The sequence below is a fragment of the Callorhinchus milii genome, unplaced genomic scaffold (genome assembly GCF_018977255.1).
Source record: "Callorhinchus milii isolate IMCB2004 unplaced genomic scaffold, IMCB_Cmil_1.0 Scaffold11, whole genome shotgun sequence".
NCBI classification, from domain to species: domain Eukaryota; kingdom Metazoa; phylum Chordata; class Chondrichthyes; order Chimaeriformes; family Callorhinchidae; genus Callorhinchus; species Callorhinchus milii.
In genome coordinates this window covers 5141096-5404854 of record NW_024704752.1, presented here as the reverse complement: position 1 = coordinate 5404854, position 263759 = coordinate 5141096, and the positions used below count along the sequence as shown (strand labels likewise).

The following is a 263759-nucleotide window of genomic DNA, read 5'->3' as shown; positions in this document are numbered from 1 at the left end:
ACTCCAGCAGTTACCCAAATGCACATTCTGGGGTCCTCAATCCTTGGCTCTTGCCAACCTCTGCCAATTGCTTTTGGGATTAGGTAAACAGGTTGCGTCCTTCCAGGGAGAGGGTGCACATTCCATTCCAGAGACAGAGAAATGTCCATGTGTAGGTGGCATCCCGGTGAGACTTTGTTGGGTAGCTGGCTGGCCCCAAAAAAGTCAAGGTGGCTCATCTTTGTGCTGTAATGTTTGTGATTTCCTGTTTGCTGTGTTTCAGGTCTAATCAGTGGTGCAGAGTACAGCATTTCAAAATGTTGCTCTTTAAGCAACAATTTTTTCTTTGAAATAAAGGAGATCGTAGACCTGTCTGCTGTAAGTGACCAGAGAAGCTTTGATTGTCTGAAATTATGGTCCTGCTGGGAGACATGTAACCACAATCTGCACAGTGTACAGGACAAAGCTGGTATTAATTTCAGCACTGAATTCCACTCTACCTTTGGATTCACGTGCTCAGCATCCGACAGCAAGCCTGACACTGGGACCATTTATACTAGTCACTGGCCATCCCAGTGGCCACTGATCATAGGCAGCCATTTGCAGATGTGGTCACGTCCAGATTGATGAATATAATAATAAATAATAATCCTTGCATTTGTTATATCGTCTCAATACGTCTTTGAGACATCTCAAAGTGCTTTGCAGAATATACTGCAAAGTGTATTGACTGTGGAATTTGTGGGCGAAAAATAGCAGGCATTTGCACACAGCAATGTGTCCCACAAACAGTTGTGGATTGAATGACCAAATTTTTTATTGTTTTCTGGAGGGATTATTACTCCCAGAAAACGATCCTCCAATCAGCTAACAACCAGGTTATTACATATTACATACATATTACATACATAAAGAGGAGACATGTGGAGTGAGGAAATGTGCCTTAAGTTTCATTCCACCCAGCAATCAAACCCGGGTCCTCTCGCTTGTGAGGCGAGCGCGATAACCACTGAGCTATGGGACTCCATGAGATAGAATATAAACCGTAACATCATTCACTCAGCGTGATCCAACATATATGCTTTCTGTACATGCTATAGTGTGGCTTTATTGTCATATATGGTGCAGATGTCACATCAGCAGCTCGCACTCTAGTTAGTCCATTCTTGTTCCTGATTAGCTGGATGCACTTATGAGATATAACGGTGTCTTTCCCTTATGACACTGGGTGTGTAAGCAGGCACTCTCGTAGTTTGCCGTCCTTTGGACCAAAGCATTGATTCATAGATAAGGCAAGATAGCCAGAGACATCTGTGTGAATTGCGAACTGCCTATCTGTTCAGACGGACTTCAAAGATCCCGTGGCACCATTTGAAAGGAGAAGGGAGTTTCTTCCAGTCTCCTGGCCAACAATTCCTCAAATAAAATAGGTCATTCAGGTCATGGCTGCTGTGGGATACGGCTGTGTGCAAATTGGATGCCACGATTCACTGCACAAAATACACAGTCAATTCACTTTACAGTATGTCTGTGAAGCTGTGAAGCACTTTGAGATGTCATGATAAGGCATTATATCAAATGCAAGGAATTATTATCATTCTGTTGATATTGCAATTTAAATCACTGTGTAAAACCAATTTCTAAATGGTTTTCAGTGATGTTCAGCCAGACCAATAACATTGTTACGTTATATATTTTCCTTAATATATTTTAGCTTCCTAAAATAGCTATTTTTTGAAGGAGGTTGATGTTTTCTTCACCAGGTATTTTGTCAAGCCATGTCTGAAGTCTTATTAACAGTCCTAGTTGCCCCAATGACTATGTTTGCTTTACACTGTCACACACATCCACATACAGTTTGTAGATTCATATATTTCCTGATTTTCTCAAGTTTCTTATTTTTCACATTATTATATTAGTTTTCTGTCAGGCTGTTGCTGTTCTCTGTCGTGCCATGTGAAGTAATATCCTGTGTCCTTGGCTGTGGTATGATTTGAGTTTCAGTTTATTCTGTGTGTCGTTTTGTACATAGACATATCATACAGTATTAATAATAATCCATGTATTTGAAATAGTACCATATCACGTCTTCGAGACTTCTCAAAGTGTTTCATAGAAAATACTGTAAAGTGAATTGACTGTATATTTTGTGGACGAAACACAGCAGTCAATTGTGCACAGCAGTATCCCACAAACAGTCGTGGATTGAGGGACCAAGTTATTATTATTATTTTGGAGGGAGTATTACCCCCGGAAAAGCGATCCGCCAATCGACTAGCAACTGGGTTCCTACATACTGCTAGGTAAATAGAGGCGTGTGGAGTAAGGAAACTTGCCTAACGCTTCGCCCTGCCCGGGAATCAAACCCAGGTCCTCTCGCTTACAAAATTAGCATTTCAGTTGGTTGATGGATGTAAAACCTGACTGCAGTTAATCTGCATTGCTAAATAAACACAAGCGGTACATAAAATGTCCAAAAACAGTGTATGGGTATACATGTACAATCTTCTGTATCTATTACATAGAATTACATAGAATATACAGCTTATAGAAACAGGCCATTCAGCCCAACTCATCTATGCCAGAGTTTATGATCCACATGAGCGTCCTCCTGCCCTTCCTCAAATATGCTTATCAGCATAACTGTCTATTCCTTTCTCCTTCATGTAGCTATCTAGCTTCCCGTTAAATACATCTATTCTATTGATCTAGCCCCTATTTATCATCGAGTGGCCATTTCTATCTCTCAGTGGCCACACCTGTGATCACTTGTCAGTTGGTGCTGGACAGCACTTTTATAGATATACCAAGATGGCGAGAGGCATCTTGGTAGAATGTGAAGACTCCAACAGCTGCCATACTGACACGAGCATAAACCTGTCACCAAGCCAGGTGTCAGCCTACCACAGTCGCTAGAGCTCTCGCCTTGAGGTCAGAACGTTTTGCGCCCCCCCGTTGGGAGTTTGAGTTCACGGATTAAGCACTCTGGGATGCTGCCCTGCGTGAGGGTCGCTATATAAATGCAAGTTGTTGTTGTTGTTGTTAAGAGGACACTCCAGTGCAGTGCTGGGGGAGCAATGTCAGAGATGCCGTCCTTCAAATGAGATGTTTAACCGAGGTCCCGTCTGTCTGTTCAAGCGGACGTTAAAGATCCCATGGCATGGTTGGAAAGGAGAAGGGAGTTTCTATCTCCCAGTGTGCTGGCTGACAATCCCTCAAATAAAACTGGTCACTCACTTCATAGTTGTTTGTGAGACATTGCTGTGCACAAATTGGTCTCCAGGGTTTGCCTACAAAGTACACAGTCACTACTCCACATGACTTAGTTTGAAGCAATTTGAGATGAGCAACTGCAAGGAGTATTATATTGTATATTGTGTCAACTATCCTTTTTACCCCACATCCGTGCCATGACCCCCTCTGCCTTCCCCCCACCTCCGCAACATCGCCTGCCTCTGCCACTGTCTCACACCACAGGCTGCTGAAACCCGCATCCATCCAGGTTTGACTATGCAAAACCCCTGCTCGTTGACCTCCCCAACTCCTCCCTCCATAGGTTGCAGATCACCCAGAACTCTGCAGCCCGTGTCCCTCTCCCACACCAGGTTTCGTGACTCTATCACCCCCAAGCTCGCCCAATTCCACTGGCTTCCCATCACACAGAGGAAATATTCAAGATCCTGGTCCTCACCTTCAAATCTCTCCATGGCCTTGCTCCCCCCTACCTCTGCAACTTCCTAACCCCTTCTGACCTGCCTGCTCCTTCTGCTCAGCAGGCTCCGGCCTGCTTCACGTCCCCCGCCTCATTCTCCCTACTTTCAGCCACTCTTTTTTGGGGAGGGATTATTACCACTGGAAAGCAATCTGCTCAATCCACTAACAACTGATTAATAATTAACCACTAATTCAAGCACTCACCTTGAATGAGTGGACTTACCCAAAGGGATCCCATTTAAGCCTTAGCAAGCCAAAATGTGTTTAGCAAGAGGCCGATCAAGTTTTGTTGCAGACAGATTCCAGTCTGGGTGGTTCCTGAACATTTGAGAAGTGAATTGATCTATTTGGTACATGTTATTCCCTTTGGGAGTCACAGAGGATCTGAAAAGAATCTACCAGCCATGAGGGGAAGGTAGCTAAAATGATCATAATAATTGTTTAATTTGTGCCCAGAATAGTCCAACACCAAGTGGAATTAACACTACAGGAAAGGGAAATCAATTTATCCCTGTGATTAGCGACTTATTTTCTAATTGGGTAGAGGTTTTCTCAACGAAAGACAATGCTGTACAGAACCCTAGCAGAGTCTCAATGGACCAGGTATTCACCTGGTTGGTTATCCCCTTATCAATTGAATTGGACCAAGGGACACATTTCACTGGTTAGGTGATAAAATCTCACTCGCAGGATTTGGGGATCAAACTAAAATCCATATTCCCTCTCACCCCCAATAGTCTAGACAGATAGAACGAGCTAACAGAATCATGTTGAGGAAATTTAAATCACTAAACGGTGGTTAGCCCACTCACCTCGTAAGTGTGAGGACCTTAGGCAAGTTTCCTTACTCCACACACCTCTGTTTACCTAGCAATAAGTAGGAATCCGGTTGTTAGTCGATTGGCAGATGCTTTCCAGGAGTAATCCTGCAAAAAAAATGTGGTTACCCAATGCATGACTGTTTATGGGACACATTTTTTGGAGGGATTATTACCCCCAGAAAGTGATTCGCTAATCAACTAACAACTGGGTCGACTTACCTGCTCGGTAAACAGCGGTGTGTAGAATAAGGAAACTTGCCCAAGGTTTCACACCATCCGGGAATCGAACCTGGGTCCTCTCGCTTGTGAGAGGATTCGGGTTCAAGCACGCTAAACATTAAGCTACGGGATCCCAGTATATAAAGTATAAATTAATGGAAGTAAAAGGAAACCTGATGGATACTTTCAACCTTGCCCACTGAAGTAGTTCAAAGGGAATGAATAATTTTGTATGAATAATAATAATGTAAGGAAATGCTTACATTATTATTATTCATACAAAATTATACGCAGAACTCGGAGACTGACATTGGACCCATCATCTCTGTGCAAGCTGAGCGACCACTGTAGAGACGATGGTTCATTGGAGGGGGGTTTAAAGGGTTGTGACGTCTCCTCTTTCTGGTTTTGTGGTAAATAATACATGATATTTATGTATTCTTGTAAGAATTAACCTTGGTTATGAGCAATGTAAGGAGATGCTAATTCCTAACCAGCCTCACATGTGAATCCACTCAGGGTTTAACTGATTCAATCAGTTGGCCACATTAACTCCATACCCACGAAAGGATTTGTCCTTCAGGGAATATAATCAGAAACATAATATGCTTGGAGCGTGGCAGTTTATTGATAACTTTGCCATTGGATTAACGGTGTCAGTCACTGCATTTGATGATGAAAAAGATGCGTATAGTACAGGGATAATATGTAGCACAGTACACGTGAATTTTATGCAAATCTCTGATATCTCGCTGTGTGATTCTAAGGCAGGAGATTGCGTAAAATCCGACCTTCCTTGTTGGCTGAAGGAAGGTTACCAATATGTGTGCTCTTATGACGTCCTGTGTGACGTACCGCCCATGTGTGCACTGAAGAACCCAGTCCCTGTTCTGTCCAGGACTTCGGTTTAATGTCTCATCCAAAGCATGTCACCTCCGACAATACAGCAAATCCCCCAGTGCTGCATTGGAGTATCAACTTACAGTGTGTCAAGCCCCAGCATAAAAGCTTAAACCCACAACCTTCTGACTCAGAAGCGAGAGTACTACCACTGCGTCCGCTGACACTAGTCAAATTCGCTAGGAGTCTAGCGGGAGTATACACATGGGGGTGGGGGGGGGGGCTGTGGACATTTTTAGTAAACGTTCAGGCCCGGTCAGCAACATAAAGGTCACTTTGGTCCAGTCCCCTGAGTAATTGCTGAAAACAGCTTTGAGAACAGTCTGTTCTGTGCCTTTCCGACGCTGATCATAAATTATTAAACTGGGGTGGTCTCTGTGAGCTTGATTATGTGGTGTCCAGGCAGATAGAGTTTGTTACCAGCAGATGAAGGAAACTGAAGATTGTAGGAAGCTCTGAGAGACTTCAACAATGGCTTCAACAGTACAACTTATACAATGTGGAAGGCTTTACTAAATGCATTGCTAAACACCAAGTATTGCAACAATTTGAACTAGCGGCTTGCATCGGAATATGTCAAAGTCCGGCTTCGCCTCCTCCTCCACATCGTAAAAAACTTCACCCACTTATGGTATAATAATATGTATATTAAATAGGATTGAAAAAGTAAACCCATAAGTATATTAAATGATCCTAGCATTTGATATAGCGCTTTATTATGTCATTGAGAGGTCTCAAAGCTCTTACTGCAAAGTAAATTGACTGTATATTTTGTGGGTGAAATGCAGCAGCCAGTTGCACACAGCAATGTCTCACAAACAGCCATGGAGTGAATGAACAACTTTATATGGGGGATTGTTGGCCAGTACACTGGGAGAAACACACCCCCAGCACTGAATTGGAATCAAGATTAAACTATGTAAATTCAAGTCTGACTTGAGGCTTGAACCCCCGACCTTCTGAATGAGACACTGGGCTAGGCTGGCACACATATATTAGAATACATCAAGACAGCAGAACAAGAGGACACATGTTTAGAGGTGTAAAGGGGAATTTCAGGACAGACACCAAGAGGATTTTCTTTACCCAGGAAATAATAATGTATCCCAGAGAGTAATTAATGACTGGAAAGGGTTAATAGGAAAGGTGATTGAGGCCAGGACACTGGAACTCAGTTAAAAAGCAGCTTGAGGCTGTGATGGCAGGGTGAAGTTACCTTGGACTTTTGGTTACGTTTATTGTTGAGACAAGGGACATAGGTTGAAATTACCCTCTTATAATCTTTATATTTAATATAGCAACGTTCACATTGGGAGGGTGTTTCAAAGCGCTTCACAGGATATACCGTAAAGTGGAGTGACTATCTATATTGTAGGTGAAATGCAGCAGCTAGTTTATGCACACCAGTGTCCCACAAACAGCCACAAAGTGAATGACAATTTTCACCTGGGAGATTGTTGGCCAGGATGCCGGGAGTGAGAAACTGCCTTCTCTTTTTGAATCGTGCACTGGATGACAGATCGTAGCGTACTGGAACACATTTCCAATCAAGGTTTGAACACCTGCGGTGTCACCAAAACACAAACAGATGTTTCCGATCAAAGGAAGTGCCCTGCATTGGTGTTGAAATTCTGGCGTTTTCGGCAGAGTGATCGCAGGTCTATTTAAAGCCTCCTACACTCAGCGCTGTTCCCAAGAACACATCACATGCTCTCTTTAGTGTTGATGGAGCTTGGAACAAGGTTCAGTTTCATGTGGATTTTTTTTTGCTGTTATCTCAGAGGTCACTGCAAGGTCTCAGGCTGACAATAGCTGTGTTTACTTGGTGATATACTGGGATTCATTTTACAGAGTCATTCATAATTCAATAGCGTTCGCTCATGAGGCAGAGAAAAACAACTTGAACGTGGTCAGCCGGACATAAGGCTATTTTGCACATTACGTCTGATGAACTCAGCGACCTTCCTTTAACCCTTACACCGCCAGCATGTCAGGAGAAACTGTGCCTGTGGAGTCGGCAGGAGTGGGCAGGAGTGGGTTTGTCGCTCCTGCGCTCTCCTGCTCGTGTACCTGCTGAATCGCTCACCAGCCTCGCTGCAGTAACACAACCTCGCCCTCACACACAGACTTAGGGTAAATGTCTCAAAGCGTCTTTACAGAACAAATTGATTGCTTGACACATGGAGAGCAATGAGCATGGAATCAATTGGATAGATGAAATTAATCCGTGGCACAAAAGAAGGCTTTTGGCTCATCGTTTATGTGCTGCTCCCTCGAGAGCAATCGTTTCAGTCCAAATCTAGCCGCTCCCTCTGGCATAACAGGCACCTCCGCTCCCTCAAAACGCAAACTTGAACGTAGACTTGAGCACAGATTGCACAAATCCGGCCTCACAATCCACCACCAGCTGTGGCTCGAGCTTCTCCACACCTACCGCCTGTCCCTCTTGCAGGCCCCAACTGCTTTTTACTCCCAAACTATTCTGGAGGTCAAAAACAACCCAAAGGCACTGTTCTCCATCCTCCATCACCTCCTCCGCTCACTCTTCCAAACTGACTCCATCCTCACATCAAATGCCCAGTCTAGCCTGGGTTTGAAGTCACAAACTCACAACTTTCTGACTCAAAGGCCAGGGTGCTACCAGCTGTGTCAGGCTGACACCTCGACAGTCCCAGAAGGAGAGCTGAAGACTCGGCCTTGCTGGGACTGAGGGAGTGAAGAACAAGCAACAGATCTGAGTGAGAAGACGGAATGCACTGGATGGAGTGGACGGCGAGGGTTGGGAGGAGGGAAAGAGTGAGGGGATTCGAAGGTCGATATGAGAATCTTAACAAGTGTATCACACTGTGGTACTGGGATCAAGGAGACCCTGGGTAAATGTGGGTGTGTGCGGCGCATGGTGGGAGAGGGTACAGGGGAGCAGAGGTTTGAAATAAGCAAAAGCAATCAGCCCAATAAAGAGTTCAAGCTTTGCTGAATGACAATCCCTGCTTTTCATGGCCTCTTTTTGCTTTGAACAAAACAAGCCTAGCTCTGTGAACGGGTCTGTAGCGTTTTTACACAATAACAATCTGTTTCTAATACTCTGAGTTTGGCAAGGATGTGTAAATAAATAGAGGAGGCGAGGGAATGAGTGAAGGTCACATTAGCGCTTGAAACTCCAAGAGAGGACAATCATTTTAATGAGACAATATATAACACTGAAGATTATGTATTATGGCTCCTCCTTGTGGTGGAATGGTACGTAGAGGAACTGTTTTCTTTGTGTCAATAGTAATCCTTCATAATAATCCTTGCATTTGATATAGTACCTTATCACGTCTTCGAGATGTCTCAAAGCGCTTCAGAAAATACACTGTAAAGCGAATCGACTGTATATTTTGTGGGCGAAACATGGCAGCCAATTGCACACAGCAATGTCCCACAAACAACCCCACAATAATTTGAATTGAGTGGCCAAATTATTATTATATTTTAAAGGGACTATTACCCCCGGAAAAGCAATCCACCAATTTTATAGGCAATTGCAGCAGGCAAATCGCATACCATATAGCAATGTCCCACAAACAGTTAAAATGAATGATCAATTTTATTTGGGGGATTGTTGGCCAGGACACCGGGAGATTGTGAATATTGCCAGGGGATCTTTAATATTGATCTGAACAGGCAAATGGGACCTCGGTTTAACATTTCATCTGAAGGATGGCGCCTCCGACAATATAGAGCTCACCCAGCACTGGATTGGAACGTCAGCTTAGACTGTGATCTCAAAGGCCCTGATGTGGGGCTTGCACCGACTACCGACTAAGCTAAGACCTTAAAGGATGTTCAATTAAGCCCAGAAATGGACCATTCAGCCCTTTAAGCCTGCACCAATCTGTGGGACATTGCTGTGAGCAAATTAGCTGCTGTGGTTCACCTACAAAATAAATAATCCTTGCTTTATGTGTCAGCCTGGTGCAGTGGTAGCACTCTCACCTCTGAGTTAAAAGGCTGTGGGTTCAAGCCCCACATCAGGGCTTGGAATCTCATTGTCTAAGTTGACACTCCAATGTAGCGCTGGAGATGTGTGCATTGGTTTAATGTCTCGTCCTTTGGATGAGACCATTAAACCAAGGTTCCATCCCCTCATTCAGGTGGATGTTAAAGATCCCATGGCACTATTTGAAAAGGGAATGGATTTTCTCTCTCCCAGTGTCCTGGCCAGCAATCCCCCAAATAAAATTGGTAACTCATTTCATGCCTGTTTGTGGGACATTGTGGAGTCCTGTAGCTCAGTGGTTAGAGCACTCGCTTTGCAAGTGAGAGACCTGAGTTCAATTCCAGGCAGGGCGAAACCTTGGGCAAGTTTCCTTACTCCACACGCCTAATAATAATCCCGCCAAAACCAAAAACAATAATAAATTGGTCATTTTCAATCTACGACTGTTTGTGGGACATTGCTGTGCGCAATTGGCTGCCGCGTTCGCCCACAAATATACAGTCAATTCACTTTACAGTGTGTTCTGTGAAGCGCTTTGGGATGTCCTCCCGACATGAAAAGCGCTATATCAAATGCAAGGATTATTATTATTATTATTATTATTGTGTGCAAACTGGTTGGTGCATTTCACCCTCAAAACACACAGTAATTACATTTTACAGTATGTCCTGTAAAGAGCTTTGAGACATCTTAACAATGTTGTAAGGTGCTATATCAAATGCAAGGATTAATATTATTTTTTCAGTGCCTTGGGATATACTCATGAAAGGTGCTATATAGAAGCAATTTGTTGTTGTTGTGGTTGTTATAGTGTATCCTGTGAGACACTTTGAGATGTGAAAGGCACTGTATCAGATGTAAGGCGTTGAGTTTTTTTAAGTATTAGACTTTGCTGAGTTACTGCTCTCACAGAACCACACAGGGGCAGCATAGGACAAGCAGCTCAGGCTTATCCAGCTTGTTATTCAGCTGGTTACCAGGGAAGGAAGGCGGCTGTGAGAAATGGGTCAACAACAGACACATGCACAGCCAGCAAGAGGCAGGGAGAGAGGAAACCCAGGCACCTCTCCTGCACTGAACAATAATAATAATCCTTGCATTTATAAAGTGCCTTATCACATCTTCGAGATATCTCAAAGCGCTTCATAGACTTTACTGTAAAATAAATTGACTTTGTGGGCAAATGCTCAAGACAAATCTGCTAGGAAAATGAGTGACTCTGCACCTCGGGGCAGACAGAGCCAGCAGCCTGATGGCACAGTTGCAGAGGGGGGATTTGAGATGGACCTTGAAGGGAGGGGGAGACATGAAGGGACTGTGGGATGGAGTTCCAAAGGGTGGGGCAGAGAAGCTGAAGGCCTGACCTTCATGGTAGGGTGGGCCGGGCGGGGGTTATAGTGTTAGCAAGTCACAGAGGTAGGAAGGAGCAAGGCCGTGGAGGACTTTGAAGGCAAGGACGAAGAATTTGAACTTTATCCCTTGGGCGATGGGGAGCCAGTGGAGCCGGCCGAGGGTGGGGATGATAGGGTCACGGATTCTGGTGCAGGAGAAAACAACAATCTCCCAAATAAAATTCTCATTCACTTCATTGCTGTTTGTGGAACATTAGATGCTACAAAACACACAGTCACTACGCTTTACAATATATCCTGCGAAAGCGCTTTGAGATGTCAAAAGGAGCTACATAAAACACAAGGAAATTTTTACACATAGATACAGAACATGCATTTGGGAATGTGGTGCTAAAGGCCCCAAATTCCCACTAGTCACAGCCTGTCAGACCACTTTGTCTGAAGATAAAAGGTGCGGTAGTGGTGGAAATTTTAAAATTAGTTTTAATTTGCAAACTGTTTTCCTTTTCAAGACCTGCGAAGAAAAAGTTATGGCTGTGTTAAAGACCCTTCCACTAATCTGCATCATTTTAAATTTTAAGCCCAAAGGTGCTCCCAGCTGAGACTAGATGGAATTTCGGGCCCCATGTGAGATATGTTTCTATACATTTTGCCTGCAAGATATACGCAGTCACTGCAGGTCACAACAAACCCCGTGAAATGCTTTAAGATGTGTTCCTGACATGAAAGACGCTGTGCCACATGTATAGATTGTTATTATTGATCAGTGAAGTAAACATTATCCTCTGGAATATTAGGTAAAATTAGATACATGTAAATTAGATGTCATAAACATAATTTATTAATACATTAGATTTTTGGCATGGAAAATATATTTCCATGCTTTTTCAATAGAGAAGATTCTTAGTCTATCAAACAACATTTTTACCAGAGTGGCATGATTTAATATCCACCTTACTTATTATGTAATAATTTAATAATCCTTGTATTTTGATACAGCACTCTATCACATCATTGAAACATAATAACATAATAATAATCCTTGCATTTGATATAGCGCTTTTCACGTCGGGAGGACGTCCTAAAGCGCTTCACAGAACACACTGTAAAGTGAATTGACTGTATATTTGTGGGCGAACGAGGCAGCCAATTGCGCACAGCAATGTCCACAAACAGTCGTAGATTGAAAATGACCAATTTATTATTGTTTTTGGTTTTTGGAGGGATTATTATTAGGCTCTGTGTGGAGTAAGGAAACTTGCCCAAGGTTTCGCCCTCTGCCTGGAATTGAACTCAGGTCTCTCGCTTGCAAAGCGAATGCTTTAACCACTGAGCTACAGGACTCCACATCTCAAAGTGTTTCATAAGTGGAGTGACTGCGTATTTTGGAGCCTAATGCAGCACACAATCCACCTAGAGCAATATCCCATAAACAGCCAAGAATCAGCCCCAGGGAGTATAACAGTGTCCTGGGAGTATTATAAAGTCCGGGGAGAGTTACAGTCTCTGGAGAGAGTGCTGTTTTAGGTTTGTGGGATGTGTGTAAATTTGCGGCTGCATTCACCTACAAAATATGCAGACACTACACTTTACAGTGAATCCAGTGAAGAGCTCTGAGCGTCCTGACAGCGTGATATCAAATGAAAGAATTATTATTATTTATTATGTAATACAGAAACAGGCAGGGAGCATTTAGCCCACTGTACTGTTCCTCTCAAAGCCTGGGAAAGAGATGCAGAATAAATAGGTGAAGGAATAAGGGATTGATGGCTTTAAGAAAAACAGATCTTGGGTGAAGTAATTCCTTCCATATAATAGTCTTACATCTGCCAAGTTATGGAAAATACTCACTGAAAAATAGTGAAAACCCTGCAGAGTTGAGAGCAGAGCTTTTCTGATCACGATAAAATTTTGTTTGTGATTTTGCCTGGCAATCTGATTGGTATTGTGTGATACAGAGACACGGTGGTTTATTGCCAATAGCACAACCAGGTAATTATTTCAAAAACCTGGCAGAGTTTCAATCCAGATCACATGTTCCCATCGGAGTGAAGGCTAAAAATACTCTTTGCAAAATCTTAATCTGGGGAAAACTTATCTCCCAAGTGGAGACGTAACTGTCTGGTCTACTGAAATAAATCACACATTATTTTATTAATCAAATGGTTCCCATGTTGTTAAATTAGCCAGAAATATTACTCAATCGCAGTGCAATATCTCCATCTCGAGGGTGCTGTGAGCGGCCAAAAGTGAAAACGTAAAGTAAATTGCCAAAGGCTGAATGGAAGTTCTAATGGAAAAAGCAGCTCTGTTTAAAAGCATAACACGATCATTATAAAAAAGTATATTTCTTCAGCAACTCAACTTCCGTTGCGAATGGATCCAGGTCTCTGCGTGCGTGCGTGTGGCCAACATGTCTTGAAGTTAAGAAAACATTCTCTCTGGCATTACTTTTGTTCCCGCCGGAGCTGAAGTACTAGGAAATAACCTTCAAACTAAATACAGCATCACTCCAGCACAGCCCTAGGGGGGGGCACCCAATGTCAGGAGTACCGTCCTTCATGATGAAGCATTAAACCAAGGTCCCGTCTGTCTGTTCAGGTGGAACGTTAAAGATCTCATGGCACTATTGGAAAAGAGAACAGAGTTTTTCTCTCCCGGGATCCTGGCCAACAATCCTCCAAATAAAAATTGGTCACTCAGTCCATGGCTGTTTGTGAGACATTGTTATGCACAACTGGCTGCCAAGTTTCACCCACAAAATACATAATCAATCTATAGTACATCCCGTTAAGGGCTTTGAGACGTCTCAGTGACATGGTAAGGTGCTATATCAAATACAAGGAATATTATTATTATAATTATTATTATTATGTTATCACAATTGAAATCATTCTTTAGAGGTGGTTCCTAAATGGTTTTCAGTCGTGGTCAGCCAGACTAATAATACTGCCACGTTACATATGAATGAAAGTTACTTTTAACGACCATCTGAACAGGCAGATGAGACCTAGTTTTTTTTTAACGTCTCATTCAAAGTACCTCCAACAAAGCACACCTCTAGCGCTATTTTGGTCAGTTTGCCTTACACTAGGGTGGTCCAATATTTTGGCTGCCAAGGGCAAGATTCCCTATTTGAGAAAGTCCGCGGGCTGCATAAGCAATATTTTGTGTTTCCCTTCCAGATATTTACACAGCACTTTTTCCATAATAATAATAATCCTTGCATTTGATGTATGGTATAGCGCCTTATCACCATCTTCTAAACGTCTCAAAGCGCTTCATAGAAAATACTGTACAGTGAATTGACTGCATATTTGTGGCTGAAATGCGGCAGCCAATTGCACACAGCAGTGTCCCAGAAATATTCGTGGATTGAGTGAACGATTTTTAAAATTATTATTATTACTATTTTTATTATTAATGATAATATTATTCCAGGTTGAGACTCGGTGGTATTTGGTTGAGTTACGATTGCTTTAATGAAACTTTTTTATTTCCAAATAAATCTATTCAGTGATGAACAGGGCCTTTGTGATTCCATTAACCTATCCAAACTTCGGAATTCTTCCTGGAGGGCGGTGTGGGGCTATGAGAGAAGAGCTACAGTCCACTGAGTTCATGACAACCACAAAACCCAATGCTTTGTTCCACGGACAGTCTGCAACATTTGGACAGATGTTCATGCATTCTGCCCCCACTCTCCGAAACTCTATCCCCGAGTTCCACTGACTTGTTTCCTCCCCTCATTCAAATACTGTCTGAAAACTTACGTCTTTTATCACGCATTAGGTCATCGTTCCCTTCCCCACCACCCTCAACTCCCACCCCCAGCTCGGGTGCCTAGCCAGCATTGTGAAGCGTTTTTAGACGTCCTCCCAAAGTGAAAGGCGCTATGCAAATGTAAATGTAGAATGGCAATACACCAGTAATAATTCTTTCATCTGATCCAGCACCTATTACGCCAAAGCATTTCACAGGGAATTGCTGTAAAGTTTAGTGACTGCGAATTGTAGATAAAGCAACAGTCAGTTTGCACTCAGCGATCTCCTGCAAACTGCCTTGAAGGGAATGATAAATGTATCTGGAAGGATTGTTAGCCAAGACATGGGGAAAAACTCTTACCACTAATCCAATGAGATATACAACATCCGCCTGAACAGAACTCGGTTTAAAATCTCATAAGGAGCTCCCAAAAATTACTTGCTTCTATCTGTAGGTGTATGCTCACTCGAAGCCAAGAGATTGATTGATTTCTGGCTGGGAGCTGTGATTTGTTGTAGCCAATGCAATTTTCATAATAAAACAGCACGATTAAGTAATATTACAGGCACCGAGAAGAGATTCTGAAGGGATCCCGTGTTGCATTGACTTCAAAAGGCAGCGTCATCAGACCACTGCTGTCCACACTAATCAGAACAATCTGTGTTCAGGTTTCTTTGTTCTGACTGTCTCAGGCACACATTGGAGATTTCAGCTTGTCGGTCGATGTTATAGAATTCGCTAACTTCGGTCACAATGATCCTGGGAGGGTGTTGCATTGTCGGATGAGATAAACCAAGGTCCCGTCTGACTGTTCAGGTGGATGTTAAAGATCCGGCAGATCCTATTCAAAAAGAGAAGGGAGTTTATCCCAGTGTCCTGGCCAACAAACCTCCAAATAAAATTGGTTAATTTGTTTCATGACTATTTGTGGAACATTGGGCTGTGTTTGCCTAGAAACCACACAGTCACACCATTTTCAAATAAGTCCTGTGTAACATTTTGGAGAGTCCTCCCAACGCGAAAGGAGCTGTACCAAATGCAAAGATTATAATAATAATATAATAATCCTTGCATTTGATACAGTGCCTTATCACATCTTCGAGAGTCACAGAGCACTTCACAGTTTATAGTAATAATTCTTGCACAAAATACTGCAGATGCTGGAAATCTGAAACAAAAACAGAGTGAGCTGAGAAAACTCAGCAGGTCAGGCAGCATCTATGGAGAAAGGAAAGTGAGTCAACGTTTCGGATCCATCACCCTTCGTCAGAAGAACGAAGGTTCGTGAGCCCGTCAAGAATAATAATTCTTGCATTTGATGTAACACCTTGTCACATCATTGAGACGTCTCAAAGTGCTTCACAGTATATCCTGTAAAGTGAATTTACTATGTATTTTGTGGGTGAAATGCGGCAGCCAATTGCACACAGCAGTGTCCCACAAAAAGTTGTGGATTGAGTGACCAAATTACTATATTTAAAAAATGTTTTTGAAGGAATTATTACCCTCGGAAAAGCGATTCACCAATCGACTAACAACAGGTATTTACTACTAGGTAAATAGAGAGTGGAGTAAGGAAACTTGTAAAGAAACCTAAAGTAAGTGTATTTGTAGGTAGCATACTTGGAACTCTCAGTCTGCTTTGGATTCTCTTAGCCTGGTGATGTTTTTTTTGCATGTGTCAGATGCCCAGCTGACCAAAAACAAGGTCAGATCTACTACACTATAAGACCAAAACTTCCTCCATCAGCTGAAGACAAGGGCCTTGTGCAGGATGCTGGAGTCTGAGAGACTAGCAACAACTTGCATTTATATAGCGTCCTTGACGCGAAGTAGACCAGGGAGATGCGGACCAGCAAACCCATTCCACATCACTCAACTCTGATCAGTGGTTTTGCTTACAGATTAACCTGTCTGTCGTACATCTAGTTAAAGGAAGGCTGGATCGTGGTTTGCCTTGATCAAACTGGATGTGTGGGTCTGGTTGGTTTTATTGAGGAAACAGATCTCCAAACAAAGAGAACATGTCTGGTACCTTTAGATTTAATGATGCCCCTTGCAGTTCAAAGGCCCTGTTTTCACACCAGGAACAAATATTTTATACTGTCCTTCGGCAAAACAGATTTATTTTGAGACATTTTTACACCTTAATTATAATAGTCTCAAAACTGTTCTTATTAGCTAAATACAACACGCATGCCGTCTGTCTAGGTGTGTTCCTCATTTGTAACATACAAATCCCTCTGCACCTTAGAATCTGCCTATATCTCTGTCCTGCTCGTACCTTACTACTCTGCTCGCTCCCTTCTCTCAGTTAACACGGGACTGTTGCAACCCCCCCCAACACCTCCCTCCACTCCACCATTGAGAGCCGTACCCCAGACCTCTGGAACGCCCTACCTCAATCCCTCCATCTCGCTTCCTTTCTATCTATCTTTAAATCCCACCTGAAGACCTACCTCTTCGACTGTGTCTATGGTCACCCTCCACCTCCCCAAGTTGTTGCTGTTGCTAGTTTGCCTGAAGGATACAGAGACACTACAATTTATAGTGAATTTTATGAAATGTGAATTGATGGATATTGAAAGATAGAATAGGGAGGGGAATTATACCCTTCTGACATCTGACAAGCATGGGTTTGAGCCCTCACTAGGTAGATGGTAAGCGCTTTGGGACGTCCTCCCGACGTGAAAAGCGCTATATCAAATGCAAGGATTATTATTATTATTATTATGATAGGTATCATTAATTCCCAGCGAGTTTCCTGGTAGGCAACACAGCTAAGTATGAAATGTGCAAGAGAATTCCCACCCTGGCAGGTGGAATTCTTAATGCAGTGATGGAGCAGAGATGTGAGGGTGCAAACAGGTTGTTTATGAAAAGTGAGATTGCAGGGAGGGATGCTTTTACAGGGTCAACAGGATTTGGGGTTGATATCCAGAGCTCTGGATACAATAAGCAAATGGTAATGAATGTGTATCAAGACATTGGTTAAGCTGTAACTGGAATATTGTGGGGGTCTTTGAGGCCAATTATAGCCATGATATCAGAGTGAGGGGCTCACAAGGATAATCCCAGAGATGAAAGCATATAACTATGAGGAGAGGATAATGAGGTTACGACTCTTCCTGTTGAGAAGAGAAGGTTGAGGGGTAATAGGTGGTTAAGACAATGAAAGGGTTTGAGAAAATTAATCCTGACCATTGACATCTTTAATGTCCACCTCGAAAGTCTAGCCAGACGGGATCTCGATTGAACAACTCATTTGAAAGACGACACCACGGACAATGCATCACTCGTTGGAGTATCAGTTTAGACTCTAATTCCAAGTCCCGAAGTGGGGCTTGAACCCACCACCTTCCTACACAAAGGCAAGAGTATTACCAACTGAGCCTGGCTGACACAAGTAGGCTGTTAGAGTAGATTTAAGCTATATTTTGATGTGCTGAGTCAGGTTGAATACTGCTGTGTTTTGTGTCAGCCTAGACTATATGGGTTCCAAGTCCCAATTAAAAGCTAATACAGACTCTGCCTCAACCACATTTCCAGGTCAGACATTCCACATCCTGACAGCCCTCTGTGTAAACCATTCTAACCTCTCCCTTTGCTCTTTTAGTAATTACCTTAAATCTGTGCCCTCTCTCGTCACCGACTCACCAACCAGTGGAAATAATCTCTCCTTGTTTAAGCTATTAAAACCCCTCATAATTGTATAACCCTCCGTCAGGTCTCCTCTCAACCTTCTCTGTTCTGGGCAAACAGCCCCAGACTCACCCGTCTCTCCTGATGAATAAACACAGCTCCGATATCCTGTTTGCTTGGTGTGTGCTGAAGTATGATGAAGTATTCAAAGGGGTCAATGCCCCAATCTGCTGAGGTCAGAGGAACAGGAATGAATTCCTGAGCAGAACTGACTAACCATTCATCAGCCGGATTCCATTTCCTCTCAACAGCCTTAAGACCTGCAGTTGACGTGCATGAGCACTGAGATACTAGCCTATAAACCCCAGTAAGGCAAACCCTGTAAGTTTCAGCCGCCTAGACAAGACTTGCTCACATGCAAATCTCAGTTGATGGCTCTCACAGAGAAAAACTTTTTTTTTGGTCAGCCGTGTGTCTGACTCTGACACATGTGGAAACTCATCACTGTGCTTAAGGGTCTCGAAACCAGACTGAGAGTTACACATACGCAGGATGCCACTCACACATGGAAATCTCTCTCTGTATCTGGAATGGAATGTACACTCTCTCCCCCCACTTAGCTTACCTAATTCCAGAGAGTTTAACAATACAATATAAATAATTATAATAATGATCCTTGCAATTGATATACCGCCTTATCATGTCATTGAGATGTCTCAAACGCTTCACAGGATTTTCACCATGAAGTGTGGTGACTGTGTATTTGTAGGCGAAGACGGTGTATTTATATGTCTCACCTGGAGGACAGCACCTTAATCAAGATAGCGCTTACCCAGCACTGCACTGAATGTCAACCCCTAGACTGCGAGCACAAAGTCCTGATGTGGGGCTTGAACTCTTCTAAATCAGAAGCAAGAGTAAGCCAGATTGATGCCTATTACAGAACATGCTCTAACTCAATGTCAGCTGACACCGAAATATCTTAATTAGAGATAAAGGCCATTGGAAAAGCTTTGTTCCGGCTCTCAGTCCTGTAAGACACTGGGGGTCAGTGAGGAGTAATTAGTGCTGCCAAAAGAGCCTTTGCTGAGCTCAGCTCCTGTGTTGGTTGTGGGAAATCAAAGCTCAGAACTGTTAGAAAAACAGTGCAAACGCCAGGTCCCAAGGCAATGTACAGATGCCAGCCAGATCTGATGAGCCCTATTAGCTGGCTGGAGCTTGAATGCTCAGCAAGTTGCTGTAAACTTGCTATATGTCAGCACGGACAGGATGGAGATATGGTAACGGTCACCATCAGTTTTTTTTGGTCAGCCGGGTGTCTGACACATGCAGAAACCCATCACTGTGCTTAAGAGTATGCAAACCAAACTGAGAATTCCATGCATCCCACCTGCACATGGAACTTCCAGAGATAGATTGTTGGAATGGAATACGCACTCTCTCCCTGGAGGCACATCCTACTTACCTAATCCTGTGAAGTATAAGCCGCAAGTTTGCAAGGGCCAAGGCTTGGGGACCCCAGAGTGTGCATTGGGGTAACTGCTGGAGTTTAACCAGCTAAAACCGTATAGCTTGCGTACTGGTCACTGCAAGCAGAGGGGGGAAATAAGTCAAACACCTTCCTGAGTGGAAGAGAGAACAATTCAGTGGGGAACAATTATCGGAGGAGGGACAACTGATGGACTGAGATCATTACTTCAAACGTTTGTATTTTTGTGTCTGTTTGTCAACAGACCAGGATAACTAGAGAGATCGCATTCAACATTTCACAGCATTCATCAAGAAGTTTGGGAATGCTGGAAAATGTGAGATGAGATTCAGAGGAGCACACATTGGAAAAATAGAAGATTGGCAAGCTCCTCACTTTCTGACAGTAAGAGCACACTGTTTGCCAAGAAGAGTCAGACTGAAGCCATATGTTAATGGAAATCCTTCCGCGAAGGGTTGGCCAATTTGGTGAAGCTCCAAAGGTCTCACTCTCTGTCCATGATGAGTTTGAAATTAAATGGTGTTGACCTGGTTCAGTGGCAGCACTCTTGTCTCTCTGGCAGAAGGTTCTGGGTTCAAGCCCCACGTTGGGGCTTTAAACTCACAGTCTAGACTGACTCTATTTCCAGTGCAGTGCTGGAGGAGTGCTGCATTGTTAGAGATGCCATCATTCAGATGGGACTTCAAACAGAGATCCCATCTGTGCCCATTCAGTTGGACGTTAAAGATTCCACAGCACTATTGAGAAAGACAAGGGAGTTTCTCCTGGTGCTTTGGACATCAGATGAAACTGATCACTCACTCTATGGCTGTTTGTGGGACTTGGCTGTCGTGTTCACCTACAAAATACACACTATGGAGAAAGGTAATCATCCCAGACCCTGCTCTGTATAAGAGGCAGCATTAGTTTAATTCACGTGATGGCAGTAATTCTGTGGAGAGTTGGATCTGGATACAATAAATTAGCACCTCATCAATGGAACGACTTGCAATGGCTGGAAGGTCAGCCTCTACACCTCCACATCCACCTGAATTCACCAGCTGTGTCCCCTTCACATAAGGCCTCTGTTTACCTTGCAATAAGTAGGAACCCGGTTGTTAGTCGATCAGCGGATTGCTTTCTGGGGTAATAATCCCTTCAAAAGTATAATGAAATAATTTAGTCACTCAATCCACAGCTGTTTGTGGGACATTGCTGTGCAAAATTGGCTGCCACGCTTTGCCCAAAAAATATACAGTCACCCATTTTACAGTATATTCTGTGACGTGATTTGAAATATCTCAATGATGAGATGAGGCGCTATATCAAATGCAACGATTATTATTATGATTATTAATAAGGCACCTCCACACACTGGTGTTAAACTCTAATGGACAATCTGCTGCCTGGTCATTAAAGTGATTTATTGCCGCCTCCTTTCTGGCCAGAGTAGCTCGGCATCTGGAACCATTCCCCTATAATTTAAAAAATTGCAATTTATTTTGTGCCATTGATTCTGATCGCTCCTCACAGGCAAAATATTTTCCCTGGAATCTGTGTGTCTGGTTGTCCTGATGGTTCCCAGGACCCCAGGATGGAACCACCTGTAACTCATACACGCTGAGCAGTTTCTCAATCTATCTCTGTCTCCCCAGCACATCTCTCATTCTGTAATGTTCCCAAAGGAATCTGGGGGAAAAGAGAGCTCTGCAGCCAGTTTGCCTGTGATGTAAATCAGCCATTCCCCCTTTTGGCTAGAACTGAGTATGGACAATAATAATAATAATAACTGAGAGAATGTCCCTTCTCTTTTTGAATAGTGCCATTGGATGAGTAACCTGAACAGGCAGACGGGACCTCAGTTTCACATCTTATCCAAAGGCACCTCTAACAATATAATACTCCCCCAGCACTGCACTAGAATGTCAATGTGGGGGATTTGTTCCTGCACCTCTGCCACATCAACAATCACATTGCCTGCCTCCAACCTATAATCCAACCCTTTGTCACCTCCCGCTTTGATTTTTCCAATGCTTTCCGTTTCCGAATGCTTGCATTTCAGATTTTATTAATACGCGGTGTAAAAGTTCCTCTGATACAGCAAAAGCCAAAGTAAATCAAAGCAACGTGCACCAGACCCATAAAAGACAGCTTCCGAAACCCAGCCTTTGATTAACGCCAGGGAGACTTTGTTAACACGCTTTAATTGAGGCAGCATTTTGTTTCAATTACTCTCCTGTTTGGTAACCAGTCAGAACAAGAGCATTGAAAATATAAAATGACCAGATTATATTTCATTTCCAGGCGGGTTATTTTTATGGAAAGCTGATGAAAGTTGTTTTGCAGCCTCCGGGAAGGAGTAACTTATTTTGCTCCCAGTTTCTCATGAGGTCCTGTTATTCTCCATTTGAGGTCTTGAGTTTGGAAGTCAGTGTTCCTTTCATCGAGGTCAGAATGGAACACATTTTCCTCCTCATGTCCCGCCTTCAACACAACCACACTTTCCTCTAAGTTAAAATCAAGGCAACTGGGGGTGCGGAAATTCCACCTGGTTCCAAACTTACTCATTTTCCTAACACTCCAGAGTGCACAGAATTTGACAAATTCTTAAACAGAGCCTTAATTGTGAAGTTTTTTTTTAAGAACTACAAGGTGTCAGTCTGGCTCAGTAGTAGCGCTCTGGCCACTAAGTTAGAAGGTAGTGGGTTCAAGCTCCCACATCAGGGACTTTGAACTCACAGTCTTGACTGACGCTCGAGTGGGATTTGAACCCACAACCTCCTGATTCAGAGGCGAGAGTGCTACCAACTGAGCCAAGTATGACCTTCCCCTTAATATAGCAGCCTCTGGCCGCCACTCTTTACAGACTTCAGTCAAGTTCACAGCAGATGGTTGCCTATCTGTGGTCAGCGGTGAATGGGAATCCAACAACAATCTGACAATCAAGTGGGAAATTCCAGAGAGCGAGGCTCCACTGACTGAAACCATCAAGAATGTGCCCCATCAATGTGCCCAGTGTGTGAGAAACCAGCTCGACCCCCACTGAGACAGTCACTGAGACATTCACAAACCCTCACAGCATATTTTTTACACCCGTCAAACTGGCTGGGAATAGGTTTCCTGCAGTTAATATACATATATCTATTACACTTCCTATATTTATTTTTTGAGTTGAGCTGAAGTTTTTAGATAATTATAACTGTATTTTTTTGCTTTGTGTGATTTTATTGAATGAGTTGGATTTCAGTTACACACTCCCGCTTGTGGAACTCTTAGTTCTTTGCAATAGAATTGAGGTGTCGTTACAGGAAGGAGGTATTGGTTTTGGAGAACGTAACCAGGAATGGAGGTGGGGGAAGGAGGTGGTGGGAAGGGGAAAGTCTAGTGAGAGGCTGGTTAGGCTGGGAATATTTCTCGGGAGCTGAGGAGGTTGAGAAGGGATATCCCACACCAAGCTCCACACAACCATCACCCCATCTCTCGCCAGGCTCCACTAGCTTCCGGTTTCCCAACGGATCAACTTCAAAGTCCTCCCCCTCACCTATAATTCCGTTCAGACTCTAGCACTTCCTTTTTTCTAAGAACTTCTCCTCACTCCTCCGCTTCTCACCTGCACTCAATGAACTCAGGCATGCCCCGCCCTGTCCCAGCCACCATCGGTGGATGATCACTCCACCCCTAAGCTCTTTCCGTCTACCCCTCAGAATCTGTTTAAGTTCTGACTCAAAAGCTACTATAAAGCCTGCTGAGTTGTTAAGTGACAACTGCCAACTCACTCCAAATATTCCCCCTTCCCTCCCGCCCCTTCATTCAGTACCATATGACAATGTGGTTCACGATCACGAACTTTATCACACTCTTTCCTATCTCCCTCCTCTGTGTTTTGTGGATTTCTGGAGATGGGAGTGTGAGATGGACTGACACATTGGAGGGATAATGGTTGGACACCCATCATCATTATTATCATCAAACATTGAGGCTTACTGCTCCCCCTTTAAATGATTTTCACTGAGAGTCTCTAACTTCATTCCAGCAGAATGTGTCCCATTCCATCTAGTTTCAGCTTCACTGTCTAACACTGATAAATATTAATTCCATAAGGGAATCCCATGTTATGTGGAATGTTCCCCCCAGAGCTCTAATGAAAACCCATCTCACTGGAGACTCTGTGGAAGAGCTTGATCACTCCAGCTGGCTCACAGGGGTGTGAGCTCAGTATCTTCTCAGCCAAGGCCTTTCCCAGGGCTCCTATTCAATATCCATCTCTGCACCCCACAAACAAAGGGACAAGTTTTAAGTTTGCTTTCATTAAAGCCGCACAATCATCCTCAAAGTTATTTTTGGCAAACGTTCACGAGTTTGAGAGGACAGGCCACGCCAGGCTTGTTGCTCCCCTGTGGTAGGAAACATAGGAAATGCCTTGTAAAAGAGCTGACAGTCAGGATCTGAAGGACAGCATCTCCAGCAATGCAGCACATCCACAGCACGGCACTGGGGTGACAGCCCAGGACACTGAATGTCCCGACGAAGTGCTTGAACCCACAATCTTTTGACTCGGACGAGAGTGCTACCAACCTTTTGAACAGTATAAAACCATGTAAAATTGCAAATTCAATAATAATAATCCTTGGATTTGCAAAGAAATGCAAGGATTATTATTTTTATGTGACTCCTTAGCACATCGTTGAGACGTCTCAAAGCACTGCACAGAATATATTGTAAAGTGAATTGACTATATATTTTGTGGGCAAAACGTGGCAGCCAATTGCACAAGCAGTGTCTGACAAATAGTTATGGATTGAGTAACAAAATTTGACACGCGTGATCATTGTGATCAATCGGTGTCTGACACACATGGAAACCGAACACAGTGATCAGCCAGGTGCCTGACACGTGTGGAAACTCATCTCCGTGCTTAAGAGGATCCAAACCAGATGGAGAATTATGGAAATTCCCATGTTTTGTTTAAGCATTCAATAATATAGAGTGAGACTGAATTGTAGGAGAGGATGCTTTGTCCAATGTCTAATTAGGAATGAAACAATCTAGACCCTGGTGGAATTTCTCCCTGGTCGTGTCTTCACAAACCTAGGGCCAACTTCTCAGGAGGGAGCTGAAAGTTGGGCCGTGTGATGTTATAATTAGCAGCTGTGATAATCGTCACATCGCATGTCGTTCTCTGAGATATTAAACTAAGATCTGTCTGGTAAGGTGGAACTTAAAGATCCTGCAATGCCATTGGAAAATAGTTTGTTCACAAAACCTCCATGGTCACTCACTCTAAGGCTGTTTGCAGGACACTGCTGTCCATAAAATAGCTGCTGCATTCACCTACAGTCACTAAGCTTTACAGTATATCTTTTGAAGTGCTTTGAGATCTTGAAATGTGATGAGACGCTGTATCAAAATGAAGATTCTTATAACAAAAAGGCGAGTTAATTAAAGTGTGATCTAGTCTGTTTATCAAGCGTGCATTAACGTCAGATAGGCCTCTCACAGTGATGTACCCAGATTGGAAGTTATTCGCCCACTCACAATATGAAGCATGTGCTCTGTGTGTTTACATAGTTCCAGTTGCCTTCACCACAATTTACTGATGGTAATTGATGGCATTTCCTGTGTATGAGGTTCCACTCGGACTGGTCCTAACCCCCTGCAGATGTTCTATTTGCTTGAGACAATCGCCAGCTTCACTGTGATGTTATCTATCCTCAGTCACAGACTAAACAACCAGTGAAAGTCCCTCAATAATCTACTGCCACCGCCCAGGCTGCTTAACTGACAGGGTATCCTGTAAAGTGTAGTGACTGTAGTTGAACACGGCAGCCAATGTGTGCACTGTAATGTCCAGAAATGCCTCACTAATTGTCCACTGTGCTCTCTCAGCCTCACCATGTGACTCAGCCTCAGGTACCCTTTGTTCTCTTTGACTCTGCAACTACCTCTCCCCTGTTCGAGACGAAGACTTGGGAAGAGTAGGGGATCATGGCTTTTATACAGCACAGACTCATTCCCCTCTCCACCCCGGGTGCAACCAAACAACAACAACAACAACAACAACAACAACAACAGCAGCCCCCTTGGAGTGACCACTATAAGGCGCTATACTCTGGCTTCCTTGCGACCTACACATGAAATCCGCGATGGCTTTTCCCCAGCTCCGAGCCGGGAGTTATCAACTTGGACCTGACATGAAGACAACGCTGGGGCAGGATGGAGGAGCATGCATTTTGCTCACCTCAGGATTTCCAACATAGAATAATGGCACGATCAAACCCTTGTGAAACACCAGGAGCAATTACAAAACCCAACTGGGTGGCAGCACCTGGCACCAACTTCACTCACATCCAGGATTTACTGCAGTAACACTATGATTCACACAATGCTCATAGCATTAATTGTCTGTATAAAAGTCTGTATAAATTCACCAGTGGAAATTTCACCTGGGTCTAGATTTACTATATACACATATATCTATATATGAAAACATAGGAATTGGCATATAGCTTCAGGCATACTGTGTTGTACTCCCCAGGCAATCATTATCACCGCACTTAGCACGCCATTGTGCTCAATCCAGAGGTTTGTTGACAGTTGCCTGCTGGCTTGACTGCAACTGCTCTCATGTTCAGTGTAAGCCTATAAAACAGAGGAACATGTTAACGAATGAGTCAACAGGAAATAATTTTGCTATTTTCTTTCATTTCAATACAAAAACAAAGAGTTGGCGTCCTCATCTCTACTCCCACACAAACTAGCCAACGGACAGTGAGCTCTACATTGAAATTGCTTCAAAAAAGCTAGAATCTGCATTTATAGCTCATCATAGAAACACCAATCAGCAGGTTACGTATAACACAATCAGGATTTGCACAACCGTGGTATAACAGGGTCTAACTGTATTTTATTAATAAAAATAAACCTTGGTTTGACACACTATCTCTAACACCAAAATGTCTCAGGACTTCACTGTAATCACTGTAATTAAGTGGTGTGACTTTATATTTTAAGGTGTGCAGAAGCCAATTTGGATGCAGGAATGTTCCGTAAACAGCCTTGAAGTCAGTGACCAATTACAGTTGGGAGATTGTTGGCCAGGACATTGGGAATGAGAAATTCCCTTCTCTTTTCCGATAGAGCCACGGGATCTTTAACGACCACCTGAACAGATTAACGGGACCTCATTTTAACATTTCATCTCCAGTTCCCCTGCAGCTCAGGGGAACTATTGATTCCTTCCATAAAACCGAGAGTTTAATTTAATTAACCTTTCTTACAGCTGATTACATTTTCCCAACTGCACCAATAGAAGAGGAAATGCAGAGGAGAGCAGCGAAGCTGATCCCCAGTATGAGAGGAATGAGTTACGAGCAATGATTAGACAAGCTGGGGTACTTCAACCTTTATTAAACATTTCAGAGAGAACATTATAGATGTGTATAAGATTTTAAATGGGATTGAAAAGCTAAACTCAGAACAATATTTTAAGGTGATTCGAAACAGTAGAACATGAGGACACAGGTTTACGGTTGTAAAGGGTAATTTCAGGACAGATACCTGGAAGAATTTCTTTACTCAGAGTAAACAGGTTACCAGGAAGGGTGTCTGAGGCCAGAACGATAGGACAGTGTGGTATTGAGATTCAGATAAAAAATTTGCCAAAATCTAAATAAATAATAGTTCTTGCATTTGACAAAGTACCTTATCACTTCATCAAGACATCTCAAAGCATTTCACAGGATTTACTGTAAAGTGTAGTAACTGTGAATTTGTTGGTAAACACTGCAGCCAATTTTTACACAGCAATATCCCAAAACAAGACAGCGGGAGAAATTCCCTTCTCTTTCTGAATAGCGCCATGGGATCTTTAACGTTCAGCTGAACAAGTCCTCAGTTTAACTTCTCTGAAGGACAGTGGAACAAGGTCAAATGGCTGAATGGTCTATTTCTGTTCTTGCTTTCTTATGTTCCAAGGGGGTATTTAAGAAACAGCTTTACGCGGTGATGGAAAGACGGAAGGGCTTGTATTCTGGAAGGCTGCGATCAGAAAGACTGAAAGCTCTTCTTCATCCAAACCTCTAAGAACTCATCTGAAAATTAACAACCAAATGATTTTATTATAATTTGGATCATGCGGATGGGGGTGGTGGACAGAGCTCCTGGGAAAGGTCAGGCTCAGCTGTGAAAACTTTTACAGTCAGTGGACCTGCCGATACCCTTTGCCAAAGGCTCACAGAGGGACAGTGGGATCGGAGGGCAACCAGCCTCCATGGAACCACATCCCAGCAAGTGGCCAGACGAGGGACAGAGGGGAGGCCAGACCTGGGGCGGCGAGGCTTGTGCCAGTGGCGGGAGAATTAGACAAATAATTGGACACTAATATTATATGAATCAAAATAATTTATTTCATCTCCACGTGAGCAAAGGCTTTGGTTTATGATGTTTTAATGACTGTCTCTTTAGTGTCAGGTAAAGTCTGGTAAAACAGTGAAGAAGGAATACGCAGTTATATTGAAGCTGTTAATGAATGGGATCAGAAACATTTCAGCTCCCATAAGAGTTTATCAACTGTAAAGATCATCTCCCATTCAAATCAATCACTCAGACATTCCTTGACCGAGTCCTTGTGCGGATATAATTCAGACGGGATGTTAAACTGAGGCCTTATCTGCCCTCTGATTCTATGACATTCAGAAAGAGAAGGGAGTTTCTCTCTCCCGGTATCCCAATAATCTCACGAATAAACACTCGAGACACTACCCTATATAAGGGTAGCTGTGTAATTATAATAATAATCCTTGTGTTTGATATAGCACCTTATCATGTCTTCATGACGTCTCAAAGTGCTTCAGAGAATATACTGTCAAGCAAAACATCCACAATATAAATGCAAGTTGTTGTTGTAAATCTCTGTGATGTTGCAAAGTTAGATATTTTATCAATTGCTATTAGATATTATTATTAAGTTTTATCAACAAAGCATCGGTTAAAAACAGTACAAATTTCATCTTAATGTGTCTAAGTAACTTTTGTTTTAATTATATAACCCATTGTTCACTGCGAACTTCTAAAATATAGATCCTGGGAACTGGTTCAGTGTGTTTCTGGCATTGAGATGCCGTCAGTCAGCCGGGGGGGGGGGGGGGGGGGGGGGGGGGGGGGGCAACAATTTATAACTAGCAACTCGGAGTCACTGTCAGTGAATTATTGCAGTGTTCTTTAGCATGTTTGAATTAGCATAAAGAACATGTTAACATGGGACATTGTTGGGCGCAAATTAGTTACGATTGTGTGATTGCAAATACACAGTCACTACACTTTACGGTATCAATAGAGTAAGAATTATTATTAATATTATTATAAGCAAAGCTGTAAAATGTTATTCACCATCAAGTCTCAACACTATCGATAGAGGTTTGACCAGTCGCTGATTTATTTCATGTTATTCCAGGGAAGATTATATTACCACAAGATAACTCCGTTGACAAGTTGAGAGCAGTATTCCCTGACAGCATTGCTAGTTTTGAATCGTTGCTTCCTGGCTAGCTGACGGGATCCCAATCTCCGAAGGATTGGGAGTAAATCAAGAGTTTCCCATGAGTTAGCTTCTGGTTACTGTCAGGATCACACTGAACCGGATCTGGGACCTCAGCATCACATCATCACATGCTCTCTGTTCTCTTCCTCTGGGTTTTTTGGTCAGCCAGGTGTCTGACACATGCGGAAACTCATCGCCATGCATAAGAGTATCAAAACCAAAATGAGAATTCTGTACATCCCCCGTACACCTTGAAATTCCAGAGATAGATTGTTGGAATGAAATGCGCGCTCTCTCCCTGGAGGGACATATTCTGCTTACCTAATTCTGTAAAGTATTAGGCGTAGGTTGGCAAGAGCCAAGCCTTGGGGACCTCAGAGTGTGGGTTGGGTTACTGCTGAAGTCTAACCAGCTTAAACTGCATAGCTTGCCATTGAGAGCACTGTCTGGTCTGGCAAGCTTTCCCACTGCTTGCCCAGATAGGACCACCCTATCTATTAGGGCTTTGGCTTGCAGGGTTAACAGTAACTGAGTGGCAGGAAATCCTGGCACTCCGCTATTCTCTGTAGCATGCAATATTTCACACTCTCTATGGGGGGAGGGAGATAAAGATCCTCACACTCTGGGGATCATAGTGTTAGCGCTTGATGAATGTTATATTATAAAGCTGAGTAAACATCTCTCTTGAGTCCATCAGCCTCAATCAATCCTCCACAATCCTGTGCTCACTCTCATCTCTTTATTTCAGGGAAGATTTTAAGCTGTAGAGAGGTCCGTGCCTGGCAGCAATCAGTAATCATAATGTCAGAGAATGACCATCTGACTCAGTTTACCTGTGTGGGAATCCACACCGTGGATCTCAGCAATATTTCCCCAGCATGAAACGCCTCTCACTTCAAAGGAGTTCATCTTCACAAGTTGTTTCTGTTTCCAATATCTCAGATTAACAAGGAATGCAGCAGAGTGAGTGAGATAGATCTATCTGCACAGTCTTTCTGTACTGCCTTGGGTGCTCGCACTCCATATTAAGTGATGGGAAGAAGACCGACCATGAAGTTTGGTTCGTAAGCTTGAGTCCATTCAAGTCACACGTCGAAGTCTTTCAATTCACAGTGTAGGCTGATACTCCAGGGCAGTACTGGGAGAGGTATTGTATTGACAGGGGTGCCGTCCTTCAGATGAGATGTTAAACCAAGGTCCCATCAGTGCCTGATTCAGGTGGATGTTAAAGATCGCAGGGCACTATTCGAAAAGAGGAGGGAAGTTCTCTCTTCCAGTGTCCTGGCCAACAAATCCCCAGATAAAATTGATCAGTTACTCCATGGCGGTTTGTGGGACACTGTTGGTATGATAAGACCCTATATCAAATTCAAGAATTATTATCATTGTCATTAACAGATCACAATGTGTAACTATTATCTATTGTCAAATGGTTAATAACCCTGTAATATCTGACAAAGATTGCTAATGGAGCAGACAGACAAAGTCACACTCAACAACAACAACAAAATTACATTTGTATAGCGCCTTTCACTATTCCAGTTCTAGACTTTAAATAATAATAAATAATCCTTGCATTTCATATAGCTCCTTATCACGCCGCTGAGATGTCTCAAAGCACTTCACGGGATATACATAGAGTGAATTGACTTATATTTTGTGAATGAGACGTGGCAGCCAATTGCACATTCCACCAATCGTGGATTGAGTGACCAATTTATTATGTTTTAAATCCCTTTTCCCAGCCTTTTTCCTTTAATTCTGTCTTTATTTCCCATCCATTTGACTTTTAAATATCAACGTGATCCTATCTCTATGATCCTCTGGGATGTCTGTCCCACACTGTCACTAACTCCAGGCAGGAATTGTTTCCTGATCTCATTCCAGCTCTAATTGTAAGTCTACAGAACTGGATGTTACCCCAACGCGCACTTAGGGGATGGCAAGCCTTGGCTCTCTCCAACCTGCAGCTAATATTTCCTGGAATTCAGTCGTCAGAATGCGGTCCCCCCACCCCCAGGAAAGAGTCCACATTCCATTCCAAACACGGAATTTCCATGTGTTAGTGGTATGCATCAAGTCTGATTTGGAGACTTCTAAGCATAGTGATGGATTTTTGCACATGTGTCAGACACCTGGCTGACCAAAAAAAATCCCCTTTGCTCTTGGATCAGGCAAGTGTAACACTATTAGATGAGGAGTGATTACACACAGATGTAATTACTTATCCATGTAACGGTTACACATTTACAAAACAATGGATAAGCAGACATGTAATACGTTTGGCATGTGACCTCACATTAGAGACATGGTGAAAGTTGTAACAAATGCATTGGGACCTTGAGCTCATGACCCAGCCTGATAATGTTTCAGTGCAGTTCTGGGGAGCGTTGCATTATCAGAGATGCTGTACACCACCCAGCTCCACATCCTGGCCCCTCTTTTGAGGACATCATCAATCACTCCTTATCCACTGGCACTGTTCCCATCCCTCTAAAAACAGCTGTCATTAACCCAATCCTCAAAAACCTTCCCTGGACCTATCCCTACTATTGCCCCATCTCCAACCTCCCATTCCTCTCCAAGGCCCTGGAATGAGTCGTTTCTGTCCAAGCTTCACTCTTTCCTCTCCCACCATTCCTTCTCTGAACTCCTCCAATCAGGTTTCCGTGCTGCCCACAACACAGAAACAGTCCTGGTTAAAGTCACTAACAACATTCTGAACCTCTAGGACCAGGGATCTCTCTGCTTTCTTGTCCTCCCCAACCTCTCTGCTGCCTTCAACACTGTCAACCATGCCATCCTCCTACACTGCCTTTTCTCTCAGCTCAACCTTTGTGGACCTACCCTTGCCTGGTTCGAATCCTACCCTCTCCCACCTTCTCCACTTTGTCACCACTAACGACTTCTCCTCCAGCCCACGCACCATCACATATGGTATCCCTCAGGACTCTGTCCTTCGCCCTCTCCTTTTCAATATCTCTATGCTCCCCCTTGGTGACATCCTGGAGTCCTGTAGCTCAGTGGTTAGAGCACTCGCTTTGTAAGTGAGAGACCTGAGTTCAATTCCAGACAGAGGGCAAAACCTTGGGCAAGTTTCCTTATTCCACACGCCTAATAATAATCCCTCCAAAACCAAAAACAATAATAAATTAGTCATTTTCAATCTACGACTGTTTGTGGGACATTGCTGTGCGCAATTGGCTGCCACGTTCGCCCACAAATATACAGTCAATTCACCTTACAGTGTGTTCTGTGAAGCGCTTTGGGACGTCCTCCCGACGTGAAAAGTGCTATATCAAATGCAAGTATTATTATTATCATCCGCAGACATGGGGTCAACTTCCACACGTATGCAGACGATACCCACCTCTACCTATCTGCCTCCAAACTCGATTCCAGGTCCACTGCTGTCCTCACAGACTGCCTGTCAGACATCTAGTCCTGGATGAGAGCTAACTTCCTGCAGCTGAACGTCAACAAGACTGAGGCTCTCCTGCTTGGCTCCCATCAGCGCCTCCACACCTCAGGTACTGATAGCATCTCCCTCCATGGATGTTCCCTATATCTCACAGAGCCAATATAGAAACTCAGCATCCTGTTCGACCCTCAACTGTCCTTCATACTCTACATCCGTACCAACCCATCTTTCCCCACCTCCACAACATCGCCCAGCTCCATCGCAGGCTGCTGAGACCCTCACTAATAATTTCCAGGCTCGACTACACAAACTACCTGCTTGTCAGCCTCCCCACCTCATCCCTCCATAGGCTGCAAGATCATCCAAAACTCTGCCACATGTGTCCACTCCTGCACCAGCCTCTGCGACATTATCACCCCCATCCTAGCCCAACTCTACTGGCTTCCCATCACACAAAGGATACAGTTCAAGATCCTGGTCCTCACCGTCAAAGCCCTCCATGGCCTTGCTACCCCCTACCTCTGTGACCTCCTAACATCCTACCAACCTGCCACTCCCTCCCTCTCTCCCTGGTGTCCTGGCCAACAATCCTCCAAATAAAGTGGTCATTCACCTCACTTCCCTGCTCCTGAGACCTGCTTTGTGTGTAAATTACCTACTGTATTTGATTACAAACAATCACTACAGTTACATGTGTCAGACAAAAAAAAGTTTAAAAAGCAGTGATTCCTTGTGATACGCTTTTATCGTTCCAACCATCTAATCAAATGCAAAGATTATTGTTTACCACTTCTACATTTCCTGATTCAAAACTAAAACCTTCAAAAAATAGCCATCAAGTCTGTCTGACTCCAAGGCTGAATGGCTTTCAAATGGAGAGGAAACTAACTCTCCATTTATAGTAGCATTTGTTGACTCCTGTTCATAACTGACACTGTAAATGTTGCTTCTGTACTGGCTCTGGTCAAAGCCACCAACCATCAACCCAAGTCACATGAAATCAAACCAGGGAGACAATCAGGGGCAAGTCCATGTTAGCAAGTCAGCCTCACTCCACTACAGCCACCTTCACCACACCTGGCCTCCTCCCAATAACACCAACAACAGCAACTTGCATTTATAAAGTACTCTTCACGATGGTGGAGCAGAGGGGACGAGGGACATACAGGAGGCCGGAGCCAGACAAGCAGAGGATGCGGCTGGAGTAGGGAGCAAAACTCTGAAATCTGACACAATTTTGAAAATGAAATCCAGTGCTTGCACTTGCTGATGGGATCGCACCCTTTATTCATGACCTGAACTGCTTTTCCCTGCTTGCCTACTCTGACATAAATCTCAGTGTCATTGCTCAGAGGAACGTGTTAAATTTTAATTGGTATTTTCACTTCCTTTATTGCATCGTAATAATACCTAAATATTTGAAGGAGTATAATACTTGCAGTTGATGCAATGCATTATCACATAAATACCCCTTGAAGTGTAGTGACTGTATTTTTTGTGGACAAACGGGGCAGCAAATTAGCATAGAGCAATGTCATACAAACAGCTATGAAGTAAATGACCAAATCCATCTAGCGGACTGTTGGCCAGGATACCAGCAGAGAGAAATTCCCTTCTTTTGTCTAGTAGTGCCCAGCAGTCTGACATGGTTGAACTCCAGTGATAACCTTCTTTCTCCCCCCCACAATACACATACATACCATCTGGACCCAAAACTTTGGCTTTTGCCAAACCTATGGCTAAACTCTCTGAAAAGAAAGAGAGAAAGAAAGAGTGAGTGAGTGAGAGAGAAAAAGAGAGATAGAGAGAGAGAGAAAGCGCATGCATACGATATTGCAGACAAATGAAAGTTTCTGCACAAATGTGGAATTTTGAGCCATTTGATTTGAAGATTCTGAAGATTGGTGAAGAGTTTCCATGTGTGCCAGGCAACGAGTGGATCAAAACAAATTCAATTGGGGGCAAGTTTAATGGAAATAATCTTGGCATACTGAAGTACAAGAGAATACTGTCATTCAGACTCTTTGAATTGACAAATTGCCCATGACCACGTTGCACAAATAATTCAGCTCTTTTAGGGTTATCCTTCATTGATTTGATCTGCTATGATTTGTTATCATCTGGATGACTGATGGACTGATGGTGTATCTCACAAACACAGTGCAGGGACAGTAATCAAAGCCACACATCGCTCCTCAGGCACTGGATTGGATTCAAAGACGACAGAGATACAAGGGTCAGGACGACTCAAGAGCTTTCAAACACAATATGGTAGCTTGGTATGTGATTGTTGCTCAATGTGGGAACAATTCTTTGGGATTTGCAAAGAAAAACACAGAGCTAAGCAGCAATTCTGAATGCTTTTCACAGGATTATGGAACTGTAATTATTTTTGTTGTTGTTCTGAAGTGGAGTGCCTGTGTACATAGGCAAACAGCAACATCTCACAGCCAGATCAAACCCATCAGATACGCCATAACAGCAGAACAAGAGGTCACAGGTTTAGGAATGCAATGACAATCACAGGACAGAAACCAGGAAGTATTTCTTTACCCAGAAGGTAATTAAAAACTGTTTGTCAAGAAGGGTGGTTGAGGCCAGGACATTGTGACTCACTTAAAAAGCAGCTTGATACTGTGATGGGGAGATGGTAGAGTGGGGTGTTTGGGAACGATGAGATCCGGTGGGCTGAAGCGCCTTCTTCATCTGAACCTATCTTGTCAACATTGACTCTCCTGTGATTCAATTATTTTATTTTTCTCAGAAATGAAAGTTAAAACGTACAATAAAACTATTTTACATTTTTTTAAAAATCCCCATAAAGTATCTCATTATACACTTTGTTGAGCTGTGAGTTTAGACCCACTGGGTGGTGGGTTCAAAGCCTTGGTGAGGACTTGCAACTCACATTTTGAGCCGACGCTCCAGTACACTGCATTGTCAGAGGTGCCGTCCTTTGGATGAGACATTAAACCAAAGTCCCATTTGCTTGCTCAAATAGATGTTAAAGATTCCATGGCGTTGTTGGAAAAATGAAGGGAGTTTCTTCCAGTGTCCTGGTCAACAATCCCCAAATAAAATTGATCAAACAGGCAAACAGGATGCTGGGCTATATTGCTAAATAAGTTGAGTTTAGATCCCGAGACATCACACTCAGGCTGTACAGTGCTCTGGCCAGACCCACTGAGAGTGCTTTATCCAGTGCTGGTCAATGCGACATAAAGGAGTTGTCAAGGCACTAGTGGCCGGGCAGAAGATAGCATCAATGATGATTGCGCTCTGAGATGCTTCGTGGAGGGCGCTATATAACTGCAAGTTGTTGTTGTTAATCTGGGTGTTAGAGGAATGAGCTACGAGCATCAATTAGACAAGCTCGGACTCTGCACATAACATGAAGCATTCTGGAAAGATTGGCAACCCCACGGGGCTTCAACTGAAACAACTAAACAAAACATTTTGAGGTCTGATTTATGAGCTACAACAGCAGCCTGATGAGATCCAATCCACGCAGACTTCTGGAAAATCCGTTCTGCATGTCGGTACAACATAATCCCTGAAACCTTAGCTATAACGGATTCAAAACAACTTCAATTATTTCTGCGGCAATGAGCGGTTTTGGCAGAGGAACTAATGTTAAAATGCTGGCTCAGTTTGCAGGCCAGGTAAGGGGAGCCTCTGGTGGGAGGGAGGGATGGCTGAGTGAGGCTGAGCTGAAGCATCACCTCCCAGACCTGCTGGCTAGCCCAGGCCTGGCGAGGTTCTTTGCCACCAGGTGACAGGCCTTGAGTAGCTGGTGGATAATGGGTGCCCTGATGTCCAGGGACCTCATTGCCAGGCACTCACCAGCTCAACGCCACATTCGAGAAAACCCAAGGGACCCATATAGGAGCAAAGACAACCCAATAATAATAACAATAATATTCTTTTCATCGATATCACGTCGTTGAGACGTCTCAAAGCGTTTCATGGAATATACTGTAAAGTCGAGTGACAGTATATTTTTTGGGCGAACCGCGGTAGCCAATTACGCACAGCAATGTGTCGCAAACAGTCGTGGATTGAGTGACCAAATTTTTTTTGCAGCCATTATTACCCAAGGAAAGCGATCTGCCACCAACAACAACAACAAAATTATATTTATAGAGCGTCTTTCATGTCCTTTGGGAGGACATTCCAAAGCACTGAACAGTCAGGTGTCAGGGCCCGAGCAGGAGGGAGGGGTGGTGTAGGGATAAGGGAAAGCAGGGAGTTGGGAGGGCCACCCAAGGCACAATCGAAGAGAAGGGTCTTGAGACCGGCCTTGAAGGAGGCAAGGGAGGAAGCGAGGCGAAGGGACCATGGGATGGCGTTCCAGAGTGTGGGGGCAGAGAGGCTGAAAGCCCGGCCACTGATGGTAGGGCGGGTCGAGCGGGAGACTTGGAGCAGGCCTGAACGGAGGGAGCGGGCAGGTTGGTAGGGGTTCAGCAGGTCAGAGAGGTAGGAGGGGGCAAGGCCATGGATGGCCTTAAAAGTGAGGACGAGGATCTTGAACTCGACAACCGGGTTCCTATTTACTGCTAGTTAAACAGAGCCGTGTGAAGTAAGGAAACTTGACTAAGGTTTCGCCCCGCCCGGGAATCAAACCCGGGTGCTTTCACTTGCGAGACGAGTGTAATGTTCTGGGTTTTCCTTCTCAATCTCATTTGGAATTGTATGTAACGTTTGAGATATCTCTTTGCAAGGCTGAAGAACTCCTAGCTTGTCCAATCGTTCTTTGTCGCGCTGACACTGGGGCTCATCCTCTGCACTGCCACTAAAGCCAGGACAGCGGGGGCAACAAGAACTGTGCCCAGCACTCCAAATGAGTGATCTGTGAGTTTGAAATCTAGCGTGATTCATTCAGCCCAGAGAGCATCTGTCTACGAGCTGGAATTCTGTGATGCCTTAAAACAAGCTCACTCATTTTAATGTCCCTGATTTCAATGCTCAGCCCCCTCCCAAGATGTGCCAATCTGTGGCCCATGGCTTCTCTCCATCTGTGGTTGCTGTGTAAATAAATGTAAATCAATCAAAGATTTAAGGCAACTAGGACTCGAAACAGCTGGAAATCAATTCTTCTTCCCTTTGGAGTCATTTCACAAAGGCTTTGGGGACGGCGAAACACATTTCCACAAGCCTGAAAGAAAATATTCCTAACCAAACCACTTCCCAGGCCATACTAGATCCATTCCTCTCAACCAGAAACAGCTGCTTGCTTAGTCTCCAGTCTCTTGTTTGTCTTCAGATATGGAAAGAGTTCTGCATCATTGAATGAACCACACAGGGTGCATTGTCTACAATAACAATATATAATACTTGCATTTGATACTTGCATTTGATATAACACCTTATCACGTCATCGAGACATCTCAAAGAGATTCACAGGATATACTGCAAAGTGGACTGTGTATTTTGTGGGTGAAAAGCATGTGCTACAAAGAAGCCATGGAGTTAGTGACCAATTTTATTTGGGGGATTGTTGGCCAGGAAACCATGAGAAATTCCCTTGTGTCCATGAATAATAAAGCCATGGAACCTTGAACATCCACCTGAACAGTCAGACGAGACCTCAGTTTAACGTCTCATCCGAAGGACAGGCAATGTCATGGCAACGTCAGGCACAAGAAAGGGTTGAGGTCGGGTGTGTCTGTGTGTCAGACATTAAACAGGCAACAATTAGAGATCACAATTGACAAATAGTGTTCGGTATTGGGTTAACTTGCGAGAAAACAGTCTTGAAATTGTTTCAAAGAAGATTAGAAAGAAAGGACACTGTATGATAATAATTACAATGTGTAACAAGTCGATAATGATAATAATCCTTACATTTGATACAGCACCTTATCACATCATCAAGACGTATCAAAGTGCTTCACAGGCTTTACTGTAAAGCACAGTGATACAGTACAGACAGTCGCTGGGGTCAGGGAATCATCCCACTCAGCTCCTATTCACCCTAGAAGCCAAATCCCTAACGGGTAGTAATAATAATAATAATAATAATCCTTGCATTTGATAAAGCGCTTTTCACATCTTTTCGACATCTCAAAGTGCTTCACAGAATAGACTGTAAAGTGAATTGACCGTATATTTGTGGGTAGGGTAGTCCTAGCTGGACAAGCAGTGGTAAAGCTTGCCAGATAGTGATATCAAAGGCAAGCTATGCAGTACTAACTGGTTAGTCTCCACTAGAATCCCCAAGCCTTGTTCTTGCCAACCTGTGTGCCTAATACTTTCCAGAATTAGGTAAGCAGGTTGCTTCCCTCCAGGAGGAGAGTGCACTTCCATTCGAACAATCTATCTCTGGAGTAGGTGGGATGCATGGAATTCTCAGTAGACACCAGGCTGACCAAAAAAAAATTAGAAAGGTGTATGAAAGTACATTTTTCCCATTGTTTTGGTTAGCTGGGCGTCTCCCAACACTCCTTGTTGATACACTTCTTTTTGCACATTCAGCAACTTGAATCTGTTTTTGTTAAAACAATCAGAGAAATTGCATTTCTTTCAAAACAATTTATAAAATACCGCCATCTTCTGGAAACGATTAGAATTTCGTCACCCGTTACCTTTCTAACTGGATAGACAGGTTTCTCAGTTTAACATCTCACCCAAAGGACATCTAAAGAGAGGAGCGCTAGTGTGTCAGCCTAGAAAGTGAGTTCAGGACCTTCTGTGGGGTGTAAATACGTGACCTTGGGACCCAATAGAGAGAACAGTACTGGCTGAGCCAGACTGAGATCCGACAGTAGAAGCATTTGATGGTGCACCACCGGAAGCCATTCAGGCCATGAACTCCGCTGGGTACAGAACAGTCAGTGCTGTTGTGATGCCAATGTGACTTGAGCTATGAAAATCTGCTGTATCCTTGGTATCGCACAGAACATCTGTCACTTCCCCTGGTTTACACATGTTTACAGATGTGGTCAATGTTGGTCAAATACTAAAATCCTCATCCTCTTCAAATTATGAGTTTTACTGAACACAGGCTTCACCACAGGGGATAACACTTCCCGTGGACATCTCGTGATTGTAATAGATGTGATCCTGGAAGAAGCCTATGAGCAATTTCTTCTCCACCATCTCCAACAATTCTTGTGTTACTTTTCCAATCCTGGCAACTCCCTTGATGTTCTCCTTACACATTGTGAGGTTTGTCTATCATCAAATCATTCCACTGATGATATGAGAGGAGTCTTTATAGAATCAAAGAATCAGAGAATCTTACAGCACGGAAAGAGGCCATTCAGCCCATCGTGCCTGAGCCAGCTGTTTGAAAGAGCTATCCAATCAGACCCATTTCCTTGCTCTTACCCCATAGCCTTGCAATTATTTTCCTTTTTAAGTAGATATTGAATTCCCTTTCGAAAGTTATTATCAAATCTGCTTCCACCGCCCTTTCAGACAGTGCATTCCAGATTGTAACTCTCTGGGTAAAACACTTTACACTGGTGACCACAGAGCAAAGCCTCAGGATGTGTGCTGTTATTGGGATTATGTTGCTTGGACCTCAGGAACCCCTATTAACATACTATATTAAGTGGCTCCTTTCAGATATTTCTCCTTTTCAGATAATGTATCTAATACCCAATAAAAGCTAATACAAATTAATATACTGTTCCGGGTTGGACATTCCACATCCTAACAGCTCTCTGTGTAAACCATTCCAACCTCTTCCTTTTTCTTTTAATGGTTACTTTAAATGTGTGCCCTCTCTCATCGATTCACTGACCAGTGAAGATAATTTCTTCCTGTTTACATTATCAAAACCATTCATCATTAAACAACTAATGTCTTCTCTCAACCTTCTTTGTTCTGGAAAAATCAGCTCCAGTTTCTCCAGTCTCTCCTTGTAAGTAAAACCTTTCATCTTTGGCATCATCCCAGGGAATCTCCTTTGCATCCTCTCTTGGGCCTTGACGTCCTACCTACATTGAGCTGCCAAAATGCAATACTCCAATACTGCAGCTTATGGTGTCGAATATCTCATCATGTATGTCAGTCTGGCTCAGTGATAGCACTTTCTGAGTCCGAAAGTTGTGGGTTCAGGCCCCGCATCTGGACTTGGAATCACCTAGTCTAAGCTGACACTCCAATGCATTGCAGGGAGTAGCGCTGCAATTTAGGGGTGCTGCCTTTGGGATGAGATGTTAAACCGAGATCCCATCTGCCTGTTCAGGTGGATGTTAAAGATCCCGTGGCACTATTCGAAAAGAGAAGGGAGTCTCTCTCTCCTGATGTCCTGGCCAACAATCCCCCAAACAAAATTGGTCACTCACTTCAAGCTTGTTTGTGGAACATTGCTGTGTGCAAACTGGCTGCCGCGTTTCGTCTACAAAATACGCAATCACTCCACCTTATCCTGTGAAGTGCTTTGAAATGTCTTTGAGGCGCCATATCAAATGCAAAGACTATTACTATTATATAATAGCTTGTTCACAATGTAAAACTTGTTTGGCTGAATTCTGTTCCCACTTCCCACGGAACGTCTATCCTCCGCAGTATCAGAGGCTTGTGTCTGTGCTATCAATCCTCTGAGATTGATAGCCCACCATCCACATTGCCTCTAACATTGCATTAAGCCACTCAGGAGCAGAGCTGTTGTTGAGCAAATGTTCCTGTCAATCTGAGGCGTCCGCATGAAATACCAATGACCAGGCTTCACGCAGTGTTTTCCTTCCCGGGGGACTCTCTCCTAATTACTGTGGAAGAGATCCCACCCAGGTCTTCACGGACAGGATATTCTTGCCATTTCAATGCCCAGAATCTTTAATTCAATCTAAATTTGGAAAACAGTTTTCTCTTGTTTCCTCTAACGAGAGATGGTATTTCTCTATGATAATCTGCAACTCTTCCTAACGTGAAGAATGCTATATAAATATGAATTATGTTGTACTGTAACTGAAAGAGAGGTTACCTGTCACTTGCTCAACCATTCTGTTACGCTGTGGGAGTGTGAGTTGCGCTATGGAACATCAAGAACTTGGCTTGTCCTCTGATCTGGTGTCTTGCACATTGATCTGCCAGTGCAGGCTCCTGAGGTGTGAAACATGCTTACTCCTGAACAAAACCTGCAATGACTTGCATTTTATATTTATATCAGTACACCGAGAGACCCCTTATGTAGTGGCACTGACACAGAATAGCATCTTGGAGCACTGAAAACCTGGAATCCAACTTACAGTGCCTTTCTCATCGGGGGGAATCTCAAAGTTGCTGGTTGGGCATCCGAGCTGGGGGTGGGATCAGAGGTGGATGGGGAGGGGAAAGATGATCGAAAGTGGAAGACAAAGGTTTTCAGATGTGCCCTGAACAAGGTGAGGGAGGGAGGGAGGTGGAGGTACTCTGAGATGGAGTTCCAGAGAGCAGCGCAGAATAGCTGAAAGCCAGCCGCTGATGGTAGAATGGATATGAAGCAGGTTCTTCTATCTCTTTGACGGTACTTCTACAAATCACCCTCAAACTCCCTGCTCAGCGATTCCAATCGTATTCAACCAATGCCCATCGAAACACTGGTGTAGAGTCGGCTTTTGTAAGCTTCGCTCTTAGATTCCTTCAACATCCTGACCAGCTTCCGTCAGTTTTGTGTAAGCATCATCATTAAGGGAGTCTCTCCTGCTGTTTTGGCCAACAATTCCTCAGATAACATCAATCACTTCACGGCTGTTGGTGGGACATTGCTGTAAGCAAATTGGATGCTGCATTCACCACATGGTACACAGCAATTACACTTTACAGTAAAACCCTGTAGTAAAATCTCATTTTGAGATTTCTTGATTGCAGGATAAGGCACTGTATCTAAACACAAATATTATTATTATCTTCCGTATCCCATTCTATTCTGAAACTCTTTTCAGTATCATGCAGGGTTTATCAGGAAATGATTATTTATTTTCCTTCAAAAACATAAATTTGGGCCTGTCACATAAAAGATTGTTTTAAAATTATTTAAAAACTATTGCAGGACATCACTGGAGCGTGATGGAGATGTCAACATCATTCAGTTATTATCCCCATCATGTACATGCCCCATTGCGCCTTGTCAAGTCATTGAGATATCTCAAAGAGCTTCACAGGATACATTTGTATACACAGGATACAGTGTACAGGATACACTGTAAAGTGCAGTGACTGTGCATTTTGTAGGCAAACGCAGCAGCCAGTTTGCGCACAGCAGTGTCCTACAAATAATGTTCCTTAGCCACAGACCCATAAATCTGTCAAAGCAGGAGACACCGCTGCACCAATGAAGCCATCTTTCCTAATCCGAATCCCCCACTCTTTCCTCATATCCTCAAATCCTCTTTCTCCACATGTGTTGATCTGGAGAGTTCTGCTAATGTTAAGAGACCATAAGACCGAAGAAGGCTAGAGGAAGCTGGGGATTGAGTGTGAGGAAAAGGCTGACAGATGTAATCAACACACTTAGCATTTACAACAGCAAAGTCATACCACCAGTACATCACTACCTCTCAATTAAGAAATATTATACTGTCTGTCACTATGACTCAGTGAGAATGTTGTTTTTGAAAACAAAATCGGGGGTTGCCATTTTATTGTTGGTCTCTTTTACATTAAATATATGGGAACACTCCCCCCTTCAATCACACGCATTCATTGACACACACAAACATACATACATATTTGGACACACACGTATACAAACAGACACATAAACACGTATAGACACACAGATATACAGACACACACATCCATACTGACAAGCACACACACGCGCCCACATGCACATACACACACAAACACATATAGACACACAGATACACACAGACAGGCACACGTGTTTGTCCACATACACGCACATGCAAACACGCATGCAGACACACATGCGCACGGACATGCACACGTGCACACACGCATGCAGATGCACATGTAACTTTAGTGTAAAAGCTTGGCCAGGTTGTGGCATGAAACCTAATTAGCTGCCCTGGCCTCTCTTGTCTACACATTTAACACCAGACAGACTGCATGTGGTTCACATTTCTCAAAATGTATGTTGCCTGTAAACTTCAGTCCTGCCTCTTTGTGGGGTTCCCAATGATGTGCTCATTTCAAAGGATATTGGGGTCTTTGTGTAGAGTGCAGAGCTGTTGAGCATGTTTTCTACAGACGCACGCACACATACAGATATATAGACAGACATACCTACAGACCCAGCTGTCTGAGTTCAGAGCTACTAAAATTCATTATTACCTTCACTTTAAGGGATCAATTCCAGATGTGGTATTCGCTCCATGTGATGTTGCTCTCTGCAGTGATCCAGTATGAAGAAAAACAAGGTGTCTTGCTCACTTACACATTAAACTCCGAGGCTCAAGACTATATAATAGCACAGCCATTATCGTGGAGTCCTGTAGTTCAGTGGTTAGAGCTCTCACCTTGCAAATGAGAGACCTGGATTTGATTCCCAGCAGGGCGAAATGTTGGGCAAGTTTCCTCACTTTACATGCCTCTGTTTACCTAGCAGTAAGTAGGAACACAGTTGTTAGTCGAATGAGTAACGATTCCTTCCAAAAAAANTTGGTCACTTCAATCCACGATTGTTTGTGGGTCACTGATGTGATTGCCTGCCGCATTTCACCCATAAAATATACAGTCAATTCATTTTACAGTATATTCTGTGCAGCACTTTGAAACATTTCAAACACATGATAAGGTGCTATATCAAATGCAAGGATTATTATTAATATCATCATATTACTTTACAGTATATCCTGTGAAGCGCTTTGAGACATGTCGATGATGTGAAAGATGCCTCACCAAATCTAAGGATTATTATTATTATGTCTCTTTTATGTCAACAGAAATCTCCTGGTCACAATAATATTAATAATCCTTGCATGTGGTAGAGTGCCTTATCACATCAGAAGGACATCTCAAAGTGCTTCACAGGATTTACTGTGAAATGGGTGACTGCGTATTTGTAGGCAAACGCAGCAGTACAATTGTGCACAGCAATGTCCCACAAACAGCCATGGACTAATTTGGGGGGATTTCGCCCAGGAAACTCCTTTCTCTTTTCAAATTATGCCATCTTTAATGTCCACCCGAAGAGGCAGATGGGATCTTGGTTTAACGTCTCATCTGAAGGACGGTACCTCCAACAATGCGACACCCCCAACCCCCAGCACTGGAGTGTCAGCTTAGACTGTGTGATTCCAAATCCTGGTGTGGAGCTTGAGTGCTACCGACTGTGCCAAGCTGATACACGAAAGAACCGACCATGTTTGCGTTACGGCTGTGAGTGCATTAAAATCCCTTATTGTCAGTTTACATTCCATGTGCGCCCTGTACTTCCCTCTTCGGGAACAGAGAAAGGAAAGGCTTTGGCAAAGCACAGGGGAGGTCTGTGAAGGCTTTAAGCAAATAAACACGTGGAAGATATTTGCTGAGAAACCACGTCACAGATGGACAGAAAGCCAGCTAAAGGCAAACTCAGCACTCAGTGTTATTGTGTGCTGGCTTGGGGGAGCTGGTGGCTTCGGTGCAGAGAAGAGACAGGTTGTGTGAGGCTTGAGCAAGCACTTTGATGTGCTCAGTTGCTTTCTGCGAGGAAAATTATTAGTGGATCAAAATCCCACCCACAACAGCAGCGTCAAAATCCAATTGCTCCCAGCACCTCAGCCATTCACTGCTCACTGTCTCCCAGCCTCAGCCCCTGAAAGAGGAGCTCCCCTTTGGCCAGAGGTTGTGGGGAAGCATTGGCCACTGACCAACAGCCTGACCATTGACCAACAGCCTGACCATTGACCAACAGCCTGACCATGGACCAACAGCCTGACCATGGACCAACAGCCTGACCACTGACCAACAGCCTGACCATTGACCAACAGCCTGACCATTGACCAACAGCCTGACCATGGATCAACAGCCTGACCATTGACCAACAGCCTGACCACTGACCAGAGAGAGAGAGAGAGGAAGAGACAGTGAGAGCTTGAGCTGAGTTCCCACCTTCACATCTCTCACCTGCTTCATTCGGGGAACGCACCCAGAAGGACTTTGAAAGTTTTTAGGAATTATCTTACGCTCTCTGTCTCTCTCTCCAGTCTTTCACAGGGAGACTTTATAGACAAATCCTGAAGTTTGTTTCTCGCCTCTCTGTAAGTACAATGTCGCTGTGTGTGTGTGTGTGTCTGTCTGTGAGAGACCTGAAAGGGATTGATTGAAACTGGGCACTCCACCTTCCCTCTCCCTCTCTCTCCCTGTCTCTCTCTCTGTCTCTCTCTATCTCTCTCACTCTCTCTGTCTCTCTCTATCTCTCTCCCTCTCTCTCTCTGTCTCTCTCTATCCCTCTCCCTCTCTCTCTATCTTTCTCCCCCCCCTCTCTCTATCTTTCTCCCTCCCTCTCTCTATCTGTCTCTCTCCCTCTCTCTGTCTCTCTCCCTCCCTCTCTCTCTGTCTCTCTCCCTCTCTGTCTCTCTCCCTCTCTGTCTCTCTTCCCTCCTTCTCTCTCCCTCTCTCCCTCTCTCCCTCTCTCTCTGTCTCTCTCCCTCTCTCTCTGTCTCTCTCCCCCTCTCTCTGTCTCTCTCCCCCTCTCTCTATCTCTCCCCCTCTCTCTCTGTCTCTCTGGGTTATTCCTGGGGAGATAGCTCTGAACTTACACACACAGAGAGAGAGAGAGAGAGAGAAAGGAGAGGAGAGGAGAGAAGGAAAGATCGTTAAGCGGATTGAAGGCTGATTGATTGACAGTGAAGCGTTGCGTAAGTGTTTAAGCGCAGAAGAAGACCACAGTTTGTGTACAACAGCGTTGGTCCAGTGTGAAGTCCAGTATGTACCCAAACATAACGCTGTCCTGGCAATCAGTTGCACCTCAGTCGCTCATCCTTTTCTCTCTCTCTCTCTGTGAATAGATCCCAGGTTTCCAACCAAACATGTAATTGGCAAAAGCTGAGGTCTTCACCCGACTTTGCTCAGTGCTCAGTCCCAGTGGCAAAGCTTTCAGGGTGATTAGTGCAATTTGATATTCTGTGTTTCCTCCCCCCCCCCCACCCCCCCCTCTCTGGCTTGTTTAGGTGTCTCACTCTGTGTGTGCTCTGTGTGCCTGTCCCTAACCGTCCAACTCTCTCCTGATCCCAACCCCCAGCTCTGGTCCAAATCTCCGACTGTCCACCACCTTTGGACATCCTCCCCGCGTGAAAGGTGCTGGGCAAACGTAATTTGTTGTTGTTGCTTTCAATTTGCAGGGAGTTGAATGTCTTGGAGACATGGCACCCACTTGCGCTCAGTGATCAGAGTAGCTCCTGACAGAGGATGAGAGCGATGGGTGGCCGAGACATGCCTCAGGCGGGTGTGGGTTGGTGGCTGTGGCTGGCTGGTGCTGTCTTCTCTCTGTGTGTATCTCTCAGCACCGCCTGCCCCAAGCCATGTGCCTGCTATGTCCCCACTGAGGTTCACTGCACCTTCAGATCTCTCAACGCCATCCCTGCAAACATTGGATCTCAAGTGGAGCGCATCAACTTTGGGTCAGTCACGCCGTTTGCTTTGCTCTTCTGTCACGTTGCTTTCTTTTTCTTGGAAAGTGAGTTGGGAATCGTCCCACTCAGCTCCTGTTAAGCCCGCAAGCCAAAGCCCTAAACATCAGGGAGGTCCCAGCTGGTCAAGAAGTAGGAAGCTTCCCAGTCAGTGCTCTCAATGGACAAGTTACGTACTTTTAGTTGGTTATATTCCAGCAGTTACCTCAACACACACTCTGGGGTCCCCAAGCCTTGGCTCTCGCCAACCTGTGCTTAATACTCACCAGAGTTAGGTAAGAAGAGTATGTCTCTAGGGAAGAGAGTGGTTATTCCGTTCCAAACATGGACATTTCCACACAAATGTGGAATTCTCAATCTGGTATGGATACTCTTAAGCACAATGATGGGTTTTCACATGTGTCGGACTCCCGGCTGATCATGGGAATGGGTTTCTGCCAGAACCCGGCTGATCATGGTGATGGGTTTCCATGTGTGTCAGACACTTGGCTGATAATAATAATAATTCTTGCATTTGATACAGCGCCTTATCACATCTTCGAGACAGCTCAAAAGCGCTTCCCAGAATATACTGTAAAGTGACTGTATTTTTGTGGGCAAAATCAAGGCGTTATCATGGTGATGGGTTTCCTCATGGGTCAGACCATAACTGTTCTTTCCACCACCTGCCACTGATCTGTGCCATTGCCTTACAGCTACAATAACCTGGTGAAATTAACCCGCGACGATTTCACAGGGTTGAAGAGTCTTGAACTGCTGATGCTCCACAGCAATGGGATCCAGGAAATCCCAGGACAGGCATTCCGAGATCTGCAGTCTTTACAGGTTCGTCTGTCACAGACATAAACAGAAACTTTCAGCTTGAATTTTCACCCAGTCTTAGCTTGTCAACCTATTTTATTTCACGCAATATATCTTATACATTGAGAGAAAATGGTCTCTCGAGCTAAGACTAATAATACTAATCCTTTTATTTGATATAGCGCTTACTCACGTTGTTGAGACATCTCAAAGCACTTCACAGGATATACTGTAAAGTGAATTGATTGGGTATTTGTGAGCAAAATGTGGTACCAATTACAGCAGTGTCCTGCTAACAGTTGTGGATTTAGTGATCACATTTTTTTTGAGGGATTATTACCGCTCAGGGTATGTAAAGGTATAGCGCTAAACATCCTAAAAATATGTTTTAGTAATTGGCTAGGTGTCTGCCTGGCTCAGTTGCTAGCACTCTTGCCTCCTGGTCAGGTTGTGGGTTTAAGTCTTCAGTTTAACATCTCATCTGAAAAATGGCACCTCTGACAGAGTAGTTCGCTTTTCTAGCACGGCGCTGGAGTATCTGTTTAGATTGTGAGCTCAAAGCCCCAATGTGGGGCTTGAACCCACAAAGCTCTGACTCAGAGGTGAGAATAGCAGCCTATAGCCAACAATCTAGATGGGGGGAAATCACAGGGACTCTTTGTGAAATCTTTTAAATTTGGTTGTGAATTAATCTCAGGACAGTCACTGGTTTGTTCCGATTTTAACCAGGAGTTTGTCTGTTGCTATGAAAGGTCTTGAAGATGAGTTACAACAAAGTGAAAGCACTGAATCGAGACACTTTCCTTGGCTTGTACAAAATGGTGCGGCTACACATGGACCACAACAGAATCGAGTTTATTAATCCCGAGGCATTCTATGGGCTGACGGCATTGAGGCTGCTGCAGTTGGAGGGAAATCTTCTCCAACAGCTCCATCCTGACACATTCGTTACTTTCCGCCACAGTCAGATTTTCAAAATGTCATGGATAAAACACATTTACCTAGCGGACAATGCGCTCACATCCATCCCCAGCGAGCTGCTGTCCTACATCCCGGAACTGGAAAGTATTTACCTGCATGGGAACAAGTGGCAATGTGACTGTGAGCTGCGATGGTTAGCGGAACTTAACCAGCGTCGACCAGGTGAGTGTAGTGAATGGATCCGTACGTTGGCATGTTGGAAGCCACTGTGATAACAGCAAGTGTCGTAATGGAATTGCCACTGTGCTGGTAGGGGGATGGGGGGATGTGCAGGAGAAGACGGCATTGTGCTGGGGTTATTGGGGGAGGAGGGGAGGAATTATGCTGGGAGATGGTCCCATTGAGCCTATATATATATACACACAAAGATATACACAAAGGTATACTATGTATATATACTCCACTATATACGTCACCCCAAATAGACCCATATAGCAGCATGGGACATTTACCAAGTCACTGAAAGAGGGTCTATTATGGCAGTCACACTACATTGTCCATAACACATGCCCTCGTAACATGGAGAAAGAGAAACAGAAAGGTTTCAATACAGAAGGAGCCCATTGGGCCCACCGGGTCTGTGCCTCTGATCCCTGTTATTTTTTTAAACCATCCCCTTTCCCTTTTGACTCCCAATCTCCAGCTCGCCCCTTCTCTGATTGCTTTCGCTACTTGGTTGTTTATCCAGTTCATTTTTGAACTGGATCCAATCCCACTGTGGGAATTGTAGGAATGAAAGAATTCCAAACCCCGACAAGCTTCTTAGTGAAAAGATTTCTACGGACCACAAAGACTAGTGGGAATCTTGAACTCTCAATACCCCCGAAAGGCTGTGGATGCTGGATCAATTGAAATTTTCAAGACTAAGATGGATTGATTTTTGTTAGGTCAGGGTGTCAAGGGATGTGGGGTAAAGGCGGGTAAATGGAGTTGATGTATAGATCAGCCATGATCAAAAAAGGATGCTGGAGCAGGCTTCAGGTGCTGAATGGCCTTCTCCTATTCCTATGATCTCTCCCCTGAATCCCCTAACCTCTCCCTCAGAAGATTGGCACAAGAATGTGGGCCAAGACTTAGCAAACCAATATCATTGATTCTTGTAAAACCACAGAGGAAACTAACAAGACTGCATTGTGGGAATCTTTTCAGGAGTAATAAAGTGCAAGAGAGACCGTAGCTCTCCGGACAGTCAGATGTGCCCCGTGTGCGTCGCCCTGGAAACCTCAGGAGAAAAGGACCTCTTTGATGTGTCCCCGGCAGTCTTCTCCTGCAACCCCCCGAGGATCGTGTCTCCATTACTGCTCAGCAACAGCAGCCTGCTGGGAGAGGGCAACCAACCAGCCATCGATGCCAAGGATTTTGTTGCACCGCTTGGGCAGATGAGCCTAAACATGTCCGACCAAAGCGGGAATGGGGCAGAGATGGTTTGCAACGTGCAAAAGCCTAAGAGGACACCTGGGGTGGCTTTAGATCACAGAGAAGGCTTTGTGCTCCTCAACACCTCTTTGTCCATCTTCCTGGTGTGTAATGTGAATTACGAGCAGATTCAAAGGCTATGGGGGATCTTAGCTATGTACAGCGACTCACCTCTCAGGCTCGAGAGAGACGACCTGCTGACTACGACTCCGTATATGAGCTACCGCTACAGGCAAACCCGGGATGCAGATGTCTACATGTTCACTGGTATAGAGGTCCAGATCACTGCCGACCCTGCTTGGCTTCTGCAAGGTGAGGTCACCTTACAGTTAGACCGGACACAGACCACCCTGAATATCTTACACATCAGATACCTGACCCATGTCCAACTTGCTCTGAAAGACTTGGAGGCCAAACCCAGGAAAAACAACTGGGTGATGATAAAGAGAGGAAGCCACGCGAGACGGCAACGCTTTGTGATGGTAGGCGCGATGGTGGAGCTGGAATGCGAAGCGTTCGGCGACCCCAAACCTACCACTGAATGGATATTCCCGGAAGGTAGCAAAGTCCGAGCCCCATACAACAGCGAGGACGGGCGGATCACAATCAATTCAGCCGGTAAATTCACACTGAGGGTGGCTGATCGGTACGACACAGGGATGTACCACTGCCTGGCAACCAATTTCCAAGATTCCCAAGTGCTAAGCTTTCGGGTTACAGTCTTGGACCCTGCTGTCGAGGAAAGCGATGTCAATGGACCTACGATTTTCAAATCTCCTGGCGAGTCGTTGCATCTCCCATGTCAAGCGATTGGAATCCCGAAAGTGGCCATCAGTTGGATCCTGCCTGACCACAGAATATTGGACCATGCTGTGGCAAATAAGCAGGTGGATCCCAATGGGACCTTGGAGATACGAAGACTGAGAGCAAGAGATAGCGGTTTTTACAGGTGTCTGGCAGCCAATCCTTACGGGCTCGATCTTCTGGCGTTACAGGTAACTGTCACAGGTGTCGACATCTCTTCCCAGAAGGAAAGCGAGGAGAATAATGATGCCGCGGAGGAAAGCCGTGGCTCCGGGGAGAGCGAGCCCTACCCAGGGGAACCTGAAGATGTAATGAAGATAGAGGAGGGAAACAGGTTGTCTTCTGAAGATATCTTCTCTTCCAAGAGTCCCACCTTAGACCATGATCTTCACCAAACGACAGTCCAATCTGAGGACGAAGACCTGAGGAGCCCAGCGAGGAGGGGGGGCAATGGGGCCTGGAACAATCGGTGGTGGGCGAAGCGAAGGAGACTGAAACATCAAAGGAGAAAATTGGATCCTCAGCAATGGGCGGAGTATCTGGAGAAGATCAGAAACAAGTCTTTGGCTAAAACCCAAACAACTGAAATCCCAGCCAAACCTCAAACCATCGGTTCATCCACCGAGCTTTCTGTTGATGAGGATGGAGGATCGGGGAAGGGGCTCATGTTACCAGAGGAACAACTGATTGCCATAACAACCAAGCCTAAAAGCATTTTACCCACCCCACTCATGTCCGTCACACAACAATCCACAACAACCTTCCCCTCTCCTCGGACCGAGTTAACTCCTGTGGTCTCACCATCCATCGTGGTCACCGTAACGGAACAAGTCACCAAAGATGCATTGGCCTCAATGTCTCCAAAGGCAATTGACCCAACTTTTGAAGGGGAACTCGAAGAACACATGCCAGAATCTGCAATCACCACCCCGTTCAAACGGAAGTCGGCCGAGTCAAATCCGGAGATCCAGGTAACAGTTTCTGGGGACACCAAAGGCCTCTTCATTACGCCTACCGCAAATGGATTGAATGCCCAATCGTCAGAGGAGAGGATTTCTTCATTGGAACCTAGGACAGAGGCTTCTGGGCTTGCCCCAGTCTCTCAGAGCCTAAGAACCCAACACTTCCATACCCACATTATGACCATTACTACAACAAATGATGGCAATAAGATTTCGTTTGAAACAACCCAGAAAATAACCTCTCCTGGCTCATCCTCTGTATCAACCACCCTCACCCAACAGGTCCACATAACAAGAGATGCAACAACCAAAACCCCACTAATCATACGCTCACCGTTTGGTAGGAGAAGGAAGTTACCTCCCAGATTTCGTTACCGTAGGCCGGGATTGAGGAAACACAGATACAAGATTGTGAGACCTGGGATGAGGAGAAAGATTCCATTGCAGGAAGAAACCACAACAGCTGCGATGGTGCATTCGGAATCCTCTACAACACATCACGTCTCTCCTATCACTGAGACCTCATCAAGATCTCCTGCTCCACTGCCAGGCCCGGGGGAAGGGGAGCCAGACACTCACACCACAGAAACATACCATAAAGAGCTAGTAGAGGGAAGTGTCCATCAAACTGCGATCCGGTATCTGGCCCAGGCTAGGACTTCCCCTAAAACAGATCTGGTAAAAGCAAATATTCCAGAGGTAACACAAGTTGACTCACAAGCAGTTGCACATCTGGCTAGATCAGCAACCACAACACTGACTGCAACCAGTACAGTCACAACAGCGATCTCCACAACCACTACAATCCACACACCAGCCGAGGGACACTCCCAAGCTTCAGCCACCACCGCACTTCTCTCAACCTTAGCCACACCAACCATCAAGTCCTCCAAGATCATTCGTGGTAAAATCCCCTGGAATAGGCTGTTTGGGTTGAATGGCCAAAAGGAGCTGCTGAGGAGACTGCGGAAGCCAGACAGAGGCACTATTGTCCCTTTCAGGTCTCTGGGCAGACATGTCCCGAGACCAACTGATCACAGTCGGAAGACGTCAGCATTCGCAGAGTTGATGGAAACCAGTGGGTCTGGAATGAGGGTCGCCTCTGAGTCGATTCTCCACACCCCTCAAGTGAAACGGATCCTGAAGCCTTTCATTGTTACCCGGGGGTCGTTGCAGCCCACCACACGCCGCCCATTTGCAGCTGTGATCCCCGTTAACACTGGCGTATCGGCACGACCTCTGCCATCTACCCCTAGGACAATCCCTCGGGTATCTCCCAGGACCCGGAGGCCAAAGTTTCGCCGTCGGCGACCAGTTAAAACTACCACAATTGAAAGCCCCACGACCACCACATCCACAACTGCAACTCCCGTGGTGTTAGCGGTGACAGCGTCTGGCAGAGGCGGAGGACGTCTTACACGGGTCAGGGTTACAGCATTTCCATCCATCACTGTAGGCAGCCAAGTAGTAGCTCGTTCTGTTACAGTGAGAGACAGAAGCACCACTCTAGCCCATGGTAACAACGCACAATCATATGAACATCAGCTAATCTCGGCCATGGTCAGTGCCCACCCCTTCACGATAAACACCCACCACAATGTTACTGTACTGCCCACAAGTGGCCTTACCCTGAAGCCACACACTGACCTGATCATCAGAGTAAAAGCTCCAGTGGCTAAAGACGTAGCCAAATTTCCCACCACCACTATGGCTCCTGCTTACAAAACTTCTACCCAACAATCCATCTCACCAACCTCAGTGCCCCCCGTCACCAAAGCCTTGCCACCCGCTCCCAGATCAGCCACTGCACGGGCAGTTACCACAACTACACAGTTGGTGCCACTGAGCACCAGCCTTTCTACCTACATTAGGCTTCCTAACACCAGGAAAGCCCCGAAGCATGTTTCTATCAAAGCAAAAGCTCCAGCGACTAAAGACATAGCCAAATTTCCTACCAGCACCATGGCTCCTGCTTACACAGCTTCTACCCAACCATTTACCTCTTCTACAACCATACCTGCTCAATCACTGACAGACATCAAGACCAGAGTCTATGTCTACAGGATTGTCCCCAATCCTGCTGTCACCTTACAGAAGCCAATTGCAGCACCAACTATTGGATATCCAGCCTCCTCACTAACACCTTCCAACACAGATAAGAAATTTTGGCTTCTACCGTCCACCAAAGCCATCAAATGGGATGATACATTACAAACAAAGACTGTTACCCAATGGCCCAGCTCCACACAGGAGCCATCTAAAGTGACCAGTTTGGATCCTTTGCTGGACAGCGACTTGGACAACGCAATAGGGATTGGTGAGGGCAAAGTTACGGTATCCAGCGAATTAGCTGTGTCGTCATCCAACACCATAGATGGGGATCTCCTGGCTGGAAGCCAGAGCTCCAGGCCTCAGCTGGTGGGAGGCAACGCCGCAAGCTTCACGGTGCTTGCTGATTCGGATGCTTTCCTACCATGCGAAGCAACGGGCAACCCGACACCGATCATGAGTTGGACCAAAATCTCAACAGGTAGGTGGCCCAGAGTGATTGTTCACAGGTAAGAATTGTAATAATCCTTGCATTTGGTACTGCGCCTTTCATGTCGGGAGGACACGTCAACAACAACTTGCATTTATATAGCGCCCTCCACGTCGGGCAGAGTCTCAGAGTGCTAAAGCGCCCATCAGCGTGTTTCTGCAACCTCCTTCAATCCTATCAACCCGACCACTCACTTTGCTCAGCAGACACCAGCCTGCTTCATACCCCCCACCTCACCATTGGCAAGGTGGGCTGCTCTCCAGAACTCCATCACAGGGTTCCTCCGACTCGCTCGCTCACTTCCCTCCTTCAAGGCACATCTCAAAAGGTACCTCTTTGACAGTATACCTGGTTGTCTTTCCACCCCCCCACCCCAGCTTGAGTGCCTATCCAGCACTGTGAAATGCTTTGAGATGTTCTCCTACCATGACAGGCATTATATTAAATGTAAATTGTATTTCTTCACATGTTATCGTGTAATGTGAAGTGACTGTGTATTTTTGTAGGCGAACAATATAAGCTCCAATAGTGAAATAACTCAGGCAAATTATTCATTTCAAGCCTGTTTGTGGGATTCTGCTATGTGTACAGATCAGCCACTGCCTTTGACACTTGACAACAATGCCCTGTGAGAATCACTCTGAGACATTTTGATGTTACAGGCGTTGTATCAAATGCAAGGATTATTATTATAACCATAATAATCATTTTATTGCTAGTTATTTTAGTAAAAGCAAATAGTAATTTCTTCACTTTACAGTAAATCCTGTGCTTTGAGACGTCTTGACGCCGTGATGATGCACTGTGTCAAATGCAAGGATTATTATCCTTGTAACTATCACAAATTGTGAACAAATTGTGGGTCTCTAACATTTATTAGCCATTGTAAAGGTCAACTGTATACAAGTTACACGCCACTGGGTGGCATTTTGTAACAGCATTAATTCAATAAGCATTTATTGGTTTGTTGGCACAGGAGCAACAGTTACTGCAAGTGTCAAGCGTGGGAATAAGTTTGAAGTGTTTCCAAATGGCACGCTGTCTATACAGAGGATCTCGGTTCAGGACCGCGGACAGTACCTTTGTATCGCGGAGAATGAACATGGCTCAGCTCGGCTGCTGCTCACACTGTCTGTGGTGGCTTACGCTCCAAAGATCACAGAACCTCGGCTGAAGGACATCACCGTGCACGCCGGCTACCCGGTAGAGATGAGATGCAGGTCGGAGGGTCGACCGTCTCCCTCCATCTCCTGGCTCCTGTCTAACAGGACCCTGGTGAGGAGCAGGAGTCCGTTCAACGGGAGAGTCTTGGTGCAGGCGGATGGCACGCTGAGAATCAAAGCGGTGACGGTGTATGACAGGGGCAATTATAAATGTGTGGCCAGTAACCCAGCCGGGATGGATACCGTCATCGTCAGGATGAGAGTGGTTGCTTCACCTCCTGTAATTGTGGAAGAGAAACACGAAACCATCAGAGGGAAAGTGAGGCAGAATCTCCAGCTACCTTGCACCGCGGTTGGTACCCCGCAGCCAACTGTGACCTGGGTGCTCTTTGACGGGACTGAAATCTCACCCTTGCAGTTTCTTAACACCAAACTCTTCGTATTTACCAACGGCACCATTTACGTTAAATCCCTGGCTCTGGCAGACAGCGGCAATTACGAATGTATAGCGACGAGCTCCACGGGCACGGAGAGGCGGGTTGTCAGCTTGGTGGTGGAACAGACAGAGACCGTGCCCAAGATCGTGGCCTCGTCTCCCAGGAAATCCCAAGTCAAGTACGGAACTCAACTCCAGCTTGACTGCTCGGCTACGGGTGACCCTAAGCCCAGGATTATTTGGAGATTACCTTCCAAACTCATTGTGGATCAATGGCAACCGTAAGACAGTCACTTGACTCATCTCCTTTCTCAACTGATGTGCCTGCATGTGCCGTCGTTACCTTCCTCCTTCCTAAATGTTTCCCAATCTTTTCTGTTCTGCTTCCTCTCACCTCAAAGCACAGAATCATTCCTTTTATGCTCAGGTGATCACAGAGTTATCGAGTTACAGTGAACGTTACAGCACAGAAACAACAATAACTTTCATTTACACGCCCTTTGTGCAGGGTAGCATCTCGCAGTGCTTAAACAGGCCATTCCGCCCAACTTGTCCATGCCAGTGTTGAGACTCCACACGAGCCTCCACCCCTCCTATTTCCCTCTCTTCCCTGCTGCCTCATGTAATGCATCTTAAATATGTTGATTGTTTCTGATTCAACCATAGCTTCCTGCAGTGAGTTCCAAACTCTCAACGTGCTCTATATAAAGTTTCTCTTAAACGCTCGATTAGATCTGTTACCGGCTGTTTTATATTTATGTCCCTCATTGTGGACTCACTAACAAAGGGAAACAGCCTATTTATACCCACTTCATTGAATGAATTCCTAATCTTTAACCTCTCTATCAGGTCCCCTCTCATTTGTCTCAACCATAGAGTGAAAAGTTGTAACCGTCCAATCTTTCTTGATAGCTGTATCTACTGGTAAAATCCTTGCAAATTCATGCTGTACTCTATCCTATGCTACACTATCGATCCTATATTGTGGTGACCAGAACTGCAGCTCAGAAAAACAGAACTGAATAGCTGGGAAGCCATTCATAGAAAGACAATTAATCGGATTCAACCTCACACACTTAAGCTTCAATATTCGAGGAGAGAGAAATAGAACTTAGTGGTCATAGAACAGCACTAAATGTCAGCTGGTGAATTCTTTAGAGGAGAGGCAGGGAAATCTGAATTAAGAGTCCCAGATCCATAGTAGGTAGGAGCACAGTGCTTGGTTACTCTGGAAAAGATGCTTCATAATAATAATCTGTGCATTTGAGACATCTTTCATATCACAAGGACGTCTCAAAGCACTTCACAGGATATAGTGTAAAATGTCTGTGACTGTCTTGCAGGTTGGTAAAGAGAGATATAAACTGAAAATATTTTAAAGATTGCAGAGCACAAAGTATCCTTTTTAAGTCTCATGAACATTGGAATAACATCTTTACAAACTAATAATACCAGTGCACCATTTCCCCCAGACTTGCAGACCAGGTGCCTTACTTTTGGTTGTCAATGTGTGAATCATTGGTTTCCTCTCTTAGCCGGCTTTCCCTTCATACTCTTAAGCATGGTGATGGGCTTCCGCAAGTGTCAGACACCCGGCTGACAAAAAACAATTCACACTCAACCAACTCCGTTCAATCTCCGAACTCACTTCCTTGTGATTTTTTTTTGCAATAAATGTCACAAAGCTGCAGCATATAAAATAATAGGAGTTACAGAGAGTCATGGACAGTCACTGACATACATTGCAGCAGGAGCAAACCTTCCTGGGATCTGTCAGGATACTGGGATTGTAAAATGTAACACAGAACCGCGGTGCCCTAAGCAATTGGCTGATGCTGGTGACTTAACCGAGTCCCAGCAATGATCCATTAAACTGCATAATTCAGGAACTGGCTTGTTTTATACACAGCTGAAACCAAACGCAACCCACTGAATACTAATTATATGAAACGATCGGAAAGAATTTCCTTGTCACGAGTCATCCAAATTATCCTCATGCGAATAATTGGAATAATTCTCTTCCAGTTGGAACACAAGTGTTATTTTTGTAAAGGTTTTTTTAAGAAAGAATTTTTCACTCCTTCCCAACCCTTTTGATTTTTTCAAGGGCTTGTATTTTGCAGGGATTTTAATAATTCTTCCACCCCTGTTCAGTCTTCCCTCGAACACTTCTGTTTGTGTTGTGTCCTCCTGGCTATGTGTTACTCTGTATTTCCTTTTCAATCCCTTTACTTCTTGACTTTATGTCCCTCATGTTCCTTCTGTATATCCCGTCGTTTGTTCATTTTATGATGTATAACTCAGGTGTGTTCCCTTCTTCGCTAATGGTTCTTTTACTCACACAGGCTTGATGTCATTTTGTATCTGAATCACATACTGTCCCCCACTCTCACTTTACTCGCAGACCCGTCATAACATCTTCAGGTCTCCTGCTGATGTTCTTCCATTGAAATGTTGCCTGCTTCATTATTTTTGGCTGAAGCCATGTATATGTCATGTATAGTCTGCTAACACAATCTCCTTTGAGAATTGGCACTGGAGATCCCAGACCTTCTCTTACTAGGGTATTATCATACTAGCGTAGTGCTTAGCGCTCTCGGAAGCGACAGGACCCTGGTTCAATTCCCGGGCGGCGTGAAACCTTATGCAAATTTCTTTCTCTATATGCCTGTGTTTACCTTTGCAGTAAGTACCCAGGCAGACGTCATAGTTTCTTACGCAGTTCTCTATCTGCACAGATATTCCTGAAAGGAACAGCACAGGTCTAGCCCTTCCTTCGACCTGTTACATTCCCCAATGCCCTCCACTTCTCTTTTCAGTTGCTGCGGAATTATCACCTTGTTTCTCTTAAATTGGATATCCTCATGCAAGAGTATTTCCTCCTTAAAATGGCAGGATGGTCTTGTTTCTCTTGGCACTGCTCTTCCATCTGGCCGTCTCTCTCATGGTTCTTGAAAAATGCCTCAGGATCTCATTCCCTTCCCATATGTTTCTGAATCTTTCCCATCTTTCCTGCTCCATCTTTTGCATTCATTTTCCTACAGTCTCAGCTTCACTGTTTTTGGCACTCTCCTGACAGCATGCATTATCAGTTGTACTCCCTCTTTCAGCGTTATATGATATTCCTCTGATTTTTTGCCCGGAATTCGTAATAATAATAAGAATAATCCTTGTATGAGTCCTGTAACTCAGTGGTTAGAGCACTCGGCTTGAAAGTGAGACACCTGGGTTCAATTCCAGGCAGAGCAAAACCTTGGGCAAGTTTCCTTACTCCACATGCCTAATAATAATCCCTCCAAAAAAGAAAACCAATAATAAATTGGTCATTTCAATCCACGACTGTTTGTTGGACACTGCTGTGCGCAATTGGCTGCCAAGTTTCGCCCACAAATATACGGTCAATTCACTTTACAGTCTATTCTGTGAAACGCTTTGAGACGACGAGAAGATGTGAAACGCGCTAAACCAAATGCAAGGATTATTATTATTGTTGTATTTGATATAGCGCATTTAATATCACATCATTGAGATGTCTCAAAGTGCTTCACGGGATATATTGTAGTGGATTGACTGTGCATTTTGTGGCCGAAACACGACAGCCAATTGCGCACAACAGTGTCCGACAAACAGTCATGGAGTGAATGACCAATTTTTGGGGGAGGTGGGGAAAGTGTTCTGGAAAGTGTTCCCCTAATTGACCGGGCTTCTATTTACTGCTAGGTAAACAGAGGCGTGTGGAGTAAGGAAACATACCTAACGTTTCACCCTGCCCAGGAACATGTCCTCATAGTCTCCATATATTTTTTCATTAATATCATTTACTCTGCCTATTAGCCCCATTTTTTTCTTCAATCCCTTCAGTTGGACTAGCGTGCTGCTCTGCCTCTACCACATGGAATGTTGCTTTGGACTGGATCCCTTTGCTTTCCAGACTCTAATATGACTGACCACATTATATTTACTCTGTAACCATTTGCCACATAAGCATTTGCTCTGGATGCTTCCAGATAATTGGAACTCTCTTGGCTGCCTCAGAATTTGTAGCAACGAGCTCCCCCGTCATGCGTGGGCTAAACTCGTTTCAATTCTGTCCAGTTAAGCATACTTGGCTCTGGCACACCCCAGGCGAGCAGCAGCACTTTCTACTCTGGTCGGCAGTTTTCTCCCACTTTACCTTGGCTTTTAGTTTACTTCTGACACCATGCTATGTGACATCTTGCAATACTTTCCACTCCGGGTTTGAAAAGATTTCAACTTTATTCTCAATTCACAGCCTCCTTTCGCCCCTCCATCTCTGAGCTTTTTACCCTCCAGGATTCCTCGAGCATTTGGATCTTCTAGATCAGAGGTTCTCGACCTTTTTGGCCTCAGGACTCTTTGTAAACCTGTTGACACCCAGTAAATAGCTTTAGTGTGAAAATCATCTGGTTTACTAAATATTTCTCAGCCAAGGTGTACAATATACACATTAACAAATTAAGTACTAAATGTAGCAAATATTAAAATATAGGACTTTTGTATCTGTTGTATAAATCCTAAGTTCCACTTAATGAGAAAACTGAGTTTTCTTTTCTTTGATGAGTTATCAAAGTTTGGTGTAAAAGAATTCCCAGTATCACTGCTACTTGCAACAGGAGAATATCACAGTGAATTATATGGAGTCCTGTAACGTATTGGTTAGAGCACTTGCCTCACGAGCGAGAGGACCTGGATTTGATTCCCAGGCAGGGCAAAACGTTAGGCAAGTTTTCTTACTCCACATGCCTCTATTTACCTAGCAGTAAGTAAGATCCCGGTTGTTAGATCATTGGCGGATCCCTTTTCTGGGGGTAATAATCCCTTCAAAAAGGAAAATAAATTTTTAAAAATAATTTGGTCATTAAATTCACGACCGATTGTGGGGCCAGTGCTTTGGAATTGGCTGCTGCATTTGGCCCACAAAATATATAGTCAATTCACTTTACAGTATATTCTGTGAAGCGCTTCAAGATGTCTCAAAGATATGATAAGGGGCTAAATCAAATGCAAGAATTATTATTACACTACTGACCGAATCGTTTGTTCCCTTGTCAGAGCGGGAAAGCGTATCCATGTGCTAGCCAATGGCACCTTGGTGAACGAGGCGGTGACAGAGAGAGACGGCGGAGATTACCTGTGCGTGGCCAGGAACGAGCTGGGAGACGACCTGGTGCTGATGAAGGTGGCTGTGAGGATGAAAGCCGCTCAGATCGAGCGCAAACAGTCCATTCACAAGCAGGTATCGTACGGACAGGATCTGAGAGTGGACTGCAAGGCCTCGGGCTCGCCGGAGCCACAGATCTCCTGGGCTTTGCCAGACGGCACTATGGTCAACAGCGTTTTACAGGCGGACGATAGAGGCGGCAGGCGCCGGCGTTACATTGTGTTTGACAACGGGACCCTGTACTACAACAAGGTGGGGATGGCCGAAGAGGGAGACTACACGTGTTACGCACAGAACACCCTTGGGAAGGATGAAATGAAAGTCCGTGTGACTGTAGTAACGGAAGCGCCACATATAAAGAAACAGCAACAAACCTTTTTTAAGGTACCGAGTGGCGAGAGTGTGACGTTTGACTGCCCGGCTGTGGGAGAGCCAAAGCCAAGGATACTGTGGATGCTCCCGAGCAATGAATTCATCGCCTTCTCCAGCCTTCGCTTCCAAATGCATTCAAACGGATCCTTGTCCATCAAACAGGTCCGTCTCGCCGACAGCGGTGAGTTCACGTGCATCGCTCGCAATCCCGCTGGAGATGATACCATCACTTACCAGTTGGTGGTGGTCTCGGGACCACCATTAATCAATGGGTTGTACAGTAACAAAACCACCATCAGGGAGTCAGCTGTCAAGCACACGAGGAAACTGATCGATTGCGCAACCGAGGGGCTGCCCAAGCCACACATCATGTGGATTATGCCAGATAACATCTTCCTCAATGCCCCCTATTACGGCAGCAGGATTATCGTACACAGGAATGGCACACTGGAGATCCGACATGTCAGGGCGTCTGACCAAGCCAATTTCATCTGTGTCGCTCGCAATGATGCCGGAGAAACCATTCTGGTGGTGAACCTGGAGGTGACCGAGATGTTAAAGAGGCCCGTGTTCAAAAACCCCTTCAATGAGAAAATCATAGTCAAGAGCGGATCCACTGTGATCCTGAACTGCTCTGCCAGTGGAAACCCACCTCCACAAACCATCTGGGTGCTTCCCAACGGATCCCGATTCACCAACAGGCAGAAAGTGGCGCGTTACCAGGTTGGTGCGGACGGAACCTTTATCATCCACAACCCAACCATCGTCGATGCCGGGAAGTACCACTGTGCAGCCAAAAATAAAGTGGGCTACATAGAGAAACTGATTATCCTGCAGGTAGGTCAGAAGCCTTTCATATTGACTCGGCCATTGAGACTGACACGAAGCATCAGTGGTGAGAGCTTGTTTCTTCACTGCTCTGCCAATGGCATCCCCAAAGTAAGTATCACATGGACAGCACCCAATGGATACGTACTCAACAGGCCTCAGATCAATGGGAAGTACACCCTGTACGAAAACGGCACCTTGGTTGTCAGAGACACAAACGTGCAAGACAGAGGAAATTACGTTTGCAAAGCGCACAACACCGCTGGTCTCGCGTCCATCACCATTCCCGTCATCATTATAGCCTACCCTCCTCGTATCACCAACGGGCCGCCCACATCGGTCCGGGCCAAGGCAGGCTCCGCCGTTCAACTCAACTGCATGGCCATCGGCATTCCCAAGCCAGAGATTGTGTGGGAGCTACCCAATCACTCCGTGCTCTCAACTTACAGCAAGGGCTCCCCCACGGGCAGCGAGCTCCTCCACCCACAGGGGACACTGGTCATCCAAAAGCCATCTAGTCGGGACTCAGGCACATATAAATGCACAGCCAAAAATCGTCTGGGCAGCGATTCCAGAGTAAGCCACATTCAAGTTATCTGAAGCCGGGCTGCCCTTCCTTCATGGAATGCCTTTTTACATACATTTAAGAGCCTGACAGTATCTGAGGAAATATGGGCAGATTGTCAAGATTCTGGATCCAGTGTTTGGTACGGATTTCTGTTAACTTTGGGGAAATGAAATCGATGGACTGATTGATTTCAGCCAGCAGGATTGTGTTTAAAAAGATATCTAAACACTGCTTTGTAAACCGTGAGAGTGTGGGAAGACAGAAAACAAGGGAGCAATATTCTTTGTTTAGTAAGAACAACATCTGCCTTACTCAACAGAGATTCGGATCCGGGTCCAATCTTTTGGATTTAGTTCTTTTGAGTTTTTTGTCCAATTCTTTTTTCCTCTTTGTAACACAGAGGAGTCGGTGGGATCAGTGGGATTGATTTATACTCTGGAATATGCACATCTCATGCTGGATTCACTTCCTGTAGGAAAATATAAAAAGAATGCTCTTTTTTAATGTAATCCATGTGGTAAGTAACCAGATTGCTGGAATATACGAATCATAACCATTATCTTGAATATCACACATCATGGAAAAAAGCATCAGTCAGAATATTCATCTTATTTTCATAACCAGTTGTTTTTCTTGCATCGTTTAACCTTTTGATATTTCAAATCGATGTAAAAAATATTACCAAAAGTCAGATGTAATATAATTACTTGTGCAAAGGATAATAAAAGATCTTTTATATATAAAAACACACATATACTCCCATGTGTTAAAAAGTTTGCTGCTGGTGATGGTGGGAGTGACGGATGCAGTTATTGATGATCTTCTTTTGGGGAAAGAAGTGGACTATGGAAGTGGGTCTCCGTGGGGCTGAAGTGGCTCCAAGGTGACATGCCAGTCAATAGAAGATTGGAATGGAGTCCATCCTCTCTGGCAGTCTGGGCATTCTTGTTCCTGAGCCACACAAGTCCGCAGTAGTCCAAGATATAGACAAACAGGAGTAGGCCACTCATCCCCCAAGTCTGTTCCGCCATTCTATAAGATCATGACTAATCTGTACCTCAACTCCAATTAACCGCCCTTGCCCCATATCTCTTGATACCCTGACCTAACAAATATCTAACCACCTCGGTCTTGAAAATATGAATGGATCCAGTCAATTCACTTTGCAGCGCTTTGAGACGTCTCAAAGACATAATGAGGCACTATATCAAAGGCTAGGGTTATTAAACTTTAACAACTCCTAAACACACTCTCTGGGGTCCCCAAACCTTGGCTTTTGCCAACCTACCGGTAAAGTGGAAATTTCTCTGTGCCTGGAATGGAATACGCACTCTTTCCCTGAAGGGGCTCCCTCTGCTTTCTTAACTTTTACAACAACAAATTGTATTTGTATAATACTTTTCTTGCCAGGACATCCAGAGAGTATAAGGCACAGATTACTAAGAACCAATGCACAGGCCTCCAAAGTGTCGGTTGGAGAACTCTTGGGAGTTCAACCAGCTAAAAACGCATAACTTGCCATTGAGAACTTAGTCTGGCGAGCTTCCCACTGCTTAAGCAACTACCCATTACAGCTTTGGCTTGCCAGGTTAACAAGAGCTGAGTGGAAAGAGTCCTTGCCCTTCCAAATGGCCACACGAATGAGGCAATGAGAGCAACTGGCATCCAGCAAACTCTAACAGTGTGCAGTAATGCCAGGAATCAAAGAAACAAGCATTTACAGTGCAGGAGGAGGCCATTCATCCCATCAAACAAACAGTACATTCCCCATTGCCCTCTGTGTCTTATCCCCAAACCCCTTCAAGCCTGTCCTTTGTTTACTTGTCTACTTCTCTCCTGAAATCCGCAATGGACTCTGCCTCTGTCCGTGACTTTAGCGGCATTGGGCTGTGCAAGTAATACCCATGGTCGCATTCATTACCTCCCACTTTGTATCGCATGCACTGTGAGCCTCAGGTGTCATTGATCCTCACGTGCCTGTGAGCCTCAGAAAGCTTCTGTGTGACCTTCCTGTATCCACAGTAATTCCGTTTGCAGTCTTCCTTTTACTGCTACTCACTATTGTCTTGAAATTGTTGGAAGTATTCAATATTCAGCACTTTCTAATACCATGTGTTTTTTAAAGAAAGATCCTGGGACCTTTCTGTCCTGGGAATTTTTTGATGAACATGTAAATCTGAACTTGATTTATTGATAAATAAAGCTTATATTTACACGTACATCAAAACTTCCTGGGACAGAAAGAAAAGCACAACAAAAAAGAAACAATCATTGCAATACACACACGGTCATAATTCAAGGGTTAGATCCCCATTGGTGCTGGAGGAAGGAGGATGGAAGCTGGACGTTCACTGTAAACTGTCAGCATCTCAATGACAGTCCTTCAAGGACACATTCCCCGACCGAGAATTGAGGATAGGCCTGTCGTGTGGCCTGTTGCTCTCCACACATGACCCACGGAGCGGTTACCGTTTAGGTTGAGGTCCTATGCTCACTGTTACCTGTGTCTTGATCACCCGTCGTCTGGCATCACACCCAAGCTTTTTCACGACTCCGACATTCTGCCGGCTCGCGGTGGGAGCTTCGCAATCCTTGTTGAAGTAAGATAAAGTTACAACGAAAAGCAGAGGCATATTGACCATTTGATGGATTTGGCTTCAACAACAGCAACAAAATTACATTTGCATAGCGCCTTTCACGTCGGGAGGACTTCCCAATAACGATAAGAGACAACATTCAGCAGAATTCAGCCACTTGGAGTAACATCCTCCACCGAGGCAGGTACAAAAGGCTGTAATAGCAGAGTTACGGGTTTCTTTTGGCTTGTAATGTGTAATGTTAGGCGAACCAGCATCACCCATGAACTACTACGGACAAGCACTTTTTCAGACTTGAGTCAATAAACCCACTGTTTATTGGCTGTCAGAAACTACTCTGTTATTTAAAGCTCAGTCTCAGCTACGGTTAAGCTTCTTCCGTATGTAATAGCTCATGTGAATGTCTGGAGCCCACTTCACAGCCCATAAATCAGCTTGGTTCATTCGTTTGCACTCTTACCTCTGGCACAGAAAGTCGTGGATTCAAGCTTTACATTCATGGGCTTCGAGCTCAGTCTCGGGTGATGCTCCAGTGCAGTGCTGGGAGGGAGGGTAAGCGCTACATTATTGGGGGTGCCGTCCTTTGGATGATGGGATTGTGTTAAACCAAGTTTTATCAATCTCCCTGTTTACACAAAACATACACATCAACAGCAGTGATACCCAGCAGCGAGGGTGTTACCAACTGAGCCAAGCCAAACCCCAGATCAGAGAGGATTTACTGGCATTAAACACAAGACACAGAACCCCAACCAACATCCTGTAACACCGAATCGCCTCCCACCCACCCTCGAGCCAGGCAAACACCGACACATGGACAGTCTCAGCAATAGAAACACAGGTTTAATTTTTGGGGGAAAAAAGAACCGGAACAGCAGCACAAGGGAACCGCAGAGGGAGAGATGCCTGCAACCTCTCTTACAAGCCCCCACCCCTCTCTAAACCTTCATCAACCTGAGCCTCATGCTCCCTGACGCTGACAAACTCCCTTCTCTTTTCGAATAGTGCCCTCGGATCTTTAACGTCCACCTGAAAGGTCAGACGGGACCTCAATTTTAAATGTCTCATCCAAAAGATGGCACCTCCGACATACCCCCAGCACTGGAGTGTCAAGAGTAGACTATGTGATTCCAAGTACAAACGACACAGGCTGTAGACACAGGCTCCACTGCTCGAGCCTTCCTTCCCTGAGGCCCTCGAGCTCGCTACAGTATTAACCACACACAAGAAACCATTTGCTTGGATGTTGCTAATTATTGGTTTATTGTGTTTATTTTGTGTTGCAACCAGAATCTTTTCCTTTCACCGTACTTGTCGAATGTAACATATAAATACCGAACGTAACCACACACAACATTGCTGCTTCCAGGTGTTTTACCACAATAATAATAACAATACAGGGGAAAAATAGTTTTATATTTAACAAAGTATGCTTTTCTTTAAAAAGTGCTCATGTAAAATTACAAATTTAGGCAAAACGAACAGCTTTGCTTCATCCTTAAAGGCCATTAGAGCAAAACCACGGCGAGAGCAGATATCTGGAGCCTGAAATCTGCTTTTTATAATCAAATTCATTCGTATAAACCACAAATTTGGTCCAGTGCATTGTTACGGGAATTTTGACACAAATAAATAATTCCATTTATATCTACAACATTCTTTTCACTGTAGATAGGCTAAAAGCACCAGAACTTACTTTTAACAATAAACAGCAGCAAGATCCGGGCTGATCCAAACCCTTCTCATTGTAGAACTTCAATAAACATTTTAAATAAAATAATCTACTTTCACTTTACATTATTTATTCACATCAGCTACGTCACGGAGAGGAAGAAAAGAAAAGGGCATGTTTCGAAAATTTAAAAAATAAAATAAAATATTTTTTTATTTTTAAAAAAAAAGTAGGATGAAACAATGAAGGAAATTTACCCCCCTCCCACCCCTCTTTCCCCGGGTGCATTTTCAGCAAATGTCTGGTGCCTTGATCTTCATTGCTGTCCAGAGACTCTCTGGTGTGTGCTTCTCTCTATAAGGTTCAGTAATGGGGAGGGTGGCCACATGGGTTCGATGGCTGTTGTGGTTGGTTACCTGGACAGAAAACGAAGATTTCACACAATACAAATAATAATCCTTGCACTTGATACAGAGCCTTTCATGTCGGGAGGACATCTCAAAGCGTCTCGCTGGATTCCCTGCAAGGTGTAGTGACTGTGTATTTTGCAGGCAAACAGAAGAGAAAGGCAAATATAGTTTAGTCAGTTATAGTTCAGAGAAATTAACACAAGCTACATTTATTTGCTTGAAGGCAGAAAAATTGTGACTGGTGTTTCTATTTGGCAATAAAAGGGTGAAGGTATAGAATGGTTTTGGATGTGGAATGTTCTGGCCATGAAGGCTGTAGAGGTAGAATCAACTGGGATGTCTAAAAGGGAAATAGATGCCTGGCCCAGTCACCTCTGAGTCAGAAGGGTTCAAGCTCCACATCAGGACTTTGAACTCAGTCTAGGCTTGGCTCTCAGCAGTGCCTTCTCGCCTTGGGAGCTAACAGCACACGTGCACATTCTACCTCACGGAGCCAGTGTGGAATCTCAGTGACTTGTTCCAACTCTCAACTGTCCTTTAAAGTCCATGTCCATGCACCGACCCGCTCAGCTTTCCCCGCCTCCATAACAAGGCCCATCTCCCCTCAGCCTGCTGAGACTCTCATCCATGCTTTTATCACGTCCAACCAAGACTATGCCAGCTCCCTGAACTTCCCAACTCTTCCCTTCACAAGCTGCGCACATCCAGAACTCAGCAGCTCGTGCTCTCTCCCATATCAGGCTCCGCAAGCGTATCACCCCTATCCTCAACCAGCTTCACTGGCTTCCCACCCCAAGAGGATAGAATTCAAGATCCCGCCACGATCTTGCCCCACCTACCTCTGTGATCTTCTAAGACCCTGGCAACCCGCCTGCTCCCTCCACTCAGCAGGCATTGGCCTGCTTCACAACCCCCACCCTGCTACCATCAGCAGTCGGGCTTTCAGTCTTTCTGCCTTAATCTCTGGAACTCCATCTCTGAAATCCCTTTGCCTCGCCCTTCCCTTGTCTCCTTCAAGCTCTGTCTCAGGACCTTTATCTTTGACTGGGCCTTCAGGCATCTTCCCTCACCTCCACTCCCTTCCGAATCCAACCCCCAAGTCTTGGACTGGCCCTGGACTGACCAGCACCTTGAGATATTCTGCCCAACATGAAAGGCCATATAAATGCAATCTGTTGTTGTAGTGGTAGTTATTAGTCCCAATGGGGTGGGTCCAGATTCTGTGGATAGTGGGCTCTCCTGTGTTGCCTCACGTGAATTCCTTTGCTATCTGCCCACGATTATCAGGTGTCAGATATGGTCCGGTGCTTGTTACTTACTGGAGAGCTGTTTCTGCAGCTGTCTAACTAGAGCGGCCGTCTGTTGCTGTTGCTGTGTTTGTTGCATCCCCTGCCTCGAAAACTGGGGGAAGAGGACAGAGAGCACAGAATATTAATACCCAACTGTTTCCCGCAGCAATCCTTATTTTTTGTTCAGCTGGGTGTCTGACACATTTGGAAACCTATCACCATGTTTAAGAATATCAAAAGCAAGCTGAGATTTCCATGCATCCCACCTACGCATGGAAAGTCCAAAGATAAGATTGTTGGAATGGAATGCGCACTCTCTCCCTGGAGGGATGCATCCTGCTTACCTAATTCTAACCGCCTGCATTCTCCTGGCCTCCTCGATACGATACACCACCTGCTAATACATTCTAACCTCTTAGAAACAAAATGAAAGATTTCCGGTGTGAACCAACCCAAGAAATGACAGCTTTAGAAGCTGATCAATTCTATGAAGTGCCCTTGAGACATCTCGAAGATGTAATAAGGTGCTAATAAGGTGCAAGGGATTATTATTATCATTTATTCGAAACTCTCTGGCACTAGGTGAGCAGAGTGCGTCCCTCCCAGGATAAAATGCACACGTCATTCCAGACACAGGAAAACCCGACATGGGGAACTATCTTATTTTGATACTTTTAAGTCTGGTATTGGGTTTCTATATGTCTCAAGACACCCAGCTGGCAAAAAAAACTTCCTTCTTTGTCTGTACACAGAAATAGTCTGCGACACACTTGGCACAATCTCATTCGTCACAGCACCATAGTGACTACACTCACCATCCCCATAGTGACCACACTCACCATCTCCATATAGCCCACACTCACCAGCTCTGCTGCAAGGTATACATTTCAGTAAGGAGTAGTCAATATTGAGCTGTCTTACGTCCATACACAAGCCCTGATACAATAAATACAAAATTGCATTTGTATAGTGCCTTTCACATCAGGAGGATACTGATGACCTGTGACATGCCCACTGGGCAATTCACAACAATGATCTGTCCTCCAGCTAAAACCCAACATTTTCCATCTCTGTGTTTTGGACCACTGCTCAGGTATTTATCCAGTTCCCTCTTTGTATGATTGACCCAGCCTCAGTAGTTACCTATGGCAATGCATTCCCCATACCACCACCCCCAACAATCCTTCAAGTGGAGACATGCTTTAAGCTTTCTAACCTCTGTCCTGCAATTCTCAGTTTGGTTTGGATACTCTTAAGCATGGTGATAGGTTTCTGTACATGTCAAGACACCTGGTTGATCAAAAACAAGTGTGACCACACTCACCGTCCCAGGAACTGAGAATTCCTGATGCCTCTGCTAACAATGTCAAGGCCGTGTCCGAGAGCAGAACGGTCTTACCCGGCTCTCAAATCATCATCTACTTACTAGTGGCTGCTGGGACTGCACGGCCTGTATCCCCAATGCCTGCTGGCTCTGTTGCTGCTGTTGCTGTTGCTGCTGCTGTTGTTGTTGCTGCTGCTGCTGCTGCTGCTGCAACTGTGGTAGAAACAGGGACAGATTGAACAGTCAGAGAGATACAGATCAGACTTCAGGCACACAGGAAACATACAAAGCAACCCTGCAGGATGTCCACTCTCAGCATCAGTGCTGAGCAGATTATAATGGGGGGGGGGGGGGGGGGGAGACTTTGTTCTTGTCAAAAGTGACACACTAGGAGGATTAGGTGGGAAAGTCAAACAATAAAATAATAACAAAAGAGCAAATGAGTATATGCCCAGTTACAGGTACCTGCTTTGGGTGGATGTCTCAAAGCGCTTCACAGGATTTGCTGTAAAGTGTCGATACTGTTTATTTTGTAGGCTGATGTGCAGGCAATTTGCATACAGTAACGTCCCACAAACAGCCTTGACACACAACATTGACTAATTTTATCTGGGGGATTGCTGGCCAGGATACATCAAAAATTCTTTCTCATTTCATATAGTGACATGAGATCTTTAATGTCCACCTCAATAGGAGCTTTGGTCCAATGCCTCATCACATCACTCCTGTAACCTCTGCTACCCTAAAGGACAGCACCTTCAACAATGCAATGCTCCTCAAACACTACACTGGAGTGTAAGCCTACATTATATAAGTTCAAAGTCCTTACGTGGGGCTTGAACTCACAACCTTCTGACTCAGAGGTAAAAGTGCTTCCGACTGAGCCAGGCTGATACCTAACTTTTTACTATATCAATTTCCAATATGCAATAAGGAAGGAAGAAATGTACCTATTATTGGTTAGTGCTCATAATGGTACATCTCACCGAGGAAGAGATCTAGGAATGAGATCCATGGACAACACTGGTGATGCCATTTATATTGGACTGTTATTGCTCAGAGATAGGGGAGAGGGGTGGGTCAGGGAAGAATTTTATAACCGTTTGTCTGTTGTTATCCATCTCTCTACCTAACCGTGCAAAAGTCAGGTGCAGTCTGTCTACAAGACTGAGCTGGATACTGTTACAGCTTTTCATTCAGGTGAGTGAATGATTCCCTTTATCTGTCATGGGTCACAGCTTTCGGCACCCAATTTTAGGAAGGAAAATCTAGCCTTGGAGGGTGTCCAGTGACAGTTCACTGGACTAATACATAGGCTGAAGGGGGTTAGCTATGTTGAGAGGCTGAGCAAACTAGGGTCTAATTCCTTTAGGGCAGCAGAGGTTACAGGGTGAATGTGATTGAAGTGTTTATAAAAATGAGGAATTGACAGGGTAGACAGTGGATAACTCTTTCCTCAGGTAGGGGAACCATTGCAAGTGGCAGAGCCTTCAATTCAGATGCTAGACAGTTACAGCTGAGGTCAGGAAGCGTTTCCTCAGAGAGGTGTGAGGAACACTCCCACCCAAAAAACTGTAGAGATGCAATCGCAAAGAATTTGTTAAATATTTGGGTAGTTGAAAGGGTTTGGTGAAAGGCCAGAAAATTGGCATTAAAAGATCCGACAAGATCTAACAAATTGATGGAACAGGGGCTTGATGGGCTGAATGGCCTCTTCCTGTTCTGCTGTGATCCACACCTGGAATTTCCTAATTTCACAAACTGGATCCTAAAACAACTTGTACTCCCAGCAGAAAAGGATGTGGATCTGGTGCCATGGACCCAGTCCTGCCAATTCCCACCTGAAGGAGGCGCTGTTGCCGGAGCTGTTGCTGTCGTTGCCGCATCTGGTCTTGTGAGAGCTGGACCGAGCTAAGGTTTGGGTGAGGGCTCGAAATCATGTGATCAAGTCCTGTCCCCATCAAGGAGTTCTGCTGCAATGGTTGATGAGTAAGCCTAAGCCAACAAACAACAGATAGGGGGTTAACATAGGACACTGGGAATAGCTGGGAATACGCCAGGCATCACCTGGGATCGGGCTGACCATCGCCAAACTCCGGTACAGAGACTGTTAACAGAACAAACTGCCTATATTCTGCAGAAAACATAGGTCCGCAAGGCAGGGCTTGTTCCGTTCTGAAAGCACTGACCCAACAGTTTACAGACCCGTGAAATGAAGAAAAACCACAAAGAACTTGCATTTTTACAACATTTTAGCGCATCAAAACATCTCAACCCACTTCGCAGTAATCACTGTCACGTGCGAGTGACTATATTTATTGGCAACCGCGGCAAACAATTTGAGCGTTGGCAAAATCCCACAAGTAGCCATGAAGTGAATGACTGGATTTATCTAAGGAATTTTCATAATAATAATCTTTGCATTTGACACAGCGCCTTTTCATGTCTTCGAGTCGTCTCAAAGCGCTTCACAGAATATACTGGTAAGTGAATTGATTGTACATTTCGTGGGCGAAACACAGACAGGTTTATCATATTGCTGTATCCTATATATCCTTGCATCAGCACCTATAACGTTGAAACACTTCAAAGCACTTCTCAGGGAATTGCCATAAAATGTATTTGTATTTGTAGGCAAACGGCAATTTGCCCCAGCACAGCCCATAATTGATGGTGCGCGACCAGTTTTATTTGGGCGATTGTCGACTAGGACACTAGGATAGACTCCCTTCTCTTTCAAATAGTGTCATGGAATCTTTAACGTCCACATCAACAGACAGACGGGACCTCGGTTTAACATCTCATGTGAAAGAAGCCACCTCTGACAATATCCTAGACTCAAAATCCCCAGTTTGGAACCCACAACCTTCTGACCCAGAGGTGAGATTGCAATGCACCGAGCCAGGCTGACAGTGTTTGAACAGTCAGCATTATAGGGTCACATCTGCTTCCATTGAAATGTGCAGGTGTTAATTCAATCGAGACAGATTTGAATTGGCAGCAGATATAGAATACACAGCTGCAGCACTGGATTAGCGAGTGAAGGGTTGGCACAAGCACACAGAATGAAGGGTCGCTGCTCTGATTCCCGAACTATGGTGAGCTGTGTTGATTTCTGGTCGAGCTGTACTGCAGGGGGGGAGTGGGAGAGGGTTAAATTTGTGGTTAACATTGCTGGCCTGGGTTAGGAGAAAAAGTCAGCTTGGGCTCTCCCTCCTCATCAATGTTTATCTACTCTCTGGCTACCCTTTGTAGATTAATCCAAACAGAACAAATTGCTATCAACATCTCCATAATTGCAGCAGCCGACTACCAGCATGGTAGAAGGCGAACTAGGTGGATCTTGGTTCTTTTTCGTCATTTCTTTTAACCCCAGAAGAGGGGTAGCTGGTTCCTGACTACTTAATAATAATAAACCTTGTACTTGATATAGTGCCTGATCACATCATTCCTTCAAGCGCTTTACAGAATATACTGTAAAGTGAATTGACTGTATATTTTGTGGGCGAAATGCAGCAGCCAATTGCGCACAAGAGTGACCCACAAACAGTCGTGGATTATGTGACCAAATTATTATTTTTTAAAGGGATTATTACCCCTGGGAAAACAATCCGCTAATTGACCTACAATTTGGGTTCCTACTTCCTGCTACGTAAACAGAAGAGTGTGGATTTAGGAAACTTGCCTAAAGTTTCGCCCTGCCCAGGAATCAAGCCTGGGTCCTCTCGCTTGCGAGGTGAATGCTCTAACCAACAAGCTACAGGTTCCACTTACCGCTGAGTGCCCTGAATGGCGGGTGGATAGGCCGAAGCCTGCTGGTGAATATAGCCACTAGGTTGCTGCTGCATTTGCCTGATTCGGTCCATGAGTGCTAGGTTGGAGTGGGCGGCCTGGTACGGTCGGGCACTGTAGTTGGGGGACAGCATGCTATTCCCAGCTTGCTGCTGCAAAGGCATCTGAGTGCTGTACGCCGTGTATCCATGAGGCATGGCCTAGAATAAGGAGCGAGGGCACATCAGAGGGTCAGACACACAAAACAGCTCACTGGGTTAATAGGTGAAGATGGAGACACTTTTATTCCTCCTGATTAAAGTTTATCACCTGTAGACTTCCTAGGGCTCCCAGTGAAAGATAAAAGTGATCTTTAAAGTCAGTTTCCCTAAACTTCTCAATAGATTCCTTCAACACATCTATCACCTAACACCCCTGAATCGTGTGTCAGTCTGGCTTAATCGGTAGCACTCTTGCCTCTGAGCCAGAAGATTGTGGGTGTAAGTCCCACGTCGGGACCTTAAACCCACAGTCCAGGCTGACACTCCAGTACAGTGCTGGGAGCACTGTAGTGTTGGAGGTGCCATCCTTTGGATGAGATATTAAATCAAGGTCCCATCTGTGCCTGTTCAGTTTTTCCTGGTTTCGTGGCCAACAAATACATTGTCACTACATATTACTTTAAAATCCTGCGAAACATTTTGAGACATCTTAATGATGTAATAAGGCGCTGTATCAAATGGAAGAATTATTAATTTATTATATCCTTTCAATTTCCAGGAATTTGTACAGTTCCCCTAATATCATTCAATTCATGATAATAGTAATTAAAAATAATCTCAGCATTTGATACAGAGTCTATAATGTCAAAACATTATATGCCAACATTTATAACCTCCAAAATTGGCCATTCATTTCATGGCTGTATGCAAATTGGACGCTGTGTTCGTCAACAAACACATAGTTATTATACTTCAGAATAAAGGGTTCTGAGACGTCCTCTTAACATGAAAGCTGTATCAAATACAGTGCAACATAAGTCGTATTATTCGGGACCACATTTAACATGACTTACACGAAGTCCTAGTTGTAGGCAAACTTGTATAAGTCGCATAAAATCCGATTCAATCAATAATCTACACTGTGCATGTGTAATTGAGTGCAGAAGGTAAGTGCATATGCGGGGATGGGTCAAGGCTACATTTCCTGTGATTCACTGTGTTTTGACCTGTTGCCGAATGCAAGTGTTGGAATCACATTGAAATAAAATTCTGCGCATGCGGCAATGGGTCAAGAATATGTTTCCCCCGATTCAATACAGTGGCTCGTAAGTGCGCATATGTTGAACAGTCAGGATGTTATTTCTGGCGGTTCAAAGCACTTGTAGATTACTTCCAGTAAGTGTGGGAGGTTAGGGGGAATGGTGTTACGAGTGTAGGAGCAAACCTGTGCAAAGAAATCTAAGTGACTTTGATAGGAAACTGAATGAAACTCGGGTGCATGTGTGACTTAGGGGCGATTATATGGTTTAGATGGATGAGATTTAAACAAGTTTTATTGCACAAGGATTATTAATATTTATTATCACTTGAAAAGTCTCAAAGCATTTCACATATATTTGCAGTAAAATGAAGTGACTTTTTTTTGTTGGCAAACTGTCCCACAAGCAGCCATGAAGTTAGTGTCCAATTTTATCTAAGAGATTGTTGGCCAGGACACAGGTAGAAACTCCCTTCTCTTTTTCTGATAACATTGTGGGATTGACCTGTATAAGGTTGACCTGGACAGGCAGACAGGAACTTGGTTTAATTCCTCATCTGAGGTATAGTTGTGGTACAATGAAACCTAAATGAGCAAAGACACAAAATAACTTGCACCAGAGAGACAATAAGAAAAACAACACACCACACACCTGTGCCTGCTGCACACCAGGGTACTGCGGGATTTGGGCAGCTCGGACCGGCTGGCCATAAAGACTACTTTGGTCCACGGGTTGACTCTGAAAGATACCAAATATCAGCATTAAAAAGACCCTCACCATCAAGACCATCACCACTGAGACCTTCACTAAGTATGCCTCTCACTGTGCCAACCTCTCTGTCACCCACCAGCTCTAACAGCAAACAGCAAAGTGATTTGACCAACTGGGCTGCAGAGGGCACGAGCTGCTACTTTTGAAATCAAAACGCTCTTCAAATAATCAACTTGCATTAGAAGGAAACAGCGCTCTATCGCTCAGGCTCCAATCGGTGCCATGTGACCATACACATTCAGGCTTCATGTTCTTGCCCCTTCGCTCCATTATGGGTCAACTCCATTTCAACAGATGTGCAATTAACACTGATCTGGTGCCAACACTTGAGAGATTCTCCCCGAGCACTTGCCCTGGAGTGACTCACATGTGTGAATGGGACAACATAATTTGGGCTTGCACCCAAATCTCAGGGTATCAGATTAGGCCTGATAACAGAAATGTCTACCCAACCCAGCGAGTGGGAGGGTGGAGGGGATGAAGAATTGAAACGCTATGCACATACTGGCAGCGCCTCCTGTTTATACTCTCACTGATCAATGGGTTTCTGGTCATACTCCAGAACTAATCAGAGTTACGAACACAAACAAATGGTTGCTTCCTGCACTGAACCGTGGGGCACTCAGCCAGCCAGACCCAATGAGCAACAGAGCACTTTAAATTGGAAGCTCCTGGCAACGGGGGTGCAGAGGTGGGGGGCTATAATTAGAAACATCCGGAGTGAGAGAAAGCACGAGGCTAACACGTTCAGGGAACGAAAGGCAGATACACCATAGGTTTAGCATTCAATTGAGCTTTTCGTTTTTGCTTAAAGCACTGTCGGTCCACAATTCCATCTAGTCTCAGCCTGAGAGACCATTTGTCTCAAAGACGGTGCTCAACTGTACAGAATTCTCCAGTTTTCCTAAAAATAAACTGTCTTTGGTTTGATTCTCAGCTTGGTTCAGTCCCTGACCAAGACTGCTATTCCTGCCTCTGCCTCCCATCATTCACACCTCTGTCATCGCCCTACTTGACTGTTCTAACTCACTCATCGCCTGTTTCCCTGCCTTCATCAACAACAAACTCAAACTTCCTCACCAAATTCCTATCGCACCAGTCCTCGTCAGACTCCACTGTCTCCCTGCCTTCCAATGAATCAATTTCAAGGTTCTCACCCTCACCTGTAGTCCCTTCACACCCGACTACCCCCCCCCCCCCAGTGATCCTCTGCTACCTTACTCTTCTCTGGTCGCCAGTGCTTTCCCTTCAACGTTCAGTCATGTAGGGATACCACAATCCGAACTACATTCAGTCACTACATTCCCATCCTCTGGATCGTGCAATCTTTACCCTTTTTCCTTGCTCCCTCTCTATGAATCTTAAAATCGACCATGCCTATGGACACCTCCCCCTTTCCCTTGCTCGGGTGTCCTGTAAAGTGCTCCTACACTATCCAAATGCAAATTGTTATATAGGAAGGAGTGAGGGAGTAACTGAGATCACTTGCAGTCGAGCACATTAATTGTTACAAAAAGCTTTTATTAATCAGCTTGAAATTGGTCTCAAGGCTACAGATTCAGAGAAAGCATCCTGCGAATCTCATCAGAACATGCAAGCTACAAAATGCCTCAAACTATGCTTAATCCTGTTACGTCCAGGACTGTTATCTATTAGGAACTGAAATTTGCTGTGGCCTGGGCTCAGCAGGGTCGGTTATTGCAAGTATGCGTTAATAAAGCCGAGCAATTGCCCAGCAGGGGACAGAGGTGGTCACTGGATCGAATAACTCCTTTGGGCTCAGTTTCCGATTCATAATCCGATCCATTTGCCAGAAAACTGCCGCACATATAAAAATTCCCAGAATAATCTCACTATGATCATTTTCTGGCTGAACACCAACAATTATTGTTGGCTGGGAGTTTGCTCTCTCTAAATGTGTGCTAGCATCTTTATTCCTCCGTGAAATTGGGCTACTGTTAGACTGGGATTTACTGAAAGCAAATCACTCACCTGCAGCTCCACTAACCCTCAATCCCAGGAAAGGCTGTGCACACACACGCGGGCACTTTGTTTCTACAACTACTCACACACTCCTTACAGTCAAATGCAAGAAACAAAGAACAATTCTACACAGAAGGCTCAATGTTCCCATGCTGGCTGGTCTGTCAGTACAGCATCCAGGAGCAGTGTGAAGTTTCCTAGCTCAGAAACATTGAGTAAAGAAATTCTTTCCAACTTTTCCCCTAAAGTTTCCCTGAGGCTGTACCCTATTGTCAGCCATTTCCTGGCTAAAGGAAATAGCTTCTCTCGATATACCCTGCCGAACCCCTTCAATATCTTAAAATCCTCAATCATGTCCCCACTTAATCTCTTTTGATTCAGTAAAAAACTCCTCTATTTAATTCAGCCTCTCTTGGTGTGTATGTGAGCATATACTTATGAAGAATATGAGCAGCGAAGCTGAAGATTGGAATGAGGAATAAAGGCGAAGGTTGAAAAGACTGATATAAGGAATATAGGTGACGATTAAACACTCAACGCTCACATTTGTACTTTAAGAGTGATATTTTCATGCACCTTTTGATTTAAAATGAAATAAATTCAGAGCATTTAAATCCAGATATAAAAAGAAAGCAGGAAGGTGTCTGGAATGGGTTACCATTAAGCTGAAATTGTTAAAGCCGTCTTGGAGGGACACAGCAGTGTTACAGGATTCCTAGAGAGAGGACAAAGGACAAGAGAAACAACAGTGTGTGAATGGGAATTGGATGGCAGGAATAGTTTTACACGGAGTTGGTTAACAGCAAACAGCGTCTACGACAATCGGTGACACCGTAGCACTGAGCAGTGAAGCGCAGGCAGCGATGGGAGACACGGAGAACATTCGGTCAAAACTTCCGCTAAAATTACCTTTTGAAATCGGACGGTTGCATTGGTAATTTCTTCTAAAAAAAACATTGGGAGTTCCTCCCTATGCACCCCCCACCCAACACACACAAATGGTCAAGTGGATGAAGGCACTTGACCGCTGGCAATCTCCACCAGGCCAAAGAGACAACGAGGTCCCAGATTTGAGTCCCGCTGTGTTACTGATCCCAGTCAAGCAGCAGTTGGGGCTACAATTGGCCCCAGTGTCCCTGGATTATAGAGGCAACATTCCCTGCTCCTGATCTCTATCCAGGGTGCCCCCCCCCACCCCACCACCATCTGGTGGGTGGGAACTGAGGGCAGGATTGGGGGATCCCCTCTGATGCCCTACATAGTATAATCGTGATGGCCACTTTGGAGAGACACCGGAGCAGGTGACTGGCACCCTGAAACCGTACCCAGAGAAGTCAAACTCTTCCAGGTGAGAGATTAATAGTTCTAATTAAACTTAATTTTAATTAATTAAATTGATAAATTCGGTCTAATTTTATTGTTCTCCGATTTCCTCTCGTGCCAGGCAGGCGAGCAGAGACTGTGGAGCCGTTGTCCCAGATGAAGTCAAATGTGGACACAGCAATCAGACATTCTAGTCCGGAGATGCTGAGTCCAGATGTAACGTTCCCCTCCTTCATCAAGGCCATCCAACCTCAAGGCTCAAAATTGGGACCTTCCTTCAACTGAATGGCCTATTTATTCACTGCATCCTTGGGGAGCTGTTTGTATACCATTGGTGTCTCGTGTCGACATTTTTTAAAGATGAGACCAGACATTACAGATCCCCAAAGTTCCCCGACAATCAGTCACTATTTACTGTTCACGCACTCTTCAAAAACTTCAGTAATGAGAAAAACACAACACTCAAGAAGCAAGCTCACACTGCTGCTGATCCCATCTCTTAAACAGGCATGCCTGTCACGCCATCATAGGTCAGCCGATTAGACGGGATGTTTACTCAAAATGCCTGGACCTAATATGTAACACACACACAGGAACATCGCACTGGGCACAGGATCACAATGCAGGGAAAGGCTGATGCAAGGGACAGTGAACAAGACACACGCCCAGGAGATATCTCTCACATTCGGGCAGAGCTTTACACTGTCCAGCTTCTTAAGAGCCGGGATGTTTTTAAAAATGGTATTTTGAACCAAAGCTACAACAGGCCAAACAATTAAGCTGACGGTCAGGCGCAGACTGCTGAGAGAAAGCTGGCTAGATTCATGTTGTGAACTTCACGCTTGGGTACATATCATTCTTTCTGAAATACTTGCATTTGCCTTATCACTTAAATGTGTTTCATAGTGTTTTGTGCAATGAGTTACTCTGAAGCTTTGACTGTTAGTATGTCAGCAAGCACAGCAGATCTCCCCCACGCACACACATAAGCCTTCCTTTATGTATCCAGCACAGATAGACTAGGGGAATGGACAAGTTATTGGCTTTGTGTCAACTTAACGTAACAATTGTAAGATAGAAGCCACCTTTCTCATCTGCCACACTCATTCCAGTACTTAGTGAATAGTTCTTAGACCTTCAAATATTTATTGAACAGAATAATATCTCCATTTACTTTTATACTTTACTTGTTTATGTGCCAAAGAAAATACCAGAGATTTTAAGGCTGTCCAATAAACTATGGATGTGTAGTGTCATTCCTTGGATCACTAGAGTTCAATAAAACCTAGCTTCAGTTCAGGAAGGAAGTGGGTTATTCCATGCTATTCCCATCAAAGGAGCCCTGAGGTGAAGAGCTAAATACTCCAAAGGGATTTCTGTCTGTAAAACTTTTAAGATGCTGAATTGCAAACCGACTCTGACTTATTTATAAGAAAAGAAAAGAAGTTCCAATTCTGCTGCTACTGCCCAGGGAAATTAAAGATTATTATTGCCAAAAAGGCCCATTTCTGAACTGTTTTGCCATGGCCAAGCCATGACATGATCTGAATCGAACAGCCAATGAAGTCAAATCAGGTGTGTTGGAATTATTAAGAACTCATCAGTTTCATACAAGTAAAAGGCACAGCAGATTAATCCCATTCCCACCCACACACTCAGGGTCCAGAGTCAGGAAGCCTGGTATGGGACAGGACACGAGCTGCAGAGTTCCAAATGATCTGCAGCTTGTGGAGGGAAGCGTTGGGAAGACTGACAAGCAGGGAGTTGGCGTAGTCGAGCCTAGATGCGATAAATGCGTGGATGAGGCAGATACATTTCACAATAATTACCATGAGGTGCTTTGAGACATCTGACGTTATTATTATCTAGCATTTGGCTGCATGGGTAACTGGAGTACGGCAAGCAGAGTAGGAATAGAGAGAGAGTGTTCAATGGAAATAAGTTGCCGTGCGTACTCCTGGGACGGGTTAGAACATGCCAGAGTTACTCACGGTTTGGAAATAGTGTGAAGCAACAATACACAAGGCAAACGCAATCCTGGGTTATATTGCCAAATCAGTTCTCCAACTCTGCTCCAACTCCAGCTCTGCTCAGGCGATACTGAGTACAGACTGGCTATTGCAAGGTTAGGGTACTGTTCAAGCCTGAGAAGCATTTTGAGATGTTTCCATGCTGCAGGTGTTGTATCAAATGCAAGAATTATTCTAAGTAGTGGTTAAGCTACATCAACTGTGGACTGTAGAGGGAAGGGAAGACTGAGGAGGGGGAAAAGTACCAGGCCTGAGGGACGAACAAATCCGAGCTGGAGACGGTATGTAAACCAGACACACAGACATACATGAGACATGTGGAGCTAGAGAGGAATGAAAGGGGAGTTCTGGGGAGTCACAGTTACTAGCAGTGACTCTGAGAGAGGAGATTGAAACATTTGCCTTGTGGGTATTACATTTCAAGTCAAACATAAGCCCACCAACTCCCCCCGTTACCCCCATCCTCCGATACACTGCCACTGACCGCACAATGCGAGACCCCGTGCGCTGGCCTGCCGCGCGGGTGGTGGGGGGGTGAGGAGAGCATACACATACCTGCTGAAAGGGCCGGGCCTGAGCCTGCTGTCGCAGTATACGCTGCTGCTGCTGTTGCTGCAGGAGTTTCATCTGTAGGAACTGCTGTTGGGGGGAGATGCTGGGCATGGAGGGCGGCTGCATCATGGAGCCCGAGCGTCGCTGCAGCATGTTGGTCAGAGCCTGCTTGGTGTTGGTTGGTGTGAACTGGCCGGATGGATCCAGCCTGGGGCCACCTGCAAAATGGGGAGACACCAAACTGATAATTCCATGCATCCCAACTATACATGGAAATCCCAGAGATAGATTGTTGGAATGGAATGCACACTCTCTCCCTGGAGGGGCGCTTGCTGCTTACCTAATTCCGGCAAGCACTAGGCACAGGTTGAAGCTAAACCGTACAACCAACTAACCAACAACACGTGGCACCCGATCCCCTCCTTATTGCTTGGGTGGGCTTTCTCAGTAAGTCCCAGTTAGTGTTAGAGTGCAGGCAGCTTTGTGCTGTGAACCAAGGCACTGCTCCATAAACCCATTCCACTGGGCTTTAAACATTCCAGTCTGTTCCCAGTTTACCAAACATGTGTAACTGCCAGAACACAGAGACATCAGATATCTGTTGCGTTGCAATCCAAGTTAAGAGGACCACAAAGAGAATTAAAAGGGAGGTTCATAAAAATGGCTCTACACAGAGCGGTTTGAATGTGGAACTCTCTGCACACAAGCTGTAGCTAAATCTATAAGTAATGTTAACAGGGAATTAGATAGGTACTTGAAGACTCATAGAATTACCCAGCACAGAAGGCCATTCAGCCCATCATGTGTGTGCTGGCTCTTTGAAAAGAGGTATCCAAATCAATTCCATTCCCCTGCTCTCTCCCCAAACCCTGCAAACTTATAGAATCATAGTAGGGAAGGAGCAATGGGGTCTGGGTTAGCGAGCAGGAAAGTGAGATGCGATTAAGAGACTCATGTGGAGAAGGGCAGAGGTGATGGGCTGAATGGCCTGGTCAGTGCTTTAACATTCTATGATCCTGTTGCATTTTCTGTCCACTAGTAAATAACATTGAGGCAGGAGTAGGCACTGTCAGTCTAGTCACCATTTCAAATGACTAGAAATGCCTTCAACAGATCTCGTTGATCATCTAATAAACCCGAATCTTTTTAATTTCAAGGATTATGTCTAAATGTCACCTAAATGAGCCCCATGACAGGAAGTTTGAGCACACAGTCAAGACTGACAGTCCAGTGCAGTGCAGAGGGAATGCTGCATTGCCAGAGGCACTTTCCTTCGGATGAGACATTAAACCCAGGTTCTGCCTGGAAGAACAGACAGGAATTAAAGATCCTGTGATACAATTAGAAAAGAGAAAGGAATTTCTCCAGGTGGCCTGGCCAGTAATCTGCCAAACACCACAACCTCCTGACTCCAAGGCGCAAGAGCTAATAACTGAGCCAGGCTGACGCACACTGGTCTCATGGGCTGAGACGATGTGGGATTTCCAGCCTGAGTCTCTTTGTGTGAGTGCCGGGGAAAGGATAGAATGCACAAGGAATCTGGCTCCCAATCGTACACTCCCACCCCGGGGTAAGTCACCTGGTGGAAGTGGCTGGTTCTGAAAATAGAAACTAGACTGTTGAGGTTGTCCCATCAGGTTGTAGCCCCAGGAGGCTGAGGCCTGTGGATGGTGCATCAGCTGTGAAGACATGGGTGTGTAATTGGGAGGCACTCTGTAAGCACTGCTCTGCTGATAGTCCTGGGGAGGAAGGAGAAAGGAGACTGGAGTTAGAATCGTACCAGGGGGCACAGTAAAGAAAAGCACATCAGCATGCTGACTAGGACATTGAGGTGGCAGGGATATTGCCTGTGTTAACAGCTTAGTCACATAGAGACAGAGCAGGGCACAGGAACCCAGTCACATAGACAACACCGCACTCAGAAATCCAGTCATACAGAGATAGAATGGTCTTCTGGAAACTAGTTACATGGACAGAATAGGACACAGGAACCCAGTCACACAATTGGGAGGAGCTCATTGTGATGTCCGTACATCTATCCTAGGGGCTGATGACTTTGTCTTCCTTTTCCTGTTCTTGGTTTTCTTTTCCTCCTCCTGAGTGCTCTTGTTCTGGTCGGACACTTCTATCGGTTTCTTCTCTGAGTCCAGGGAGACAGGGGTGGGAGGCTCCTCCTCCTCCTCGGGGGGCAGAGGCAGAGGCTCCAGGTAGTAGCTCCTGGGCTTCGGCTTCGGGTGGGTGTGGTACAGCAGGAGGTGGTGCTGATCTTCATACTTAATGACCTTACGGTCCACGCGGACCGTACCAAACCAGGCCCAGGAGAGGGGGGCCGGGCTCTTGTGTCCCTCAAACAAATCCCAGGGGTTGACCTTCTGCTTGGTGGACACTTGGAGACCCTGTGGTGAGAGGAGGAGAAAGAATGTTTAAAGCGCCGATAAGATTAAAAATACGAAGGCACGGGATGAATGTTCGGATAAAGAAGATTCTTTGGTGTATTTCAGCTAATCCTTCCAGACTAAGCACTCCAACTGGAACTCCTTACCACCCTTACTTCTTTTCTGTTTTTTGGTCAGCCAAAACACACGTGGAAACCCAGCACAGTGCTTAAAATTCCCTGAATCAAACGATTGAACGTTCCACACATATATATTTCCCATTTGACTAAAATGGAGTCCACACTCCATTGTGTCTTGAACCTTGTGTCTGTGAATAGAGGGGCAAGGAGGTGGAGAGGGGTAGGGATGGGGTCGAGGAAACAGGTGTTGGGCTTCATTTTCAACATGGTAGAGGTGAGAGAAGAGGGGAAGACAGGGTCGAAGGTGTGGAAGGAGGGAATTGGAGGGGCAGAGGCAGCCGCGTGGATCCTCTCGATTTTGGACTCAAGGAAGTCCAGAATCTCCTTGCAGTGGAGTTGGAATTTTCAGGAACTGAGAAGAATCTCAGGTGCCAGTGGCTGGTCTGCCCTTCTGTGATAATTATAAATGATATTGTTAAATCTGCTGTTGTGAGCAAAATAAGTTGCTTGTTAGTCTGAAATTAAACGAGGAGCCGAAACCATGTGATGACCTTGAGGTCATACCAGATGACAGAAACAGGAATTTGTGATATAAAGAATAGAAAGCTTGTATTCAGCATTTTTGTACGATTTCTAAATAATGTAATGAATTGTATAATCGTGGACATATGGAAGTAAGTAAACAAGGCTATAAAAGTAAGCTATAATTTCGCCCACAAAATGTACAGTCAATTCACTTTACAGTATATTCTGTGAAGTGCTTTGAGACTTCTGGAAGACCTGATAAGGCACTATATCAAACGCACGTATGATTACTATTATTTATTATAAGCGAGGAAGAGGCAACTGGGAACCTACCATCTCACCTCGTCTGAAGAAGACGTCAATGAAAGAAAGAGACAGCTTGTATATTTTATAAGTAAAACTTGAGGAATTTAGTTAAAGGATGTTCATAACTAATATGCATGTTAGGGAGTAATAATAATAATAATCCTTGCATTTGATATAGCGCTTTTCACGTCTTCTAGACGTCCCAAAGCGCTTCACAGAATATACTGTAAAGTGAATTGACTGCATATTTGTGGGCGAACGCGGCAGCCAATTGTACACAGCAATGTCCCACAAACAGTCGTGGATTGAAAATGAACAATTTATTATTGTTTTATTTTGGAGGGATTATTATTAGGCGTATACATAGATATAGAGAAAGACATAGAGGTAGATAGAATGTTAGGAGATACTCAGAGAGTGAGAGAGAGAGAAAAAGAAAAATAGAGACAGAAAGATACTGGCAAGGAAGAGTAGTGAGAGAAAGAAGGGTGAAAGAAGAGTAAATAAAGAATTATAAAAAGGAAATTTACTGTCTCTGACTCCCTCTGTTCCAGGGTCTTATCAATCCTTTAAAGAAGTAACAAATTGATAGCTGGTTTAGTCATTTGAGTTTGATTATTCAGTAGTTAGTCTTTTACTAACACCATCCCAACCATTCCAAACATCTGTATCTTCACATAGGATGGTCATGGAAGCTAGACCTGTACATGAGTGAGAAGGAATAGAGGGAAAAATAATAATAATCCTTGCATTTGATATAGCGTCTTATCACATCTTCGAGATGTCTCAAAGCGCTTTACAGAATATACTGTAAAGTGCATTGACTTTGTGGGCAAAAATATACAGTCAATGCAATCCTGTATACCAGTCAGAATAGGAGGGAGTGAAATATAATCACTGGCACAGACTGTTTCTGTGCTGTACATTTTTTGTAATCTTTGTAACTTTCCAAACCCTTCACAGAAACGTAGCAAGGAGTAGGGATGCATTGTAAGGGTTTTGCCCAAAGGAATCTCTCAAAGAGGTCGTTTTTTTTTAGGCAAGGAGCAAGGAAAGGAAGTTTGGGAGAGAGAGTTAAGAAGTAATCCTGATGTAAATTTGTATTGTATAATCCTCGCACTTGATGCAGTGCCAGTGATAAATTGATAGCTGGTTTAGTTTCATACAGAGTCAAAATGGCCTGAAGCAATTAAAAGGGTAATTGCTGTAAATGTCGTGACTATTTATTTGTTGGCAAATGTGGCAACCAATTTGCACGCAGCAATGCCCAACAAACAGCCCTGATATTAGTGACCGTTTTTATCTGATGGATTGTTGGCTGGAACACCAGGAGAAACTCCCTTCTCTTTTTGAATAGTGCCATGGGATCTTTAACATCCACCTGAACAGGCACAAGGTGGATCTCGGATTAATGTCTCATCTGATGGACGTACCTCCAACAATGCAGCACTGCACAAGAGTAGGAGCCTAGACTGTGATGAGACTGGAGACATAGAGGCTGACGGCTTGGCTCGTGATGGTGGAACAAGGAGTGAGAAATAGACCAGAATTGAAAGAAAGTAAGTCCCAAGCAGGAAATAGGGCTGGAGGAGACTGTAGAAGTGAGGAGGGGGCTAGACCGTGAATAGGTTTGAAAGGCAACTCAACTAGTAATAATGATAATCTCTCCACTTGTTATAGCTCTTTATCACGTTGTTGAGACGCCTCAAAGTGCTTCGCAGAATATATTGTAAAGTGGAATGACTGGATATTTTGTGGGCAAAATGTAATCAATCAGGCCACCAACCTGCTTTTTGTCAATAGAGTCGAACCCTGCAATCTTGTTGCCCTTCGTGTCGATCAAAGACCCCATCGGTTCACAGGTGATGACATCGCAGGTTTGCTTCGGTAAGGGCAGAAGCTGACGGACCTTGTTGATGCTCTCTGAGTGTTTGTCACCAAGCTCTTTCTGGCAAAAAAAGAGCAAAACGCATCATATAAAAACAGGAGCAGCATGCTTACTGTGGTACCTGCAGCAGCACAGCGCTCCCCCACCAGCCCAGCACAGAGCTGCACTTCAGCCCACTCAAAATGTGTCTGTAAATAAGAGTAAATGTAGAGCCTTTAGAAATCTATGCCAATCGGACGGCCTGGGACAGAGATAAACAGAGACCAAACAATCACGGTATATCTGAGGGAGAAAGCCTGGCGACCGTTTTCACTGGCAGGAGTCAGTGTCAATGATTACTTGACCTTCAGTCTCAGACAGGAATGTGTCTGTTGCTGAGATGAATGAGCGGGGGAGAGGAAGCAAGTAAATCTGGTACAACACTGATCAGAAAGACAGGCTTGAAACGGTTCCAGCCAGTGGCTGAGGAGGCCCCAGGAGGAAGACAGGAACTGTTTCTGGTGCTGGCAGAGTGTTTGGGTAAATTTGTGCATGCAGCCAGAGATGGCAATTTAATAGTACAAGATTATATTATCATCCTTGCCTTTGATACTGGGCCTATAACTTCGCAAAATGCATCACAGATAATTGTGACTGCATTTCATACAGTGCCTATAATAATAATAATCCTTCCACTTGATATAGCATCTTATATACAGGCTTTACTCTGTCTCTTGCATGAATTGCGTTGTGTTAGTTTGGCTGTAGCTACTATTCACTGCTTAGAGCAGGGTACTAGTGCACATGGTGACCTGGGCATTTTCTGATTGAGAGAGAATGAACTTTGAATCAAAACTGGAGTGAAGCTATAAATAGCTTGCCAGGCAGGGTTATTAATTTATGTATTAATTTATTCGTGGAGTCCTGTAGCTCAGTGGTTGGAGCACTTGCTTTGCAGGCGAGAGACCTGGGTTCGGTTCCGGGCAGGGCGAGGCCTTGGGCGGGTTTCCTTGCTCCACACGCCTAGTGGTAGTCCCTCCAAAAACCCAAAACAATGGTGAGTTGGTCATTTTCAATCTACGACTTGTGGGACATTGCTGTGCGCAATTGGCTGCCGCGTTCGCCCACAAATGTAAAGTCAATTCACTTGGCAGTGTGTTCTGTAAAGTGCTTTGGGACGTCCTCCCGACGTGAAAAGCGCTATATCAAATGCAAGGATTATTATTATTATCACGACATTGAGACGTCTCAAAGAGCTTCACAGAATACATTGCAAAAGTGGATTGACTGTGTAATTTTGTGGCGAATGCAGTACAAACAGTGTCCCATAAACAGTTGTGGATTGAGTGACCAATTTCTTTTCGAGGGATACACCAGTTGACAAACAACCGCGTTCCTACTTACTGCTAGGTAAACAGAGGCGAGTGGAGTAAGCAAACCTGCCTACGTTTTCGTCCGGAAATCGAACTAGGGTCCTCTCACTTGCGAGGTGAGCATGCTAACCACTACGCTACTGACAGTAAGGTGCCACAGGCTCAGTTCACAGATGTTGCCATTGAGAACAGCACCGGGGAGGCAGGCTCGCATTGATGGTCCACTATAGCACCTCCGGGTTCTTTCACTGAGATGAGTATCGAATGTATCGCTAACTTGATCCTGCGGTATTTGAATGTTGGTCTCGGAGTCTGAATGCAACTCACACAGACAGAAGGTAGCCTCCCACAGCTGCTAATGTGCTCCGTGCTTGGCAGAGCCTGACCTACTTACACTGAGCCCATAAATACATCACAAATGGCACAAAATATTGGAAAGAGAAGAAGCCGTACCCAGCGGGGAGCCTGCCCTGGCTAAGTAGGCTGCGCCAGGGTGCTGCACTGAGTGGAGCTGTCCCAGGCCAGGATGTGTGTATGCATGGGGAGCCCTCTCACAGTTTGGTTCCTGGACCACAACTCCACCCAGTGACTTACCAACCACAACTAAGGAACACTCCAAATTCAGACTCAAACCATTCAGCCACCTCGCACACAGGTCTCGAACGCCCCACATGTAGACCTAAGCCTCACCTTCAGTTTTTTCACCAGGTTCATGTAGGCCCGTTTGTTTTCCTCTGACCCTCCCTGCGAGGCACTGGACATATCAGACGCCAACGTTCCATTTATTAAGACACCTAGCATGTCGAGCACGGTTGTGAAGAGCTCACTAGCGGAAAGCAAAAAGAGAAGTAAGCTACAACAAACTAACTTGCCTCCAGTGTAGCTCCTTTCAGGTAAAATAAACATCTCAAAGCGATTTACAAAGTGCAATTGATTAAACGTGAAAGTCATTGTTGTCACAGAGGCAAACACTGCATCATCTGCTTCAGCAACATCCAGTAAAGAAATAATAGCAACAGTGGATTTAAGAGGAAATTTAATTCATACATGAGGAAGCAGGGGACAGAAGGGTAGAGGAGCAGGGGATGGAGGGGAGACTGAGGACCTGGAGATTGATCTGTTGGGAGCCAGGCAAGGACTGGGGTACCAGATGTGCGGGGTTTGGTGAGGTTGGGGGCACCAGTGGGAGTTTGGGATTAGCTGGAAAAGAAGACAAATACCCTCAGAGTAAACGTCCGGCTACACGTACTTGTTGGTCTGAACATCAACAGTTCCTGAGGTAATGATCTGTAAGAGCAGAAGAGCCCAGTCTGTGGTCCACTGTGTGCTCCTCTGCACTGTGTCAAACATCCCACCAACCTGGGGGCAGATATCACAATCACAATCAATTCAATTAGCAACTTAGAGCAAATTCACCAACTACAAGTCAGCAGTGCCCTGTTACCGGTAGTACGATGGAGCCGTGTTATAGGGTGGTTCCCAGGTTACAGGGTATATGACAGAGCCATGCAGTTAGCGGTTTCCATGTTACAGGGTATGTGATGGAGCTGTCTTTCTTACCAGATTTAGACGCAGCTGCAGAGCTTCGTGCATCATCTGCCGGGCTTTTACATCATCCTGGTAACGCTCCTCCCGCCAGTTACTCAGTATCTGAGGACATTACAGAGAGTGACGTACACTGTTCAGTATCTGGGGATTTTACAGAGAGTTTACTCTGTTCATGGTTCATGTGATCACAATGATGTGTAACCACGCACAAAGTGCAACACTAACCCTTCCCCCCCGCCTTTGTGCCCTGGAGTCAGGTCTACGGCCTGGCTACAGGACAAAGCTCTGACAATAGAAATACTAATAACATTTGCACTTTACTGCATAGCTGAGGCCTATACAGTAAATCACTACCCCCACAAATAACTTTAAAATTCCCTGACTATTATATCTATCGTATATCAACCCCTTTGTTCAGCTGCATGTTCCCCAACCCCTCCCTATAGGACACACTGAGTGGCCATGTCTTCAGCTACTATCCTCTGGAGCTCCCGACCTCAATCCCTCCACCCTTCACTATCCATCTTTAATTCCCACCTAAGACCTACTTCTTTGACCTCGCCTATGGTCACGTCCCTCTCTCCTTTTTCCCTTGCTTCGAGTCAAACCCCACCGCTGTTCAGCACTCTGAGATGCTGATCTGCGTGACGGGCCCCATATAAATGCAAGTTTTTGTTGTTGTTGTACACCTGTGGAAAGCTCCCATGTATACTCAAAGCTCTAGCCTGAATACCCAGGGGCCATTCACACAGATTCAAGCATATAATTTGCCTCTCAAAGCGAAAGTATGACCGGGACATTGGACTGGTTCTGGTGAGTTACTTCACACGGAAGCAATTGCTGACATAAGCTGCTGTACTTGTGTGTGAGGTTTCCTGATGCTGTCAGAGCAAGTTCTGGGAGAGATCACCTGGTTGATCTGGTTCTGCAGCGAGGTAAGCAGCCCTTCACGTTGCTCATCCTGTCCCTTCAGGCAAGTCAGGACCAAGGACAGGAACGGCTGCTGGCTCAGCAACGACATACTGTGGAGCAAAGGAAACACAAGGCATCAGATTTCAGTGATAATAAGCCTTACGTTTGACATTTCACCTTTACTGTTGACAAACTCAAAGCGATTCATAGGCAATTGCTGTCAGAGGGAGTAACTGCGTATTTTGTAGGTGAATGTGGCAGCAAATTTACACAAACAGCCATAGAGTGAGGGATCAATTTTATTCGGAGGATTGTTGGCCAGGACACTGGGAGTGAGAAATTCTCTTCTCTTTTCAAATAATGTCATAGGATCTTTAACATCCACCTGAACAGGCAGATGAGGCCTTGGTTTTAACATTTTATCAGAAGAAGAGTCCCTCCAACAATGCAGCACTCCACCAGTTTGTCAGCTAGAGGAGAGCTCAATGTCTTGATGTGGGCTTTGAACTTACAGCCTTGTGACCCAGAGTTGAGAAGGCTACACAGAGACTGACAACAATGAACACAAACTGAACTCCAAATGTGCTCAGACAGATATCACTCTCAAGGAATCCAAATATAAGCTCAACATGAATGCCAGAGAAAAACTTCAACACAGAGCTTGCCCAGTGGCTCAGTAATTTTATCAGGGAGGAGTTGAGCTGCACGGCAGCTGGAAGGTGGAATTAATATTCTATCTATGGGGAGGGTGAGCGGGGGAGTAGGATTAATTTGGATAGCTCTTAGAGCTGGCACGGCACGATGGGCCAAATGGCTTCCTTCGGTGCTGTATGATACTAATAAGAAAGAGGGAATTTGTGAAAACATTGAGCAGTGGCAGATATGATGGGCTGAAGGGCCTACTTCCGAGTTAAATCTTGAGGTCACCACAGATCAATGCCTCGGAATCCACAATTGTGTTGTGAAGATTTTCTGAGGAACACCCTGAGACCACGCTCACTTTGCTCGGGTAAAAGGGATGTTCTCTTACCTTTTCTGCTTTTGTCGGTCTCTTTCCTTCTTAGACGAGGAACCTAAGTGCTGCCCCTTCTCCAGCTCCTCTCCCGCCGCCTTCAGCACACGGCCCTGTACGGAGGTGGGCAGCTTGGCAATCAGCGGTGCCACCAGCCACACCCCCTTCCGCTCCGAACAGCTGATGGGAGAGCAGAGCGCACGTGAAGTTCAGAAAATACACACAGATTGGATGTTGCCGTCGCAAACTGCTTCACGCTGCAAACATTTTGGGGGGTAAAAGTTGCAACATTTCATAACTAACAACAAGAAGTACAGTATAGAGTTCCCCGTTACCTGAGGAATGTCTTGGTGCCGTTCTGCCTCGTGTTACTGTTCCCACTGTTGCTGGTGCTGGTTGGGTTAAATAGTCCAATGGCAGAAGTCACCAGGGTGCTGTTGAGCTCAGCAGACTGCTGGAAGACCTCAATGGTAGCCTTGGCTATGTTCTCCAACAGAGAGTTCATCTCTGCAACCGATGCTGGGCCCTGTCAGAAACAATCGATGCCAACCGTCATGTAAACAGTATGGAGTGTCCGGGCAAAATGTAAATTGAAAGTCAAACTTGGTAGACACTGCATCTAATGCTAATGGTCTGATATTCTGGGTGGCCTTTACGTACAGCTCCTTTAGTGACATCAGCCACTAATGAGATTTCCCCGTTTGCATTCCTGTTGTTGCCCCTTCCGCTCAGCTAATGCCCTCTTCACGTCACCATCAGTGGCTGAGGCTTCAGTCACTAGCCCTCAATTTCTGTCACTCCCACTCTCTACCCCTGTACCCACCTCCTCTCTATTGCTCTTTATACCCCACTTTAAAACCTACCTCTTAAACCGTGCCTGTGGTCCCCTCCTTTCTCCCTGCGTTGTTGTCTATATGAAGGGAGCTATAAAAATGCCCGCTGTTGCTATTTTGTGCATCGCTAAAAGCACTAGTTCTGTTTAATAATAATTTGGTGATAAGATTTCTGGGGATTCAGTATTGAGACCTTCCTAGAAAACATGTAGCAACTGATCTTCAGCATCCAGACAGACGTCTGATGGACTGACAGTGTGTGTGACACTGAGTACCTGATGGACTAACAGTGTGTGCGTCACTGTGTACCTGATGGACTAACAGTGTGTGCATCACTGAGTCCTAATGTACTCACAGGCTCCTTCATGCTCTGTTTGATCATCAGCTGCAGTTCCAACCACGACTGTCTTAGTGCCCATTGGTCCAAATTCTGACAGAAGGCAAGATAGAGTTTGGACAAACACACCGTTATTAGTGGCTCGTCTGAGACTTCAATACTGGAGACCAATCACGAGCATACATAAATGCACGCATAGACACAGACCCATACACACACACACATACAAACACAGAGCAAACACACACACAACAACTTGCACTTATCCAGCATCCTTCACGCAGGATAGCTTCTCAGAGCGTTTAACAGTGGTGGGGCTTGATGCCGAACAAGGGAGAGAGGAGGGGAGGTGACCGCATGCACAGTTGAAGAGGAAAATCTTCAGGTGTGATCTGAAGCCAGACAAGGAGGGGACAAGGCAGAGAGATTGAGGCAGAGAGTTCCAGAATCTCCAGTGTAGTGGCTGAGAGCACAGCTGCCAATGGTGGAGCAGAGGGGACGAGGGACGTGCAGTTGGCTGGAGCCAGTAGAGGAATGGGGTGTAATCAGGGGTGGTGGGGGATTGGTGCGGGGGCAGAGGTTAGGCAGTGTTTCCTTGGAACTCAAGGTGACGTGCTTCACAGTGGAATGTTGGATTCGACCCAACCCTCTATGACGGTCTCAGTAGCTCAATCAATTCCAATGTTCCTGAGCCAGGTGGGGCTGCAAATCTCCTCAGGGCCCTGCTGATGACAACCCACACCAGCCTGGCTCATCGGCGGGGATTTTTCTCACTCAGCTCCTTGTGTATATCCCCCATTGTATGTTTGCACATATGAAAGGTAAAGCCTGATCGAGTAGCGTGGTCCTATACAGCCAAACACCAACACACTGTGGGAAGCTTGCCAAAGAGTGCTCTCAATCGCAAGCTATGCGGTTTTAGCTGGTTAAACTCCAACACACATTACTGTAAACTGAAATGACTCTATATTTTGTTGGCAAAACAAAATTGGTCCCCAATACCTGAAGGATCCGCTTGATATGATGCCGCTGTGGATGCTCCCCCTCCACTCGCTCTTTAAGGCCATGCGGGTAACAGATGAGTTGCAGAAGGTGCCGTGCTTGCTTGTTTGAGAGCACTGGGTCCAGTATGAGATCCTTGTCCGTGCACAGTCTTTCAGGCTCTTTGAGGCAATGTTCCCCCACCCACTCCTGCCGAAAAACCAAAACACACAGCACTTGTCAACACAAGTCAGAGAGAGAGGTAAATAATAATAATCTTTGCATTTGATATAGCGCCTCATCACATCTAAAAAGCGCTTCACAGAACATACTGTAAAGTGTAGTGACTGTGTATTTTGTGGGCGAAACGCGGCAGCCAATTGTGCTCTTTACATAAAGAAGCATTTGAACCTTTCCCCCCATTTGACATAACACTTTACTCTTTGCTGTGTTGGGAGGGACTGAGGACGATAAGGTGGGTATTCTGGTGAAACCAAGTGGGTTGAAGTTGATCTTCATCCAAACCAATCTTGTGATCTTGTGTTACATTTTATCTAGTTCCACTCAGTAATCAAATAATAGATGTAGCAACCAAAGTGAGCTCATGAGCTAATAAGCAATAAGTCTATGAAGCAACCAAGCAGTGAGTAATAGGAGGTCAATCAGGGTTGCCAGCTTCCCTGAGCATGTGGGCTGACTCACTGAGGCGGCCCGCAGCAGTGGTCCATACACACACATATATAATAATAATCCTTGTATTTGATATAGCGCCTTATTACGTCTTCGAGACGTCTCAAAGCGCTTCACAGAATATACTGTAAAGTATAGTGACTGTGTACTTTGTGGGCGAATCGTGGCAGCCAATTGCGCACAGTAGTGTCCCATAAACAATCATGAATTGAGTATCCAAATTATTATTTTTATTTATTTTATTGAACAGATTATTACCCCCAGAAAGCGATCCACCAATCGACTGACAACCACATACCTACTTACTGCTAGGTAAACAGAGAAGTATGAAGTAAGGAAACTTGCCCAACATTTCGCCCTGCCTCGGAATTGAACTCAGGTTCTCTCTTTGCTCTAACCGCTAAGCTAAAGGACTCCACATCATTGCCTTTGACAATTAGGAGGAATCCCACTCCCACTACTGCACAGTCTATACTTTCACACAAATCAACCCCTGGAACAGGTTTGCCAGGAGGAGTGCTTTTGCTGTGCGCACTTGGCTGCTGCGTTTTGCCCACAAAACACTCAGTCACTACACTTTACAGTGCATCAGGTGAAGGAAGGTCTAAAGACATCTTGTGAGATGTCTCAACAACGTGATAAGGCACTATACCAAATGTAAGGATTTTTATATATTATTAAAGCCAAGGTCCTGGAGTCAATTAAAAATCATTTTGATGCTGTAATGGGTGGATGCTAGGAAGGATGAGATCAAGTGAGCGCAAGGGTATTATGCAAACAAAGTTCTCTTATGAAAGATCATATTATCTCCCCCTGCTCGGGTCCTGACCCAACTGTACAGCGCCTTGGGACGTCCTCCCGACGTGAAAGGCACTCTATAAATGGAATCTTGTTGTTGTTGTTGTATTAGAGATTAAGAAGTGCCTTCGGCTAATTTGATCTTATTCTCCAGAATCCCCACCCTACAGTCCTTTTATTACAGCAGTAACCTCTATATTTTATAATGCAAAATAATAATTTGCATTGGTATAGTGCCTTCCACTTTAAGGAATTGTCTCAAAGAGCTTTACTGGATATACTGTAAAGTGTGATGACTGTGTGTTTTGTATGCGAACACTGCAGTAAGTTTACATACAGCAATGCCCCACAAACAGCCATGAAGTGAGTAACCAATTTTATTTTGAGGAAGTGTTGGGTTAAACTTGCTTCTCTTTTTGAATAGTGCTACAGAATCTTTTACTTAGCAACAAGGAACACATAAAATGTGGCAACATTCAATTTGAACGGTCCTTTCTGGGGCAAACCTTCTTGACAATGATTCAGAGCTGCACTTATTAAACTTGAAAACAGTCATCACTGAATACTTGGAATTTACATATTAATAACAATAAAAACATTATTATCATTTGGACATCGACCGAGGAAGAAACTTGCATTTTTATAAGACTTTAAAACTCCCTTAACCACTGTACGTGTAGACACTGCCACGTGTGTGACTGTGTCTTCAACATAAGAACCTAAGAATTTGCTAGACGAAAGAAGACTAAGGTCCATCTAGTTCGCCTTCCACCATCCTGGCAGTCGCTTGACGTGTCATGCCCCAAACTATATACTGTATCCTGAGATATTATTTTCCCTCTGTTGCGAGCTGACTCTCACCTGCTGACAGATGGTCCTCAGTACAAACCTGGCATACTCGCTCAGGTTGGCTGTCTCGATGGAAATAGTACGGCCGATGGACTTGGAGTTCTTGGTGGGACTCAGCATCTCCTCCTCAGCCACCTCGTCCAGCATACCGATGGGGGCGAGTAGGCTGGTAACGCTGAACGTGTCGTTGCTCAAGGGGTTGACATTATTGCTGCCTAACTCTGCATCCCCTACAGGCACAGAAACACACCCTCAGCACCAATCTCCTATTAAATAATCCCTGCATTTGATATAATACAACCATAGAAATTTAAATCACAGAAGAAGGCCATGCAGCCCATTGTGTCTGTGCTGGCTCTTCTAAAGAGCGATCCTTTCAGTTCCATTTACCTGTTTTTTCACCCAAACCCTGTTATTTACTGCTTTTTAGATAGTGTCATATCATGTCAAAATGATTCAAAGCGCTTTGTAGGATTTACTGTAAAGTGTAGTCATTGTGTGTTTTGCGGCTGAACATGACAGCCAATTTAAGCACACTGATGTCTCTCAAACAGCCATGGAGCGAGTGACTCATTTTATTTGGGAGATTGTTGGCCAGGACACCAGGAGAAACTCACTTGTGTTTGCGAATAGTGGCATGGGATCTTTAACATCCACTTGAACTAGCAATTGGGACCTTGGTTTAATGTCTCATCAAAGTATAGCATCTCCAACAAATCTAGCATAACCCCAGCACTGCACTGGAGTGACATCTTAGACTACATGAGTTCCAAGTCCCTACGTGGGGCTTGAACCCATAACATTCTGACTCAGAGCCAAGAGTGTTACCAATTGAGCCAGCCTGACGCTGTTCCTTCGTGTTTAAAATGGATGTTGAACTTCCGCAGAAAACAGCCACAGAGAAAAGGAACTGAAATCAGGGGCACCTTAATTCAGGACATATTCTATTTAAGAATATATATATATAATATTAATGAGACGGGCCAGCAGTCAAGGCCCAATGGGGATTCGCTTCCCTCTCTGACTGCCCGTCTCAGCAGCGTGGAACTTTTCCAACCCTGCACACTGGTGACGTTTCCACAGTGAGCCATGAAATCTTACCCAACATCAGGATTGCTTTCAACACCGCAAACACCGCGCCCACCTCTATGCTGTTGTGCGCTGCCGCTAAAAGATGGCGGTCGCAGGACGAGCGGATCCCAGGAGCAGATTTACCTGCAGACCAGAAAGACGTTCCTTATTCACTCAGTTTCACACTGACACTTTACTGGTGCCAGCAATGAATTCCACCAACTACAACTCGCAGTCAGGTCTAAAGACCAACTTGTGACTATCCTCCCTGAGAGCAGCAATAATAAGCTCCATGGGGTTGGGCTGACTCCAAGGTAAGGTGACAGAGAATCCTCTGTGGCGTAGTCCGGTTCCTCAGCCAGGTGGGACTGACTTACGTTAGGGCACTGTTGACGACATACCAGCTAGGCTGGCTCTTTAGCCAGTCTTGGAGGGACGGATCAGGAGCAGGGTTTCTTCCCGCTCAGCTCCTGTTAACTGTGCAAGCCAAAGCTCTAACCAAAAGGGTGGTCCTAGCTGGACAAGCAGTGAGAAACTTGTCAGTGTTTGCAATCACAAGCTTGTTTAACTTGTTAAACTCCAACACATGCTCAGACTTGGCTCCTGTCAACCTGCATTTAATAATCTTTAGAATAACAACAATAAGATTACATTTGTATAGCGCCTTTCAAGTCGGGAGGACGTCCCAAGGAACTGGACAGTGACAGCATTTCAGACCTGAGCTGGGGTTAGGGACGGGCAAGGGAGGGGAGGTTATTATAATCACAATAAGAATTCTTGCATTTGGCATAGCTCCTTTCACATCAGGAGGGCATCCCAAAGCCCTTCACAGGATTTTATTGTGAAATGGAGTGACTGTGTATTTGTAGGCGAAAGTGAAGGCATGTCAATCGGCCCTTCTCTCAGTGTATAGTGATTTGGGTAATTGCAGCAAAAGTCACAGAAAAGGGAACTCACCATTAGCTTGGGGGAAGGGGCTGACTTGTGGCGTTCTGAACAGATGCAACAGAAGCCTGCATGTCATTCTGGCTCCTGGCTCTGCATCTGGGTCGCCGCACGCTGCAGGAACACAGACCCAAAGAGGTTAGAAACAATGCTCCAAAAATATTCACCGCTTCCACACTCGCTCCTCACCAATCCTTCAAATGTTTTTCTTACATTCACTTCCAAAGGTGTCAGCCTGGTTTCGTTGGTAGCATCCTTGCCTCTGGGCCAGAAGGCTGTGCGTTCAAGACCTCATTAGGGATTTAGTGCTAATCCAACAATAAATTGCATTTATATAGTGCCCTTCACATGGGGTAGTGTCCCAGAGCGCTTAAATCCCTGACTGTCCAGCACCTTGGGCCCACAAAGGACCCATCTGCCTCATTAAGTGGAGGTTAAGGTTTGCATGGTATTATTCAAAAAAAAGGTGGACGTTTCTCCCGGTGTCCTGGCTGACAATCCCCCAGATAAAATTGGTCACTCACTTCATGGCCTGTCTGTGTGCAAATTGTCTGCTGTGTTCACCTACAAATGCACAGTCGCTACCTTAAACTAAATCCTGTGAAGCACTTTGAGACATCCTCCTAATGTGAAAGGAGCTGTATCAATCAATAATAATCATTATTATATTTTGAAGCAACTGGGTTTTGAAATCTTCACTCTGTCCCAGTCCCAATCTGTTTTATCTTTGAAAAATTTGCACACTCCTTATTTGATTGGTTTCCTTCATAACACAGAACACCTTGAAATCACTGGGATAACTAAAGCTTTACTTGGCTAAGCTCACACAGACCCGCTGTGCCTCCCCCGCCCCCTCCTCACCACCATCAGCGGCCGTGCCTTCAGTCACTACACCTCAAATGACAACAACAACAAAATTACATTTGTAAAGCGCCTTTTAGATTGAGAGGACGTCCCAAGGTGCTGAACAGACAGGGATCAGGCCCCGAGCGTGGGGGTGGGGGTGGGCATGATTAGGATGAGGAAGGGTAGAGGTTTAGGAGGGTGACTGAAGGCACGGTTGAAAAGGAGAGTTTGAGTTGCGCCTTGAAGGAGGCAAGGGAGGGAGCAAGGCGAATGGATTGTACGATGGAGTTCCAAACGGTGGGGGCAGAGAGACTGAAAGCCCGGACGCCGATGGTAGGGCGGGATAGGTGGAAGACGTGGAGCAGGCCGGATGCCTGCTGAACGGAGGGAGCAGACAGGTTGATCTGTAACTCGCAAGCGAGAGGACACGTGTTGGTCACAAAATATAGAGTCAATTCACTTTACGGTTTATTCTATGAAATGCTTTGAGACGTTTCGATGACCGTGATAAGGCGTTAACTCAAATGCAAGGATTATTATTATATCCAACCCAGCCACTTTACAACACACATCTTATGGTGAAAGTTATTGTGAAATGTTCAAGTTAGACTGCATCCACAGCGGGTTGGAAGTGAATGAGTTGTCTTGTGAGTTGTGATACAAGCAAGGAAGTGAAAGTGAGGAGTACTGGGGCCAGATTGGCTTAATGCCATTAAATCAGGATTGAATGATTCCTCCAGTCATCAAAGTCCCCAATACTCTAATTCTGGGACACAGCTTTACGCTCTGGATAATAATTATAATAATCCTTGCATTTGATATAGCGCTTTTCACGTCGGGAGGACGTCCCAAAGCGCTTCACAGAACACACTGTAAAGTGAATTGACTGTATATTTGTGGGCGAACGCGGCAGCCAATTGCGCACAGCAATGTCCCACAAACAGTCGTAGATTGAAAATGACCAATTTACTATTGTTTTTGGAGGGATTATTATTATTATTATTATTAGGCGTGTGGAGTAAGGAAACTTGCCCAAGGTTTCGCCCTGCTGGAATTGAACTCAAGTCTATCCTTTCCAAACCTCTAAAAACACCTACCCTCTTTGACTGCGCCTTTAGTCTTCCCATATTTCCCACCCCTTCCCATATTTCCCACCCTGCTTAGGCTCCCAACCCATCTCTGCACAACCCTCTGAGATATTTAGCTGCATGAAAGACACTGGCAAGTTGTTGAATGGTATCCACCACCGGTCCTGCCTCAGCTGCTGGCTCCAGTCTACAGTGCCCACATATGTGCCAGACCAGTCACACCCCGCTGTTTCGTATCTGGTGACATCCCACAAACCTGCAAATTTGGAGACCTTTAACACAACAGGCCCTTTTTTGACCAAAAGCAAGCGCCTCACCATTGGTACCAAAAGTGATAAGCCTGCCTGACTAAATGGACTAACAGCAACAAATTGCATATATTTTGCGCCCTTCATGTCGAGAGGACATCCCAAATTTCTGGACAGTCGAGGGTTTGCACCTGATTGGAATCATGAGGGGTGGAGGGCAAAGAGGGTGGGGGTGGGAAGGTGGTCGCATACAGGAAGAATGATATAGCTGAAAAAGTTCTGCTTCATTCTTGAACTATTACACCCTTTGGAACTCCCTCTACCCCTCCCATGCTTGCTATCTGACCCTGCTATATAATTGTAAGTTATGTAAACTGAGTTTCTAGCAGTGAATCAAAGTTTAAGATTTTGGCCTTGAGAAGATACCTCCTCTGAGCTGAGATGTCCCAAGTCAGTGGGACAAACAAGGGTTCAATCACTGGTAGAGCAGAGGGGGCCTTCACTCTGCAGTTCACCGTGCTTTGCTGAAGCTTGGGAGTGACTCAAGAGCAAGCGCATTGTGGACGATTTTCCTGCACTGTATCTCGATTCCTGCATAATTTAAAAGCCCGCCCATCGAAATTCAACCCACCTCGGCTCACTCACCTGCTGCCAGGAGAGAGGGCAATGCCACGTGCTGCACCACATCTTCTAGTGAGAAGCATTGACGAGCGATGAGAACGGCAATAAAGGTGGCAAGAGAGTCATGGAATGAAAGATCGCTCACCTTCAAAGAGAAAGAAGAATGTCCAATGACTAGCTGTGCCCTTCCTCACAACACCCACAAGGCTTTTAAAACTGAGACACGGTTACACAGTGAGCAGCAGCTAACAAGCCGATACATTCAGTCAGAGATTTAACCAGAACACCAATGGTGGGAGAGAAACAGGAGTGAATGGCACAAAGCCTTCTTTCTCAGCTGCTTCACTGTGGTGACATCCCATTTTATATGTAAGAGGTACTTGCAAGTTTCACGGAAGTTATCTGTCGAGGTCTGTCTGATCCATTAGAGCTTTGCCTCAGATCAAAGGAGAGCTTTGGATGCTAAAGGCTCTTGTGCCTATTGATCTCATATACGGGAGGTAAACAAGGTCTCTTTAGGCGCTGAACTGACTCCAAGGTGACATGCTTGGCAACGGAACGTCAGAATCGAGTCATCCCTCTGTGGCTGCCTTGGTATCCATTTCCTGAGCCAAGCAGAGCCGCAGTATTCCAGGGCACTACTCATGGCAGCACAGCCAACCTGGCTCATCGGCAGGACTTGGGAGGGAGACCAGTCACTGGGGGCAGGGATTCTTCCCACTCTGTTTGTCCAATTCATACAATCAATCTCCCAATCCCCTATTTTGTATAGAACAAAGGCTCAGTAATTGAAAGCACTAAGGCTGGAAAATGTACTAGAGTATTGTAATGACATCCTGCTCTGCCTCACCAGAGTACTGTAATGGTGTCCTGCTCTGTCTCACTGGAACTAAGCCCTGGTTAATGCACAAAGTACAAACACTGAGAATCAATTCAGTACAGATTGCACTTTTATAAAAAAATGAACAAATATATGTTAAAAAAACTTTAGAAAATAGGAAGATGGTAACAGCGAGAGTCTAACATATTCACAACCAATTTATTAGATCAATTTTTAATCCTATTTCTCTGCCTTAATCCAGCGCCTTGGGACGTCCTCTCGATGTGAAAGGTGCTATACAAATGTATTCTTCTTGTTGTTGTAAGTATCTGTCCTTTTACACATCCCAATCCCAAAACATTCTGTGTCTTGTTCTTTCAGGTTTGTCCAAATGGAAAACATCACAACTCACATCTTGCTAATGTCTCCTTGATCCCAAACCCACTTCGGTTTGAGGCCAGCCTGGCTGGTTGTCAGGACTTGGAGGAGCAGACCATTCAGATTATCCCCGCAAGGCTAAACCCGAATGTAGGGTGGTCCCAGCTGGACAAGCAGTAGGAAGCTTGCCAGTGTTCGCAAAGTCAAGCTACACGGTTTTAGTTAGTTAAACACCAGAAGTACCCCAAAGCACACTCTGGGATTCCCCAAGCCTTGCCACTTGCAAACGTAATGTTTAAACCCTCTGGGAATAGGTGATCAGGGATTGTTCCTCCAGAGAGAGAGAGAGTGGGTAAATGGAAATTGCACTTATGGAACTCTCAGTAAGTTTTGTTTAGAGACTCTTTGGCATGGTGATGGGTTTATACATTTCGGACTCCCGGCTGACCAAACAACACTGAATCATGAATCAGGCGAAATGACATCAATCTACACATTCACTATCACTTTGACTGAAGAAAGATTTCTCTCAGTTGTAGCTGCCATGACCATGCTTGTAGCATTGTTTTGTTATAAATTAGGTCACATTGAAAGAGAACACTGAGGACAGATTCACAGACATAGGGCTATATGTCGGCCCCAAAAAAACTTCACACTTTAACACGAGTGTAACCTTCGTGCAAATGTCGAAGCTGGAACCACTTTTACTGAATAGCAATAACCACACAATCTGCACTCATTATTTAATATATTAACCATGGTCAACTCTAGCAGAAGCATAAATTAACCCCCTCTCTGCTGATGTTTTTCATTTCTACTAACAGTGCATATAACAGTTTTGTTTAAAGTATGTCAAAGAAATACACAGTACAATACAAATTTACATTTATACAGCACCTTTCATATCGGGAGGCATGTCCTGGCTAGTAAACCTAAAGACAAAATTGGATCATTCACTCCATGGCTCTTTGTGAGACATTGCTGTGCGCAAATTGGCTGCTGAATTTGTCTAAAATATACACAGTCACTACACTTTACAGTATATCCTGTGAAGTGCTTTGAGACACCATCCTGATATGAAAGGAGTAATTGTTATTTTGAAAGAGATGAAAAGCAGAAACAGAAAAGGATCTGTGTTACAATGGAAAATGGGGGGGGAATCAAATCAGGCACGAAACAAGCCAATGTGAACTTACATCCACACTGCAGAGAAGATCATTGAAACCCCAGACATGGTTTGAGGAACAGCAAAGAGCCTTGAGAACACCAAGCCATTCTGAACTGAGTACGGTGCAGCATGCTGTCAGCTCAGCACAGAGGTTAGCTATGTCATTGATTCTGTAAAATGGGAAATAGGAGAGACACAGAAACACAAGAAGATGGTTACAATCGCCTAGAACAGGCATTTTGATTATCACTTCAGAAATTGTCTTTCTCTCTGAAGTATTCACAAGTGTCCTTAAACTCCACTTATTCTGGATTTCTCATCCTTTAAATTTCTTCAATCAGTCCAGTTGAATTTGTCAGTCAGTCACACTTTCATCTCTGAGTCAGAAGGATGTGAGTGTAAGCCCCACAGCTGGACTGTGAGTGTATGGTCTGGAGACTGACACTCCAGTGCAGTGCTGGGGGGAAGGGGTCCAATACAATTTTGAAGGTGCTGTCTTTTGGTTGTGAAGGGAGTTTCTCTCAGTGTTCTGGCCAACAATCCCTCACTAAAACTGATCACTCACTTTGTGGCTGTTTGTGCGACATTGCTGTGTGCAAATTAACTGCCGTATTAGCGTACAAAATGCAGTCAATATAATATAATAAATCATGTGAAGCGCTTTTTGGAGTCCTGTAGCTCAGTGGTTAGAGCACTCGCTTTGCAAGTGAGAGACCTGAGTTCAATTCCAGGCAGAGGGCGAAACCTTGGGCAAGTTTCCTTACTCCACACAGAGCCTAATAATAATCCCTCCAAAACCAAAAACAATAATAAATTGGTCATTTTCAATCTACGACTGTTTGTGGGACATTGCTGTGCACAATTGGCTGCCGCGTTCGCCCACAAATATACAGTCAATTCACTTTACAGTGTGTTCTGTGAAGCGTTTTGGGACGTCCTCCCGATGTGAAAAGCGCTATATCAAATGCAAGGATTATTATTATTATTATTATTTTGGGACATCACCCAGATGTGAAAGGCCATGTCAAATGTAAGGATTATTTTTATTATTATAGGTTTACTGTGTGTTTGAGGATAGAGGGCAAGGGATAGGGTGAAGGAAGGGCCTCAATCGCAGCCCACCAATACATTCCTACATTGTGAGGCTCTACCTCGAGCTCCACTGTTTATTGTGGACCAACTTCACCTCAAGCTACACAGTGAAACCAGTGCCTTGTGGCTCAAGCCGTGGAGCTGATCACTCTATCTGGGAACACAGGTGAACGGAGATCACGATGAGTAGCGTCCAGTTTACCCATTCGTGAACCGCTAGTTTTGCGTTAACCGTCACTCTGGCAGGTCGTAAACGTGTTTGATAACCGGGGACGACTCATTACGACCATGAAATGTAGCCACTCTGTGAACCTCACAAATCCGACAGCTCGTGAACACGCAGCATCTCAAGAACAGCTGGGAACTGAAATCCTTGGGGCAGCCACAGGCAACATCTAAACCGGGGGCTGCGCGCACTTCGCTGATGGGCTGAGCCCAACGAGCGCCACGGCTGAGGTTCCCTAAGGCAGGCCGGCTGGTCTACCTGTCTGTGTCCTGATGTCCCATGCACACATTCATGAGCGCGTTGCACACGAAGCTGTAGCGATTGGCTGCGTTGTCGCTCAGGATCTTGCCCAGCATGGAGTAGTTGATGTTATGGGCCGAGGGGTTTTCAATGAAGTCTAACATGAAGTCGGGATCCCACAGCAGGTTGGAGTTGGAGGGCTGAACGTTGCTGTAAATTGTCTGCTTCACCTTGGAACAGGCGCTACTGAGGGTAAGAAAACACATTGCGTTACTTTAAGCTTCCACACACCTTAATCTGATTTTACTTGAACGCAGCACATGTTGCAATGTGTGCACGGCTTGAAATCTTGCCTGGTCTTTGCGTGAGAGATCCCTCCGCTCAGCTAACATTGACCAGCTTATGTCGCCCAACCCACCCACTCCACCATCGTGGGATCAAGTTTTCAGTCATCCTGCCCCTGTTCTCTGGAACTCCATCCAAGTCCCTCTGTCTTGCCCCCTCTCTCCCTACATCCCCCTTAAAACCTACCTCTTCAATCATGATTCAACCACCTTCCCCCCTTAGTTTCCACTCCCCAACCCCCCCACCCACCCGCTACAGACACAGCCCCTTCCCCCCAGCTCACACTCAGGTCTGTGAAGCGTTGGAGACTGATGTGAAAGGCGCTATATAAATGTAAATTATTATTCAGCTGGAGATCTATGTCTAAGACATTGGCAACATTGTGTTTTACAATAAAATACACTCCATAAAAAAACAGATGGGTTCAAAATCCCAGCTTGTTTCCCAAACTTAATATTTGTCTTTCAGTTCACTGCAGTAATCCACGTGTGCAGCAATAGGACCTCACTTCACTTCCTAATGATAAACAGACATGCTTTCCCAGATGGTTCACTCTTGGGCAATAATGAAGTGATTTTATTTGCTGTAAACGTGGCTGCATAAAAAGAGATGTGTAGAGGTGGCACGGAGCCCAGCATCAGAGAGCAATGAATTCCCTCACAGTCTTCACTTTAATAATAATAATAATCCTTGCATTTGATATAGCGCTTTTCACGTCGGGAGGACGTCCCAAAGCGCTTCACAGAACACACTGTAAAGTGAATTGACTGTATATTTGTGGCCGAACGCGGCAGCCAATTGCGCACAGCAATCCCACAAACAGTCGTAGATTGAAAATGACCAATTTATTATTGTTTTTGGTTTTGGGGGGATTATTATTAGGCTCTGTGTGGAGTAAGGAAACTTGCCCAAGGTTTCGCCCTCTGCCTGGAATTGAACTCAGGTCTCTCGCTTTCAAAGCGAGTGCTCTAACCATTGAGCTACAGGACTCCACATAAAGTAGATCCTTGGGTGCAGCAAATCCTGAATCAACCAATAAACATGAACATTTTGTAAATTAGGCAGCATCTATGGAAAGAAGAAAATTAGTTAACATTTCAGGTCTATGACCTTTCGTCAGAAACTGACCAAACTGATCGTTTCTGTGCAGCTCAGGATGCGATGGTCCTGGCAGCAGAGGAAGGGAACAACAGGACGAGGTAGAGGTTGGAGGATTGGGCAGAGCACAATAAGACCAGCTTATTTTATTTCCATTCCATGGTTTTTTTTTTTAGCAGAGTACTGAAGATATTGTTTGAATATTTTATTGCAATGGTTTCAGAATGAAATAGCTAATCAATATATCACACCAATCCTAATAATGTATCAAATAAGATCACCTTCAATTTAAGATTGTGTGTGGAAAAGTCTGAAATTCAGCCTTGATTCCTCAAGATAATATAATGATAACAATAAACTTTCCATTTGATATAGCACCTTATCACTTCAGCAAAACGTCTCAAAGTGCTTCACAGGATATAATAATAATCCTTGCATTTGATATAGTGTCTTTTCACATCTTCGAGACGTCTCAAAGCTCTTCACAGAATATACTGTGAGTGAATCACACTGTGAGTATATTTTTGTGGGTGAAACACAGGAGCCATTTGCGCACAGCAGTGTTGCACAAACAGTCGTGGATTGAGTGACCAAATTATTATAAGTTTTATTTATTATTTGTTTGAAGGGATACGTCAATCAACAAACAACTGAGTTCCTTACTGCTAGGTAAACAGAGGTTTCGCCCAAATCCTCTCGTTTGCGAGGTGAGTGCTCTAATAAATATGCTACAGGACTACAGGACTAGATCTTACCAGCACAGGCCTGGATATAGAACTACCTCTAAAAATATATTGAGCTGAAACTGTATTGTACATCTGTAAACAAGATGGTTTATTTAAGGCAATGTCCTGCCTGATTTTAGCACTGCAATAAGTATTGAGAAGGTAATGACCACACGGCCATATTATTGCTGGGCAGCAACTGACTGATCTGCATGCTCGGTGTAGCTGAAGTGTGGACAATTTTGCAGATAAGTCGCTCACCTGAACAGGTCTCCAAATTTGATACGTAAGTGACTACAAGACACATAGAGGTCATACAAGTATGCCAGGATGCATCTCTCGGGAGAGGAGCACTCTGAAGGGTTCACAACATGTTTCACGACCCCGCACAGCCTGTGAGAGAGGAAAATAACATCAAATACAATTTACATTTATATCATGTCGGGAGGTCGTTTCAAAGCACTTCACACCGCAGGCTGGGTTACAGAGTGAAGAATGAAGCACAGCTGTTGTGTGAGAGCGTAATGAATAGCAGCAAAGCTCAAGGCACACAGGAAAATAAGTACAGGAGGAGGACATTCAGCCCATCAAGCCTGTTCCAACAGGTTACTAGTTCTTGGCAGAGCTATTTTTTAAAAATGTCCTGGCTTCCTGGCTAACCGTTAATTACCCGCTGCGTAAAGTAAAACTTACTGGTGTCTGTTCTTAAATTACTCTTCGCAACTCTAAACTTGTGTTGGTGTATCCGAAAGTATTGATCTGGTTTATTTTTTCAATCCCATTTAAACTTTTATAAGCCTCTTAGTCGCCTTTTCTCAAGACTGAAGACTGAAGACTTTAAGCTTGTCTAACTGTTGCTCACAGAGTGTGCGTTGAGATAACTGCTGGAGTATAACCAGCCAAACCACATTACTTGCCGCCTGGCAAGCTTCCTGCTGCCTGTCCAGCTGGGACCACCCTATCTGTTCGGGTTTGCAGGGTGAACAAGAGGCGAGTGGGGAAAATCCCTGTTCCCAGAAACTGCCTGCAATAGTCCAGGAGAGACTGGGATCGATAAACATGATGGAAATAACCTTGTGAGAAAAGCAGAGCACACACCAAAGAAATCAAAACACTGTTCCTCACCCTTCAAAAACCTGCGCTGTCTGGTCTGGGTTGAGCACGAGACAGGAATGGTAGTGTCTCAGGACAGCCACAATGCACAGACACAGACCCGTGGTGTAGCTCCCAGCCAGACTGGAGGACTTCAGCAAGAGTTCCGCTTCCACCACACTCAGTTCGTTCAGCAACTGAAAGAGTGCAGAAAGCAGAGAGGAAGGTGAGCGGGCGCAGGGTGCAAACAGCACAACCCCCTGAGAGCAATGTTTAGCGAGGGAAAGAGCAGCGCATTTCCAGGTGGAACAGGGAGTGATTCGATGCTTTTCATTATTATTTGAGGACCCAAACAGACAAAAAACAGCCATAGCAACAGCTACTATAAGATAGAAGGGAGCGTTTGATGCAGGAGAGTTTCACAAGGTCTAATACGATGTCACATCAGCCTCAGTTGATAGAGCGCTCATCTCTGGGTCAGAAGATTTAAGCCCCGCATCAGGGACTCATAGTCTAGGCTGACACTCCAGTGCAGTGCTGGGGAGAGCTGCATTGTCAGAGCTGCTGTTCTTTGGATGAGACGTAAAAGAGAAGAGTGGAAATGGGGAATCTGCTGAGGGAGAGCTAACAAACCAACAAGTTCCACCTGTAATAAAGCCTGGTCTTAAAATATAAAATCCTGTGGAGTTGTGGAAAATCCTTCAATCAGATTTCTAATGCAAGTTGTATTCTTTTTAAGAACAGCGGAAAACCGGCTTCTAAATTAAGGCTGGATTTACGAGTTTTCCACAATTCTGCTCACAGGTACTGACTGGAGAATAACAAGCGGAATGGAGCGTGCGCACAGCTGGAATAGCTGGCAGGGCATTCTTCAACTCAAGGAACGATTGTAAGAGGATGTCAAACCTACATTGTGTTTTCTGTATTCTGTGCTTACAGACTCTAGCACCACCCCTACCTGAATAGCAAAATCAATGAGACTATTGATGTTAAGAGCGAACTCCATCATGTCAAAAATCAGCTGGATGTGGTGAGCCAGAGGCAAGTGGTACGAGGTTCCTGAGGCGAAGCTCGTGATCTGCTCCAGGACATTACTGGATATCTGTAAGAAACAGCAAACAGTCTGAGAAGAGCTGCCTGCTCTGATCCGTGTGAGACTCTCATTACGCTGGATACCTCGGCTGATGTCAGCGCAGCCAGCTCATCGCATGCCTTGGAAGGGCAGACCAATCACTGGGGGCAGGGAATACAAGCACTAAGCTCCTGTTAAAACTGCAAACCAAAGCCCTAACGGGTAGGGCGGTTGTAGCTGGACAAGCAGCGGAAAAGCTTGCTAGACAGTGCTAACAATGACAAGCTATGTGGTTTAGCTGCTTAGACTCCAACAGTAGCCCAATGCATACTCTGTGGTTCCCAAGCCTTGGATCTTGCCAACCTGTGCCTAATACTCTCCAGAATTAGGTAAGCAGGATGTATCTCTCCAGGTAGAGAGTGCGCATTCCATTCCAACAAACTATCTCTGGGATTTCCATGTGGAGGTGGGATGCATAGAATTCTCAGTTTGGTTTGGATACTCTTAAGCACGGTGATGGGTTTCCACACGTGTCAGACATTCGGCTGACCAAACAAAATAGACACCCCGTGGCCTATTGATGTGCAATTACAGACTCTGCATGAGGATGGCAATGAGCTCCTGTGGATTGTCAGGCAGTTGTTACAGCACAATGGTCCGTGTTCATTTCAATAGCTAATCTTTGGCTTCAATTTGTAAACCACTTGTGCCACTTAAGCAACACTCACGTTGTGTGCACTTATCCTGACGTAAAATGACATTTCTGAATGCGAATGTGTGTGTGTGTCTGTGAGGGGCGGTGAGTGTGTGTGAGTATGGGCTGAGTGTTTGTATGTCTGTGGCCTGTGTGTGTGAGTGACTATGTGAGTGTGTGTGTAATCTCTGTATCGGAAAGAGACCGTCGCCATTTGGAGAGAGCTGTGCAAGAACCACAAGGCTTGATGAGAACAACCTCTCTCCAATTTGCCGATCGGAAGCAAATAAGACGAGGCAGGAAAGGATTGGGTTCAGTGTGGTGCGAGTGAAGAACGACCCCTAACAGTCACCGTCAGAGTGAGATCACACCGGGCAGGAATGCACGTCTGCTCCTTACCTGAGATGTTACCTGATGTTGATCAAAATATGAGAGTTGGTGCAGTTTGGCAAAAATGGTCTCGAGTGTTGGAAGAGTTTCCTGTCTACTCCTCTTTGACTTCTGTCCTTCGTCTCCAGCTACAGACAGAATAAAACATAATAATATAATAATCACAATCTTTATATTTGATATAGCACTTTGTCACATAGTTGAAACATAATTTACAGACGAACCATAGAAATTCGCAGGACAGAAAAAGGCCAGACGACTAATTTTGTCTCTGCTCCTCTTTTAAAGAGCGATCTTTTCAGTCTCATTTACCTGCCCCTTCCCCATACTTCTGTAGTTTACAATGTATGCAAAGTGTAGTGACTGTGTATTTGTAGGTGAACACATCTATCAATTTGTGCACAGCAATGTCCCACAAACAGCCTACAGATAAATGACCATTTTATTTTTATCTGGGTGATTGTTGGCCACGACACCAGGAGAAACTCTCTTTTCTTTACTAATAATGCCACAGGATCCATCTGATCAGGTACAGTCGGGTCCTTGATTTAACACCTCATCTGAAGGACATCACCTCTGATAATGCAGGGCTCCCCCAGCTGGAGAGTCAGCCTCAATCAGCTCAAAGTCGCAAGGCAAGACTTGAACCCTTAAACGTCTGACTCAAAAGTGAATGTGCTCCCAACTGAGCAGGGCTGACATCGGACACAGAATGCGGATAAACAGACAAGCAGACAAATGGCGGCAGATAAGCAAAGATCCTCTGTGTCGCTGAACAGATGTTTTATGTCTGGGTTTCAGGACAGAGAGCGCAGCGCAACACTCACTGGTTTCCGATGTGCTTTTCTTGTTCAGGATTTTCAGGATATCTTTGGTAATCTTCTTGAGCTGGTGCCTCGCCTCATCCCGCTGCTTCCCCACCCCATAAAGCAGGATCATCCGCTGGTTACACTCGTGGCTTGACGACTCGTCCTGCAATTAGGAACCAAAACGTCCACGACTCTTCAGTTAAACGATCCATCAGTTTACAGTAGATTAATACAAAGCCCAACATATAGTCCTCCTCCCACCACCATCATAACATAGTGGTCGGGTCTATAATATAAGACCCTGTGTTTGTGGCGATTAGCATTTCCTGGGTCACTATCATTAGGTCAACACTCACATCACTGAGCAACACAGTACCATATATAAATCGTCAGAAGGATGTCCCAAAGCCTTACAGACAGTCTGGGGCGGCAACTCTTGTGAGCATTTCCAGCGGTTGCTAGGGTTACCGCCAACATTGGGAAACCCTCTGTGCCTTCACCACGCCCAGGAAGTAGCAAGTGTTCATCGTGTATCCCCTTTACAAGTGAACCCACATAGTATAACTCATTCACATTGTAATAAGAAATTGCATTTGTATATCAACTTTAACATCACATCAAAAAAACAAATGATTAGAGACTAAAGTGAATGTTATGGAGATAAGGCTGGCAAGCTTTCCCACTGCTTGTCCAGCTAGGACCATCCTACTCATTAGGGCTTTGGCTTGCAGGGTTAGCAAGAGCTGAGTGGAAGGATTCCCAGCGCCCAGTGACTGGTCTACCCTCCAAATCCTATCGATGAGCCAGGCAGGCTGTGCTGCTACCTCGGTGTACTGCAAACCCACCAGGTTCAGGACTAGAAAGTATCATAGAGGGAGAGCTCGATTCCAACATTCCATTGCCAGGACCAACTCTGCCACAATTCCCCAGGGAGGATGGTCACTAGTTGGATTCTGACTTGAGCCCAGGGTTCGGGGATGGGAAGAGGTGAAATCTGCTGCTGCCTTCACCCCAGGCCTCTCTGATAGCTCAGTCAGTGACGGAGAGACACATTTGTGTATCGTTCAAATTATAGCCAGTAGTAGAGATCTCTTTACAATGTGAGCATTACAAAGATTAAGGGGGAGAAAGCGAAAGAGAGTGAGTGTGTGAGAGGGAGAATGAGTGAAAGTGAGAGAGGGGGAATGGGTATAGTGAGTGAGAGGGGTGTGTGCGTGCGGGGGGGGGTCACTACTCTCACCCCTATCGTTTCATTGATCGATGAAAGCGCAACTTTGTTGGACTTTGCCTCACTTCCCTAATAGTCTGAGGCAGCTTGGAATTGCTAACACAGCAAATTAGCAAATGAACAAACATTCCTCTTGCAGAATCAGATAATGTCGGGTTTGGTTTAAAAGGATCGGAAAATCATACAATCGTACAAAATTATACAATGTGATTTTCTTCCCCTGGGTGGAAACCAGGAGAATGAATGGGCATCTCGCTGCACCATGGCTCTATCTATCTGACACTGTAAACCTGACTCCTTCACTTAAAATAATCCTCCTTATAATCCTTTGCATAAGCCTCAAACAATCTCAAAGCACTTCAGAGGGAATTGTTGCCAAATGCAACGACTGGTTTATATGCAGCATGGCAGCCGATTTGCTCACAGCAATGTCCCACAAACAGCAATCATGTGAATGTCCAACTTATTTGGGGGATTGTTGGCCAGAACACTGGGAGAGAAAAACACCCTTCTCTTTTCGAATCGTGGCATGAGAGCTTTGATGTCCACCTGAACAGGTAGAAGGAACCTCAGTTTACAGTCTCATCCTAAACTCCCTTCTCTTTATGAATAATGTCATGGGCTCTTAAATTTCCACCTCTATATAGTGCTTCCCCCATTACTGCGTTGGAGTGTCAGCTTCCACTGTGAGTTCAAAGTCCTGCCAGAAAAAGTAAACTACAGAAAATATTTTACACCAAGGCACTCAGCCCAATGGTACCTGAGGAGGTCTGAAGAACTAACAAGGACTGCAGTGTCTATTGGCATTCCGATAAACTGGGTTTGATTAAATAATAATAAAAATAATTATTACATTTGATACATTATCAAGAGCATCTCAAAGCACTTCACTAAGTTTCTGTGAAGTGCAGGGACTGTGTATTTTGTGGGCAGACTCAGCAACCAATTTGCACACTGATATCCCACAAACAGCCATGGAGTGAATAATCAGTTGTATCTGGATGATGGTTGACCAGGACATGGGGAGAGAGAAACTCCTTTCTCTTTGGAATAGTGCCACAGGATCTTTAACATATGACCAGGGAGGTGGGACCTTGATTGAAACAGCACTGTTGACAGTGCAGTGCTGCACTGGAGTGTCAGGAGCTCAAAGACCCAACTCGGTAAAGTGATAACATTCTGACCCAGATAAAACAATGCTATCCACTGAGCTACATGTATAACACTATAACAATAAATCATATCAAGGCTCTCCACAGATAGAACATTGAATGGCCTGAACAAGGAACCTGGTATTTTTCCTCTACACAGCGCATGTAAAAGGGTCTGGATAGGCTCGACTTTTCCAGAGAAGTTATAGTAACTGAGTTTGAATGACATAGGAGCACTGTATTATTTCCCAGTATTAATTAATTAACCAGTAACTCAATAACTTTCAGGCATCATATCCCAATACGAACTCAGAAAAGACAGCATCTGGAGGACTGGCAAATATTAACCATAACAACTGCTGTTGGCAATAAAGAGCTTCAGACACCACCTGACCACTTGACTGTTGTTACTGCTGTGGACGCTGCAAACCCATCAAGGGCTTTACTCCAGCTTCACTCTCACTGCTGTGTGATGCGCCCAGACCCTTTGATGAGATCGCTGCCTTGCAATCACTCCGAGGTATCATTTAATTTCTATTTCTCAAAGTTAAGAAGACGAGCCCATGATGGAGGATAAAAGGGAATTGGATAAATACTTGTGGCAAAGTAATATTATGGGATGTAGGAAAGAGCAGGGATTGGGATTAGAGTAGACAGCTCCAGTGGGAGAGCGAGCACCAGCACAGACACGATGGGAAGAGACCAGGGAACGGGATTAGAGTAGAGAGCTCCAGTGGAGCGAGCACCAGCATTGCACGGTACTAGCAAGAGCTTCTTCTGTGCCAAGCACAGAAATCTTCTACCATTTACCAATTTGATTAACAAAAGTAATCTAGTAGGAACTAAAAAGAGTGGCTGACACCAAATGGCAAGGTGGTGGTGATCTGGGCCTCCAGAGGAATAGTCGAGGCAGGAGATGATGAAAGCGTGGATGAGAGTTTCGACTGCAATGGGAGTGAGACAGTTTTGTGGTGTATGTTATAATAATAATAATAATCCTTGAATTTGATATAGCGCTTTTCACGTCGGGAGGACGTCCCAAAGCGCTTCACAGAATACACTGTAAAGTGAATTGACTGTATATTTGTGGGCGAACGCGGCAGCCAATTGCGCACAGCAATGTCCCACAAACAGTCGTAGATTGAAAATGACCAATTTATTATTGTTTTTGGTTTTGGAGGGATTATTATTACTCTGTGTGGAGTAAGGAAACTTGCCCAAGGTTTCGCCCTGCCTGGAATTGAACTCAGGTCTCTCGCTTGCAAAGCGAGTGCTCTAACCACTGAGCTACAGGTCTCCACTCCAATGTTAATTCACAACTTACAAGGAGGACACAGGGTATGGGAAAGGAACTGTTCTTAAAAGAGTAGCACAGATACAATGGGCCAAATAGCCTTTTCTGTGCTGTAAATGTCGGTGGTTTTATGGAAAAACTGGGCCTGATTGCACAATTAACACTCTCCACAATGTGTGTCTGACCCAGGATGTATGTTGTGAAGATGACAGAGCAATATTTGCTGACTGATTGAGGAAGTATCAGTTTACCAGATGTTATCATGAGAAATACAAACAGAAAGCCCATAGCCTACAATCTATATTGTGCTGGGGAAATCATGTAGCAAAACACAGCAAATACATCATGGCAGGTTGTAAAAGGGTATTTTCCAGCAGTAGAAATGCTAAATAGCAAATGAATATAATTTGCCTTCTCCGTTACATTCAATGAAAATCATAACGAAGATAGGTACCTGCTACAATGGGCCAAATAGCCTTCTTTTGTGCTGTAAATGTTACGGAAGAACTGAAGTCGTTGCTTAACTAACAATCTCTAAAAATTATCCGCAGAGCGAGGGCTCAAATCTACGCTTGTCAGATGTCTAATGATCAACTATTGACTCTCCTGGGGAAGGTAAGCAACTTTTCTTTAGGGCTGTGTCAGTAGATTGGGATTCCCATGCGGCAGTCTCGGTGGTCTCGCCTGAATTAAGGCAGATCCTCAGTATTCCAGGACATTATTGATGATGGAGCAGTGTTATCAATGGCAAGTTGGTTAAACTCCAGCAATACCTTAACACACACTCTGGGATCCCTCAGCATTGGCTCTTGCCAACCTATACCTAAACTTTCTGAGATTACGTAAACAGGGTTTGTCCCTCTGATCTACATACCAGACAAATGGAGACCAGATACATGTTCAATTCCAGTTTGGTTTGGGGACTATTAAGCACAATGACAGGGTTTCCATTTGTATAAGACACTCAAGCCACAAAAAATCTGACAAACAACCACCACTCCTGACACAATAATTGGGAAGCGTTGAGCTGTCTCCACGTGACAAGGCACTTGTAAACATTATAAGAGATTCCTTTGCATAAAAAGAAAAGTATCAGAAAACTAAAGGTTAGTCACCACTGAACAAAATAGACAGGAAACAAAACCGGAAGTAGAGTAAAGACTTTGCTCACTGAAAAACTATATAAATGTCTGAGTCTCACTTCAGCATGTGAAGCTCAAACTGCTTCTTAATCTCATCCTTGTCACCAGAGAATCCCATCCTTTTGAGGAACACCACCAGAGCAGGTAAAGATCCTTTTACAATCTCGGACTGGCAAAGTAAATTGGTAATGTGTCAGCAGATTCACTGTGGATTGCAGGATGTTCCAAATGTGTTGAGTGAGGGAATATTATATTCACTCCCCTTCTGAGTACTTTTATTTTGAAATGAACAGGGTTACAGAGCGAATGATCAGTGACAGATTTCCTGACAATAATAATCCTTGCATTTGATATGGCACCTTATCACATTGTTGAGACATCTCAAAATGTTTCACAGAATATTTTTGTGGGAGGAACACAACAGCCAATTGTTCCACAAACAGTCATGGATTGAGTGACCAAATATTTTTAGAGGGATTATTACCACCTGGAAGTACTCCGCCAAACAACTAACAATCAGATCCTAAGCTAGGTGGGAAAGCATGCTGTGAGGAGGACACAAGGAGAATGCAAAGGGATATAGACAGGTTAAGTGAGTGGGCAAGAAGGTGGCAGATGGAGTATAATGTGGGGAAGAGTGAAGTTATTCACCAAGGTAGAAAAAATAGAAAAGCAGATTATTTTCTAGAGGGGGAGAGACTAGGTAGTGTTAGTATTCAGAGGTATTTAGGTGTCTTTGTATACCAATCACAAAAAGTTGGTATGCAGGTACAGCAAGCAACTAGAAAGGCTAATAATAATAATAACCTTGATCCCAGCTCTGGTCTGAAATGCTGTACACTGTCCAGCTCCTTGGGATGTCCTCCCGAAGTGAAAGTCGCTATACAAATGTAATATTCTTGTTGTTGTTAGCGTTTATTGCAAAAAGGTTAGAGTACAAGAGTCGGGAGGTCTTGCTGCAATTGTATAGGGCCTTGGTGAGACTGCATCTAGAATATTTTGTGCAGTTTTGGTCTCCTTATCTAAGAAAGGATACACTCACCTTAGAGGGGGTGCAACGAACGTTCACTAGTTTGGTTCCTGGGGTGAGGGGGTTGACGTATGAGGATAGGTTGAGTAAACTAGGCCTATATTCTCTAAATTATACAAGAATTAGAGGTGATCTTATAGAAGCCTATAAGATTCTTAAGGGACTTGACAGGGTAGATATTGTGAGACTGTTTCCCCTAGTTGGAGGATCTTAAGCTAGGGGTCATAGGCTCAGGATTAAAGGTCAGCCTTTTAGAACTGAGTTGAGAAAACATTTCTTCACTCAGAGTGTAGTGAATTTATGGAATTCTCTACTCCAGAAGGCTGTGGGTGCTCAGTCATTGAACTATTCAAGACTGAGATCAATAGATTTTTAAAAACTAAAGGGATTGAGGGATATGGGGATAGGGCAGGTAAATGGAATTAGGTTAGAAGATTAGCCATGATTTTATTAAATGGTGGGGCAGGCTCAAGGGGCCAAATGGCCTAATCCTGCTCCTATTTGTTATGTTCTTAACTACTGCTAGGGAAAGAGACATGTGAAGTAAGGAAACATGCCTAAGGTTTCTCTCTGCTCGGGTAATCAAACCCAGGTCCTCTCGCTTGTGAGGCGAGCGCGCTAAACAAAATGCTATGGGACTCCACAATGCAGTGCTGGCAGAATTTCTAGAGTGCAGGCTCCATCCATTCATTCATTCATTTATTCATTCATTCATAATTTCAGCTCAATGCCTAACACCACATCAGTAATATTACTGACAGTGACAGAGTGGTTTAGACACCTTACACCGCTCGTCTGAGATCAGGGTATAGCTCGGCATCAGAATGGCACAACTCCCACACAATGTGGCTTTTCACTCTGACTAATACAGTAACATTTAAATTCAATGCATGGTAGATTAAGAGATATTTTTCTTAGAAATTTACTGTGTCCAATTATGTGTTTAATCCTCCCCCCGCGCTGGCATACTCCCTCTGCTCCCAGAGGGCCTCCCCCTGCGGTGAATTTCATAAGTGCTTGTTTCCCTGTTACACCAGGTGCAAAGAAACATTTGTGTGAGCTTTCGCAGCGAGTGTCAGCAGGTCCTTTGACTGTGGAAGGCATCACTGTGGAGCCCAGATACTGGAAGCTCGTCCAGCAATATTGGGGCAAAATCATGTGGGGGAGGGGGAAGGGGGCATTAGGCACACCAGTGTTTGTTAAATGGTGAAAATGCTCTGAGACGCTAGCCTGCATGAGGGCTGCTAAATAAATGCAAGTTGGTGTTGTGATTGTTGAGTCGTCGGGGTATTAGGGTCACCTTGAGGTGCTGTGAGGCCATGGAAGGATTTCAATGTGATAAGAAAGACCTTGATGTGTGGAGTCCTGTAGCTCAGTGGTCAGAGCATTCATGCAAGCGAGAGGACCTGGATTCGATTCCAGGGTAGAGAAACGTTGGCCAAGTTTCTTTACTCCACATGACTCTGTTTACCTAGCGGTAAGTAGGAACCTAGTTCTTAGTCAATTGGCGGATCGCTTTTCCAGGGGTGATAATCCCTTAAAAATAAATGTGGTCACTTAATCCACGACTGTTTGTGGGACACTGCTGTGTGCAACTGGCTGCTCGTTTTCATCCACAGTCAATTCACTTTACAGTATAGTCTGTGAACCGCTTTGAGAAGTCTAGAAGTCTAGTCATATTAAATGCAAGGATTATTATTATTATTGAATTCGGCAGCAAAATGGAGAGCTCTTTAAGAGAGCCAACTCTGGCATGACAGGTCAAACATAATAATAATAATCCTTATATTTGATATAGCATCTTTCATGTCGGGAAGACTTCTCAAAACACTTCACAGGATATACTGTGGAGTGCATTGACTGTGTTAAATATTGTATTAAATATATTAAAAATATTTAAAAATATATAAAAATATTAAAATATCACAAATGCGGCAGCCAATTTGCCCACAGCAATGTCCCACAAACACCATGGAAGTGAATGACCGATTTTATTGGTAGGCTTATCGGCCAGGACACCGGCGAGAAACTCCTTTCTCTTTTAGAATAGTGGTGTAGGATCTTTAATATCCACCTGAAAAGAGCACTGACTGGAGTGTCAGCATAGATTATTAGCTCAAAGTGCCCGACGTACGGCTTGAAATGGCTACCTACTGTCCTGCAAATGGCTGTATGGTCGGAAAACAAACTAGCGATATTAGATCACTGGTAGACACAGGGCTGGTCTGAAATAAGGCACCAACAGCAGCACCTTCTGGCATGAAAAATAAAGACATTGCCTTCAGTTTAAATTTCTCAACTCAAAGCTAGATGGCACCATTGGAAAGTGTTCTGATATAAAATGGTGCACCAGATGGCATATGTAATGGCAGTTACATAAAATCCTTTGCTCACTCACACCCTTAGTTTCTTCCCCGCCTCCACCGCCCCACTCCCCACCCACCATGACCGATAGACCTCCTGACTCTTACTTACGCATTTCGTTATCAGCCAAAGGAAATTACCTTCAAAAATGGCATTGCAAAACGTTCAAGTAATTACCGTCATGTGAAGTTACTGAGTGTTTTTAGGCGAAGATGGCAGCAATGTTGCTCAGAGCGAGAGCCTACAATCAGCTAGGAAGGACCCATTTATCTGGAGAATTGTTTGCAAACCACCAAATCTGCTCTGTATAATAATAATCCTTGCATTTGATATAGCGCTTTTCACATCTGGAGGACGTCCCAAAGCTCTTCACAGAACACACTGTAAAGTGAATTGACTGTATATTTGTGGGCGAACGCGGCAGCCAATTGCGCACAGCAATGTCCCACAAACAGTCGTAGATTGAAAATGACCAATTTTTATTATTGTTTTTGGTTTTTGAGGGATTATTATTAGGCGTGTGGAGTAAGGAAACTTGCCCAAGGTTTCGACCTGCCTGGAATTGAACTCAGATATTTTGCTTGCAAAGCGAGTGCTCTAACCACTGAGCTATAGGACTCCACGAGTATCTTTTCCTATGCCACAATTTAGCTGACCCTGGTTTACAAAATCTCCGTATTTGATTTGACATTGAACTATTTGAAGGCGCTTCACAGGGAATTCAGGTAAAGTGCGCCACTTTATAGGTAACCAATTTGCGCATAACCATGCAGTGAACGAACAATTTATCTTAAGGCTCATCAGCCAGGTCACTGTGAAATTCCCTATTTCTTTTCGAATAGCACCAAGGCATTTTTAAAGTCTACCTGAACCTTAGGTAACGTTCCTTACTTAACACGCCCCTGTTTGTCTAACAATAGGTAGGAACCCAGTTGTTAGTCAATTGGCAGATCGCTTTCCTGAGGTAATAATGCCTTAATGTGGTCACTCAATCCACGACTAGTTTGTGTGACACTGCTGCCACATTTCACCCCAAAAACTACAGTCAACTTTCCCATAAGTTCTGTGGAGTGCTTTGAGACGTCTCAACGATGTGATAAGGTGTTATATCAAATGCAAAGATCATTATTATTAGACACAACCTCCGATTAATGTCTCATCTGAAGGACATAGCTTTGCCTTAGTATTGCACTGGAGTGTCAGTCTGCCTTAACTATGAACTCAAAGACACGAGATGGGGTTTGAACCCACAACTTTTCCAGACACCAGGCTGACACACAATAAAAAAGCAGGGCAGTACCACAATACTATAAATATTCCCAGTTGCAGAACTAGCTTCTCTCCAGAAGAAACTGAGTCATTTAGTTTTCTGCTTTGCTGAAATCAGCTTTGAGAGCACAAGTGGACCTTCCCAGCAATCACACAGACTCGCAGCGTTTCCGGCACCGAGCTGCAAAGATTTAAACCAGGCTGGGTGTTGCTGTGCTTCTGGTTGTGACTGTGTTCTCCTTGCTTACCAACTACCCTGTCTTTGAGAGCAGAAGGGGTTCAGCTCCATGGATCAGATTCTCTATAATTGGACCATAGTAAAACAGAACATAGTTTAGGACAGCCCAGAATGAGGCCATTCGCCCAGCACAGCTGTGCCAGCTCTCTAATTAACTCCATTTAGTCCCACTGCCCACCCTTTTATATGAAGTCCATTCTTGTCCAACTCTCTTTTCAAAACTAATTGTGGATTCTACTTACACCACCTGCCACCCCTACCCTACACCCTACATCCTGCCCCCACACCACCCCAGCACCCGATTTCCCCTACTAGTTGTCTTGGGGCGTCCTCCCGGCATGAAAGGCAGATGTAATTTTGTTGTTGTCAATCTAAATGTCGCTGCTCTCTCACCCCAGTTAAAGGTAATGAATTAAAGGAATAAATTATTAATGATAAAGTTCTTGAGACTATAATCCGTGACAAAATACATTTTCACTTAGAAAAATATGGGTTAATAAAGGACAGCCGACATGGATTTGTTAAAGGCAAATCATGTCTAACAAACCTGATAGTTTTTTGCTGAAGTAATGAAGAGGGTGGATGAAGGTAGTGCAGTTGATGTCGTTTATATAGATTTTCAAAAGGCGTATGATAAAGTGCCACATAAGAGACCTGTAAGCAAAATAGAAGCCCACAGTATTAAAGGGACAGTGGCAGCATAGATACAGAACTGGCTGGGAGACAGAAAGCAGAGAGTAATGGTGAACAGTTGTTTTTCTGACTGGAGGGAAGTGTGCAGTGGTGACCCCAGGGGTCAGTATTGGGACCACTGCTGTTTTTGATCTATATAAATGACCTGGACTTGGGTATAGGGAGTACAATTTCCAAGCTTGCAGATGATACTAAGCTAGGAAAAGGAGTAAACAGTGAGGAGGACAATAGCAGACTGCAAGAGGACATAGACAGGCTGGTAAAATGGGCAGACACGTGGCAGATGAAGTTTAATGTGGATAAATGCGAAGTGATGCATTTCGGGTGGAAGAATGAGGAGAGGCAATATAAGCTGATGGTACAATCTTAAAGGGGGTGAAGGAATAGAGAGACCTAGGGGTTCATATAAGTAAATCTTTGAAGATGGCAGGAAGATAAAACTGTTAAAAAAAGCATACGGGATACTAGGCTTTATAAATAGGGGCATAGAATACAAAGGTTCAGGAAGTTATGATAAACCTTTATAAAACACTGGTTAGTCCTCAGCTAGAGTATTCATATCCGGGCACCACACTTTGGAAAGGATGTCAAGGCATTGGAGTGGGTGCAAAGGAGAATTACTGGTACCAGGAATGAGAGACAGTTATCAGGAGAGGCTAGAGAAGCTGGGATTATTCTCCTTGGAGCAGAGAAGGTTAAGAATGAAACCTAATAGAAGTTTTCAAAATTATGATTCGATAGGGTGAACAAAGAGAAACTATTTCCACTGGCGGGTGGGTCGGTAACCCGAGGACACTGATTTAAAATAGTTGTTAAAAGAAGGGGAGGAGAAATGTTTTCACACAGCGAATTGTTTGGATCTGGAATGCAATACCTGAAAGGGTAGTGGAAGACGATTCGATAACAACTTTTAAGAGAGAAGTAGAAAATTATTTGGGGAGGACAAGTTTGCAGGGCTATGTGGGGAGCAAGGGGAGTGGAATTGAATTGGATAGCTCTTTTCAAAAAGCCGGCACAGACACGATGGGCCAAATGGCCTCCTTCTGTGCTATATAATTCTATGATTCTACGATCACTTGAAAGACTGTTAACAATAATGCATTTTCTATTGTTTCACATGAACGATTCCCTTCAGTTGATTTGATTTTTTCATTTCATTAATAAATGACATAAGCCCAATCAGAGGAATCACAGTATTGTAGTCACAAAGGGCATTAGTAAGGGAACTTTCTATTCACAGTACACTCATCACTTTCAGAATTACTGCAGTTATCAATGTTTCATTTCATTCCCTTAGCTTACTTCCCTCTTTATATCTTTCTATGATGGGTAAAAAAAGCACTAATGCAAGGAAGTATTCCGATTCCGTTCCGATTGACTCTGCAAGCCAAAGCCCTAATGAGAAGCGTGGTTCTAGCTGGTCAAGCAGCAGGAAAGCTTGCCAGGCAGTGCTCTCAATGGCAAACTATGTGGTTTTAGCTGGTTAGGCTCCAAGTTACTACAAACCACACTCTGGTGCTGGCTCTTGTCAACCTCCACCTGCGGAATTAGGTAAGCAGGATGCATCCCTCCAGAAAGAGAATGCACATTCCATTCCAATAAATAACTTTGGAATTTCCATGCATAGGTCGGATGCAAGGAACAATGTTTGGTTTGGATACATGGTGATAGGCTTCCGCATGTGTCAAACGCCTGGCTAAAATAAAATAAAATAAAAAACCTCACACAGCCAATTTGGCTCTCTCGATGGGTAATGGCAAACATCCCATCCAGAATTGATCACTTCATATAAATGTCTATAACTTTGAAAGTACTTCACGAGATATACTTTAAAGTCTCGTAACCAAGTATTTGTAAGCGAACGCAACTGCCAATTTGCACACACCTATGTCACATACACAGTCATGAAGTGAATGACCAATTTTATCTTCAGAGATTGTTGGCCAGGACACCTTCTCTTTTTAAATAGTGCCATGGGGATCTTTAACGTTCATTTGAACAGGGAGACGGGTCCTTAGTTTAATGTCCCATTTGAAGGACAACACCCATCTCCAGTTTGCTGAGAACAGGATATCAGCAGACAAGGCAGACGGAACACAACACAATACAAACGCTTAGTCTGTGGCTTTTCTCTTTGCTAATATAGAAATGGCTATAGCTGGAACAGGAAGTCCACTGAACTATTCAAACTTCACAGAGAAAGACAGCTGCAACGCAGACCGCCAAGTCAGCCAAGTGGTGTTCTCAGTCCTCTACTCCGTCCTCTTCATCGCTGGCATCACGATGAATAGCCTGGCAGTATGGGTCTTCTTCCAAATCCCGAGTAAGTCCAACTTCATTGTCTACCTAAAGAACACAGTGGTAGCCGACTTGCTCATGACCCTGACGTTCCCGTTTAAAATCATCATCGAGTCAAGCTTCCGAACACCAACCCTCCAGTTCATTGTCTGCCAGATCACTTCCGTCAGCTTCTACTTCACCATGTACATCAGCATCATGTTCCTGGGGCTGATCAGCGCCGATCGCTACCAGAAGGCGGCCAGGCCTTTCGGGAGCTCAGCCAAGTGCAGGCCCCGCTCGGCAAAAATCTGCTCCGTGGCCGTGTGGCTCGTCATGTTCCTGCTCTCGTTGCCCAACATGGTGCTGATCAAAGGTAGCAGCATGCCCAAGAACCAACGCAAGTGCTCCTCCCTCAAGACAGACATGGGGCTAAAATGGCATGAGATTGTCACCTTTGTCTGCCAGGTCATCTTTTGGTGCAATCTGGCCATTATCGTTGGCAGCTATCTGCTGATCTCTCGGGAGCTTTACAAGTCCTACCAAAGAACGCGAGGCAGCTCCAGCCAAGCCAACAGACAGGTGAACTTCAATGTCTTTATCGTACTTGGGGTGTTTTTTGTCTGTTTTGTGCCTTTTCACTTTGCCAGAATCCCGTACACACTCAGCCAAACGAGAGGCGCCTTTGACTGCACCACGCAAATCGCCCTTTACTACACGAAGGAGAGCACCCTGTGTCTAGCGGCGTTTAATGCCTGCCTCGACCCCTTCATTTACTTCTTCCTGTGTCGCTCCTTCAGGAACACCTTATTCGAAAAGCTGAACATCCACGTGCAAAGACTGCGCCAAAGAGGCGAAATGTCAACAAGCAATGAGATCGCACTTTAACCTCTCTACCTGTTGTTGATAATTACCAAACAGCCCCATCTTTCTCGCTCGTTCATGTAAACAGACTCGTAGCAGTTTTAGAAAATAACAAAGTTGTACCTTTTTTGTAAATAAATTAACCAGCTTTTTTGACAGTAAAACCTTGCCTGGACCTTCATTCATGCACTCTGACACACACAATAAGCCTTGCCTTTTTATAGCATTCATCACATTGAAAAATTCCACCACCTCCTAGCCTGTGACACAATTTTGTCTTAAAGTTTAAGATCAATACCGATATTGGGATTAAAGGATCGCGATATCAGTTTGGAGGAAGAAGACCCTTTGACCCAACTGATCGCATCTCTCCAGCATCCTCATCGAGCTGCTTTTTAAATTAGTCCAGTGTCCTGGCCTTAATCACCCTTCCTGGCAAACTGTTCCACTCATTAATTACCCTCTGTGTGAAGAAAAACTCCCTGGTGTCTGTCCTGAAATTAACCTTTACAACTCTAAACCTGTGTCCTCTTGTCTTGGTGCATTCCTAAAGTATCGATCTGGATTTACTTTTTCAATCCCATTTAACATTTTATAAACGTGCATAAATTCCCACTGACTAGTCTTCTCTCAAGACCGAGTCCCTTCCCTCACTGTGTAGGTTCACATGTGAAGAATTCAAGCACTGATTTTTTTTGGCGCTTATCACACCTATCACCATTCTTAAGAGTCTCCAAACCAAGCCAATAATAATAATTCTTGCCTTTGATATAGCGCCTTATCACAACTTCTAGACGTCTGACTGTATATTTTTGTGGGCGAAACAATGATTACATATGGAAACTTCCTATGGAGGCATTGTCTCTGCCTGGAAGGATGCACCCTGATCACTTCATCCTGGATAGTATGAGGCATAGGTTAGGTTGGCAAGAGGCAAGGTCGAGAGCACCCTAGTCTGGGCAACTCATTGCTGCCCCACCCCACTCAACCCCCACTGCTTTCAAAACTCTTTGGCCAGGCCTGCAGTCATCTGCCTCCTACCCATCTCCCACTCCAAATCTGATAAGCGTTTTAAGATGTTTAACCAGGTGGGAGGCACTGTATAAGTGTTGCACTTACCGCCCAAGCTAAAGGACTTGGGTTCGATACCCGAGCGAGGCAAAACTTTAGGCAAGTTTCCTTACTCCACATGCCTCTGTTTACCTAGCAGGAAGTAGCAATCTGGTTGTTAGTCGATTAGCGGATTGCTTTCCGGGGGCAATAATTCCTAAAAATTCACGAAATCCATGATCGATTGTGGGACATTGCTGTGCACAATTGGCTGCTGCATTCTGCCCACAAAATACACAGTCAATCCACTTTACAATATATTCTGTGATCGCTTTGACACATCACAATGATGCAATAAGGCACTACATCAAATGCAAGGATTATAATTATTATTATTAATGCACCCTAAGGGCCATGATTTTGCAACACAAAAGTAACATTGATATTGATGCCACGCTGTACACACCAACCCAGTAAGTGGCAAGACCAGACTGAAGGATTCAGTCAGACCTGGGCTGTTCCCACCAGGCGAGGTAAGGTAACTCAATGGTCACATTTGCTGCAACTGTCCATCTGACAGGGCGAGGATGTGCAATGACCAACTGTATAGGGCCTTGGTGAGACCGCAACTGGAGTATTGTGTGCGGTTTCCTTATTTAAAAAAGGACATACTTGCCCTCGAGGGGGTGCAGCGTAGATTCACTCGGTTAGTTCCTGGGATGAGGGGACTGACCTATGAGGATAGTCTGAATAAACTTGGGCTATATTCTCTAGAGTACAGAAGAATTAGGGGAGATCTTATTGAAACATATAAGATTCTTAAAGGGTTGGATAAAGTAGACACTGAGGGACTGTTTCCCCTGGTAGGAGAATCTATAACCAGGGGTCACAGTCTTAAAATTAAAGGTCAGCCTTTTAGAACAGAGTTGAGGAAACATTTCTTCACTCAGTGGGTCGTGAATTCTACCCCAGAAGGCTGTAGATGCTCAGTCCTTGAACATCTTCAAGGCTGAGACTGATAGATTTTTTAAAAAAGAGGGATTAGGGGATAGGGGATAGGGCAGGTAATTAGAGTTGGGTCTGAAGATCCGGTTCGAGGGGCCGAATGGCCTACTCCTGCTCCTAATTCTTATGTTCTTATGTTCTTATTATCCATCAAATGTAAAAACTGCACTCCAATCCTGAATCCAGATCCAAGCAAAACTGCAGTTTCAGTGAGAGACTAATACAAAATATTTTGCCTTAAAGAGCGTGACTAATTCGCAAATCCCAACACTTACAATTTGCAATATGTGGAATGAACTATTTCATAACCTAAAGCCAAATCTGATGGCACAATTAACCAGTCAAATATGTCTTAATATTGTGCAAGAACAATTAAAGTGAATGTAACAAATTTTAAAAAAGGCAGAACTTGCTTTTATTAGCTTCTTATCATGTTGAAATAATCTCTAAGCACTTCACAATAGTTACTCCCAAGTGTAGTGATTGTGTATTTGTTGGCAAATGCAACAGCCATTAGGCCAGAAAGTTCCCACAAAGTGCTAGGAAAGACAACAACCGCATTTATATTGCACCCTTTTAGGTAGAATGTCTCAGAGAACTTCACCGAGCACTGACCAGTTTGACAATGTACTAATAATCCTTGCAGTTGGTACAGTACCTCTCACATCAGGCGAACCTCCCAAAGTGCTTCACAGGGATACTTATTGCAAAGCGGAGTGACTGTGTGTAATTTTGTGTGCTAATGCTGTAGCCAATTTGCACACAGCAATGTCCCACAAACGACCATGGAGTGAATGACCATTTTTTTTATTTTGGGAGATTGTGGCCCAGGACACCGGGAAACACTCCCTTCTCTTTTCCAATCATGCTATAGGAATCTTTACCATCCACCTGAACAGGCAGACGGGACCTTGGTTTAATGTCTTATCCAGTGGTTTGGATCACTCTAATCCTTACATTTGATACAGAGCTTATCACATAGGGAAGCTGTCTTAAAGTGCTTCACAGAATATATTGTAAAGTTATACAAGCAGCCTCGCCTCTGCAGATGCTACCCACAAACCCAGTAAATGCAGGGTCATGATATTTATGGCAGCAATTTAGTCATGGCTGCTGAGCAGACCCAAGTGGTTGCAGAGAACAGCCTTTTATTGTGGTAACTTGCTAAAGATACTGCGCTCAGTGTTGTGCCAAGCATGTTGTGGAGGTGGCTAAGCTTAGGCAGAGAATCATAGCATTGTTAAGATCAATATCATGCATGGCATCAGAATATCATACCCCCAGATACAATCACTTAGTCGTCAGCTAATTGTTCACTGATCTTTACAAGTGATGCAGGGCCTCTCATGTCAAAAATACTTGAAGCATTTCACCGGCAATTGTTGTAAAGTGTAGTGGCTGTGTAGTTGTAGGTGAACACAGTGGTCAAATCTGGACACAACAAACAGCCATGAAATGGATGATCACCAACCCTTTGGTTATCAGTTTGGGAATCTGACAAGTGCGGGTTTGAGTCCTCACCACACGGCTCTCGCAGGTATCAGGAATCCTTGCCAACAATAAGACAAGCAACACAGCTCAGCATGAAATGCACAGAACCGGAGACATTCACAGCACAGGAGGCAATTCGGCCCATCGTACCTGTGGGTAATCGCTGAACGAGATCCTATCTACCTCCGCTCAGCGGGCACTGACCTGCTCTGTGCCCTCCGCCCTGCCCGCGCCACCATTGGTGATCGGGCCTTCAGCCTTCTTGCCCCACCCCCTCAAACTCTATCCCAGAAATCCTCCATCTTACCCCCTCCCTTGCCTCCTTCAAGGACCATCTCAAGACCTTCCTCTTTGACCGTGCCTTCAGTCACCATCCCTCTCCCCTACCCCTCTTGATTCCAACCACCAGCTCAGGTGCAAACCCTTAGTTATCCACTGCTTTGGGACGTCCTTCTGATGTGAAAGGCACTGTGCAAATGTAAATTTGTATTTGTTATCCATCTAGTCCCACTCTCCTGCATCTCTTCCCCTCGCACCCTTTTCATATTTTTATATACATATCTAGTTTTCTCTCAAAGGTTGTGCATTCTATATTCAAATAACTAACTTGGTGTAGAAGTCTACCTTTTAATCTCTCCTTTTTATCAATATGCTGCCCCAGTTTTACCACATGAACACAAAGCACAGAACAAGACTTTTAACTCATTAAAGGCAACAAGAGCTCAGCTTTCTTTAGTGTGTAGGACTCTCTAGCATTGCTAGCATTTTCAGGCTGCCTCAGTCAGTCGCACTGCAGTCCAGTGCTCACTTTCGGTGATAAACTAACCTGAGCTCCCACCTGCCAATTCTTCACGTGGATGCTCCAACATTATTGGAAAATAGAACAGAGTTTCTCCCAGTGTCTTGGCCAGCAATGGCCCTTTCATATCACGGACATCCCAAAGCAACAATCCTCAGGTAAACTCGTCATTCACTTCATGGCTGCTTGTTTGCAAAAAAAGAAGTTACTGTTACACTTGACGCACTTGGCAGCAAATTCTTGTGAAGTATTTCGAGATGTTTCAACAATACTGGGATTGTGTAAAATGCAAGAATTATTATATTATTGTCCAGCAATTTCTGCCATATTTCTGACTGAGAAATTCTTAATAAATACTATATTCTTTTCAAACTCAACATCGCTCACTGTCTCTCCCCTACACAAACTTCAGAACAGATTCCTCGCTTCTGAGGAAACAAACTTGCCTTGAGAGCGAGAGGACCCGAGAGGGCAAAAGCTTAGGCAAGTTTCCTTACTCCATGCCTCTGTTTACCCAGCAGTAAGAATCCGGTTGTTAGTTGATTGGTGGATCGTGTTCGGGGGTAATAATCCCATCAAAAGCAAATAAATTTAAATACTAATTTGGTCACTCAAACCATGACTGTTTGTGGGTCACTGCTGAACGCAATTGGCTGCCGTTTCACCCACAAAATATATAGACGTCTCAATGACATGAAAAAGCACAATATCAAATGCAAGGATTATTATTACTACTAATATTATTATACTGAATATACCACAAGTGACTTTTCATTCTGCTACAGTTCTTTTTCTGACTCGTTTCCTGAGTCTGGCCAGTGCCAGAGAGAGAGAAAGATTGGTATCAGCCCATAAAGAGAGAGAGAGAGACTGTGGTCTCTACCCAACATTGGCGATAGGAGTGGTTACTAATCATGGCCAATACAATTCAGTTCTTTTTTGAGGAGAGTATTTCTAGCCGAGGTCTGCAGAACCTGCATATGTGCCTCCTAAATCAGGAAGCTTAATGTTTGGACGTTAGTAAAATTTCAAGTGACTTCCATACAAAGGCTTCCTTTTGCATTCTACTTCAGAGGCTGTTCTCCAGTTGCTGGCTGGTGAGTCAGGGATAGACCCAAGAGAGGGGAAGGCTCGTGTGAGGCAGCATTTGCACCAAGCCTGGAATTTGGGCAGCAACTGGTGACCAAATCTCAAAGCCAGTTTGCCAGAAGATACCTAAAGCATTTAGAGAAACACATTTCAGGTCACAGATTCGCTCACTCGGACCAAAGGAAACTGCCGAAGTCTCGCTGGACATGTAAGTAAATCACTCTCCAACTGTATCATATAGAAATGTGCGGTTCAGGAATGTCAGGGTTTGGAATTCAAATGGATATTGAGGTCAGATTAATAATAATAATAATCCTTGCATTTGACATAGCACTATATCACGTCTTCGAGACGTCTCAAAGCGCTTCATAGAATATACTGTTAAAGTGAATTGACTGTATATTTTGTGAGCAAAAGTCGGCAGCCAATTGCGCATATCAGCGTCCCATAAATAATAACCCTAACGCTAAGCTCAAAAGGGAATTGGATAAACAGCTGATCAGCAAAAAAAATAGGGAGTTTGGGAGAGAGCTGGGAAGCGGATAAATAACAAAAGGTGATTAGAAAAAAAAAGGGGGGGACGCAGTGGCATAGATACGGTGGACCTCTTTCTGTTCAGGAACTTCTCAAAGAGTTTCGTAGAAAAGTGTATTCACGGACAAAACTGGCAACCACAAATAGCCATGAAATGAATGACCAACTTATATGGGGAATTGCTGGCTAGGACCCTGGAAGGAATTTGCTTCTCTTTTCCAGTAGCGTCATTGGATCTGAACAGGCAAATACAACCTTGGTTCAATGTCGCATCCTTAGAACGGTGCCTCTGACAATGCCACCTCCCAGGACTGCACTGGAGGGTTAGGAGTTAGTCTGTACTGTGAGTGCCTGACAGAGGTCTTGAATATACAAACTAAATGAAGCAACTGCCAGATAATCCAGAGTTCTGCAGCTCGTGTCCTCTCCCTCACCAGGCTCCGTGGCCATATCACCCCCTCCCTCGCCCGGCTCCACTGACTCTCCATCCCCTAGAGGATAGAGTTCAAAATCCTCGTCCTCCCCTTCAAGGCCCTCCACAGCCTTGCTCCTTCCTACCTCTGTGACCTGCTGACTCCCTCCACTCAGCAAGCTCCAGCCTGCTCCACGTCCCCTGCCCGTCCCACACCACCATCAGCTATCGAGCCTTCAGCTTCTCCCCCTATCTTCTGGAACTCCATCCCACAGTCCTTTCGTCTTGCTCCCTCCTTCAAAGCCTGACCATGTCAAGATCCTCCTCTTCAACCACGCATGAGGCCACCCTCCTATCCCTACCCTCAAGCCCTCCACACCCCCCCACCGATCCCAACTCTCTGCTCAGGTCCAAATCCCTGACTGTCCAGCGTCTTGGGTCATCCTCCCGACATGAAAGGCGCTATACAAATGTAACTTGTTATTGTTGGTGATAAAGAGCCTTCCAGAAACACACTCATATCATTTTGTCTGAAAATGGCTCAAATTGAGGTGTTGATGTTTTGGGTTCAGACTTGCTCCTGAATGTTGCCATCTAACAAATGCAGCAGTAAGAAGAATACAGATTTAGCTCAAGCTGCCTCAGCAAGTGTCAACAAAAATTGCACTGGGGACACTTGCTGAGGCAGCTCAGAGCGACTCATTGAGTAAGTTTCCTTACCCCACATGCTCTGCTTACTTTGCAGTAAGTAGGAACCCGATTGGGGTTAGTTGATTGGCGGACTGTGTTTCAGGGATAATAATCTCTCAAAATATAATAGAAGAGTTTTTCCCAGTGTCCTACGAACAATGCTCCAGATAAATTGGGCATTCACATCACGTTTGCAGGACCTCGCTGTGTGCAAATTAACTGCCGCCGTTATGTAAAGAAACTCTTTACTTCAACAAGTTGTCAGCAATTCCCTGTGATGTGCTTTGAGATGTTTTGACGTTATAGCTGCTGTATCAAATGCAAAGAAAATCCTATCACTGTGACCAGCCTACAATCCGATAGAGTGGTGGTGATAATGGCTCCAGCACAAAAGACACTTCCTACTGTAAAGGAAACCGAAAGCTGTGCGGCACCTATTCTTCCTTATTTTATATTAATAAACTTTAAACGCAGACAGTGCAGCTTAAGCTAGCAACTGTCTATGAGACTGATATTCACAGGTGCATATTGACCCACTTCACACTAATTTGGGTAAGGCCCCGTCAACAAAGTGGGCACCCTAAGCAATAGCGAATGATGGGGGCTGGTCCACAATTATATTATGAATCCAAAGAAGTGACAGATCTAAATAACTTCTAAATGACTTCCCAAGGCCCTGGACAATCAGTATTTCGGACCCGAGCTGGGGCTCAGGATCGGGTAGGGTGGAGGGCAGGGGGAGAAGAAGGATTATCGAAAGCACGGTCGAAGAGGAGGTTCTTGAGACGGGTCTTCAAGGAGGCAACAGAGGGGGCGAAGCAGAGGGACTGAGGGATGGAGTTCCAGAGTGTGGGGGCAGAATAGCTGAAGGCCCGCCCGCCATTGATGGGACGGGCGAGGCAGGGAACGTGAAGCAGGCTGGAGTCTTCTGAGATGATTCATTAGACATCAGTTTGTAAATATTTTCAAAGCTCTTGCTTCACAGAGGATTATTGTGAAGTGCAGTGACTAGATTAGTGTTGGCGAATGTGGCAGCCAATTTGCACACAGTTTCCCCCCAACTACCAAAGATCAATATATCTGGTGAATTGTCAGCCGGTACACCAAGAGAAACTCTCTCTTTTCCAATACAGTAGTATCACGGGATCTCTAACATCCACGTGAACAAGCTGATGGGACCTCGGTTTATCGTATCATCCGAGGGACAGCACCTCTGACAATAAGTGGACCTCTAGCACTGTATTTAGTGTAAGCCTAGACTGTGAGTCTCCAAGTGCTGACATGGGGCACGTTATCAATCTGGTCATACCAGTTGACTAAACTCCATTAAGACTATTAAACTGTTAAGTGGTGCGCAGTCAGTCAAGATCCAATACAGACATTCACACTTCTTGATGGTGAATAGACTGCAAGCTATTATTGGGAAATAACTAAGACGCATTTCTCAATATGATTCACACTGTGTTCATATCCTGACTCCTTCTGATGGATCCACTGCAACCAGTTTGAAAGAAGCAAAAGGAGATTCTGAGGAAATCAGAGCTACCAAATTTACATTGCATTACTGCCAGTTAATAATCATAAATTATTAATCCTTGCATTTGAAGTAGCGCCTCATCACGTCTTTGTGGCGTCGCAAAGCGCTTCACAGAATATACCGTAAAGTGAATTGACTGTATATTTTGTGGGTGAAGTTACAGAATGTCACAGAATACTGAATCGAATTGTAACTATAGTGCTGGGGCAACAACATCAAATGCTAAGTCTTAGGAGAACAGGGCTGTCCTCCTGAAATCTACGAGGTTGACTTCAACCTTGTGCTGAGAGAGCAGTAAACATACAGCCTGCTTCAAGCCACTTGATCCAACACTGTATCTCCAAACTCGAAAGTTTCCTGCCTCAGGTTTCTGGTATCTCACAACCTTCCACTCAGAGTGTAGAATGGATGGTATAATGGTGAGAGTGGGGCCCCTCTCTCTAACTCTCTCCATACATGTTGCCTGACCTGCTGAGTGGAACCAGCCACTTCTGTTTTATTTCAGATAATTAGAACTGGGATATGGATGAGTAGCTTCATTAGGGGAATGACCACAGCAGTACTACAAGGTGTCCACTGGTCTCCTGCTGTGTAGATTTCTGTGGTGTGAGGATGAAAGCCACTGTATAAATGGAAGCTGGTGTAGTTTCTATGATTAGCTCTTCCTGTGTCAGTTCTGAGTAGATGTCCCCATGTTAGTGAAAAGATATATTATATATATATACACACATACATACACACACAATAAAACCAGATTGATACAGTGATAGGGGTATGGTAGGGCGTGATTTCTGGATAGATGCTATCAGATGGGCCAAAGGGCTTTCTTTATCCAGACCAACCTTGAGATTTTGTGACCTGTGTATTGGTCATTTGGGGCACCAAACCCATTGCATGTTAACATGACCACTATTTGTCTTCCCACCAGCAAAGAAAAGCAGGATGATGGATAACAGTAGCTCATTAAGAAATGCATCCTCTTCCGGTAGCTGTGTGCGCAACACACAGGTCACCCAGATACTGTTCCCAATCCTCTACAGTGTCCTCTTCATCGTGGGCCTGGCGCTCAATGTCATGGCCGCCAAGATATTCTTCCACATCCCGAGCACCAGCACTTTCATCGTCCTCCTGAAAAACGTTCTGTTCGCAGATGTCATCATGACCCTCACGTTCCCCTTCAAAATCACGAAGGACACTCAACTGGCCCCGCTGCAGCTGAGAGCATTTGTGTGTCGTTTCTCCGCCGTAACGTTCTACTTCACCATGTACATCAGCATCATTCTCCTCGGCCTCATCAGCTGCGACCGCTACCTGAAGATCACAAACCCCTTCGGGAAGTCATGCGTGCGGAGCGTGAGGTTTAGCAAGTTCCTATCTGGGGCGGTCTGGCTTACCATGTTCGCCCTGTCTGTGCCCAACATGATTCTGACCAACAAGCCCGTGAGACCCGACACAGCCAGGAAGTGCTCCTTACTGAAGAGTCCGCAGGGATTAATGTGGCACGCCACACTCATCTACATCTGCCAGTTCATCTTCTTTGGGGTCTTCTTGCTGATGGTCGTGCTCTATATCATTATATCCAGGAAAGTCTACGAGTCGTACGTCAAGTCACGGAGCTCCGACACAAAGGGTCGGAAGAAGACAAAGGTCAAAGTATTTGTCATCGTGGCTGTGTTCTTTGTGTGTTTTGCTCCCTACCATTTCGTCAGGGTGCCCTACACGCTAAGCCAGGTGGGCAAGGTGAGGGAGTGCTGGAAGCAGGACTTGCTGTATTATTTAAAAGAGATCACTCTTTGGCTGTGCTCCTCCAACACCTGCCTGGACCCCCTCATTTACATTTTCCTGTGCAAGTCTTTCAGACGGCGCTTAGCTAGACATGAAACAAACAGGTCAGAGAGCAGAGTAAACACCATACACGACAATGTGGCTAGCGAGTCTGCCTTGTAATACTAATCCTTGGATTTGAGGCAGCGCACCTTATCACGTCATCAAGATGTTTCAAAGCACGTCACAGGATATACTGTAAAGTGTAGTGACTGTGTAAACCCGAGAACTAATGTTGCAAAACCAGTGCTCAATTAATCTGTATTAACGCTACAAACATGTTAACCACTCCGTAATGTTTCTCTTCATTGGAATACTAGCGATATTAAAAATAATAGTTAATCATTTTTGAACTTGATGCAGTGCCTCTAATGTCAAAACCATTTACCACATTAACGCCATCTAATGTAGTTACTGTGTATTTGGAGATTTAAAGTTCACCTGAACAGGCAAATGGAATCGAGTTTCATCCAAAAGATGGCGTTGCTGACTTCGAGGCGCTCTCCCAGCGATGCACTGGAGTGTTAGCCTGTGCTCCAAGTCCCTAAATATGGTTGCTTTTGTTTCGCAGCAAAGAGTTCTCCGAATCACGGCCATTTTACAAACTACAGTTAAGAGACCAATACCTAAACAAAACAAGCAATCCGTTCTCAGACTACAACGGCGACATAAGGCACACAGACCGACCGGGATGGAGGTCACAGGTTCGAATCCCACCCGTTCTGTACCGAGTTACGGAGATAGATCCATGAGGTGAGAAAATACCAGACTGGGGCCAAGGAGAGAGCAACAGAACCTGGACTGCAACTCAAAAGCCGTTTGTTCTTTTCAAAGCCCCCAGGAGGTAAAGTAGTTTTTCCGACAGTGCTAATCATCTACCAGGCCTCCTCGCACCCCCACTCTCCCCGAGAAAAGAAATGATCAGCGCTCAGTGGTTAGCATGTTGAGTCTCCAGGAAGTGGGACTCATGGTAGAACAGTAACACTGATCTCAAACTGCTTGTGGGACACAAACCCACCCTAACTCTGGTGTTTACCGTACAGTATTAATTTTTTCTGAATAACTCACTCCCTCTCGTGACTGGAATGCTATTAAACCAGACCCTTACACTCTCTTACATACACACACACACACACACAGATACTAATAATAACCCCTGCATTTGATATAGCACTTTTCATGTCTGAAAGCACTTCATCTCCAACAATACAGTGCTTCACCATCACTAGAAACGGAGTGTTATCTTACACTGTAAGTTCTAAGTCCTGACATGGGGCTTAAACCACTACAGAGGAGTGTTGACTCGATTCCGACATTCCATTGTCAAACATGTCACCTTGCAAGAAGTTCAGCTCCAAGCAGGTCCCGCTTACCTTCCCACCGCTTACCAACCGCTGAGGATAGTCTCCAAGCCTCCAGCCTGGTGTCTCCTGTTTTGTGTCCATTCCTGTGTTTATCAGAGGCTGACTTCATGCCAAGTACGTCATTTAGTCTGTCTCCCCCACACTTACACACACCATCTTGTTCCCAAAAAATTACGCCAATGTTAATCCAAAACCCTTGTATCTTTGCTTCTACCATAAGACCTCATAGAAAATACAGATTGAAACCAAGGTCAGGATGTTTTCCTCATGCCGAGGGTTATAATAATACTTGCATTTGATATAGCGCCTTATCGCGTCTTCGAGATGTATCAAAGCGCTTCACAGAATTGAGATGTGGAACACTCTGCCCCAGAAATCTGTACAGGTATGTTTAAAAGAGGCTTGGGTCATAGTGGAATTAAGGAGCATGGCAAAAAGATAGGAAAGTGGGAGTAGAAGATCAGCTAGGATTGAATAAACTGATGGCAGAGGCTTGATGTTCTGAAGGGCTTCCTCCTGTTCCTAGGTTCTCAGAAGGCCATTTAGCCTTTGGAGTCTATGCTGTTGCCAGCTCTTCAGCTGAAGCTTTCTGCTCCAATCCCACACTCAAATAAAACAAAATCCAACAAGTTCCACACCCAGGGATAGTGTAGCCTGAAATATTGTCACTCCCTTAGCTTCGAAATGCGCCTATAATGCTTGTCAAACATTTGACCCGTATGTTGGCACTTGGGTGAATTTGGCATTTGAGTAAGTTGTCTTCACATGAATTAGTTCTTTCTGTAATAGTGCAAGTTGCAGTACATTAAGTGCAGGCTGCACCGAGTTCACACATCGCTGGAGGAACACACACGTGGATATCACTTGAACTGCAGTCGGGAGAGGAACTTACTAAATAAAATGCTCACATAGCACACATTGCTTAAGACCTTCACTATAAAACTGGCATCAGAGTTCAAGAATTCAAGAATTCAGTGAAAGTCATATGAGTTTAAAAGAAAATTATGATTAAATTAGCTTCATGTGAAAGACAAAGGCTTCTTTAATTTTTCTTCTTGCATTTTTATAATAAATTTACTGATGAAATTATTTCACTTGTGGTTTTCTTTGCTCATTATTGCTCAATGTATAAACTTTAAATCTGTGAACAAAAGCTTAAAAGTGGACAACTCTTGTAATTTGAGCTGGGATGTTTGGACGTGAGATCAGTAAACATTTGTTCATGCAGAGAGAGAGTGGAACGCACAATCCCAGAGAGCTACAGAGAAAGGCAGGATATTTAAAATGGTGGTAGATAATACTTGATAAGTAAGGCTTATGAGGAAAATGTGGGGAAATGTAATTAAATGATCTGCCATGATCTGATAAAGTGGGGAAACAGGCTTGATGGGCTGAATAGACTCTCTTTGTTCCTATGAAACTAATCCTTGCATTTAACATAGCGCCTTATCATGCCGTCAAATCGCTTCACAGAATATATCGTATAGGCTATATATTTTGTGAGCAAAATGTGGCCAGCAATTACACACAGCAGTTGTCACAAACAGTCATGGATTGAGTGGTCAAATTATTATCATTTATGTATTTATTTTCGGAGGGATTATTACCCCCGGAAAGTGATCCACCAATCGACTAACACTCGGGTTCCTAGGTAAACTAGGTAAACAGAAACGTGTGGAGTAAGGAAACTTGCCCAACCATGGAATCAAACCCGGGTCCTCTCGTTTGCGAGGCGAACAAGCTAATCACTATGCTATGGGATTCCACAAGTTGATGAAGTTATGCTTTGGCTTTCAGAGCAGGTGAAATCAGCGAAAGCCATTTAAATCAGACAAAACAAACACTGAACAAGAAGTTTGTCATTCAGTGAGGTAAATCCACAGAGCACCCAAAATCGAGCGTGGTCTCCCCTCCCACTCCTCCATGACCTGGAGAACAACAACTTGCCTTTACACGGCGCTCTTCACACCGGATAGCGCCTTGGAACACTGCACAATGGTGGGGTTCAAAACCCAGTGGGGGAGAGGAGGAGGCAATCGTAGGTGCAGTCGAAGGAGTAGGTCTTAAGGAGGGAATTAAAGATGTAGGAAGAGGGGCCAGGGTGGAAGGATAGAGCCCGGGAGTTCCAGAGGATCCGGGCGTAGCGACTGGGAGTGTAGAGGGATCAGGGATGTGCAGGAGGAGGTGAGCAGTGGAATTGGGACCAGCTCTATATACTTAATCGCTGAACACAAAAAGCAACAGATTAAAATCAGAGAATATTCATTCCACCATGGAGTAGTTTCATTCTCCTCTCCCACCTGGCACTTGTAGCACAGAAAGGCAGGTCCTGAGTTTAACATCTCATCCAAAGAATGGCACCACCAACAATGCACCACAACCCAGCACTTCAGTGGCAGATCTGCCTGCTTAGACTGGGTGAGTTATTATAATAGAAATCCTTACATTTGGTATAGAGGGTTTCACGTCAGGAGGACATCCAAAGCGCTTCACAGGATTTACAATAAAGAGGAACCCAATTTTGAACCCACAAGCTCTCTGTTGTAATTATGTAGTGTGAAAAGTTTTCCCCATTTCCAGCTGCACTTGGTTATTCACCTCATGCCTGTTTGAGCGACATTGCTGAGCCCAAATTCACTATCGCTTTCATCCACAAAACACACTTAGCTCTGTATCCGTGAAGAGCTTTAAGATGTCCACTTGCCGTGAACAGCTATACCAAACGTAAGGATTATTATTTTCAGTCATCTAGTGCACTAGTGTTAATCATGAGCGGGTTTGTATGGGTCTGTAGAAATGTTTTACAGTCCAACCCAGTATTTCTCTTCTGCAAAATTCCTGAGAAGCTCTTGGGATCAAGTTCTGGGTTTTAAAATCTAAATTAGATCTAATTAATTTTCCACAAGTCTACAAATAGTTTTCACTTAGGAAAGCAAAGACACACTGTGAGACACAGCTTTTTTTTTTGAAAAACCCTGTAGGGTTTGGCTAGCAATGTATTAAGATGAAAATCTGTTCCCAAAGTACTCCACTCACTCTGCCTAGGTCAATGCATTACTTCAGTAATATATTCTGTTACTTGGAAGAATGGCTTGAGTAATGTTCCGGAGGAAGTATTAACACTCCAAGCCCAACATCCTAACCCACATTGGCTCACAGCGTGGGTGGGAACTGCACTAGTCCTTGGGCAATGTTCCGATCCTCATTACGTCATGTAGTCACAATAATGAGAAAAGTGGCACAGAGGAGATGCCTTCGAAAAAAATGTTTTCTTTATAAACTTACTGGAATTGGGGAGTAGATGTTTGGATAACCGTTGGTAGAGTTTAACCCGTAGAGTCTCCTTCCTTGAATCATGCACGAGCGATCAGCACAACAACAACAAAATTACATTTGTAAAGCACCTTTCGCATTGGAAGGACATCCCAAATAAGCACATAGATACTTGGGAAGTAATAATAATAATAATCCTTGCATTTGATATAGCGCTTTAAAGGAATATGGAGAAAAAGCAGGAAAATGGGTTTAAAAACTTTGCCGTGACATGGACAGATTGGACCAAATGGCTTGTTCTGTGCTGTACATTCTTTGAAATGATCAAAGAAACTGACAGGGCAGGCTTGACGAACCCAATGACCTCCTGTTCCAATGTCCCCATGCACATCAAAGCCTTACGTTACATTGCCTATTTCCAATGCCTAGAGCCATAGTTCTTAAGTCATGAGACTCTGCTGCTCAACTGTTGACATTGCCTTCTTGCCACTGATGGCTATGTGAAAGGACCAAGATAAGTAAAAGTCTCATTCCTACAAACAACACTATGGTTAGGGTATGGGTGGCATGATTGTGGTTTCTTGTGTTGAGAGAGTTTGCACATTACTACAGGTTGCCGGATAGTATCTTTGGAGAGTTACTTATTGTGACATTCACATTCAGACCACAGATTATCCTCGGATAACTCAAAGCACAGTTTTCAAAAATAAAAACTTGAAAACAAGTCACATCAACAGAAACCACGATTCTTGAGATGGTTAATGTGACAGAGGTGAAGGAAAGCAGTCAAGGGTAGAAGTAGAAAAGCAGATTTGGGTGTAATCCATGTACACGTGGAAGTCAATCCGGTGTCTGCTGATGACGTCACCAAGAAAGAGCATATAGATAAAAGGAGGACAGAGGAGGGAAATGGTTGAAAGCCCACCTGCCAACTGTGGGGACATAAAGCAGATCAGTGTGGCCGATGGAGGTCACAGGAGTGTGGGATGGTGGGGGGGAGACATTGTGGAAGGAATTGTAGGTGAGAATGAGGATCTTGAACTTGATGCAGTAGGGGATGGGGAGTCAGTGGAGCCGGGCGAGGATGGGGGTGACAGGCTCTTGAAGTCTGGTACAAAAGAGGACACGGTTGCAGATATCTGGATAGCCTGCAGCTTGTATAGGGAAGAGCTGGGAGTACGGCAACCATAGTGTTCGTGTAGTCAAGCCTGGACACGATAAAAGGGTGGATGAGTGTCTCAGCGACCCGGGAGGAGAGGTAGTGGCAGAGAGTTTCAGAAATGTATCAGAAACCTGAAAGGGTAAGAGCATCAATGTGGGGTTTGAAAGATATATGGGAGTTAAAGGCACCAGCTCTGCGAGGTGGAGTGTGCATTCACATAGGTTGATGCTGTCAAACACCTGAGGTGAGAAAGAGTTGACCGGAACCAAGCAGGAGAGCTCTGTATATCCGGTGAAGTCCTTTTGAGATGCTCTCCCATCGCAAAACACCCTACATCGAATATACGGATTATTAAATGCCAAAATAAATTAATGCGAACACTAGTTTGGGAGGAAATAGCCAAATCTCGTTGTTCGCTCTCCTCACTGCCTACGCACAGAGCATGTTCATACTCATTCTGAAAAGTAACTAACTGACAAGTCTGGACAGCGCTGGGTGTGGGTGGAGGAGTGGAGCCAGCAGACAGAAAAATGCTAAACAAAGATCAGAATCAACAAACCTCTGTCCAGAACAAGGACTGATTATAGGAGCACGAGAAACAGAACCTCATTCCCTTGACAGATGCAGCGGGAATTTAGCTGTCTACAGAAAGCCACTTCACCAGGACACTTGCCGGAGTAACCATCAGAGAAGGTAAACTTTTTAAGATGCTTGTTTTCTTTTCTTTTGACTGAAGTGCCGTCCTTTGGATGAGACATTAAACGAACCGTGCCTGCCTGTTCAAGGAGATGGTAAAGATCCCATTACACTATATAAAAAGTAGAGTTTATCCCAGTGTCCCTGGCCGACAATCTTCAATTTTGCTCTCCCGGTGTCCTGGCTAACAATTCACCAAAATAAAATTGGTTGTTCACTCTACAGCTTCTTTGTGGGACACTGCTACGTGCCACGTTTCGTCCACACACAAATAAATTTGTTCCTATATTCTGCCAAGTACTTTGGGATGTCTCAACTGCACGATAAGGCACTATATCAAATGCAAGGATTATTATTATTTACAGTAAATGCTATGAAGCACATTGAGATGCCTTGACAACTTGATAAAATGCTGTATAATAATAATTATCCTTGCAATTGATATAGTGCCTTATGTCTTTGAGACGTCTCAAAATGCTTCACAGAATATACTGTAAAGTTAATTGACTGTATATTTTGTGGGCGAAACGCAGCAGCCAATTGCGCACAGCAGTGTCCCACAAATAGTCGTGGATTTTTATTTATTTTGAAGGAATGATTACCCCCGGAAAAGCGATCTGCCAATCGGCTAACAACCCCGGGTTCCTGCTTACTGCTAGGTAAACAGAGGTGTGTGGAGTAAGGAAACCTGACCAATGTTTCGCCCTGTCAGGAATCGAACCCAGGTCCTTTCTCTTGCAAGTTGAGCACTCTAACCACTAAACTATAGGACTGTGTCAAATGTGAGGATTATTATATATAATTACTTCCGACATTGTATCTATTGTTCTAAATTAAGTATTCCCTAATTTCCCGCATCCATAAACAATGAATACCACCCGGCTCACACTGTAGGTTTGGATGTGAATCTCACTGTAACAAGTCAATCTGAATTGAACTCTGTTCTCTTCCTACTCCAGGGTCTGTTGAAATACTGTATTTTGAACACTCCAGGAAGGGACTCTTCTTACTGTTGCTAAAGAATTAGTCACGCACTTCAACACTCAGAACAGCTTGCTCTTTCACGCACAGTAACCTCTGGAAACACGGACAAAGTAGGTGTAGGAGGGAGTAGACTCAAACACAGATAAAGAAATAGGTGAGAAATAGAAAGAGAGAGAGAGGGTGCAAGGTGGAGGGATTTTGAGGGGAGAGTTCACAAGATCCCAAGGTGCGTTTGGATAAGAAAGCCCTTTGGACCATCTGGTCTCCTCGTTCCAGAATGACCATCCTAATGTCTTTCCATCACAGCATCAAGCTGTAAAGAAAAACTTCCTGTTATCTGTCCTCAAATTCAAATCCAGGCATATCATATCAAATCAAAATGCAAGGATTATTAAATTGGCTTTGAAATTCTAAATCCATGTCCTCTTGGTCCTCCATCTTGATGCATCCTCAAGTATTGTTCTGGGTTTATTTTTCAATCTCATTTAAAATGCGATACACCAACATGGGACTTAAACTAACAAACATTTTGACCCGAGTGGTAACATTAGAAAGTTTAGCCCCTGTGTCTGGGCAAGTACTAGTGATCTTTCAACAGCCCTGACGGAGTGTAAAGAGAACATCGCTCATAGCACTTTGGTGTGCTAGAAATCGCACTTACAGACATTGCATAAATAAAATGGTGGGGCTATTGAATAGCCATAGTGATGACTTGGAATTATAACTGCCCAAAGAGCAAAGATTTCCAATATATCAAAAGCATCAGCTTCTCATCACGACAGCTGCAGAACAGCAGATCATGTTGCATTCATGTGGACCTCTCCTTGTCAGGGCTGCTCATCTCTAGTGACCATCTGACTCAAACTACTGAAGAGTAAATGAATAGTTATTTTGCCCGCTGCAAAATTAAATCAAAATACAAACATTTTTCTGAATGCAAGACAATTTTTAAACCACTTTACTGTATCTCATTGGATCGCAAGTCTAACAAAGTGCAACTGCAGTTAAGAAATTTTATTAGATGATCAGATAGATCAACTACTCAACTAGCAGCTTCTCCTCAAACCACACACACCCACATAAATACTTGCACACCCAAACACCCAACAGAGAGAGAGAGAAAAAAGCATAAAGTGAGAGAGAAGGGATGGCTGATGAAAGAAGGTTTGGTTAGCACTGTGACCATTTTGTATTTCACACGATGATCAATTATTCGCACTGATCCATATTTTACCTGGTGTGGATAATAATCCTTTCCTTACATTTCCTTGCATTTGATATAGCGCCTTATCTCGTCTTCGAGACGTCTCAAAGCGCTACACAGAATATACTGTAAAGTGAATTGACTGTATATTTTGTGGGTGAAATAATAATAAATACAATAATAAAAATCTGAGACAACTGACAATCTTTTTGTCCCCTCCCCATGATTGAGCAGGAAGAAATGAACGAATCAACCTCCAACTGTACATTGGTGGACAGCAATCTGAAACAGAAGGTCTTCCCTATCCTCTACTGCATTGCCTTCATCGTAAGCATCACACTCAACAGTCTGGCAGCCTGGATCTTCTTCAACATCAAAACCAAACGCAGCTTCACTCTGTTTCTCAAGAACCTGGTTCTTGCCGACTTGCTAATGACTCTGACCTTCCCCTTCAAGATCCTGAGCGACTCGGAGCTGTCGCCGTGGCAGCTGACATTCTTTGTGTGCCGCTACTCCAGCGTTGTCTTCTACATGAGCATGTACACCAGCATCATCTTCCTGAGCCTCATCAGTCTGGACCGATACCTGAAGATTGTTAAGCCCTTTGACAACTCCAAACTGCACCGCGTATCCTACGCCAGGAAATTCGCAGCCGGCGTGTGGCTGATCATGGTGGCCCTGGTGATGCCGAACATCATCCTGACCAACCAGGAGGCCACTGAAAAGAACGCAGTCAACTGCACCTCCCTCAAAAGCAACCTTGGCCAGATGTGGCACGTGGCAGTGAGCTACATCTCCATCACCATCTCCATCGCCAGTTTATTGATTCTGATCTTCTGCTACGTCTCCATATCAAAGGAGATCTACAACTCCAACAAAAGATTCAAGTGTTCCACCGAGAACACAAGAAAGCCACAGCAGAACATACTGAGCGTTGTGGCCGTGTTCTTCATTTGCTTCGTGCCTTACCACCTCTGCAGGATACCGTTCACGGCAAGTCAGATCAACCTGATCTCCAGTTGCACCATCAAAAACATCCTGTGGCAGGGAAAAGAGGCCACGCTCTTCCTGTCTGCCTGCAATGGATGCCTGGACCCCATCATTTATTTCTATATGTGCAACTCATTCAACCAGTTGCTGCTCAAAAAGCTTAACATTAAAACCAAGGTAGCCTCCGTGCAATTCCCCAACCAATCCAAGAGGTCGCAGGTGCGACAGTTCTATTAGAGCACGACTTGAGAAGCCACCTCAGTGAGCAATACGATCCTGGGACACTCAGCTTTGGGGCGATCGAAATGAGCAGCAGGTGCTTTACGGAAGACTTTGGGATTTCCGTTCCCGGTGATGTGCTCTATGTGAAAATGACATAAACCCATTCGGATTGCTGAGCCCTGCCCGTCCTAATGGGAGGTGACTGAGTCTGTCTGAGTGGAGAATTCTAAGCTGATCGCCGAATCATTGTCAAACCTAACGCACAAGGACCCAGTCACACCACCACAAACCCATTTGGAATCGGCTGTTTGATTGCTGCAACCGCAAAATAACCAGATGAGCCTTTGCTAAAAGTTGTGTGTGGACAGAGACACGAGTAGCCCCAACACTTGTTATGCCTGGTGTGACTGAGGGATTAAGGGATATGGAGATAGGGCTGGTAAATGGAATTAGGTTAGAAGATCAGTCATGATCTTATTAAATGGCGGGGCAGGCTCGAGGGACCGAATGGCCTACTCCTGCTCCTACGTCTTATGGTCTTAGGTGGTTAGGTGTGGGTGCTTGGACTCATGGTGCAGAATTTATTTGAAAGGTCCAATGCGTGTGTGAACACATCGTACCATGGTTGGGGGAGCAGTGGTAACACCCTACTCTACCGTTTCCTTTCATTCCAATTTTCTATTAAGCATAACAGGTGTAAAAAAAATCCCGGTTCCTTTAAGAATGTCATCACACTTCAGAGTAGGGTCACAATTGCACCAGCATTCTCGAGACATTTGCTCATCAAAATGATCCAATTACTTTTGTTTTTTTGGTCAGTGTCTGAGAACCATGGAAACCCAACACTGTGCTTAAGGGTATCCAAACCAGGCAAGAGTTCCACAGATGTATACCAAGTACACGTGGAAATTACACTGTGTCTGGAATGGAATGAACACTCTCTTCTCTCCCCGAAGGGCAGCATAGGCACAATTTGGCAAGAGCCAAGGCTTGGGGACCTCAGAGTCTGTGTTGTGGTAACTGCTGGAGGTCAAACCAGCTTAAACCACATGGCTTAAGAGCACTGTCTGGCAAGCTTCCTGAAGCTAGGAATCTGTTGGGGCTGGCAGGGTTAAAAGGACCACAGTACTGTTGGGTAAATTTTGATCGGATTTTGCTCCACTGTAAGATGATGCCGGTAAGGTCCAGAAATCAAGCAGAGACCATGACATCTAAGTTGGCCAGGGGACCTATGACTCAAATTCTCTCTCCGCTGAGGGATGGAGATGGGAAGAATTTAAAATGCCCACCTGGTCCTTAAAATCACAAAGGGAATTTACAATAGACACTCAACTGGACCTTTGAATGAGGAATGTAAGGGGAAAAATTACTATTTTTTTGAAATGGTTGCGATCAAGGTATTCTATGTCTACAGAATAAGTCATGGTTACAATTCCTCACAAGGTTTTCGAAATTTAATTTGTGCTAATCTCTATTTGCATACTGAGAAATTGCTCTAGGAATCTTCTCTGACACACCAAGGCCTTAATAAAATAAAAACTTCAGTACGCTTGACTACAACGGACTCAAAATTATCTCTGTTTACTATCTGTCCCAGGCACCCGGATTTACAGCATTGTGTGATCATTTTAATTATTCTGACTATCTCTCTTTCTCTCACTCTCTGCCTTTCTCTCCCTTGCTCGCTCACTCTTTGCCTTTTTCTTTCACTCTGCTTTTCTCCCCTACTCACTTACTGCCTCTCTCTCTCTCTTTTNCACACATATTCTGACTGTCTGTCAGTCTGACTCAGTTGGTAGCAGTCTCGCCTCTGAGTCAGAAAATTGTGGGCTCAAGCTTAAAGTCAGTACTTGGAACTATTATAGCTTAGGCTGATCAGATGGTGTTAAAGATTCTATATGACTACTTGAAAAGATAAGAGAGTTTATTTGGCGAAAAATTCCTCAACTAAAATTGGTCTCTCAATCCATGGTTTGCCCGCAAAACACACGGTCACTACACTTTGCTGTATATTTTGTGAAGCATTTTGATACTCTCCCCAACGTGAAAGGTTCTATGTCAAATGTAAGGAAAATTACTATTTATTATTATCCTCTGCCGTTCACTCTCACTCACTGTGCTGAATACTTTCCGGAATTAGGTAAGCAGGGTGCATCGCTCCAGGGAGAGAAAGTGCATTCCATCCCACAATTTGTCTCTGGGATTTCCATGTATAGGTGGGATGCATGAAATTTTCAGTTTGGTTCGGAATCCATTAAATATGGCTTTCTGTGTTTATTACACACATATCTCATGAGAAAAAGTAAATACAGAAACTTACAAAACAGGAAATGCCACTTCCTGATGAGAAGCAACAACTTAAAACTACTTTGAAAAACAAGACAGATTGACACACTGAATTGATGGGGAAGAAAGAGCTAGCAGGGTCCGAGTTACTTAACTCTTTTTAACCCTAAACCATATGTTTTTGGCTGATTTGAAATGTTGGATTGAACACAGATAAGAATAAATTTCCCAATGTCCTCTGAATAGATCCAAGTCGCTTGGTAAGTGTTCATTTTCTAATTCCTTGCTTTTGCGCGCCTAAAACATGTATCTTTGTGTCCGATTATTTTTCGTGAAATATAACTACACCAAAATATTGTACCTGAAGGTTTCGAGGGTTTTTGTAGTCATGTTAAGTAACAATCTTTACATTTGATCAAGTGCCATTCACATCAGGGAATCATGTAACGCAATGAACACTCACCTCGCAAGCAAGAGACCTGGGTTAGATTCCTGGCACGGTGAAATATTGCGCAAGTTTCCTTACTCCACACGCCTCTATTTAACTAGCAGTAAGTAGGAACCTGGTTGTGAGTTAATTGGTGGATCACTTTTCAGGGGTAATAATTCCATTAAAATAAAATAAAATTGGTCACTTCAATCCATGACTGTTTGTGGGACACAATTAAATGCAATCAAATCACAATCAAAATCAAATATCAAATGCAAGGATTATTATTGCTATTATTATTATTATCAAGAGGATGTCTCAAAGAGCTTCACAGAATACACTCTAACGTGTATAGTGATTATGTATTTTGTAGGTGAACGAGGCAGCTAATTTGCAGATGTTCCACAAACAGCCAGAAAGTGAATGACTAATTTTATCTGGGGGATTGTTGGCCAAGACACCGGGAAAGAGAAGTTTTACGAACAGCTTTGCGAGATCTTTAACATCCACCTGAAACAGGCAGATGGGGCATCGGTTTTATATCTCATTCTATATAGATAAAGAGAAAAGGCCAGGTCCTGCTGACAGTCAAACATGAAACGAAAGAGAGTGAACAGAAAGATAGAGCAGGTAGAACAATTATCTTTACAGCATCAATGTGTGAATTGTGAGTCTTTCAGTTTGTTGGAAAACATAAGGTTACCTACCATTAGGCTATCGAAAAGCTGCATTGCATTAAGATGAGCAGCAGTGAGTCCCTCTGCAAGGTGTCGGTGGGACTCAGTGCTATCATCCACACTGCCATCTGCTCCTCCTCATCATGAGGACAGGCACAGTGAGCAAGGGAACATTGCATGCACCTTCGCTTCCTATCTTAGAGCAACATTGCAGTCAACATAGTTAAACTAATAGACTGCTTTCTGAAGTGAACGCACTCACCTAGAAAAATACGGTCACAACATTTTACAGGGAAACATATCCTTGTGTAAGGAGCGATGTGAATAAAAGGACTGTTATTATTTATCTACAACAACTTAAAAAAAACAAGTATAAGTTACTGGTGCAGGTGCAAACAGCAACACTATGGACTTCTACAGTTGTAAAAATCGGACATTGAAAAGACTGGAGAGGTTACAGAGAAGGTGATTCTAGATCATATGAGGAGAGGATCGCAGTGCTAACATTCTCCTCTTAGAAAGACTGTGGGCAAACCATAAACAGGGTAGTTAAAATGACGAAAAGCACAGCCATAAGCACCTTATCTAATTTACGCTACAAGAGATTTGATAAATTCCCTACGCCTTTGCCTCCCTCCAGTCGGGTACACATGTGGCAAACTCTCAGCAAAAACAGGTTTGGTCTATTAGCTTTCAAAACAGAACTAGATAAATACCTAAAAAGGAGAATACCTACAGGAAATGAGGAAATGGCGGGTAAATGGGAGTGAAAGGATTGCTCTTTAAAAGAGTCAGCATAGAACACAATGGGCCGAATGACCTTAAATTTTTATAATTAAAAAATGTGTAACTTTTGTGCTGCAACTTCTTATGGTTCCTGGCTGTTGGTGGGGTACTGCTATGGGTAAGTTGGCTCCTGCATTCACCTGCAAAAATAAACGATCACTACATTTTACAGTAAATCCTGTGATGCGCTTTGAGACATTTTCCAAACGTGAAAGGAACTGGAGGATATGGGGATTAGGGTGGATTAGATTAAACAAATGCTCCATTGGATAGTTAAATATTCGTCTTTTATATGGCTAATGTTTTTCACGATTAAGAGGCTGGTTACCATTACTCCATTGCCTGTCTCCCCTGCTCCACTATTCACAAAATTCGACTAATTCGAAACTCCGTCGCACGTATTCTCACCCGCGCTAAACGTCGTGCTTCCATTACCTCAGTCTTTGTCAAACTCCAATGGCTCCCTGACAGAGTGGATCGATTTCAGGATCCTCACTTTTGTATTTAAATTCCTTCATACCCGGCACGCAACCTCCTCTCCCCCCTCCACCCCCATCTCTCCAAACTGCTCTCTCCCTAAACCACTACCCATTGTAGTGGCTCGATGGCTCCGGCCTCCTCCTTGTCCCCTGGACCTTCCGCCCCACGATCAGCGGCCGCTCTTTCAGCCATTACGCCCCGAAGCTGCAGAATCTCTCCCTCATCCTTTTGTCTCGCCCCCCCTCTCCCCATTTTCAGGTCGGTCTTGAAGGCCTTCCTCTTCGACCGTGCCTTCGGTCACCTTCCCCTTCCCCCTGCTCGGCCTCTGCCAATGTTAAGCGCTCCGAGATGCCATTGGGCATGAAGGGCGCTATATAAATGCACACTGGTATTGTTGTTGTTGTTAGATAGGGCGCACCAGCACAAATATGATTGGGAAAGAGCAGGGAATGGGATTATTTATGCAATCCATGCAAACAGGTATTTTTTTTAAGGTATCGAGCTGATTTAGTGGGTAACATTCTCACCGAAATCAGAAGCTTGAGTTCAAGCTCCATGTTGGAACATTGAACGCACATCAACTCTGACATTCTAGTGCAGGCGGTAGGGGGTTCAATGCATTGTTGGAGGTGCTATCCTTCAGATAAGATCTGATCTTGTCTGCCTGTTCAGATGGATGTTAAAGATCCCATGGCTCGATTTGAAAAGAGAAGGGAGTTTCTCTCGCTGGGTGTCCTGACAAACAATCTCCCAGATAAAAATTTGTCACTCACTTCATGGTGCTGGGCACAAATTGGTTGTTGAGGATAGGTACAAAACACACAAGACCTGCGCCTCACTGGGAAGCTCTTTGAGACTTCTCCCTGACATGAAAGGCATTGTATGAACGGTAAGGATTATTACTACCGGTATTTGTTTTCTCTCCTCACAGAAACCAGAGCAGAGATGAACGAGAGTGATGCGGTGATGAATTCCTCCAGTTCCACTGGCCCGGAATCCAACTGTAATCCCAGAGCCAACATCATCGCCACCCAAGTAGTTATCCCCTTTTGCTACTTTTTGATCTTCGTGGGGGGGCTGGTGTTGAACATGGGAGCCGCTTGGACATTCTACTACGTGTCAAACAGGTCCAGCTTCGTGATCTATCTGAAGTGCATCGTGCTCGCCGACCTGTTGGAAACCATCACCTTACCATTCAAGATCCTTGCTGATTCCAAGCTCGGGCCCTGGCACCTGAAGGCTTTTGTGTGCCGCTACTCCGCCGTACTTTTCTACATCAGCATGTACACCGGCCTAATATTCCTTGGTCTCATAAGCTTTGACAGGTTCCTGAAAATCATGAAGCCAACCAAGACCTATCTCCCCCAAAAAGTCAGATTTGCCAAAGCCCTGTCTGTGATCGTCTGGCTGCTCATGTTCCTCTTGGCTCTGCCAAACAGCATCCTGACAAACCAGCCCATTACAAAGGACAACGCAGCCCGTTGCATGCAGCTCAAGAGCCCCCTGGGCAAAGAATGGCACAAACAAGTCATTCACATCTGCATGACTATCTTTTGGATCAACCTCGTGCTACACATCGTCTTTTACGCGTCCATCTCGAGAAGGATCTACCTATCCTACAAAACCTTTCAGCAGGACCCCAGCAAAGTGAAGAAGGTGGCCAATCGTAACATATTCAGCATCCTGGTTGTCTTCATCCTCTGCTTCGTGCCCTATCATTTCTGCAGGCTTTATTTCGATAAGACCCGGGAGCATTCAGACTGTCGACTCCGTACCACCTGGCATTACCTGAAGGAGGCCGCCACGGTGCTCTGCGCAGCCAATGTGTGCCTCGACCCCATTATCTACTTGCTGCTGTGCAAGGCCTTCAGCAAGGTGCTTCTCAATAAGATGAAGCTCAGGAGGACCAATAGAGTGCCAGGGCAAGTGGCCAAATTTAAATACAAGAAATCTCTGTCCACCGAGACCTCATAAATGGCACACACGCAATCAGCCTGGTTTACAATCCTCCACCACAAAAACACCTGAACACCTCCTAGACCAGAGCACAGCCCACCCTTGTCCGGGCCACAGGCCCTCCTCGCCCAGGGCAGAGTGGTCAGCACTTCCAGTGAAGGCTCCAATTATTGATCATATATAATGAGGCAGTCGATCAGTGCTGACAAACTGTGTGGAGTTTTACATTTATAATCTTGCAAAGAGCAGCAATATCCCACTTCAAATTTTCAGGCAGTGTTATATTTTATGTTGTTTTGTGAAAAAAAATCTTTTTAACTTTAAAAACATGGACTTTTTCAACTCCCTTTAAGTGTGAATAATAATAATGCTTCCATTTGATATAGTGCTTTACCTGTCTTCGAGGTATCTTAATCGCTTCACAGAATATACAGGAAAGTGAATTGAGCATGTACACACAAGTGAGCAACAAGCCTAGCCCCAGTGTAAGGGATAATAAGCTAGAAGGAACCACTAGACAAGCTCAGGCTCCTAAGAGATACAATAAGATGCTGAAGGTAACAGGGGTTGGAAACCCAGAACAATATCTTCAGATAATCCCAAAGCTGCATAACAATTCCATTCCAAGTTAAAACTGAGCTCCACCATCAAAACAGACTGTCCAAAATGTAATCTAATTCTTCATTTAAGATTTATATAGATAGCATCCTTCATGCAGGGTAGGTCTCAGAGCACTTACATTTTGTAATGTAAACACTCCGAGATGCTACCCTACATGAAGGGTGCTATCTATATAAATTCAAATTGTTGTTTTTGTTGTATGTACATATCTGCCATTATGCTATTCTTGTAGTGTTTCAAAATAAAAGCTTATTGTTTAATCAGAAAAGGAGCTGTTGTGGTCGTTGATATATTTCCTTCCTCATTTTATGCAGACCGAAAAGCAATTCCTGGTGTTCTAGTTTCAGCCCAGGTCAGTCTGAGCTTCTCATTTGTATCTATAGAAACAGTGCCCGTAGATTGGGCTGGGAAATCATGAAGCTGAGTACAGCTAAAACTTGCAGTAAACCAAGAAAGGGGCACCAGTGATCATTCGGTAGAGATAGCCCAACAACTGTGATGGTTGATGAGGCTGCAAAGCCCTCATACAGGGTGGTACTAGCTGGACAAGCAGTGGGAAAGCTTGCCAGACAGCAATATCAATAGGAAGCTACTCAGTTTTAGCTGGTTAGACTCCATCATTTACCCTAACCCACGCTCTGGGGTCCCCAAGGTTAGCTCTTGCCAACCTGCGCCTAATACTCTCCAGAATTAGGTAAGCAGGATGTGTGCCTCCAAGGAGAGAGTGCACATTCCATTCCAATAATCCATCTCTGGGATTTCCATGTACAGGTGCGATGCATGGAATTCTCAGTTTGGTTTGGATACTCTTAAGCACGGTGATGGGATTCTGTAAGTGTCAGATACCTGGCTGAACAAAAAAAACAATCCTTTACCCTGTCATTGCAGTCATGCTATGACTGGCCACAAGATAGCACTGTACTCCAGCTGTAGCTCCTGGTATTGAAACTCTCACAACAGCCCCTGCTACCTACAAAAATAATAATAATCACTTCTTGCATTTGATATCACGCTTTATCATGTTATCAAGACATCTAAGTGCTTCACAGACTTTACTGTAAATTGTAGTGACTGTATACTTTGTGGGAGAACCAATTTGCGCACAGAAATGCCCCACAGACAGAAATGAATCGAATGACTAATTTTATTTGGTGAACACTGGGAGATATTCACTTTTCTTTCTGAATAGCGCCATGGGATCATTAACGTCCACCTGATGGCAGTTTAACATCTCATCTAAATGAAGGCAACAACAACATATTGCATTTATATTGCGTCTTTCATATTGGGAATATGTTCCAAGACAAGGACAGTTGAAAGTTTGCAAGTAGGGGTTGGATTCGGGAGGGATGGCGACCAAGGGGGTGGGGTGGGAAGATGTGACTGAAGTCGTGGTCAAAATGGACTTGAGAAGGAGGAGTTGCAGGCTGCAATGAAAGGGGTGAGGCAAAGGGACTCCGAGTTCCAGACAACGCAGGGTAGAGTGGCTCTGGCCTCCTGCTTGTCACTCCTACCCTCCGTTCCACCATAGGGGGCTGTACTTTCAGCCACTACACCCCGAAACTCTGGAACACTCTTCCTCAATCCATCCACATTGCCTCTCCTTCCCATCTTCAAGTCGCGCCTGAAGACCTTTATTTTCAACCGTGCTTCAACCGGTCACCTCACCCCTCCCCAATTGGTCACAAGCTTCTTTGCTACTTGTTTGACATTGAAGTAAATTAACTGCCGCATTTGCCTGCAAAATACAGACACCACACTTGACAATAATAAGCATAAAGTACTCCAAGACATTGCAACATCCAAGGTGTGATTTCTTGTTTATTCTGCAACAACACAATTTACATGAAACTCACACGAGCAGTGACCAACGACTGTCACCACAGACACTGTCCTCAGCTCCCAGAGATCACGCTGCTCTGAAACCACTGTCCATAAAGTATTTATAACACATGTTTTCAATAACAATCCTGCCTTTGATTCCGTGCCTGCAAAGTTGAAACATCTCAAAGTGCTTCACAGGCAATTGCTGTCAAATGGAACGATTGTGTAATTTGTAGACAAATAAGGCAGTCAAGTTGCACACAGCAAAGTCCCACAAATAGCCAGGTAATGAACGACTAATTTTATCTGATATCAAATGTAAGGATGATTACATGCAAGACTGTTCTACAGCTCTCATTTACCTAAATAAAGCTTTGATCATCGATCTGTTTCATGGTGTTTTTTTTCTAGAAGATGTATTATTAATAATAATAATCCTTGTATTTGGTATAGCACCTTTCACTTCAGGAGGACATCCTAAATAATAATAATAATAATAATAATCCTTACATTTGATATAGCGCTTTTCATGTCAGGAGGACATCCCAAAGCGCTTCACAGAACACACTGTAAAGTGAATTGACTGTATATTTGTGGGCGAACGCGGCAGCCAATTGCGCACAGCAATGTCCCACAAACGGTCGTGGATTGAAAATGACCAATTTATTATTGTTTTTGGTTTTGGAGGGATTATTATTACTCTGTGTGGAGTAAGGAAACTTGCCCAAGGTTTCGCCCTGCCTGGAATTGAACTCAGGTCTCTCGCTTGCAAAGCGAATGCTCAACCACTGAGCTACAGGACTCTACAAAGAACTTCATAGGATGTACTGTAAAGTGCAGTGACTGTGTTTTGTGGGTAAATTGACATTTTGACAAATCTAAGAGTAGATCCAAACTCCTCTTAGCTTTCTGACATATTTTGCCTCTTTCCCCCCCCAATGCTTCCTTTCCTCTGCTTCCTTATCTTGTTTTTATCCCCATCCCCTACATCGCTGAATACTCCCCCGGCGACACATTGCAACATTTTGAGATTATCAAATGCAAGGATTATAATTTCTCTCTCCCACTCCGAAATTGTGTGCACAATTCTTTTAAGTAGAATGTTACTGTCAACATCTCTGCAATACTCCCCGCCATCATCAGTGTTCCGCTGCCTCACAAACCGGCCTTGTCATTTCCCCATTTACACCTCGGCCACAGTCTACGGGCAGTTCCACTGAAAGCAAATGTTTTACTGACTGTCCAGTACAATTTTCACATAGTTTGCTCAGTGTCAGCCTTTTTATGATTGTAATAATAATAATAAGAATCCTTGCATTTGATATATCCTTATCACGTCTTCGAGATGTCTCAAAGCGCTTCACAGAATATATTGTAAAGTGAATTGACTGTATATTTTTGAATGGAACGCAGCAGCCAATTGCACACAGCAGTGTCCAACAAACAGTCGTGGATTGAGTGACCAATCCACAACTTTTTTTTAAAAAAAGTAATTATTACCCCAGAAAAACAATCTGCCAACCCATTAACAATCAGGTTTCTACTTACTGCTAGGCAAACAGAGGAGTGTGGAGTAAGGAAACATGCCTAACGTTTCACCCTGCCAGGAATCGAACCCTGGTCCCGTTGCTTGCGAGGCGAGTGCTCTAACCTCTGAGCTACAGGACTCTACTTGTCTCTGGATCAGGGGATTATGGGTTCAAACCTCACATTTGGTCCTAAGATCATCGTCTACATTAGGGAGGTGCAACCTTTTGGTTGCTGAGGGCAGGATGCCCGAGTTGAGAAACGTCCACGGGACACATAAGCAATATTTTTGTATTTCCCTCCAGAAACATAACATAACAGTTACGGGTTATGGAGGAATGAAATGGAGGGAGTGGGGGCTGGATGAAATCAGCCAATGGGCCCGAGTTGGATGACCCTAGTCTACGTGACACTCCAATGGACTGCGGGGCAGCCTGGCACATTCTCGCCTGTGAATCATTTGAGATGTCCTTGTGACGTACAAGGTGTTGTACCAAACATAAGCATTGTTATTCTATGTTCCCGGTTTCTGAGGAGACTTAAGAGAGCACAGCGTTTCCTGATCCTCCCATTTCCTGGAGTGAATGGTAAACCTTAGTTGCTGGTTGCGTGTTGGGTTTCAAAGCTCAAACCGTTCCGCACTAATGGTGATTTAAGGTGTTGATGTCCTATACAGCTACACAGCCAAAACTACTGAGCAAAGAAATTCGAATTGATTCTTTTGATGAGAAACAACAAGACTGTCACAAGGATCACCACGTGCCCCTGTGCGCTCGAGAATTAGATAATCACGCAAAGGAAGAACACTGCGAAACAGATCGGTGATCAAAGCTTTAGTTAGGTAAGTGAGCGCCGTACAGTGGCTTTTACGTTTGATTTGGAGCCTTTCACATTGGGAGGACGACTCAAAGCGCTTCGCAGGATAGACTGTAAAAGTTAGTGACTGTACTTTGTGGGCAAGCATGGCAGCCAGTCTGCTCACAGCAACATCCTACAAATATGCAGAACGTCTCGGAGCAGTTTACAGAGACGGAATGGGAGCCTGAACTGGATTGAGAAGAAGCCCTTCTATAAATCTCGACAGCACCATTACATGTACAGGTGGAAAAAATCTGGGAATGTATAAGGAAATTTTTTTTAAATTTATAATACGGTATTAATAATCCTTACATTTGATATATCACCTTATCAACCTATCAAAACTCAATCACAGGATATACTGTAAAGGGTAGTGATTTCTGAAAGCAAATGAGGCAGATAATGTGCACACAGCAATATCCTGTGAAACTCAGATAATTCATCGCCCCAAGCTCAAATGACTACTTATCAGAGTTGACTAGTTATCCAAAGTACAGTAACTCGAAAGTATAAAGTGCTCAAATAGCCAGTGAGTGAGTGACTAGTTACATAAGGTGACTACTTATCCCAAGGCCAAGTTATCATTTTCACTGCAGAAATAATAATCATCCATACATTTGATATGGCACTTTTCACATCAGGCGGACATCTCAAAGCGCTTCATAGGATGTACTGTAAAGTGTAGTGACTCTATATTTTGCAGGGGAAGCCATGAAGCGAGGTACCAATTTTATCTGGAGATTTGCTAGCCAGGACACAGGGAGAAACTTCCTTCTCTTTTAAGATGCCATGGCATCTTTAAGGGACCTCGTCTTTTTACATCTCGGATTTTCGTACTGCAAAGCTGATGATTAAATGACGAAACTAAAGTATAAAGCAGTTCCCCATTCCGCTAAGTATTTATCCACAATTTTTCTGTCAAGTTCCCTTTTTTAATCATAGAGGTTATGGTCACTCCAACCTCAAGGGATACTGATGGAGAGAATCACACATTCTACAAAAAAGTCTCATTTTGATGAGGTGACTAGGAAAGGAAGGGCATTTAACTAGATACATGAATATCTGATACAAGGCATTTATGGGGATGGAGAAATAGGAGGGAATTGGGATTATTGGGAGCCACTTGAGCTCCGAAGCGCTGCTTCCTTCTCTTTTCAAATAGCGCCATGGAATCTTTAACATCCGGCTGAACAAGGAGACAGGACCGCAGTTTAATGTCTCACCCAACGTGCAACACCTCAGCCAATGCACCTCCGACATTCCCAAGGAATGTCAGCCCAGACCGCGAGTTCCATGTCCTGACATGGGACTTGAACCCACAACTTTTTAATTCAGAGGCAAGAGGGCTGACACAGAAATTCCTCTTTTGCCAGTGTGCAAAAACTATCCGCAGAGAATCTAAAACTGATGAGAGATAAAGGCTCTCAGAAAAAACAAGCTGTTACCTCAATTAATTTGCTTAAGAACAAAAAAAGGCAGGAAACCTTGACTTTACAGATGCTTGTGGCTGTGTTTGTTTCTGACGCGGTGAAGATTGCATGAGGCGGGGACAGACTATAGAATACAGCACGCAGTGTCCCCTCCACCACATACCAAGTGAAAGTGGATCATAGACACCCATCACTGTTCATCAGGCTGCTATTGAGCAGATGTTAATACTAGATTGTAGAAATGTGGATGTTGCTTATGTTGATGGTTTCAGCCAGTGGGAGGATATTTTGGTGTGCTCGAGGAGTCTGTGGCCTGTATCTACAAGGTTGCACACGGACAGTTTGGTTTTGGTCATTCACTGAATGGCTATTTGTTTTTGCCGTTGTCTGACACATGTGGAAACCCTTCATCATGCTTAAGAGTATCCAAATGAGTATGTTATGCCACCTAAACATGGAATTTCTCCACTCCCACGAAATATACAATCAATTCACTTGCAGTATATTCTGTGAAGCACTTTGAGACGTCAAAGACATGATAAGGCATTATATCAAAGGATTATTATTATTAAATACTGATGGAACCCTCTGCTTACCTCATTCTGGCATGTATTAGGTCAGATTCCTGAACGAAGTAAGACAACATGGACTTTAAGTTGCTTTATTTGCCTCTGGGTTTTTGTGAGAGATACCCAGAGTGGAATTTATGAGTGGAGCAGAGTTACCAGGAAGGGCAGCAGAGGCCAGGAAACTAGATTAAGAATCAGATAAATACTGTAACGGGAGGGAGGAGTCTAGGGTTGGTGTTCCAGAAAGATGAGCCGAAGGGCCTTCTTCACCCAAACCTCTTTTGTGATCTGTCTGCACTGAGTCAGGTTTATGACATGATCCACTTCCACCCTCCCTCCCTCCCTCTCTTTCGTTGTTTCTTTAGCACTCTCTTCATTACCCTGAAAGTTAACTGCAGGGTTTCTACACAAAACAATACAATTTTAAATTTATACAGCATCTATCATGTTGGGAGGACCTCCCGATGTGTGTTAGTAACAGGATGAAAGCCAGACAGCACATGAGTGGCATCTGTAGGTTCACAAAAAATACTAATTCCGCTGCTGTGGTTGGAATAAGTCACGGAGTCTCAAAATCTTCTGTTCAACATACTGTCAAAAAGGAATAAATAAACATTTCCTGTAAACCTTGTGTTAAAACAATATCTGCTTGAGCAATGTCACCACATAACTTCCTCACATCTGATCACACAGCAAGATAGATTTTTTTTTGCGGTCAGCCAGGTGTCTGACGCATGCGGAAACCCATCACCGTGCTTAAGGATATCCAAAGCAAACTGAGAATTCTATGCATCCCACCTACACATGGAAATCCCAGAGATAGATTGTTTGAATGGAATGCGCGCTCTCTCCCTGGAGAGACACGGTCTGCTTATCTAATTTCTGAAGCAAGATATCAACTGGATACTAAGCTTGGTTTAGTCGGTAGCATTTTTGTGTCTGAGTCAGAACACATGCATACTGCAAAGTTAACTGACTGTATATTTTGCAGGTGAAATGCAGCAGCCAATTGCGCAGGGCAGTGTCCCACAAACAGTTGTGGATTGAGCGACAATATTTTTATTACTTTTGTAATTTTTCTTTTTTTAAGGGATTAAAAATAAAGTGACCTGCCAATCGACTAACACCCGGGTTCTTACTTACTGCAAAAATGCACAGTCACTACTCTTGTCAGTAAAATCTTGTGAAGATGTTGAGATGTTTTGACAAAGTGAAAGGCACCAAGTCAAATGCAAGGATTATTATTTTAACTGAAAGCATTGAGAACTTGTGAGTAGTTGCATCAGTAAGGAAGTGGAATTCAAAGAGCAAACACCGCACACAGACCACCCTCAGCAAGTGTTTCTTGGGAGTGGGATCAGGTGGGAAAACTGGCTGATCTTCCGCTCCCATACCCTGGAAAAACTCAGAAGCAGAAATTTCCAACAAAGGAGGCCATTCAGACATCACGTGTGCACCAGTGCTCTCTATATTACTAAATCATCCCCCTTTTTTTTGCTAATTGAGTGCGGAGGCTAATTGTAGCCTCCAGCTGAGATTGGCAAATTTCAGCACAGAGGTGTTGTAAGTGGGACATTCCTGGGTCAGTCAGTGTCTCCCTGGATAACCTCACTGGGTTATCAGGGAGTCATATTGCTTTCAGATGTTATACAAATATAATATAATACAAATATAGAGTGTATATTTATATTTTATATGATAAGATTAGAAGATTGTGGGTGTAAACACCTCCCACACCCCCTCACTTTGAGCTCAAAATGCACACTGAGCCTCCAGTGTAATGCTGGGAGTGTATTGCACAGTTGGATGGGACGTCCTTTCAATGAGACATTAAACTGGTGATCTGTCGGCATTAGAGAACGACATTAGAGATCTCATGGCACTATTGGAAAAGAGAAGGGAGTTCTGTCCTGGCCAACAATCCTACTAATAAAATCGGTCATTCATTTCATGGCTGTTTGTGGGACATTGCTTCTGTGCAAATTGGCTGCTGTTTGCTTACAAAATACACAGCAACTACACTACAGAAATTCACTGAGAAAGGCTTTGAAATATTTTATCATTATTGGCACTGTACTAAATGCAAAAAAAATTATTATTATTAATGTAAACCTATCTTAGGTCTTGTTGCACTTACCAGCAAGTGCACCGATAAGTACCACCGTTAACTAAAGTAACTTGCTACAGCTTACAAGCACATGCATGGCTGCCACTACAGACAGCTACGTGATCCTGATTACCACAAGTAATGAGATGATGAATATCTCAGTGGGCTCCACTCCGAACTACGTAGCCAGAGGCTGCACGATCTTCATGGTTGGCTTCACTCTGAATAGCCTGATGTTCTGGGTTCACTTCAGACACGTCCCCAGCAATGACCCCATGGTCATCTACCTGAAGAACCTAGCGATGGCAAACCTGTTGTTGGTGTTGTCTCTGCCTCTGAAAGTGGCCAGAGAGAACAACGTCTCTCCGCAGGAACCTGGATTGTGCTTCTCATCCTCGGAACGTTATTCATGATTTGGATCTAAAAGAAAGCCCCACCATCAAATTCCCAGACGTGCATCGGGCCCGGGAACATCTCCCAGACAGCCCACATATCTGGGCACATCATCGGTACGATCGTGTTCCTGTTAATGCTGGCCTCGCTTTGCTTTTTTTTTTACTTCCAAATTATGAGACAGCTCTCAAAGGTCCGCATCTCCAAGTACCCTCAGGAAACAAAGCAAGGCGAAGAACAACATTCTCATCCTGCTCGCTGTGTTTCTCATCTGCTTCATTCCCTACCACGTACTGAGGCTGCCCTATGTGGCCCAGTCAAAGAGAAACTCTGATTGCCACTGGAAGAGAGTAATCTTCTACTCTAAAGAGGCTTCCATATTACCGTTGACACTCACCACCTGCCTTGATCCAGTGCTCTACTTCCTGCTCTGCAAGCGATTTCGGTCAAAGCTAGGGCTGGAAAAGAAGGAAACAAGCCAAGCACATTAAATTCCCCCATATCTTGGCTTAGTTGGCAGCCAACTACTGAGTCAGAATATTGTGGCTTCAAACTCCATGTGGCTCATTGAACTTACATAGTCTGGGCTGAGGTTACGGGACCTCATAACTGATGAAATGTTAATTGAGGTCCCGTCTGCCTGCTCAGGTGGATGTTTAAGATTTGCATTCTGTGACATAATTGGAAAAGGGAAGGGAATTTCTCTCTCCCAGTGTCCTGGCCAACAATCTCCCAGACAAAATTTAGTCATACACTTCATGGCTGTTCATGGGACACTGCTGTACACAAATGTCCACTGCAGTGGACGTCTGTTAACCCCGGACGTTCGATATAGCACGTTTCATGTCAGGGGAATGTCTCAAAGTGCTTCGCAAGATTTACTGTAAAATGTGGTGATTGTGTGTTTTTGTAGGTGAACACAACAGCCAATTTGTACAGAACAATATCCCACAACCAACCATGAAGCAAACAACACACTTTATTTGGAGGATTGTTCACCAGGACACTGGGAGAGAGAATCTCCCTTCTCTTTTTCAATAACGTCCACCTAAACAGACAGAAGGGACCTTAGTTTAACATCCCATCTGAAGGACAGCAACTGCACAAATGCAGCGCTTCCCCACTTTAATTGCATTGGAGCATCAGCCTAGACTGGCTTTCAAAGTCCTAATGTGAGGGCTTGAACCCACAACCTTCAGAAGCAAGAGTGCTGCCAACCAAGCCAGATGGACATGTTGAATGAACGAGGAGCTGCTGAAACCTGTGAAGCCTTATGCCATAAAATAGCTCCTTCAGGCACTGAGCGGGTGAGAAAAGTGAAAGGAATTTGCAAAAAATAATTTGAAATTGGATCACACTTTAATTTTTATACCCACAAAACTCATGAGAGCCCGTGTCACACTCACAACTTAACAATCAGCTGTTCTTTTTTATGTACATCTTTTAGGAGTAAATGCTAATTTCTGCAGACGAACTTCATATCTCTACATTTCTTACGCGACCTACATCACAGCCTCAAACCAGCTGAGAGAGTTGCGAACTATTGCATAATTGGCTGTTTCCACAGTAACTCCGTAGACCATGTTATTGCTTTGATTATGATGACTCTGAACACAGGAAATGGTGCAGTAAAAGTGACTACAGAGTGTAATGGAAACCCACAGCAAGACTTATAAAAGAAAAATATATCAATACCTGTATTGAAAAACATCTACGGGGGGTGGGTTGGGAGAGTGAGAAATTCCACCTTAGAATTTCACCTCGAGACTTGCAATATTTCCTTAATGGCTTCAAAAGCAGACAGAATTTAAAAGATGACCAATTTCTGGACATTTCCATAATGATCATGAAATAAGTCTACACCTCGGAGGAATTTCTTTGCCCAGCTTGGGGAAAAGGGAAGAGGGCAAGGGGAGTGCTGAGTGATGGGGGATAGCTGACTAGGGCTAGGGCTGAGGATGGCCCAGGGGCAAGTGTTGAGGGCAGGAAGAGGGTGATTGACAAGGAGGGAAGGCAACAGGTGAAAGAGGACATAGGGCAAGGGGCAAGGGAGGATAAGGGGTACCAACAGAACCAAAGTTCAGCTGTAGAGGGGAATGTCTAAGTTGTTCAGACTCAAAAAGGAGGAAACGGGATGAGATGATTTCTAACCATTAAACACACTGAAATGTTTACACAAGCAGATTCCTCTCAACTTCCTCTCATAGAATCATAGAAATTTACAGCACAGAAGCAGGCCTTTCAGACCATCAAGTCTGCCCCTCACACCATTCAATCTCACTGCAATGCCCCATTCCCATATCCTTTCTCAAACCTGTACCGTTCCTTCTAACTTCTCTCTTGATCCCACAGTGGATTCTGCATCAACCACCTTACTCAGCAGGTCATCCCACATTCCAACTACTCTCCTAAACTCTCTTTTCTCTTTCCTGCTACTAACTTAAATTGTGGCACTTAGTTAATGACTCCTCTGTAAATGGAAATAGCTTCTCCCTAGTCACTCTGTCCAAACCTCTCATAATTTTATACACCTCAATCATGTCACCTCTCAACCTTCTCTGTTCCAGTGAAAAAACACCCAACATTTCCAATCTCTCCTAATAACTAAAGCCCTTCATCCCTGGGATCGTTCTCCTAAACCTCCTCCGCCAAGGCCTCAATCTGTCAATTTTCTATAGAAGCCAAGTTAATAATAATAATAATCCTTGCATTTGATATAGTGCTTTCCACGTCGGGAGGACGTCCCAAAGCGCTTCACAGATCACACTAAGGTGAATTGACTGTATATTTGTGGGCGAACGCGGCAGCCAATTGCGCACAGCAATGTCCCACAAACAGTCGTAGATTGAAAATGACCAATTTATTATTGTTTTTTGGGGTTTTGGAGGGATTATTATTAGGCGTGTGGAGTCAGGAAACTTGCCCAAGGTTTCGCCCTCTGCCTGGAATGGAACTCAGGTCTCTCGCTTGAAAGTGAGTGCTCTAACCACTGAGCTACAGGACTACTGGAGTTCATCCAAAACTCCAGTATTAAAGGAAACAAGATTTCTTTTACAGCAACTTGCTCTATATCAGAACATCACAAAGTGCTTTCAGTTATTACTGTCGAGAGCAATGACAATTACAATAGTGATATATTACTATATATCCCATTTGATATAGCGCCTTACCACAGTATCGAAATGTCTCAAAGCACGTTACTGATTGTATCTTTAGGTAAATCCATAATGAATTTGGGATCAGCAACATCCTACACATCATGATTAATCATTTTATACACCTCAATCATATCGCTTCTGTGTAGGCTGTTGTTCTACCCAAATTCACAGAATTGTTTTTTTTTCCTGGAACAGAGAAGGCGACGTGATCAAGATATATAAAATGATTAATCATGATGGGTGTTGGCCAGGACACTGGGAGAAACTCCTTACTAGTAGTTCTAAAGCATTCTTTGTTTTCATTTGGTTATTATCTTGCAATCAGTGTCCTCCCACTTCTAACTCGCCAACCATTGAAAATATTCTTTTACTATTGCCTAACTTATTTTTAAAGTAAAAATAACTTTATAGAGAATTATATTGTATCTGTTCACTTCAGAATGGCTTCATCACAATGAGGCAATTTGGGCAGTCAACCCCTCAGCTGTAATGAAATACTTAATAATAATAATCCTTCCATTTAATTATAACGCCTTATCACATTGTTGAGACATCTCAAAGCTCTTCACAGAATATACTGTAAAGTGTGTAATCCACTGTGTAATTTGTGGACAAAACCTATGGAGTTAACAATCAGTAGTAGATTGTTAATATTCGTACATCCAGCGCCTGGAATCCATTTTGATTAGCCTGCAGAGAGTCATGCAACTAGCGCTCAATGGGAAGGGATGTGTGCCCAAGCTGTGGACAGGATGACGGTTGTAATACTCTCACCCATTTCATGCTGAGATGTGTAGCCTTCTGGGAAGCTCACAGGGAGTTCCTTGTACCTACAATCCACCTAGTTCGGGCTCAAATCTGCGTTTGTCGGCTGTTGAACAACCAACTAGACTAGTCTGCTTGGCGAGGAGGTAAGCGGGATCTCCTTGTAGTTGAACCAGCTCCAAAGTAATATGTCTGACAATGAATGTCAGAATCGAGCCAGCCCTCTGTGGCGATCTCAGTAGTCCGGTTCTTAAGGCTAGGTCCACAGTATTCCAGGGCACTGCTAATGTCAGCACAGGACATCGGGAGGACCTGGAAGGGCAGACCAGTCACTGGGGGCAGGAAGTCCTCCCACTCAGCTCCTGTAACCCTGCAAGCTAACAGATAAGGTGGTCCGAGCTGAACAAGCAGCGGGGAAGCTTGCCGGACAGCAATATCGATGGCAAGCTATGCGGTTCTAGCTGAGTGAACACCAGCAGTACCTCAATGCACACTCTGGGGTTCCCAAATCTTGGCTCTTGCCAACCTGTGTGAAATGCTTTCCAGAATTAGGTAAACAGGATGCGTCCCTCCAGGGAGAGAGTGCGTATTCCATTCCAATAATCTATCTCTGGAAGTTCCACGTGTAGGTGAGATACATGGAATTCTCAGTTTGGTTTGGATACTCTTAAGCACGGTGATGGGTTTCTGCGTGTGTCAGACACCCGCCTGACCAAAAAAAAAAAAAAATTAACAGAGAGAGCAGGTTAACAGCATTCTGGTTTGAAACCAAGCTGGAAAAGAAGGGTGGTGACCGAAGGCACAGTAGAAGAGGAAAGTCTTCAGGTGTGATTTGCACGTATCCAGCTGAGCCTACGTGCTCTGCAGCGATCTCCACGGTTGGGACGCATTCAGTAGCTTTTACAAAACTATTATTGCTTGTGCAGAAAATTTCCTTGAATTGGGAGTGTGAGGGAGGTAGAAAATATTGTTATAATCTCTACTCGCCTGTCCTCACATGCACTTTCACTCTCAACAACATCTAGTCAGAAATGCCTTCAGTCATCAGTCACAGATCTGAGTCATTAACAAAGCGGAAAATGTGAAAAGATGCTTGCAGTTGACTTATATCTATCAAATTACACTAAAACCTTGAGAAGACTGTAGGCAGTGACATTAAAAAAAAAACACACACACAGCAAACATTAGGTAAATACGAGACATGAGCCAACTCTGCCCTTCGGCAGGGAAAGAGATTGAATTTCTGAGCACAGACCCACCTGGTATTTCATAGAATTAAACAAATTACACTGTTACATAGGATGATGCAGCATGGGAACAGGTCAATCGGTCCAACTGGTGTGTCAGCAGGCTCATTCACTTCATGGCTGTTTGTGGGGGCATTGCTGTGCACAAATTGACTGCCACATTCACCTACAAAAAAATCTTCTTAAATACACTTTCTGCTTCAATTCCAGGAGTGAGTACCACATTCTCACCACCCTGTACATAAACAAGTTCCTCCTACACTCCCTATTACATTTTATATTAATGTCCCCTTGTTTCGGGTTCATCAACAAGTGGAAACAGCCCATCAACGTCCTTTTTATTAAATTGTTTCATAATTATAACACCTCTACCAACTATCTAATTGCTATCTAGTTTCCTTTTAATACACTTTATGGATATTGCTTCAACTGTGGTCTGTGGCACAGCAATGCCTCATTGCCACCATCCTCGGTGAAAGTAAGTTTAAAATCTCCCTTTAATTCCTTTTGTCATCACCTCGCAATTAGTGTCCTTCCCCTACTAACTCGCCAACCAGTGCAAATATTCTTTTACAATTCCCTATCTTATTTTTAAAGTAAAAATAACTTTTAGAGAACAAGAATAAGGTTATTTCCTTAAAGTGGTCACTCTTTGGGAATGGAACTAAATGGAACACAAACACACATGTCATTGGCACAAGAGATACCATGTTATTTCTGATACAAATCGTAACCTTAAACAAAAATGCACATGTTCTCTGTTTGACATTAAAGATCCCAAGGCACTGTTCGAAAAAAAGTTTCTTTCGGTGTGCTGTGTGCAAATTGCTTGCTGTGCTCACCCACAAAATACATAGTCACTACACTTTATAGCAAGTTCGGTGAATTGCTTTAAGGTCTCTTTCCGAAGTTATTATTAGTATTAAATAACGTAGGAGGAAGCCATTTAACCCATCATATCGTGGTTTAATCACTTTTTTTAAAAAAAGTAAATTCCAGCTCTCTCTCCCCACGTCCCCTAATCTATTCACTGCTCGCATGCTTATTGAGCTCCTTTTGAACGGACTTTCTTTTTATATAAAAAAAAGCAGTTTTAAGCGATTACGTGCGTCAGTAGTGTGACGGTTTATTGCGTTACCAGGGCCACCTTATCAGCCTGCTCATTCTGTGACTCTCTGCACGATTTAAGGGAGTGGATTGACGTAGACGAAACCACACTTCCCACCTCAAAATGGCTTCTGTAAGAAAGGAAAACCTGAGCAAAGCAGAGACAATCAAATAGGCGTGCAATGCAGCTGTGCACAGCACACCCACTGCTCATTCTCACACTCGCTCACTCACCCTGCTGACTGCCAGCACCCAGGACGACACACACCCTTCTGACCCAGGAGAGAACAAAAAAATGCCTTTGTGTTGATCGGGTAAGTCTGTAATTTTTCATATATGTGGAATCCTGTAGCTTAGTGGTCAGAGCACTCGCCTCGCAAGCGAGAGACCTGGGTTTGATTCCCAGCAGGGCGAAATGTTGGCTAAGTGTCCTTACTCCACAAGCCTCTGTTTACCTAGCAGTAAGGAACCCAGTTGTTAGTCAATTGGCAGATTCGCTTTTCCAGGGATAATAATCCCTAAAAAAACCAATAATAATTTGATCACTCAATCCACGACTGTTTGTGGGACGCTGCTGTGTGCAATTGGCTGCCGCGTTTCGCCCACAAATATAGTCAATTCACTTTACAATATATTCTGTGAAGCGCTTTGGGACGTCTAGAAGATGTGAAAAGCGCTATATCAAATGCAAAGATTATTATTATTATATCCATTACCCTTTTCTCTAAATTCAGCTAACAGAGATGGCAAGCAGCAACAAGCATGTTCAAGCAAAGTGCCAAACTAACTGTGAGCTGTATTGGTACAGCTCGTGCTCCCAGATTGGCTAGCAAAGGCTGTCAATCTCGGAGCTAAGTCCTGACAGCAATCTGTGGACACTCAAAAGCAGACGCAGCAAAAGTGCGATAGATTTTAACTTTAAACTGTTTCCCCCCAATTTAGAAACGTAGAATTTTTCAGCACAGGATCGGGCCTTCTCTAGATATGCCTTTTTTTATTAATCCTACCTTCATCTTTTTCCCAACGTCCATTAATCCTTTTACTTCTCAGGTGTTTGTGCAGTTCCTTTATCACGATTCTTACGCTCAGCATTTTTCTAGATTTAAATGTTTGCTAAAGAAAAATCTTATTCATCGGTGTGAAACGAAGGTTAGTGCATTGAAGCATGTTGTGATAGCTGTGAGGGTTGTGCATCAGGGAGGCTGACAGTGCAAAGCTTTCCTGCGGGTGTGGATGAGGTTGTGTGGTAGTGGAAATGAAAGAATGAAAATGAAAATTAAAAGAGCAGGCCTGCCTGCAAATTGATGAGAACTGAAACAAGATACGTTCTAAAGCTAAAATGCATTTTCAGGCCGATGCTAAAGGCAGATCCTCACTCCAAAGTGAGGAGCGTAGCATTTAACTCCGGTTTGTACTGTACGTAACTGAATGCTGGACTTTGAGAACAATTTTAGGTGTGTTTTTTTTTAAAAAAACTAACGTGTTCAGCATTAAAAGATTTCAGAGATCAACAAAAAAAACAGCGAACAAACAGCGGCGGCAAATGGTCTGCATATCACTCTTAGAGACATGTAACCAGACACCTGTATGTGTTGGTTAGTTTGCTCTGTAACCGCTATCGCAGAACTGATCTAAAATCTGCTCAATTTGACTTCCTCATTCTGGCCCTCACACAGCTCCCAACCTGGATCTATCTCACTGTTCGTCGCTCTGCAGGCACAAGCATTTGAAGGGCTCGTGGAAGAGGTTCTTTTTTAAAAAGGAAACTCATTCTTAGAACGAGATAAAAGCCCAAAGGGCAGTCGAGGATTGACTGACCAAAGCCCCAGAGTCATAATTGGCAAAAAGTGTTCTGGGGGAAGAGAATAAAGCCATTATCAGAAGCAGGTGCTGGTCACGGTATAAACAAGGTACCAGGGGCCAGTGTCCTCAGGATTCACAGTGACACAGAAAAGAGCATCAGGAACCCAACAGAAATCATCTTGGTCATTCCGACACCTTTCAACAGGAGGATAAGATCAAAGTGGTCAGTATCAGGCAGAGAGTTGGGTCTTACCGACCACAAGAGTGGGTTTGTGCTCCAAGTAAAACTGAAAGAAATATGCTAATGGGGGCGAGTGACTAATGAGGGAAATTCAGGGCAGTGGAGAGCAGTGCAGCTGGGAATGTACAATGTGGTTTGTGCGTAAAAGTTCCCGTCAATAACCAAGGGAGGTTTGGAAAGCGGCATTTAACTTCTAATAGATTGACCAGAAAGTCCTCCGTTAGATGCCGTCAACCATTTCCTATCAAGCTGTTTCCTTTTAAACAAAGTCGAGAGCACGTCTTCACAGTCCGCTTCCTTCACCACACTTTCAGAAAATGGCAGCAGAGATATCAGACACTTCAGCAAGCTTGTGGCTGTGATGTACGGTTACAAGCAGCAAGTTTGAGAAGTCTGTCCGTGAGTCAGTCAGTGTGTCAGTGTGTGCCTCACTCCAGCTCTCGGTGTGTGCCTCACTCCAGCTCTCGGTGTGTGCCTCACTCCAGCTCTCGGTGTGTGCCTCACTCCAGCTCTCGGTGTGTGCCTCACTCCAGCTCTCGGTGTGTGCCTCACTCCAGCTCTCGGTGTGTGCCTCACTCCAGCTCTCGGTGTGTGCCTCACTCCAGCTCTCGGTGTGTGCCTCACTCCAGCTCTCGGTGTGTGCCTCACTCCAGCTCTCGGTGTGTGCCTCACTCCAGCTCTCGGTGTGTGCCTCACTCCAGCTCTCGGTGTGTGCCTCACTCCAGCTCTCGGTGTGTGCCTCACTCCAGCTCTCGGTGTGTGCCTCACTCCAGCTCTCGGTGTGTGCCTCACTCCAGCTCTCGGTGTGTGCCTCACTCCAGCTCTCGGTGTGTGCCTCACTCCAGCTCTCGGTGTGTGCCTCACTCCAGCTCTCGGTGTGTGCCTCACTCCAGCTCTCGGTGTGTGCCTCACTCCAGCTCTGTGTGTCGGTGTGTGCCTCACTCCAGCTCTGTGTGTCAGTGTGTGCCTCACTCCAGCTCTATCAATAAGTTAGTTTCTTTGTGGTACCTGAGTTTCACTTTCAATGGTAACTTTTCCTACAATTAACTGCACAGACTAATAGCTCTGACTCATAGATGGATTTAGGAAAGCCCGAGGGGATTTCACGACGAGTATGATTTAACAAATAAAACTCTGCAATTTATTTGCATTTTATAATTATTTTCCTCCTCTCTTTCTAGGCCTTGACAAATCATTTGGTTAAACATAAGAAAAAAACAACAGTCCAGAATAATGACCTCTGATTCCTCCAATACCTCAGTCGCTCCGTGCGTAATTAACAACCAGATGGAAGCCTTCACTTACTTCTATTACCTGATCTTTCTGATCGGCATCATTGGGAGCTTCGTAGCACTTTGGGCATTCATCAGCCAAAGGAAGTCCAGGAAGAGTCTCAACATCTTCCTGCTCAACCTACTAACGGCAGACTTCCTCCTCACCTTAGCTCTGCCTTTCAAAATAGCTGTGGATCTGGGCATTGCTCCCTGGAGTTTGAAGATCTTCCACTGCCAATTCACAGCCTGCCTCATCTACATCAATATGTATTCCTCCATTATATTCCTGGGTTTCGTTAGCATGGACCGCTACATACAGTTGTCGGGCAGCTTAAGATTCCAACGCATTCAGGAGCCCGGGTTTGCCAAAATGATCTCTGTGGCCATATGGTGTGTGGTTCTGTTCCTGATGGTCCCCAATATGGTAATCCCCACCAAAACCATTGACCAAAAGCCCCTCCTGGGGTGCGCTGAGATCAAGACGACATTGGGTCTGCACTGGCATGTTCTCACCAACTTCATCTGCATGGCCATATTCATGAACGCATCGGTGATGATCTTAACCTCAAACTTTCTGTTGGTGAAAAAACTCTACGCAAACAAGGGCCCGGAAGTTCAGAGAGACGTCAGGCAAAGCCTGAGGCACATTTTCATACTGACTGCAATGTACATCATCTGCTTTGTTCCGTATCATATAGTTCGAACCCCTTACACGCTCAGCCAGTACAAGCCAGTCAAAAACTGCGCTCTCCAGCGATCCCTCTTCCTGGCAAAGGAATCCACCCTGCTCTTAGCCGTCCTCAATCTGTGCTTTGACCCCATTCTTTACTTCTACCTCTGTAAATCATTCCGATCGAAAATTACAGAAACGTTTGGGTCATCGAAAGCCACCAGAAGCCAGAAGAAAATCGCAGTTGAAGAGGGATCAAGCCCAACTTAACAGTGTACAATTAGGAAGGATACCTGCTTGCACATTGTTCAAACAATATAGCAGGTATCTGGAAAGCTTTGCAACTAAGACTCTATTTATTAGTAATGTCGCCTTGTGTTTCCAACTGAAGCTACTGATTCACTAGAAATGGTTTACATTGCATACACTGCCAATAAAATATTAACATGTACTCAACCATTCCTGTACCTGGTATGATAAACATTAAACTCAATAAACAGAGCCCAGACTATGCTGGTTCCAGGCACATGGACAAGCTTAAACTAATATAAGAGCTACTGTTCTTCAGGATCAATTTCACAAAACCAGAAAAGTTTCTTTACACAGAGAGGAATCAACAGCTGGAATGGGGCTACCAGGAAGGGCGGTTGAGGGCAAGACACTGGGATTTATTTAAGAAACAGCTCGATGCCTGGAATGGGATGATGGAAGGGTATTCTGGAATCATGACTAAAGGGCCTTCTTCATCTGAACTGATCTTTTGTTCTATTCTTGTAAAAGTGCTGCATGGTTTTGAAAGCATTTTGCTGTCCATTAATGTGCCATGTACGTGAATGTCTTTTTAATTTATTCCATTGCTCAGTGCTGCCTGGCAATGTTAGATATTTGTAATCAAACTGCATTGATAAAGAGTTGTGAGTTTACGACAAATTACACTATGGTCAAACCACAACAACAACAAGGCACATATCGGGAGAACGTCCCATGGCACTGCCTTGATGGAAGGAGTATTCTGGAATGATGACCGATTACACTATGGTCAGGCCACAACAACAACAACTTGCATTTATATAGCGCTCCTCATCTAGTCAGCCATCACATTCTGGTTGGGAGCTTGGAACCAAAAAACAGATAGTGGCCAAACATCACACACATACACATCTGATAACTGGTCAGTCTTCTGGTGATTAATACATGCGATTTGCAGATCGACTAATGAGTGATACTGGATTGAGGTTCATCTCATGCAATTCATTTTGTTATTCAAGGCAGGAACAATGAAAATAGTTCCAGTTATTACTGGTTAGTTTATACAGTGCAGCTCTGTAATAAACCGTCAAACCCAAACCACTGTTCTTGCACAATATTAAAACCAATGTAATGGATGAATCCTCAGAGTTTGACAGGCCTAAAGAAATGCCTGCCTAAACAGATTGCATCTGAAAATATCTGTGTATTTTATGTGTATATTTATCTGCATATTTTGTAACCAGTCCACTATGCATGGACATTAGAAATGCAACAATAAAGGGACAGTAGATTAACTACTGAAATTTAACCCTGAACCACTGAAATACAGAAATAGAGTTTTTAATTAAACATTTAAAATCAGTGTTGTAACTTTTGATATTTTATTTTTTGCTGTTTAACTTTCATTCAGCTTTCATTCCGCGCAATCATCTAACATCAGAGTTCTGATTTCTTATTTTTCTTCTATTTCCAATATTGGATGTTGCAACACAATGAGAAAGAGTTCTTTTTTACCAAAACGTAGCTCAACGGGTCGCTGTTGAAACAGATCCACTGAGACATAAATCGTGGCAAAGCAGATCTCAGATCTTAGATCTGAGGCACTGAAACCACACCGAGCCTTCATTTCAGCTTAAGACTGCATTGCACTGACATTGGAGTTAATGACTGGTGTAAAAGCAATTAATGACTCCTGGGGTGTTTTATGTTGATTGTTGTGAAGATTTAAGATTTTTGTTTTGTAACCAAGTTGGGTACAATTAGAAGCCCATTTCCCACAGAACCAAAAGGTGAACCTGCAGAAAATCAGTTTCCAAATTCAGACCACTTGCCAAAATGCCGCTTGGTCTTCAACCAAAGACCGTCACTGAGACCGAAAACCCACTAAAGCGTGAGAACTTGACTGCAATGTCACAGTCCTCTTCAGAACTAGCACACTCGGTGACATGCAAAACTCAACCAAGTCACACCGCCATTCTTTTAGCCCCACAGGAGAAACTTTTTTTTCTTTTAGAAAACTTTGCATCGAACTTAACTCAACCATCGTGCCATCGCCTGAAAGGTTGATATTGGTTCCAAGAGATTGAGAAACATGCCTTGTTGCTAGTTGCTCTTAGCCCTCACTGGCAAGGGAAGCTCTGCTCCATTGAGTTGCTTTGTGAACGCTCTTACCTGGGGGATAGGGAAGTGCGTGGCGTACTGCAGATGGCGAGGTTGTTCGTAAGTGCACGGGAAGATCAGCTCTTTCTGCTTCTCTTTCCTGATTGGTTTTTCGTCTTTCGTGCCACTTTGATCCAGAGACGGGTTTGCATTGTGCTCACAGGTCAAGGGCTCCCCAGGCATTGGGGAGAAAATCTGCAAACAAATGATGTCACTAAGAAAGATTTTAAGGCGTAAATGTTGAAACATTTTAAACCACTGGGGCATTGACAGATTAATGAAAGCAACAATGCCCCTGTTGCAAACAATGCAAACAAGGGGGCATGGTATTAAGATTAGAACCAGGCCATTTAAGAGTGAAATCAAGAAGCATTTTTTTCACTCAAAGGGCGGTAGAAATCTGGAATTCTCTGCCCCAAAAGGCCATGGATGCTGGATCCATTCATACTTTCCAGAGTGAGGTTGGAAGATTTTTGGTAGGTTGGGATATTTAGAGATATGGGGAGAAAGCAGGAAATTAGAATTGAAAGGATTAGTTAAGGTACAGATCAGCCATGATCTAATTAAATGGCAGAAGGGGCTCGAAGGGCTGAACGGCCTCCTACTGTTCCTATGTTCACTGTTGCGGCAAGTGGATTTTTTTTGTTCAGCCGGGTGTCCGATACTTACGGAAACCCATCACACGCTTAACAATATCCAAGTCAAACTGAGAATTCCATGATTCCACCTACACATGGAAATTCTAAAGGTAGATTGTTGGAGTGGAATGTGCTCTTTCCCTCCGGAGGGAAGCATCTTAAGCTTACTTAATTCCAGAAAGTAATAGGCGCAGGTTGGAAGAGCCAAGGCTTGGGGATCCCAGAATGTGTGTTGGAGTGTCTAACTAGCTAAAACCACACAGCTTGCCATTGATAGCCCTATCTGTTTTCCCGCTGCTTGTCCCAGCTAAGACCACCATACCCATTAGGATCTTGCTTGCAGGGCTAACAGCAGCTGTGCAGAAGAATTCCCTGCCCCCAGTGACTGGTCTTCCCTTCCAAGACCATTCTGCCGATGAGCAAACAAATTAAAAATAAATTAAGATAATTTTTTTAAAATTAAAAAAACAGATTAAAAGAAAAAGCAGAAAAAAGTCAAAATGATGATGGCTGTAATGTTATCAGCAGTGCCCTGGAGTACTGCTGAGAATTTCACGAAACCCAAGGAAAGAATGTCAGACATGAAACACAATCATCATACCGGAGAGATTGGATCCTTCAAAAGAAAACATTCAACTCACTGCAAACTCTGGCCCAAAGTCTGCTTTGAAATCATTCTTGTCCACTTCGTCAAATAGATTTGTGGGTCCTGAGTCCATGTCCATGTGCTCTCCCAGCCCCTGCTCCTGGAATGGGAACATCACATTGGTTTATACTCCTGTGGATTGATAGACTGGGACTGACCTGCTATCTCGCATGGACCCTGGCTTCATCCATCAGCACACGAAGGCTGTCACCACACTTTCCAATGAACAAACCTGAACTGAAGTTACTAAGTCCTGGTTCTAGGGTTCCTGGTGTCATCCTTCGTTTGAGATATTAAACCAAGGCCCCATCTGCCTGATCAGGTGAATGTTAAAGATCCCATGAAAGTCAAAAACAGAGAGGGGTTTCTCCCAGTGTTCTGGCCAACAATCCCCCAAATAAAATTGGTCTTTCACTTCATGTCTGTTTGGGACTTTACTATGTGCAAATTGGCTGCCATATTCACCAAAAAATACAGTCACTACACTTTGCAGTGTATTCTGTATATACAGTATATCCATGTGGAGTCCTGTAGCTCAGTGGTTAGAGCACTCGCTTTGCAAGTGAGAGACCTGAGTTCAGTTCTAGGCAGGGCGAAACCTTGGGCAAGTTTCCTTACTCCACACCCCTAATAATAATCCCTCCAAAAAACACAAAAAAATAATAAAATTGGTCATTTTCAATCCATGACTGTTTGTGGGTCATTGCTGTGCGCAATTGGCTGCCATGTTCGCTCACAAATATACAATCAATTCACTTTACAGTATATTCTGTGAAGCGCTTTGGGACGTCTAGAAGACATGAAAAGCGCTATATCAAATGCAAGGATTATTATTATTAAGTGTTTGAGACTTCTTGATGAAATGATAAAGAGATTGCATTAAATGCAAGGATTATTCTTATTACTTATTACTAAGAGGTATGACAAAAGGGTAGAGCATTGAGGTGAACACACGTGACAAGAATTATTAAACTGGAGGAACAGGCCTGATGGGATGAATGGCCTCCTGTTTGCCTACGTAAAACAACCAATCTTTACCTCTTAATCTCAATGACTCCAAGGACTCGAGAATGAACAAGGAAACGCGGGATTTGGGCTCACCACTATTTTGAAAATTGTATCACAGGATTCAGATGACAGCCAATTTCTCTCTCTACCTCACAGCACTGCACTGGATTGTCAGCCTAGACTATAAGCTCAAAGTCGAGCCAGGTTGCCAGGGGAGTGATTCAGTACAAGGCAACGCAGCAGAACAAGAGGCAAAAGTACAAAGCTATGAAGAGAGTTTTCAGGGCAGAGTCCAGGAAATATTTCCTCATACAGAAGGTAATCAACAACTGGAACAGAATACCAGGAAGGGTGGTTGAGGTCAGGACACTGGACTCATTGAAGAAACAGCTCAATGCTGTGACGGTAGGGGTGTGGCATTCTGGAAAGATGAAATCTAATGGGACAAAGGTTTTCATCGCCTGAGCCTCTCTTTTGATCTTGTATCCTAACAGTTACTTGGCTCCAGCTCCCGGCCTTACCTCCAGTTTAATACCATGATGGCTCTCTTCCTGCTCCTTGCTGTAGTGCTCCTCCACATTGTCGGCAGTCGGTGAGCGTGGTCGAGCCGTGGCGCTGATGGAGGTGAGATCCCCCCGGGATATCAGTGTGCACATGTACGCATCGTGTGAGAAGACATCATGTCGGATGAATTCGCAGAACAGCAGCACCAGCTTCACAAACTCCGCTCGTTCATTCTCATTGTTGGGCTCAGCTACGGGCGCATAAATAATAGGCGATGGTTAAGCGTTAAGATCCAAAGTATGCGCTCAGCTCTCCAGGCACTGAACAGCACCACAAGATACCAAGAAAGTTCACCAATGTAACCCCACACATCAGGTCCACAGTTACCACATTTTGTCTGGTCCACATTTACCACTCCAGGCCCACCCAATCCTTATCAACATGGCTCCCACCCAGCATCATCGTTCCCGCACGTCCAACGCCCCAAGTTCAACAAGTGCCATCTCAGTTACATCGTCTTTCACCTAAACAATCAAATCCACTCCCTGTAGAATTTGGCAAAAACCGCCCACCTTCACTAACTCGTGGGCTCTCAGCTCCACATGCTCAACTCTCACTGTACAAGAGCTTTGGGGAGCCCCCAAACAAACAGGAGAAGAAAGCAAAATGGCAGTTAATACAGTAATAAATCACACTCACTTAATACAGGAGCTTGGGTGTCCAAAAACCTGAGGAGGATATTTTGAAAAACTGGAAGGCTCGAGCCAGTCAGCGACGCAGACGAGATGGATTCCTTCTCATCTAAGACTTCGGATTCGCCGCAACGCTTCAAACAAAGGGAACCGTTAGCAACCCATCGGATCAGCAAAATCCACTTCCTACCGAACCAAACCCATGCTCACTGCAGGCTCCTGAGCTAAAGCTGCTGTCAAAGGCACCAAGAGCCCACATTGACTTGACATTCTCCCCTTTCCCATAATATTTGGGATCCAATACAGTACTGTACAAAGTAGTTACGAAAGGAAAGAGGTCACACGAGAACTTTGCACTGACGTGAGCTTTGACAGCAAAGTTCCCACGAGTTGCCATTAAATATTTCAGGCTACCGGATTGAGTCCCACTGGAAAGACTGGGTGTGCACTGATTTTGCACATTGTCCTTCCTCCTATGCTTTCTGAGTGTGAATTCAGCGCGCACGCTTTCTACTGGTTTTTGGATCTAATTGTGTAATCCAATTCCACAGGAGTACAAGGTTACAGCACAAACATGCACAAGCTTGGTCTATTTCAGGACCGGGTGGGAAATGGGAAAATTCACACTAATCCTCCAAATTTTTGTAGAAAGGGTTATTGATTGGGCAGCGCAGAAGGCAGCTAAACAACAACCATAAAGTGAATGGCCAATCTAGCTAGTAGATTCTCGGCTAGGCTACCGGGACAAACCCTCTTCTCTTTTCCAATAGCGTCTAGGGATCTTTAACCTCCACATTAATACACAAGGGAGCATTGTTCAAAGAATAGCACCTCTAACAATTTGCTGGAGTGTCAGGCTCGACTCCGAGCTCAAAGATCCTTACTTGGGGCCCTGAACCCACAACCTTTGGACTCCAAGGGGAGAGTGTTAGCAGTGAGCCAGGCTGACACCTGTTGACACCAGGTTGACACTCTATTTCAGAGAAGCGAGTTCTTATTGGGCTTTCCCAAGCATCCATCAGAGTAAATGCAAAATGAAACGCTCACCTCTGCCTCGATCTCCACCTGCCGTTTCTCCAGGAGCTTAGCGACTGCCATGGCTCTGTGTTTGCCTGAGCGCTGGCAGCTCACTGCCCACTCACAGAGCAGGGTCACCACCGCCTCATCATTCGGTGCAATCTGCTGCCAGAGGCAGGGAGAGAAGAAAGCCCCACACAGGTCAACGTTGTATTTCACTCGCATCTTAACAGACAACACTGGAAGTCAGGGTCTAATCTACCACATGCCACCGATGGCAATGGAGGTGTAACAGAATACACATCTTGGGATGTTATTTGTAATTGAATGCAATAGCCAATTTGCAGCAATATCCCACAAACCGCCATGTAATGAATGACCAATTTATCTGGAGAGTATTTTGCCTGTGGAATATGTGTGGGGTGGGGGGTTGGTGTACAGCAGACTCTCCTTCTCGCTCATGTATTTTTAGGGCAATACAGAAAAGAGCAGCTAATTGGGAATCATCTAAATCAAGGAGCTCACATCATAAACTTTGGTCATTAAGTTAGCCTTGGGATTCAGGTGAACATTAAGTGAAATAATTAATTACAAAAATAATCTCTCTCCGCTAGTCAGAGATTGAAAGACACAAGGGAGTGAATTCAAAATTGATTCCACGCTTGACCTTGAGCTCATAGTTTAATGCTGACATTGCAGTGCAGCATTGGGGAGCACTGCATTGTTCATGATGCCACCCCAAAAAGACATTACATTGAGGTCCCGACTGTGCCTGTTGAGGTTGACGTTAAAGATACACCTTTGGAAAAAAGAAAGAAGTTTCTCTCTCCCAGAGTTCTGGCTAACAATCTCCCGAATAAAATTGGTCACTAGTTCCACAGCTGTTTGTGAGACATTGCTGTGGGCAATTTGGCTGCCAGGTTCCCCCACAAAATATAAAGCTACTAAACCTCATAGTAAATCCAATGAAGTGCTTTTAGATATCCTCCCAATGGGAAAAGTGCCATATCAAATGCAAGGATGATTATTTTCTCATATTGTGTTATTGGACTGCTAGTAGCTTGGCAGTGTTTAACCGAACCCAAAACAGAGTAAACAGTTTGTGGTGGAGGAGGAGAAGATATGATCTAATAGCTTGGGAAGGGTGAGCAGAGTTTCTTGATGTGTGCACCTATGCAAAACATAGTTGTGCATTCACCAGAGAGTAATTAGGGGAAGCAGGAGAGGAGGAGAGAAAGCAACAGATTAAAACAAGAATTGAACTGAAGACAGGTCTCCAGGGAGAAGAGGGGTACTGAACCAAACCATTCAGGAAAAGGGTTCTCAATTACACACATAAGTGGGAAGATAAAGGAAGCTGGAAATGTCTCACACAAAAATTTTTAGATTTCATTACAAGCTGATATTTAATGTACTTTTAAAAGAAAACTTTGGGATTCTCTCTGCAGTCTTCTGCAATCTGCATATTTCTTTGAAACATTTCAGTGCAGACTTGATCAATATAATATAAGCCATGCATTTGATCTGGCATCAAAATGTCTCAAAGCGATTCACAGGGAACTCCTATAGAGTGTATGTATTTGCCAATTTGCACACAGCAAAGTTCAACAAACAATCAAACAGAATGATCAATTTTATTTGGGGAATTCTTGGCCGGGACACTGCAAGAGAAAGAGAGAAACTCCCTTCTCTTTTCCAATAGCATCATGAGATCCTCTTAACATCTTCTGCCTCCCCACTCCCCCCCAAACAAGCAGACAGACCGATGATTTAACATATCTTGAGGGATGGCACCTCTGACATTGTGGTCCTTCCCCCAGCAATGAGTAGAAGAGCTCAGAGCCCAAACGTAGGACTTGATTGAATAACCTTCTGACTCCGGGGTGAGAATGCTAGTGACTGAGCGACGTTGACACTATCCGGGGAGACACTACAATGAATCTTCAGCTATTATACCTTCACTTCCTGAATATTAAATGTTCTTCCCCTCACCTACTATTACTACCACACCAAACTAAGACAGAGAGGCAAAAACACAAGAAGTATTTTCTTGAAAGAGCTATTTTGCTGAGTTATTTCCAATCTTACTCATAGACTCTATTGTCCATGGCTGCATGGAAGTAACTGGCTTTGTATGGGAGGAACTTAGGTCACACCACTCACCTCCTGGCTGTCCTTGCTCTGGCTTGGCCCAAAGATCTTGTGATAGAGGGTATCGAGGGAGTTGCTGGAGTCTGATCTGTCAAAACAGTGTCGATCCAGCACTTCCAATGTGTGCAAAACTTTACTGATTGTAAAACCTTTAGCCACAGAAAAGGAGGTAAAAGATTTCCGTTACTAAATCTGCTAATCTTATATTTAGCAAGAGAAACGTTTCCAAAATCTCAGCTCACAGCTGCTTATGAGAATGTAGCAACTGTTATGCGTAGAGCTATGAAGTGAACAATCAATTTTGTTTGGGGGTTTGTTGGCCAGGACAATGAGAGAAGCAACCTTTTTTTTTTGAACAGAGCCATGGGATCTTTAACGTCCAGGTAGAGGGGACCTTAATTTGACGTCTCATCCAAAGGTCAGCCCCTCTGACAATGCATTGTCTTGGAGTGCCTGTATAGGCTATGAATCAAAGTCCAAAGTTGGGGTTTGAACCCACATATTTTGAAACGAAAGAGGCTACGGACTAAGCCAGGCTATTTTATTTCCCCCTGTAAAGGCAAATAGGACCTCGTTGACCTAAACAGGTAAAACGTCTCTTCCATTGGTTAATATCTCTTCTGACAATGCAGCACAACTGCAGCACTGCACTGGAATTCAAAGTCCCGACATGGGGCATGAACCAGAGGCAACAGAACTAGTGACTGAGTCAGGCTGAGACCTTCCCTGGTCTCTCACTTTTCCACCCCGCTTGATCTTTTCGTGAGCTGAGATTATCTGAAGCCACTCAAACACTTGAAATTTCTGTGTCCAGCCATCCGAGGACACCGTTGTCAGCTACCTCCTTGGTTCAACAACGAACAGGACCCATAAGATAATAAGTAACTCACTTATCATTAAGCTCATGAGAGGCAATTAATGCAGTTAACGTCTTTAGTGTGAGAGCATTAGATTCTCTTCCGTGGGTAAAGTTACTAACAATCAGAGAAATCTTCAATCTTGACTCCAAACAATTCACAATTGAATTTTTTTGTGTACAAAAAGATTTTCTTTCCAATATGCCAGGCATCCACAAATTACACAATGACTAAGCTTTACAGTAAATGCTAATGAAGCCCTTTGAGACGTCTTCCAGACGAGAAGGAGTTATATCAAATGCAAGGATTATCATTAATTGTTATTTATCGTGCCTGTGCTGGGAAAGAGCTATTCATTTGCACAGGTGACAGAACTCTTTGTACGTCAAATTCTTTTGTTCTAATGTTCTGAATAAAAAGTGATGCCGAGACTCCCACCGCAACACAACCCTATAGTTCCATCTTCTGGTGAAGTGTGGTTCTACACTTATGTGTGAACTTTGTTGCTCCATGCAAAAATCTTCACTTCTCCTAAAGGAGGTGACAGATGCTGAAAGGCTTAGATATCTCGTCCAACTGCACATTTTCTGCCACAGCATTGAGCATCAATAGATAGTCAGTGAGCTATTCCACCACACCACTCCAACATGACATCTTGGAGGTGCAGTGGCGGGGGTGTGGGTTGGGGGAGAGTAAGCAGGGTCTCCTTGGACTTAAACTGGCTGCAAGGTGACATACTTGGCCCTGCTGATAGGTAGGACATAAAGATGCAGACCAGTCACTGAGGACAGGGATTCTTCCTACTCTTCCTGTTAACTTGGAAGCCAAAGCCCTAATCAGTTGAGTGGTCCTGGCAAGACAAGCAGGAATCGCTCAATGGCAAACTATGCAGTTTTAGCTGGTTATCCTCTAGAAGTACCCAATCTGAGGCACTCACAAAGCCAGTGTTGTATCCAACCTGCCCTTAAAGCTCTCCAGAATTAGGTAATCATAATAATCTTTGCATTTGATATAGCGCCTTATCACATCATCAAAACATGTGTTTTACAGGTTATACTGTAAGTGATGTGACCGTGTGTATCTGGTGATGTATTTTCTGACTCTAGATTTACTCTATTTTCTTGGCATTTCGGAGCAGAATTTGACAAATTCTGAAATTCAGTTTCACCTTTGAAGCTGTTTTTCTATTGGTATCAAAATATTTTTACAAAAAAGTCTTTACAAAAAATTTAAGAAATTGCCAAATTCGGAAGGTTCTGAAATGTTAATAGAGTGAATCTAAACCCAGGTGGAACTCTTCTACCCCAAGATCTCTAAAAATATAATTTTGAATAATAATAATAATAATAGTCCTTGCATTTGGTATAGTGCCTTTCACGTCATGAAGAAGTCCCAAAGCACTTCACAGGATTTGATGTGAAGTGGGGTGACTGAGTATTTGTGGGCAAACACAGCAGCCAAGTTGGATACAGCATAAAGTACAAAGCTCAAATGATTCAAATCAACTTCAATAATCTTGCCTGTGTTTTTTTCATGTGATGATATTGGTGACTTTAACAAAGAAATAAGTTTGGAAGAACAGCAGGGATATAACTGCCCAATTTCAGCAGTAAACAATATTAATCTACACAGTTCAAATGATGTGTTTGTTAATTATTCTCAGTCTAATGCCTACTCTTCTGATAGTAATTCAACTCCCTCACATCAGAGAGATCCAGTTCCACCAACTGCACTCAAATGTCTGAACACAATCATTCCCCGCAAAGGGTAGGATTTCAAATCGCAGCCCTTTGAGACCAGTCGATCATTTCAAATAGGCTGCAGTTGAAGACCTCTCTCTATGTCACACTGCTTTGCTTACAGTGGCTTCAGTCCCAAACCCAAACCACTGAGAGGTCCACATATGCGGAACTTTCCACTTGCCTGATATAGAGTGTGCACTGCGTACTCGTGCGGAAACCATCAGCTGGTGTCGAGGCTAACCCCGGGAGACTCTCTACGCCTGCGTGCTGCTCAGGAAGCCAGCCAAGTGTAACGCGCTTCCATAGACTGCGAGTCCATTTGCCGAACAGCGGTACAACAGTGTCATACTATCACTGATTACCACTGCCTTGATTAAACGATATATCAAATAATAATAATAATCCTTGCATTTGATTTAGTGCCTCATCTCGTCTTCAAGACTTTTCAAAGCGCTTCACAGGACATACTGTAAAGCGTAGGGACTGTGTATTTTGTGGGCAAAACACGCAGCCAACTGCATACAGCACTGATAGAATGCAGAGTCTGAGTCAGAAGGCTGTGGTTTCAAGCCCCATGTCAGGATTTTGAATTCATAGTTTTGTGTTAATTACGCAAGTGCTGGGGGAAGAGCTGCACTGTCAGAGGTTCTGTCCTTGGGATGAAATTCTAAACTGAGGTCCCGTCTGCCTGTTTAGATGGATGCTAAACATCCCTTGGCACTATTGGAAAAGAAAAGGAAGTTTCTCCTGGCCGATAATTCCTCAATTAAAAAAAATTCACTTCACAGCTGTTTGTGGGACATTGCTGTGTGCAAAGTGGCTGCGGCGTTCACCTACATATACAAAGTTACTACACTTCATAGTAAATCCTGTGGAGTGCTTTGAGACCCTTTCGTTCTGAAAGTTACCATATCAAATGCAAGTATTATATTTAGGGAGTCCTGTAGCTCAGTGGTTAGAGCACTCGCTTTGCAAGTGAGAGACCTGAGTTCAATTCCAGGCAGAGGGCGAAACCTTGGGCAAGTTTCCTTACTCCACACAGAGCCTAATAATAATCCCTCCAAAACCAAAAATAAAATTGGTCATTTTCAATCTACGACTGTTTGTGGGACATTGCTGTGTGCAATTGGCTGCCGCGTTCGCCCACAAATATACAGTCAATTCACTTTACAGTGTGTTCTGTGAAGCGTTTTGGGACGTCCTCCCGACGTGAAAAGCGCTATATCAAATGCAAGGATTATTATTATTACGTTTAGTTTTAAATTCACCATCACTGGAACTCAAAGGGTAAAGATGCCAAAAAAAAGGAAGAAACCTTGAGAGCAAAAGTTACCTCCAGGTGTAAAAAGCCACATCACAGAGCCACATTTACACCTAACACCACAGGAATTCCTGTGAGTAGAAAAGGCCACTTCAAATGCTCTCTGCACAACACCCCCCACTTTGCATAGGCTCTTTATTTTAAACAAAAGTAATTCAGCATCCCATAACTGCAATGTTTGTTCAGCTTTGTATAAGACTGTGAATAACATACAACACCAACAACAATATTACACTTATAGAGCGCTTTTCACATCGGGAGGACATCCCAAGGCGCTGGACAGTCAGGGGTCAGGACCCGAGCATGGGGGAGGGGGTGGGATACGGATGAGGGAAGGCAGAGAGGTGGGAGGGTGACTGAAGGCACGAGCGAAGAGGAGGGTCTTGAGACCGGCCTTGAAGGAGGCATGGGAGGAAGCAAGAATTCCAGAGTGTGGGGGCATTAGGAACAGAAGACTATTAGTCCATCGGTGTCAAGGACCATTCTATGGTCCACGTACACTACACGTACACTACACTAATCCAACCTCTCCGCATGTTCTATAACACTTTTACTCCCCACGACTCACTCCATCTCTCTCTCTCTCTTACGTCCTTCAAATGCCTCTGGCTCTCTGGGGCCGTGTGTTCCAGATTCTGATCACGCTTTGTGAGCTCCTGATTTACTAACCAGCTGTTACATCTCTGGAGTACAATACACACTGAAATATTGGGGTTTAATCTACATTTTCACAACAGCATTGACAAAGAGATAAGCGAGCGCTCACGTCAGCCCTTCGCTTGACTCGATGGTCAACGGTTTCTGAAAGACACCAAGGGAAAATAATTCTGACGAGCAGAACGCACAGTTGTGGGGTGCTGGGTTTTTTTTTTGTAACTTTGCACCTTTTGGGGTTCCCAAATAAGAACCCAGTTTAAGTTAGAAACTCATCCCCTGGCCGTTCTGTGAGCAAGCAACAAAGAAGCCAAAACAACACCAATAGGCAAGGTTGCAAAGAGATTGCTGACAGCAGCTGAGAGCAATTGCTTACAAATTGTGACCATCTGACAAGTGTCATGGCATCAACCCATTGAGCTCCTCTGCTCCTCTCCTCAAGGCTGGTGCCTTACGCAATTTTACCTGCAGTGGATTCCTGACATTTGTCAAAGGACCACCGGACTTCCACAGCGCGACCTCGCTGCTTGATCTGTTGTTCCACCTCGTAAATTTTGGCTCGAACCTGGAATGTTAAGAGAGTGTTTCAGCTTTGCTGGCAAGTGTGGCAGAAGGTGCTCTTCCTGGACTAGGAATGTAGCAGACGGCAACATCACTGTGTGTGTCCAGCCCTGATCCCTCTCCATCTCACACACACAACACCCCCCCCAATCCCCATGGCCACCACGCCAAATACTAGATGACTTCACTCCGGATGCAAATCAAGGAAGGGAGGAGAGGGAGAACGATCTTCAAACTAGAGCTACGCTGGCTAGAGATGAGATCATAAAACTATGTTAAAACTCAACCCTCTCACCTTAGACGTCTACCAACCCTGGCTGAAAAAAAACATTATCCGTTGAAACTCTAAACCCATCTCCTTGCCACCTTGGCAGCATGGTGCTGGGTTTATTTGCTCTATTCCATTTACGATTCTACCCCCTTGTATCTAGCCTTTTCTGTGGGAGAGCATTGCTATTCAGTATACACGAGCGGCACAGAATAAGGGAATACCGCAATGCCAAGCCCCAGAGCTTACCTGCTGATTGAAGGTGGAGTTTCCCCCTGGCATGGGTAAACAGGATGGAGCCACCTGAAGCAGGTCAAGAGGTGAGCCAGGATTACTGGTTTTGCTTTCGTTCGTGGAGTAATTCCACACCAAGGCACTGGGGCAACATAAAGTTACTGTCTGTGGGAAGAAGTGACAAATGTTTACTTAGCTTCCTGTGCGCATGCACATCGGACAGATAATGGCTAACCCATGGATATACTGTATCTAGAGACACTGCAATGAGTTACAAGCGACTCTTAACTCATACGCAGCATACTGGCCGAGGGAGTGGTGGGGAGGAAGGTCCGCTGGTCTCCTTCCTCACCCAATTAAGATGATTCCGAACTTCAGCCATTACCAACTTCTAAGTGGCACACACTGTACAAGGTATCGACTTGGCTCAGTGGGCAATGCTCTCACCTCGGGCTCAGAGACTGGGGGTTCAAGCCCCATATCGGGGACTCCAGAATCAGTACATCTGCTCACCTCTGCTCCTACTGGAGGTGCCCTCACACCCGTTTTCTCTCCCCAGACAACCTGAAGCTGGGTCATGCACTTGTCCTCCAGGGCACAGGTCTAACTGGCCCCCAGTCAATTGGGAATGGGGTGGAATTCTTCAGTAAAACCGTGAGCCACAAGCCGGATGACAAATGCAACCCAGCTTCAGAACACCGCATTGAGAACAGGTAATTCATACAATAATTAATACATTAGACACACACATCCCTGGCCCCTTCTCGGTGGACATGCTCTCTGGAATTCTCTTGCTACATCCATCATTCATTTCCTCTTCGCTTTGAGAACCCATGTAAAAAAACCTTGACTGCACTTTTGGCAACATCCCAACCCACTTTCCCCCACCCCAACCCACTTCCCCACCCCAGTCTCAGACCCCAGCTCGCTGAAGCATTTTGAGACTTTCCTGACATGAAAGGTGATGTATAAGTACAAGTTGTTATTATCTACGAAAGGTAAAAGCTAAGGCAGTTAACACAGAAACTGTGCCTAACATCTGCCCCAGTCATAACAAACACTAATTAGCATTATGCAGATGAAAATGTGTGCCAAACATTGATTGATTGCTGACTCTTTCGAGTGCTCGCACCATTAACATCCCGCTTGAAATACCAGCTTGGTCTGTGCACAGAAAGAGGAATTATCAGCGACATTGGAGCAGCTGACAATCCGCACTGCGTCTCCAGAAACACTTTATTTCATTTTGGAGTAAGAATGGCATCACGTTGTGAAGAGCTGAGATTTACTGCAATAGATTGTGGAGTGGTAAGGGGACAGTTTAGGTTTCTGAAGGTGGAATGGTCTCTTTGATGTGTTTATCTCTCCTTCACATGAAAGGCTATATATACATATTCACGTTATTATTATTATATAAGGTGGGCTGCTTGGTACTGGGCAGGAAATGATTACGGTGGCTGCCAGGTTAAGGACACTTTAATAGATGACATTTTCAAGGGTGCTTTCAAAATCGTCATAGCCTTAATGAGAATGTTCTAAAAATCAAGATTTAATAACAAGAATCCTTGCATTTGATACAGCGCCTTTCACCTCGTGAGGACATCTCAAATGATTCACAGGATTTACTAATGCAAAGTGTAATGTCTGTGTTTCGAGGTGAAATATATTTTGATTAGTACAGTTAAAACCGAGACACATATGGAGGTTATTCCTTGTGGTTATTCAAGTGCTTGTCCAAGATTTTGTTCATCTCTCCCCTCCCCAGCCTCCTTCTGCTCCCAACCCGAGCTCAGGTGCCCAGCCAGCAAACGCTTTGAGATGTCCTTCTAACATGAAAGGTGCAGTATAAATGTATTGCAGTGTTGAATGGTTTTCAGTTTTCAATGTGCCCCAAAGACCACGCACTCTCAAAATGTTGGCTCGAGTGACATCCAAATCTCGGAATGGGACCAGGCGACTTGAAGAGCACGAAGGAATCTGATAAAGCATGTTCCGCGGATGTAGAACCGAGAATTCCACGTATGTACAGAGATTTGTGCACACTCTCTCCCCAGAGGAACACACCCTGCTCAGCTAATCCCAAGATTTGGCTAGAGCCAAATCATGGACGCTAAAGCGTGCATTGGGGGAATGACTGCTGGGAGTTTAACTAGCTAAAACCATGCAGATTACCATTGTGAACACTGTCAAACTTCCCGCTAGGTATCAGGAACAATAAAAGCAGTGTGCTGTTTATAATGTACGGAGACATACCAGCAGCAGATTATGGTCTGAAACAATTGCTGTACCATATATGTTCTGTGCAAGTTTAATGGAGTTGACAAAGTTTATATAAACTCAGGGCACATCGAGCTCAATAGAAAATGTGTGCTGATGTGAACTTATACTTGAAGGCTCGCCTCACCTACACTGGCCAGTGCTGCTGACATTCGTTTGCTGCAAAATTACTGAGGTGTAGAGATTCAGAAATGTTAGCCGTGCCTGTTTTAATTCAAATACATTTCTATCGGCCATATATGTTTACGTATGAAATGCATGGACTGCGCATTTTTGCAAATTAACGTGACCGCCAATTTACACACAGCAATGTCCTACTAACAGCCATGAAGTGAGTGACCAATTTTATTTGGCGTCTTGTTGGCCAGAACACCAGGAGAAATCGCTTCTTTTTCGATGTATGCCATGGGATCTTCAACCTTTAACCTGAGCAAGCGCATGGGACGTCGGCTTAATGTCGCATCCGAATGACGGCATCTCCAACAATGCAGCATACCCCCAGCGCTGCATGAGAGTGTCAGCTCACATTTTATGAGTTCCAAATCCTGATTTCTTTTCTTCCAATGAAACCATCATTCCACAATCCGATTGGATGCTTTTTCCAACGTCCTCTAATACCCTTCTGCCGAATATGCTAATCCAATTAATCCCAAAAGAAACTCCAAGATAAAATCAAGCTCCTAGGAAATCCTTCAAGCAACAAGAGGATACAGGGAGACCCCATTCTTAAGTACCTTGGCCAAAGCGCAAGTTTTCTTTTAACATGGACCGGTGGTTATATCAATTTACGTTGTGCACTGGCTAGCATGTGCAGGAAGCCAACCAATCTGCGCAGGAAGTGACATGAGCTGCAATCCAATGAGCCGGAAGTGGGACAGACAGACATTGTTTTTCACAGGCCCTTTAAAGGTTATGTCTAATTTTGTGGATCTGAAAGCACTGTGTTATATATAACAGAGATCGCTCCGTTAATACAGATGCGCTGGTTTCAAACTAAACATCATTTTAAAGGGCACTCTAGAGCAAGTGGAATACAATCCAATGACATTTGCTGCAGCAGTTCTGGGTTTAAATTGTAAAGCCTCATCTCTGGTCACAAAAAAAATCAATTGCAGCACTTTTGCCATTTGTCTGCAGTGCAAATCTTCAGCGTTGAATCGACCCATGTGTTCAAACTGATCAAAGAGTGGTGTCGCAGTGGGGAGACTGCTCAGCTCTTCCCAGTGGGCTGGAGAAGCCTTGGGCAGGGAAGCACACCTGTCCTCAGGACCGTCAGAGAGACGTCCCAGTGGGACGAGTCGAGGTGGTTATAGTCCTAGCAGGTCAGAGAACACAGCAAAGCAGGAAAAAAAAAAGAGCTAATCTAGACTGGTTCATGCTTTCCTCACAGACAGTTCCATTCAGCAATCCTAAATTATTAATAACTTTACTAGACAGCTGCATGCTGCAGAAGAGTAGACTGACATCTAGCCCAGTCCTGCTGGAATTAATAAGCGCAACCATGGCCTGACTGCCCAGTGTAAGAGGATTAGTTTGAACTTTCGTCACTTCAGAAAAGAATATGTACCGAGATAATCCGCAAGACTATTTGCCCCATAAATCTCACAAGAGCCTTGCCCTGGGCAGGACATAACCAGATATAATGAGCACAAATCCTACAAGAATTACATTACTTCATCCAGAGCGAAACCCAACAGAAACCAAGGGACTCATAACCTGATTCAGCAGCAGTAAACGCACAGAGATAATCTTTCCCATATAGAAAATCCAAATTCTACTCCGGGATTGCCAAAGATTTGTATTTTAATTTTGAAACTGAACTTTACGTAATAAAATGACATTAAAGCAGGGCTGTGCACAAGTTAGTAAGAACATGAACTGCGTAAAGGGAGATGGCCATACAATGAGCAGTCAAGCGCCAGCCTGGCTCAGTTGATAGCAATCTCGACTCGAGTTAGAAAGCTCTGGCTTTAAGCCTCACTTTGGGACTTTGAGCTGACACTTAAATGTAGTGATGCAATGTTCAAGGTTCCATCCTTTGGAGACATTAAACCAAGGTCACCTATTAAATGGATGTTAAAGATCCCAGGGCACTATTCGAAAAGAGAAGGGATGTTCTTCCTGTGTCCTGACCAACAATCCGCCAAATAAAATTGGTCACTTAATTCATGGCTGTCTCTGGGACATTCTTGCAAATTGGCTGCCACGTTCGCCCATAAAATATACACTCATTTCACTTAACAGTAAATCCTGTGAAGTGCTTTGAGACGTTTCGACAACATGATAAGGCGCTAGATCAAATATATGGATTATTATTATCAGTTTTGTTTCTGATCTCAGTTTTAATTGTCCAAGTGCCAATTTTAAGGCTATGCCTCGTTGTGATGGATCCTATGCCAGCAACTGGCCTCAACCACCCTTCCTGGTAATCCAGTCCAGCTGTTGATTACTCACTGTGGAAAGAAATGCTTCCTGATGCCCATCTTAAACTTGCTCTTCACCCCCGGAACCTGTCACCTCTTGCCTGGGTTTACTTTCTCTATCCACTGAGCATCTTATACACCTTTATCATATACACCCCCTCTGAAACTTCTCTTTTCAAGAGTTAGAGGAAACTTTTTTTTACGCAAAACAGCCATCTAAAAAACAGGTACTTGCGTTATTATTTATTCAAGACATACACTACACTGAGAACTCAATCGCTGCTCACCCCTCCCGTTCTATAACCACATGGGAGTGACACTCACATACTCTCACTCCCACATGATCAGAATGTGAAATTGGACAGCCGAGAATGACACAACAAAGTAAACTCAATTTTTAGACCGTTTTTCTGTGGACCATCCAGATGCAACACTTATGGTTACTGTTCAGTCTATAACCAAATCTGTGAAAACAGAGTGAAAGCAGGGAAGAGTTTTGGACAGATCTTACAATAAGTGTCCTACAAACATTAAAAATGTAATTTGCCTTCATCTCCCTTCAGTGTTTACTCTTATTCTCTCCTTTCCAGAGAAACAGCAACTCAACTCACCTCAGTGTTTATTCTCTCTGGAGTGTCCTCTCCCCTACCCCGGACCGGAGAAACAGCAAGTCAAGTCTGTGTCTCTAATCCCTCCTTCTATCACAAATCACCTGCTGGCAGTAACCTCTTAATGATACGTGGCACTTGGGAACATAGGAAAACAGTCATACGAGGAAGTCTTCCAGCCCATCAGGTTTGTTCCACCAATTTATTAGAACTTGTCACAATATCCCAACCTTTCGTCACATCCCTCAATACCACTACGACCCAAGTCTGTGTCTCTCTCGATTGATTCTTTTATCTTTTTAATTCCAGGTAAATAATAAAGTTTCAACGGCTGGCCATGTCCACACATAGTGTTGGCTCCTCTACGAGATCCGCTCACACTGAGGTACATCGCTCTGCGCTCCAGTAAGATTTTATTTAGACCTTGCTCCCTCCACCTCCAGTTTTCATTGCACAATTACAATAATAATGAAGTGCCAAAGCGCTTCACAGAAATGGAGTGACTATGTCAGGGCTTGGTGAGGGTACAGAGACGATTTACAAGAATTATACCAGAGATGAAGGACTACAACTATGTGGAGAGACTGGAGAGGCTGGGATTAATTCTCCTTGAAGAGGACAGCTCCTTAATATTTCCCACACTAAAAANTAAACTTACTGTGAACGTGCAAGAGGTTTCTCCTGATAACGATTGTGTATCTGTGGCGAGATTTACTCTGTCTCTGAGCTGCCAAAACTTCATCATCAAGCAAGCAGTATAAATGCATTTCCATCTACTCGGATCCCTGTGGTTTTACTTAATTTACTCGCAAGGGATGCGTCAGCAGGAGGGGGAATGGGGGTGGGGGAAGTGGGGAGCATTATTTAGAGATCCGCGAAGCTTTGGGAGCCAGTGCCTGGAGGGTCACATCTGACACAGAACAGTGAGCACCCACCTGCAACATGCAACTGAGGCCATAAACCAAAGGACGATGCTGTGAACACGACTGGAGGTCGGAGGCAGCTGACTGCGTTGGGCTAACGACTGCAGCCGGAGCAGCGGGGCTGGGAGCAGCCAGAGGAGGGTTATTTGGTCCAACAATCATATGAGGTGAATGTGCAGGAACAAGGTTCGAGGAGCTTTCACTCAGAAGCACAGAAAGCCGTCTGGCACAGAAGTAAGCAAGGCGACGAGACAAGTAGGCTGACTGCACAAACTCCTCCGAGTACTGAAAAATAAAAGAGAGGGTAGTCACCGGCAATGATCACAAACAGGGATTGTGAGGTTGGGTTAATGAGGCCTTAACCCAGGAACTGAGCTCAAGGCCCTGATTAACCAGAGTCTGTGACTGCAAATTCGATGAATTTTCTCGCTGTCCGTGGTTGTGGGAAGTCCATCCTAAAACCAGACGGGATGGGATACAGGTCCCAGGGATATGCTGAAAAGCCCTATGAGCTCGCACCCTCCCGTTTTGATACCATGGTTCCAATTCCTCCAAGAGGCAACCAATATGGGCTGGTTCTCTCCCTACGGTTCATCAAAGCTTTTTATGTGGGAAAAAAACGAATGTAACTCGCATCTGGAAGGGAAGGTCTCCAACATCAACAGGGAATCGTGACATTTAGGAAGGAGGATTAATATAAAATATGGAAAGCAAGGGATAAATAAGGAACCTTTAAAGCATTTCTTTTTCTCCTTTTTTTTAAAAAACCAAAAGAGAGGATTATAATAAATAAATATGTTGTTTTGACAAGGATGAAGCGGTTAAATAAAAACGTAGAATATGATTTTTTAAGCTCAGAATTTGACGAATTTTCTGGTGGTCTGTGGTTGCAGGTACCCAACCTGAAAGCACTCTCATTGCGATGCAGGTTGCAGAAATATATTAAAAAGCTCTCTGAACCCAGTCTCTCAGAGCTACCACTCCATGCCATAAAGCACAGCCCATCCAGGATTCAGCAGCACTCAACTCCCAGCACGTAATAATCATCCACACTTTCACTCCCTCTGCAAAACACAGCACCATCACAATTCCAATCCTTACAGGTTACTCCCAAAATTCGGGTCTTTCAATACCAGCGTTCTCCCTACCCACACTGAAAATAGACTGGAACAATCACACACTATCAGCATTTTAGTTAAGAGTTTGTCTACAGTTCGGCAGCAGGAATGCTGGGGTTGGAGCAAAGAGGGAAATTTCCACTTGACAAAACCAAAAGCCGATGAAATTGAAACTTTCTGCTTACCTGTAGCATTAGTGGCAATAAGAGTTTAAGTAGTTCATCATCTGCTGGTCGGACCTTTTCCAAGACGTCCAGAATCCAGGTCAAGTATTCATGTCTTTCCAACAACCCATCCTGAAGTCCAATACAAGCAAAACACAACACGGGTTACCGCTGCAGTGTACAAAGCAACTTACTGGAGAGATCACACATTTTATATTTTATATAATATATAATAATCCTTGCATTTGATATAGCCCTTTTTCACGTCGTCTCAACGTCTCAAAGCACTTCACAGAATAGACTGTAAAGTGAATTTGACTGTATATTTGTGGGCAAAACGCGGCAGCCAATTGCGCAAAGCAGTGTCCCGTAGTTTTGTCCATAGAAAGCCAAAAGGTAGAATTGGATATCCTGTTATCTCTGAGGTTGTAATTTTTGTAATAAAAATAAAAATCCAGACAGTTTCGATCACATTTGATCCATCACTGACTGGACTTTTACACAACTCAAATAACTTTTCTGGAGTACAATGTCATGGATAAAAATTCCGTGCTTCCATTCTCGTCAATAATAATAATCCTTGCATTTGATATTGTGCCTTATCACATCTTTGAATCATCTCAAAGCGCTTCACAGAATATATTGTACAGTTGATTCACTGTGTATTTTGTGGGCGTAACATGTCAGCCAATTGCACACAAATGTGTCCAATAAACAGTCGTGATTGAATGACCAAATGTTTCTTTTTGGAGATAGTTTTACCAGGAAAGCAATCTGCCAATCGACTTAACAACTGGGTTCCTCCTTACGGCTAGGTAAACATACTACACAATTGATTAATGAGCAGATGAGGCAGTGAAGCTCCTGTTCGCTGAGGGCTGCAATGCCTCTCTGTTTAGGCTTGCACTTCAATGAGGCCACCTGGATGACTTTCTAGAGGTCACCCACCCTCAAACCCCAGCACAGATACACAAGAACACCATGTTCCAGTGCAGTTCTTATATTAATCGCTCAAAAAATTGGTTACTTAATCTGCGACTGTTTGTGAGACACTGCCGTGTGCAATTGGCTGCATGTTTCACCCACAAAATACAGTCAATCCACTTTTTTTTTATCCTTGCATTTGATAAGTTCACAGTTCAATATACTTCACAGTATATTCTGCGTATATTTTGAGACATTGCATTTGATATAGCGCCTTATCACGTCATTGCAAAGTTGATGATTATTATTAAATCAGGGTCAGACAGAACTTCCAATTCACTGTCCAATGCTCCAAAGGCCAGAGCACCAAGTGGCAAGCAGCATCACCACAGCTCTGAAAACTAATAAATATGTGTTGGTGGTGGGGAAAGGGGGTTAGAGCCTCACTTGTCTTGATGCTTATTACAGTTTGCTCAGGATAATTGGAAGAAATTCAGATACGAACACGTGTGCCTATAGTAGTGGGGTAGCAGAATATGTGCACTAAAGTGACAGTCGCAGAGAGAGACCAATACAATTATGTTAATTCAGTTTGTCCATGCTGTCAGTCAGTAACCTGTTAGCTACTCCTCTCTCTATATATCTCTCTGTCTCTCCCCCCACCCTGCCCTCCCAACCCACCTCCAGCCACAATGAGGTCAACAGCTTATACAGTTTAAACAAATCTACTTTGCCCAAAATAAACAAACTGAAATAAATACACACGCAGAAAGGAGATTAATGACAACTCTTTGTAACGGTTTCATCATGAAAAGAGGAACTTGCTGTCCAGGTGCAAGTTTCCACTCACTGAGAAGCTACAGTCATTTCACCCTGAAAGATCACACCAGTCGGCAGTGTCACGAGATAATTGTAAACAGTTTAAAGCTCCGGAATCTTGCCTATGGTAATTCTTTGTGGTTTACTGAGCTATATTTCACCCGTTAAATCAAACTGCAACGTTTACTTGCTGTGCTGATTAGGCCCAACCATCCATACAGCTGATGAAGTCAATGCCAGATTGGCCCCAATATCAGGTCAGCCCATATCGCCCTTCCTTTACAGCACCTGGACTCCCTCCCTCTTGTCCCCACACAACCAAACTAAAGCACTGCCTCACAAGCCTTCAGACACCACTCAGAGAGCCTGGGCTGTACATAGCTCTCAGATTCATAAGGGACAGAATAAGAGATCGTTTTACCCAGAAGATGAACATGAAATGTCTGACCTGGAACGACGGTTGAAGCAGAACAACCCCATGGCACTCTTTGTAAAGAGAATAAATTTTCTCCCAGTGTCTTGGCCAACAATCCCCCAGTTAAATTGGTCATTCACTTTGTGGCTTTATCGGAGACACTGCTGTGTACAAATTGAATACCGGATTTGACTACAAATACAGTCACTTACTTCACTTTACAGAAATTTCCTGTAAAATACTTTGAAGACATCCTCCCGACGTGAAAGGCACTATAAAAATGTCATTTTGTTGTTGGTGTTGAGACTTTTCAACATGATAGGCTCTGTTCCAAATGCAGAGAATATTAAAATAACAATGAGGGAATATAAGTCATTGAAATAACATGCCACGTATATGGTCGAGGAATGTTTCTACCCAGAAACACCAAGATCCTGAAATGGGTTTCCAGTATACCTGCGCTCCAGCCCCGCCTCCTCTCCACACACACAGATTCTAGCTGAGGGTCTTGGACACGAAACATTGACTCACTTTCCTTTCTCCATAGATGCTGCCTGACCTGCTGAGTGTTTCCAGTAACTTCTGTTTTTGTTTTCTAGCTGAGGTGTGGCTCCATATGGACTGGCTGCCCTCCGATACCCAGGACCAGGAAATACTAATGTAGTTGGTAAATAACTCTACACTGTCAGTTTGGCTCAATTGGTAGCACTCTCGTCTCTGGAGTCAGAAGGGTGTGGGTTCAAGCCCCACCTTGGGATTTTGAATTCACAGGCTAGACTGACACACCATTGCAGGGCTGGGGGTTGTTGCATTGTCAGTAGGAGCCAGGCTTTGGATGAGACCGAGGTCCCATCTACCTGGACATCAGCTAGACATTAAAAAACCCGTGCCACTTTTCGAAAAGAGAAGAGAGTTTCTCGTGATGTCCTGGCCAGCAATCCTCCGGATAAAATCAGTCACTCATTTTCACATCCGTTTGTGGGACATTGCTGTCACGTTCACCCACAAACACACAGTCACTACACTTTACAGTAAATCCTGTGAAGCACTTTTGAGACGTCCTCCCAATGGGAAATCCAATGCAAGGATTGTTATCATTAGTATTAGGTTAATCCAGTGCACAACATAATGATTAGGAAGGAAGACTTGGATGGCGAGTGTAATTATTGGACATATTTTTGACCAGTACCTGAAACATGTAAAACGCCAGCTTTTCGTTGTACTCCCACTGTTTTATTGCTTGTTCCACCTCTGGAGGCACTGTTGCAGACGCAGCTCCCTGGCCGGAGGTCCCATGGTAACACTCCGCCACTTTGGCCAGCTGTTCTCGCAGGTATCTGGTCAGAATCTGAGTCCACTCTGTGGGTAAATCAGACCAACATCAGGCACATGAGAGTCATTGTAAACAGGTCACAGAGATGCTTGGTCATTGTACACTGTGTTAGCGCTCATCGTAAACCATGCACTGCTCAGAAAAGGAGTAACGTTTACAAAGTAGGTTAATAACATTGACCAAATCTTGTTATGTTTTATCGCTAGTGGCCACAGAATTATCATAGGGTACACTGGGACCACAGAATAAGATCCCGTTATAACAACAACAAATTGCATTTATATAGCACCTTTCACATTACTGGGGTATGTTGGGAGGGGCAGAATTAGACCTATTCATTATAGACTGAAAGAACTGCTCCTATGTTACTATCTCTTGCCTGATATTTAACCAGATGCAGTGGGAGCAGCATTTGGAAGGAGATGAAAACAAGGGAAAATTAAAAATAGCAAAAGCATTAAAAGAACTACTTCTTTGAGGGGGGTTTTGAATCAGGAAAGACACAATTGATGAGGAGTCTGGGGTGAACTACATTCATTGCACCTCACAGTAAATCCTGTGCAGCCCATCTCTCCCCGAGACACAGTGCCATTCCCGAGAGAAAGGTGAAATCGGAACCCGGATGGACTTTTCATCCTGATCACAACACTGCTTCAGAAAAGGAAGTGAAACTACAATTAAAAACACAATTTCTTTTTAAAAAAAATTATAAAAAACACAGAAAAAGTTGAAAATCTAGTGCAGGTCAATCAGCATCTCAGAGAGAAAGATAAACAGGCAGGGTGTTACCCTTCATCAGAATTCACATAAGTTATCTCTTTCAGATGTCAACTGAACCTCTTGGGGATTTCCAACGTTTTCAGAGTTTGTTTCAGGTTTGCAGCTCTGACAGGCTGATCTTTTTAATCTATTAAAAAGTTGGCCAGTTAGAATCCAATTGTCCTGCTCTGCCCATGTCAGACAGGCTGCCAAGGCTATAAATAAAATAAATAATAATAATTTGCTCGCTCAATCCGCAACTGTTTGTGGGACACTGCTGTGCACAATTGGCTGTCACATTTCGCCCACAAAATGTACGGTCAATTCATTTTACAATATATTCTGTGAAGCACTTTGAAAAGCCTCGAAGACATGATAAGGTGCTATAAATCAAATGCACAGATTATTGCTATTATTATTATAAAGAGTAAGGTTCACCAGGGTGAGAAGGATGAAAAGCTTGGCCTAGGAGGACAGACTGATAAATTGGACTGTTTTCACTTAGGACAGAAGGTTGGGAAGAGACCTGATAAGATGTGTTATAACCCAACAAAGTGATTTGCTTGGGTGAAATAGGGGAGAAACTAATGTCCACTGGTCAGTGAGTTGATATATGAAGGCAATTTAAGATCGTCACAAGAAAAAGCATTGAAAGGAAGAGGTTAGTAATATTATTTTTTTAACACTGATATGGAATACCTGACTATAAGCAGTGGTTAAAGCAGAAGAGAATTAGATTTAAAAAGGAATTAGATATTTGAAAATAAAAAAAGAATGGGGCGTGGGAAAGGGACTAAACAGATGGTTGTCACAGACTGGTGGCACAGGAATGAATAGTCTCCCTCCTGTGCGGAAAGATTTTATGATTTATGATATGTGCATCACCTTTAAGGTGAGTATTGAATATTTAAGAACATGGGAGTACAAATTCCGTTTGGGTCTAGATTTTACTCGCCTTCAAAAACACAGTCAATGCATTTTCCAGTAAATCCTGTGAAATACCCCCTGACATGAGAAACGCTGCAGTATATCAAATGTAAGGATTATTATTATTTTGTTGGCATTCGGATTGTCCAGAACTTTGCAAATACTTAAACGCAGCTTTGAATTTGAAGCCAGTTTTCTGCCAGCTTCTTTTTAAGCACTGCAGAAACCTCGCTTCTAAGATTGAATTCAACAAGTTTCCAAATATCTGGATGCTCTGAAATAATAATAACAATCCTTGCATCTCAAAGCACCTCACAGGATTTACTGTGAAGTTTAGTGACTCTGTGTTTGGAAGCGAGGAAAACCTTTGAGGCGAGAACATGGGTTCTATCCCATTTTCTTAAATATTTAATACTCGTCTCAAAGGTGATGCAGAAATCATGATATATTTCAGCACAGAAGGTGCTGTTAGATTTTTATGTATTACTGAATCGTAAAGAAAATAGAATAAATTTAGACCCTGGTGTAATTTCCTCCACATAGGGCCGTTCTCTGGCAATGAGACTGTGCAATTTACCACATGCTCAGCATTAAAATCCCCAGCTAGTTCCCACGGCCAGGGTAACAAGCAGACATCCACCTCCAGCTTTGATTTCAACACAGCGAGCACTTAATTATACAGAGATTACTAACTCCCTCAGTGAGGTTACCCGCAGCCAATAATTGAGAGCCAAGTCAGAACATTAAAAAAAAAGGGAATCTTAAAATAGCTTCCTCTCTGGGTAAAATAACAGAATTGGCAAAATGTTTAAAAACTCCAAAAATCAAAACCGCAACTGAAAAAATTTCAGCTGATTACAAAAGTAGGTCACATTATCAGGAAGGCACTTCGATTTTAAAATATTGGTGATCTTGAAATAAATATATTGCCATCATCTTAGTTTAATCCCATGTATTTATAGAATATTTCAAGGCACATCTTAAAATGTACCTCTTTGACTGCTCTTTTGGTTACCTTTCCCTGCTCCACCAACCCCCAGCTTCCACCCAGCCATGTGAATGCTTCTTGGGTTATCATCTTGACGTGAAAGGGTCTGTATAAATGTATTGTATTGGCAATTCTATGAAATATGGATTCAACAGAGGCACAGACTTTTACAAGTGGGGAATCTGTATGAATAGTATAAATGACAAAAGGATGACCTGAAAAATAATTCAATATAGAAGGTCCTTCAGCCCGTATGATCTCATCATTCCTGAATACCCACCCCACTGTCACCATTAAGTTGCTTTATTCGAAAAGAGAAGGGAGTTTCTTCCAGTTTTTTGGCCAACAATCCCCCAAATTGATCTTGGCTGTTTGTTCAACATTGCTATACTCAAAACTGGCTGCTGTGTTTGTCTCCAAATAAACAATTACTACAATAAAATCTCATGAAGCACTTAGAGATGTCCTCCCGACATGAAAATTGCTATATCAACCACAATGATTATTATCTTTCCAGATTCCCCACCCTATCGTCTACACATTAAAGCATCGAGAAGTTCATAGTCAGTTTGTCTCCAAATAAACAGCTAACGAAAACCAGCTGACGCTGACGTCACTTCTCGTGTGCTGTGCAAGTGCCTGATATGGGGCTTGAACTAACAACCTTCTGACTCCGAAGCAAATTCTATCGACTGAGCAAGGCTATCATCCATATGTTAGACAACAACATGCATTTATATAGAGCCTTTTACATGGGGCAGCATCTCAAACTGATCCAAAAAAGAGATAGTATCCATATCAATTATGATGCAACATTGTCAGGCAGTATCTATGGAGAGAGGAAAATGAGTTAACATTTCAGGTCGATGGTCTTTCATCGGTTCTGACAAAAGGTCATCCACCTGAAATGTTAACGCCTTTTGCTCTCTCCATAGATGCTGCCTGACCTGCTGTGTATTCCCAGCAGCTTCTGTTTTGATTTTACATTTCCAGCATCTGCAGTATTTTCGCTTTTTTATGATGCAACATGCTTACTGAGTGTATATTCAGACCTCAGTGCCAGGGTGGAAGGCGCAGAGCTTTCGCTTTCACTCCCGATCAAGGTTTGCTATCAGGAGAGTCACCAAGTGATTCACTGTGCTTAGGCAACTTCCTCAAAATCACAGCTTTACCAAACCCATAAGTGAAACATAAGGCAGTCCCATCCCAAAGCCAGGAGACTGGCCAATGGAAGATAACAGCTGAGCATTTTGAGCCAGTCTTGGTCGCTACCTTTATTCCAAATTCTTTCAAAACGCATTTTAAGGGACAGAATGGATCACGGATATGGAAATTTTATCCACCGAGATGATAAACTGTTGTTCAAAACAATCTTAACGGATCAGCATCAAGGAGAGGGGTGATTTCTCCCCCGAGCCCAATGACATACAGTCTCAATAATCAGTTACTGAATAGAAGATAACATTGTAAAAGAAAGCAATGTACTTACCAAGGTTTGGGTCTATGGCCTGTCGTTTCTTAATCTTGGCTTCAGAAATAGCAGCGTAGTAAGCACACGTCATCTTGATCAGCCATGCTGCCCTCAATAACGGCACGGAATACTTAGCCAAGTAAGCAAAGACTTCCTCCTTCTTACTGAGGATGGGCACCTGAATACAAGAGCACAAAACATCACAGTCTGTTACATACCAGAAAGCCTCAATTCTGAGCAAAGTGGCCACAGCCATCTCTCTTACCACCCCCCCCCCCCTTACCCACACATACTAATGTACAGGTAGTAGCACACACATGTTAACACACATATGTGCACGGGTACTGACATGCATTCAAAGTGTGTATTTGTTACAGCAAAATTGCAAGTCCAGGGGTTTTGCGAAAGCCCTGAAATTTTCAGTGCTTTCATGAAATTACTATTTCATTCAGGAACTTCATGAAATCTCTAAAATACTCTAAAATCATGAAATCACTGAAATTAGGAGTCAGGGATTTCATGAAATTATATTTCATCATATTGATAACCTTGCCTTGACACTTGTTAGCATGATCAACAAATAATTAACGCATTATGAAAATCACTATTTTATTCACCATAAGACTTCATGTGACATTTCATTCACCGATGAAGAATTTCACTTGAAAAATTTATTTACTGAAGAAAGTGAAGCATTGGATTTGTCATGCCTATGTGAACAGTTAAACTTGATTCTGTAAAGAACAACAACAGCAAAATTACATTGATGGAGCGCCTTTCACGTCGGGAGGACGTCCCAAGGCGCTGGACAGTAAGGGGTCAGGACCCGAGCATGGGGGAGGTGTGGGGCAGGGGTAAGGGAAGGCAGAGAGCTGGAAGGGCGACTGAAGGACTGAAAGACTGAAGAAAAGCATATTAATAACAAACATTCATTTGTTAGCACAAGTGAGACTTCCATGATACCAGAAGTTACATTTCAGCTTTGCTTTGAAGCATTTTACAACAGTTGATCTGACATTTCTTCTGTCCCCTGCAGTTACACTTCGTAAAGCCTTGTCCACCACAAGCAGACTGTGCAATGATAGCTTCACGGAGTGACACCGATTTCTCCTGGTTGACGCGGGTCTCTGTTAAACATTGTGGGCAGAGGTCAAATTGGCTCCTGGAATAGTGACCCCTCAGGATGCTGGCCTTCACTGCTATCTTGTGCTGGTCAGTGTCTATATCTCTGTTGATGATGGTCTTGAGATCTCTCGACCCCTGTCCACTGCTGGGATGGGGACCGCCACTTCGCGGCTTGGAGATCTAGTCAACTCTGCTTCACCATCCTTTCTGCCTGTGCTACTTGTGCCACATGTGCAGCAGGGCCGTCTTCTGAGCTGGGCCATGCAATCTTCCAGGGCCTGTGAACTAGGAGTCAATACGGAAGGATCACTGGAAATCTCTATCGTCGAGGACATGGAGACTGCAAGACTAAGCTGCGGTGGATCTGTGGCACTGGAGCCTGGAGAAATACATGCACTGGTAGAGGGTTGGTTGTCAGCTGGTACTTCTGAAGCACTACCAGCAAGAACAGCCAGGAGATCAGCTTCACTTTCCAGTATAGAAATCACCTCTGTTGGCAGTCATGAAGATGTTTGGCCAACATGAGCCTCATTGCCAAACATGGCAGCAAAAGGGGAGAAATTTATTCTTGAATGGCAAGCAGAGTTCTTTTGGAACTGCACAAATTTAACGCCGACTGTCCAATCTTGTGTGATAGCCAGGCTACTAAAATATCCTTGATGTCACCGTTGGCTCGTTCAACAGAACCTTGACATGGTGGGTGGTGAAGCTTGGCGTGAAATAAAGGAGGTTTGACCACAGATCACAGCTGCTTTAGCTCAGAGATGATCTGGGCTGTAAATTCGGAACCATTATCACTCTGGAGAATGGCAGGCACTCCAAGCAGGAGGAAGGTATCCATGAGCTGAAAGCCTACTTGTGCAGCACCCTTTCTTGTGAGATGCCTCAGTACACAGACCTTGGTGAGATGGTCCTGTTACACTGTAATCCACTTGAATTTTTTGAATGCGACATAGACTGCATATCAATGAGATCAACTTGACCCCTGAACGTAAACTTTTTCGTGAGAATGGGACTTGCATCAACCCTCTTTATCATAGGCCCTCTTCCTCTTCTTCTGGCACTCCTCAGAGAGTCTTGAATAGTTCTAGCATTTGGCTGTGACCTTGGCGTATTTGCATTGTAGCTTTTTAGTCATGCAATCACATCCCCCCACACACCCTCCCTCATGGCCATTTGCGATTCGCAAAATCCCTGATACTTTCAGTAAAATTGTGAAACCAGGGATTTCTCAGCTTTATTGTAACATTCACCCCCACCCCACCCTCACCCCACACACGGTTCTGGAACACACGGTTCTGAAACAGTGATGTAGAAGAGGAAGCGGAGAGGAAAGAACACTCTGCCCCAAGTCTCTCGTCAGCCGAACCTGCTTCTAAAAAGTTTGTGATCCGCAGAGAGAGTGAGGGGCAGACGGAAACAAGTGGCAATTGTATGGCAGTCAGTTTAATAAAGAAACATTAAGCACCAACTAGAAAAGATGAAGTCAGAGTGAGATTCCACGAGTTGTAGCGATGACAACGTCATCTCCCTCTTTCCGAGTATCTGCCCTACGCTCATTGTACACTTTACACACTGGGCAATAACACAGTCAAGCCTGCAAAGTTGCACAAGGCAAAGAACGGCCTTAAATGAGCATTTTAAAGATTACATCTTGGAGTTAGGATTTAAGTCAATTCAATCGCTGCTGGAAAAATGGATAAAGAATCAGTGGTTGACATTTGTTTTCCTGAAGCCCTGGACAATGGCTATTGAAGCGCTGTTAAATTTCATCCCTCAATCGTCACACCCCAGTGTGACAGAGAAAATCAACATCTGGTGAAAGAAAGATAATCTAAATTCAGAAATGAGACGTTTTATTGTGATAAAACGTTCACATAGCTTTGTAAAGGGAGCAGAAATAATAGGATAATCTATGCATTTGTTATAGTGCCTTTTCAGACATCAAAACGTCTCAAAGTGCTTCACAAGATAAAATGCGAAGTTTACTGACTATGTACTACGTTGACGAATTCGGCAGCCAATTTGCACACAGCAGTATTCCTCAATTCTCAATTTGCACACAGCAGTATTCCCCAAGCAGCCACGGAGTGAGTGACCAATTTTATTTGGGGGATTGTTGGCCAGGACACTGGGAGAGAGAAACTACCTTCTCTTTTCAGATAGTGTAATGGGATCTTTAACATCCATCTGAATGGGGAGATGGGATTTGCAAAGAATGTACAGCACTGAATCAGGTCACTCAGCCCAACCAGTCTGTGCCAGTGGTATTACTTCACCTGAGTTTCCACCCATTCCTTATTCCCTCCATACCCTTCTATTCACCTCTTCCTTATGTGAAAGTCTAGGTTCCTCTTGAATGCATCTACACCAATGGTTCAACCACAGGCAGCGTATTCCACAATCTCACCACCCTCTGTGTGCAGTAGTTCCTCCTAAATTCTCTTTGTGATCCCCTGTCATTATCTTATATTTATGTCCTGCGGATATGGACTCCCAAACCAATAGAAACATATTGATGCTAAGGAACCTGTTCAACATTTCATCCAAAAGATGGCTGGACTTCAAGCTCAAAGACCTGACGTTGTGCTTGAACCTAGAACTTTCAGAGACTGAGCCAGGTTGAGACCAAAAGTACAATTTATTTACTTGTTGAAAGGACAATTGGATTGTCATGATTGAAGCTCTACTCTCTGAAACTTGCCTTGAATTATAAAATCATTACAGGCTAGAATTTTGCTAATGGCAATCTGTTATTCATGTTCTGTGCAGAGTCACCTCAGCAGACCTCAGCAGATAACTCAGTGTCCTATTTCAGCACACCTGTGGTTTCTTCACTTCAATACCTAACAATGTGAGGAACACGACTTTCAATGTTATAATGCTTGTATTGATACAGAAGCTATAGCATTGAAACATCGCAAGGCACTTAACAGGAGTTTTTCTCCAAGGTCCACAATCTAGGTTCAAAGGAGGTCTTGAACAAATACACAGTCACTACACTTTACAGTTAAATCCTGCAAAACTTTGAGATATTCTCCCAACATGATAACGCTATACCAAATGCAAGGATTATGATTATTGCTCATCCCACTCACAGCTGACGGGCACTTCAGACAAGTTTGTTACTGACATGTCAAGTCACTAGACTCAAAAGTCAGAATTAGGTTAAATAGTTACAAAAGGACGTTGGAGAAAGACGGGCACCCTCCACTAATATTGCCAACAGTTGGAGCAACAAGCAAGACTCGTACCTTTTTTGCGAGAACAGTCAGAGGCTTATTTCCTGCGAGATCGGTGAACCAGTTGTGAATTGCACTCTGGGAGCGGGCGGTAACCAGCCAATAATTGTCCTTGGCATTCACCTGAGGTTTCTTCTTCCCTGTGTCCTGAAATGTGTTGAGTTTAAGTTTTTCTGCCAAGATGCTGCTAAAATAGGCCCCGATCTGTGGGTGAAAACACAAGTTGTATCAGTTTACGGGTTACAAACGTTTGCTGAATAAAGTTTCGGGTCCGAACCATTGGGAAGGAATTGTCCGACTACTGGCAAGCAAGTTTTCAGCCACTTTGACTCCGTTCTCTGGAGCTCGCTCCACAAATTTCTCCAAACACCCCCAACTCTCCCATACTTTCAAAACCAGTTTAACAAGCAACCTTCAGTCACCTCTTTCCTATCCCTCCTCCCCCACCCACCACACCTCTTACCATGCGCAAAATTGGCTGCCACATTCACCCAAATATATACACAGTCACACCACTGAGATGTCCTTTTCAAGACTGAAGAGTCCTAGCCCATTCCTATAACATTGCAGAAATGTGATGACCAGAGCCATCCTACTGATCTGAAAGGCACTATAATTGTAACGTAATTTTACAATAATGTTTCAAATATTGTAGAGCTTTGAACATGACTTCTGTGGATTTCAAATCAATCAATATGACCTTACAGCACAGCATCCTGTTGCCTTGTTTTTCTTGTCTCACACTGTTTTACCTATGGTGAGCAATGAGTCAGCTCACTCTCCTGTGTGTACAATTCCGTCTTAAGACTCTTAATACAACTTGCACTTATGGCCTTTTATGTAGGAGAACATCTCAATGCACTTCACAGAGATGTGTGGGAGCTCGCTCGAGCAAGATGGAAGTCAGGGGAAGGTAGGAGGCAGGTGACTAAGGGTGCGGTCAAACAGCTTCGTTCACAGAAAGGTTTTGAAAGCAGAGAGGGAAGGGGCGAAGTCGAGCTATTTATGGAGAGTTTCAGAGAACAGGGATTGAAAGTCTGATGGAGGGATGGCGTGCGTTAAGCAGGCCTGACTTAGTTGACACAAGGCACTCAGTGAGGTATGTGGGTGGGAGATGCGATAAGGTTTTTCAGACAAATTTGTGACTGGCTTGGTTCGTTTTACACACTTTTCTGCTCACGTGCATTTCCATTTAACAAGATGTGGCCTCAAGTGCTGGTAAACATCAGGAATTTGCCCTCAATAAAGTAATTTCATCCTGGGTTTGAGGCCTGTATCGTATTTAAGCAAGTCAATGCACAGAACTAGCACTAACACCACACAGGCATCACACGCTACAGTTTTTTTCCGTGTGGGCCCAGCAAAAGGCCTGTTTAATCAGTCCTGTTATACACAAGGCTGCAATACAGACTCACAGCAGAGTGTTACTAATCACAATATTTTTATATCAAATTTAGTTTTATTTGCTCATTACAAAAACAATGCCATCTGTTTTTAATTCAATGCAGTTCAGTGTGCATGTGCACGGTGTGCAAATGCGCATGAGTGGACACGTGTTTGTAAGTGTGTGCATGTGTGAGTGCATACTACAAGCTTGGCTGTGCCATATGTTGGTTTCTTTTGTTATCGTTCACCATTTCTCCATAGTGTGGCTAGTTGGAGAAAAACACGCGCACACACTAAAAAAAACCCAGCTGTTGATCATTTCCTTCCCCTCAACTCCAGAGGACAAAATGTGACCAGGTTAATTTTGAGAGTGGAGGAAGGGAATCATTGTCAAAAGTGAATGAAACTTTGCCCCATAACAGGAAGGGACATCAATGTGCAAACAGACACACAAATGCAGGTGTCAGCCTGATTCAGTCAGCCTGACACCTGCACTCTCACCCCTTGGTCACAAAAGTTTTGCATTCAAGCCCAACATCAGGGACTTGAGCTCACAGTTTATGCACTCAGTATAGTGCTGGGGGAGCAGTGCATTGTCAGGGATCCCAAGACACTACTCAAAAAAAAAAGGGATTTTTTCCCAGTGTCCTGGCCAGCAATCCTGTAGCTAAAATTGGTCGCTTATCTTATGGCTGTGTGCTGGATGGTGCTGTGCACAAATTAACTGCCGCCTTTGCCTACAAAATCCAGCCAACACAGTAAAATCTTGTGAAGTGCTTTGAGATGTATCAACCACATAACAAGGCACTATATCAAATGCAAAAATTACCACAGAACATTACAGGGCACAAACTGTCCATTCAACCCATCAAGTCTCCTCTGGCGTTTTGCTTCTGAGCCGTCTAGTTTAATCCCACTCTTCTGCTGGCTCCCTACACCCTTTAATATTCCCTCTCTTCAAGCATCTAATTCCCTCTTAAAAGGATTGACAAACTCGCTTTCAACTACACTTTGTAGCAGAGAATTCCACATTCCCACCGCCATCTGTGTAATGATTTTTTTCCCCTAGCCTTTAATTCCTTTTGTGATTATCCTAAATTATTACGAATCTCTGACATGTGGAAATAATTGTTCACCATTTACCCTGGCAGGACCTTGCCTAATATTGAAGAGGTTTTGCCAGAACTTGCCTCAACCCTCTGAGCACCAGTTAAAAAAATAGCCCCAAGTCTGTCAAACACATGATTCGTGACTTTTAAATCTCCTCAGACATTCGACTACAGGGTTTCTGTCGTTCTGTTGTAAGTGGCTGTGAGACGATTAATCCCGGCAGGCTATCTTGGTCACCATTCGAAGCCGAGACCAAATCCATAAATATCAAGTGAGGAACAGCCCGATGAAAAAATACACATTTATTGATCAAGTCATTCTAAGATGATCTTTTGACGACTGGATTATAGTGCAGCCCAAGGTCTGATATCTCCCCACTCTCCACTGCGCATGACACAACTCCCTGTTGAGATAGTGTGAGAACCCAATGTTGGTAGTCAGACGATGATTCTGCGGCAGGGAATGCTTTAAATACCTTTCAAAAATCTTTACATTTCATATAGCACCCATAGTGTCGAGAATTTCTCAAACCACTCAAAACATTGCTGTAAAGTAATATTTTCAATAATAATCTTTGTGGTTGATACAGCCACTTTCACACCAGGCCGTCCCAAAGCAAGACACATGATTCACTGTTGTGACTGTATATTTTAGGTAAAAGTGACAGCCAATTTGGTGAGTGACCAATTTTTTTTATTTGGGGGATTGTTGGCCAGAACACTGAGAATAGTACCACAGGATCTTTATCGTTCACCTGAATAGACAGACTGGACCTCGGTCTAATGTCTCATCCGAAAGACGGCACCTCAGACAATGCCACACCCCCCCAGTGCTGCACCCTATGTGATTCCAAGTCCCGACATGGGGCTTGAATCCACAACCTTCTGACTCAAGAAGCGAGAGTGCTACCACTGGGCCCAGCTGATATTCACCTCTTCAATTATGCCTATTGTTACCTCCCCTAACTCAATGTCTGACCCCAACATTTGAAGATGTTATCCTACATGAAGGATCCTGCTATTTAAATGCAAGCTATTTTTTGGGGAGGTAGCTGGGTATCTGGCACAGGCCAGATAACCATCACCATGCTTAAGAGTATCCAAACCAAACCGAGTACCATGTATGCCACCTACACATGGAAATTCCTGTGTTTGGAAATGGAATGCCCACTCTCTCCCGGAGGAACGCACCCTACTTACCTAATTCCAAAATTTATTTGGCGCAGGCTGACATGAACCAATACTTGGGCACTCCAAAGTGTGTGTGGAATACTGCTGGAGTCTAACCAGCTAAAACTGCATAGCCTGCCATTGAGAGCACTGCCTGGCAAGCTTCTCGCTGCTTGTCTAGCTAGGGCCACCCTACTCATTATGGCTTTGGCTTGAAAGGTTAACAGGAATCGAGTGGGAGGAATCCCTGCTCCAACAGACCAGTCTGCCTCTCCAAATCGTACTGAGCCACTCTGGCCAGTCTGTCATTAGCAGTGCCCTAGAGTACTGCAGAACTGCCTTGCTCAGAACCACCACTGAGGTGTTTTAAAAGTTTTAAAACAACATTTCTGCAGTTGTTAAACACTTCTTTTAAAAAAGAACTGAATACATAATCTTATACATTTAAAGAAAGAACTTGCATCTCTGCTGGGCTTGCACTCGGCAATTCAGTGCACAGGTGTCACTGACCTCAAACCGCCCACCTCAAATCAGCACAGGTCCCATTCAGAACGACAATGTAATCTCTGTGGAAATCACACATCTGCTCAGTTTAACTGATGTCACAGAGATATGAGAGTTAAACGGCAATAACTCTGTGGCAAAGTACAAGTGTGTGTTGGTGGGTGAGGGGTGGGGGGAATGAGACAAAGACTAACTTGGAAAAAAATATATAAACTAACTTAATAGCTTAAAAGTACAGTTGTCCAATCACAAGTACGTGCTAACAGTAGTTTGTGCTCTCACTGTGAGACTTTTATCAAATATTAAGTCTTAGAAGTTTAGCACAGAATTAAAGACTAGGGAAGAAACAATTTCCTTGTGAAGATCTGTCGTTGACAGTACAGCGTTTATTAATTTGATAAACAGAACTTCCAGCTGCAGTAAGTTAGGCCCTATTTAAAGCCACTAACTTTGTATTTCCCATAGATTGTCTTACAATTGCACTTTAATTCCGAATGTAGTTTGAAAACCAATAAAAACTGAAGATATGAACTTCTACCAGTGCTGAAGTTTTGGTGACGACATTGAATAAATTATTATTTTAAATGTAACACAAGTGTGTAGAACTGCTTCATCTGCTCTGTGTTAAAACTATCTCGGGGTGAGGTCCCTAACCTAGGTATCAGCCTGGTCAGTTGGTAGTACTCTCATCTCCTAGTCAGAAGACTGTGAGTTGAAGTCCCACAGCAGGACATTGAGCTCACGGCGTAGGCTTCGTATCTATGAATCGGCCTTTGACAGAGATGTCTAACTGGGCAATCCTGGCCAACTTTAAAGCTGAAATCTATTATTGATTCTCTGATTCATAATTGTGCTCACGGCATGTAACGTCTGCTGGATAGTGGATCATTGCTCACTGTAGTTCTCAGGCTGGCTCAGTTGGTATCACTGTAGTCTCAGAGTTATTGGGTTGTGGGTTCAAGCCCCCACTTTGGGATTTTCAACTCACAGCCTCGGCTTACAGTGCAGTGCTGTGAGTGTGCCGTCCTTTGGGTGAGATGTTAAACCTGTGAATTGCTTTGGGATGTCCTGTCAAAGTGTAAGGTGGCTCAGATATGTGGATTATTATTATACAATAATATATGGATTATTATTAATTCCTCTACAAATCCTATGGAATTCTCAACAAATGTCTTCCTCTCTGTTTACTGTAGAACAGCATTGCTGAGCCCTTTTTGTCTTCTCTTGGTTAATTCCAGAGAGAGTTTCTGCCTGAAAACCATCCCCCAAAACAAAAGCTGCTCAAGGAGCTGGAAGCTGCTGCATTTGAGATTTTGTCCATGTTATCGTGCAAGGTTGAATGTATCCAAGTCACTAACATCAATACACACTTGTGTCCCAAAGTAGGGCTTTACTTTGAAGTAGAACCACATTTGGGGTCAGAGTGGTTGGCTCTTTGGAAGGAACAGCATCATCTCATTTGTGGTTGGAAAATCTTATGCTTGAAGAGCATCTAATTCCAGAATGAACTTTCAGAAGCAGAACCCCATCTGCCAGTCCCGAGGCACCGACTCCCAGGGAAGGGGAGATAATTAAACACAAGCCCCACAAAACCACAGAGGGCCACAAGGGACAGGGAGGGGGATGCTTACAATATGGTCTCCTGGGCCAGATTATGAACAGCTCTGAAATAACAGCAGCTCCACTTTTTCACGTAGATACAAATACAGACACCAGCCCAATTTCAGTCGAGTAAAAAAAAAAAATTTCCTCACATCCTCACTTTCAGGATTCCCTTCCATTCACTATCACCCTCAGTTTCCACTCCCAGTTAACAGTGTCGAACGCTCCAAGAATACTCTCAACATGAATGGTTATAAAAATAATAATCCTTGCATTTGATATAGCGCCTTATCACGTCTTTGAGACGTCTCAAAGCGCTTCACAGGATATACTGTAAAGTTGGAGCAGCAGTTTCAATTAACTGTATATTTTATGGTCAGAATTTTGTGGTTCAGAGATGTACCCAAACTAGGCGAGTGGAGAGGCAAGTTATGCACAAAATCTGATAGAGATTTTAGATTTTAAATACAGTCTTTCAGATTAGCAACAGTGGAACAAACACAGCCCTGAAGTTAAAGTATAAGAGGCACTGCCTGAAATTAATTTCCATTCTCGTCTCGAAAATCACTCTCCCAACCCCACAAAGACTTGCAGTCAAATACGTTTTTCATTATTCGGAAATTATGTGTGAATGCAGCAGCACAATTGGACAGAGCAATGTCTCACAATCGGTCCCACATGAAACAAATGACTGATTTTATTTTATATGGTTGGCCAGGATACTCAGATGATGTATTTATCTGAGAGGATGCAAGCTATAAAGCCTGTTCTTTAAATGTTGTGGGAATTTGGACCATCAAACATACTCTATCTAACTCCACAATGATTTGCTAGTTCCTCAAACCTGTTGAACTCAAAAGGAAATGTTACCTTACCTTTGCTGGGTTGATAACAATGTTCCTAGCTGAGCCATGTTCATCTCCAGAGAAAGCAGGTTGATTATTAAACCCCTGTTTTACATTCACTGCAGTCAGCTCATCCTGTAAAACAAACACAATGGGTCAGTTCAACCAACTCAAGTGCAATGAATGTTACACTGACAAAACTGGCTCAGTCTACAGCCTTTAACCCATTAAGCCAAGAGTTCAATGGTCAGGGATTAGAGAACTGCTTTCATACATGTGTCAATGCTCTTCTTTAGCAATCATCATTATAATAGACATGAGACAATGTGGAGAACATGTCTTCTTGACCTTTTGTGAAAGGCAGCTCCAGCTGCAGTGCTTCTGAGGGTCAGAGTTTCATTGTTTATTTCTGGTGTGGTTTAAACACAGGGGACAGGGTAAGCCTGTTCCAATACTCCGTGCACAGCCAGAAATTATGCTGCTGTTTAAGGTCACAGAATTTGCAAATTTGCAATTTGCAAAGTGGCGTTTATCAAAGCAAAAACCTGGTACAAATCCTAACCAAGTTTTGATGGATCAGAACCTACAGAACAAATCCAGACACATTACTGACAGAAGACTAGAGGTCAGTGGGGAATATAGCCTACAAAGTTGCTATGTGGTAGCATCACAAGGCATTGGAAGCAATGGAGGGCTTGGGGATGAGCTGGCTCCAAGGGTGACACACCTGATAATGGAAGATCGGATCGAATTGATCCACAGTGGCAGTCTCAGTAATCCCATCTTGAGCCAGGCAGGTTTGCAATACCCCAGGGCACAGCTGATGACAGACCAGCCAGCCTGACTCATTAGCAGGATATGGAGGAGCAGACTTGTCACTGGGGTCGGGAATACTTCCTGCTCAACTCCTGTTTACCCCACAAGACAAAACCCCAGTGGGTTAGGGTACCCTAGCTGGACAAGCAGCAGGAAGCTTGCCAGTGTTTACAATGGTTTTAGCTGGTTAAAATTTAGCAATTTTATTAAAATTTGGCAAATCACACATTGGGATCCCAACATCTTGGATCTTATCAGCTCGGAAGTTTTGTTTGGAGACTCTTAAGCACAGTGATGGAATTACCTGATGTATGTCAGACAAGCTGACCAAACAATTACAACAATTACAACTAAATTTCACTAAGGATTAAGTTTTAATCAGCAAGCAAATTATTCAACAGAAAAACTGAGCAGTAAGTTTTCAAGATTTTCAAGAAAGTATTTGAGAGGCAATTATAGGTACAGAGAATTCTTTCCCTTTGGTTAGCTTTGTACGAAAGCTTCTGCAGGGACCCAATTACTGTAGTTCTAAGCCAAGATATTCCCACTGGCCAGCCCTGAGGAGACTTGGTGCATCGCTGGTAAACAACACAGCTGTGAGAGGAGATGGAATCCCATCAGGAGCACCAGATATGAACACAACTGGGAGTTTGCTGTCTGCTCCTCCCCTCAATCGCCCCATGGTTTCACTCTGGCGCAAACACTACTTTGCCTGAAACAAAGGCACGTATTCCCCAGTGAATGCTACAATAAGCTTTCATAAGTACAGTTTTCACCTGAGGATCATCACCTGGTTCACAGACCTGACAATTATTCCACAGACACTCCAAATGGTTTGTGGTGGCAACGTGAAACTCTGCAGAGACCACGACACACAGCAATTAATTTCAGAACAAAGAAGTGGAGCTTAAACAGTCAAAAACAGAAACGGTGTCGTTCTTTGGGAAGAATGCTACCAACTGCCAGGTGATAGAATATTCCCTTCCGAGTTAAGTTGTGGGGCTTAAACCCTTCCGGGTTTGAGCCCCACAACAGGGATTTTGAGCCAAGTCATGCTGATATTCCAATTCTGGGAGCATGCTAACATTGTCAGAGGTTCCATCCTTCCAATGAGGGGTTAAACTGAGCCTGTTTAGGTGAACGTTAAATATCCCATGACTCAATTCGAAAAGAGAAGGGAGTTTCTCCCAATGTCCTGGCCAACAATTCTCCAAATACATTGTTCATTCACTCTTCATGGCTGTTTTGGGGTCACTGTTGTGCAAAATTAGCTGCCGAGTTTCGTCCACAAAACACAATCTATCCACTTTACAGTATATTCTGTGAAGCGCTTTGAGACGCCTCAAAGAGGTGATAAGGCGCTATATGCAAGCACTCTGAGACGCTGTCCTGCATGGAGGGCACTATATAAGTGCAAGTTGTTGTTGTATATCAAATGCAAGGATTATTATTATTTATTAGTATGAGCTTTGGGAAGTTTTCACATTATGGGCACTGTATCAAATGCAAGGATTATTGTTTGATGGTAACAGTACCTCTTGGTTGGAGTATTGTCTTATGGAGATAGAGGCTCTGCAGGCCTGTAAATGCCTAAGTGGGTGGGTGGGGGGCAGGGGAGGGCAGAGGAGCAGCAGGACTTAATGCCCCACGTTAGGAAAGAGACCAAATGAATGTCACAGGATCTTTAGTGTCCACCCAACAGGCACACAATATCTTAAGTTTAATGAGTCCAACAAAACAGCACGGCACCAATACTATATCAAATGGAAGGATTAAGGATTATGATTATTAATATGCAACCGTCGGGGAAAGGAGGAGGGAAATTCCAATAAAATTTCTACACCAGAATGATCTGTATTCATTGTTCTTCCAAAGAAAATGAACTGCTCGGATTCAACAAATTTAGTACAGACTGAAGGGGAATTCAGATTAGAAGGAGAAAAAAAACGTTAAATGAAGTTTGTAAAACAAAATAATTTATAAATTTCCCAAAGAGACTTCTATTTATTTTTATGTCAAAGGAACTACTCTGAACTGGATCTTCTCCGTGACCTTATGAAACGACACCGACTGTCACAGTGAATCGCTGTTTAAAAACCGCAACTCTGAATCTAGCACACATTTCATCACCTGTCAGACGAAATGCCAAGTATAAGCAAGCTTTTACATCATGCAATGTTACAATGATACAGAAACAGGTCATAGAAACCCACATGAATCCATCGAGACTGTTCTGACAGTTTATTAGATCATGACAGAGCTTTAACCCCCACAGGGGTTCTTCCCACTCAGTTTACGCTGCAAGCCAAAGCCCCAATCGGTAACGGTGCTCGCTAGATAAGCAGTGGGAAGCCTGGCAGACAGTTCTCTCAATAGCAAGGTGCACATTTTTTTTAAAAAACTCCAGCAGTTACCCCAAAGCACACTCTGGGGTCCCCAAGCCTTCCTTCCCCCTCATCAACCTAATACTGCCAGGCATGCAGCACATCTCCCAGAAATGTGGAAATTTCCATGTGTAGATGGCATAGATGTGTGGAACTCTTGAGTTTCTAAATATGCTGAGGGGTTGCGCACATGTCAGACACCTGACTGACCAATAAGCATTTAACGATTTTGCTTTCGAAAGAACTCTGCCTCAACAACCTGCTTTGCTCTTGGCCGTTTCTCCTGTCCTCACCTGACATTCACACATCCACTTTCCACTAGGGGATCACTGATGAGAGATCAGATTTGGATGATTTCTCTCCTCCCTGGCCTGGGGCCACTGAAGGAAAACACTGCGAGAGCAAGTCATGTTTTTTTTTAAAAAATCATGATTAAGATAAGCGGTTTATTACTACGTTAGTTTCCATCTTTGAAATTATTGGCTAACTTGACTATTCTAAAATAACTCAAGAACTCAATTTTCAAATAATAACTCACCTTTTGTATTGTGCTTTTTTACATCAGGAGCACGTTCCAAAACACTTCAGAAGATATCTCATAAAGCAGTGAGGGTGGGTTTAGTTGGCAAACGCTGGAGACGATTTGCACTCAGCAATGTCTCATAAATGAATGACTAATTTTATTTGGGCGATTGTTGGTCTGGACAACAGGAGTAAAATCTTAGGATTTTTTTTACAAAGGTATAAAAGTAGGGGACAAGTGTTAGTTATAGTCTCTCAAGGTGGCTTAAGAATGCATGTAATTTGTTAAGTACTTTGATGTGGAAATGTTACTGAAGTCAAAAGGAGACAAAAGATTGTGCAGTCATCAGATAATCCAGTGAATGCAGTGACAACAATTTGCATTTATATAGTGCCCTTCACCCTAGACAGCGTCTCGGAGTGTTTAAATGTCCCACTAGAGACATGAGATGAGTGACTAATTTACTGGTTTGTTATCCTCTGCATTATGACTCTTGCTACTTTGTCCAATCATGAAAAAATAGGAAGGGGTGAAAAAGTAAACAGTCCTTCAATTTGAAGGGAAACAAAAATTAGTAAAATAATTTATTGCAGCCACAAGATTTGAATGGTATGTTCCCAACAGGATTCCTAAATATTGAATGGGATCTCCATACACTGAAGCAGAGCAAGGGTAACGCAGAACTCAGGATTTACAAATAACGCCAGGGTTGGAATTACAGTCCGGTTCCTGAGCCAGGCGGGTCTGCAGTATTCTAGGGCACTGCTGATGACAGCACAGCCAGCCTGACTCATTAGCAGGACCTGGAAAGGCAGACCAGTCAGTGGGGGCAGGGAGACATCCCATTCAGTTCCTATCAACCCTGCAAGCCAAAGCCCTAATAGATAGAGTGGTCCTAGCTGGACAAGCAGTGGGAAAACTTGCCAGTCAGCGATATCAATGGCAAGTTATGCCATAGAACCATAGAAATGCACAGGACAAAAGGCTGTTCACTCATCATGTCTGTACTAGATGTCTGAAAGATTAATCCATTCATCCATCCTTTTCCCAACTTCAAAGGCCACGTTGGAAAATCAAAACACAACAGTTCCTGACAGGGCTCTTTGCTGTATGTTCTGCTGCATGCACCACAGTTGATCCCAAATCAGGTCAGTACCAATAAAATTATCCTCTGAGACGGTTCCATAGTGCATTCATATATTGCACAACAGCTTTCTATAGGATTAGTAATAATCATACAATCTATTGGTGCAATATTCTTTCATACAGAACTTTTGTCATTTTTTAAATGCATGTCGTGGCATTCAAACAAGGTGAGAATGTGAGAATGATATTTTAAAACAAAAGTTCATCTGTTGATGTGAAATACACTCAGAGAACAGATTCTCCACAATTAGCTCTTCAAGATACACTGTGATGGGATGTGAAAGTGCACAAAGCCGGCGTTTTGTGTTTGGATTACGTGAGAGTAGCAAAAGTGGTTTCTTTTGAGGCTGTGGGTTTCATGCCACAAATCAGATCATAATCATAACTCAGAGGCTGGCACTCAAACACTACATTGTCAGAGGAGTCATTCTTCAGATGAGACATTAACAACAACAACTTGCACTTATATAGCGCCCTCCACGTCTCAGAGAGAGCTTAACACAAGATCTTCGTCACCTGTTCTTCATGACACTATTCAACACACTTGTACCTTCAGCGCTGTTCATAGTGTAAGGTCATCTGATGTTTCCAAGTCTTTGGAACACAATCCAAATCATTCATTACCCTGCATTCGATACAGGCGTTGTTCTCCATTAGACAGTCAATTATTACTTATTGATCGAATTGTAATTAACAGACTCAATTCCAAAACTAGCACAATTTTCAGAACAAAAATAAAATACCAAAAATACAGCAGCAACCAGCTCCATTTCCTTTCATAGAAACTGAACATCTCAAAGCTCCTTACAAAACAAGATCAATAAGAAAATAAAGTAAATGTTTGAGGCAAAATCAACAGCTAATCTGGATCAACAAAATCCCACATACAAGATCAATAATCTTGAATATAGGGGTACATTTGGACAGTGAGGAGAACGTATGGCAGAATAATCACCAGCCGAGCTCAACGTTATTTGAAATGTCCATCTGAGTCACAATGCAGATTTGTCTTCAGTTTATGAAGTTGGCAAACTGACTGGCTACACTTTAAATTATGAATGAGGAGACGCTTGTTTACTGCAACAGCAAACCTGTTATGACACCTGGTGCGTGGTTAAAATGGAATGCTGCAACGGTGTTAAGGGACAAGGTCAGCGTCAGACGCAGTCTTGAAGACTAGAAACTGAAGGGTGCAACTGCCAAGCTGGGCATATCCTGCAGCCAGTGAGGCTGGTTGCAAATGTTCATAATGACAAGGTGTCTGAATAATTCAAAAGATATAGGAAAAATTACTGTGGTACTGGGCCTGAAAGAATAGGAAGATCTCGGGTGCACATGACACCTGAGTTGACTTTAGCTGGGGCAGCAATGGCATTGCCATAGTCAGACTCAATAATAATAATAATCCTTACATTTGGTAAAGCCCCTCATCGTGTAAAAACTTCTCAAAGAGTTGTAGGAATTACTGTGAGATGGATTGATTATGCATTTACAGGCTAACAGGGCAGCACTATTGTGCACAGCGACGTCCCACAAACAGCCTTGAAACAAATGACCAATTTGGTTGGCCAGGATACCAGGAGAAACTCCCTCCTCTTTTTGAATAGTTTCAAGAGATCTTTAACATTCACCAGAACATTGGGACTTCTCATGACAGCATCTCCAACAATACAACACACTCCCAGCACTGCCCTGGATCGTGACACATAGAAAAGAGAGAAAACAGTCATTCTCAAACATTAGTCTATGAACCCTGGATATGGTACTTGGGATTGAAATGGATTTTGGGGGGGAAATACACATACTAGATTGGGGACCTCTGGAAAGAACAGGTGTGGAGCCTAAACATTGCATAGCCCTCGATTCGATCATGAATGATACTTGGGTCACTTATCTATCGGTAGCCAGGAGAAATTACCAAACAATAGAGAAAACAAGAGAGGAAGGAGAGAGAGGAGAGGGGAAGGAGCAGAGGGGAGAGGAAGGAGAGAGAGGAACTAGGAGGAAGAGGAGAAGAAGAGAGAAGTGGCAGAAAGAGGAGGAAGGAGTGGAAGGAGAGGGAGGCAGGAAGGAGTGGAAGGAGAGGGAGGCTGTTTCCCCACGTTATGACAAAGAGCTCGGTGTACCAATTGGCCTCTGTATAGATCCTTTCTCTGTATTGTGCAAGTTCCCACTCTGTTGAAACTCCAAGGATGAGAATTTACACACGACGACAGGTTATCCCAATTCCTATTGCACAACAAAGGGATGTTTTTAATCAGTATCCTTCGCACTATCAGACAGCTGACTTCCCCAGGAATTCATTTGTGCTCCCTCCTTCCTTGAATTTAACAGAAACTCGAGAAGCACGTATTGAAAACTCAACGGTATTTTATTGGCCCTTAAAACCCTACGTCTCACTTACACTGCTCAGAACAAGATAAACGGTCGCAACATTAAGAAATATAGTTATGACCAAAGCAGCTTTACCCTAAGTTAGTAGACAAAAAAAAACAATCTTGAACTGGACACAAGGCTCTCAAGTCAGGCACGTAACGCCTTGATGACACGCAAAGAGCAACCTTTCCTTTTATATTTTCCTAATCATCCTGTTTCCAATGTATTGTATTGATACTTTTTTCCCTCCATTTCCAATTTCCTCCACTTTCAATGTAACCATAGGTTCCCACTGATCCTATCCTGTCTTTTCTGTTTCAATAACTCACCCAGGTCACAGACTTCGTGTCGTCAAGGCTGTCATTACCGTTTTAAATTATATTTTTGTCCTAGGCCATGAATGCGCTTCAAAGTATCTTATTTTGCACAAACTCTATTCATACAGACTATTTACATTAATATCCTTGAAAAGAGGTAGAGTGTCAATTCAAAACAAGGTGACCGTGATATTTGCCCTCTCGATAAGTAATATGCTTTGCAGGAGCATCTTGTTTATCAACATGCAGGCAGCATTAACACGAATGTCTCTCTTTTTTTCCCTTTTCGGACTTCAATAGGATCCTGGCTATTCTCTCAGAGCTCCGCTTTCCTCAGCTGTGTGTGTGTGTCTGTCTCTTTCTCTCTCTCTAGTCTCCTTCCGAGTTTACTAGAAAACAGAATTTTCACAACAGTAAGTCTTATGCTATACATATTAAGTAAACCACATTAAAGGTCATATATAGAGCAGTTCATGAATCACTTCTTTTTACAAGCCCCCTTCCCTTTTAAGAATTTAGAGATTTGTAAGTTATAGCAGAATTTGCCCGATTTAATAGCTTCCTTGAAGTTGTCTTGACATCTTTGGTTGGCACTGTCTCGTGCTTTTGATTTCCAAGTCTTTTCATGGAATTGTCTTTTTTTGAAGGGGATTATTATCTCCGGTAAAGCAATCTGTCGATCGATTAGCAACCGGGTTCCTACTTACTGCTAGGTAAACAGACGCGTGTGGAGTAAGCAAACTTGCTCAACATTTCGCCCTGCTCGGGAATCAGACCTAGGTCCTCTCGCTTGTGAGGCGAGTGCTCTAACCACTAAGCGACAGGACACCACAAAGACAGTTTATGGGTCTGGAAAAGATTTTCCAATGGTTTCTGAAGAAGTTAGACCCAAAACATTAATGCTAGTGTTAATTATGTAAAATGGTCACAATGTTATTATTATTATGATTTGAAAGTGGGAAGGGAAGGAAGGAGATCACAATGGTTAAGGGGGAGCTACATGGTTATTGTTGTTATTACCCCCCNTTAATAATAATGTCTTATTATTATGGGAGATCACAACATTATTGTTTTTGTGATTATAATATTGAGGAGCTCACGTTGTTATGATTATTCGTATTATTGAGGGGGGGTTCACAGCGTTGCGGGAGGGGTTATTACCTCTTTCTGTTTGGGGTCTTGAGGGTAAACGTCCGGGGGTCCCAGCCGAGGCCGCTTGAGGGGTCTCTGCTCGTAGCTCAGGAGCCCGAAGGCCGCCATTGCTGCATGTCCGCGGGCGGCACACGGTGGGCGGGGGGCGAGAGACGGGAAGCAGTTGCCGCGAGCTCAATCTGGCTCTCACTGCCTTGAGCCCACTCCCCACAATCCCTCAGCCGCCAACCTCCTGCAACAGAGAGAGAGAGGTTACAGTAACGCACAGAGTTGATAATAATAATCCCTGCATTTTGATACAGCGCTTTTCACGTCTTCTCAACGTCTCAAAGCGTTTCACAGAATAGACTGTAAAGTGAATTGCCTGGATTTTTGTGGGCGAAACGGGGCAGACAAACAGTCGTGGATTGAAGTGACCAATTTATTATTGTTTTTTTTTTCTGGAGGATTATCAGGCGTGTGGAGTAAGGAAAATTGCCCAAGGTTTCGACCTGCCGGGAATCGAACTCAGGTCTCTCGCTTAACGAGGCAAGTGCTCTAACCAGTGAGCTGCAGGATGCCACTGTAGAAAACCAACACACCACCCCATCCGCCAACCCCCGTGCACCCCCATCCGACCCACGTACGTCCCCACTCCCTCACCCCGACCCACGTGCACCCCCACCCGATCCGCACGTGCCTCCACCCCTCCCGACCCGCAAGCGCACCCCCGACCCACCGACATGCGCCCCCCACCCAAACACCGATATGCGCTCCCACTCACTGATACGTGTCCCCATCCACCAATACGCGCCCCCACCCCGAACCACCGACACGCGCCCCCACCCCAACCCATGCCCCCACCCCCCTGACCCACCGACAAATGCCCTCACCACCCACCGACAAATGCCCTCACCACCCACCGACCGACCCCCCACCGACCCCACCCGACCCCCCCCCACCGACGCGCGCCCCCCACCCGACCCCCCACCGACGCGCGCCCCCACCCGACCCCCCACCGACGCGCGCCCCACCCACCCGACGCGCGCCCCCACCGACGCGCGCCCCCACCCGACGCGCGCCCCCACCGACCCGACCCCCCACCCGACCCCCCCCGAGCCCCCACCGAGCCCCCCACCGACCCCCACCGCCCCCCACCGACCCGCCCCCCCACCGACCGCGCCCCCACCGACGCGCGCCCCACCGACGCACGCCCCCACCGACGCACGCCCCCACCCGACCCCCACCGACGCGAGCCCTCACCCGACCCCCACCGACGCGAGCCCTCACCCGACCTCCCACCGACGCGAGCCCTCACCCGACCCACCAACACACCCACATTACAGCAATAACAATATAAAATAAATCCTTGCATTTGATATAGTGTTTTTCGCATCTTCTCGACGTCTCAAAGCGCTTCACAGAATATACTTTAATGTGAATTGACTATATATTTGTGGGCCAAACATGGCAGCCAATTGCGCACAGCTGTGTCCCGGAAACAATACCAACCCAAGTACACACTGATAAACACCAACACACACTCCTTACAACAATACAGAGATAACACCAATACACATACCAACACCCACACAGATTACCGCAATACCAACACACGTATACGTTTATAAACACCAACACACACACACACACACATTACAGCAACACACAAACAGAGTAGCATCCCAGAGTACTTGACAGTGCCGGAGTCAGACGCTGAGCCGTGGTGTGGGGGGAGAGGGCTGCGGGTGACCATAAACTAAGTGGAAGAGGAAGATCATCAAGCATGATCTGAAGGTGGGGAAGGAGGGGGCAAGGCAGAGGGATTGCGGGAGAGTGTTCCAGAGTTTTGGAGCATAATGGCTGAAAACGCAAACACCGATGGTGGAACGGAGGGCACGAGGGACAAGGAGGGGACTGGAGACAGTCGGGAGGAGACATCGGGTAACGGATTGGGTTGAAGGTAGGGAGGTACCAGGGCATGAAGGGATTTGAAGACGAGTGTGAGGATTGTGAAGTCAATCTGTTCAGTGATAGGGAGCCAGTGGAGCCTGGCGAGGACTGACGTGATGGGGTACAAAGTTTTATGCTGATGAGTATGCGATTATAGTTTACTGAAACACAACATAGATTACAACACACACAGACTACAGCCCCCAGCACCACACACACACACACTACAGCCCCCAGCAACACACCAACACACTACAGCCCAGCACCACACACACACCTCCAAAAAAAATACATCTCACAGCAACACAGAGAGATTACAGCAACACAGAGAGAGTACGTACAGGAAGACACAAAACAGACAGAAGGAGATAGACAGAGAGAGCACAGAGAAACAGTGCACCCAGCTCAAAAAAAATTCAGATCTATACATAATAGATACAATGCAAAAAAAAATCCAAACACTGAATACATCACACACATAGAGATCTCACAGGGTCACAGTGCATGGAGCCATCTGCAAATATATACAGTGATACCTATACAGTAAACTCCTGATAACAAGGGCCCTGGTTTAAATAGTCACTAGCTGTTAAGTAGCCATGGTGTCAATATCCCGGCAGCTTCCCATGTAAGATGTTAATAAGGGACTCAGCTTTACTTGTCATTCCACGTAACTAGTCACGTTCTAGAAATTCTCTAAATTACTTCTGACAACTCATCCTGTTAAGATGGCGCATTGCTTCTCAGAGACTTCCCACCCTGACCTGTGACAGGTGCAGACGCTTGGCAGAGGTTGGGCGCAGATGCACGCAGAGGTCTATTGGTCTACCGTGGCCTCCCGCCCAGCCTCCCGCCCAAGCCTGCGCTTCTGTGATGAATCTGAGCACTCGACCAACCTACGTCCAGCGCCCCGCACCAGTCACAGCGTTCCCTTGTGCCCAGGAGGATCTATGTCTAACTCGCCACTCTCGGTTACTATTAGTTGATCTCGTTTCCCTTGGGGTGATGAGTTATAATAATAGTAATAATCCTTGCATTTGATACAGCGCCTTATCACGTCGTCAAAACATCCCAAAGAGCTTTATTTTGTGGGCGAAACACGGCAGCCAATTGCACACAGCAGTGACCCACAAACAGTCATGGATTTATTATGGATCCGTAAGATCTCTCATACGGATACAATGCAAGGCATTGGGCCACCTGCAAATTATTTATAACTAATGTGGTTAATGACTGTTACAATGGAAAAAAAACACACTTGACAAATCATACACATATAGAATCCTAGAATCATAGAATATTACAACACAGAAGGAGGCGATTCAGTTCACTGTGTGCCTGTCCACTTCTAATTCCCATATCCTTGCAAAATTTTTCTTTTCAGGTACCTATCCAATTCGCTTTTGAAAGTTGCTATTGAATCTGTTTCCACCACCCTTTCAGTCAGTGCATTCCAGACCATAGCAACTCTGTGTGTAAAAAAAATTCTGATCTCCCCTCTGGTTCTTTTGCCAATTATCTTGAATCTATGTCCCTTGGTTACCGACCCACCTGCCAGTGGAAGCAGTTTCTCCCTATCTACTCTATCAAAACCCCTCAGAATTTTGAACACCTCTATTAAATCTCCCCTTAACCTTCTCTGCTCTGAGAAGAACAATCCCAGCTTCTCTAGTCTTCCCACACAACTAAAGTCTCTCATCCGTGGTACCATTCTGGTAAATCTCTTCTGCACCCTCTCCAAGGCCTCGATATCCTTGCTATGGCATGATATATTATATGAAAAATATCATTTTTAAAAAGTTACAATGCAAAAAATATCTAAATACAAGCTCACTTCACATGTCACACACATATAGGTCACAGGCTCATAATACAACAAGCCATCTGCAAACATACCATATATATACACACACAATATTTTAAAAAGTTACAAAAACACTCGACTCATACAAATATATTGAAAAATATTAATATTAAAACATTTGACACAGAAAAGTCCAAAACACAAACTCAACTTGATCGTCTCTCCTTTGCAGACAAATTCTTATTATAAATTAATTTCATAATTTACCAAAAAAAAACACAGGGTCCCAATGCAAAGAAACTCCTTCGTAAGTAAATCTACCTATGTTTCTGTGTGTGTATATATAAATATACATTTCAGAAAAAGTTACAATAAATGCAAATCACACAGATCTCTGGCGTTACCCATTCAGCTGCTGCAGATAAAAATGTGCATTTTAAATGAACAACCCCATTCTGCAGGCTGAAAAGCTGTTTGCATTGTTTAGCAACAAAAAAAGGAAGAAACACACAACAAAATCGCCCTGTGGTGTAACTGCATTGTGTAAAAATGCAAAAGACAATTGTGCGATTTTTCCTATTTGTTTCCATTTAGGGGCTGCATTACTAGCCCCGTCTCTATCCTTTCTCCCACACACATACAAACAACGTCAACTCACATATGAATTGCAACAGGCAGCTGTGAAATGGTAAAACAATTGTTTTTTCGCTCAAATATATAATTTTTATATAAACATGTAATTTTTATATAGAATACATTAATGTGATGCAAAGCATCCACAAAAAATATGGGTTTTAAAAAGTTACAATGCAAAACAAATCTAAATACCGGCTCACTTCCCAAACACACTCGTATGTAGATGGATAGTGAACAATAATAAACACATGAGTATACACCTATATTTGTATAATACATATAAAAAATAATTTGGTCATTCAATCCGCAACTGTTTGTGGGACACTGCTACGCGCAATTGGCTGCTGCGTTTCGCCCACAAAATACACAGTCACTCCACTTTACAAAATACACAATCACTCCACTTTACAAAATACACAGTCACTCCACTTTACAAAATACACAGTCACTCCTATGAAGCACTTTGAGGCGTCTCAACGACGCGATAAAGCGCTATATCAAATGCCAGGTTTATTATTATTTAAATGATAGGTTTATAATAAATAATAATACTTGCATATATATAAGATATATATATAACATATAGTGTGTGTGTGTGGGTGGGTGGGGGGGTACGATAGGCGAGACAATAAGACGTCAGATGCACTCACTCCACCGATGGGAGGGGAGAGAGAAAAAAAAAATGTTTCTTTTCTTCGCCCACAAAACACACAGTCAATCCGCTCTACAGTACAGTAATATCCCTCGAAGCGCTTTGCGACGTCTCGCCAAGTACGCGATATAAGGCGCTATATCAAATGCAAGACATCAGCATTACATATTATTATTATTATTATTCCTCATGGCCTGACAGTTTTCCTATTTTATCTCCCCCCCCCCCCTCTCTCTCTCTCTCTCTCTCCAGCTCTCTTTGCTCTGCACCCATCTTGGAAACATCCCAACCAATGCACCAAAACGGGGGCTATAAATTATAATAATAATAATTAATAATTATTATTAATATGGTTTGAATTCTGAATCCAGCAGCTCTGCAGATTTTTTTTACACACACACTCACTCCCTCCCTCCCTCACTCACCTCCCTCTCTCCTCCTCCCTCCTGCCCTCCATCCTTCACTCCCTCCCTCCCTCACCTCCCTTCTTCATTCCCTCCCTCTCCTCCTCCCTCCTTCACTCCCTCCCTCTCTTCCTCCCTCCCTTCCTCCCTCCCTCTCCTCCTCCCTCTCTCCTTCCCTCCCTCTCTCCTTCCCTCCCTCTCTCCTTCCCTCCCTCTCTCCTTCCCTCCCTCTCTCCTTCCCTCCCTCTGCTTCTCTCCTTCACTCCCTCCCTCACTCCCTCCCTCTCTCCTTCCCTCCCTCTCTCCTTCACTCCCTCCCTCTCTCCTTCACTCCCTCCCTCACTCACTCCCTCCCTCTCTCCTTCACTCCCCCTCCCCCCCCGCTCCCTCCCCCTCACCTCCCCGCAGGGTGATGTCCCAGTGATGTCCGTTGTGAGGTGGTGGTCAGTGCACAGGTTCTCATGGTCCGGCCCCGGCCTCAGCCTCGCCTCGCTCCCTCCGCTCAGCCCCGCGCTCCCGCAGCTGTGTCCATCCCGAGCCGAGCTGAGCAGTAACAGCCGCTGACCCTCCGGTCCCCTCCCCCTCCTTCCCGCCCCCTCGCGCTGCCCCCCCCCCGGTTACGAAAACCAGGCGACGCCGCCGCCGCCGCCGCTCGAGTGACGCAGAGACGCAGTGACGCAGCCCCCACTCTCGTGCACCGGCACTTAAAGGGAAAGTGCCGACGACCCGCGGGCTTCCCCTTTAAGGGCCTGTGCAACACCCACACACACACCCACACACACACACACACACAGGGGGGGAGGGGCTGCGCTGTGGCCCAGAGAGCGTCGCCAAACCGTAACGATCAGAATAATCAGAAGATATAATCGATCGATCGATCAAGCAATCGGCCATCAATCAATCATCAATCAATCAGTCATCAATTAGTCAATCAATCATCAATCAATTAATCAATCTATCCATCCGACAATTAATAATAATAATAATCTTTGCATTTGATATAGCGCTTTTCACGTCAGGAGGACGTCCCAAAGCGCTTCACAGAACACACTGTAAAGTGAATTGACTGTATATTTGTGGGCGAATGCTGCAGCCAATTGCGCACAGCAATGTCCCACAAACAGTCGTAGATTGAAAATGACCAATTTATTATTGTTTTTGGTTTTGGAGGGATTATTATTAGGCTCTGTGTGGAGTAAGGAAACTTGCCCAAGGTTTCGCCCTCTGCCTGGAATTGAACTCAGGTCTCTCGCTTGCAAAGCGAGTGCTCTAACCACTGAGCTACAGGACTCCTAAATTGCCCGGCAAACGTGTATTATTAACACCAAAAAGTCGTGGTATCATTACTAATAACAACAACCACCACAACCACTTGCCCTTAGCGCAAGTTGTTCTTGTTATTTATGTCGCGCCCTTCACCCGGGGCAGTGCCCCAGAGTGCTCTATCTACAACAACAAAATTACATTTGTGTAGCGCCTTTCACGTCAGGAGGACGTCCCCAGGCGCTGAAACTTGGGGGTGGGGGGGATATGTTGTAACTATATATTACAATGTCTGATAAGTCGGAAAGAAATTATGTTTTTTTTTGTTTGTTTGTTTCTGGATAACAAGGTAGATATCATGACTTTTTGGTCACCGTGCGTGTGGGTGTGTGTGTGTTTATGTGTTTGGAGTATGTGTATATAATATATATGTGTGTATTTATGTGTGTGTATGTGTGTATGTGTGTATGTAAACGTGAGTGTGTAAGTGTGTGTGAACATGTGTGTATGTGAATGTGTGTATGTGTATATGTGAGTGTGTGTGTAAACATGTGTGAATATGTGTGATGTGGATGTGTGTGTGTATACGCGAGTGTGTGTGTAAATGTGTATGAACATGGGGTCGGTCGGCCGAGCATAAGCATTTGTTGCCGTTGTTGCTGATTGTGGATTCAAGCCCCATGTTGCAATTTTGAGCTCAGTCTATGCTGACCCTCCAGTGCAGTGAGGGTGCGCTGCATTGTTCGGATGAGACATTAAACCGAGATCCCATCTGTCTGTTCAGGTTTGCTTTAAAGATCCCATGACATTATTCGAAAAGAGAACCGAGTTTCCCTCTCCCGGTGTCCTGGCCAACAAGTTGGCATAGTCGAGCATAGATGTGATAAATCCTGTGAAGTGCATTGAGACATCTCCCCGAAATGATAAGACACCGTATCAGATGCAAGGATTATTACTATTACGTACGTCACATGAGGTGATAATTATGACCAATGTCATGAAATGTGATAACTACACGTCACGTATTAATTTTCCTACCCTAATTTTCTTCATACTGTTTTATGTTCCAAACCAAGCACTTTGAGACTTCCTCCTGATGTGAAAGACGCTATATAAATGTAAATTTGTATTGTATTGCATTGTAAATCGTTACTCGCTTGCGCTTCCTAGTATTTAAGTAGCCGGGAGCTTTTGTGACACAAGGTGCCTCGAACGGGATTTGAAAAAAATTAATATTGTGGAGCGTGTTTTCTCGCTACAGCTTTTAAGCACAATCTTCACATCAAACTATTCAACCGCAGCCCGTTATCTCATGCTAACCAGACAAGTGTGGACTGTGAGCTTGTGACCCAAGGGTTACCACAAGTTGCCGAGAGCCTGAGGCTGAGAAATGCTTCAATCTGTAATCAGACATTCACAGCCTAAAAATAGCAGTCAGTTGTTACACTTATTACACTTTTAATGCTTTGGTGCTAAAAAAAAATGCTCCAAACAGAAGCAATCTATCCTGTTGACCCAGGTGCAGCTTGACTTCGGTAATTTCAGTTGCGATAATCTCCGTTTTCATGACTCCTATCACCCCTCACTCAAGATTATTTTCCAACTGTGGTCAGTCGATTGCCAGAAATATTTTCTCACACCCACGGACACATATATTCAATAATACTATGGGCCGACCTGAGACACTGAGCAAGGCTGACACCTTGAGCCAGGCTGACACACATTGAGTCAGCCTGATACACTGGGGAGATATATAAACTGAGCCAGGCTGAAACACACTGAGTCAGCCTGATACACTGAGCCGGGCTGACACACTGATAGAGGTTGACACACTGAGAGAGACTAACACGCAGCATCCTTACAGGAAGAGTTAAGGGAAGCTTAGAATGATTTTCTTTAAGCAGAGAGTTAGTAAAACATACTTTGCTTTGGAAGCTTAAATCATAACAACTTTTTTAAAAAAGTACTTTGAAGAGAAACGATATGCAGGATATTGGCAAGGTATGGGGAATTAGAATTAGTGTACCAGCTTGAGTGGAGGAGCAAGCTCCAGTACAGACGCAATGAGCTGAACAGCCTCTGAGCTGTGATTTCTATGTGTTCCAGTTCCCAGAGCACAACAGCAAAGAGATGAAGATGTTTTATTCTTTTAAATTTTGCCTTCTCGTTTTGATTAAACCAGGACACTCTGTGATCATGGCAGGATATTAAACCTCTGGATATGGGGATGGTTAACACTTGATGTTCATCATTGGTGTGGTATGATATCACTCAGAACTTACCCTCAGAGAGCTTTGGAGATTGCATGATTGTTGTCCACTGTGAACAGGTCGCTTCCAATGCTAATAACATGATCTTAGGAAGATGATCACATGAAGCGCTTTGAGACATTTCGAAGATGTGATAAGGCACGATATCAAATGCAAGGATTGTTATTAGTAGTAGTAAGACGTCACACTCAGGCTGTACAGTGCTCTGGACAGGACACACCTTGAATACTGTATACAGCTCTGGTCACCGTGACATAAATGGATTCCCAGGCCGTAGAGACAGAGCAGAAGAGAGCAACGAGGTTGATCCCCAGTGTTAGAGGAATGAGCTGTGGGCAACGGTTACTGTGGGGTTTGGCATTCGGACTCTGAGATTGTTGAGGATTTGCCTTTGATGTCCCTACATCCAATCCCAACTGGTGACGGGAAGGTTTGGAGAGTCCCCATTGACTTGATTTTAGGAGCGCTGAGTCCTATCCACGTGAACGAGTTAGTGTGAGGAGAGGAATTTATTCAGAGCAGACTAATACTGGATATGAATGTTGCACTGAATAGTTGTATTTCTGATAAATTTAGAACACAATTATAGCAAGTGGGAAAAGGTAGGAAACCACAGGCGCCTTGACTTTTTTGAGTCAAAACTTCCCTTCACTCCCCTTGACTTTATTCTTATTTCTGTAAATAAATTACAGAAATTATAATATAAGAATCATTAGTATTGATCATGCAGTGAATAGATGAATTAAGTAGAATGGATCAAAAATAAAAACTGCCATGTGGCATGCATCACACACACACACATACACCTACAGTCCTAGTAAAGAAACACCGAGCTAAGCAGGAGTACACTGAAATGTGACCGAAGGGCAGGAGAGATAGGAACCTGGGATAATTGGACCAGGAGAATGGATGGAAGGCCACTTGACTTTATTCTTATTTCCCATTGTCTTGAAAATAATGACAATAATCTTTACATTTGACACGGCACCTTTCCCATTAGGAGGATATCTCAAAGCTCTTCACAGTGTAGTGTAGTGCCTGAGTACCTTGTGGGTGAATGCAGTCGCCAATTTGTGCACAGCAATGTCCCACAAACAGCCATGAAGTGAATGAACAATTTGATTTTATCTGGGGGATTGTTGTCAGGACACTGGGAGAAACTCCCTTCTCTTTTTAAGCGGTGCCATTGGATCTTTAATGTCCACCTGAACAGGCAGATGGGACCTCGGTTTAATGTCTCATCTGAAGGATTCACTTCTGACAATACAGCACTCCACCAGCATTACATTGGAGAGTCAGACTGTGAGCTCAAAGTCCAGGTGTGGACCCACAACCTTCTGACTCAAATCAGGCTGACGCTTTCTCCATCTGCGCTCTCAACGGTTCACTGAACCAGCTTCGAGTTGTACCTATTGATGACTACGTCTCTGATCTTCTTCGCTTCCCCGTCGGTCCAAGCCCCAGGTCAGGACTTTGAGCTAATAGTCCAGGCTGACGGTCCAGTGTTGTGTAGTGAAGGTGCCACTCTTCACATTAAATGTGAAACCAAGGTCTTGTCTGCCTGTTCAGGTGGATAGAAAGATCCCACAGCACTGTTTAAAAAGAGAAGGGAGTCTCTCCCCGTGTTCTGGCTAACAGTCCCTCGGATAAAAATTGTTCGGTTGAAAATCGGCTGCACGCAGCCACTACTTGGCAGCAATTACCTGTAGAAATACTCTGAGATATTTTGACGTTGTATCAAATGTAAGGATTATTATTATTAATATTATTATTATTATTGTGGCTCCAGCAATGAGCAGTGACGAGGGGAACAGTAAACAATACAGGGGAAACACATGTCCCATCACTCAACAGTACCACCTCCTGGTAGGTAAAGCTACTGCTCCACCACACCAACCTACTCGGTTTCACTTCAGAACCTGACAAGGGCACCAGTAATGAAACGAAAGGCTGCTGGCTTCAAATGAAAGTGTTTCATTATTTTCAACTGTTAAGCTCGTGTCTCAAATTTGCGAGCCTCTCTCCAGTTGCACATCACCCAGCGTGACATTTCCTTCAGTTGGTTTGGAAGAATGTTACGCAATATTATAAGAAAAGAGAGTTTCTCCCAGTAACCAACAATGTGACAGGAAATACTGTGAAGTGGTCTTTGACCCTATCATCGCTCTCAAAAATCCAAGGAAGTTCCTTTATGATGGAACTTACAATACAATGAAAATTTACGCTTATATAACGCCTTGCACGTCGGGAGTCCCAAGGAGCCAAGTAGCCCACAGTTTGCACCCGAGCTGGGAGTGGAGGCAAAGCAGGCAGAGATAGCAAAAGTGCGGTCAAAGAGAAAAATCTTGAGATCGACCTTGAAAGAGGTGATAGAAGGGACATCAGCACATTACGAAGAAGCATGAAACCAGGAAAGACCAGAATCGTGAAGTTGGAGCTAAGAGGAAAGGCGGTGGAGAAGGATAGAATGGTCAACAGTGGGAAGGAGAGATTGGTGAGGAGGGAGGGGTGGGAGGAGGCCAGAGGGGTTGGCAGTGGCAGAGACAGCAAAGTAAATCCTCTCGATTTTGGACCAAAGAAAGTCCCATCTCTTTGCATTTGGGATAGGAGGAGGAGAGGATGGGCAAAGCCCGGTACAATGGGCAAAGGAGATGTAGGGAGCACAACCTCAACAAATCAAAACATCTCAAAGGACTTTGTGAACAAGCGACTGTGTGTTTTGTAGACGAATACAGTAGCAAATTCACACACTAATTTCCCAAAAATAGCTGTGAAGTGTTTGACCATTTTTTATCTGGGGGATGTTTGGGAGACAGAAACTCTTCTCTTTTCGAATAGCGCTCCGAGAGACGAGCAGCCGTGTATACTTTCTCTCCTGTACATTTATTTCCGGGACGGGAACACATTGAGCAATGGTCTGTTGTAATTTCAGTCACGTGCTTCCAAAACAAAGCAGTGAGTTCACTGAGTACCAAACACACGATCGCCATTCTTTCATGTCATCCGCACATAAATAAGATTTGTTTAGATGCGGTTGGAATCCAGCGCTGGACCATTAATTCAGGGGAAGAGAGGGGTCATTGTGCAGATGGGGGGAGATGGGGATTTAGAGTGTGAGCACTGGCATGATTTCACACTTCTGCTTGTCAGGTCAACCGGAACAAACTAATTACATCCTTGGGGAATGTAAGCACAGGGATCAGAGCGAGCAGACATAAACCCTCAGACCCCACTAACAGGACAAAATATAATCAGGAGGTTCTATCCTCAGATTGCAAAGCAATTTATTAATATAAGGTTATACGTCTCTCTCTCTCTCTCTCTTTCTCTCTCCGACCCCAAGATGGTTCATTTGAGACATCGGCTGAAATCAAATTGGGTTTACCTGCTATAGCAATTTTTCTCTTCTTTATGTCATGTGTTTTCAATCACTGAGCGAAACCCAGGGGCAAAGAGTGAGTGGAGGTCAGTGTGTGAGTGCGCAAAGCCGACAGTTATTATCTGAGTCTTGTTGAGAAAGCCTCAATATCACACAAATGGGCAAATTATCCTTAACTTCAGGACTGCTGCTATCCTGACAGAATATCTGTCGGACATCAAGTCCTGGATGAGAGCTAACTTTTTTCAGTTGAACGAGACTCTCCTGATTGGCTTCCGTCAGCGCCTCCTCACCTCAGGCGCTGACAGCATCACCATCCATGGTTGCACACTCCACCTTACTAAACCAGTCCAGAATCTAGGGGTCTTCTTTGACCCTCAACTATCCTTTCTACCCCACATCTGCGCCATGACCCGCTCTGCCTTCCCCCACTTCCGCAACATTGCCCGGCTCCGCCACTGTCTCACACCGCCGGCCACCGAAACCCTCATACCCGCCTTCATTACATCCAGGCTCGACATGCAAACTCACTGCTTGTCGGCTTCCCCAACTCTTCCCTCCGCAGGCTGCAGATCATCCAGAACTCTGCAGCCCGTATCCTCTCCCGCACCAAACTCCGTGACCCCATCACCCACACTCTCGCCCGAGTCCACTGGCTTCCCATCACACGGAGGATTCAGTTCAAGATCCTGGTCCTCACCTTCAAAGCCCTCCATGGTCTTGCTCCCCCCTTACCTCTGCAAACCTCCTAACCCCCTCCGCTCAGCGGACTCCGGGCTGCTTCACGCCCCCTGCCTCGCTCCCCCCACTATCAGCGGGCGGGCCTTCCGCCACTCTACCCCCACCCTCTGGAACTCCATCCCGCAGTCCCTCCTCCTCGCCCCCTCCCTCGCCACCTTCAAGCCCCTTCTCTTCGACCGTGCTTTCGATCTCCCTGCTTCCCCCACCCACCATCTCTCCCCCCGCCCTCCACCCTCCCGGACCCCGACTCCCAGCTCGGTCTGCCCAGCGCCAGTTTGGGGACGTCCTCCCGACGTGAAAGGCGCTTTACAAACGGGATCGTGTTGCGGTTGCTGTCGGTGGTGGTGGTGGTGGTGGTGGTGTTGTTGCTGTTGACAGATGCCAGGAAGGGGGAAGGAGGGAGTGAGTGAGGAGTGAGTGAGGAGTGAAGAAGGAGGGAGGGAGGGAGGGAGGGAGGGAGGGAGGGAGCAGGAAGCACATTACGCACAGAGAGAGGAGTGTATGTGTGTGTGTGTGTGAGACCTGTGGTGGTGGTGGTGGGGAGGAAAGAGGTGGACCTTACCCCAGGACGCAGAGAGCAACCATTGGGGGGGACTTTGGGAGGGGGACCAGGGGACAGGAGTCAGCAGATTGGTGGGAACCTCCAGGGGGTGTGGGTGGGGTGGTGGGTGGGTGGGGGGTGGGGGTGGAGGGGTCTCGGGGTTGATCTCAGACCTCTGTCACTCACTGAGATGGCTCAGGCGAGGCGGGGGCGAGGCGGGGGGGGGGAGGCGGGTGGGCTCCCTGTGTGGTGCCGGACTCCTCAGTCTGCTGTCGGCTCTGACCGCTGCCGCCGCCCTGGGCACCGACTGCTGGGTCCGGGGGTCGCTGCTGTGTCAGACCGGGGCTCAGTTGGTGAACGCCAGCGGTGGGGAACTCGAGCAGTTCACCGGGAGCTTCCACTACGGCGTGTTTCACGGGCAGAGGGTCCGGCAGTGCGGACTGGGGGGCAGAGCCCTGCCCATCACCTGTGAGTACGGTCCCAGCCCGGGTCAGGCTGTGTGTGTCAGCCCGGGTCAGGCTGTGTGTGTGTGTCAGCCCGGGTCAGGCTGTGTGTGTCAGCCCGGGTCAGGCTGTGTGTGTGTGTGTCAGCCCGGGTCAGTGTGTCAGCCCGGCTCAGTCACTGTGTGTGTCAGCCCAGCTCAGTCACTGTGTATGTCAGCCTGGCTCAGTCACTCTGTGTGTGTGTGTCAGTCTGGCTCAGTCACTCTGTGTGTGTATGTCAGCCTGGCTCAGTCACTGTGTATTTCAGCCTGGCTCAGTCTGACACTGTGTGTGTATGTCAGCCCGGCTCAGTCTGACACTGTGTGTGTATGTCAGCCTGGCTCAGTCACTGTGTATATCAGCCTGGCTCAGTCTGACACTGTGTGTGTATGTCAGCCTGGCTCAGTCTGACACTGTGTGTGTGTTAGTTTGGCTGAGTTCTCACCTCTGCATTAGAAGGTTGCGGGTGTAAACCCCACATACAGACTTTGAGCTCACAGTTTAGGCTGACACTCCAGTCCAGATGTGTGGGGGAGCGTTTCATTGTCAGAGATGTCATCCTTCAGATGAAATGTCAACCTGAGGACCTGTTTACCTGTTCAGGTGGATGTTAAATTAGCAAAGAGTAGAGAAGTTCCTCTCTCCCGGTGTCCTGGGCCAACAATCCCCCAGATAAAATGGAGCATTCACTTCATGGCTGTTTGTGGAACATTGTCGTGCACAAATTGCCTGCCGGGTTCGTCAACAAAATACAGTCACAAATTTGGAATTGTTACGGGAAAAATGGTCTAAAACGGGCAAAGCCTGGGTAGAATTTGGCACCTTAAGGAATTGGGAGGGTTTCTGGTGTGCAGGTTCTTCATCACAAGCTTTAATGGGAAGCATGACTGTAAATGGGTTGTTAAATGAATTGTTTTGATGCAAGATTTCCATCCAGTAAAAGCTGGGGTCACCCGACTGGCTTTCTGAGTGGCATTGAACACATGTGCAGAGGTCACTGAAACATGTCTCACTTAAGAGCCATGGACCCTGGGGGACTATTGAAACATCAGATCAGGAACGGCAAGGATGGGGAGGAATTGTCAGCTGCCTGGAGAACGATCCCCCTGGGTCAGGGCCACACCGCGCTCCATAATTGCCAGTAAAATATAATTCATTGAATTTACAAAGTGGTTAACCGGTCCCTCACAAGGAACAGCTGGGCCACTCTGTCCCTGTTGGATGGGCTTAACAGGGTCAAGGAAGATGTTGGAGGTTAAGCTTTTTCTTGCGAAAGCTCCAGCTGGACCAGCAAGCCAAAGCCCTAATGGGTAGGGTGGTCCTAGCTGGACAAGCTACAGGAAAACTTGCCAGGCAGTGATAACAACTGCAAACTATGAGGTGCTAGCTAGATAGATTCCAGCAGTACCCCAACGCACAGTCTGGGGTCACCAAGCCTTGGCTCTTGCCAAACTGCGCCTAATCTTTTCTGGAATTAGGTAAGCAGAATGCAGTGCTATCGCATTTAATACAGTGGCAACTGAAATGAAATAAGCTGCCTTTTCTATATCAAGTTAAAATTTAAAGAGTCACTACACAGATGTCCTCCTGATGTGAAAGGCCTTGTACCAAGTGCAAGGATTATTATTATTAATAATTATTATTTATTATTATTAATAAAGCAAGTCTAATCTTTCACAAAAGAGTCTCTGCCCGCTTACCCCCCATCAGCAGGTTGCCATCAGGCTATTGTTTAGCTTGAGCGTCAACATTGTTTTGACGAGATTGACGTTGGGAATGTAGAAGAGAAAGGTGCCGTTCATTAGAAAAATTAAGTAAAGGAGCCCAGCTTTCATTGTGACAGGCAGATACAAGGAGATCAGATGAGCTTGCATAACGCACTGAATGGCATGATTCACTTAGTACAATCACAAGAGTCTGAACTAATGAGATCTCTCGCTCGCAAAGCCTATTTAATGACAAATTAGTCCAGAACGAGCAAAGAAAGGAGTCTCACAAAACCCCGAAAAACAACTGCAGGAGATTTAAAGAAAAATTTAATTATTATTTAATTTTTTAGGGAAAAAAATAACTTCTAACTAATGACTGGGTCACAAGAGATAAAGAGCTGTGCCTCTAGTTATCTTTGTAATGGCTTTTATAAAGAATTGCAAAAACAGATTAGACAATCCAACAATGGGAGTTATTGTAACAGAGATTTGAAACATCACCTCGTCTTAGTTCAGAGATCGTTAAAGTCGTAAAAAATTCATTTTTTTATGAAAGCCACGTGTCTGACACATACTTAAGAGCATCCAAACCAAGCTGACAATTCCATGCATCCCACCCACACATGGAAATTCCAGAGATAGGTTACTGGAATGGAATGCACAGTCTCTCCCTGGAGGGATGCATCCTGATTACCTAATTTGGGAAATTATTAGGTTGGCAAAAGCCATGGCTTGGGGACCCCAAAGTGTGTGTTGGAGTAACTGCTGGAGTCTAACCAGCTAAAAGCATATACTGCCATTGATAGCATTCTGTGGCCAGCTTTCCCGCTGCTTGTCCAGCTAGGACCACCCTACCCATTAGGGCTTCGGCTTATAGGGTTTAACAGGATCTGAGTGAGATGACTCCCTGCCCTGTGTGACTGGTCTGCCCTCCAAGAGCTGCTGCTGAGCCAGGCTGGCTGCGCGCTGTCATCAACAGTGCTCTGGAATACTGTGGACCCATTTGGCTCAGGAACCGGACTACGAAGTCCGATACAGAGGGCTGGCTCAATTCTAACATTACGTCGCCAAACATGTCACATTGGAGCCAGTTTAGCTCCAGGGGGACCCCACTTACCTCCATGTCAGGTCTTGGAACCCAAGTCTAAGGTGACACTCTAATGCAGTGTTGGGGGGTTGTTGCATTGTCAGAGGTGCCATCCTTCAGTTCAGATTTTAAATCAAGTCCGTATGCCTGTTCAGGTGAATGTTAAAGATCCCATGGCAGTATTCGAAAAGGGAAGGGTGTTTCCCCCAATGTTCTGCCCAACAATCCCTCAAACAAAATTGGTCACTTACTACACTTCACGGCTATTTGTGGGACATTACTGTGTGCAAATTAGCTGCCACATTACCCACGCACCCACATATCACACCACGTTACCATAAAATCCTGTTAAGCACTTTGAGCCGCTCAATGAAGTGATAAGGCTTCATTATTATTATTATCATCAAATGCAAGGATTATTATTAGTAGTAGTAGTATTTATTTCAAAGCTGTGCATGAGACATCTCCATCTCTCTATTGGCCGGGGCAGACACCGCTCACACCCTGAAACAGACTCCATAGATAGTGTCAGCCTGGATTCTGAGCGCAAGGCCCCCTTGTGGGGTTCTAACCTTCTGACTTGGAGGCAAGAGTGTTACTGACTGAGTCAGGCTGACACCTAAACATTGCCCCCGTGGTATGTACCTGCACGGCATATGAGACGAGAGGCAGGGAATAAAGCAGAATAATATGTCTTGTCTGAAAGGCCCTGTGAGCAGTCAGTGAGGTGGAGGTTGTGGGCTGACAGTAAATGCTGACGGATTGTGGTAACCTCCGTTTCCCACTTTATTGCTTTCTGGGTCAGTGGTTCATATCCCGAGAAGCATTAGCATATCAGTCTTACTGAGGAAGCAGTGGTGTTATCTTTCACTGTGCGTTATAGCTTTGCAGTGACAGAACCAGTCGGGGATTCATGCAGAACTCCCTGACTGAATGAAACACATGGCTAGGATGGGGTCTGGAATCGTTCCACTCAGCTCCTGCTAGCCAAAGCCCTAATGAGTGTAATGGTCGTAGCCGGACAAGCAGCAGGAAAGCTTGTCAGACAGCAATATCAATGCTAAGTTATGTTGGTTTTAGCTGGTTAGAATGCAGCGGTTACCACCAACACACACTCTGGGGTCCCTGAGCCTTGGCTCTTGCCAAGCTGCGCCTAATATCTTCTGGAATTAGGTAAGCAGGAAGCATCCCTTCGAGGAGAGAGTGCACATTCCATCCCAGCCAAGCAAAACATTATATGGAACATTTTGGTTTGGAGACGATGATGGCTGAACACAGTGATGGGTTTCCGTGTGTGTCAACCACCCGGCTGATCACAACGATGGGTTTCCGCATGTGTTCTGACTCAGAGCCAAGAGTGTTAATGACCGAGCCAGGCTTTGGCTGAGGCGTTAAACCACTGGAAGTTGACGAGGGATGAAAGGCGGGTGGTTCCTGTTCTGTGTGGCTCAGTTCTATGTGATGTATTTGTACGGCTGATATAAAGAGACAGTCAGAGAGATGGCATTTGGCAGACGTGATGGAGCAGAGCATTGCGCAGAGCTCTCAGTGGCTGTGTGGAAACTTGATTCTCTCCTGACAGATGGTGGATGAATGTGAAATGTGGTTTGCCCCCCCCCTCCCGCGGACCTCACTCCCGTGGTGCGGGGCAACCAACAGGGAGGCAGTGAACCCTGACTGTAAACCACAGGAGACTGCTTCATTTGTGTAACACTCCCAATACTGCACCAATCCGACTCCGCGCATCAATAACCTTCACGTAACATTTCACTAACAGGGACAGTCAAGGACGGGAGGTGTCAACCGCAGGAGCGCGCTCCCTCCATCAAGTTCGCTAGCTGCTCGTTAAGAGCGACATAGTATGTACTCTGATTAAATGGCTAATGAGAGAAGCTATGTCGGATATTGCTGACTCCCTCCTGCACATTAAACCGGCCACCTCAAACAGAGGGTTGGCACGTTACAGTAAAAACTGGGCACCAGTATCGCTCTCTCTCTCTCTCTCTCGCTCTCTGTCTGCTTGCTTGCGGAGTCCTGTAGCTCAGTGGTTAGAGCACTCGCTTTGCAAGTGAGAGACCGGAGTTCAATCCCAGGCAGAGGGCGAAACCTTGGGTAAGTTTCCTTACTCCACACACCTGATAATAATCCCTCCAAAACCAAAACCAACAATAAAAAATTGGTCATTTTCAATCTACGACTGTTTGTGGGACATTGCTGTGCGCAATTGGCTGCCGCGTTCACCCACAAATATACAGTCAATTCACTTTACAGTGTGCTCTGTGAAGCGCTTTGCGACGTCCTCCCGACATGAAAAGCGCTATATCAAATGCAAGGATTATTATTATTATTGCTTGCGTGTGTACCCCTATACCTCTACCTCACAAGATGTAAAGTGTAGTGACTGCGTATCTGTGTAGGTCTTTCATGGCTCCGTTCTTTGCAGTTTTCCCGGCTTTGCTGAGCGCCATTCCTGCTGGCCTGCATGTCACTGTGCTCCTGCTCTCGGCCTCTCTCATCACCTTCGCTCTGCTCGCTGCTGCCTTCTCTGTGGTCAACGCCTTCGGCAGCCCGTATGAGACCCTCCACGGCACCACCGGCCTGTACCTCTGGAATTTCATCGCTGGTGAGTTCCTCAGATCGGTGGGGGGGTGGGAGTGGGGACGGGAGAGACCAATATCGCTGCGAAGACTAAATTCCACTGTTGTCATCCACAGAGACAGAGAGAGAGACACAGACAGACAATCAGGCACATAGTCACAGACAGACAGACAGACAGACAGACAGACAGACAGACAGACAGACAGACAGACAGACAGACAGACAGACAGACAGACAGACAGACAGACAGACAGACAGACAGACAGACAGACAGACAGACAGACAGACAGACAGACAGACAGACAGACAGACAGACGAGCCTCCGAATGGAAAAAATAATAATCATCCTTATTTGATACAGGGCCTCTCAAAGCACTTCACAGAAATTAGTGTAAAGCGTAGTGACTGTGTGTTTTGCGGATGAACATTCTCTGTGTCAGAATCTGGTTTTATTGGCTGAGCTCAGGCCAGGCTCTGACACAGAATACTGAATAAGCATCCTCCCATCCCGATATCCCCCCCAGCTCCCCCACAGCTGGCTTGGGCTCAGTCGGTCGCACTTTCACCTCTGAGTCAGAGATGGTGAGGCCGCGTCCTTCATTAATAATAATAATCCTTGATTTGATATAGCGCCTTGTTCAGTGTTGGAGTCCGTCGCTTGGTTACATAGTTGTAACCGCTTGTGTCGTCTTCAAATCTTCATGGCCTGGCACCTCTCTACTTCGTCCACCTGCTTACCCCTCAACGCCTTACCGGCTGCCTCTGCTCGCCTGGCTCAGGCCTCCTGCTTGTGCTCTCCGTTCCACCAGTGGCGGCCAAGTTTTCAGCCACTACTCCCTGAAACTCTGGAACACTCTTCCTCTATCCCTCCACTTTGCCCCTTCATCCTCCATCTTCAGTTCACGACTGAAGACCTTCCTCTTCCGACTGTGCTTACAGGCACCCCCCCTTCCCCTTGGCTCGGGTCAGGCTCCAAGATGTTGCCCACATGAACGGCGATATATAAATGCAAGCTGTTGTTGTTGTTGCTCGGCTGACTCAGCTGTTCCCCACTGCAGGTTGCTGTGGTTTGCTGGTGATGATATTATTCGCCGCCGAGGTCAAAGTGCAGCGGCTGTCGGAGAGAATCGCCAACCACAGGGAGGAGCAGTTTGTCTTCCTGACGCGGGCCGAGGCCTTCAGCTTCTCCTTCTGGCTGCTCAGCGTCTGTGCCTCCCTGCACTGTGCCAGCGCCTGCCTGCTCACACTGTCTGGTGCACGGCTGCCCTTTCCCAAGGCTGCCGGGACGGGGGCCGGGGTCGGGGGAGTGGAGCTGATGTACTGAGCCTCCCCCCCGCCCAGGCCTGGCAACATGATAAACAGGCCTCTGTTTACTGTCACGGGAGGTTGCAAGTGCAAAAAGCACCTACATCTGCACGTGCACAAACACAAGCGCGTGCACACTTACACATAACCACGCATGCAAACATGCACGGGTACATATACAAACCTGCACACACATATTCGTGTACCAACACGCACACTTCGCTGCAGCTGCGGCTGAGGTTTCACTTCGATCCTCACTGATAAGAAGTGAACGGACAGGTGGTGAGTTAATGTAATACTCGGGATGGAAGCGCTCGCTCAGTTTGACTATCAGGCACATTGTGGTTTCTGAGCTGCAGCCTTACTGTAAAGGTATGAATATTAAATGAGACACATTAACACAGACAAGAAATGACTCGATTGATTCACGTGCAATGGGACACTCTACTCAGACAGACTGTGTCAGGCTGAGTACTTTCCTGACCTTGAGTTTAGGAATAAAAGCGAGGGAAATTGTCATTTTTATCAATACCCACAGTCACACCACGTTAGTTTGTTACAGTGGGTCATGTTAAAAAAATGGCCACTGATCAGCACTTCCAGGTGATCAGATCTGATCGCTGATGTCACTTCTTGTGAGCTCTGTATCCCCGGATTGAACAGACAACAACAATAACTTGCAATTACACAGCGCTCTTCGTGCACTCAACGGTTGTAGAGCTTGACTCCAAGTTCGGGAGACACGGAGGAAGAGAAAGGTCTGATTATTATAACAACAACAATAATAACCCTGCCAATAAACACCCGCGTTATAAACAGACTCGCAATATCGACACACATTCTATACCAGGATCCAATTGTAACAGTTCTGACAATGTACAATCCTCCTATTTGATCGCTTTAAAATGTCTCACAACATTTCAGAGTTTGCTGTTTTTACTCGTCATTATGTTTATAGGCAAACGCAGCAATAAATTAGCACACAGCAACAAACATCAATTTATATTTCACAGGTCAGACGTACAACATTTCGCAGCGCCTCATAACATGAGGGGAAGGTATAAATACAGTCACTACACTTGATGGCAATTCCCAGCAAAACACGTTAAGGCATTTGGGTGTTACAGGCAATGGATCGAAATACGCCAACTGTTATTCCTAGCATTGGTTAATAAGTGAATATTATTACCATGGCAATGCATTAGTATTTACAGGCAGGGAATGTAGATCGGGCCTGAAATCCAACCCAACTGCAGCTTCCAGCTGAGGCCTGATGTGTTGGAGAAGAAAAGCTGTGAACACATCTGCATGGGGCTTGTCATTAGGGGCAGGACCTGCGATCACTGACTTCAAACACAAACATTCTTAACTCATTTGAAAAACGGTTAAAAGAGGAACTAAAATGCAATATTTGCAAACCAAATTTATTGGAACGTTAGAATAATATATAAAAATCCTGCATAATACAGTGATTATATAATATATAATAATTAATATATAATAATAGAAATTTGCATTTGAAACAGGCCTTATCAACAACAACAACAATAACAACAAAATTACATTTGTAAAGCGTCTTTCACATCAGGAGGGCATCCCATGACATCTCAATGCACTTCATACACCTTTTATTGTAAAGTGGAGTGACTGTGTGTTTGTAGATGGATGTGGAAGCCCAATTGTGCACAGCAATGTTCCACAAACAGCTATAAAACAAATGAACAATTTTATGTGGGGAATGTTGTCGGCCATTCTCTTCTCTTCTCTTTTCAAATAGTGCCATGGGATCTTTAACGTCCACCTGCACAGACACAGATAGAACCTCGGTTTAATTTAACGTCGCATCCTCAGAAGGACAGCACCTATATCAATGCAGCGCACACCCAGCACTGCACTAGAGCGTCAGCCTAGACTGTGATTCCAAAGGGTGACGTGGGGTTTGAACCCACAACCTTCTGACTCACAGACGAGAGCCCTTTCCAACTGAGGCAGGCGGACACTGATGAAATGCTATATAGTTTAAGTTGCTAACTCCAGTTTGAGGGATTGACCTGTCCTTACCCCCCTGGCTCTTTCCTGTATTCTCCCAAATCCCCCTTAGCACATTCTGGTACACAATGGTGAGAGTGCGCTCAATGCGGAGTGAGACAGAAGCCTTGTAATTCACTAAGTGGTCACACGGTGGAGACTATAAACCAAACCTCACAGGAGACCTGAAGCAAATGTCAGTCTTCAGTTACAGATTAGAAAATCATATTTTCAAACACTTTGCGCTGTGCAAACAAACGTGTGTTAATCAGCAAAAGGTAATACAATGCTGAAAACCTGTTGCTCTCCCTTAAATAATCTCTGCATCTGATACAGTGTCTGTAAAGTCGAGACATCTCAAAGCAGTTCCCAGGAATTACTGTAAAGTGCAGGTGACTGTAATATTAATATCTTATATTGCATTAAAAGTTGTTTTACATTATTATATTGCTATATTATAAGTTATTTTATATTATTATATTGTAAGTTGCATTATATTATTATAAATTGTGATAAAGTTATAACTTTATAATATTATAACATTATTGTAAGTTGCAATACAGTAACAAGCTCTAAAACTGAGTTGCGGACACACTTTAGAACAAAGCTGGGTATCACTGCTCACTGTTAACTCTGACCTGGTAAATTGCATACAGTCACCATCTGCCCTGACTCTTGTGTCCCCCACAGTCACACAGCCCTGATTCCACACACACCCTCTCTAACAGCCCTGCCCGAGAGGTGGGGCCAGACTGGGGCTACACTCACACTCAGCTGGTGTCAGAGCAGCGATAGAGACTCACTCACACACACCCTGGTCTGAAACTCACCCAAACTGGGACCTGAGCGACTGAGCAGCGCTGGAGACTGAACTGAGGTGGGTTATACTGAGCTGCGGTGTGCTTGGCATAAATGAATAATCATAATCCTTGCAATTGATATAGCAGCTTATCAACTCGTTGAGACGTTTCAAAGCCCTTCACAGAATAGACTGTAAAGTGGATTGACCGTATTTTGTGTACGAAACACGGCAGGCAATGGCGGCGCACAAAAGGGTCCCGCGAACAGACAAACATTTTTTTTNAGGGATTATTTCCCTCGGAAAGCAATCCGTTAATCGACTAACTAATTGGGTTCCCATTTACTGCTAGGTAAACAGAGGTGCGTGGAGTAAGGAAACTTGACTAAGATTTGGAGCAGCCCAGGAATCAAATTCTATCCATCCCACCTACACGTGGAAATTCCAGAGATAGATTGTATGCGCACTCTCTCCCTGGGGGAACGCATCCTACTTACCTAATTCTGGAGAGTATTAGGCACAAGTTGTTAAGAGCCAAGGCTTGAAGTAACTGCCAAAGTCTAGCTAACTAGCTAAAACCATATAGCTTGCCATTGAGAGCACTGTCTGTGTAATGCATTACAATTGCCGTTTACGACAGAGTGGGAAAGAGTCAGTGTGTGTCTCATGGCCCAGCTGTATCCAGGTAACCAGGGATCAATTACAGGTGGTGATTTGCAGGTTATTGACTGATAACCCACACCAGAAGCTTCTGAGAGTGTTTAAACACTGTTAAGTGGCCCCCTTAAACCATAATAAATCACAAAACAAAAAATAAATGCTGCCGTGAATGATCATCCGCCACTGGGAAGTGGACTGGATCGCTCGACTATCAGCGGTCATGCCTTCAGCCTCTCTGCCTCTACCCTCTAGAACTCCATCCCGGAGTTGCTCCACCTCATCTCCTCTCTTGTCTCCTTTAAGGTTCGTCTCAAGACTTTTTTCTTTGAAGGTGCCTTAAGCCACCTTCCGGTCCCCATCCCCTCTTGCCTTGTACCCCTCCACACCCCCAGCTCGGGTGCAAACCCTTGACTCTCCAGCACTTTGGGACATCCTTCTGACCTGAAAAGCACTAAATAAATATAATTACTTGTTGTTGTAATATAATAATGAAACCCAACTCAGACCATGTCCTCTTTCAGTGAGAGTAAGGATTGACTGCAGGCTGTTTCTTGCTGTGATGACTGCAATAACTTGCCTTTACACACAGCCTCTTACAGGGTATCCTGTGAAAAGCTTGAGCCTTTTCATGCCTAACGCGAGCACAGCGCTCGGTGAAATGTTGAAGGTTTAAGACATAGAATCTGAGTCTTTGTGTGTGTTTGCACATCATAAACTAATCACCCAGCGAGGCACCAAACAAACACGTCTTTGTTGGCAGACATGCCAGGATTAGTTGGCATATACAGCTTTTCTACAAGATCACAAGTTTACTACGGATGAAGAAGGTCTTTTGGCCAATTTGATCTCATCTTTCTAGAAACCCACCCCACCCTCTCCCATCACAGCTTCCAGCACCCACAGCGCTAGAATAATATTAATCCTTGCATTTGATACACCCCCGTCCTCCCATCATGTTGCGATGTCTCAAATGCTTCACAGAATATACTGCAAAGTGAACCATATAATGAGTGGATGTAATATAATATAATGAGTGGATCAGGTGTTGAGTGAAGCAGGACAGATTCAGGTTGGTGAATGGAGATTCAAAGTAAAGCTACCTACACTCTGTCCCGAACACACCCGGGCTCAGTTGGTTGTACTCTCGCCCCTGAGTTGTGGGTTTAAACCCCATGTCGGGATTCGGAACTCATATAGTCTCTAGTGCAGCGTTGGGGGAGTGCTGCAGCGTCGAAGGTGCTGTCCTTCAGATGAGATGTTAAACCGAGGTCCCGTCTGTGCCTATTCAAGTGAATGTTAAAGATGTCATGGCGCGATTCAGAAAGACAAGAGAGTTTCTCCCAGTGTCCTAGCCAAGAATCTCCCAACCAAAATTTATCACTCCATGTCTGCTTGTAAGATATTGTTGTGTGCACATTGACAGACAAAACACATTACACTTTACAGGATTTCTTGTGGAATGCTTTGAGACGTTCTGACAATGCGATAAGGGATTATATCAAATAAAGGATAATAGTGTTCTAACACACTGGGCAATCTTGGAACAGCGACCTCTGCTTCACCACTTGGTCATTTGTGATTTCCTACAGTGACCGTTCTAAGTGAGATGACTGGTTGAGACGTGAGTTGGGTGTTGCTTTGTGCTGTGAGCCCACCATGAGCTGGGTAGAGACTATCCCCAACGGACCTTTCACACTCAAGACTTTCATCCCGTCATTCTGGGCTGGGTTCCAGACGATATCCCAGTGCACAAAAGCTGGCTTTGCTGGCACATCGTGTGACCCTGAGCTATTCAATGGCGAAATGCAGAGCAATATCCATATCTTTCTAGAAACCCACCCCACCGCTGCCAGCCTGGCTCACGCTAATATAATAATCAGTTGGCACAAAACCAAATCCCTGTTTGGGAACAGAAATCTGTATCTTCTTCATAGTCCGTGTGGTTGGGTGACAGAGGCAGAGAGCACCAGGTCCCTGGAAGAGGATGAATTATTTACAGTAATCCGATCGAGAGAGAGTGATGGGACAATCCAGGATGTCATCGTGTCAATCCAGCGCTGACATTTCCCCGATCACTGATAAGATCTGGCTTCATAGCTGGCCATCAGTTCTCGGGAGCTGTGTCTGTCGCAAGCTCTTGGCTTCACAGTTACAGAGAGCGCTGCTCACTGTGTTGTGTGTAATAAAAATTTAATCCTTATAATCCTTGCATTTGATATAGCGCCTTATTACATCATTGGGACGTCTCAAAGTGCTTCACAGAATACATTGCAAAGTGGATTGACTCACGGATGGACATGAAGCTAAGTAAAGAACGGGACTCGGGCGAGGGAGACCTGGATGAGATAAATAATAAGATCAGTGAGCTGGACAAGTGGAGGGAAATCTTTAGCCGTCGGGGGTAAGTAGGATGTATTAGTTTAATAACAATAATAATCATCCTTACATTTGACCTAGTACCTTTCACATTGGGAGGACGTCTCAAAGCATAGGATATACCATAAAGTGTAGTGACTGTGTGTTGCTAGCTCTTTCAAGAAAGTGACACTGCTGTAGACTGCGTGGAGTGAGGGGATCATACAGGGATGAGAGGCTGAGGATCTGGAAATGATGGGATTGTATTCGCTGAAGCAGATAAGGAATCTGATCAGACTTTTTCAAAATCAGGCATGTTTTCATAGGATAAATAGATAAATGATCAGGGATTTCCACTGATCAGTGAGTCAGTAACAACAGGGTGCAAGCTGAGAAACAAGCAGAGAAAGGCAACAGTTAGAAGGATGTTTTTGATGCAGAATGTGGAATGCTTTTCCCGTCAACGGCTGCTGAAGCTGAGCCGGTGACTGTCAATAAAAGGGAATTGTATACAAACCTCGGGAAAAATCATATGATAGGGGATTGGGTAAGAACAAGAATAGAGTAGAGATCTTCAGTGGCGGAGCCAGCACTTCACTGATTTTGAAAAACTTCAATCAGATTTCTTGTCTGCTTCAGCGACTACAACGAATGCCATCGTTTGTCAGTCTAGCAAATGGGAGGTTAGGAGAAATATACTCACACACAGAGTGGTTAAGATGCGGAATGCCCTGCAGGGAGCTGTGGTTGAGGCAAAATCCATATTAGCTTTCAAAAGGGGACTAGGTAGATACCTTAAAAGGAGTAAACTACAGAGGGATGGGGAAACGGCAGGTAAATGGGACTGAAAGGATTTCTCTTAACAACGACAACAAGATTACATTTGTATAGGAGCAGCACAGACACAATGGACCTTCTGTTGTGCTGTAAATGTTATGGATCCATGGATGAAATTTAGTCGTCTTTAATTAAATGATTGCTCAGATGTAAGTGTAGTTGATTTTTCCGTGCGTAAACTGTTTACAAGGTGCCGGCTTGCCTGCCTGTCTGGCTGTGATGGATGGATTGCATTTAGTCAGGCCTCCAGTTAATGGGTTTGTTGAGCATAGCAAAGATCAACACTGAACGCATCCAGACAAAGGCAGCTCTCAACACATGGAATGAGGGATGTGCTTGTCGGGGGATGTGGAGTGTAGCAGTGTGACAACAGTAGCTGTGTATCAGGTTTAAACATTGGATCATTCACTCACACACACACACACACCTAATGTTCTCTCCTCATCTCCCAGTTTACTATAGCAGAGATAGAGGAGAGAGGAGGGAGGGGAGGATAATAACAATAATCCTTGCACTTGATATATACATCTCAAAGCGCTTCACATTGTAAATTGGATTGACTGTATTTTGTGAGCGAAACACGGCAGCCAATTGGGCACAGCAGCGTCCAACAAACATTTGTGGATTGAGTAACCAAGTTTTTTTTAAGGATTATAACCCCAGGAAAATGATCCACCAATCAACTAACAACCTGGTTCCTACTTACTGCTAGGTAAACAGAGACGTGTGGCATAAGGAAACTTGCCTAAGGTTTCATCCCGCCTGGGAATCGAACCCAAGTCCTCTCGCTGGCAAAACGAGTGCTATAACCATTACGCTATGGGTTTCCCAGGATGAAGGGAGAGGAGGAGGAAGGGAAGTGAGAGAGTAGAGGGTCAGTGATCCGGCTTTATCCAGTGAGGGTACAGCGAGCGGCGGTGGTTTGGGGACAGGGGAGGAGGGCCAATCGCTTCCTGTTAAATTGTAACATTCCCTTTTTTTCTTGATCCACAGATTGCAGTTCAAAGACACAACACTGAAGGTAAGTGCCTGCAAACAACTCTAATAACACAATATAGTTTCTCCTGGTAGGAGAATCTATAACCAGGGGTCACGGTCTTAAAATTAAGGGTCAGCCTCTTAGAACAGAAACATTTCTTCACTCAGAGGGTAGTGAACTTATGGAATTCACTACCCCAGAAGGCTGTAGATGCTCAGTCCTTGAACAAGGCTGAGACTGATAGATTCTTGAAAAATAGAGGGATTAGGGATTAGGGGATATGGGGATAGGTCAGGTAATCAGAGTTAGGTGAGAATATCAGCCATGATCTTATTGAATGGCGGAGCAGGCACGAAGGGGCAGGAGTAGGCCGATGGGTTTCCGCAGGTGTCAGACACCCGGCTGGCCAAAAAAATAACGATTGACCCACAGGCTGAAACATGCTTTGCTGCAACAAGTTACCATGGAGTGTATTGACTGTAATTGTCGGTAAATTAGGTGATTCAGCAAACGCACACTGGATGTTTGTTACACCCCAACGCACAGGATATTGGGAATCGTGACCGTGTCATAGATTGGAACTGAAAGGCTCACGTGACACACGCAGAAACCTGTCACCGTGACCAGCCTGTGTCTGACCCACGCAGAAACCCATATCCGTCATCAGCTGGTGTCTGATGCAGACGGAAACCATTCAGCATGCTTCAGTCTCTGAACCAGACAGAGAGTTCCTTGAGTTCCACGGGTGGTACGGGGCAGAGGAAACTCAGAGTGTGAGCGGAGGAGGTGGAGAGGGATGTGTGGGGGAGGGGAAAGAGACAATTAGCGGAGAGGATGGGCGAAGGGATTTGTTAATTAAGGAATCATGTTAAGAAATAGAACAGAGTCAGCACTTGTGTGGCAATTAGTTTGGAGAATGGCAGAACATGCCTCAGAGATGCAGGAACTGAGACGAGGAATCTCCTAATGGGAGGGTGTGGGGGGGAGCAAAGGAGAGTTCGGGGGAGTGGCATTGAGTTCTACAGAGTCACATAAGTTCATCAGTCACGCTGAAGCCCTTCATCCCTGGATCTGGATCCCCTTCAACCTGACTGACAGAGTGAGATGTCTCCCGAATTATCACACGCCACAGAAAAGGCAGCCAGTTCAAAGCCGAGTTACATTGAGCTGCTGCAGGAGGACTTTAACAAAAGCCAGGGTGTGAGTACCGTTCTGTCAGAGAAAGAAAAGAAGCTTCACTTTCATTTGATCTTTACTCTCTCACCTTCTGCCACGTCCCACAGTGGAGATTCAGCCTGGACTGTATTATACACAGTGTCTCTGTAACCGACCGTTACACAGAGGGTCTATAACAAAGTCCAGGAGTGAGACGTTAAACCGAGGTTACATCTGAACCTGTTCAGGTGGATGTTAAAGATCCTGTGACACTAATTGAAAAGAGAAGGAAGTTTCTCTCCCCAATGTCCTGGCCAACAAACCCCCAGATAAAAACAGTCACTCACGCCATGGCTGTTTGTGGAACGTTGCTGTGTGCAAATGTTGCTGCCACGTTTGCCCTACAAAATACCAGATACCACACTTCACGGCTTTTCCTTGTGTTTGGAGATGTCCGGACAGAGCGAGTACCAGCTGCTGTGCTAATCCCTCTCTCTCTCTCTCGCTCTCTCTCTCTGTCTCTCTTGCCGCTCACAGAAGAGTCAGGACAGCCGGCGAGTGGACAGTGATGGGGAAGATGGGGCTGGGCACACGCTCGCCAAGCCTCGCGGTCACGCCCCTGCCTTCTGTGCCCCCTACTCCATCCCGAAGGCATTGTTGGCCCCCACTGGCCGCGGGGGGTCACCTATCACACAGCACACAGCCCTGGTAAGCCAATCCCTCCAATGCCATTCCCCCCCCCCCAATTAGAGATGAAACTTTATAGCATTTAAATAAAGACCCGATGGAATGCAATCCCCGGAGTTTGGTGTCAGTGGCTGCGAGAGACATACGGTGCCCTGTGCAGGACAAAGAGGAAACAAGGAGACGATTGTGTTTGGCGTTTTCCAAACGAGGGCTACAAAACCCACCTGTACGTCGCCTGCCGCTGACAATGCTGCGTCCCTACACAGTCTCGGCAGCCGCTCACGCTCACTTCAGTGGCTGCTTCCTGCAACAGGAAGGGAATTGTGAGATTAACACAGACACGAGTTACACTGGAGAGTGATCTGAAAATGGGGAAGGAAAGGGGCAAGGTGAAGGGATTCAGGGAAAGAGCTCCAAACGTTTAGTGACTGGAGTGGAGGGGGATGAGGGGCAAACAGGAGGGCAGAGGGCGTGGGGCGGAGGGAGCGGGGCGGAGGGAGCGGGGCGGAGCAGCAGTCGGGCATGGACACCTTTGACAGCTCATTAGCTGCTGCCCCTCTGGGCTCCAGCACTGTACCTCACACCAACGGGAGTGTCTGACATCCACAGTTTTTCTCACTGCAGGAACTTCGCAGAGTGCTGTTTGGAACAACATTTCAAGTATTTAATTACGAGTGGAAGAAATCGCACTTTAAATTCCGAGAGGCATTCTCAGACTTGTCCTATGCACTGGAGGCAGAAAGGGTTGGTATCAATAACAACAATTACATAGTGCCCTTCACACGGGGTAGCGTCTGAGTGTTTAACAGCCCAGGCGGGAGGTGGGGGGAGATGACTGTAAGTATGGTTGAAGAGGAAGGTCTTCAGGCGTGATCTAAAAAAGCATAGCCGCCGATGGTGGAGCAAAGGGCGAGGGATGTGGAGCAGGCTTGAGTTTGCGGAGCAGAGAGTCTGGGCAGAGGGTGGGGGAGGGGGGGTGTGGTTGAGAGATCACAGAGCAAGTGGGTGAAGAGGTAGAAGGTTAGACTGAGGATCTTAAAGTCAATAATTCTGTCCCATCTTAATGTGGGAGAAATTCCACCTGGATCTAAAGCATTTAATTTTACTTAGCATTCCCAAATATTCAAGTGTTAGAGAAAATCCTCAATACAGCCTGAATTTTAAAGCAGTTTATCTTGAACGACTCGGAAATTCTGAACATTTAAAAAATGCCACTGAAGTCAAGGGAATCCTGACGGAACTGTCCTTTGAACGAGGCAGTAAATAGTGGGGTCTCCACTAAGAGTCATAATATTAACAATCCTTGCAGTTGATATAGCTCTTTATCACATCTTCGAGATGTCTCAAAGCCCTTCACGGGATGTATTGTAAATTGAATTGACTATACATTTTGTGGGGACGAAAGTAGGTGGCATTTGAGGTCTTATTTGGAAGTTGTTGTAAGCTGTGTAACCTCGGCTCAGGATAAAAATGGAGTAAATGCGGGTTATAGATAATGAGGTGACACAGTGCTAATTGCGCCTTTTCTCGGCAGAGCGGCAGCAGGGCGGTGCAGATGGCCATACAGGCTCACGTCATCAAACATCTCCTCTTCACACCGAGTCCTGAGCTGGCATCTCCCAGCATCAAACGGTACAACCCAGCTCCAATTAACAGCATCCCTGCGTGTGATACACCACCTATAATATAACATCACAATTCCCTCTCTCCTTTTCTCCCTCTCCTCGTCTTCTCTCGTTTTCTTTCTCTCCCTGGAAAGGCGCTGTGTTCTCTCCTGTTCTCTCTTGTCATCGCCCTCCTCTTCTCTCCTGTTATCTCTCCTGTCTCTGATTTAGCTCAGGTGTTAAGCCAGGATTGTTAATTGCCGTGGGACACCCTCCCGACATGAAAGCCGAAGTGAAAGGGTAAATTGTGTTGTGCCTCTGTGTGGTGATTTTCTGTTTTTGTCAGTGGTTGGGGTGTGAGGTTGATGCAGTGACTGGGGATGGTGTGCCCATAAGCGGGGTCTCCTTGGAGCTGAACTGGCTCGAAAGTGACAAGCCTGGCAATGGAATGTCGGAATCAAGCCTGCCCTCAGGTCCACAGTTCTTCAGGGCACTTCTGATGACAGCAAAGCCAGCCTGGTTCATCGACAGGACCTGGAAGGGCAGAACCATCACTGGATGCAGCGAGTCATCATACTCAGCTCCTGTTAACCTTGCAAGCCAAAGCCCTAACAAGCAGCTGAAAAGCTTGCCAGCAATATCAGTGGGGTTTTAGCAGTTACCCTAATGCACACTCTGTAGTCCCCAAGCCTTGGCTCTTGCCGATGTGCGCCTGATACTTTCTGAATTAGGTAAGCAGGATGCATTCCTCCAGGGAGAGAGTGCGTATTCCTTTACAACAATCTATCTCTGGAATTTACGTGTGTAGGTGGGATGCGTGGAAATCTCAGCTTGGTTTGGATACTCTTTAGCATGATGGTGGGTTTCCGTATGTGTCAGACACCCACCTGGCTGAGCAAACAAAAAGTGTCCTATTTCCTGCCCTCTCTTACAGTCTGCATGGAGTGGGACAGAAGCAGCAGGAGGGAGCACTGGGATCTGCACTGACGGACATTCTGTGGATGGCCGGAGAGGGAGAGAAAGCCGTGATCAGCTTGGTGACAACCGACAGTCACTTACCTCCTTCAGTAGACTACAAGATGGATGGCTACACAGAGAGGGTAAGAGCCATTCTGTGTCTCTCTCCCACACACGCACAGCGGTAAGCTAAGGTGCTAATTGCCTGCCGCGTTTCGCCCCCAAAACATATAGTCAATTCACTTTACAGTACATTCTGTGAAATACTTCGAGACATCTCAACGATGTGATATTAAATGCAAGGATTATTATTATAAGGTTCAGTTTTACCCAGTGAATGGTCGAACTTATTATGATGTCCAAGTGCTTCACAGTGAATTGCTGCTGCTGAGACAGAGGTTTGTGGTTTTGAGCCCCACGTCAAGTCTCTGAGCTCACAATCCAGGCTGATGCTGCATTGTCGGAGGTGCTGTCCTTTGAATGAGACGTGAAGCCGATGTCATGTCCACCTAATCAGGTCACATCACCTATTCCATGGTATTATTGGCAGAGATAAGGCAGTTTTTCCCAGTGTCCTGATTGACAATCCTCCAGATTAATCGATCAGTCACCTCATGGCTGAGGTAATAAGGTCATGGAGCTCAGTGCAGGAGAGGCACGAGCTGCAAAGGTACCTTAACTGCCTCATTTGCCTACAAATACGCAGTCACTACACCTTACAGCAATTTCCTGTGAAGCGCTTGGAGATGTGTCAACGTTGTGGGCGTCCTATCAAAAAGCAGGGACATCACTATTTCACTGGTTTTAGTTTAATGGTCTTTGCTTGTTCCAGGACCTGTTCTGTTCCCTTTGGGCAGCAATTTGCCCTCTTGTGATCCAGGACTCACACTTTGCTTCTTGTTTCCTCAGCTCCAGCTGTTTCACTTCACTGAGAAGGCAGAGCTGCAGAACTTCATCTCCGAACACATCAATTGTGTGAGTATCAACCAGGGCACACTGACGGCTGTCTGACAGTCACACCACGTGGCACTGTGCGGTTCACAGGCGAGTGGCTGATCACAGAAGGTAGGAAAGACCAGATTACAAATACAGAGGCATAGAACGAGAAAGAATGGAGACAAACACTAAACTGGTCCCAACTGCTGGTTAGGGTTAGGACGGAGCACTGTGCACACTTTTGGGCGTGGAGTCCTGTAGCACATTGGTTAGAACACTCGCCTCGCAAGCAAGTGGATCAGGTTTGATTCCCGGGCAGGGCGAAACCTTAAGCAAATCTCTTTAATCGACACGCCTCAGTTTACCTAGCAGTAAGTAGGAACCTGGTTGATTAGCAGATCGCTTTCCAGGGGTAAAATCCTTCTTTGAAATCCGCGACCATTTGTGGGACACTGCTGTATGCAATCGGCTGCCGTGTTTCGTCCACAAAATATACAGTCAATTCACTTTACAATATATTCTGTGAAGCTCATTGAGACGTCTCAATGACATGATGAGGCGCTATATCAAATGCAAGGATTATTATTATTTACCACTCCATTATCAAAAGAATGTAAACAAATGGAAAAAGTGTGGTGTAGATTCACGAGGATGTTACGAGGGTTAAAGGTCTCCTAATTATGTCTACAGTGCTCCCTAACCCTAAACCTTAACTCAATCCTAATGACCCTGTGAGCATTTAGAGGGTCTGAGTTGGAAAAGCATGTCCAGTTATTGACCATTTTGAGAATTACTAAACTTTGGTTTCTCTATTCACAAAGGAAACCGTGTATCTAACTTGTACCGGGTTTCACCTCTTTCTTTCCAATCAGTTTAAAGATGAAGGGAGCCATGGCGTTATCCTCTTCCTGTACAGTTTGATCTTCTCCAGGACTCTCACACGGTAAGCGATTAGAATTCCGGGCTGTGGGCATGATCTGGATCTGGGAGAGATTCATCTGAACATCATTTGTCCCATTTGATCTCAACTTTTCAGAATACCCACTTTACCGTCTTCCCAGAACAACAATAACCACATTTATACAGCACCTTTCACGTTGAGAACACATCCTAAGGCACTGGTTAGTTAAAGGTTTGCACCCAAGCCAAGGGACAGAATCAAAAGATGGTGGAGGGTAGGAGGAGTGGGGTTTGGAGAATGACCATAGGCACGGTCAAAGAGGAAAGTCTTGAGACGGGCCTTGAAGGAGGCGAGGGAAGCGGTGAAGCGGAGGGGCTCCAGGATGAAGTTCTCGACGGTGAAGCAGAAAGGCTGAAGGCCTGATCACTGACAGAGGGGTAAGCAGGCTGGGGCACTTGAACCAGAGCCCACCAAGTGGAGTGAGTGAGTAGGTTGATGGTGTTAATAGGTCACAGAGGGGCAAGATCATGTAGAGCTTTAAAAGTGAGCACTTTCAGCCACTACGCCCCAAGACTCTGGAACACTCTCCCTCAATTCTTCCGCCTTGCCCCTCTCCCCTTTTTCAAGTCATGCCTGAAAATCTTCCTTTTCGACCGTACTTATGGCCACCTAACACTCCCACCCACCCCACCCCCGGCTCGGTGCCAGGTCTCTGAGACGCTACGCTGCGTGGAGGGAGCTATATAAGTGCAATTTGTTGTTGTTGGAGGATCCGAGTCTGGAGGATGTGGAGCCAGAAGAGCCAGGTGAGGCTCGATAATAGGGTCATGGGGCTCAGTGCAGGAGAGGACACGAGCTACAAAGTTCTGAATAATCTGCAGTTTGTGGAGGAAAGAGTTAGGAAGGCCGACAAGCAGGGAGTTAGCATAGTCGAGACTGGATGTGATGAAAGCATGGATGAGAGTTTTGGCAGCCTGAAGTGAGAGGCAGTAGTAAAAGTGGATAAGGTTGCGGAGGTGGGGGAAGGCAGAACGGGTCATGGCACGGATGTGAGGTTTAAAGCACAGTTGAGGGTTGAACAAGACACCAAGGTTCTGGACTGGCTCAGTGAGGTGGAGTGTGCTGTCAGCGCTTGAGGTGAGGAGTTGCTGATGGGAGCCAAGCAGTTGGCTTGCATCCAGGTCTTGATGTCTGACAGGCAATCTTAGCTGCTTACCTGAGCTGCTTGTTAACTGTGCGGTGGGGGGGGGGGGAGGCAGTCCAGCCCACAGCTGCTGTTGCCTACCTTTCCACTTCTCTTTTTGCTAATTTCCTCCTCCAATCCCCTTCACCATCTCCTGAGGGTGATTGGCATCCTTTTCCTCTCCCCTCGGGCACAGTCTTTCAGTTACCTTCTGACCCTTCTCATGCGTGACCGCTGACAGTGAGTTTCGGAGGGCATTGGTGGGGAAGGGGAATTGGTGGGAAACCCGATCCTCTCCTCACCCGAGCTCCAAACTCACATCTTCCTGCTCTCAGACCACTGCCCTCACTGACACCAGTTATCCCAACTGGTGGGTCTGAGGTTCTTACTGACACCAGCTTAACCCAAATACATGACCCAAAAAGTAGTCCATCAATTACCTTCCACTAGCACTGAAGAATATATTTGTACGTTTGACCCAGAGCTCTGTCGGACTCTTATCTAATGCCGTTCCTTTAGGCTACATGAAGACCTGGACAGAAGCACCTCTCACCTCTTGCAGCTAAGTCTGGGGAATTTCATCTGCCGACAAGTAGGTCCTGTTATTTTTTCCCTCAGTTTACTCCAGTTTTCCTCTTCCTTCTGGTGACGGTTTGGCCACGGTGGGGCTCGAGTCCACCAGCACTGGTGCTCTGTGTTGGTTCACACAAGATCTTCGCTTCCTGGCGGGAAACCATCTCTAAGAGCTTCACAACAACAACAGCAAATTACTATAGCACCTTTCATGTCGGGAGGACTGGAGGGAATTGTTGTGAAGTGTGGGGATGTGGGGGTGGGTGGGGGAGACGGCAAGGGACTGGGGGATAGTGGGGGCAGGGGGGTGGGGAGTTTGAGAGCTGTGCAGATGAGGCGAGGGGAGGTGTCGAGTGGCTCCGCTCTAGCCTGTGTCACTCCCTGGTGGGGGTAACAGTCCGTCAGAAAAACCCACAGGTTTAACTCTTCACTGTGTGTGTGTGTGTGTGTGTGTGATGCCTCTGTGTCCTGTGTGATCGCCGCAGGCTTTGATTAACCTATTGCTGACTGGGAGAGCAAGCCCCAATGTCTTCAACGGGGACCTGGATTACAATGCCGGAAGCGGTGGGATGGAGGGTCCGCTGCGGGGGGTCCTGGCTCGCAGCGACGTGGGCTTCCTATCCTGGAGCCGCGAGCAGCACCTACAGGTGAGGCTCATACTCACTGCTGCCTTTGTTTAACAGGGACAGTGGGGTGAATGCACTGACGTGTGTTGCCAAGACCAGGGGTGTGAGGGCAGGTAAATGGGACTGAAAGGATTACTCTTGAGGGAGCTGGCACGGACACGATGGGCCAATTGGCCTTGTTTGCTATAAAATCTTTGTTGCTACCTCATCGATTCCATTCAGACCTGGGTGGGGGGAGTTTGGTGTCAGCCTGGCTCACTCTTGTCTCCAGGGCAGAAGGTTGTGGATCCATGCCTCACATCGGGACTTTGAGCTCACAGTCTAGGCTGAAACGCCTCTGCAGTGCTGGGGGAAGCACTGCATTGTTGGAGGCTTTGTCCTTCGAATGAGATATTATCCAATGATCTGTTTATGGGTGTTCAGGTGGAAGCTAAAGTATAATAATAAAAATATTAGTAATAAGCCTTGCATTTGATATATTGCCTTTCACCTCAGAAGGACATCTCAAAGCACTTTGTGAGAGTTATTGTGAAGTGTAGTGACTATATTTTCCGCTATCGGAAAAGAGGAGGCAGCTTCTCTCCTCCGGTATCCTGGTCAACAATCCTCCAAATAAAATCAGTCGCTCACTTTGTGGCTGTCTGTGGGACAAGGCTGTGTGCAAACTGGCTGCTGCGTTCAATTACAAATACAAATAGTATATGAGTGAGAGAGAGATTGTGTGTGGGTATGCGTGTGGGGCAGAGAGTGAGGGAGTGGGAGGAAGTGCGGGAGTGTCAGTGAGGGCAATCTCCGAGGCTGACTCACTGCCTGTTTTGCTGACAGTGTCAGTCAGATGGAGACAGCACAGTGCATACCTCAGCCCAGCCCCCTCACCCACATTGCTCAGTGCCTCAGCCTCACAACACGCTTCACTTCAATCACTGTCCAATTGCTAAGAAACCGGACAAAGCGCTCCGATCGCTCTGCTGATAATCCAGCCACAACACGGCAACAAACCAGCAACAAACCGTGACCTGATAACATGTCCAGCCTCCCCCTAAACCTGCCTAAGCATTTCATTCCCTTTGCTTTGTACAGGGTGACCAAAAAGTCATGATACCATCACAATGTCTGATCAGTCTTAAAGAAATGATAATTTTTTTGTTTAGAAAATAGGGTAGATACCACTACTTTTTGGTCACCCCGTATTTTTAGTGTTCTGAGTCCTTGGAAACAGTACAGCCTCTCCTCACGCAGGAGCCAGTTTGCCCAGCAATGTCCCACAAACAGCCACAAAGTGAGTGACCAGTTTTATTTGGGGGAATTGTTGGCCAGGACTCCAGGAAATGGATTCTCCCTTCTCCTTTCCAAGAGCATTGCTGGATCTTTAACACACACCTGAACAGGGACCTTGGTTTAATGTCAGATGGCGATGGCACCTCTGACAAAATAGCTCCCCACTCCCCCCAGCACTGCTGGAGTATCAGCCTGGATCATGGCGCTTAAACCCACAGTCATTCTGACTCAGAGGCGCAAGCGACTGAGCCAGGCCAACACCAGTAATTTGTAGCAGAGCAGAGAATCACTACACTGTAAAGTAACTCGCTCAGTTAGTGGCAGGGAGCCATAGCTTTATAATAATAATCTTTGATCAAGCGCATTTCACATCGGTAGGATATTTCACACAGATTGCACGAATAGATTGCAAAGTGTAATGACTGTATGTTTGTAGGCAGTAATAATAAAGGATTATTATTATATCTAACTCACAAGGTGCCACCTGGGAATGGAGACCATAGAAGCGGACAACACAGCAGAGCAGGAGGCCATTTAGCCATTATTTCATGTTGGTGTTTACTCCTCCAAGAAGCCATCCATTCTAATCCCAATTCTGAATCAGTTGGCAGCACTCTCACCTCTGAGTCAGCGGTCAAATAGGAAGACAGGACCTTAACCTTTCATTGTGCCTTTGGCCACACTCCCCGCAACCCCCTCCCCCCGCCACACCTCTTACCCTCAAATCCTCTTCATTCCAACCTCTTCACTGTCGTTGGGATGTGCTTCTGACGTGAAAGGCGCTGTCTAAATGTAACTTGTTGTTGACTTGTTTGTGTGTTAGGTTGGGAGCATGCTCAAAACCCCCAAACTACCTATCTGGCTTTGCAACATCAATGGGACCTACAGCATCTTCTTCAGCACCAATCGCCTGCTCTTGTCTGATTGGAAAATGGAGCACCTGTTTGATCTATTCTTCTACAGCGGACAGCCATCGCAAAGCAAGACGGTCACACTAACCATAGGTGAGGAGGCCTCGTCACCTCCACACTCAAACCCTCCTTCCAACACAGGAGCTATAACTGCTTGTGGGGCTGGTGTTGGGCTCCTCAATGACAGTGTATCCAATATAGGAGAACAGAAACAGGAGGAGGCCATTCAGCCCACCAAGCCTTTACTGTCAATTTCTAAATTCCTAGGAGATCTTTCAGTCGCATACCCCCCAGACCCTTCAATCTTATTTCCCTCAGGTCCGTCCATCTACCTTTTAGCATCTATAGCACCTTATCACGTTATTCAGACATCTCAAAGCGCTTCACAGGATATACTGTAAAGTGGAGTGACTGTGTATTTTGTGGGCGAAACGCAGCAGCCAGTAGCGCACAACAATGTCCCATCTTTACTCTTTCTGTCTCGCTCTCCCTCTCTCACAGACACTCACTCCCATCATTGGGAGGAAGGGCTACGTGAAGACGAAAGTGATCCCGAGAAAAGGTTTCCTTCCGTGGAGATGACCGTTCGCACCAAATGGGAGGGGGCGGCCATCGACTGGCATGGGACTATCCCATTCTTCTGAGGTGGGGGTGAGGGGGGGGGGGAAGATGCGTGCAGTACGAAGCCTGGCCGCTAACAATGGACTGTTCCTGCGTGTCGCCGGGAGGGGCCAATGGAGCTCAAAGCAGGAACTCCGTCTCTTGTGATGCAGATATTTACCTCACACTCGTGATTTGTTTCAGAGAAATATTTTGTGTTTTTTTTTTCCTGCGGGGTTACGGTACATGAGTTATCATTAAATAAGAAAGCTTGAAACACCCGCCCAGTCTGTGCGAAGTTCCTGATCTCAGCCAGAGCCACGTGGGGTAGGGAGAGAGAGAGAGAGAGAGAGAAGGGAGCAGCTCCTGATCCCCGGCCCAGCTAAAGGGAGGGGGTGAAGCTGTGAGGTCGGGCCACAATCGCAGTCAATTAACCCTCCTTACCCTCACGCTGGGTGACGTGTTTGGCAGCGGAATGTTGGAATCGAGCCATCCCTCTGTGATGGCCTCGGTTATCCAGGTCCGCAGTTTTCCAGGCCACTGCTGATGGCAGCACAGCCCAGTCTGGCTCATCAGCAGGACTTGGAAGGGCAGACCAGTCACTGAGGGCAAGGAATCCTCGCACTTAGCCCCTATTAACCCTGGAGACCAAGAGTGATTCTAGTTGGACAAGCAGCGGGCAAGCTTGTCACACAGCGATATCAATGGCATATTACATGGTTTTAGCTGATTAGAACAGTTAGACTCCAGCAGTCACCCCAACACACACTCTGGGGCATTTCCAAGCCTTGGCTCTGGCCAACCTGCGCCTAATACTCTCCGGAATTAGGTAAGCAGGATGCGTCCCTCCGGGAAGAGATCACCTATTCCATTCCAATAATCTACCTCTGGGATTTCCATGTGCAGGTGGAATGCATGGAAACCTCAATTTGGATACTCTTAAGCACGGTGATGGGTTTCCGCCCGTGTCAGAGACAAAAAGAAGAAAGGAGGAGAGCCATTTGTTCTTATCCTTTATTTCCCTTTGGGACCGATACTGCCCTGAGCAGGAGAACAGGGGGAGGAAGCAGTGATACCACATTATCTGGTCAAGTTTTTAGTGACCACCGACAGAACCTGTTTGAATGTTGTTTGTTATCGTCCCCTGGTGGCCAGGTATAGCTGTAGCCACACATACTGACATTGGCCAAGAACAAACTGATGCTCTGTTTAAAAACTATACTTTTTTCGTGTACCACACACCAGTCAATCATTACGACACTGATCAACCCTGGCAAATGTATTAAAGGGGGTTTCGGCCTGCCTCATTCAGGAGATAATTTTTAACTGCATAATTGGGCAACTTTCGTAGCACTCGCGCTCGCCTCCGAGTCAGAAGGTTGTGGGTTCAAGTCCCACGTCGGGATTTGGGATCACCAAGTCTAAGCTGACACTCCAGTGCAGTACTGGGGGAACGCTGGAGGTGCCGCCTTTCGGGTGTGATGTTAAACCAAGTCCTGGTCAACAATCCCCCAAATAAAATTATTCATTCATTCATTCATGGTTATTTGTGGGACGTTGGCTGCTGCATTTGTAAACAAAATCCAGTAAGTCCATTTCACAGTGATATATAATAGTCCTTGCAATTGATGTAGTAGCACCTTATCACGTCATTGAGGCATCGCAAAGCACTTCACAAAGTATATTGTGAAATGGATTGACTGTGTAGTTTGTGGGTGAAACACAGTAAAATCCTGTGAAGCACATGGAGACATTTTGATGATATGAAAGTGCAACATCAAATACAAGGATTATTATTATTAGTCTGTTATTACACACTGTGTGTGCAGTCCATTACACACTGTGTGTGCAGTCCATTACACACTGTGTGTGCAGTCCATTACACACTGTGTGTGCAGTCCATTACACACTGTGTGCAGTCTATTACACACTGTGTGTGCAGTCCATTACACACTGTGTGTGCAGTCCATTACACACTGTGTGTGCAGTCCATTACACACTGTGTGCAGTCTATTACACACTGTGTGTGCAGTCCATTACACGCTGTGTGCAGTCCATTACACGCTGTGTGCAGTCTATTATACACTGTGTGTGAAGTCCATTACACACTGTGTGTGCAGTCCATTACACACTGTGTGTGCAGTCCATTACACACTGTGTGCAGTCTATTACACACTGTGTGTGCAGTCCATTACACACTGTGTGTGCAGTCCATTACACACTGTGTATGCAGTCCATTACACGCTGTGTGCAGTCATTACACGCTGTGTGCAGTCCATTACACGCTGTGTGCAGTCCATTACACGCTGTGTGCAGTCCATTACACGCTGTGTGCAGTCCATTACACGCTGTGTGCAGTCTGCTATTACATCCTCTGTTATTACAGTCTGTTATTAC

At 44.6% G+C, this 263759-nt stretch overlaps 9 protein-coding genes across 14 annotated transcripts; 8 read left to right on the top strand and 1 right to left on the bottom strand.

Annotated features, from left to right (window-relative positions):
- Positions 1 to 47096: 47096 nt before the first annotated feature.
- Positions 47097 to 53591, top strand: LOC121848029 (immunoglobulin superfamily member 10-like). Its single transcript, XM_042339229.1, has 5 exons — positions 47097 to 47299; positions 48004 to 48133; positions 48862 to 49252; positions 50240 to 53400; positions 53529 to 53591. Exons 1-5 carry the CDS (start codon positions 47097 to 47099, stop codon positions 53589 to 53591), a joined length of 3948 nt encoding a protein of 1315 aa, XP_042195163.1.
- LOC103184481 (immunoglobulin superfamily member 10) lies at positions 53394 to 64080 on the top strand. Its single transcript, XM_007902494.2, has 3 exons — positions 53394 to 54802; positions 55788 to 56691; positions 61484 to 64080. The coding sequence occupies exons 1-3, from the start codon at positions 53830 to 53832 to the stop codon at positions 63390 to 63392; spliced, it is 3786 nt and encodes a 1261-aa protein (XP_007900685.2). The 5' UTR covers positions 53394 to 53829; the 3' UTR covers positions 63393 to 64080.
- Positions 64081 to 67191: 3111 nt separating this feature from the next.
- LOC103184467 (mediator complex subunit 12L) lies at positions 67192 to 227507 on the bottom strand. Of its 5 annotated transcripts, none has more exons than XM_042339106.1 (46): positions 227317 to 227507; positions 221500 to 221722; positions 212807 to 212911; positions 206173 to 206364; positions 201812 to 201971; positions 197505 to 197674; positions 194179 to 194289; positions 192888 to 193160; positions 186660 to 186809; positions 186047 to 186146; positions 181020 to 181156; positions 178887 to 179021; positions 177847 to 177973; positions 177165 to 177397; positions 175631 to 175735; positions 174364 to 174546; positions 111876 to 112020; positions 111058 to 111176; positions 109851 to 109994; positions 108926 to 109089; positions 108062 to 108193; positions 105651 to 105878; positions 104103 to 104244; positions 101733 to 101853; positions 98918 to 99019; positions 97991 to 98104; positions 96902 to 97119; positions 94574 to 94762; positions 93590 to 93664; positions 92737 to 92927; positions 92420 to 92581; positions 91388 to 91499; positions 90490 to 90579; positions 90179 to 90288; positions 89620 to 89755; positions 87476 to 87637; positions 84377 to 84739; positions 83923 to 84082; positions 82347 to 82561; positions 79097 to 79153; positions 76336 to 76422; positions 74427 to 74644; positions 72494 to 72647; positions 70755 to 70865; positions 69359 to 69440; positions 67192 to 68045 (listed from the first exon to the last, which is right to left on the bottom strand). In XM_042339106.1, exons 2-46 carry the CDS (start codon positions 221596 to 221598, stop codon positions 67993 to 67995), a joined length of 6636 nt encoding a protein of 2211 aa, XP_042195040.1. In that variant the 5' UTR covers positions 221599 to 221722; positions 227317 to 227507; the 3' UTR covers positions 67192 to 67992. The 5 variants fall into 5 exon arrangements, with proteins under 5 accessions (XP_042195040.1, XP_042195042.1, XP_042195041.1 ...); XM_042339108.1 differs by having other exon boundaries at positions 105651 to 105875; XM_042339107.1 differs by having other exon boundaries at positions 178887 to 179018.
- Positions 116741 to 125571, top strand: LOC103184463 (P2Y purinoceptor 12-like). Its single transcript, XM_007902470.2, has 2 exons — positions 116741 to 116816; positions 124413 to 125571. The coding sequence occupies exon 2, from the start codon at positions 124415 to 124417 to the stop codon at positions 125429 to 125431; it is 1017 nt and encodes a 338-aa protein (XP_007900661.1). The 5' UTR covers positions 116741 to 116816; positions 124413 to 124414; the 3' UTR covers positions 125432 to 125571.
- On the top strand, positions 130605 to 136009 carry LOC103184464 (P2Y purinoceptor 13). Its single transcript, XM_007902472.2, has 2 exons — positions 130605 to 131049; positions 134943 to 136009. The coding sequence occupies exon 2, from the start codon at positions 134957 to 134959 to the stop codon at positions 135959 to 135961; it is 1005 nt and encodes a 334-aa protein (XP_007900663.1). The 5' UTR covers positions 130605 to 131049; positions 134943 to 134956; the 3' UTR covers positions 135962 to 136009.
- On the top strand, positions 144748 to 146149 carry LOC103184465 (G-protein coupled receptor 87). The gene has a single exon (XM_007902473.2). The coding sequence runs from the start codon at positions 144762 to 144764 to the stop codon at positions 145746 to 145748; it is 987 nt and encodes a 328-aa protein (XP_007900664.1). The 5' UTR covers positions 144748 to 144761; the 3' UTR covers positions 145749 to 146149.
- Positions 168007 to 173546, top strand: LOC103184466 (probable G-protein coupled receptor 171). Of its 2 annotated transcripts, XM_007902475.2 has the most exons (3): positions 168007 to 168268; positions 169631 to 169980; positions 171180 to 173546. In XM_007902475.2, the coding sequence occupies exon 3, from the start codon at positions 171232 to 171234 to the stop codon at positions 172210 to 172212; it is 981 nt and encodes a 326-aa protein (XP_007900666.1). In that variant the 5' UTR covers positions 168007 to 168268; positions 169631 to 169980; positions 171180 to 171231; the 3' UTR covers positions 172213 to 173546. The 2 variants fall into 2 exon arrangements, with proteins under 2 accessions (XP_007900666.1, XP_007900665.1); XM_007902474.2 differs by lacking the exon at positions 169631 to 169980.
- A 13248-nt stretch (positions 227508 to 240755) lies between the features above and the next one.
- LOC103184462 (clarin-1) lies at positions 240756 to 242690 on the top strand. Its single transcript, XM_007902469.2, has 2 exons — positions 240756 to 241013; positions 242047 to 242690. Exons 1-2 carry the CDS (start codon positions 240815 to 240817, stop codon positions 242310 to 242312), a joined length of 465 nt encoding a protein of 154 aa, XP_007900660.1. The 5' UTR covers positions 240756 to 240814; the 3' UTR covers positions 242313 to 242690.
- A 5333-nt stretch (positions 242691 to 248023) lies between these two features.
- Positions 248024 to 261643, top strand: mindy4b (MINDY family member 4B). Its single transcript, XM_007902468.2, has 12 exons — positions 248024 to 248181; positions 249966 to 249993; positions 251644 to 251814; positions 252418 to 252537; positions 253328 to 253425; positions 254332 to 254497; positions 255264 to 255329; positions 256163 to 256233; positions 257894 to 257966; positions 258433 to 258594; positions 260675 to 260855; positions 261264 to 261643. Exons 1-12 carry the CDS (start codon positions 248072 to 248074, stop codon positions 261404 to 261406), a joined length of 1389 nt encoding a protein of 462 aa, XP_007900659.2. The 5' UTR covers positions 248024 to 248071; the 3' UTR covers positions 261407 to 261643.
- The last annotated feature ends 2116 nt before the right edge of the window (positions 261644 to 263759 follow it).

What these genes read in the sequence shown, in the direction of transcription:
- LOC103184481 (XM_007902494.2), top strand. Translation starts at nt 53,830, where the DNA reads ATGGTCAGTGCCCACCCCTTCACGATAAACACCCACCACAATGTTACT. An exon ending in TTGGACCAAAATCTCAACAG is followed by an intron (nt 54,803 to 55,787) that starts GTAGGTGGCCCA and finishes TTGTTGGCACAG; the next exon opens with GAGCAACAGTTACTGCAAGT. An exon ending in ATTGTGGATCAATGGCAACC is followed by an intron (nt 56,692 to 61,483) that starts GTAAGACAGTCA and finishes TTCCCTTGTCAG; the next exon opens with AGCGGGAAAGCGTATCCATG.
- LOC103184463 (XM_007902470.2), top strand. Translation starts at nt 124,415, where the DNA reads ATGGCTATAGCTGGAACAGGAAGTCCACTGAACTATTCAAACTTCACA.
- LOC121848029 (XM_042339229.1), top strand. Translation starts at nt 47,097, where the DNA reads ATGGGTGGCCGAGACATGCCTCAGGCGGGTGTGGGTTGGTGGCTGTGG. An exon ending in GTGGAGCGCATCAACTTTGG is followed by an intron (nt 47,300 to 48,003) that starts GTCAGTCACGCC and finishes ATTGCCTTACAG; the next exon opens with CTACAATAACCTGGTGAAAT. An exon ending in GAGATCTGCAGTCTTTACAG is followed by an intron (nt 48,134 to 48,861) that starts GTTCGTCTGTCA and finishes TTGCTATGAAAG; the next exon opens with GTCTTGAAGATGAGTTACAA.
- mindy4b (XM_007902468.2), top strand. Translation starts at nt 248,072, where the DNA reads ATGGACATGAAGCTAAGTAAAGAACGGGACTCGGGCGAGGGAGACCTG. An exon ending in TCAAAGACACAACACTGAAG is followed by an intron (nt 249,994 to 251,643) that starts GTAAGTGCCTGC and finishes TGCCGCTCACAG; the next exon opens with AAGAGTCAGGACAGCCGGCG. An exon ending in GCATCTCCCAGCATCAAACG is followed by an intron (nt 253,426 to 254,331) that starts GTACAACCCAGC and finishes CCTCTCTTACAG; the next exon opens with TCTGCATGGAGTGGGACAGA.
- LOC103184467 (XM_042339106.1), bottom strand. Translation starts at nt 221,598, where the DNA reads ATGGCGGCCTTCGGGCTCCTGAGCTACGAGCAGAGACCCCTCAAGCGG. An exon ending in ACTCCACCTTCAATCAGCAG is followed by an intron (nt 186,147 to 186,659) that starts GTAAGCTCTGGG and finishes TTAACATTCCAG; the next exon opens with GTTCGAGCCAAAATTTACGA. An exon ending in GAAAGCAATCCTGATGTTGG is followed by an intron (nt 97,120 to 97,990) that starts GTAAGATTTCAT and finishes CTGTGCCTGTAG; the next exon opens with GGGATGCAGAGTTAGGCAGC.
- LOC103184466 (XM_007902474.2), top strand. Translation starts at nt 171,232, where the DNA reads ATGACCTCTGATTCCTCCAATACCTCAGTCGCTCCGTGCGTAATTAAC.
- LOC103184465 (XM_007902473.2), top strand. Translation starts at nt 144,762, where the DNA reads ATGAACGAATCAACCTCCAACTGTACATTGGTGGACAGCAATCTGAAA.
- LOC103184464 (XM_007902472.2), top strand. Translation starts at nt 134,957, where the DNA reads ATGATGGATAACAGTAGCTCATTAAGAAATGCATCCTCTTCCGGTAGC.
- LOC103184462 (XM_007902469.2), top strand. Translation starts at nt 240,815, where the DNA reads ATGGCTCCGTTCTTTGCAGTTTTCCCGGCTTTGCTGAGCGCCATTCCT. An exon ending in CCTCTGGAATTTCATCGCTG is followed by an intron (nt 241,014 to 242,046) that starts GTGAGTTCCTCA and finishes TCCCCACTGCAG; the next exon opens with GTTGCTGTGGTTTGCTGGTG.